This window comes from Mauremys mutica, chromosome 11, assembly GCF_020497125.1.
Source record: "Mauremys mutica isolate MM-2020 ecotype Southern chromosome 11, ASM2049712v1, whole genome shotgun sequence".
NCBI lineage: Eukaryota > Metazoa > Chordata > Testudines > Geoemydidae > Mauremys > Mauremys mutica.
The window spans coordinates 81,834,636-82,112,493 of NC_059082.1; the positions used below are offsets into that span (position 1 = coordinate 81,834,636).

Below are 277,858 nucleotides of genomic sequence, written 5' to 3' on the forward strand. Positions count from 1 at the left end.
GTAGTCAGGCAAGATCGGAAGAGTCTGAATGAGGAGATTCCAACAGGTCACTAGTCAGAGCTAAACTAATAGAAGAAATGATTTGGTGTGAAAAATTGTAATCAGAAAATCTGAGCATGCACTTGACATGACCATCATCAGCTGTAGACATGTGACCTGCAATATCTTGGCTTCTGGACACAATGAGTTGGGAATAAATAATGGTAATGGAGGGAAGGTTATAAATATTGGGCTCTGCTTTTGTATGGCCTACACCTCACATGTTAAAAAATCATGAGTTGGGCCTTAAAAATCAGGAGAGTGGCTTAAAAATGGTGATATTTAAAATCAACAAATAAATGTGGGGTTTGTTTAATTTGGCCTCCGTTTTCTGAGCCCCTAGGGTACAGTTGGGTTGCATTTTAAAGCCCATTTTGAAAACTATGAAGTCTAAACACGTACTTTAAGCAAAAGCTGAGTTTCTCATGTAATAACATGATTCCAGGAGCTAAGACTTGAAGAAAAGCACCAAATATCATGCGACTGGTGCTGAGAGTTAGCCACACTGTGCTTGTCAGGGGAGCTGACTTCATGGGAGCAGGGAATACTCAGCACCTTTGAAAATCAGGCCCTTAATTTTTTTTAATCTGTTTTGCTTTTCTTATGCTCAGAGTGTGATGTGATTAGCGCCAGTTTCTCTGCAGGTGATAATGTTCATAGAATCACATATTTCAACGCCAGAAGGGACAGTTATGATCATCTGATCCAACCACCTGCATAACACACGCCAGAGAACCTCACTGAATAATGTCTGCATCAAGCCTTTGTCTGAGCTATAACATCTCTTTTAGAAAGCCGTCCGGCCTTGGAGTAAAGCCTGTTGTCGCTGCTGACTCCAATCTGGCTTCTAGGACTTACCATCCAGGAAGCCAATTTCAATGCAAGTACAGAAACTTGCCTCTGTTATAATGAGGGATGAGGAAAATAATTTGGATGTAAAAAAGACCCAAACTGACCCTTTGCTGTAAACAGCAAATCAAGTAAAACCTTTTAGAGGTTACGAAAAAAATATTTTCAAATGTTCGCATCTTCCTGGCTTTGGGCAGGAGAGGAAGAGGAATGAGCAGGTTACCCTGAGGCTGGCTGCTCTCATCTCGCCTCAGACTAGTTTTCACAGCTAATATTTTGCACGTTGCACATTCTCCTCCACCATTCGGAGCATGTACTTACAGTTGGCTCATCAGCAAAGAGCTGTAGATCTCCCACTAATGCATGCTCCATAAAGGAACCCAAATAATTTGCAAACCAAGCAGTGGAGCTCAGGCTTGGGAGAGCTGCATTGTAGCAATTCTGCTTCGGTCCTGCAAAACATGGATAACCCCCTTGTAAAACTAAGGCTCCAAACTGCAATCTGAAATCGGCTGAGCCGACTAGCCTCTGAATGCAGAGCAGAGGTCAACAGAAAACTTCCCCAAGTGTTTGTGCTCATAAATAATCTAGAGGTCTTTACATGTCGAGGTGTTAATTTGTGCTGGTTGTGTACAGCCCTGAGTAAAACTGCACGTGAGCTGCCGTTTCACACAAATAATTAAACGCACACCAGATACTTCAGCTCCTCATTCCACCACCACCCCCCGCCTTAAAATTGCAAAAGAGAAAAGTTTGGTTTGTCTCAAATAATTTTCTAGCCACCCATCATCACAGTATCTGTGTTCCTCATATCCCAAAGTGATAGCTCACCACCAGAGATCTTCCCCACTCATACTCTAAGGTACGTGCAAAAACCCTGCATTTGTGCATTCAGGAAGTAACTGCACATGGAACAGAGAGGTTGTGTGTGCATATCCGGCTAGTTCTTTATGGGCCTTCGGAACATTTGACCACAGCTACTTCACTGTCATCTCCGAATGCTCCACAGGCTCTTTGCAAGCAGATTAAAGTTTGTGTGCACGCCACTGCCTTCTGCTAGATGAAATATGCAGCACAAGCAGACATTTTAATTGGTTCACTTCTCTTAGCTGAGTTAGCAGAACTGGATTTTTAACTTTCTGGAACAAATTCTGTACTGACCTTTGGCACAGAAGGCCATGAGTTTGGCTGGCCAGAATGTAAATCATTGTGTCCATTGTATTTGAAAGCCTTGCATTATTAAACCCTATAGGCAAGGAATCTATACCTGATCAATTACCAGGTTACCCGGCCCACATCCATTAAAGAGAATATTAGTGCACTGTAAATCTGTGAAGCCTCAGCCATCAGAAAGATTGTGTCTAATCTTGGTATATCTGTTAGTGTTTTAAAGCCCAATCTTCTTTCTAATGTAGAGATAAGTCACTTACCATCCTCTGTGAGATAATATTTGAGCCCTTTGTAAATATTCCTCTGGTCTTCCACTGTGAGGTTAGAATAGATGCCATTCAGGGCAGCAACTCTAGAGGCAAAAACAGATGTTTCAAACTCAATCAAACCCAGATTCTTCTCAGAAGCAGGTTACCTGCAGGCTATTCTTAGAGTCATGCTACTCACCGGCCCCTGTGTATGCTCTATGTGAGCTTGTGAACTAAAGCCTAATGGTCCATTTTCAAAGTCATAGGCAGGGACTGGCTTGCATGACCACTCCCATTAACACCTGCGGAGATCATGTTGCTAACTCCACTGGCACCCTTTTGAAAATGTACCGGTGACTGCTGCAGGACACACGCACTGAGTGTGCGTCTATAAAATCACCTCATTTGTCGATTTCATTGCACAGAGGAGCTTCATTTCTAAGTATAAATAGGCTCATGCCTGTATCTAGAAAGCCACATCTCAGACAGTAAAGTATCTCCCCCCAAACTAATGATAGCATGTTGCTAACATGGCTGTGTAATAACAGTGTGAGTTGAGACCTATTGAAAAAACTTTACTTACTGTGGCTCTTAACAGAGTCCTGTATTTCAAATATGACTCAATCCTAATCCCAGCAGCTACCTGCTCACCCCATCTCTGTCTCACACCAAATAAAAATCCGACCAGTGAATAATATTCCTTCCCTATAAGAATTACTTTTCTTTTCAAGTCACCTAAATCATCTACAGCTCCCAGAGAACTGGGTACAACAAAGTTTGTGTGCCATTACATAACGGGAGAGACTTCTGACTGTTTCAGGCCATTCTGGGATGTGCTTAGGGCAAAGGCAACTATGTCTGTGAGCCATCTCTTCAGCTGGAAACTTCCAAGGAACTAGTTTAATCCTTGAATGAAACTTCAATTTCACACCAGCTGAGGAGCTGGCTATTATTTTGCAGGATGGATTGAGGGCAGGCTGCCTGTTCCAGCAATATTGCAGCATCTCGAGGTATGTGCTAAGCACTCACATCTTGTGAAGTGTTTCACATGATGTATTTTTGGCATGAAGACAAGTGAAGACTTTTGGGTTGACCATAAATGGCTGAAGTCTCTTGAGCCATTGGGACAAAATAGGGGGGGTAGTCGCATCAGGCGTTTGCAGCATTCTCTCCCAGATGCCGTTGAAGAAAATCACATTCCACTCCTGCGAAAGAGGCACGCGAGAGACCTGAAGGGAAGGAACATGGAGAAAATGCACAGAGTCACATGGGTGTCGACTTCCAAAGACACACAAATGTAAATCCACATGGTGTTCTACACTAATTAATAGAATCAATCTTAACACTTCAAGACAGGGACCATGTCTTCCTGTGCGTTTGGACAGCTTCCACTACAGTGGGCCCTGATCCTGGCTGCGACTGCTGGACATTACTGCACTGCAAAGAATAACAACAGCTCGTGCAACATTTTATATCGTCTAGTAATTTTGGTTATTTAGCTTAGAACTATTTCTCCCACAATTTCTTTTTTCCGGTGGTAAGAACCTCTCAAATATTCTGGAGGCCAGGTTGATTGAGATGTGCCATTCTGTATATTTAACTCCAAGTGAGAATACAATGACCTAAATAAAGTAGCTGAACTGCCATATCGACTGTGAAATCCAATTGGTGTCTGATTTACCTGCCTTCCACTGGAGTTAACATTTCAGAGGAATTAGCTATCGGATCTACGGTACCTACCCGGTTATTGAACTGCTCCAGGGCAGCTACAAGTATATTGGTGTGAAATTTGGAAAAGAACAAAATGGAATACATGGAATCCATAGCACTGATGGGTTTGGAGCTGAGGCAAGAATATAAGGAGTTGAGGAAATCATCCTTGAAAACCTGCAGCCAAGCGCTCTGGAAAAGAAAAGGGAATTATACACAGTGTAAAGATTAAAAACAATGGTCAGAGACTATTTGGTACATAGACTCCCGTATAGGAGCTCAGATTCCCGTAGACCCATTTACACTTGCCTACCAATGAGCCAGTATAAGGGAGTGTGAAGTGGTGTATCTCTTATGATGAGGGCAGGGCCGGATTTCCAATTAGGCACAGAAGGGATGTGCCTAGGGGCACCAAAAAGTTAAAAGTGGGTTAAAAGTTTCATTTTTTATGGAAAACACGAAGGTCAACTATAGATGGGGGGAGGGGACGCACTGAAGATGTCGTGCCTAGGGCCACGTAAGGTGGAAATCCGGCCCTGGGTGAGGAGTCAAAAGAAGGTTTCAAGTTATACCAGCTTAGACTCCTTCTAGACATAGCCAAATCTGTGAATTTGATCCTATGTCTTAGCCCACATAGATCAACCTAAACATCCCTCAAAATCAGGGTAGAGCTGACAGTGGGTCAAAACATTTAATTCAAAACATTTTTTTTCAACAAAAAACATCCTTTATTGTCCAAATGGGAAATTTCCAGGGGAAATGTCCCCATTCCAGTGAAACTGTTCAAGTTTTAATCAAAAAACCCAAACGCCAAAAACCTTTGAAGAAAAATTTTGACAAAAATGTTTTTGTTAAAATTTTTCATGTAAACAAAAAACTGCATTAGATCTGGTTGGGTAAAGTTGCTAGTGAGATGGAAACTTTGCCAAGAACTATGAATGAATACAGACGTGAGCATAAGTTTTCCAGGATCTCAACTCTCTTTTTGATCTGCTCAAAGGCTATCCTGTCCTGGTGGGCGAGAGTTGCAATCTCTGGAGATTTGGCAGATGGTACAAACACATTTATTCCCACACTGTGATGACATTTCTTGGGCTCTGATTAATTCCTGAAACTTCACTGTCCCACCTTCCTATAAATTGGGATTAAAAAGATGGTATCGCCCCATCCAGGAGGAGTGAGAAAAATTGTTCTTCTTAACCTCTGAGAATAGGACAAGCAGCAATGGGCTTAAATTGCAGCAAGGGAGGTTTAGGTTGGACATTAGGAAAAACTTTCTAACTGTCAGAGTGGTTAAGCACTGGAATAAATTGTCCAGGGAGGTTGTGGAATCTCCATTATTGGATTTTTAAGAGCAGGTTAGACAAACACCTGTCAGGGATGGTCTAGATAATACTTAGTCCTGCCATGAGTGCAGGGGACTGGACTAGATGACCTCTCGAGGTCCCTTCCAGTCCTATGATTCTATGATTCCATGAAAATCAGGATGATCCCAAAGGAATTGGTATGGAAGGTAATGCAATGGTAGAGTCCATTAATTCCCTTCAAACACAGACTCGAAATGCCAGCTGGGATCTAGCTAACTTAAGGAGGGTGCCTATGGAGCACCCTTTGCATTCCAGACCAAGACTTTGGAAGTAACAGAGTCTCAGACTCCAACCTAAGTTTTACACAAGATCTACTGATAATGGGGTAGGACATTTGGGGATTGTTAATCAGTTCTGTGCAGCAGAGCTGGGCACATTTGATAAAGCTGCTGGCTATTAACTTTAGCACAGTGCTTTAGTCATTAGTTTATTGGTTAAGACGCTCCTGGGAAACAGAAGCTCACACATGACAGGAAAGTTTTACCATATTTCATGTCTCAGAATCTTTGGGCCAGGTATTGAGAATCTGAACACGCACCATGCATTGGCCACTCCAGATGTAACCAGCTGTGCTGAGAGAGGGGATGGATTTCTTTGACGTTAACTGGCTTTATTAATTTCAATGAAAAATATGCACTGGTCCATGGAAAGAAAAGAAGCAGCTTTACCTGCGCACATGCATATTGGCCAAAAGTGATACTGCAGGGGGAGCTTTCACCACTGGCTATGTTCTGGAGTGTCTCCTTGGTGACACTGAAGGGAAAAAGCAATTGTCTCAATTTTTGTGTTAACCTCACCTGGCACAGCGACAATTGAATGGCAGAACTGGAGGAACAGTAACATAGATCACACATAGGTCCACAAATATCTTTGCAAATAAAAGCCCCAAGTTCAGCTCCCCATGATCCATGGGGTCACATTATTCAGGAGTAGTTGGATGGCCACTGGGTATTAGTGAAAATGTTTGCAAATTCCAATTCTGAGCATAACATTTCATTCATTCAGGTATTCACCACTGAAGTTAGCTATTTGTTACTCTTCTCTTTAAAAAGCTTCAGTCAGCCAATCAGGGAGCAGAAACAACACAGTGTGACCTTGCTGACCAATCAGACAACACAAATAACAAATACTGGATACCAAATGGTGAAAGTGAATGACCTATTGCACCAAATTATTTGCCATGGCTACTCAGTGGATACTTACAAATAACTGATACATTTGCAGAAACCAAATTCAATCCAGGCTAAGGTCTGGCCTGTTCAAGTCTTGGACATAGTCTCTAATAATTATTTACACTGGGCCAAGTTCAGATCTCCACAAGGTCTGAATGCAGTGAGTGTTTTCAGCAGTAGCTATTCCGCTGCAGAGCATGCCTTCCTGGCACTCTGAGGAGACATTCTGCACGGGCTAGTCCTGAATATGCATAATCCCTCAAACTACTTCTATCTGGCTGCTCTGTAAACCTTCCCTCTCTGCCCCTCATGCCTCTGCCACTCAAATATCTGCTCGTTGGGAAATGCCCTATGCAGTACCATGCTCTGGGAGTCTCCAGGAAGAAAGGTGCTGCCTACATGTGGCTATTATTGTTATCCTGCCATCCCAAGCAACATCCCTTGGCAAACGTGCATCCTCCCAAGTGGACCCTATGGTTGGGGTAATTTGCTGATGGCTCACGTACCTTTTCACTGGGGCACATACGGCAGCTTCTGCTCAAAAAAGAAAGACACACAGCTGGAGATAATGGAGCCAAGGTATAAAAAGGACTTATCTGAAATATTTCTAATGGGCAATTATATGGCAAGAAACTTACCATTGACGGGGCTGCTGGTGCACTGAGCAGAGAGAAAGACAGAGAGAGAATGTGAGCTCAGGGACTGGTTACAATAACATCAACTTAACACAGTCATGGGAGCAAACCACAAAACATTTGGATTTGGATCCTGTATTCAAACACACTAAAGAGTCCAGATCCAGGGTTTTCATTTGACCCATTCAAACTAGGGAGCCATTGGCAAAATTCAGATTAATATTGGGTTCAGACAGCAACCCCCCCCCCCCGCAAAGTTTAGGGTTTCCAACGCATCTCTCATTTAATTCTTTGTCCTATTCTAAACAGGACGGACTGTACCCAATGCGGCAGCAGCAGCAGCAGCAGCTGGTAAAGGGTCAGAGTTGTGTAGCAATGCAGTTAAAAAACACCGCGGGCTCTGCCATGTTTGCTTATTTCATCGCAGAGCTGTGGGATGCAAGTCTGCAAAACTCACCCTGTTTCAGATTTCACGACAAACACAGGACCCAGATCAGACTAATACGGAGGGGTTTGCTGGGGATCTTTGCGTGAGCCTGGGTTCGAGCAGCCCTGGGCCCCTTGATGATTCTGCAGTAGAACTCAACTTGGGCCCGTGACGGGAGGAAGTGGCGCTATTGGGTGCTTGTGAGCAAAAGGTTAACCCCAGCTTAGCTACCATCTCACCTTGCACAGGTGCTCAAGGGGGGGGCAATCCATTGGCTGCTTAGGAGACAGGGAGGAGGGGGGAGATTGGGCTCCACACCCACACTAACAGGACAGAATTCGGCCCTGGTTTTCTAACTCCCATTAATCTATTGGTATCAGGATTGGAAGCACGCTGGACTCCAATTCTCACACGCTTTGCAAGTGAAGAAAGGGGCAATTTATATATAGTATGTAAAGTTCTGCTTACTGGATACATCGCAACAGAACCTGCGGCTGGCACCATCCAACCTGAAAGACAATAAGCCACGACTCCAGGTCAGAGACCTTCACAACAAGACGTGCCGCTTCCCCCCCTACTCCCTGCAAATATGGGTCAACAGACCAGTTCAGAACATCAGTCTTGCCTCACTCTCTTCTTTCTTTCGTTTCCTTATTCTCCTTCTTAATACAATATTTTATAGAATCATTTCTATCTTAGCGGCCCTTTTCCTTGTATCCGTTCTGACCACGTGATGTGTGTGTCTACATGTTCACACGCATGTACTATTCCTCTATCTGCTGACAAAAGCCGGTGTGGATTTAGGGGTGGGAGAAAGGCAGCAGATCGGCGGTGATGGAAACTGATGTCCCTCCATCCACTCGCTAGGCAAAGCATAGAGAGTGGCAGGAGAAATTTCCTCACATGGCTTCCTGCCGATAAACCTCAGCCTGGACTTGGAGGCCTCTGCCAGCAAAGATGCCAATTAGTTCCAGGAGCAGTGATGGCTTGAAGGATGTAGTGAGTGGGCAGCTGTGTGTTGTCTGCCCGACAAGGGATAACCTTGCAAGCATCAGTAACAAAAATGCGGGTGAGGAATCGGCGAAGAAAAGGGAGAGGAATCAGACCCTCATAAAGAGATGGGGAGGAAGCTGGGAGCAGGGTAAGGAGTTCTCAGAGCAAGGACCTTGACAAATACTAGCAGCCAAAGGGTCAGACTGGAGGTCCCAGGGATTCAAGCTAGTGCACTGCAGAGCTTTATAGAAAGTTCCAGCGTCATCCCCAGGATAGACATTGCTGCAGATTTACAGACAGCTTCCTGGGGACTTGTTTTAAAGAGAACAACCTCGCCAGGCTGGCACATGGGGGGGGCTAAGCAAGCTCACACATGTTTCCAGACTGCATTTCCCATGACCTGGCTCTGTGACATGAGTTATAGACACCGCAGTATTCGCTCTGTTCACCTGTTGGGGGCATCTAGGTCCTTTTAATGTCTGACCTCCCACTCCCGCATTTCTGCAGCCTGGCTCCTCAGATCCCCAATCTTCCCTAATAGCCCAGCAGTGTCCCACAACCCCCTCGCCAGACTGCACAGATGTGGGAACCCAAATGAGGGCCCAGGAGACCAGTAATATCCCAGGGAGCCTTAAAGTTTGTAGTATAATTATTACCTACATGGCGGTGTTTGTAGGACGGCCCTCTTAGGGTCAGGGACACATCACATCCAAATGCGCAGGAGAAGACATGACCCGCCCTGAAGGGCTTCAACTCCGATGTCAGGCAAGTTGGAGCAAGCCAATGTCATGAACAATACAAAGGAGCGGAGGAGGACGGGCTGGCGATGGTTAGAAGCTCATGCGGTTACATGGCTGGGTATATGCACAAACTCGACCAGGCTGAATCATTTCAGGGAGGTGTTTCTGTGGGTTTGTTTGTCTAACCTAGCCATTGATACTGGGCAGGTGCTCAGCATCCTGGGATTCATTCCACCAGGACTGTTATCCGTTGCCTCGATGTCCTGACCTCAGTAGCAGAATGAGGAGAGGAAAACGGGGCTTGCCTGGGGCGCAAAGGCATTGAATGTACAACATGGGGTGTTTCAGGAAAGGGCCGGGAAACAGGCCTGCCCATTGCAATCTGCTGGAAAGGACAGGATGGATGCGAACACTGGGTAGTCATCCCTCTCTGCAGTCCGCCTCCCAGCCAAAGAGCAGGTTTCTGCAGAGGGCTTGAACTGTTTGATCATCCAGGGTGGTTCACAGGGAGAAGTACGGATCAGCCTCCCGCTTTTTTGGCAACTCTCTGTTAACCTGTTTACATTGTCTTTAGCTAGCTATTCAAAGGATCTCTGCAGTTCTCCGCTCCCTGTCCCTCCACTCCCTGGAGCACTTTATTATGAAACCTTAACCTCGGTCAGACGAGTTTGTTCAGGCCAGGCAGAAGCCAGTGCTGAGAGGCTGCCAAGACACTAGGCAGGAAGATCCATTTTAACATTCTTCCAGCAGCCAGACAGAATCGCATCTATGGGCCTGATCCAAAGCCCATTGAAGTCAACAGGATCCTTGCCAGGGAATTCAAGGGGGTTTGGACCAGACCCTATAGGACCTGTCCTGCTAGAGATGATGCAGGCTCTAGCCAGCCCTGCATTCTGCCTCCTGCTATACAAGAGCAGCTCAGTAGCCTGGCTAGGCTAGTATTTGCCTCCTGCCATGTCTGAACTGACAAATGTGCCATCTCATCCATTATCTTGTCTCCAGTGCTGAATTAAACTTCCCTTTTCTCTACACAGCCCAGCTATGGCATAATTTGAAAGCACTGATGAATGAAGCCCCACAACACCCCTTTGGGGGAACGGTGGTCAAATAAGGTTAAGTGTCTTGCCCAAAGTCACATGGGAAAACTGGGGAAGAATTGGGATTTGAAGCCCGGATCTCCTGTGCTGAAACCACAAGGCCATCTTCCTCTCTCTGAGGAAGGCCAGTAAAAACCTTCTAATGCACCTGCTTATCACACAGTACCTATGTCTTGGGAAATAATTTGTTCACCACCTGAGGTGGTGATCTGCCTTCTTACACCCTGAGGCATGAAGGAGAGGAATTATTCAGGATGGCCAGAGGGCATAAATCTAGCAGTAACAAGATGAAACCAAGCAAAGGGAAATTTAAGCTAATTGGTGAGAAACAATTTCCTGTTGATGGTTTCCTGTTTGCCTCTTACTTGAGGCTTTTAAAACTAGACTAGGGAGGGCCTTATAGATTGTTCCCCAGGGTACAATCTTCACTGGACAAAGTACGATGGGTTGGACAGGGTGAAATGGAGAGGTGGTACTAGATAACCAAGTACATCTGTTCTTCCTCTGATCTGGTCCAGGGTTCACTGAAGTTAATGAAGAGAGTACCTAATTTCTGTAATCGCCCTGGTGATAATTACCCTGGCTTGCAGATGCTGTTCTTATTCATGTCATTAACTGCCACACCCTTGTGATGATTAAATGAACGGAAGGTTGTGCAGGTTGGGAAGGGCTATCATTGCAGTATCATGTCCCACAGCCAAAGGGTGGAACTTTCCGCTAGCTCTCAATTTCCTAATTCACAGTAGGTTTACTGCTAGAGAAAGCCTTGAAAGATTCTTTTTAAATAAAAAGCAAGCATCTCATTGCCTCAATAGGCCCTGAAGTCCTATCGCCTGCTCGCAAGCAGTTGGAAATAGAGATGGGGGCATAATTATTACAACTTTCTTCCCGCTGCCTTTGGGCTCAGATATGCCAAGGTGCACAGCTGAGCACTTTGGCCCGACCTAGGAAACCTCTTAAGCACATGCTTAACTTTAAGCATTTGAGACGTCTCACTGATGTCAATGAGTGGTGTTACTCAATTACATTATCCTGCTCTTCTAGGCCGATGCTGTTATTCATCATGGACTGTGAGCACAAAAGTGTCCCAGACTGTAATGAACACCTCCGCTTCCCAAGAAACCCAAACATAGGCAATAATCGATTTGCCTCCCACAGCAGAGCTGGGACGCAGAATTCAGTTGCTCTCTGTGTCTACCACATTGACGACACCTCTCTAGTACTAAGGTACCCAAGGACTGTATGAATATTCTTATTGCTGTTGCCTCTGCAATGCCTTATCATTTGTAGTGATATGAATCTTAATATTTTAGAGATAGGCAGGAACATCACAGTCGAACCTCACCAAACTTTTAGGAAGTTTGGGTTCCAATCGGATTCCAGATCCAAATATCCCAATTGATACCATCTCTGGTGTTGATGGAATTATAGAAAAATGAAATCATAGAATCATAAAGGTGTAGGATCTCAAGAAGTTATCAAGTCCAGTCCCCTGCACTGAGGCAAGACCAAGTAAACTTAGACCACCCTTGACAGGTGTTTATCCAACTTGTTCCTAAAATCCTTCAATTATGCTTGTGATTTCACAAATGTGACCATAACTTCAGGTGAGAAATTAAGGAAAAGGTGCAGATGAATTTTTAAAGAAGCGAAGAGGGCAAACATCCTTTAGTAGCAAAAAGAAAAAAAAAAGAGAGAGCAGAGGAATAAAAAAAGTATCAGATTTTGGCAGAATCATTCCTGCAGTGAATGCTTTCCAGGAGGTTCCTCGCTACCATAATGAGTGCCGGAGATAGAGAGAGAGATCAGCTAGAGAGAGGCATATATCAGTGGCTCTTTAAAAATAAGATACACAGGAACTATGACCATGTCCTTGCTATGTGTTCACTAAAGCACCTGACACATTTTGGGTGACTGTTACGATAATAAATAGCAGTAACTAAAGGCTGGCGATTTAGGGGGTTATTATGGCAACAATCAAATTAATTTCGAAGTGATGTTTTATTATAGCATTTCCGCCCTGGAGAATTATTTCTGTAGAGATTTGCTTCAATAATAGCCATTTGGGAGAATAATATATGGCGTGGCTGTGCACCCTAATAATAGTACTTACCAATCAAAAGAAGCAAACCCAGCCCTCTGTGTAAAGATGTCATAGCTGCAAAGGTTCCCTTCGAATCCATCTGCACTGTCGAGTCTACGCACAACAGCAAAGTAGTTAACTGCAATATCAAAATATGCCAAACTTATCCTCAGGAGATTAGGAAATAAACAAGACTCCCATTTAAATGACGTGCCTTTTAAAAGATACTGACACCAGCTGACCCTCAGGAAACTGTGAAATTAATTATCAGAAACTGGCCTTAAATGCATTAAGGAACCCACTGCCTGTTGTGCTAACCGGACAAAAGTGCTAGACTATGGGCAGAGATCAGAGCATTAGCTATACTTAGGCTGTCATGGGTTTCCTATAGCAAACAGCCTACCCCTCATTAAAGAAAATAACAGGTTACATGGAAAACAAAGGCAGCGCGTCCTACCCAGTGCAGTACATACCTCTGAGTTCTCAATCAACTCTCCTCATTGTGTGTGAGGTTGGAAACGGCACGGTACAAGAGGTCTGCTTTTCACTGTATAAATCAGGGTGTGGATCTTAGAGTCTAAAAACGTCATTTGAAATTATAGGATGGATGATGAGTGTCTACCACACCTATAATCACTGGGAATGTCAGGTAGCAAAAACATGTTGATTTGCTAATTGTTGCTGTCTCCCAGCTACAGACAGGAAAGGCATCGAGTTCAAGTGGAGGGCCATATGGAATGGGCAGGATTAAATCAAAGGAAGGGCATAATCTCTCTGTCCCATGCACAGATCTCCCAGTGGCATCCACCTAACATCTGTGTGAAGAAGAAGAAGGGAAGAACAGAGCAGTGCCTTGCAGACAGCCGGTGCTGTTTTCTAATGTAGGTATTTCTGACCCAGAGATTCTGCTCCCAGCTATGTTGAAGCCAATATACTGAAGCACGTAGCTTTGAAACCATTGTGGAGGCACCAGCTGAGATCAGAGTACAGCCCTACATTACCACTGGGTCAGTCTTCCAGGCCATTCCTGGGAAATTCCAAAGAGTTATCCTGCTGCCTTATTCTGTTGCATAATCTCTGACTGAGGGGGATGATCAGGATTTCCCTCTGCCCACAGAAGACAGACATGGGAGAACAGCACCTCATCACATAACGAATGGATTGCTGACAACCCCTAGCATGGAGTGAGTGGGGGGGGGGAGGGGTCAATCAAAATGTCAAAATTCCAACTAGCTCTCATTGCAAAGATTCCTTGAAGTGTACAAAGCGTATTGAAGACATCTCTGGAATCCCAGTCCACTGAGAAACCAGAGACTGATTCCTCCATACTCCTGACCTTCTGCACAATAGAGCAGTCTTGTAGCCCACAATTTTTCTTTCATCTCCTCTATCTCGCTAAATTTCCTATAATGTAACTTTACTGGCTTCCCCATCTGTTGTTCCAGGGCTAATTTCTGCAGGCCACTCTATTCCATAATCTAACATTCCTAGTAAATTGTTCACAGCTGTTAATTAGGAGTCTTTGTGTATTCATTGCATGCTCTAGGTGGCTGAGGAATCACTGCTGGTGTTGGATTTGCAAGGTCCTTGAAGGAAATGTATCCTGGTAACTTCCATCCACCTCCACAGGGATTTAGTACCAGTTATGGAATCTCATGACTTTGACAGAGGTCTCTGGTCTTGTGTTGCCTCCAAGCTAAAGGGTTTTCATTGTCACATTGCGAATAAGATATCTGGACAGTTGTAAGTTGTGATAATGAAAGCATTTGATGAGGGATGGATGTCACATTTTCCTTCTGCCCCTTTAAGATTTTTACATGGTATCAATCACCATGGTACTCAGCAGCAAAGCAAACAAAAGAATGTGAAAGATCCTAAGCAAATGAGATTTACACTCCTAAGCAAATGAGATTTACATTCTCATTTCCCATGCAAAAAGGAGGGTGACTTTGCATGCCCAGGTTTGAGGGTCTTTTTTGGTTGATTTTTATACTATTGTTGTTCCCGGGGGAAAGTGCTATAGAGGAGGTAGGTTTTACACCTAGGTCTGTCAAATGATGTGCTATATCTGTACAGGGAGGTGGAACATGGGTGTGTGCTGAATTATTGTTCTACCATGCACCCAACCCCTACTTTCTCTGGATACCTGACATTCTCTAAGCATCACTTTACATGTATAGCAGCTATTTCTGTACTCATGTGACATCACTTTAAGTCACACACGTATATCTGTCTGACTCAAAATTGTGTGGGACATTGATACTATAAAGTGACTGGCAGAACACCCCTCCTAGCACCACCCAAACGACAGAGATGCTATATTTGTAAATAGCAGAATTCTGTAGATTCCCTGGTCAAAGTAGCACACCTAAAATCATACATATCATAATGGAGCTTTAAAATTGCATCTGTGCCACACAAAGGAAGCATGTTTTTGCAGGAACTCAATGCTTTTCAGTGGAAACCAGCCAGTAGGGCAAGAAAATCCAGGCAGCATTGGGTGCTGCCTGCAAGAGCCCTGACAACTATTCCTCATTTCAAAGCATGAGAAGCTGAAATAGAAGAATCAGGAAAGGATCCACTCCAGCAGAAATATCAGCACTGAACCTCCGTCAAGGGCCAGCTAATCATCCCAGCGTATGGGAGAGGAAGGAGACAGAGCATCAGGATCAGCTGCTTGCATCAGTCAGGAGGAATACACTCATCTCGAAATAGATACACAACAATCACCACTTCCTTACAGGAAAGAGAGCTCTCTCACCTGCAGGGACAGACTTTTATGTTCAGTTCATGATCCCCCAAGTTCACTATTCCTGTTTATGTTCTTAAGTGGCCTGCTGGGTTATTCTAGAATAACTAGCACCCAGCGGTGGTGTCTGACATTGTACTTAGAGACGGATCTGATGCTCATCTCCTGGACGCCTTTCCTTTCAACTTCTCCGGGTGTCAGCTCGGGCCCTTTTTACCTATTCTAAGTACCTGGGCAGTAACTCAAGTATCATTGCACGGTACCCATGGGTAAATGAGATCTAGATGTAGGTATCACACACCAATGCCCAGGGAAGAGAGAATTGAACTGGAGACCTCCCGAGCTAACCACATGACTCTCTACAGCTTGAGCTAAAGAACTAGGCACAACTTCCCATGCCACATCCCTCCATCCAAAAGTAGAGGGCAGCAATGGGGATAGCACAAAGACAAGGAAGAAAATAGGGAGTAGTGAAGGTGACTTCAGTTGTGGAGCACATAGGGTGATGGGGTAGAATAAGGATAGAGAGGGGGTAGGCAGATGGGGAGTGGTCCAAGCCACTGAAAGCAAAGACAAGAAGCTGGGGGGTTGGGGTGGGGGAGAAGAGATTTTATCCAAATTCCCATGGAATTCAGTGGATCCAGGATTTTACCCCTGGACCTGATGTGGCAGGCCAAAGGCAACCAGTGGGCCAGTGGAGAGATTCATAGCGGGGATGGACACGGTCCAAGAGACAGACAATCATTACGGTTGACATCCTCTCTTGCATCCCCAAAAGAAAATAATTAAGTGTATTAAAGACACCTTTTCTCCCTTGCCTTAGCTGTGAATATTGCATCTACCTATGGCTCACGTTTTCCTTCGCTGGCATGAGTTGCTGGCATATGCAGTGTACGCGATAGATATTTCTGATCCAATATGCAATGCCAGGCTAGGTGCTGTAAAGGGAAAACAACATGGCGGTGTGGCAGCATGTCATCCACATCCTGCAGAGGTTACAAAAGGCTTTGTTTATGTTGCTAGTTAAAACCAGTATTTGGTTGGGATTTATTATCATAAATCAGAGATCTCTTTGCTTTGGGAGGCCTGTGGGAAAGCAGGTGAACAACTCAGACCATGGACAAGTGCCCAGACAACATACCAAGAGGCCACTGGCAAATGTGTTTTTTGCTGGCAACCAGGGTTGGCAAATTCAGCAGAGACCTGACTGAGGAGCTCTTCCTCCCTCAGCCATAGGGCTGGTCCTGCATGGACATGGTGGGATGGGAAACTCGCCCTGCCAAGAACTGTGCTCTGCTTACTCTGTGGGATGAATAGTCAGGACCAAGTCCTATTTAACTCCATGGGAGGCTCTCCCTGGACTATAATGGGATTTGGGTTGGGTCCAAAGAGACTGCCAATGTAGCCCTTTTTGTAAACTCCAAATCTCCCTGGAAATGTCCATTTGACGTTCTGTTATCCCAGTTATTGTAAAGAAGGAAAATGGCATAGCCTAATGTCTTTTACAGTTCAGATTTGCTTTGTCAATGGCATTTTCTGAATCATCGTTGGTTGAATAGGTGGCATCTTTTCTAAGTCTGCTTGGGCTGTGCACCATTCCACCAACTTCACCGTGTTTGCCAGCCAGAGCATCCCAATGCCAGAGGGCAAGGGGCTTGTAGCCCCCAAATTTCACATTCCTGCATGTACCTCAGAATCTGACACTACTTCAGTCAGCCATTTTGTATGTTCAGCCACTGCCAGCTGAAACCCAAACATTACATAGCTAGAAATAGTTTTAGGGCCCTGAGAGGCAAGACCATACAGTTTTGCTATCGGAATTGGATTTTGGGACAGGGAGTTAAGGTTCTATGAAAACAGAAGGAATGTTTGACGGCCAACCTTGGTTTTAGGCACCTCTGACATGTACGTTTTCTTATTGTTGTGATAGAAATGCTTTGCTGATAAGGTGAATAATGAATTGTTATTGGCTGTTGCTCAGGGAATTGTTTATCCTATTAGGGGCTATTATGAGTTATGTGCTTTGTTCAGAGAAAATTTATAAAAATTTTAGTCAGAAAGTCTGTTTTGGAGCAGTCCGAGGAAGCTTTTCTTTGGGCAAGGGTCTGACACCTAAGTTCTCCAGCAGCTAGATGGAAAGAGGGGCCCCCTGATGCCTGTCTGCTGAATCCTCTAAACCATTGTGACACACTGTACCTCAAAATAGCACCCTGTAAGCCCCATATTCATCATTCATATATATGAAATATATTTCATAAGTTTGCTAGTGACATACAAAGGCGGCAAACCACTCCCAGGAGGGTGCTCAGTGACCACTAATCTGCAGGGGAGTTGTGATCAACGGATTTACAATTCAATGAGGGCTGCCCAAGCATCACATCATGGGGATTGCTCAACCCTACGACTCAGCAAAGCCCAACAGGACATGTCTGGGCTAGTATTTTCCAGGCATATGAACTGAGGGTATAAAATAAGGGACAGTGGCATCATGCCTTTGCCTTTTTCCTCCCCCACTTATGCTGGAAGCAACAAGAATGTAAGAAAGACAGAAGACTTCAACTGAGGAGACTGGTCCAGGTTTAAGGGAGAAACCTGTGTATTATGGACTTTAACATCCAGTGAGATGAGAAAATTGCTTGATCTAAATACTGCCTTGTGTAATAGGGTTTAAGATTTAGATTCTGCGCTTATCTTTTATTTCCTTTGGTAACTATCTCTGACCTGTTATGCCTACCACTTATAATAACTTAAAATCTACCCTTTATTCCTGACACTGCTTGGAGAGAAACAGTCAAGTTACCACTGCTTTGGGTTCTTAAAACCCTGGGTGACAGGCTCACTGGTGGCTGTATCAGGTAGCAAGTTTCACCTGGCCTGACCAGGTCAGTGTACCCCAATTCACTTATGTCATAATCTGTAAGAGATGTCATGTAAGATACCCCTGGAAAACCAATAACACATTGATCATTAATATTCCTGCATGGTATATGTGCAGTAAACACCCAACGGCCTGTACAAATGTTAAGGAAATAAGGGACTAACGTGTTTGACTCAGACAAGTCTGGGGAGTCTTTAAAGTCTTGAAGTCTTTAAACCATGATTTGAGGATGTCAGTAACTCAACCAGAGGTTAGGAGTCTATTACATGAGTGGGTGGGCGAGGTTCTGTGGCCTGTGATGTGCAGGAGGTCAGACTAGATGATCATGATGGTCTCCTCTGACCTTAAAGTCTATGAGTGGGTGAACAAGTTTTTTCCAGGCAAAGGAAAGGCCGATGCCTCCACCCAGGTGCGATCACAGACAACTGGCAAGCCCAGTCAAGTGGACGTTCATTGGCATATGGGAGGCTGGAGGGGCAGATCAACTGGCATTGTAGAAAGCATCAGTGGAGAAGAACCCACCATGGAACCTTCTCCATCAGGAGTCTCAGCAGTTAGGCCAAAGACAGAGAGAACCATGGAGACTGAACATCTATAAAATAGGCCAGGTCCCCTCTAAGACATGAGACTTAGTGCAGCATTAAAGCCAAAGACTGGAATCCAGAGACCTAGATTCTGTTCCCAGCTCTGTCACTGACTTGCTGTATGAAGCTGGCCAAATCACCCATCCTCTCTTTCCTCTTCTGCTCAATGAGGGTAATGAAATGTATCCCACGGGCATATTCAAAAGCTAAAGACATTTGCATTGGTGAAGCACTGTGATGGAGAGTGCTAGATATAGGTGCAAATTACCTCCAGGGCCTAATTCATGAAGTTTTTCTGGGGTCTGGTAAAATCCATTGCATCAGGAAAATGAAAATGGAGTTATTTCCTAAAGCCATTTTAGAAAATTGTTCATCAGCCACCACCAGTTCACATGTAAATCAGCATCTGACCCCAATCAAAATAAAGGGAGTGAAATGAGAAATGGAAGTGATGAATATTTTGTGTGTCCTGCTAACCCCCACATCTTTTTTTACAGTGTGCAAAAGATGTATAAGCTATTTCCCCCCATCCAGGGAAAAGGGATATTGTGTGAAGGCATATACATTCCTCTGCTGAAATGCCTGTGGAAAAGCAGAACACCAGTAAATGTGCAACCGGTGCCCCAGTGCAGTCTTGGAAGGGATGTATTATGGACACAGTAACTCTCTCAATCCCTTTTTAATCTCTTCAGAATTGTACAGATCTAAAACCTGTTGGGACTTGGTGAATGATGGGAGTCTCCCCAATTCATTCAAATAATGCTTTGTGAACCTCTTCCCCTTGGGCACTGAAATATTCTTTGCCCCGGACATGCAAACAAAGAAACACACCTAAACAAACAAGCAGGCTTGTGGGTGTCTCAGTTAAGAACATAAGAGGCACTGAGTCAACCAGCATTTTTCCACATATCCCATTTCATTCACCAGTGGATGAAACTTGCTCTTAAATCTTCATGCTAACCCTGACAGAAAGGGCCATTGCAGACAAGCCAAAGCTTTTCCACGGCAAACTCCTTGGCTGCCTGAAAGAAGCTGGGTTAATTCACTTGCTACTTTTTCTCTCTCATGTCCCATCTTAGTCCTACCCTCTGCGAAAGCTTTTCTCTTAAAATGTGCCACCTTGGCTAGCATTGGCATATGTCCACCCATGGTAGCAGTGGAAGGAGTTCCAGTGTAGGTAAGGCACAAGTAGCCTCTGGCATTATAGCCCTTACATCACAGAGTATCTTAACGGCATATTTCATGTTAGTCTGTGAACAGCTGGCCTGTCCAATGTATTGTCTTGTCGTGGCGTTTTAAAATTAATTGCATGTATTATATATCGGTTCTTCTGTGTATAAATTCAGATCTGCAGGCCTGAGATTCCGACCTGATGGTATAAACCGGGGTAGCTTCATTGACTTCATTGGAGCTCACCAGAGAAAACAAGAGATCAGAATCAAGCCCAAAGCGTGGTATGTGCAAGGCACACATCTGGGTATTATTTCACTGTCCTCGTGTGTTCTGTGTGCATTTATTATGGACATCATATTAATACAACGTTTTATGTTTTAATACAGGATTCTATTTGTTCAAATGAGCAGCTCTTCTTGTTTGCTTGGGTGTTTTTGGTTACAGTGAGGAGCATGTGGGAGGGGAAAGCTTGTTGGAACACAGTCTTGAGTGCCTCAAACCACACCTAAAACTCATGCAGGGTAACTAACATGGGGTGGGGGCTATCTGCCTTTTATGGTTCAGAACTGTCTTTAAATGTAAAATCATCCAAGACCAGCAATCTTTGTCATCAAGCAGTTTCCCATGGTAAAAGTAGTATTTCAGGGGTGAAGAAAGATTTGATTCCTCCTGAAAATCTGTGATAAGTCTGTCTCTTATAAATGTCTCTCCCCACCACCTCTGTGTAACAGGGTAATATTAATATTTCTTGGTTGCACAGTGTAAGCAAGAGCACAAGGTCTAAAGATTATCTCCATTTTACAGATGAGAAAACCAAAGCACGGCAAGCTTAAGTGATTGTCCAAATTCATGCACTGAATCAGTGGCAGAACGAGGACTAGCCCTCCTGATTCACAGTCCCCCTCGCTAACCTCTAGACTACATTGCTTCTCTGTCTGTTTATTTCCCATCTGACTCCATTATCTTCATCTCCCCAGGACTAGGTGCTCTGGGAATTATTCTGAAGTTACGGCCAAGAAGATCAGGAGGAGAGCTGCAAGAACCAGTTTGGATCAAATAAGTTCTGACCAGAAAATTCATCCAAAAAGCAAACTGAACCCCTCCCAGGCTCAAGCCCGGCTGGTGGTTAAAACAACCTTTTTCTGTTTGTTTTAAGGATCATGTTCATGATGCAGTACAGTGAGGTTAAAAACCATCTGCTTTTAGTACTCAGACAGTCCTTCCCTCCCTGAATGACCAACAATGGCCAGGGTATTAAATGAGAAAACATCACAACTTCTCATTGAAATGTTAAGTAAACTTCTACCAGCAAGATTGCCCTATCGCGCTGGAAAGTCCCGTGGAATAGTGTGCTCTGACCTTTACCGGAGCTATGCCATGCATCAGTGCAGGTGCTTCATACAGACATTCCTATCATTTCAACGGCCAGGCAGGCAAGAAGTATGTTCAGTTGTAAAGGTCACTGGGGGCCCAATCCTGCTTCCCTTGATACCAGTCAGAGATTGGCCTTCAGTGGGAGCAGGCCCTTAGATGACACATTACCGAGTCTCTCTCCCCCCGCCCTGTGGAGCCCTGCTCACAGGTGAAGGCTGTCCCAGGGTACACCACTGCCCACCTTTGTGGGTGGGGCCCCTCTGATGCAAGGTTGGTCACAGTGACTGCACATTCACCCCCCGGGCCTGGAAAGCATTAGCCACACAGCGTTCTGATGGTGCCACTCCCCTGCCAGCATTTTCATTTCATTCCAGGCTGACTCCTCCTGAGGTGGTCTGCGGTGCAGCCCCCTCCAGCCTACCCCGTGTAGGGAACCCCGCAGAGCGATCGCCTTTGGGGACTTGGGCAGAGAGAACATTCCCCGCGGTCTCTGATCCCAGTCGAGTTAGAATTCCCAGAGCCCGAGGCAGAGGGGAAGGGGAGGTGGTGACAGATAGCTCTGCCCTGTAAGATAGCTACGCAGCAGGTGCCAGGTCCCCCCTGCCCTCAGTGCAAATTAACGGGGGCTGATAGGCTGTTCCCTATTCTGAGCTACAGGGAACACCAGCCTTAGTCAGTCCAAAGGCCACGGCTGCCCCTGCCTGTGCCTGTTCTAGTTTCAAGTCTCCTCTATGAGTCAGTGCTTTGCTATTACCTGTTATTCAGCTAGTTCCCCTGTCCCCCATGAAGCAAGAGTGACACCTTGTGCTCTAATGGAGCAATCTGATCACAGATACCCTGCTGTGATGGGTGCTGTGCAACCCCCTAAGGGAAGCAGGTAGCCCCTGGGCTTATAAAAACCAAGCAGATTCTTGCTCATTCAAAGTTAAAACCCTAAATCCAGCCTCTCCTTCCTGCACTGCTCAGCATTTGCCAAGCCCTCACTAGCCAAAGGGCCCCAGCTGCCCTCATGCTTCCAATTTATGCTGTGCATTTAGCACCCTGTTAAGGCACACACCTGCAGCCTGTTTAGCCTCAGGCTACAGCATGCAGCTTTTAACCCTTTCCTGCCTCTGTGCTAGTATGGCTGGTGATCAGCTCTGCAGGGTGTACCTGATCCCTCAGGATAGGGAGATTTTAACCCTTTCACTGATGTAATAGTGGGAAGAACTGCAAGGCCCTATGTTGTTCTGCAGAGACTAAATCTGGGCACGCACAGGGAGATGGTTTGGAATTTTACAGGCCCAGCTCTGGCAGCTGGCTTCATCCCTTCCACGGCTTACTGAGTCTCCCAGCAGCGCTGGGGTTCTCCTGGGCCGTAGCCTTTCGAACACAGGCTTTACTGACAGCACCAGAAGCGACCAGTGTCCTGGGGAGAGGCAGCTAGAAGCCAATGTGATGAGGAGGAAAGTGGCTCTATCTGGGGAAGGAATTTTAATGGGAATCTCTTCTCCCTTCTCTCATACTGGACCGAGCGCTGTCCCCAGAAAACTCTTTATCCTGAGAGAGGGTTACAGGCCACAGAGTCCTAGAAGTTATTGATGGCTATTAGGTCACCTAGGCTCAGATCCTCCAAGGCATTTTGGTGAACCCAATGGGACTTTGGTACCTAATGCCTGTAAGTATCTGGACCCTCGCCCTTTCCTTGCTAGTTCAGAATTGTCCATTTTCTAGTATCTTGCCCCATCTAGTTTGACACGTCCCAAGCAATGGATCTTCCACTGCTTCCAGCCGCCAGGCTGCTTCCCAAGGCACTGAAGGGGTGACAGTCAGGAGAGTCCCAGAGGCTGGCGGGGTGAGCTGGGAGGCTGGAGGGAGGGATGGCAGGAAGGTTCAGGATCCTAAGCTGAAGTCTGGGTTCAAACCAGGTGAATTTCCCCTGGGCTGGAGGTTAAACATTCTGCACTGCTCGCTAGCTACCCCGTTCAGGAGAAGGCTGGGGAAGTTAAACAACTTGCCCGAAGTCACGCGGCAAAGTCTGGGTCGGAGCTGGGACGGCAGCCCAAGAGGGGACCCCAAGAAGAGTTGCCAGTGCCCAAAGCTGACACTGCCCCTCCCGCCCCCAGGGAGCACTGCCTCTCCCTACAGATCAGTCCAATTGTGGTGCGTCCACCCTGCCAGCTGATGCCCTGCACCGGGGAAAGAACGTGGCACAGACCCCACAGGCAGGGGGGAACCACCCGGAGGGGAAGAAAAATGAAGATTTCTTTTGGGAGCCTAGAAACGGGAAGTGGAAAAGGCCATTTGATCCATGCCCTGCCAGTGCAGTTCCCTTGAGCATGTCTTCCACTGCTCTACCAAGGCTCACTTCCCTTGGGGAAAGGATTTGGTGAGGATGATCACAGCAGCTCAGGGCAGTAGGAGATCCGAAAGGTGCGTTAATAAGCTGGCTGTTAAATTCTTCTAGTGAGCTTCCCTCTTTGGCCACTGGATGTCCCTGTTCACAAGTAAAACAAATGGGGCCAGGTGTGCTGGGGGAAGTGGAAGCTGAAGTTGAAACACACCCAGAAAAAGAACCCAGAGTGTATGTTGCTCCACTGCCAGTGAGCACATTGAGCCAGTTAATGGAGTGACTCTGTAAATCAATAACGGAGTCTCTACCCTGCAGAACAAGGACTATTTTAGCACCAAAGAAGAGGATTTCAGAAGGCACTGGAGTTTCAGGGGTCAATGACCAGTAGAGATGGAAGCCCTGATTCCCTTGCACTTTATATAGTAATTTAAACATGTCCAAATAGGGGGGATGGGTGTGTGTGTGAAATGCTACCAGATCAGAATGGCAGTGATCCGCCACTTGGCACTGGTGTAAGTGATGCCACAATGTGTGACACAATGGGTGCCAGGTCCATATTGTGGAATAATGCCCCATCATCTGTGTTAGCACTGATCTAGTGAGCAGTGTCCTGTGCATTTATTAGTGTCCAATAAAAAATTCTCCTGTTAAAGTGTAGCTACTGTATATGATGCTTTCTGCTTTTCATTATGTATCTGGCTAGCGATCGTGATTTCTAAAGTGCTCATCACTTTATTTTCTGGACCTCCCCTCCAGTAAGAATATAACATAAGAACATGAAAATGGCCAGACTGGGTCAGACCAATGGTCCATCCAGCCCAGTACCCTGTCTGCCAACAGTGGCTGTTGCCAGATGCTTCAGAGGGAGTGAATAGAACAGGACAATTTCAAGTGATCCATCCCGTGTCATCCAGTCCTGGCTTCTGACTGTTGGAGGTTTAGGGACACCCAGAACATGGGGTTGCATCCCTGACCTTCTTGGCTAATAGCCATTGAGGGACCTATCCTCCATGAACTCATCTACTTCTTTTTTGATCTTCACGATATCCCCTGGCAATGAGTTCTGTGAGTTGATGGCATTTGCTAAGAAATACTTCCTTATGTTGGTTTTAAACCTGCTGCCTATTAATTTCACCAAGTCATGCCTAGTTCTTGTATCATGTGAAGGGGTAAGTAACACTTCCCTATTCCTTCTTCACACCAGTCATGATTTTATAGACCTCTAGCATATCCCCCTTGGTCGTCACTTTTCTAAGATGAACAGTCCCAGTCTTTTTAATCTCTGCTCATATGGAAGCTGTTCCATACCCCTGATCATTTTTGTTACCCTTCTCGGCACCTTTTCCAATTCTAATGTATCTTTTTTGAGATGAGGCCACCAGAACTGCACGCAGTGTTCAAGGTGTGGGTGTACCACGGATTTATACATCTAGTGACGTCATGGCATTTTCTGTTTTATTATCTATTCCTTTCCTAATGGTTCCTAACATTCTGTTAGCTTGTTTGACTGCCGCTGCACACTGAGTGGATGTTTTCAGAGAACTCTCCACAACATCTCCAAGATCACTTTCTTGAGTGGTAACAGCTAATTTAGACCCCATCATTTTGTATGGATAGTTGGGATTATTTTTTCCAATGTGCATTTCCTTGCACTTATCAACATTGAATTTCGTCTGCCATTTTGCTGCCCAGTCTAGTGAGATCCCTTTGTATCTCTTCTCAGTCAGCTCTTATTATCTGCTTCGCCTGATGGAGGGATAAAAGGCCAGGTCTAGCCTATGCTGGGATGGGAGATTTCCATTTACATACATACACATAGCTGGACCATGCTCCGCACAGGCTGCAAGTCAGACTTCCTCCTCGCATCTCAGCCCCTTGGCCTGCGGCAGCCAGAGCACTTCCACACACCAAGTACTACTAGCAAAGCTGTGGTATAGTTCAGTGTGTGCACACCTGCTTTGTGACTCACTGAATACCGTTTTGTCTGCACGCTGCCAAGAAACTGCTGCTGCACCTTTGTTTTCCGTTCTTATGTGCAAGTTAGTGAGGTGGGCCGAGCTGACAAAGCTGTTGTTACTCCACGAGCTTTGATTTTGCCACCTGAATGGTTCTTTCCTGTAAAGACTCAGGGTATGTCTGCACTACAGTGGCACAGCTATGGGGCCGCCACTGGGGCACTATTGCTCTGTAGTGTAGATGCTTCTTACATTGATGGAAGGGGTATTCCCATTGCTGTAGTTAATCCACTTCTCCAAGAGGCGGTAGCTAGGTTGACAAAAGAATCCTTCCATCAGCCTAGCTACGCGAGGCATAAAGTCAACCTAACCACAGTGCTCAGGGCACATCTTTGGAACCCCCTTTCAGGTAGTTGAAAGCAGCTACCAAATCCCCCCTCATTCTTCTCTTCTGCAGACTAAATAGCCCCAGTTCCCTCAGCATCTCCTCATAAGTCATGTGCCCCAGCCCCCTAATCATTTTTGTTGCCCTCCGCTGGACTCGTTCCAATTTTTCCACATCCTTCTTGTAGTGTGGGGCCCAAAACTGGACACAGTACTCCAGATGAGGCCTCACCAATGCCGAATAACCCAAACAAATGAACAATTGTGGTAAATACACGTGTAAATTATACACACAGGTTCAAATGCTTTCCTGCAGCCAGGTTTCACTCAGCACAGGGGAGAACGGGGATGTCAGAGATCCAGGGACGGTTCTCTATTTCTTAGTGCCAGTCAACAGTGACCCAGCTCTGGTGTGAGCTAGATTAGATTAGATACGGCTCTAACCTATGCCAGTGGAGGGCTATCATAGCATACCTCTGCTACCTACTTAACACAGCTCATCTTACTCCTAGGGTGACCAGATGTCCCATTTTTATAGGGACAGTCCCATTTTTGGAGACTTTTTCTTATATAGGCACCTATTACCCTCCACTCTCTGTCCCATTTTTTCACCGCTGCTGTCTGGTCACCCTACTTACTCCCAGCATATTTGCTGTGGGAATTCTCATTTCTCCCGCTACAGCACAAAAGGGATGGATCTCAGTGAGGACCTGGGCCACTGCTTTGTGTCTTAGAGAACACGTAGTTTTTGGAAAACCAGGCCAAAAATGTAAACAGAGTGAAAACCATTAAACTGGGGGTCAATTAACTTGCAGGGAGCCCTGACAATGTTAGCACATTAGTCCCCGCTAACTCCATTGGGCCTCGCACGGCTAACCCCTCCCTTCCACCCAGGATGTTTCAGGGTGTAAGTGTAGGCAGGTGGGTGGTTGTTGCCGTGTTTCAGCCATTGTGGTCAGGCGCCCACTGGAAATAGGCAGCATGTTCTCAGTGGTTTTGATCTGGCTTTAATTGATTGATTTTTAATTCTGGGTTTGGGTGTTGCAAGTTACACCCCGATAGAGGTGATGCTGCAGGAACTAAGACTTAAGCTTCACGCCCAGAGATAACGCTAAAGGCATGAAGAAGGTTAACAAGTAGGTGTCACTGCTAGCGTGACAATATGTCACACCCTCCCATCCCAGGGGTATAAATAGCACCAGGAACAATCAGGGCTTCCTATAGATCCCAGAGACTCTCTGGATTGTTGGAGGTTAGTGTTAAATTCCCCTCACACCACTTTCCATTGCGGAACCAACAGGTTACATAGGCGCAATATCATTATGAGAACTATGGACTGCCTGGGAAGGTTGGGGAGGAATTATTACTTTGGATGAAAATCATGTCAGTTATACTCAAAACATATCCCAAACTCTACAGAAATACTTAGGGACAACAAACTGGGGGAGAGAAAAGAACTGTCTTTAGTAATAAAACCAGGAGTAGCTTTGGGAACATACGGTTTAATAGTGACGGTCCAGAAAGCCTGTGGAGAAGAAGACAGGGCGTTTGCCAGGAGACATCCAATAGCGACGCCTTCAAAGCAAGGTTAGCTGTAGAACTGCCTGCGCCATGCAGAGCAGCGGGCCAGTGTTGCGTGGTTAATAAGGATAATGCATTTTCTGGCAGTGTAGCTTCAGAGTTTTATCTCACCCCCTCTAACTGCTAGAAACCAACTCCTTTCCCCTGACAATTCTCCAGCTGAGGACTTCATGGTTAAAGGAAGGGCCAGTAGCACAATTAACTCATCTTAACGGACTGATTTACCTGTTCCTGTGATTGGCAATGGAATACAGGACACAAAAAATCCCTTCCACTCTTTCTTGTGCTCTCTTGGGTGTTTTCATAGCACCCATCCCCAGCATATCTAAGGGCTGCTGTAGTATCTACATGTTCATAAGTACATGACACAAACAGAGCAATATGCTCAGCGTCTGGGGAAACGACTGCATCACGTTGCTCCAGTGTGACCCCTGGGGCCAAGTCAGGAGCGTCATGATATATGATCGGTCTCACACAGGAGATGTTTATTATAAAAACCAGCTACTACAACAGGCAAGTACACAGGCTTCCACACAGCTCGATTTCTAGCTTTATCTCTCATGTTAACCAGGGGTCACCCTCTGCTTGGAGCTCTGTACTAGAGACATCTAGTGGTCTGAGTAATATACTGCAAATAAACAGAACATTACAAGGAGCAGTGTTGATGCACCCCGCCACCCCCAGTCAAGAAAGGTCACAGCATCTTCACCCAGCAGGCCCTGCTTTCTCCACAATGTTCCAAGTGACCATGGCGAGGAAAGTCTCCTGATGGGACATGGTGAGGAGTCCGGCACTAAAGAAACCACCTTTCCAAGTGCCTGGTACATTAACTGCTTGTGTCAATAATTTTTTTTTTTTTGCTTCCTTTTCAACAGACTGGATCCATCACTTGCCCTCTGCCCCGCACAACAGGTCACTCACACAGAGCATTCTGCAAGCATTTCAGATTCTGCAGGTAGGGGCTGTACATGTGCATGAGATGGTGTCACAAAGATGACTGCCCTTGAGGGACTCTCCACTGATGCAAAGGGAACACCGTTGGCACTACCCCTTAGAATCGCGACGTGTAATTACCTAGCATGCTTTGATATGTCTAGTGGGCCACATTACAACAAAGGCATCTGGAACACCTCCAAAGTGCCATGTTGCCTTTTTCTTTCCATGTTATCAGTTATCTGGTGAGATTTCCTAGGGCCATGGGGCACCTTAGGAACCAGATTTTGCATTTTGTGGCTCAGACACCTTTGCCAGTCTCACTTTTATATTGAAGGGGGCGTATTTATGCCAGCCTGTTGGCCTATGGCATCATCCCCTGATGAACTGTTATTGACAATAGGGCCAGCGTTACAAAGGTGTTTAGATTAGGTGCCTAATGAGTTTTTCCAAAAGCGCCTATGGGAGTTAGGCACGTGACTGTCATGGCAAGTCATTGGCAGTTAGGTGCCTAACTCACATAGGTGCTTTTGTATCCCACTAGGCACCTAACTGCATCTTTAGGTGCCTAATCTAAATACCTTTGTAAACTTGGCCCTACAATACTATTTTGCAGTTCATGTGACAGTAAGCTGACTTCCAGCTGCCCCATGTTTTAATGGGTGTCCCTTGTTCACTTCACACCCATTTTCTAGCAGTATGTTTCTAGTGAATGCCCCTGACTCTGCTTCCCACCCCGCTTTGCAGGGTCCAAGAGAATGCCTAGAGCTAAGTGCGAAGATTAATCTTTAGAATCTCACATGTTTTTTAACCTTGGCAGTAGGGAAAACGTAGGGACTCTTGAGCTATTATACATCTTATTCTGCAAGTGGACTGATAAATTATAAAGTGGCTCAAAGGCAATGTCTGGCTTTGTGTGTTTATGGTGACCAAGCAGTGGTGCTAATCGATAGCTAGATGATAGATAAAGAGAGAGAGATGGCTTAGAAATACCAAATGATAGAATCTGTGTAGACATTCCTGGAGTCTGGGACCCAAGCCCCTCTGCACTAGCCAGGTTTCAGAGCCCAGGTCCAGCCCATGTGGGAACGTATTACACTGCTAGCTATAGCCCCACGGTCCAAGCCCCGCAAGCCCAACCTAATGGGCTCTGAGACTCATTGCTGCAGGTTTTTCTTTGCAGTGTAGACATGGGCTGACACCCTGTGGGAGGAGCTTTCTGTATTTGTTTCTGTATTTGTTGCTGTGCCATCCAGAGAGTCTCCCCTTCTGCACGCAGTGTTAGCAGTGGTGTGTGCAGTGCTTTGTTTATTGATTGAGCTATTTATCGCATTCCTGCGCTGGGTGGTGACGTGAAAGCCAAGTGTTCTCTCAGCAGTAAGTAACTGGGAAGCCACCAAGGCTCATGTTCCTCATGGTTCACTGAGTATAGTCAGCTTGCTAATGCTACAAATGCAGCAGGTTAAACTGCTCGCATCCTTAGGCACTGAATTAGCTTTTGGAGAGAACAGCGGTAACATGCCAGGAGGCAAGCTCCAAAGAGCAGGAGGCAGGTTATGGGCTCAGGGGCTCCAGCAGAAAACAGCATGTGATGCAGTGATGCTGGTTAGACCATGTGCCATGGATGGTGATGAGCTAACGCCCAAGTTCTCAGAGTGACCTGGATTAGCTTCCTACATACAGCACCCCAAGTCGCCCGAGGAAAGGGAGAACACTGTAGTTAAAGCTACGTGTCAGATTCTGGCCTGGGTTACACTCGTAAATCCAGAGACACTCTCTTGAAGTCAGTGGAGTGAGGCCAGATTTATGTGGGTGTAACTGACAGAATCTGGCACCATATCTTATCGATGCTTTCATACACCTCCTGGTTTTCATTTAAAAAGTCTCTGTCTCTTTCATACCAAAGGTCTTATTGAATAAAAAGAGGGAATATGGTTGGAGGAACCAATGACCAGGCAAGTCAATTGGAAATATTTTGTCCAGAAATTTAGGATAGCACTTAGATGATTGTTCCATTGAGCACCTATTGCCTTGGTGTTCCTTATTCTCAGACTCATTCCAGCATTTCACATTTCTCTAGGTTGGATAACCTTTGCTGCCTGCTGGTCCAACCACCCTCAGACCCTCCCTGTGACTTTTGAAGTCTAGTTTCATTAGAGAGACAAGGTGGGTGAGGTCCAGTAAAAGATCTGAACTCACCCCCTTGTCTCTCTAATATCCTCAGACCAACATGGGTTACAACACCACTGCAAACAACAACGTCTAGTTTAATTTTCTGTTTGCTCACAAATTCCAGTGTTAATGTCCACTACAAAAGAAGTTTTCAAAGTTATGAACTGAACTAATAAAGTTTGTAGAAGGGTTTGTTTGTTTTCTTTGACCAAGTAGGAACATATGGCAATTTAAAAACTAATGGGCAGGGGAAGCAGAGCCACCTCTATGGTGGCATTTTCAGAAATGCTCCCAGTTCCACGCGCAGGGCCAGGAAGGCAGGCAGAGCTTCAGAGTCTCAATGCGTGGATGAGATGATGGTGTAGAGAGGAGGGGTTCACGTTCATTAGGAACTGGGGAAACTTCTGGGATGGGAGGAGCCTATACAGGAGAGATGGGCTCCACCTAAACCAAAGTGGAACCAGACTGCTGGCACTAAACATTAAAAAGGTTGTAGAGCAGTTTTTAAACTAGGAGATGGGGGAAAGCCGACTGCTGCAGAGGAGCATGTGGATCGGACACAGACTTCTCTTAGGGGAGAGTCTGATGATAGAGAATCTCCAGGTTATACTCAGGAGCAGAGGACTGAAAAGTATAATGTAAGGGCCGGATCAGATGATAAACAGTCACATAAAAAAGAATCTGGCACATCAGAAAAAGGCAGGCTAATAAACAGGGTCAAGTTTTTAAAGTGCTTGTACACAAATGCCAGAAGTCTAAATAATAAGATGGGTGAACTAGAGTGCCTTGTGATAAAGGAGGATATAGATATAATAGGCATCACAGAAACCTGGTGGACTGAGACCAATCAATGGGACACAATCATTCCGGGGTACAAAATATATCGGAAGGACAGAACAGGTCGTGCAGGGGGAGGAGTGGCACTATATGTGAAAGAAAGTGTAGATTTAAATGAAGTAAAAATCTTCAGTGAATCCACATGTTCCATAGAGTCTCTATGGATAGAAATTTCATGCTTTAGTAAAAATATAACATTAGGGATCTATTATCGACCACCTGACCAGGACAGTAATAGCGATGATGAAATACTAAGGGAAATTAGAGAGGCTATCAAAATTAAGAACCCAATAATAGTGGGGGATTTCAATTATCCCCATATTGACTGGGAACATTTCACTTCAGGACGAAATGCAGAGATAAAATTTCTCGATACTTTAAATGACTGCTTCATGGAGCAGCTGGTACGGGAACCCACAAGGGGAGAATCGACTCTAGATTTAATCCTGAGTGGAGCGCAGGAGCTGGTCCAAGAGGTAACTATAGCAGGACCTCTTGGAAATAATGACCATAATACAATAGCATTCAACATCCCTGTGGTGGGAAGAACACCTCAACTGCCCAACACTGTGGCATTTAATTTCAAAAGGGGGAACTATACAAAAATGAGGGGGTTAGTTAGACAAAAGTTAAAAGGTACAGTGACTAAAGTGAAATCCCTGCAAGTTGCATGGGCCCTTTTTAAAGACACCATAATAGAGGCCCAACTTCAATGTATACCCCAAATTAAGAAAAACAGTAAAAGAACTAAAAAAGAGCCACTGTGGCTTAACAACCATGTAAAAGAAGCAGTGAGAGATAAAAAGACTTCCTTTAAGAAGTGGAAGTCAAATCCTAGTGAGGCAAATAGAAAGGAGCACAAACACTGCCAACTTAAGTGCAAGAGTGTAATAAGAAAAGCCAAAGAGGAGTTTGAAGAACGGCTAGCCAAAAACTCCAAAGGTAATAACAAAATGTTTTTTAAGTACATCAGAAGCAGGAAGCCTGCTAAACAACCAGTGGGGCCCCTTGATGATCAAAATACAAAAGGAGCGCTTAAAGACGATAAAGTCATTGCGGAGAAACTAAATGGATTCTTTGCTTCAGTCTTCACGGCTGAGGATGTTAGGGAGATTCCCAAACCTGAGCTGGCTTTTGTAGGTGACAAATCTGAGGAACTGTCACAGATTGAAGTGTCACTAGAGGAGGTTTTGGAATTAATTGATAAACTCAACATTAACAAGTCACCGGGACCAGATGGCATTCACCCAAGAGTTCTGAAAGAACTCAAATGTGAAGTTGCGGAACTATTAACTAAGGTTTGTAACCTGTCCTTTAAATCGGCTTCGGTACCCAATGACTGGAAGTTAGCTAATGTAACGCCAATATTTAAAAAGGGCTCTAGGGGTGATCCCGGCAATTACAGACCAGTAAGTCTAACGTCGGTACCGGGCAAATTAGTTGAAACAATAGTAAAGAATAAAATTGTCAGACACATAGAAAAACATAAACTCTTGAGCACTAGTCAACATGGTTTCTGTAAAGGGAAATCGTGTCTTACTAATCTATTAGAATTCTTTGAAGGGGTCAACAAACATGTGGACAAGGGGGATCCGGTGGACATAGTGTACTTAGATTTCCAGAAAGCCTTTGACAAGGTCCCTCACCAAAGGCTCTTACATAAATTAAGCTGTCATGGGATAAAAGGGAAGGTCCTTTCATGGATTGAGAACTGGTTAAAGGACAGGGAACAAAGGGTAGGAATTAATGGTAAATTTTCAGAATGGAGAGGGGTAACTAGTGGTGTTTCCCAAGGGTCAGTCCTCGGACCAATCCTATTCAATTTATTCATAAATGATCTGGAGAAAGGAGTAAACAGTGAGGTGGCCAAGTTTGCAGATGATACTAAACTTCTCAAGATAGTTAAGACCAAAGCAGATTGTGAAGAACTTCAAAAAGATCTCACAAAACTAAGTGGTTGGGCAACAAAATGGCAAATGAAATTTAATGTGGATAAATGTAAAGTAATGCACATTGGAAAAAATAACCCCAACTATACATACAACATGATGGGGGCTAATTTAGCTACAACGAGTCAGGAAAAAGATCTTGGCGTCATCGTGGATAGTTCTCTGAAGATGTCCACGCAGTGTGCAGAGGCGGTCAAAAAAGCAAACAGGATGTTAGGAATCATTAAAAAGGGGATAGAGAATAAGACTGAGAATATATTATTGCCCTTATATAAATCCATGGTACGCCCACATCTCGAATACTGTGTACAGATGTGGTCTCCCCACCTCAAAAAAGATATTCTAGCACTAGAAAAGGTTCAGAAAAGGGCAACTAAAATGATTAGGGGTTTAGAGAGGGTCCCATACGAGGAAAGATTAAAGAGGCTAGGACTCTTCAGCTTGGAAAAGAGAAGACTAAGGGGGGACATGATAGAGGTATATAAAATCATGAGTGATGTTGAGAAAGTTGATAAGGAAAAGTTATTTACTTATTCCCATAATACAAGAACTAGGGGTCACCAAATGAAATTAATAGGCAGCAGGTTTAAAACAAATAAAAGGAAGTTCTTCTTCACACAGCGCACAGTCAACTTGTGGAACTCCTTGCCTGAGGAGGTTGTGAAGGCTAGGACTATAACAATGTTTAAAAGGGGACTGGATAAATTCATGGTGGCTAAGTTCATAAATGGCTATTAGCCAGGATGGGTAAGAATGGTGTCCCTAGCCTCTGTTTGTCAGAGGATGGAGATGGATGGCAGGAGAGAGATCACTTGATCATTACCTGTTAGGTTCACTCTCTCTGGGGCACCTGGCATTGGCCACTGTCGGTAGACAGATACTGGGCTAGATGGACCTTTGGTCTGACCTGGTACGGCCTTTCTTATGTTCTTATGTTCTTATGTCAGAGAGATGGAGGCGGCAGTGGTCCAGATAACCGATGACCAAGGCAGGGACAAGGGCTTCAGCAGCGGCAGTGGGAAGAAAGGTCTTGAGAGATGTTGCAGAAGAAGAGCAGACGGGATCTAGTGCCAGCCTGGGCATGATGGAGGAGGGAAGAGTCAAATACAACAGCAAATGTACCTGCCTGGGGAACAGGGAGGAGAGCGGAATAGAAGGCGAATAGCAGGTGATGAGAACTGACTCGAGAGCTGTATTTAATAGCACTCTTATATAGATCATGTTATTTTCCCTAAGGCGACCTTAGGAAGCCCTCAGTGCACTGTCAGCCTGAAATCGCCTCTTAAAACTATAAAAAGAGCTGAGATACAAACCTTGATTTTTCAGTTCATGGGCCAGATTCTCAGCTGGTAGAAATCATCACAGTTCCTTTGAGGTCAGTTATGAATCTGTTCCATATAGGTTTCTTATACTTACAGATCAGGATTCTGCTCGGAGACCTTCAAACCATCACGTTATCTTTTCATAATGCCATTGCATTAGCAAAGCTGACAATGTGAGGTCTGGGGTGCCAAGAATTACAAAATATACGGACCATCAATAGCTTTGGAAAGACATTTTTCCTGGGTCATTCATGCCAGTGAAGCAACCTGGCATCGACTAAAGCCAACTTGGCAGTTACAGTCCCATTGTTCCTACTTCCATTATCATTATAAATGAAATACAATTAATTGCAGTTTTCTTATTCTGTGACACTGGGCCACTTTTCCAAAGGCATTTAGGCACCTAAAGATTCTGATAAGCACTGAGTTTTGCCTAAGCAGGTTAAGTGCCTAACTCCTGGGAGTTATGTCGCCAAGGGTATGTCTACACGGCAAGCAGGAACCCGCGGCAGCAAGTCTCAGTCCCTGGGCTTACAGACTTGGGCTCGCACGATAGCACTAAAATAACGGTGTGGATGCTCAGGGTCTGTAGCCTGCCTCCTCCCTCAGCATCAAAGCTTGAGCTCCAGCCCGAACCTGAATGTCTACACCGGGTGAGCCCTGCAGCCCGAGTCTGTACACCAGGGTGCTGAGAGGCGTTACTTTAGTACCTCGTTTTTGTTATGAACAAAAAAAAATGGTTATCTGATCCAAACTCTTAGCCAGCACGAGACTGCCAAGACCTGACAAACGCCCGCTGGATCAAGGGTTATTCTGCACTTGGTGCTGTGTGCGGTTGCCATCTTCTGCTAAAAGGTGGAGGCACTTGAGGAGTGGCTGAAGTGATTTCTGTACACAGCCGTTGTACACTAGTCTGTGAAATACTCTGAGAGCCTTTGGGCTGAGAGGTTTTATATACATGTAAGACATTATTACCCATCACTTCAAAACAAATCTCAGGAAACAGGGCAGTTATTTGTAATCTCCTAAAATCTGCAACTATATCTCTATATGTATGATGAAATAATATCTTTCTCTATGATATAGTGGCTCAGACACCAATCCTGCAAAGACTTATGCATATGCTTAACCTTAAGCACTTAAATAGTGCCATTAAGCTCAGTGGCATGGTTACAGACTAACTCTTGCCAAATAATAGAATTATTATTAATTATTATTATTATTAAACATTTATGTTGTGTTAGCACGTGGAGGCCTCAATCTGCTCAGGGTCCCATTGTGTTAGGTGCTGTACATACAGATAGTAAATGCCAGCGTCTCTGTCCTAAAGAGCTTGCTGTTTTATCAACAAGCCATTACTAGGGTATGCAACAAACACACAGATCAGTTGTGGAGGGAAAATCAGATTAAAAACATAACAGGGAATTCCGCATAGACCAGCCGCGTTCACCATTCCTAACCAATCAATGGTAGCAGGAATTGCAACTTGCCGCCTGCCCAGCCTAGAACTAACGACACACCAATAACCTAAAGGCAAATGTTCCAGGTCTCCAGAGGTGAACGCCCTGTGCATGAAACCCCACTGGCCACTCATCAGGTGGACATTTTTTTTCCTGCCTCTTCCTCCTCGTTTTAAAATTGCCCACTGACTTTAACGAGACTGACTGTGGGCTCAGACAGCTCATGCAGCCGTCACCAGGGAGGCGTTTCCCCCGTCCTGATTTCAATACAAATGCTGCCCAGCTAGTAATATTGCTTGACCTGTTTATGTTGCCTGCAGCACGGTATATATCTTATGAAAACCACTTACTGGAACACTTGCATTAAATAGAACGGTCGAGTCCTTGGGCTTTATTCCCAGGTGACCTGCCCAAATTAGCTCTATTTGTGAAACTCAGTGTTCCAGAAAAGCAGGAGGCGATCAAAACTAAACCACCCAAGCACCCTGTGAGATCAGGCTTCCTGCCTCTCTGCAAAGGGCCACCGTGTGCCAGCTGCCCTGGTGGTTTCTGTGACATGAATATCTGTCCCCCCCAGGAAGTGGGCTCTGAGCACTTACTAACTTCATATAGGCCAGCGGTTCCCAACCAGGAGCCCACTGCCCCACAGCTGAAGCCCAGCGCCCCGAGCGGGGCTGAAACCAGGAGCGGAACTGTGGGGAGCCCCAAGCCCTAGTGCTCCCCCGGGGCTAAAGTCCCGAGCCCAGCACCCCAGGGGGCTGAAGCCAGAGCTGCAGGGCTGATGCCCAGAGCCCCGGCACCCTCTGCAGGGAGCCCTGAGCCTCAGGGTTCCCTGCAGGGCTAAAGCCCCAAGCCCCAGTGCTCCCACGGGTCTAAAGTCCAGAGCCCCAGTGCCCCTGCAGGGCAGAAGCCCCCGCCCCAGGTCTCCCCCACCCCGGTGGCTGAAGCGCAGAGCCCTGAGCCCCCCCAACCCTTTGTGGCTAATGCCCCAAGGCCCCCCGCACCCAGTGGCTGAAGCCAGGAGCCCCGAGTCTGCCCCTCTCCCTTCTGGGCCCTGGAGTTTTTATAGCATGTTGGGGGGTGGAGGGGCTCAGAAAGAAAAAGATTGAGAACCCCTGGACTTGATGACCCTGGCGGTGCCTTCGAACCCCAGGAGTCTATCGCTGGGTGTAGAATTAAGCTAGTAAGAAAAGAACAGGAGGACTTGTGGCACCTTAGGCTTTGGCTACACTTACACTTCAAAGCGCTGCCGCGGCAGCGCTTTGAAGCGCTAAGTGTAGTCAAAGCGCCAGCGCTGGGAGAAAACTCTCCCAGCGCTGTCCGTACTCCACTTCCCTGTGGGGAATAACGGACAGCGCTGGGAGCGCGGCTCCCAACGCTGGGGCTTTGACTACACTGGCGCTTTGTAGCGCCGCAATTTGCAGCGCTGCAGAGGGTGTGTTTTCACACCCTGCTGCAGCGCTGCAAATTTGTAAGTGTAGCCAAGCCCTTAGAGACTAACAAATGTATTTGAGCATAAGCTTTCATGGGCTACAGCCCACTTCATCAGCTGCATAGACTGGAACACACAGACAGGAGATATATACACATGCATGAAAGAGCATGAAAAGGTGGGAGTTGTCTTACCAACTCTGAGAGGCCAATTAAAAAAACCAGACTCCAATGAGAAACTGCTGAGCTGGAATTGATATGCAAACTAGATACAATCACCTTACATTTAAATAGGGACTGGGAATGGCTGAGCCATTACAAACATTGACTCTATCTCCCCTTGTAAGTATTCTCACACTTCTTATCAAACTGTCTGTACTGGGCTATCTTGATTATCACTTCAAAAGTTTTTTTTCCTGACTTGGCCTCTCAGAGTTGGTAAGACAACTCCCACCTTTTCACGCTCTTTCATGCTCTCTGTATGTATATATATATATAGATCTCCTCACTATATGTTCCATTCCATGCATCCAAAGAAGTGAGCAGTAGCCCACGAAAGCTTATGCTCAAATAAATTTGTTAGTCTCTCAGGTGCCACAAGGACTCCTGCTCTTTTTGCGGATACAGACTAACACGGCTGCTACTCTGAAACTAGTAAGAAATGGAAAATTGGGGGACATAGAATCAGTTTTGTTCACATTAATACTCACATTCTCTTTTATTGCAATAGATAGATAGATAAGTTGTTTTATGGAGTAATGAATGACATACTGGTAGTTTCATGCCTGCTGTAGTGCTCAGTTGTCACTCAGTGCTTAAGGAGCTTACACGAGATCTGCCTCATTTGCTGTGTCCAGTTTCCCCTGCTGTGCATAACGAGTGTTTCACGTGCTGGCCAGACGGTGTGGGAAGCTCAGCCCTTAAAGGCCCAGTCCCCAGTCTCACACCTGTCTAATCCAGTGCAGAAACCATTAGGAGTTGGGCAAAAGATCGCGTCCTTGAGCCTGTGCATTGACACTGCGCCCCTTGCTTGCCAAAGAACTCTGCTCCTGGCTCCCACCGCGCTTACATGGGACATACGCGGTGCTCAGATCTTGTGCTGGCTTTCGGCCCTGGGGTGAATTTCAGCCTATATGCCTAATCCAAAATACCTTTCCTTACAATGCAGGTCACCAGCATCTAACCCTGTTCTCTTCATTGGGGAGAGGGGGATTTAGGCTGGGCTGAGGTTTTTAAGCCTGCCCTTAAGGCATCTGCACATATTTTACAAGTGAGTTCATGTTGTGAGTTGTACATCAGGAATGCTAATATTATACTCAAAGCAAAATCTCACCTAACGCGGGGTCATTGTGTAACAGTGAGGCTGGGTAGGTGAGGTCTTGTAAGGATTAATGAAGTTCAAGGGAAAGTTCTGTGTTTTATTCTGAAGATCAACAGGGAAGTAGCAGATTAAAAACTATGATACAGTGCAAGAGACCTGCCTGGCAGCTTGGAAAAGAGACGGCTAAGGGGGGATACGCTAGAGGTCTATAAAATCATGACTGCTGTGGAGAAAGCAAATAAGAAAGTGTTATTTACTCCTCAGAACACAAGAACTAGGGGTCACCCAATGAAATTAGTAGGCAGCAGGTTTAAAACAAACAAAAGGAAGTATTTATTCACACAACACAGAGTGAATCTGTGGAACTCTTCGCCAGAGGATGTTGTGAAGACTATAACAGGGTTCAAAAAGAACTAGACAAGTTCATGGAGGATGGGTCTGCAATGGCTATTAGCTAGCATGGGCAGGGATGCAAAACCATGCTCAGAAGTGTCCCTAGCCTCTGTTTGCCAGAAGCTGGGAATGGGCGACAGGGGATGGATCACTTGATGATGCCCTGTTCTGTTCATTCCCTCTGAAGCAGCTTGCATTGGTCACTGTCGGTAGACAGGACACTGGGCTAAATGGACCATTGGTCTGACCCAGTATGGCCGTTCTTATGTTCTGGCAGGAATGCTCACAGTCATTGATCTTCTGTGTGACCATGAGTGTAATGTAGATAATGTAGCTCCATGGAGAAGGAGTGGGGAGGAAGGTACCTGAGGTCCACATCTCTTGCATGTCACCAAATACATTTCCGTAGGAGCTCCGTGTGCCCATAGCATGGTGACTGAAGTAGAACAAGGAAGGCATGGGTAATGGAGATCCAGAACTATGTGATTCCACCTACCAAACAATACCCCACTATGGAGATGAGGGGGAAAGAAACCATGTGGGGTGGAAGTGCTACTACCCCATGCCCTATGGGGAGGATGGCTTCACACCCAATCTCTGTTGGAACTGTGTGTTTACTCAGAGAATTCTTTCCCAGGCATCTGGCTGGTGGGTCTCACCCACAGGCTCAGGGTCTAACTTATCGGTGTATTTGGGGTCAGGAAGGAATGTTCCCTTGGGTCAGATTGGCAGAAACCTTGGTTTCTTTTAACCTTTCTCTGCACTGTGAGGCATGGATCATGTGCAGGTTTAAACTAGTGTAAATGGTGGATTCTCTGTAACTTGAAATCTTTAAACCATGATTTGAGGACGTCAGTAACTCAGATCGAGGTCAGGGGTCTATTACAGGAGTGGGTGGATGAGGTTCTGTGGCCTGTGATGTGCAGGTCAGACTGGATGATCATGATGGTCCCTTCTGGCCTTAAAATCTATGAGTCTGTGCTGTGCACAAGGTTTAGATTTGGCCCATAGCCAGTACAGGGCTGTAGGGTGTTTTATTCACAAATTGAAACGATGTCTGTAATAACACCATATACCTTTTAAATACCCCAGTTGCCTGGAGACCAGTCTCACGACTCACTAGTTTTTACATCCGCAGATGGTAATATGTCGTTTGTTTGTTTCCACTCCTATTCAGCCCTAGAGCTTCTCAGATAGATGTTAGAACCACTGGAAGGGCTGGCTCCACTTCAGGTAAAATATGCACCAACCCTAACTCTTACCTAAGACCACTGTCAAGATATTTCCGAAGTGAACTGGGTCAGAAATGTTTGTGGCTCTCACAAATAAGCCTGTTCTCATGAGACTTCCAATGCAGCGATGTTCAGATGCACTTGACAAGCTTCCGATAAATGCCTGAAAGGCTGGACAGTGATAAAAAAAACCCAAAAAAATCAAAATCTGTCAGGGACAGTAGTTGGTCCTGCTAGTGAAGGCAGGGGGCTGGACTCAGTGACCTTTCAAGGTCCCTTCCAGCTCTAGGAGATAGGTATAGCTCCATAAAAAAAAACAACTTAACCCTGCAGTCCAGATCTTTCCATCACTAATTTAAACAGAAATGGAGTCACATTTCCCAAGGACAATAGTGATGTGGCCCTACAGTTTGTGTGACCAGTAAGCAACTCAACAGTCCTTGACCTTGAAATACTGCACAGGGATGAGTGTCCTCTGAGACATTAATTAACAAGCTTGACAATTATTCTGTCTCATCAACTATATCTGAAGGCGCTGGTGACACAGGAGGTAAAGCAAAAATACACAGATTGATACCATCCAAACTTTGCAACTCCTAAGTTACAGCCGGATTCTACAGCTCTTACGCTGAGTAGCATCTGCTTGTGCAAATAGTCACCCTAAAGCCAAGGGAACTACTCACCTGTATAAAAACTACTCAGCGTAAGGGTCACAGAACCAGGCTCTTACTAGACAGGTTAGCAAGTCACAAGCATTGCACAACTTCTTTGTTGCACTGAGGAATGAGTAGCTCTGCAGGAATTAGTTGGCAATAAATCCACTGTGTTCACATCAAGAGATGTTCCGTGAGCGCCGGTGATCACCAAAATGAGAATTTAAGACAATAGAAGGATGATTCATGTCACTTAAAGTCAATGCACTTCAGTGCAGAATTGGAACTGATAATGTTATAAAACTGAGGGTAAGACTGACACAGAAACTGAGGATTTCCGGATTCTAGACAGGCCGTGCTAACATTAAGCCTGTGACAACACTCCACAAATCTTTTTTTTACCACAGACACCCAAGACCACTAGTTTTCTTGGAGGTCTCTTATCCAGCCACCATCCTCATTTTCCCCAAGGCCTTTAATAACTCTCTGACATTAAGAACACAACTGATTCACTAAACGTTATCACTGTGGTGGACAGCTGAGTGGTTACACTGAATGGGCCACTTCTGTCAGTTTGGCTGTGGAAACACAGATCCATTTCTCATGCCTCTCAACTCACTAGCTACTGTTGTTCATTACATGCCTAATCCAATTCCCACTGTTGTGAGTTCCCACTGGAGCCTTTCCATTGACTTCAATGGGAGTTCAGCTGGGTTCTCAGAGTATATCACATACAAACATTGCTCTGGATTTAAAACCAGATAGAAGAAATGGTTAATAATCATATGAAAAAGTAATGGCCATGCTCTCATTCAAACACTTGGTTTGATTTTAAGGGTAAAAGGTGGTAGAATCAAAATCTCCCTGCTGATTGAACCAAAAAAATCCAAATGGCTGCCTATGAGAATGCTGGTTGAACTGTTCTTGTCAGATTTTTTCCAGATTAAAAAAAAGTATTTTGAGATTATCTTTCTTTAGTCTACTTATTGAGTGAATGATTCCTATACCAGTTAGGATAAGTGCAATGTAATTAATATAGGCAATGGTATGCTATTAAAATATTTTATGAACTTTCTCTTCATTAGTTTATCATAATTTTAACAGCAAATAGAGAAGCCACGTGCTAACTGCCAGGTACATGTGTTAACTCCCCTGTTCTCAGTTTATGGGTCCAGTCCTATAAGGTGATGGGCACTTCTTGGGAACTCCTGATCACTTCGCTAGTATTTGGGAGCGTTCAAACCTTCACAGCAGGTGAATCTTCAGAAGTAGGCTTGGCAGGATTAGCTTTTTATCGGGATATGTCAGTAAATATCGATTTTACCGACACCCACAAACCAACAAAAAAAATATGTCCACTGACAACCATTTGAAATGTACAGCTAGATAAGGTAAGAAAAATGCTGCCTGAGAACGTATTAGAGTTCCATTTGAGGATCTTTGCTTTGTATATTTTGACCTGGGATGTTGACAATTTTTGTCCTAACAGTTACAAAGCTTTTCGAAGCTCAACATCCGTTGTCGTTAAATAATTATTGTTCGCCCCCTCTAATTTCCCTCAATTGTGAAAATTTAAATGGATCAAAACAGGAAAAAACACCCAGAACCCATAATTTTGTGTCACAGTGAAAATTGTAATCAATAAACATATAAAAATGCTTAAACAATAAACAAATATTATCCATTGAAATGGCAAAAAAATCAAAATCCAATTCTGCCACGCCTATTTATAAGAGTAATAAAACGATTTAACTGCATAGCTAAAATTCATGTGAAATTCTTTGACTTTCTTCCTCCAGCTTTGGGATTGTCCATCTCCATGTTGGATGGGTGAAGGGGGGGCACAGGTGTTTAAACAGTGGCTTTAACTATAGTGCCATGATTTTTTTGCTCTGCCCAAACCCGTGCCAAAGAACGAGGCTGGTCTGTGACACATAAGGCTGCCTAAAGGAGGGCTGGGCCTTTTTTGTTTCTTGGAACAAAGTCAAAGCAGGAGCCCTGCATTGCTCACTGCATTCCCTCCCATCATCTGGATGTCAGCGTATAAAAAGGTGATGCTGCGGAAAGTGCCACCTCTGGTCTTACTGAACACATTGGCTCCTGGAATGCATGTCACTCTCTGGAACGTATGAGGTTGTGAAGAAAGAGACAGTAAGTTTTGGGGGTACTTTCCCCCACTCATTCATTTTTATTACAGGATAAGCAGGTTAATGATAACAGTACCAAGGGGAGAGTATGGCATGTCATGCTGTATTGTACATGATGCTACAGTTTTAGATAGTTTGTTAAAACAGCGGTTCTCAAACTGTGATCCAGGAGGCATTTTCACGACTGGTCGTACATACAGACTGTATGATATGATTAGTTCAGTCTACCAGGATTTATTACAGTAATATATGCAGGCACGGTGCTCAGCAACTCTGGTGACAAAGACACTGCAAAAGGGAGAGACAGGGAGAGAAAATTGTAATTATACAATTTACAAAACTCTTGCACAGGAGGGTGTTTAGGTCGTTGGGCTTTTATGCAGACAATTGCACAAGTGATGAGCTAGCCTGTGCTTTAGCTTAAGCCTTTAGCTTCATTCATCTCAAGGCAACACATTCATACAAAAGCAAGAGAGATTGTCTCTGGTGTGACGGATGCTGGATGACAACACTGAGATGTGTTAAAGGGGACGGGTATTCGCTTGTTACTGAATGACAAGGTGCTGAGCCAAACAAGATCTGCCTTGGGCTGGACAACAGAATAGTGACTGCTAACAAAAATAAAATGACCTGCTAGGAAGGTGACCAGATGGCAAGTGTGAAAAATCGGGACAGGTGGTGAGTCACCGCGATTCAGTCAAATATTCTGAGTCTGTTTTAGCTTTGAGGTAACGCGTCTGTTCATCCTTTTTCGGTGGTGACAAATGCCACCCATGTGCCTTTGGAAAAGATCTCCCCAGTCATTCAGTCTCCTTCCTTTCATGAGTCCTGAGGTCACTGCAACTTACGTGGCATAAATTAGCAACTCTGGGGCCAGAGACGCCAAAGACAGGCGGAGAAGGAGAGTGACCACTTACTGCTTGACGGGGTCCCTCCAAGCGCTGACGGTGGGAGGGCGCTGTCATTGTTTCCATGGGATATGGTGGGGAGGGGCCTGCAGTGTCCCTCGCGCTGCAGTAAAGAAAGGCTTGGTTATAGTGAATGCAAAGAGGATTCTTTATAGCTGCACATAGACAGATTCTCATTTTCCATGGTTCTCAAGCTCCCAGACCAGAGAACACAGCTTACGTCACCCAAAGCCTGCCTAATTTCTGACTTGGACGATGCGAGCCTGGAGTAAACAGTGATCGCACTACAGTGCCTTGCTTCCAGGCACGTACTTACTTCCCTTGGAGTGGATGCAGACTGTGGTTTGCTACGTCTTCTTCGAGCCAGAGCCCCACAGTGTCTTTCCCGTTGGTTTCGTTAGAACATGCAACAGCAACTCCTTTTCAGCCAGTGGGCAGAGTGAAGCCAGACCTAGCCTAGCCAGATCTCATGCAATATGATCACGTCAACGTTTACCATCTTCTAAGGCGAGCCAGTGACATGGGGCTTTTCTCTGGAAACTCAGGAGCGTATGCTTTGTGCGAAATGTTCCTGCTACTTATAGACTGGGGTGTATTCGATTAAAGCGATGCACATCGCAGCAGGCAACAGCTACCATATATTGGAGCTGATCTCATCTAGCAGTGACAGGGGATAGATGGCAGATGTGGCCATTTTTGTGGTTGGCAACAATTATTTTGACTTTTGTGCTAGTTCTTGCTGTTTTTTTAATCTACACTTAAGCCAGGTGATCGCTTCCAACATGTCTGATTAATGAGGTGTTTAGATAGTGCACTGATAGAGCGTGTTTTGTTTCTTCTACAGAGAGACTTTTGATTTTGACCCTGTTTTGCACACAAATTGATCTCTCCCTCTTCATCCACCTCAGCCTTGGGACTTCCCTAGTGGGGAAGAAGGTTTTACCTGCCTCCCCTAATGGCCACCTAAGTGCTGGGATGGGGCAGCCCCCCCAAAGAAAGGCGAGATGTGTTACCCCAACAGCAGTTTGTCCCGGTCACAAAAGGGTTAGTTATGAGGAGTTTGCAAGAGCACAAGGAAGTAATGGTGGAAAGCAGGAAGAGGAGACAACACGAGTGATCCTGAGTCCCGACATACCCCATGGCAAATTAAACAGGGAGGTGAAAATGACCCTGTGAAACTCAGATCTGCAGCTGGATCCAAAGCTCTGCTCTGAGAACAATCTGACCCCCTTAGCAGCAGGGGGAATGGCAGGAGTTTATCCGTGTTCAATAAAGAAGGCTCACAAACTGGTAAAATCTTTTCTTTTTAGGCCTGCATAGAGGGTCCAGGGGAATGAGAAAAACTATGAAGGGGAAAAAAGGGCCAGCAATTTTAGCTGCCCTTGTAATGCTACTCATCTCAGGTAAGTTATTTAGCCTAACTAGCTATAGAGCATTGCTAGTAATCTAATCCCCAGTGTAACTGAACATTCGCTTGGGATCTAGCATAACAAACCATCTTTGCTGCTGTCAGTTCCCCAGTGCTGGGAAGTTGTTTGAGTCAACTTCACCCGATATTCATCAAAGCAAATTATTATTATACTTAGCACTTTTTTATTTGTAGTCCTTCCGAGACATGAAAATGATTTGCAGCCGCACCATGAAAAGTGAATTGCATCTCACCCTCAGTATCACTAGCGCTAGTTTTGTATTTAAAAAAGGAAATCTGCAGATCTTCAAAGCCACCTCCCTCTATTTCTGCCTTATGTGGGTGGCCAGGTTTTGTGGTAGGTTAGGAGAAAACCAGCTTCTTTCCATCAGTTTGACTATCTCATTTGGGTTTCTTTTAGGTCACCATGTAGAAGGTTTAAATCTGGTACGTACGTAAAACCATCACTTGCCCTTTTTTTTTCTGTTTGCTTGTTTGTTTGTTTGTTTGAACTGCTGGTGGTGCTTAAAATAGCTCCAGGTATCTAGGGGGCTTACATTGCAATTTTGAATATTTCCTTCCTTAAAGCCAGATCTATCCACTGGAGTGAATCTTATCTCCACTGAAGGGAAAGAAACTAGACTGGTTTACTCCGGCTGAGGATCAGATCCATTATGTCTTTGGTATAGAGACAACCTGTTCTCTGGTTGTTCTCAGTAGGTCCGATGCTGAGTGTCTTTAACTCTCATCAATACAATATGCCTGATTCAGCCTGCAATGAGATTATCACTGCCTGCTTCCTAACGAGCCATTCTGAGCTAATTCTGTCTCATGTCACGTGAATGATCAGCTGCATTCCGTGCTAATATTCTAACCAGCGCTTTTTCTCTATCCTTTTACCAGTGCCCAGCGCTTCCTGTCTGTAAGTAGAGATTATTTTGTTTTCAGCTAAAAGTCCCATGTGAGCAGTCTCAGACAAAATGCTAGCTATGGGGCAGGGCTGAGGCAATCTGGCAGGTCAGCATGGAAGAAATTTGTACAATGGTGGCCCACACTGTACTTATGGATGAAATTCAGCCCAATGCAGAAGGCCAGGACAAGGTCCATGCATCACTTATTTTGAGGGCATATTTAGAGGTTTCATGCTGGCCCCTTGAACAAGGTAGAGTTTCGCCCTCTGTCAATTCACAGAAGCCTCCAAGCTCCAGGGCTCCCAGACTAGCACGTTTCACCTGCACTGAATACAGATGCTCATTAAATAAATGTAATTATACGTGCAACATAACTAGAACATACACATGGAGAAGTTAAAAGCAGAGATTCTCAAGTGTGTGATGAGTAGGACTTGATCAAACCTGTCTCCTCCCAATCACAGAGCATTCGAGCACAACTTCAAATCAAGATATTAAAATAAGTTCACGGTGCCTTATTTTGTTTACCTTGTTTTTTCACAGCTCCGACCTACTGTTCCCTGGTTAACAGGTATGTGCCAACAGGAATTGTTATTCTACACACTTTGGATGGGAGGCAGAGAGAATTTGCTTCCTCTGAGAGGCCCTGGGTATTTTAAAAATACAATCAGGCCTGAAGGTCTGATGGAAAGACAGTTATGTCAGTGGGCCTGATTGTGGTCTCATTTACATTGATTTCTGTGGCAAAGCGCCTGCTTGATACTGGTCTAAATGAGAAGAAAATCAGGTTCCTTGGGTGTAACTGACTGGAGAACAGATTTTTCCATGCCAAGGAGGCTACGGAGAATCTCGTTAAATCCCTCTAGACTCCAGGAAAGGAATAAATACTATTGTGTATTATATGTTAAGCAGTGGGTGGGAGATGAGTGGGGCTTAACTGTGTTCCTGGATGTGGGAATGTTACCCAAGTTGTGAAATATCATGTTTTCAGTTATCCTTTGATAAGGTCTACAACGATCTTCTGTACTCTAGTCAGCACTCTCCTCCTCCATACTGTATTGTAAACTCATGTGCACTGGTATACTGGGTCTGGGCCAATGCCCATTGAAGTCAATTGGAAAAAGCAGCTTTTATGAAACCAGTTCTACAGGAATATTGTTTCCTTTCCAGGGTGGCTCTAAATACTAGCCTGGAGAGCGGTGACAGGTGCCAATTCACACTCCCCCAGTACGCGTGTGCTTCGGTAAGTCAGCTCCATTGGAGTAACGAGCAGTCCTGAGTTCTCACACGCTAAATTTTTCAGCCATTCGGTGATATTCACACATAACCCCCCCAACACCACATCGGCCCCTGAAACCACTTTGCTCCGAAGTCACTCCTGGAAGAGTGTGTTAGGCAGAGGCTGGCACAGGGAGTCAAGAGGCCTGAATTCCACTGGCTGAGTAAACTTGGGCTAATCACTTCATTGCTTTCAGTTACTCCTGTAAAATGGGGCTAAACTGATGTTGAGACTCTGGTCTGAAAGGCGCTGGAGAAGGGCTAAGCTCATCATCTGCTGTTCAAACTCCCCCCGATGACTGATTGTCATACTGCCAGGCTGTTGTTTCAGTCTTCCGATAATCACTATCTTCCAGGCACAGGGAGTGTATTATCTCCGGGAAATTTCTCACCAGAAAGCCTGTTCTTGTGAGAGATCCAGCCCAAATTTGCAGACCCAAGAGGTTCTGAGAAAGATGGAAATTTGCAGCCCTTTGGAGTTTCACTCATTAGCAAAGAAGTGCTGAGAGTAGTGAAGTAGCAGCCACCGGACCCCTGGGCAAATCTGTAACAGCTAAAGGGTAGAGGGCATGAATCTCACAGGCTAAGCACACACTATATTCAGTGGCATGCCTCCACAGTAGTTTTTCCTCATTATTTGTTGCTACAGTTGCTGTGGTTACTGTTGCTAGTCACTGGAAGTTAAATCCCACAGTTCTTACTCAAGTAAAATTCTGATTTTCCTGAGAGATGCTGAGCATTTGCAGCTCCCGTTCAAGTCAATGACCCTTCTGAGTTGAAATCCATTGGAGCTGCGAGCTCTCAAAACTTCTCAGGCGTTTGCTCAAGCCAGTACTGAGTAAGACCTGCAGGATTTGGCACTGGATCTGTATTTGCAGATTGCAATACCCTGCTGATTTCTTGAATTTGTTAATATTTGTCCCAGGGCTCCAACCTGACATCAAACCAACTTTCCTCCATCCTCCAATGCTACATCACAGACCCTGCAGCCCAACTGGACCAAGGGGCATTCCTGTTACTGTTCCAGCAAGTCAGCAGAGAAGTGCTGCAAACTGCTCTGAATGAAATCAGCGTGCAGGTAATAACAGTACCAGAACGAGACAATGTAGAGCAATCTCATCTCCAGCACTATGCAGAACTATTTTCACAAGATCATTGGTATCTGAAGTTTTTCTTCATGCCACTAAGATGTTTTCGGAGAGCTGAACATGTAAGAAGTTCCCTAGGTACATTTTAAAGGTACAATTCTGCAACAAATTCCAGACACACAGGATCACAGGAGTAGGTGAATATTAAGAGCAAAGAGGCAATTGATGTGCACACATATTACATATTGCACATGATAATAGTCAGCGCTACATGCATTGACCAATGTTACAAAGGCATATTTTGCATGGCTGACTCAGACTCCTGTTTGGAGTGTTGTAGCCCTAAAAGCACTCTGATTTCAGCATTCAACTTGCTCTTTTTAGATCCTCAGTGACCAGATTACACCGGCCTCCAAAGCCTTCCTGCTGAATGCGGCGTGGGAAGTTCTGAAAGTTGACCCTCAAATGCAAAATGCAGGTTTCCTGGCCTCCTGGTTCCAGGAGACGCTGCACGCCTACCTGACCGTCATCGACGTTAACCTCCTGGACTGCATGACCCAGCTCCCCATCACTTGCGATGGCTTGGCCACGGTGTATGTCCAGCCTAAATTCACACTGATTATAGCACAGATGTTAGGCTGCAGCTGCTAAATGCCCAGCAGCTATTTTGCATTGTGAAGCCGTAATTGTTACTACACGAACCTTGCTGTCTATACTGCTGCCATTTATTGTTACTAATTATTAGTACATGCATCCGACAAAGTGGGTATTCACCCACGAAAGCTCATGCTCCAAAATGTCTGTTAGTCTATAAGGTGCCACAGGACTCTTTGCTGCTAATTATTAGTGATTATTATTAATTATGTATTGTTGATAGATAGATAGATAGATAGATAGATAGATAGATAGATAGATAGATAGATAGATAGATAGATAGATGGGGGGTGGGGATAGATAGATAGATAGATCGATCGATAGATAGATAGAGTGCCTAGCACACACACTGTTGAAATGTACAGTGCAGAGCACCATCAGGGGGCTGTACAAAGAGGGTCAGTGTCAATCAGATAACAGGTCTACACCTGAAGGCCTACAGGCTAAAGCAGGGGTAATCAATTAGTTTTTGTCAAGGTCCACATTTCTTGGTTGAGGTATAGTCAAGGGAAAGAGAAAATAATAGAAAAATAATAACAAGAATGACAATAATAAGTCAATAAAAAGATTTTGCGGTCCATTCAAAAGCATCTGGCAGTCTGGATTTGGCCCGCGGTCCACCTATTGACTACCCCTGGGTCTAAAGGAGCAAGCCAAGATCAACAGGATAAACAGGATAGATCATATGCAGAGTGGGGTACACTCACCGGAGCCTAGCTGTTGATGGCTGTAACAGTATCCACTGGATACTGATGAGGGTATGACCTTTCGTAACCTAGCCCCATATCGTATGACAGAGGGAAGCAAATAAAGAGGAGTCCCATACCAGCTGTCCTGTGCATCAGACTTTTATTCCAGTAGAAGCCTGAGCTGTCCAATGGGGCTTGTGAAGAAGACACACAAGAGCAGATCCTCAGCCATAGCTCCATGGACTTAAAAGGAGCCTCGATGGTTTATACCAGCTGAGGACCTGCCCCAGAGACGAGAGCTGGTGATGGAGGCAAAAGGGAGAAGTGAGGTGGGAAGGTTGGGCAGAAGATAAGGAGCAGGATAGGGGCATAGGAGGAGACGAGAACTGAGATGGCAGGGACTCAAGCGTGTGTCTGCAATCACATGTTCTCCTTAGGTTTGACATCAACTTGCACCAGACACCCAAGTTTTTCAAAGGTTTGACATTTACCTAAGAATATGGGGTGGGGAAATGAATGATGTGAAAGATAAATAGATATGACGAGGCAGCAAACGGCAACAGCCCCAGTTTGATGGTGTCCCTTCTGAATCCCCTTCATTAGCGTGCAAGCTCTGGACAGTGTGTATTCCAGGATGGACAACAGCACTAGGCAACTGGTAGCCGACTGGATTGGGAGATTCTTTACAAGAAATGGTAAGTGATCAGCGTCTAGAGTCAAACTCATTCCTGGCCTAACTCCACTGAAGTCCATGGAGATCTTGGAGACCATTAATGCCATATAAATGATCTATTGTCTGAGGAATGAGGATTATTAAATGAGCTAGTCAAATAATGGAGAAATATGTTCACAAGTATGTAGTCAGTGGGGAAAAAAATCCCTCAAAATTGGCAATGAACATTATTTGACCACTTATGCAGCAAAAATGTTTCTGCTTTTGTTGGCAGCATAGATTTATTTACACAGCTCTTCTCAACTCATCCTGATCTCTGACATGTAAAAACAGTAAGGAGAAGATCCATGAGAAAGTGAATGATGCACCAGGGACTAAGTTGATCCCCAGTGTAACTCCGCTGTATTCTTCCTATATGCCTTTTCTAAGAGACACAGAGCCCACGCGCATAGAGAAATAAGAGTTTCTTTATGTGTTGCTTTAGTGTGCCAAAAAAGTTCAGCAAAAGAGTGGATACTAAGCAACTGGAAGAGTTTCCGAAACTACGCATCATATAATGAGTTCACGACTTCCTGGAGTGGTTTTGATGGGGTAAGAATTTACTTTGAAGATTCATTTAGCTATTTCCAGCACTGGGTCAGTAGTAAATATTTGGATTCCAGTATAAATACTTGAAGATCACGTTTTAGTTTTGAAAATTACCTTCTGGTTTTACCTAACTATAATATTACAATACATCACTAAATGCATTTCTACAAAGTGCATTCAAGGCTCTGAACTGTACTGTGTAGCATGTAATACAACTTATCATATGACAATGTCATCGTGCAGTAGGATTTGATGCTTCAGTTCCGCTCCCTGAGTCTGGCAAAACTCCCATTAGATGTTAAGCTCTTTGGAGCAGGAACCCTAGCTTCCCACATGTCTGTAAAGCACCCAGGCATTGCTGGCAACACTCTCTCTCTTTAGATGAAAGTCAGGGGGAGTTTTGCTTACCTAGGGACTGCAGGATCCAAGGTCTGAGCCAAAGGCATTGTCGTTGGGAGTTGTCTTTCCAGAGACCTTAATGGACTTTGATTCAGGTTCCAAGTGCACAGTGTGTATCCTAAATCTACATCAAAGTCGTTGGCAAGCCAGTAACCACACTGATTTGTCCAGGTTTTCTTGTTTCATACATTGCTCCAAAGCTTAATGCTTGCTCCTAGGGCCAAGATGCAGAGCTTTTAATCTGACACATTTATTTCTAGTTTGCAGCCCTGGATGTCCTCACAGCCAGCCAACTAGCACAACTCACTGCCATTCACAACGTGTTCTCCAACAGCAGCACGGCTGCAGGCATCATCCATGTCCTCAGCGCCAGTGATGTCCTCTACCTCGATGGCTACTTGACTGAGTTATCAACTTTAACCCTGACCCCTCCATTTGATCGCGACGTGATGTATTCAGTGCTGGAGACTATTCTAAAAAAAGTCAACGAGAGCTTCCCAGATCTCTGTTCCCCCTCCTTGAAAGACTTGTTTCAGGTTAAACTGAAGATGCTGCTGCCTGTTACTGATGCAAATATACTAAGTCTCTTTCCAACAAAAATAGGTTGCACTGACTTCCAGGCTATGTGAGTATATATGTCATCTTTTGTGAGGTTCAAAACCATCGGATTAATTTTTCATAAGTGAGTTTTTCACATGCCTTCTCCCTTTCAAGTTTTGGCTGGGAAATAAAGTGGAAGTACCAAGAAAAGGGCTGTTCTTTCTGTGCCTGGTTCTCCTTTCATATTGGTGTAAACCAGGAGTAGCTCCATAGAAGTTAATGGAGTTTCAGTGGTGTAAAATCGCCGTAAGTGAGAGCAGAATCTATCTTTCTGAACAGGCCAAAGCCAGCAAAGGTGCCCTCATGAGAGCTGCAGACCAGTGAAGTTCAGATTAGCCTCAGATCAGAAGTTTAGCTTCCCCCATCACTAACAGCTCCTTGGGTCTTCCAGTCATCACTGGCAGCCCAGAGGAAAACGATGCATAGTTCATTTCCTAGCCAACAATTCACAAGCTCCCAACAACCTGATAAGTGGTCCATAAAAAGCTGAAACTCTTAGGTTTCAAGGATGATATTTCTGGTCCAGAGGGATTAAGGGAGTGACTGAGCATGACTGCAACTTGAGACATCAAAAGTATGTTTTCTTTTGTTTATCTTCCAGCTACGAAGGATTGAATTCTGTCCACGGTAAGTTAGACCCCGACACGCAGAAGGCCGTATACCACGCCCGACTGAACTTTCTCAATGGACAGGTGGCAAAAGAAGGTAATTTTTTGTTGTATTTAGCTGTCTTCTACCATTTTCTAAGTGTCGTAGTGCTAAGGTTGTACCCTACAATTCAGGGATATCTTCTCCCCATACACTTGTCTGTTCCATAGCTGGCATCCTTGGGAATTGGGCAAATGCAGGAGGCCCCTTAGAGTTAATAAGGTCCACCTGGATTTTCCAGTTCAGAGTGTGAAATGACGTCCTTTAGAGAGAGAAAAGCTACAACAAACAGAAATAATGCCCACCGTTCGAGAAGCATGAAGCATTTCACAGACACTAGTTGATTAAGCTGCTCAGCCTTTTGTGAGGTATCACAGGAAAATATTGTTTTATAGCCGGTTCACAGATGGACCAACTGAAACAGAGGGTAAGACGACTTCTCCAAGGGCACACAACCAGCCAGGGCCACCACTTGCAATGGAATGCCAGTTTCCTGACTCTCAGTTATCTGCTCTAACTACTAGTCCTTAATGCTACCCTGAACAGTATTGCAAAGTCCAGTGGACTAGGAGATTTCTAAGCTCAATGGTTATGGAGCTGTCTCTAGCTTCTATCCTTTTGGAACAGAGCTACTGTTTCCACTTGGCTTTGACTGCCTGACCGTCTGGCATAACTTATCACCTGGCTTATTACAAACTTCCCCCTTGTATTTTTCCTGCTTACTGACACTGATGTTACCCTCTGACTGTTCACTTTCCATGTCCCTTGCAGGAGTAGCTTGCACATTCACAGCTGATAACAGCAGAGACTGGTTGCAGGAAAACTTTGGGCTCTCCAGTGTCTATGCTGACTACAGTGATTTAATCCGGCTTGATCCTGGCTTTAATGGAGTAAGTACGATCCCAGGCAAAATTCCCACTGATGCTGGGATTTCATCTGTCAGGTGAAATTCACCATGGTGCACAGAGCCAGCACAAGAACAAGCTCCACTGATGTCCCACTCAGGCATAACAGAAACTCAAGTAGTGCACAATAGGGAGGGATAGGAAACAGTTTTCCCATCCCATGAAAATGTGCAAGATATCCACAAAAAAATAAAATTAAATTTAAAAAAATCCTGTTCTAAATCAGAATAAAAGAATCAAAATCTCAAAAATTTTCATGAACAGAAAATCTGAAAAAATGGGTGCAAGTCAATCTAAACATTTTATTTTGATAATTTCCAAAAATTTCATTTCAATTTTGCCCATGTTTTCATCACCCTTCTCCCCCTAGAATGAGCTTAAATTTTGAAACAAAAAGTTGTCTCAAACCAGAAGCCTGGAATTTTTCATGTTGGAAATGTCAAAACAAAATTCTTCAACAATTTAGAAACTTTTTCAAAAAATTGGAGTGGAAAAATTCCACAAAACTGACTTTTTACTGTAAAAAGTTTGGTTTTTGATGAATCAGCATTTTCCAACAAAAACATTTTGTTGAAAAATTCTTGACCAGCTCTAATGCATAACTCTTTTGCACACTCGTTAATTTCACCCTTTTAAATGTTCATTCATGTGTGACAGAGACCACAGCTGGTGAAATTATTTGTTAGGGGAATAAAATTCATTCCATATTTGGCCCCTTTCTGGTTCAGAAACCAACCCTGATTTCTTTCTAGCGTGTACCTAATATATACTTGACAAACAAGTGGGATGAATAATTTCTGGCTTTGTGTTATTCAGGAATTCTTCACTTCGGTTATTTACTATTTGTAATTTGTTGTGTGTGGATGGTCACTTAAGTCATGAGATTTTGTTCCTGTTCCCTGATTGGGTGACTGAAACTTTTAAAACTAGAGTCTAATAAATAATGAATGCTGCATTTTGAATGGGTGTGTGAATGTTTGTGTTGGAATTAATGAAATTTTCTAACATTTTCATGAATAACCAGCCCCCCTCCCAACACTAATGAATAATATATGACTCACAGTGACTGGAGCTCATTGTTTTGAGTCACAAAAATACTGATAAATACATTTTAAAACTTATCTGGCTCTATGTCTGACCCTAGTTCTGTATAATTCAACTCTAATTTCTTGTCCTTTTAGTATGAGGTGACGGATTTGCTAACTGCAACACAACTGGGGAAACTGGTTGTCCTCTCTGGCATCCTAACTGACAGCACCAGAGTCAATGCAGAGATTGATGCAACAAACGTGATGAACACCCTCAAAAGTAGAAACATATCTGAACTGCAGATCTTCCTGTCTGAAGTCAATATGCTCGTAAAACAGGTGAGAGCGAGAGTTCCTTTGGCGGTGGGTGCTACCACCTATGGGCCTGACTCTGTAACCTTTGCTCACGTTGGGCCTGATTCTCATTTACGCCACAGCCTCTTTGCCCTGCCCTGACAGTGAAGTGACCCGAAAGTGGGTGGTTTCGCACATCAGACCCATTGAGTAGCACTGACTCATGCAAATTGTCCCACCGCTATTCAGCATGAGTGAGGGTTGTAGACTCTGTCCCTAGAAGGGCGTGTTTCCAAGACCCATACGATGTGGCCTAGAACAGCAAGAGACATCTGAGTGACTGATACTCATTTAATTGGCCACACATATATGCCATTAAATGGTAACAGTCAGTTAATGGATTTCAGATGGAACCAGAAAACTACCCTTTGAATAGCATAAGATGAGCTCAATAACAAAGCGGAACTGGCGTCTAACAGTGAGGACATTTCTGATAGATGCAGGGGAATCAGCAGCACTAGAAATCTTAATCATGGCATGACAAGCACCAGCTGAAGTAGTCCAGAGAGATGGTCATGCAAAACTACTAAGTGGAAGGATTAGATGATCTATCCTAGATTCCTTCTACCCCATACAATTCTATGAGTCTATGGTCTGAGTTCTTCTTCTCTAAAAGTTGCAACGGTATGTGTAAAGGTATGGGGCTGATTGACGCTAGGGACTCATCCTTTACATGTGTAATTCTGGGCACTCGGAAACCAGTGCATGCTCTTTGTTTTCCCTCACCTGTGCATACCAGAGATAGAATTCACACCCGCAGAAGCCATTTGGACAAAAAGAGATTTGCAAATGTCCATGCTGTCACCTCCATGCCCAAAAAACAGGCTCACCAATAGCATGATGCAGATGTGTGCGCACTCACAACTTTTCCTGAGCACAAAGAGAAGCTGCTGTCTAAGAATCAGCCTCTGCACCTGCAGAATGAAGCATCCTTTCCCAAGTTTACGCTGGAAAAAGCAATCAAGGTTTCAAAGCATTATTAAGACCAATTTTCTGTACTCTCTCAAAAAATGCATATTTCCCAATGGTTATCAATGAGTGAGGTTTATATATATAGCAGCAGCCACAGCATCTTTTGGTGGACATTTTAGACTCTTCCAACGCAACGTTGTATAAACAGAGTAATAGGACAATTCCAAGAAATTGGAACATAAAGAAGCATGTGGAAAATCAACTCTTGGCTTTCTAAGCCAAACATGAGACATAGGGCCCAGTCCTGCTCCACAGAAGTCAGTGGCAAAATCTTTCATAGATGTCAGTGGGAACAGAATCACACTAATACTATACAATGTCTGGGAGCAAAGATATGCTTCCGTTGCACTGAGGTATGTGCCTCGCCTTCATAGTCTCCAATTCTTTTCTTCCCAGATGAACGTAGTGATCAGTGTCCGTGATGTGATGCTAAAGGGCATTTTCCAGATTCTGAAGCCACATTTTGCCTCAATGACAACGACTGATTTAGAATCCTGGTTCAATGGGACATTGACATTGTATCTAGCCTCCATCACCCGTGATGAGTTAATGGCTCTCCCTGCTATAGCTAACTGCACACAGCTACAAACAATGTGAGTAGGGGACCAATTTGCAGGCTTCTTAAACTAGGAATTTGGCTTCCCTCACTCATGCGTATTGTATTGACGAGGTCACCCATGAGTGTGGGAAGAAAAGCTGGGGGAAGGGGATGATTGAGTGACTGGAAGGAGAAGATGAGAGTTGTAAGCTCGCATAGCTTGTAAATTAAAATGTTTCTGAACCCACATGCTGGATGGTGCAGTTAGCTTGAAAACCACAGCAAATAATTGCAGCAGACTATAAGAGTTCTATTGGTTTCTCTTGCAGTGTTAAAGGTTTGGATTATGCATTTGACCAGATGACCATGGAGACAAAGACAGCTGTAACCCAATGGATTGTCAATATTCTTCTACAAATAGGTGAGTTTTTCCCTCTGTCCTGGTTTGTTCAAATGGGTGGGAAAATAAATAAATAAATAAATAAATAAAGTGCCCTTAAATATGTTAGCTCTAGAAGCCATATGGATGTCTCCCCATAACTGTGTAATTTCAATAGCTTCTAGGGCATGATGGAGGAAAGGCAAATGATCAGGAACTCAGTTTTATGGTCATTAAAGATCCTATGGCACCTTTCACAGGCATAGTGTCCTGGTAGGGTGACCAGATAGCAAGTGTGAAAAATCAGGCCAATGTGGGAGGGGTAGGAGTTGCCTATATAAGACAAAGCCCCTGATATCAGGATGCCTGGTCACCCTATGTCCCGAGGAAACTCCAGTATCCTACCACCTAAAGTCACCGCACATTTTCAACCAGATATAACATGCTTCACTTCAAGTTCTAAACTGCTGGGTAGACTTGCAGTATGACGTTAAATAACAACCACACCCGAGAAGCAGCTGCATTTCTGTTGTTGATGAGATGATTTATGCATAGAGAGAACTTTGGGATCCTTCTGGTTGAGAGCTCCTTTACAAATACAGTATATTATACTATTATGATTGTTTGTATTCCGGTAGCGTCTAAAGACTTCAACCAGAGTCAGGCCCACCTTCTACTAGACACTGCACAAACTAAACATAGACGATGGTACCTGTCCCCAAGAGCTAACCATCTAAAAGTCAAAATGTTCCCAGTAGCTGTTCAGACCCAGGGTGTGCATGTTTCTAGCCCTGTTCTTAACACACGTCTTCAGGTGTGGCTGCCCCATAGTACCCCCTGCTGGCACCTCCTGCCCCAGTTTCCTTCCCCCAGGATGGGTCTCCCTGGCTCTCCACACACCGGTCTGTGCTGGAGGGGTGGGGCTTAGCCCTCCGGTCAAGTGATAAACAAACGTAACCCCATGGGGGGTAGCAAAAGTCCAACCCAAAAGGCCCAAAACAAGGAAAAAGGTTCCTCTGCCCTTTGGGGCTTCTCTTCAGCCCATCCTCTGGGCCCCGTTCTCAGCCCCTTTCTGGGCGACCTTTCAGAGTGTTCATGGCTGTGGGACAGAGCCCTCAACCCCCAGGCTGGTTCTTCTGCAGTATAGTTCTCCTGCAAACCCACAGGAGCCTGCCCATTCCCTGCCGCTCCACTGGGGAGACTGGTCACTCTCAGCCCTTTTATAAGGCTCAGATACCCATTAAGCTGTCACCTGACCCAACTTACTCCCGCCCTCCACAAGCTGAGAAGCAACTAATTAATTATAGCACGTGTGGCTGGCCGCCATCTCTCTTAAAGAGGCCAGTCACCCTGTGACAACATGACAGAGCTAACTGAGTGTTTCTTAGTAGAGGAGAGAGGAATAAAAAAGTCCCCTAAATGAGGCAGGATCCTCCCATTATTATAAGTATCAGCCGTAGAGTTTGGCTTCTTGAACCATTTTGTTGTTGTTTTTTTACAACATCCTTTTAAAAAATGTTTATAAGATAAAACAGTTGAAAATTAACTGGGAAATGGTGGTGTCGTAATTCCCACTGAACTATTAAACGTTGTTTTATGACATTCTTCCTGGAACTTCTCAGGATCTGACAGCAGTCTTACTAGAAGCAGGTTGGACCATCATTTACATGAATGACAGTTTTGGTCTTTTCTCTATTTCCTGCCCTAATATCCTGGGAGGGTCTTTTTTGTTGTAATGTTTATGTATTCTTTTGACAGCCTTGAAACGGAGGGCTTGTCTGCACGAATGTTAAGTCCATGGCAAGCTGGAGCATGAATGGACCGGCACTGACCCGTCCTAACCATTTCTTAATGTGCTAGTCCCGTTTCAAAGCAGGGGAGATCAAAGCACACTACGGAATGGTTAGTGCATATCAGCTGGGTGCATGCGGACACTTAGTGTCCTGGGTAGATTGACACCCCTGCTTGCCATGAACTAAATCTGTGTGGAGGCAAGCCCTTAAATACAAATCATTTTATTTTTTTAACCTTTATTATTGATGTGTTTTAGATTGCCAGACAACTGAAAACTGGATGGCCCTTAATTTCCAAAGATTCAAGACCACAGCTAACATAAAAGACTTCATTGCTGTCAACAGAAACTTTACTGGGGTGAGAATGTTGGTTCTGCCATTTTGTGTCATGTTACTGCCTTGGAGGAACAATATTTCTATCCTGCTTTGATATATAAGTTCAAATCACCACTGAACCGTAAAGGACGAAGGAAGAGTTAACTTACCAAACACAGGGTGAAATCCTGACCCCACTGAAGTCAATGGGAGTTTTGTCCTTGACCTACATGGAGCCAGGATGTCCCCCGTATGGTATAGAAAGTATTCCTATTCCCAAGTTAGTGGAACCTCTAGATGAATTTCTGGGTTATAAAGTTTCATTAATAGAAATGATCCCTGGTGTTTCTGCTCATCTTACTATGGGTTACCTAGGGAGGTGGTGGAATCTCCTTCCTTAGAGGTTTTTAAGGTCAGGCTTGACAAAGCCCTGGCTGGGATGATTTAGTTGGGGTTGGTCCTGCTTTGAGCAGGGGGTTGGACTAGAGGACCCCCTGAGGTCCATTCCAACCATGATATTCTATGATTCTATGATCTACTTTGAGAGGATGGATGGTCTTGTGGCTCAAGAACTGAACTGAGACTCAAATGATTTGGGCTCAATGCCTAACTCTGACAGAGATTCCCTGTGCAGCCCTGGACAATCTGTCTCTGAGTCTCAGTGCCTCACCTGTAATATGGGGATGGCAATACTTATCTTGTCTGTTTTGTCAGATGTGTGGTACAGGAACTGTGTATGTACAGTGCTTAGCACAATGAGGTCCAGATCTCGGCTGAGGCCTCAGGGTGCTACAGAATTACAAATCATAATCAGCCTTCCTGTGAGAGCAGAAATAGCACAGAGCCGAGTCTCCTTTGGAATAAAGTGTAAGGGAGATTAGCTCCGTAGTTCTGGTCCTTGAAAGGCCACTTCAACCAAAGAACAATGTCCCGCACTGTAAATTCTCTCTCTCTGTTTCAGATGGCTTATCTCCAGGAGCTGACTGCAGTCCAGCTGGCTCAGTTAACCTTAACGCAAGAGGTGTTCAGCTCTGTCACCAACACTGAACTAGTCTTTGAAAGACTAGCTGAGATGCCAGGCCTCGAGGACCTGGCTGCTTACTGGGACGAGTTTAATATTGCCTATGAGAAGGTATCCCCTGGGGATGCAGTTCTATCAGTGGGGCTGCATGGGCGAGGGTTGGATTTCGAAGCGATGTTTCCCAGTGGCAGACATGCAGGATCATAGACTTAATGAAGTTAAAAATATGGTAGGGAAGCTTGAGGCATTCCAGTGCCACCGACGGTTATGGTGTGATTGGCTGATGCCTGGAGAGTTTCTGAGGTCACATCTCCCACCGTCATTCCTCAGCTATTGATTGTGAGAGCTGGGATTGGTCAAGGCTACTCCAAGGCCATTCCAAGAAGTCCCACCCCTTCCTACTTGAAAGATGACTAGAGGGATCCCCAGCTAGTGTAACCAGATGTGGCTGCATGGACTTTCGTGCAGTTGTGTTGATTTACAGCAGCTGAGCATCTGACTCTACTTGCCTGTGGCTGATTCTGATTTATTTTCTCTCACATGTGACCATTTCTGGATGGCTTCTGCCTGAAATGGCTCCATTTCTAACCATTCGCTGAGGCTCCTATAACGCGATTAGCAGATCAGGGCATTTCCCCTCCTCAGTAAATCTAATACTTTTTATCAGGCTAATGGAAGAAACACAGAGTCTCAGACAGCGAGACTCAGACTCCCCAGGTCTCTGCCTCAGGTAAGCTCTGCAACGCAGAGACCTAACTGGTGGGCTAAGGGACAGCTTCCTGAGTAAGGCCCGTGAAAGCTAGCTTTGTACCTGAAGCCAATGCCTTTAGGTTTTAACTTCCCATTTGAAAAAGATAGAAGAAAGCGGAGATAAAGCACATGTCATAATCTGGTATAAAGCTAGTCTCTGGCTAAAGAAATCACTTTTTAAAAGGTTTTCTTGGGTTTTTTTTTTGTTTAAATGAAAAAAAAACAAAACAAAAAATCCCTCCTGGAACTCAGCTGGCCCCACCTTGTTTGTCAATACAGCAGAGGTCTCGTAACATGGTCATTTGCTCTTCCGGACCATCTTTGCGCATGGACTGAGCACACACGACTCCTCCGAGAGGCATTAGGAGCTGGGGATGCTTAGTAGCCTTGTTACTTTCAGCCTAATTCCAGGCCTGAGTCTGCAAAGTACTCAGGGCTTCCTGAGAGGCAACTGATCTCAGTGGGTTTGTCTACACACTATACTCTAATCCCAGGGTCAGACTCAGATTTGAGCCCAAACCCCCCTTCTGTCCACACACAAATTGGTCTGATGCAAGTCAGCAAGCCAGGTTTACAATGCAGTGTGGACACTCAAGCACTGGCTTGGAAACACCAGCGCCACAAGCAAGGGTCCCACAGAGCCAGGCTTAGTGTCCAGTGTAGACTTACCCAGAGAGAGCTGGAGACAATTGGTGCCATTTAGGAGGGCTCAGCACTATGCAGGTGTAGATCTTAGATTTCAGTTTTCTAAATCAATACTGCCTGAAAGATTCACTGTGTGGAATCAATAAAGGAAACTACTTGCTGTGGTGAAAACAACACACATGGATTTTCCAGGGCAAACAGCCCATTGGAGACAGAGATTAAACGAGCAGGATGACTTTCCCCTGATCATTTCTTGAGGTTCAATAAGCTTTGTGTTGTCAATTACCAGACAGATGTCAACAGCGGCAAGGTGCCAGCCAGCATGCATCTTGTGTCAGAAATGACACAAGTGAACCAGATCCTGCGCTGTTGTAAAACAGTGTCACTCCATTGACCCAACATACCGACACTGGAGTAACTCCGTGAAGGGATGTAGCTCGAGTACAGTGTGTGAGAATGGAAATCAGATCCATTTAGAGTGGGATTAATGAACGTTTCTTGCAATAACAAAATTTCCTGAAGTAAGAAGTGGACTATAACCGGTAACAAAATTATGTAAGATTTTGAGAGGACAACACAAATTCATTTCTCCTAGTGGCCTGGATAACTTTAAATATATTTGGTTGCTGCAGAAGGACAAGGTGGGGACGTTGAAAAGAAATGGGTGCAATCTTTGCTCTTCTTTCCCTGTTTGTGTCAGAAATTTTCTCTCTAGGTGTCTTTGGGCTTCACAATAATTTGTTGACTATCCTGGGGTAATCTGGCTGAATCCTTAGGGATGATGAAGGGTCTGGTAATACTAGTTGGGGTGGAGGGACCTCTCATGGTTGCTAAACCGTTCTGGAGGCTTTGGAATAGTGATATGAATTTAATGCTGATGAAAGGTGCTGGATTGACCAAGCCCTGGAGACCGAAGTTCTCTGTTCATCTATGGGACAGATGCAACTAGGGCATCATCATGGCAAGCTTTCCACATGATGCTTCCTGCCAATGTGCCTCCATCCCAGCCAAGAGGGCCCACTCCTGGGTACACGTGGACAGTTCAGTCTCCATGGCTAATTCAATACCTGGCATCTCTGCTGAGATTGCTAATGAGCTGGTTAATTGGAGTGGTGGGTTTGTGGTGTGGATACGTATCCACGAGGAACTCAGTCGGGTGGCAAGAATTGGGCCACCAAGCAGCCATCAGATGCAAACTTTTGGTCGCTACTGACAGGGAGAGAATTCAGTGCACTGTCTGGGTGGTGAAAGGCTCTGAATCCTTGACTTGCCCTCCCAGCCATCCCATCCCCTCATAAGAGAAGGATTTCCCCTTACAATGGTTCTGCAACTAACCAGTAGGTCTGGTCAAGATTTTTCAAAACTTGTCACTTTGATGGAAACTTTTTAATGAAAATTTTAAATTTCAATGAAAAAAAAATGCACAAAATTTTCTTGAAAATGTTATTCCATTTTCCCACCAGCTCTATCATCTGCTACGTCTGCCATCTTGGTTAGCGCCTTCCAAAATGTTCAATGCACGATAGCTCTGGGTCTCACACCATCATGCAGTACAGTATCTAAAATGCAAAGATCCCTGTGGAGCTCCCTCCGCATGGCTGACACAAAACAACCAGTGATTTGTACAGCAGGGAAATAGATTCCATCCTACAAGTGAGCTTCAGGGTGCCACATATTTTACTAAACTTCCAGAACACCTGATTCAGCTACAACAGCAGCTTTCGTTCTATGTTGCTTCAGAACAGCCCAGTTTCAATGCCAGTATTTTAAGGGTGGGCAAGTACAATAGGACTGGTTTCCTGATGTAGGGTGCATTTCAAATTGCCATCTCAGGCCAGTACTGGCTTCCTCAGTCTGGGTGTCCTGAATAATCTATAGAAACTTGATCTTGGACTTGAATCTATTTAGCAGGGGTGGCTCTAGACATTTTGCCGCTCCAAGCATGGCGGCATGCCGCGGGGGGCGCTCTGCCGGTCGCCGGGAGGGTGACAGGCAGCTCTGGTGGACCACCCGCAGGCGTGCCTGCGGAGGGTCCGCTGGTCCTGCGGTCCGCTGGTCCACTGGAGCCGCGGGACCAGCGGACCCTCCACAGGCACGCCTGTGGGAGGTCCACCGGAGCTGCCTGCCGCCCTCCCAGTGACCGGCAGAGCGCTCCCCGCGGCATGCTGCCCCAAGCACACGCTTGGCATGCTGGGGCTTGGAGCCACCCCTGCTATTTAGCACAGTTCCAGGAAAGGAATGAGATGTTAAAGTCCCATCAACAATCACAGAATTTGTGCCCCTAATCTTCTGTGATTTCTTTAGGAAACAGCTCTCCAAAAAGTGTCAGCATTTAAGAAGTAGAAATTGGATCTCCAAGCGGCTTCCGCTTCTAAGATTGCCAAGAGGCTTCAGCATCTAACACTAGAAACCGGACAAGAAAGGGGTGTGCTTGTATTTTTCAAATCCCCTCAGAGCTTTATGATTCTATTTCTTGTCCCTTGTGTAGCCTTCTGTCCCCATGCTCAGTATCTCGATGGAGGTGAAGCACATCATGCTAGCAAGGACAGTGGAGCAGCTGCGTGTTGCACTTCCCACATTCACAGATGCCGACTATGACCTTTGGTTTAAGAAAAGACTCATGGTCGTCCTGCCTAGCATTAACGCTGATGTTCTTCAGGAGATCCCCATCAGCTTGGCCTGCAGCTCCTACAAGTCTCTGTGAGTCACAGGTTCCTTTTTTAACACCCTTTCTTTTCTTGAACCTAGAGTTTTGTAAACAAACAACTTGGTGCTGTAGCTTCTAGTTGTGGGTGAACCCCAAAAGGCGCCAGTGGTGCCATCAGGGCCAGCTCCAGACCCCAGCACGCCAAGCACGTGCTTGGGGCGGCATGCCGCGGGGGGCGCTCTGCCGGTCGCCGGGAGGGCGGCAGGCGGCTCTGGTGGACCTCTCGCAGGCGTGCCTGCGGAGGGTCTGCTGGTCCCGCGGCTTCGGTGGAGCATCCGCAGGCATGCCTGTGGGAGGTCCACCGGAGCCACGGGACCGGCGACCGGCAGAGCGCACCCCCGCGGCATGCCGCCGTGCTTGGGGCAGCGAAATCACTAGAGCCACCCCTGGGTGCCATGGTTACAAAACAAGACTGGGAGTCTTTTACTCCCAGCTGTACCACAAACTTGGCATGTGGACATAGGCATCTCATTCTTCCAGGGGTGTTTAGAACCATGATTTCAGTTTGGACCCACCTCCGGGGTGAAACTTGGCTTCACTGAAGTCAATGGGAAAGCTCCCATGGATGTCACTCCTGGTTTTTATGCTAACTGTGAAAGGCAGCCAGAAAGAGTCAGCTTTGCAATAGTTCCCTAGAACTCCACGACCAGACTCTGTTGGCGCCAGAGCATCCTTGACTCATTCAGGGTTTCTTTTATTCTGTAGAATTGCTGGGATCAACGCCGGCTTTTCTGAAATTCCTGAGGACGGCAAGAGGGATGTGTATCGCTACATCACGTCTTTTCTAACGCAGAAGTCTCAGGATACCGGTAATGCCTAACAAAGGAGCTATTTTTTCACAATTCCATTCAGCTGTGAGTTATCTGCCTGCTTTCTGCTTTTTACAACCGCTACTTACGTTTACTGAAGTGCATCCCTGTTGAAAGGGTACAATTGCCTACAGATTGCCTGCTGTACGTGAAGGCATTGGTGCATGTCTTAATATTATCTGCCTCCCAAGAGTCCAACGTAAGGCAGTGCTAAGTATTGCTTGGGAATAATTTTGGGACTCCCGGTTGCGAAGCAGAGGGATACGGGTTTTGTGCTGAGCAGGTTTCTGGTGAGAAAACGCTCAACACTGTGCTCTGTAGGGCCCCCGACCCGAGAATCTATCAAGTGCATTATAGCCAGCCATGCGGAAGCTCCCGGTTGAGGCTTTTAAGAGCATGTAGCCTTGAGCCACTTCCTCTGTCTGCCAGTTCTAAGAAGAAAAAGGAAATCAGGACCAGCTGAGATTTGTTTTCAACTCACGTAATACAACAGAAGAGCTGTCACTGTGCAAAGGCGATACGGTGTCTGCCAGTGGTGACTGATGTAGTGGGTGTTGGTCCTGCTTTGAGCAGGGGGTGGGACTAGAGACCTCCTGAGGTCCCTTGCAGCCCTGATAGTCTATGATTCTATGACTGGACACAGGAGACGTGTCCAATTAACAGAGCTTCATACCAGAGGGCATCACTCAGCTCAGGTTCTAGATGAGACTAGGGGTGAAAGTAACTTAAAGGACTTACTGGTATGCCAGAGACCTGAGCGGGGGCATGGCCTCAACCGGAAGAGGCGGAGCCTTTCAAGATTTAAAAGGCCTGGGGCTCCCCGCAGTGGCTGGAGCCCTGGGCCCTTTAAATCACCGCCGCGAAAGCCGGTCCAGTCCGGCACGGTGTACTGGCTCTTGCCGGTATGCCATACCGGACCATACCAGCTTGCTTTCACCTCTTGATGAGATTCAAGTTTGGATACTTGTAATCCACAGAGAGCAGAGATTCCTCCGAGTGAGATTCCACCAGGTTGGGCCGGTTCTTTTCATATCACGGAGCACAGCCAACCAAACGCTAGCACTGATCAGTATGTTCCAGACTGCTTGACCAGCTAGCTACTGACTAGTCTGAACAGAGTATGCAACGTTCCCGTTCACAGAATCAAAATCAAACACCTTAGTGGAGTATCCCACTTGCAGCCTATTTAAATCAGTGACCTCACATCTATCCATTGACTTCAATAGGCCAGTGATCAGGGCCCCGGAGCCTTTTAGTGAAGCCATCTTCATTCAAACCAGTGCCCGGTGATAAAGCATCACTTACTGTAGCACCGTGCAGCAGCGTATGCTCAGATTAACATTCACCATCACATTCATCTCTCCCCTGCTATGCATTTTTCTCTATTCTCAATGCAGGTCCTGTCTGCTATACCAAGGCTCCCACTAGAGACTGGCTATTGGAATACTTTGGAAAATTCTCCATGGAAGCATCTTACACTGAGTTGATTTCCTTCTCCCACCAACCTTTTGATGCAGTAAGTCTTTTCATGGGTTTCCACATCCTCGTGTATTCAGGAGGGGACAGGCCATAAGGCTCTGAAACGAAAGTGTTTGGATTTGCGTTAATAAGCTTCCACGTGTTTTGTCTTTTTCCAGTATACGGTTTTGGACATCCTGACTCCCACTCAGATCGGTGACATGGTAGTACATTCTGACACGCTGACCAGAATGGACTTAGCAGCCCGGCTCATTCAGTTCTTCCAACAAAGCAAACCCGAGGATGTTCAGATTATTCTGACAAAATTCACCGAGGCCGCTATCATGGTATACTTTGTTCATGTTTTCTTTGATATCTACGGTGCTGCAGTTATTTCCCATCTCAACTTATTGCTGGGGGGAGGGAGGGGAGATAGTCTAGCAAATACTAAAACTTTACAGCTCTATTATTTCAATCAGCAGGCTTCCAAAATCCAGTTTGCATCAGGTCCTTTCAATGACAAATAAAATGCAATGCACAGAATACAATTCACTGGCATTTCATATGGATATTGACTGAGTAGAAGATAGTGAAATGAGTCCTGACATGATGCAGAGGGACTATACTCTTCACTGAGGTTGTAGATTAGAAGTCTCACAAAGATACATTTATACTGCAGTAGGGAAGATGCCTCTCAGTTCAAGCAGACAGATATGTGCTAGCTCTGCTGGAGCTAGTATGCTAAAAATAGCAGCGTGGAGACTGCGGCATGGGTGGCGGCTCGGGCTATAAGACCACCCGCACCCCAAGGCTGCAGTCTGGTGGCTAGCGGATGCCGCAACATTCACACTGCTACTTGTAGTGTGCCAGCTCTGCTCGAGTTAGAGCACGTCTGCCGACCTCGGCTGGAAGGCACACGCCCAGGTGACAAAGACCTCCCTTCCGACCCAGAGGATTTTAATTCAGATTTCACTAACAGAGGTGTGTTAACCACATGGCATTTTTCCTTTGTTGCAGCGTAAAATCTCAGTCCTCCCAGATGATACCATTACCAAGCTGCTCCTGCAAAACTACCTGACCCTTATGTCCGGGCGAATGGCGGCGTACGCCGCCACGGACTGGAACGCCACGTTCCAAAATGAGCTGTACTTCCTGAGCCCTGTCATCAACAACACAACCCTTGCCCTCATTGTTCCACGGGACTATGACTCGTTAGTTGCAATGTAAGTCTTGGGTCTGGTGCTATGATTGCTGATCACGCCGTCAGCAGTGCAGAACTGCTTCCCCCAACCTTTTCAGCAGAGGCTGGTTGAGATCTTAATGTCATTGGTCAGGTCGAATGGATGTGAGGCTGAAGAGGCATAGAGCAAATAGTGGGGTTGAGCTGAGAGAGTGTGGGTTTAGGGTCCAGGCCTGGCCACAAAAACTGCCAAATCCAGAACAGAACAGCATGAGTCAGTAGGTGATGAAATGTACATAGTGACAGAATATCCTGTCATAGCCTTGTCGCATTGTGATGTCAGCATACTAGGAGTTGCATGCCAGGTCTGGAGCATGGGCGGTAGGTCTGGGGAGTCCATAGGGGGAAGCTCCCAGGCAAAGGAGCAAAGCACAATATTTTGGAGAAGAGATTGGTCTTTTCTTAGCCCAGACCTCAATCAAATGATATCCTAGATAGATGGAGGATTTGTCCATCTGTGTATTTCACTGTATTTGTTGCTCTTGTCAACACAGTGTTGCGGGGTTTGATGGAGCTCATCAGCACATGACTGAATCTTCTAGGAGAGACGTCGTACTCTGGATTGTCCAAAACCTCAAAGTCTTAAAAGGTAACATGCTTGGATGACATTAGAATGCTGTGCACACTGGTTGGCTCTGTCAGTGGTTCAGCTGGTAACATTCTCCGCTTCTCTGGGTCTGAACAATTTAGGCTCGGACCCGAAGATAACACACTCTGTAATAAGAATAGGAGTACTTGTGGCACCTTAGAGACTAACAGATGTATGCTACAATAAATTTGTTAGTCTCTAAGGTGCCACACGTACTCCTATTCTTTTCGTGGATACAGACTAACACGGACACTACTCTGACACTCTGTAGTGAAGCAGGAAGGACAGCTGCTCTGTAAGAGGTGCCACCTTTCCAACAATGTATTAAACCAAGATTCCCTATGCCCACCTCTGATGGCTGCCTCAAAGAAAATCAAATATCTCCTAGTGAATATAAAAACAAATCAGGGATATACCTGGCGTCTTGACCTGTTGTGAAAGTTCTCACTCACCCTGACCCCTACCGCTCTCCTATTATGGATTGTTGCCTTATTTGTTGCACTTTGGTTTTACTTAGAATGTAAGAAGTTACAGCTTAAGCAACGTATTTCCCTCTACAAACCATGCACAGCTCTGGTATATCAATAAATAATAATATTAACAATTAGGGCAACAATTTTTCTTTCTGCCATCCAGGCACTGAGTTTTCCATTTCTCTGGGACAAATGTATTTTTAAAACAAAATGTGCATACTGTGATGGAAGAAATGGATAATTCCATGAGGATCAATGGATCTGTTTTTTCCCTTTAGGCTACTCAGTGGAGTCCATCACTGAATGGATACAGACCACCTGGAGGTCATTTTTCTTTGATGCAACCCTAGAAGAAGTGAAATCTACCAATGAAAATTTTGACCCTGTATGTAAGAGCTGCACAGTCAGCATATATTGTAATTGGGGTTTATAGAAAATCTGATCATACTGCGGAAAATCCCAAAGAATTTTATCATCCAGCAGCACCACAGCCAAATTCTTCTCTCAGTAACAGTGGTGTGACGGTGGAGTAGCTCCATTGATTTCACTGTACTTGCTCTGGATTTACATCAGCGTGTGTGGGAGTAGAATTTGGCCAATATACTTTGCCCTACTGTGTATGAAGAACAAAGCAAATTATTTGCAAACGTCTTTGAATTTTGAACCAAGGTTTCTGTGGCTGTATTCACACCCTCTTAGTGTTCACTTTCCACAAAAATTCAAACAAACAGTTTATGGGCAGTTATGTTCATCAAAACAGTAAATTTTCAGTGGCTTTTGCAGATTGTTGGTAGACAGGGAACTTCAAAATTTGTAATTAAAAGTACTCACACTGGAAACCTGTCTTATGCTCATCACTCAGACAACTGTGTGACCTAGATATTCAGTCAAAGCAGCTCCAATTTTGAACTGCGACCCATCTAATAGTCAAAATGGTATCATCAGTGAATGTTTCACAAGCTCTCCCCAGGTTGAAATACAGCTCACATAAAGATCTGATGAATAATTCTGAACAATGAATGAAGTCCGGAAAATCGCAATCCATTCACAAGCAATTTGAAAAGAGAAAAACAGAATAAATTCAACGGATAATTTGTTTGCTGCATATAGCTCAGCGAGATCTAGTAGAGACAGAATATACATTCCTCTGCTAATGGCGGGTGTTCATGTTTCCTAGGCTGACCATTTGGGTTCCCTGAGAGTTGACCAGCTGATGGAGTATGTTGTGACTTCAGATGCATTATTTAATGTGACCACAATGATTCGGGTCCTGAGAAGTCTGGAGGGCAAAGACTCTGAAATAGCATTGCCTAAGATGGATGAATTCCTGACGAAGTTCAATTTGGCTATTACACAGGTACTTAGGATTTCACCAAGAAGGAACCTTTCTCCCCCTCTTTCTCTATGTCCTTCCCTTTTTCTCTCAAGCCTCATGTCACTGATGCTTACTCTAGTGAGAAAGGCTGGTGACATCTCCTTCTAGAGCAGTGGTTCTTAAACTTGGGTCGCTGCTTGTTCAGGGAAGCCCCTGGCAGGCCGGGCCAGTTTGTTTACCTGCCACGTCGGCAGGTTCAACTGATCGCGGCTCCCACTGGCCACGGTTCGCCGCTCCAGGCCAATGGGGGCTACATGAAGCAGCGCAGGCCAAGGGATGAGCCCTTCTGCATCATCTATGGGAGGTTGTTAGAATGCAACGTGAAGTTCATTCCCTGTGCAAGTATCACTTCTCCTGAAACCATGGAGGAGATCGGTTTTGATCTATAGGATGGTGATACAGATTGCTTTGCAGTTGATACAAGGATAAGCAGCCATCCCATAAAATGGCATCCCTTTTAACTCCTGTTTATTCCCAAGGGTCAAACCAGGCTGGAGCACAGGAGTGAGTGGGGAGAAGTTTGCCCACTCTTCAGACCTCAGTGTTTGCATCATGTTTTGTTACCAGCCTCACAACTATTGTGCGTAGCCCTCTCTAGTGGAGAACAAGGAACATTCCTTAAAAGACATCTACACGAGACATCTCATAGCTCTCTCCACTTTTCACCTCTTAGTCGTTCCCGTGGGCTCAGGGGTGACAGCCCTGGAATGTGTCTCAGAGAAGGAGCACTGGATCTAGACTCAGCAGAATAATTTAGCTTTAACTGCAAAGAAAACTCTGAGGAGGGTGGCCCAAGAGGTTGCAAGAGAGCAAAGGGAAATGGAGCAGGAATTTTCAGTGAGGAATGAAATCTCCTGACAGTGAGATCTCAGACTGGAATAGTCTGCCCAAGGGAAGCAGTGGAAGTCCCCAGGCTATGATCATTTAAGGCTAGGCTGGTACAAGGACTTAATAATAGAAAGCAATCCAATTAGAGGGACTAAAAGGTCTTTTCTACCTCTAGTTTCTATGGCTGATGCTTAAGGGATTTAAGCACCTAACTGAAAGACAATGAGAGTTAGGCACCTAACTCAGTTATGCCCCTTTGAAAGTCCCTGCTTGTGATTCTTTGTAAACAACCTGCTCAGACACTCATTGAAGAAAACTATATTCTCTTTCAGAATAATACCACATGCATAACATGCATTTCTTCCCCACAGCAGAACATCGTGGGCGTGCAAAACACTGAAGTGAGGCAAGAAATGCTGACAACACTTTTTACCGACCTGTCTAAACATTTTTACAAGTTCACTGACCTGGATTATGAGGTCTGGTTCCTGGAGAAGTTAAAATTCCTCCTGCCTAGTATGAACGCAGACCTGCTCGCGTTAATACCTGTAGATGTCAGCTTCCGATCCTACACTGCCATGTAAGTATCCCCTGCATCGGCATGTTCCATCACAGGCTCCTGCTTGGGAAAAATTCCCGTTCACCAGGAATCAGAAGGGAGCTGCACATGCTGAAATCCGGGACTTACTTTCCAAGTGGCCGTTGAGTGTTGGCATTTCAAATAAATTTTAAAAAAATTCTTTTATCTTTAGAATGAGAAAAATTTAGGCAGAGATTTAAAGAAAGGGCAGAAAACAAAAGGAAGAAAACAGTTAATGTCGTCTCAAGTGGCTGGACAGCACTGGTCTGCAGCAGGGCCGACAAGATGGGGAGAAGCTGGTACAAATTACCGGGGCCCTGGGTCCGGCTTCCCTGGCTTCGTCGGCCCTGTTTAGCCAGTCCGCCCTTGCTGGAGGGCCGGAAAGTTTCTGTGTGTGTGTGTGTGTGTGTGTGTGTGTGTGTGTGTGTGTGTGTGTGAGAGAGAGAGAGAGAGAGAGAGAGAGCGATTCCACACTTCTCTATCTACAGATACATCTTGTATTTTTGACTTCTCAGCACAAACCTGTGCTGCAGCATTCTAGGCATTCCTATTCATTCCCATAATGCTCCTTCCCCGCTTGTTCTCTGCTCTGCGTTGGAGTACAATACCTTGATTACACTTGGTGCTTACCAAATGTGCCAGTGCTTATAAATCCTCCAGGGTAGATTGGCAGTGACCCTGGAGGTTTTTCGCCTTCCTCCGAAGCATGGGGCAGGGGTCGCTTGCTGGTGGATTATCTGCTACTTGAAGTCTTTAAATCATGATTTGGAGCATTCAACAGCAGAGTCAAGGGAGAGAATTAGTTCAGGAGTGGGTGGATCGGCTTATGTGGCCTGCATCTTGCAGGAGGTCAGACTAGATGATCATAATGGTCCCTTCTGATTTTGAATTCTATGATTCTATGAAATCCCATAAATTCTGAATTCCTATTATGATTATTCAGTATTTGTATTACTAGGGTTACCAGATAGCAACTGTGAAAAAAAGGGACAGGGAGTGGGGGGTGATAGGCGCCTATATAAGAAAAAGTCCCCAAAAATGGGATGGTCCCTTTAAAAACAGGACGGATGGTCACCTTATGTATGGCTATTTGTATTCCAGTAGCACCGACAGCATTAGAGACCCCCATCAAGGCCCTATGTCTTGTGTCATGTAGGAGGCCACATTAGATGATCCTTGTTATTAGTATATGTTATATGTATTGTGGTAGCACCTAGGAGCCTGAGCCACGATGAGGATCCCGTTGCTCTACAGACTGTACAATCATAACAATAGATAGGCCTTGCCACAAATTGCTTACACGATGGTCCCTTATGGCCTTTGACTGTATGAGTTCAGGACTCAGGGCCCCATTGTTCAGTACGTACATATCATGGGAAGTCCTAATGAGTTTACAATCTAACTGGCATCTAGGCTGCTTCTAAGGCCGATTCTTCATTGTCCTGCACCCTAGGCAAACATCCACCAATGTGGATGTATAACACTACCACTCTGATTGGATAGTGGTTCGTCTTTCAGGTCCTCTGCCTATGGATGAACTGGTTACAACGAAGGCATTACCGAATGTAGTTATTTTTCCCCTTTGCAAAGTCCCTATTACATACTTAAAATGTGGATCAATGATTTCTTATTTCTTGATTCCTTGCAGCGTCCGAAGCCTGGACAACATCTTCTCAGTGTTTTCACAACAGACTTCACACGACATATACAATTTAATCCAAAAAATCCTGGAACATCAACTTAATGCTTCAGGTACCAGTCTGCTACTTTGTGGCAATGGCCTACAGATATCTTCTGTAGAAACCTTTTGTTATGACACAATGCTGAAAAGCTCTCCCAACCTTCTGTCACTTGCTTGGGTCGGAAAGGAATTTCTCCCCCACCTCAGTGCACAGTGCAGAGAAAGTGGCCAGGTGCATTATGGTCATTAGGTTTTGTAGTCTGTGTTTTGCCCTGTGTCTAAAATATCTCATATTGTCATGATTCTGAAATATATTCCAGCACTCCCCCCAGCCTCCTACTCAGCAGGCAGCAATCCCTGTCAGCGCCCCCAACTTACAGGTATCCTCCCCTATCCTCAAACACAGCCCCAGCAACCACCAGAAGCCCTGCACCATCACCATCCCATAGCAACCAAAATTCTCCCACTGTTTCTTCCTGTGACCCAAATCCCACAATCCTCTGCTGCCCTATAGCGGGTCACACAGGACAAGTTTTCAGCCATGTCACTGACCAAAAAAAGTTGAGCGCCACTGCTGTGTATTGTGTCTTTTCACTAACTATTTCTCTCTGTCTTTTCTTGATTCCATGGTGCTTTCGCAGAGAAGGTATTTCCGGGATCGTACAGCAGCAGCCAAAGTTTCCTGCAGCTCATCTTCTATCAGTTCAGACATTTTGCTAACTACACCCAACTCCTCACCTTTTACAAGGACTTTAATGGAGTAGGTATATGGAAAGGGTCTGGATAAAGTAGTTTGGTTTCCAAGAGGAGAATCCCATATTTCTACTTGATTTCTGGAAAACAAGGGTCCATAAGTCAGCAATAATAGGAATCTTAGTATACCAAAGAGAGCCATGTCCCAGTTCAGGTCCAAACAAATCCAAACATTTTCAGTGAGTCAATAGAGTTTGGTCAACTTTTCTGATTTTTATGTTTCATTGGTCCCTTTGCACTTCTTGGTTGTGTCTCTGTAAACAGAAAGACCATAAGTTAAGCTATTTGCATGGTGTTTCTGATTTAGTCACATGCAGGAATGGCTGGAAATATCATGAAAGAATTAGTACTTAGGAGGTTTCTAGATCCAAAATACATGGAAAAAGCTTGAAAATTTTGGATGAGTTTCCAGACTGAACCTCCAGACGCTGTTATGCTCATCCATAATTATTCCCAATGGAGTTTTGTGGCAATAAAAGTCTGAAAGATTAGTTGCAGTTTTTTTATGCTGAAATGCAATTAAGGATTCTCCTATATCTGGTACCTGCATAATAAATCTGGTGTTTAGTACATTCATGTCTAGGGCACTGTGCAAACCCCTGGAACTCACTGCCACATCATATTATGGAAAAAATAGCATAGTGAGTTTTGTTTTAAAAAGTTAATTATATGAATATGAACGGCTATTACACCAGTTAGCTAGAATAATTGGTGTGATATTTCTCAGCCTCAAGTGGGTGGACACAAACTGATCACCCACTGGGATGGTTAAGACAAAAGTCTGCCATGGTACGGTATTGCATAAGGGATACATTCTGGTGGCTTTATGTCTTCTTCCGAAGCGTCTGCAGTCACTAGCTGAGATAGCACAGTGGACTATGTGGCGCCCGGAAAGCAGCTGTTATGGCTACAAGAAGCAATGGACAAACCAACAGCTTCTAAGACTATATTTTTCCTCCATCAGTATGATGTTCTTGACCTGCTTTCTGCCGGACAAATGGGGGAGATGATGGTAGTGACGAATGCTGTTAAAAACGAACGCTCTGCTGTCCAGATCCTGGTGGAACTAGAAACACGCACCTTTGCTGAAATGACCGAATTCATAATGGAATTTAATTCTGTGGCAGAACAGGTACTGGAAATGATGCTATCCTAGAGGGGTGGCCTCCAGTTATAAATCCCAGCACTTAACATGGACCCAAACGCTCACCCTTACAATGGTTTAATCCCAGTGTCCTAGACCATTGCTATAGGTACTCCAGGCATGGGGGGCAGGGTGAAGAGAAATATCCGGACTAGGGGGGAAATGATGTATGCAGCAGTTTACTTTTCTGTACAGATACATCCACCTGTTTACAGACTGTGCTGTATACATCCTACCATTTTAGTTAGGTTATTTATTTTCGTTTTCTAGTGTCCTTCAAAAATAATTTTAAAACCTTTAAATCTTCATGTTTCTTTCTTGTTTGGGATATTATTTCGAACTTTGATTTGCTGGACTCATCTGGGAATTTACCTCTGCAGAAGAAGAATCACATAAAACTCTAGTTAAATTTAATTATATAGGACGGAACTAACAAAATGATTTTTTTTTAGCTGAAAAACTTAAATAAGAACACCATTCAAAGAAGGTATTTATCCCGGGATTACATTAGATTAAACAATTGTAGATTCCATATTAAAACACAGTGGTTTTCTTGCATTCTGCATCCCACATAGAAAAATCTCTCTCCTATATTTGAGTCTCATTTATTTGCTTGATGCAATCATTAGGGTAATTGCAAAAGCCATAAGTGCTCCTTATCATATGTTTGGCTCTGTTGCAGAAGCATCTCGTTGTCCTACCCAATCCCTGGATTCGTGACTTAGCCTTCGAGACTATATTCAAGTCGTTCCAATTCAGCACCTTCACGGCGGACCAGTACGCCTTCTGGTTTGGCTCTCAGCTCCAGCTATTCCTGCCGGCTATAAATGCCCAGTACCTACAGCTCCTCCCCTTGGATATAGACTGTCAGTCTCATCAAAATCTGTGAGTCTCTCTCTGCCCAAGTAATGCCTCCTTTGCTCTCTAGAGAATTTGGATATTTCTATATAAGATGCTTGGCATCTGAGCACTTCACAATCTTTAAGGTATTTATGCAGGAGATGTTTGTGCAGTGAATTTTGCGATGTAGATTTCTGCCAGTAAAAGGCGCCGGCATGAACCCACTGAGCCATTCATTTCAGCCCCAGCTGTAGAAGAATGAGGGAGGATCGTACGGTGGTTAGGATGCCAGCATGGGACTCAGGAGACGGGTGTCCAATACCCTACTCCTGCACAGCCTTGCTGTGCGACCTGGGGCAAGCCCTTCTGGGCCTGATATAGAATGGGGGTGACAGCACTTCACAGGGGCGATGTGAGGATAAATACAATACAGCTCGTGAGGCATTCCCTTCTCCTGGTAACGGGGGCCATAGAAGTACCTCACATTGATAGATAAGATGTGTGTTTTATAATTAAGAAGGGTTGATACAGAAACGGGTGTCCCACGTCAGACCAACGTACTTAATGCTTGGAGATCCTGTCCGCCTGTTGGTATACAAGACACTAGGTGGTAGAGTTCACCTTCAAAAAGGAGCTTCATCCGTGGCCAATCAGCTTTGACCGATGCTATGATCTCACTCTGGAAAGTGTGACTTTTTAGTGCAAAATGTCTGACAATGAAAGATGGAACATCCTGCCAACAATGTCATCTGGAGACCTAAATGCCTGACTTTTCTCTGTGTTTAGAGGTAGCAGAATTTTCCCCAAATATTTCAGCTTAAAAGTTCTCTATGCAACTGTTTTACTTTTTCTGCAGGGAAAGAATTCTGTGCTAATAACGTTGGGACCATATTCCACTTATGTTCTTTTTTGATGTGTTTGATTCAGGGTGCAAGCACTGGACAAGGTGTATAATCATTACACAGAAGAGCAGCAAAAAGCCATCCATGGCAGGATATTCAGATTTCTAGAGTCTTATCGTAATACCCAAGGTAAACACACAACAAGGTTTTATACCACAGGGTAAAATGCTCTCTTTTTCCTCCACTGCAGAAATTCAAAATTTGTGCTTGGCACGTACCTCCCAGACTGTATGGTCTTCCCAAATCAAAAACCCTCTCTCAAGCAAAGATTTTCCCCTGAAGAGGGAGACATACCAGAGGTCTATACGTCCACTAGGAACTTTGCTATTGCAGTCAAATTTACATGGAAGGTGTTCAGATGCTATGGTGATGGGCAGCAACATAAATGCCCAAGACACATAGAAACTGAGGCTCTGAAACTTACTCAGGCAAACCTCCTATTGAAATGAACCTCTGATGTTTGTCTTGAAAAATTCTGTTTCCAAGCTAACTGCCAGTTTGGTAAATTGCTGAGTGGAATTACCAGACAAAGAGCTTTATCATCTTTTAGGTGGCACGTGTTCCCCAGATGCAAACAGCAGCCTATGGATAATCAACAACTATGGACGTTTCAGCGCCTATGCCAATATGGCGGAGTTTTCCTCACTCAATCCCAAATTTGATGAGGTAGGTCACATATTTAAAGTTGCTGCCTCACAGTCTTGTTTGTCTCTATGGAAATATAATAGAGCTAGATGCATGTGTAAGTTCCTGTCATGACTTTAATACTTATTTATTAGGCCAAAAGTAAAACTGGATTAAAAAAGGATTGGATAAGGTCATGGAAGATAGGTCCATCAATGGCTATTAGACAAGATGGTCTGGGATGCAACCTCATGCTCTGGATATCCCTAAGCCTCTGGTTGCCAGATGATGGGACTGGACAACAGGGGATGGATCACTCGATGATTGCCCTGTTCTGATCATTGCCTCTGAAGCACTTGGCATTGGCCAGTGTCAGAAGACAGGACACTGGGCTAGACGGACCTTTGGTCTGACCCAGCATGTCAGTTCTGATGTTCTTAAATATACAGGCATTTTTGTGTTTCTTTTTAGCTGTCGGCTGTGTCAGAGTTGTCACCAGAACAGCTGGCCCAGTTAACAACGGCAACAGGAGCCCTGGCTGATCAGACTATTGTCATCAAGATCATGAACAATCTGAACACGTCATCAGATCTTGCTAAATTCTTTGACACACTGAATGCCATTGCTTCGGTAAGTGTTCCTCGCCGTACTCTGAAGCGCTTTCCACCTGGTCATGGCTGCCGCTAGCCCTCACTTCCTCCACCCTTGCAGCATTACTGGAGAAGACCCTTCAGCATTGTTGAGAGTGTTTCTGATGTCAGAACAGGCAGACCTGACTAGAAATAAGGGGGGCCTATCCCGATGTCCTCACTCAGATAGCAATAGGAGATTTGTCCGAGTAAGGACAGCAAGGTTGATCCCTTGAGGGCTCTTCCTTCAAGTCTCAGTGTTGCAGCAATCTTTAGGAGTTCCTCCTAGCCAGTAACCTGTTCCTTCTCCTCATCGGCTCTTGTGTTCAGCTGCATCAGGGCGCCAGTGGGAGAGAGTTCAGTATGGGTCAGGGAGAGCACATGCAGAAAGTCTGCAGTGCTAATAGATCTTTTCATGAGCAAATATTGTGCACCATTTTCAAGCTCTCTTCCTTTTATTTGATCCCAATTCCCATTTGCCCCACCGTAGGCCTGTTGTTTACTGCCCATGCCTGAGACACGAGATATGAAACAATCCAGATTAATGTTTTAGCCCATGCATGTATGAAGCTTCTGCCTCTAAATGAGAACGGTAAGGCGCGAGTAATGAAAGGCATTCTTGTTTTGCAGACAGAGCTTCAGAGCAGCATGCATGCACATCTCATTTTAAGCACCGCCTTCCAAAAAATTGCAGCTGGCTTTCCAAACTTCAAAAGCAGTGACTTTGCCTACTGGTTCCAAGCTGCTTTGCAAAATGTGCTGCATACAGTGAACGAGACCATCATTGCAGAGATCCCACTCTCTATATCATGTGACTCTTACCAGCAAATGTGAGTCTTCCATCCTACGTGTGTCTAGTGATAATTGTCCATTTCTATTTACTGATGATGAACTTCTCCTCACATGCCATGTAGAGTTTCCTTGGCTGCATTTTATTTGTTACAGACAAAAAACATATGCTTAATAGAGGTGGCCTTCTAATGGAGGTGGAGTAGAATGGTGATCTGTAAGGTTTTGAGATATCTTGGGACTATTTCTTAAGTCAAGAGGTTACCTGATAAGGGTAGTCTCCTGTACAGGTTTCACAATAATATACAGAGTTGGTTGGCAATTTTCCGATGGAACAGTTTTCCCATCAGAAAATGCTGATTCAACAAAATTGGAATTTTTGCATAATGTATCCATTTTGTTAAATTTTTTCATGCGCTATTACTGAAAACCCTTAGTTCTGAAAAGGTTCAAACACTCCATTTTGAGAAGGTTGAAAAATGTCATTGAGACTTTTATGTTAATTAATCAATAAATATAGAATAGGTGTCAAAGCGATAAAGTCAAAACTCACCGTTTCAATAAAGGCTGTTTCGATGATTTCAAAATTAAATATTTCAGATTTTCATCTCCCAATAAATGTTGACGTTTCGTCTCAATTCAGGAGGAAAGGAAATGGCCAAAGGTTGGCATTTCCCAGAGCATGGAAAGTCCGTCTCCTGACCTGCTCGGCTAACAATGTACCAGAGAGAGGCGTGAGCCAGTGGGCTAAACGCTGAGCATTCTGAGCTCTGATCTTCCTCCTAAGGTGGGATTCCCAGCTCACCTAGATGTACCTGCACTAGCCGTGCTGGAGCCAGCACCTACAAATAGCAGAGATTCCCCAGTGACGTGGGCAGCTGCTCAGGCTGGCCGCCCAAGTACATTCCAGCCTGCCCCACTGGCGACGTGCTCTGGTGGCTAGCCTGAGCCGCTGCCCATGCCGCCATGCACTGCTATTTATAGGCACTAGCTTGCGTACAACTAGTGTGGGAAAGTCTCTGTGAGCTGGGAATCACACCTCACAGCGCAAATGTGGGCGTACCCTAAGAGGGAATATGTCCAGTGTTGAGTGCAGGACCTGGGGAGTCAAAACTCCTGGGTTCTATTCTTGAGTCCATTGCTGACTTCTTGTGAAATGGGGATGATCCCTCCCGTAGCTCACACAGGGGTCATGAGACTTTAGAATTAGTGTTTATAAAGTGCTTTGAATTCCTTAGATGAAAGACGCTACAGAAAAGCAAGCACTGTAATTCTTCCAAGTGTCACATGAGAATGCACCCGTCCATGGCCTCTGGGATATTATTTTACATTTCCTGTGTATTTTTCCTTCTCCTCTCATGCAGGTTGAAGGGTTTCAATAACATCTACACCAACATACCTGCAGGAAACGCCCCAAGTGTGTTTGGATTCTGCAGAGCTTTCCTGGCCTCAAAAGTCAAGTCAGGTAATTGGCAATGATGAGAGTCTTAATTAGTGAAATGTTCTTTGAAAGCCGACTAGGACAGGGTGGGCTTGTGACACAGCAAAAGTGCTCGTTATCCTTCTGGGTGACACTAAAGGAAACTGAAGCTTGTTTTATACATTCTGATTATTACACAAATACTGCAACCTTTTCCTTCCACTGATGGAAGGTTTGTAATTTCTCCTGGGTTTTACAGGGCATGATGACCCATTCATAGGCTTTAATCCCTGCCAGCAACAAAATGAGGCTGGTGTAGATTGCTACAGACATATGGGGCCAAATCCAGAGTGTAAGCGCCGTCTTTTACTATGTGTTTGTACAGCACCTTGCACGATGGGGCCCTGATCTGACCAAGACTTCTAGCTACTGCAGCAATACAAATAAATACTACTACTACTACAAGCGTTGGTTTCTGTGACAGTGTGAATGCAGAACTCTGCTGCCCACACTGGAGTCACTCTGGATTTGCATTAGAGAGAGAAGAATTTGGATCATAATAATAGGCATTACACTTCTTGCGCAACATTCACGGTTCCTCTCTCTGTCTCTCCAGGTATTGCATGTGGGAATCCGACCCAAAGTATTCAGAACTGGCTGGACGTAAATCTTGGAAACTTTAGCCAATATGCCAAGTATCAGGATTTACTCACTTGGAACCAACATTTTAATGGCGTGAGTATTCTATTTTTGATATCCTAACAGCAGCTATGGAGTTATTTGTGTTTCGTCCTAAAATGCCTGTTACTTTTTCAGTGTTAGCAGTGACCCATGTGCTCTGTGCAACGTGGAAGACCAGGGGTCATTTCCTTTGAAGAGGATGGGCCTCTGGCTTCAATGCCTGACCTACTATCGCCAATGGCAATTGCAGGGATAATCTAGAGAGGATGGAGGAACTTCCACCTAGGTCACATCTCCCCAACTTCTCCACTTTGGTCAAACTTTAAAAAGAAACCCAGCAGGCCCATAGTCAAGCCATCCACAACCATGCAGTATCTTTTTCAAAGAGCCAGATCCTAGTTTGGATAATTCCATCCTGCTCAACTAGCTGGTCCTGGCAGTTTCATTCCAGGACATTTTTTCACTTCCTGTTCTAAACGGTTGTATAGGGTGGCTATGCGCTATTAAACAGCTACTGCATCTCACCCCAGAAGTGACTCCCATTCAGTGATGGGTGAAACAATCCCCTGTTTGTTTATAGCTAGATATTCCTTATTGACTTTGCAGGGGGGTTGCGAGGTTTAATTAGTTAAGGTTTGTAAAGAGTAGATTGGCTATATTTTGCACATCTATAATGATAATCATAAATAATAAAACACCCCATCTAACAACAGCAACAGGGTAACCCCCAGAAGAATGGCCATACTGTGCAGACCAAAGGTCCATCTAACCCAGTGTCCTGTCTTCTGACAATGATCCTCCAGCATAATCTTCCAGAATCAAATATGTGTTTACTGAATCTGCTTCAGCAGCCTTTCCTTTATAAAACACGGATCCTTCTTTTTCAATCAAGGACAAAATACATCACTGTCTGACAAAGGAGCTGATGGATGGTGACTCTGATTTCATTGTTCTGACTCCTGGAGGGGTCATTTTCAGTTACATTTCGACAAAGATTTTCAAAAACCACTGAGGGAAATTTAGATGCCATTAAGTTTAATGGGGTTGGGTGTCTAAATCCCTTGGGCCTTTTCGATTAATGGACCACCCACAGATTATTATAGCATGCTTAGAAAAGCTACCACCTGATTTGTGTTCTTTTCCCTAGATGGCAGTGTTGGACAAGCTGGCCTCACCACAACTTGCATCCTTTACTCTTGAATCAGATGCCATTAATGAAGAGGCGGTGATGTGCCAGGTTCTCGCAAGATTACAGAACAAACCGGCTGAAGAGATCTACCAGTATTTAGACCAATTCAACAAAGAGGCCCGACGGGTATGAATTTGAACATTGATCCTAGTGACACCACTGAAATTAACATGTTCAAAAAGAACACCACTTCAAAGTATCCCAAGGCTCCATCGAGATTGTTCTAAGGCCACCTACCCTTGGGCTGGCTGAGAGACTAGCTCAAAATATTAACAAAAAAGGCAGAATTTATGATGTTTCAGCGTAGAAACATGGGCAAACATATTAAAATTTTGGTGTCTGAAGTTAGGCATCTAAATCTATATTCACTTAAATAAACACAAGTCTCTGAGCACCCACAAACTCCCACTGAAGTCAACGAGAGCTGCAAATCCTTTAAAAATGGTAAACCCCTGGTGAGCTGTCATCATCTGTCTGTCTGCCTAGGTATTCAACATTGTAGTATATGGATTATTAACTTTAAATTCTAACTACTAGAGGCAGATTAGGCATCATGAAGGGAAAGCAATGCATCCAGGAACGGTGCAGTCTGAGGCTCTGCTGTCTTTCCTTTGTCAATGGCCCCAGCAATACAACATATTTCGCAGTACATGTCTACAGAGCATTTTTGGCTCATTGGGACACATTCAGGTTCCTTCACAGAACGTAGCTGTGTGAGGCTTTGCAACTAGGATGATGATCTTTATCACCAACTTTTAATTCTCCATGCTTGGTCATTTTTCTTTTCAGCTGATGATACCCACCATTCAAAATGAAGCAGTGAGGAAAAATATGCTCACCCAGTTTGTGAATGAGATCAAGTCAGGCTATTCAGCTTTCAGCCCTGAAGACTGGACTCATTTATTCACAAGACTAGAGCTACTGCTGCCAAGTGCTGGCGAGATGGAGATTAAGCTATTCCTGACTCACATTCCTGGCTGTGACAGTTTCAGAGCTATGTGAGTATACAGACAGACGTGTATTCTCTGCTCTGTAGAAAGTAAGAAGCAGTTTAAATGGACACACAAAAGGAAGCCGCCGGGCTGTATTTCCCTGAACACAATTTGAACAATATAGTTTTATTTATAAAGTTCTTTATCACACAAACATCCACAGACCGATCCTTGATTCTTACAGGTCAAACTTTAAATAAGACTATAAATGAACAACTGAAAACATAATCTGAGAATACAGTACAGATTAATTTATCAAATGGTATTAAGCTTGACTGATTTCACCTTTTTATACAATGGTGCAACCAGGAGTAATAAAAAGGAAAAAGGAAAGGAAAGGAAAGAAGGATAGCAGGGGAAATTTCTTCTCAATAAAATGAATTGGGCTGCGGAATAAAATCATTACAGACAGAGTTAAAATTAGAGCATCCAAAGCAATGGAGGACACGTTGCAGGGAACAATCCTGCGTTGACCCAAAAGGATGGCAGGAAGAGAAACAGTGGTGAGCAGGCGCAAGACACAAATTTCAGGTCTAGGTCTGAACTCCCCAGTTTGGGTGAGGTTTAGAGCTGGGAGTTTTGTTTGGGCTTGTCTCTGCTAAATGTATATATATTGCCTGTCACTAAAGTCTCTAATTCTGCACTATACAGAAATCAGGTTAGGTCTCATAGTCAGAAGAAAAGTATGTTTCTGAGACACATCCGCAGCCCCCGTGAAATGAGTCTTGGCAAAGGACAAAGCACAAGACGGGGAGCCAAGAGATCTGGGTTCTGTTCCCAACTTGGTGTATTCTCGGGTTAGGGTGGGGTGCTGGAAAGCAGTCAAGCATCTAACTGCCATTGATTTCAGTGGACATTTAGGAGCCTAAAGAGAAGTTCGGAGTTTGACTCCTTTTGAGCATTCCACCTCTCTGTGCTGAAGTTTCTCCATCTTTAAAGTGAGGATATTTACTTACTTCACTGGCTATTGTGAGGCTTAACTAATGTTTGCAAAGTGCTTTGAGATCCTCAGACAGAGGAGGCTGTATAGACGCACAAAATATTTTATTTTCAAAGCACAGTGTGGCTACCCTCCCTCCCTTTATACCTCTGTCTGTTTTTCCGGGAGTTATTATTCTCCTTTAAGTTATGATCCATATCAATGATAATATTGGCGCATATGCAAAGATGAAAATGAAATGTTTTCTCATGTGATTCCATTCCTCAGGGTATCCTCACTAAGTCAGGTGTATCCTTCTATGTCATCAGTGAATCAACAGGGTGTCTACAGTGCTTTATTTACCTTCCTTGAAAATCAGCACAACACAACAGGTAATCTGGACATAAAACTAATTGTTTTCTAATTTACTAGCTTAATGATATTGCTAAACAAGAAGTGGTTCATTAACTCTTTCAAGATGGAATTTTAGCATGGATTAGAGATTCCGCTACAAGAACAGTAGCACCTTCTTTAATACTATGTGACGAAAAGGGAGCGTTAGCTAGTGTTGTGTTAGCAGAGAGAAAACATCTGTGGAAGCATTGCTTTTTTCAGGATGGAGGAAAGGAAAAACAATGGGCCTGATTCTCCTCTCACACTGGTGTAAATCAGAAGTATCTCCACTGAGATCAGTGGAGGTGCAGTGGTTTTAAATGGTGTAAGTGATGGGAGAATCAGTCCCAATGTCCTGTCATTTTTGGGTCACTTTTTGGATATCATAGTTATCCTTTAACCATCAGCATCTGGGCTAAATTAAGAAGAATAAAAGGGAGGTGGGGGAATTCTATTTTAATTAATTGGCATCTCGTGCATGGCTGGTAAATTCCAAACTAAGACCAGGAAAGACAGACTCTGACACTCTCGGCATTGCAGGTTCTGCCTGTGCTTTGGGCAACGAGGTAAGCCTGGACTGGCTACGGAACAACTTTGGGGCATTCGCAGCCAATGCTCGCTATGAAGATTTCACCAAACTTATGGCAAATTTCAATGGGGTGAGTCTGAATTTCATTCTGCTTGCTAAGGACTGGATGCTGTCCCCCTCGCTCATGTTCAGTACCTTACTCGGCGCGTGGTCCCATTGTAAAATACAGGCCTGCTTGTGGAGGAAAGTATTACTCAACATGAGCGAGGGCAAATCTGTCCCTAAATTATCTTCTTCAGTAACACCCTGGAGCAACCCGACTGTCCTGATGTTCACTAGCAACGCCGTTGCCTCGCCTGTAAATCTTTCCTCTTGTCTTTGCAGTTCGACGTAAGTGATAATCTCACTTCAACTCAACTGGCTCATGTCTTCTTTGGCACTGATGTCCTGGAGGATATTGGCATGGCTGAGACCCTCCTGATGTCCCTGCAGAACAGGCCAGTTGACGATGTTGTTGCCTTTGTGACTGAGTTTGTGGCCATTGCTCCTCAGGTAACATACTGATACGTAGAGGTGAATGTGGTTCCTTATGGATTGATCATTTCCAGATAGCAAAGTGCACACTGCAGGGCAGAGCTCAGTGACAGATCAGCCTTCTCTTCTGGTTTTGTTAGTACCTTCAAATAGCCTGGTTTCAGAGTAGCAACCGTGTTAGTCTGTATCCATAAAAAGAACAGGAGTTCTTGTGGCACCTTAAAGACTAACAGATTTATTTCAGCATAAGCTTTCGTGGGCTACAGCCCACTTCATTGGATGCATAGAATGGAACATATAGACACACAGAGAAGATGCCATACCAGCTCTAAGTAGCTAATTAATTAAGAGCTGGTATGGCATCTTCTCTGTATGTCTATATATACTCTTCTTATATGTTCCATTCTATGCATCCGATGAAGTGAGCTGTAGCCCACAAAATCTTATGCTCAAATACATTTGTTAGTCTCTAAGGTGCCACAAGTAACCCTGTTCTTTTTTCAAACAGCCTGGTTCCCTTCCCGGTCAACACCCACCCCCCCAATAGGAGGGTCTGGCTGCCATTCCTAAACAGCAAAGCCAGACAAGGAAAAGCAAGAGTGTTTGCCATGTGGTAGCCAGACACCAGAGCAGACCAACTTTGCTGTGGCTTCTGCCAAGAGTCAAACTGGTCCTCAGAGAGTGAGTCTTCCGAGTGAGCCAATAGAGCAGCATTGTCTGAGCCGGCAGAAGGTGCACTACTAAACTCAAGTTACTGTCCAACCTCGCAGGCAGGAGCTAAACATGAGTGCTCGCTCTGGTTCTAGTTTAGCTGTATATTCCATTAGGACATTTTATTTCGTGTGTTTTGTCATGCTGCATCCAGGAAACAAGCTTCATTTGCATCTTTACCAGCCTTGTTCATTCTGAGTAGTGGAAATTGCACATTGCTGCAGAAGACACTGTATTAGTCCCAGGGAGGATTTTAATTGATATTGGATCCTCCTAAACGTCCATGAACACTTTTATTACCCCCAGACATCCATGTATGTCACAGTAGGAGTCGGTCAGCAGCTCCTCCTGTCTGATTGTACATTGTAACAACCCCGCTTGTGTTTTGTTGTCTTTGTTTTGCAGCAGGGTATCATGTCCCTGGCAAACACACAAGTGCGAGACGCAATGTTCAACGCCATCTTCTCCAAAGTCCGAGGCCAGTTCACCACTTTCAGCATCTTTCAGTATAAGGACTGGTTCCAGAACAAGCTCAGGTTATGGCTTGCCAGCATAAATGCCTCTGCCCTGGCGACCATCCCAAAGAAGATACCTTGCGGAGTTTACCAAATCATGTGAGCATTCTGCTGCCTAGATTCATTTTACCCAGGATGCACTGCACTGAAAGTTGTTAGCGATACCTCTGGAATATCAGCTGGGGAAAATGCAGATGAGCCTTTTGCTGCAATATTTGCCCCAGGAAGAGAACCGCTGCTTGTCTGCTTGCTCCTGCCTGAGCAGGGGAATTTGATCGCATTGCAGTGCAGACGGAGTTGTAAGTTCCTGATTTGATATGGGACAGAGACAAATGAGAAGTTAATTCCATTTCTCTTCTTGCCCATTGTAGCAGCCCATATTTTTATGCTTTCACTTTCACAACTGGAGGCTGTGGGAGGAGCTTTGTGACTCATCCGAGTGAACATTCAGCCTAGTGCTGCTGTGTGCAGCATCTCTCTAGAGCAGTGGTCTCCAAACTTTTTCGATCGTGCACCCCTACCAGTAAAAAAATTTTTAGCACGCACCCCCTGCTGCGCCGGCTCTACCATTTTTGCCGAAGCACGCACCCCACTTTGGAGACCACTGCTCTAGAGCTGTGGTTTTCAAACTGGGGCATGTTACTCGTAGAGCTCTTGTCAGGGGGCACATGCGAAAAATCTGTAATGGCTGACTACACACTTTATTTAGTAAGACTTGGCAATCTAATCGCAGGTATATTATGACCCTATCTCAGATGGGGGTACCTGGTAGACTACATTATTTGGAAAGGGTACGCAGCCTAAAAAGTTTGAAAACCACTAGTCTAGAGGAACAAATTCCCCAATTCCCCTGCAAAAAGGAGGAGGTTTTGCACAGACTGTAGAATGCAGGTAGCAAACTGCACATTGAATCACTGCAGACTCATCCTGTCAGACCATTTTACAAAGCTATAGTAACTTTAGTGGCTCATGGCAAAGAGCTGCAGTGAGGTTTTATCTAATATACCAAATACCCACCCACTCCCCTTCTTTTCCCACAGAATGGCTGGCCTAGACAGCAGCTTCCAAGACATGTCACCAGCGAGCCAACAAGATGTTTACAACTTTGCAAAAGACTACCTTACAGCCAAGGCCTCTCGAGGGGGTACGTTTAAAGTGTCCTGCAAAGTTTTACTTTCTGTTACTCACCTACATTTGTGTAAATCATAGGGAAAATGTCAATCTGGGGGCATGAATATCATGGAGAATTGTCTTATTTAAAAACCAACAGAGGTAAACTGACCTGGCTGTTTGGACGTGATCAGGCTACAGCGTCCCCGGAATCGCAGAGAACTGGGCTGGAAGAGACCCGTTTGCTGTTATTCCCACAGATGTCAGGGCAGACCCTCAGCTGGTGTGAATCAATGCGCTTCCATTTGCAATGGAGCAAAGGTCATTTACCAGCTGAGGTTCTGGCCTATCTATCTTAGGGACTTGCATGGCCCCTGTTACCATAGTATTTCAGCGCCTCGCAATTGCTAGTGTATTTATCCTCACAGTACTCCTGAGAGGCAGGGCAGTGTACACATGGGACAATTAGTCTCCCAGGATGAGATTTTTAAAGGTATTTAGGTGCCTAGAGATGCAGATAGGAGTCAAGTGGAATTTTCAAAAGTATCTAAGTAGGTTAGTGCCTAACTCCCTTTGAAGAAATTGACTACAGACAAACTAGACCATGAGTAATGTATTTACTGAATGTTATTTGATGCTCTACAGGACTGATCGAACAAAGGAACCATATTTAGTATAGTTCCATTTATCCAAAACCCAATTATCTGAACCTCTGCATTATCCACATTCCTCCCTTGTCCCCCCTGTAGTTTGTGCCGGGGGACAGGGAAGGGGTCTAGATAATGTGGAGGTCTGGATAATCGAGCACAGACCCCTAGCGAGGACTGCGAGGAGGAACAGGATGATGAGTCCTGGACCATGGGGGAAGTCACCCCGCTGCTGAATGGCTCCTGCCCACTCGATTATCCAAATTCCTAATTATCTGACTAAAATCCACCTCCCCTCTGCTGTTCAGATCATCGGGCATGTACTGTACTGGCAAACCAATGTGGTTCAGCAACCGACAGAAAACATTTGTCAAACGAAGTATTTGCAAGTAATTCAACTGGCGTTAAGTGACTCCCCGTTTCTTTGTTCAGAGCATGCTCTTAATGTCAGCACCCCTTAGCTTTGTAGCTATTACTCTGTATGCACCCTGCTGTAGATCGGCATAGCCACAATAATCTCAATGGAGCTATGTTGACCAAGACCAGCTGGGGCTCTGGCCAGGGGCGGCTCTAGGCACCAGCAAAACAAGCTGGTGCCTAGGGCGGCAAAATGTAGGGGGCGTCCCCTGCCGCCGGGGAGGGCGGGAGGCTGGGCCAGCGGACCTGCCGCAGTCATGCCTGCGGGAGGTCCACCGGAGCCCCGGGACGAGTGGACCTGCCGCAGGCATGACTGCGGCGGGTCCCCTCTTCCCGCGGCTCCGGTTGAGCTCCCGCAGGCATGCCTGCGGCAGTTCAACCGGAGCCGCGGGACCACGGCACCCGCCGCAGTCATGCCTGCGGCAGGTCCGCTTGTCCCGGGCTCCGGTTGACCTGCCGCAGTCATGCCTGCGGGAGCTCAACCGGAGCCGCGGGAAGAGGGGACCCGCCGCAGGACCGGGGAAGGGCGGCGCAGCGCACCGCGCTGCTTGGGGCAGCGTGATTTCTAGAGCCGCCCCTGGCTCTGGCCCTCGGGCACACAGCACTTCCCCAACCTATGTTTTATTTAAAGGTGCTCCGTGCACTGAGAATACCCGGGGAAGCTTGGGCTGGCTACACGCGAACTTGGGCTCCTTCAGCACTTTGGCCAGTTATGGAGATCTGACTGGCATCAACGCAGACTTCAGTGCTGTAAGTATCCCTGGAGCCAGAGGCATGGGCAGCGTCCTCTTGCCAGCCGCTTGGTTTTCCTTTTTGCTGCTGGCACGTTTTGCTGCAAAAGAACCAGCCAACGGTTTTTGCCTTTGGTTTCCTAGGTCGATGCAGTAGCGGGTCTCAGCCCAGTGCAACTAGCTTCTTACGTGCTGGCAAGCGATGTTCTGCGGGACAGTGACAAAGCGGGCAAGATCTTCGGCTCTCTGAACTCCCACACCGTTGGGGAGTTCCTGGATGCATTCAATGCTGCTGCCCAGCAGGTAAATATGTCCCCTTCCATTCAACAGGTTGGAAACTACAATGTAGGCCACACGCATGCACCAACGGTGGACTTGACCTGCTAAACATAAGGAGATTCCATTTGTGTTTAGTGTGGGCTCCCACCATGGGAGAGATACAAGTTCCATCCTTGCATGTCTACTGCTCTGCCACAGTACATTCCCACATGGATTTCAGCGTTGGCAGAAAAATAAATAAGTGTAAATGTAGACATCTAGGAACAAAGAGCATGGGCCATATTTACAGGATGGGGCACTCTATCCTGGGAAGCAGACACTCTGAAAAAGATTTGGAGGTTGTGGATAATCAGCTGAACGTGAGCTCCCAGTGTGTCGCTGTGGCCAAAAGAGCTAATTCAATCCTTGGATGCATAAACAGGAATCTCGAGGACGAGCTGCTGGATTCCTGGGTCCAGTTCTGGTGCCCACAATTCAAGAAGGAGGTTGATAAACTGGAGAGGGTTTAGAAGAGAAGAGCCACGGGAATTATTAAAACATTAGAAAACCTGCCTGAGAGTGAGAGACTCAAGGAGCTCAATCTATTTAGCTTAACAAAGAGAAGGTTAAGGGGTGACTTGATTACAGTCTATAAATATCTACATGGGGAACCAAGTATTTGACAATGGGCTCTTCAATCGAGCAGAGAAAGGTTTAACACGATCCAATAGCTGGAAGTTGAAGCTAGACACATTCCGATTGGAAATAAGGTGTACATGTTTAATGGTGAGACCTGCAGAACGAGGTGGACGGGGCCAGATTTTGAGTGTGCATTTGCACACATAATTTGCATCTTCAAGAACCATGATCTGGATGCACAACCATAGTAACCCCACATGCAGATGACCAGGTCATCATCTACGTGGTTCAGCACGTGGTTCAGCATGCAGTTACCAAATTTGCATGCACAGCCAGAATCACCGCACATGCAAATTAGATGAGGAAACCTTGTCTGAATATCATGGCCTATGGTCAATCTCTTGGCTGGGTAATGCATTTCTGGGACCTTAATTTGACTCCTCGATGCCAGCACAGCAGGTATCCTTTGATATTAAGCTACCACCCTCCGGTAGCTGGTAACAGTGCAAATTCTAATGCTGCTCTCTCTCTCTCTCTCTCTCTTCTGATTGCAGCATCATCTCCCTCAGCTGCCTCATGCCGATGTGAGAAGATTCATCCTGGGCGAGATCTTTTGCCATTTAAGCACCGTGTTTAAGCTCTTCACCACTGAGGACTATGCCATCTGGTTCGGGGAAAGACTCACCCTCTTCCTGAGCAGCCTTGATGCACAGAATCTGGGCTTTTTACCTAATGACATGTCGTGTGACTCCCTTGCAGCCATGTGCGTATCCCATCCATATCTAGTTCAGTGCTACCCATCATGGAGGCCAGAAAAAATATCTTAGTCATACAGAGGCCCTCTGTTTCATTCTAGCTGGGGAACCCAATCACTAAGCTATGGAAGCAGCCTCTTCGACACTGATAGTCATAGGTGGGGTTGGGAAGGAACTTTCCGCCGGGTCAGATTGGAAGAGACCTTGGGGGTTTTTCACCTTCCTCTGTGGTGTAGGGCATGGATCATCTACTGGGCTCATTTGGGCACAGGGTGACCAGATGTCCTGACTTTATAGGGACAGTCCAGATATTTGGGGCTTTGTCTTATACAGGTGCCTATAACCCCCACCCCCATCCCGATTTTCCACTCTTGCTATCTGGTCCCCTCTACAGGCATAATCCACTAACCAACTCGCTGCCACTGCAGGAGCCTTGAGCATTGGTGGCCCCTCAGTCTCTCCTGTTCTTTACCTGCGGCACGCAATAGTTTAGTCTTTTGAGGACTGAAATGCTTTAGTCACACTAAAGTCACTGGGCTCAATACAGGGGAATCAGAGTGAAATTTAATGGCCCTGTGCTGTACGGAGGTCAGACGAGGTGATCTGATGGGGCCCGGAACTCTGTGACACTAACACAAAGTCAGACCAGACATCAGACCTGAGTCTCTTGCACGGAGGTGCTGAGCGCTGACCAATAGGCTCGTGCTATGCTGACATATGAGTGACCTGTAAGAGGCCATGAACTGAACGGCACAGGGGCTCTGAAGCTAAGGCGCTGCTCTTCTGCCGTACACCAGTGGGCCTGTGAGGAGGAGGAATTAGAGTGAGTCCTTCTATCCAAATGGGAGACTGAATGAATCAGGGCACGGCCTAGTTAACTCCTGTGAGGAAGGAAAAAGCTGCATTTGTCCTGTGACACGTTCTGGGTCTGTTCCTTACTACTCTGTACTAGCAGGCAGAGTTGTTCTTTCAGCTCACCTGGTAGAAACCTTTGTACTTACAGGTTAAGGCTGTGGGTACTCTTCCCTGTCATGTGGTTTAGCTGACAGTAATCTGGGCACTGATCTTTACGTTGCCCCAGTAACAAATGAAATCTCCATATTCTGCAGCGTGAAGACCCTGAGTGACCATAAAGCGAATGGGACGTATGAGAACCCACAGGACATCTTCTCATTTATAAAGAGAGTTCTTCACTTCCAGCTGGAAAACTCAGGTAACAAAGACCTAGGTCCTCTGGATCGCTGCGTCTTAAGGCCAATGGAAAGATGGCAATATTCAGGCACTGCATGATCTACCACTGTTTAAGCAGACTCCAAGGTTTGTTCTGGTCCCTAGCAAAGGGCAACTGTCCATAGGTGACCAGTCTCCCTTTACTCCTCACCATCCACCAGGCTGCCCTCTGGGGGCATTGCTTTGAGAGAGGCACTCTCTGTCTATTTTGAAAACTAAAATCTTCCCTAGACTGTGCAGAAGGATAAAGTGCAGAAGCACAGGGTTTAAACCAGGAATAAGGCGAGAAATGCTTTATGGCAACGGACCATGCAGCGCATGTAGGAGATTTGCAGCTCCCTCATTCATGCCTCTTGGAATCCCATGGAATTCAATGAGATCTCAACGCATGTACATCAGAGCAGAATTTGATCTCTCTCTAAACCCTTAAGGTTTGAATGCCAAACTGGAAGCTCTGCAGCATGATCCATGGTTGTGTTTTGTCACCAGTGGGGACTCACCGTGTTAAAGGCCTCACCTGTTCAGCACAGAGAAGAATTATAGTTTTCCTGACTCTCTGCTTTCCTTCACGTAGGCTTGGCCTGTGCTCAGGGAATCACCACAGACAGGCAATGGCTGCTACAGTATTTTGGGCTCTTCACTGTTTATGGCTCGTACTCTGACTTCATCACGTTAAAGAGCAGATTCCATGGGGTAAGAGCTAGATTTGAAACTCTATGGCATTTTGGTCTCAGTAGGAAAACAAGCTTACATTTAATGGGGCGGTGTCCAACCAGATTCGGTCAGCATTGTTTGACTCAGCATAGGAGCCAAAATTAAACCTCGGGGGAGGGGGAGAAGAAAGATTTCAGTTTCAAGCTTCCAAAGATGGTTACTGCTAAGCAGACAAAGGAGACACTGATGTTAAAGTACAGACCGTCTCTTGGGAGTTTCCTTTCCAAATAATTCGTTTAATAGGATAAAACCGTTGCCTTGGCAATTGCTCACAGCCAAATGATACACTTTGCCCTTCCGCTAAAAATGCTCACTGGATCTGGGTTCATATGCCAAACATGTCAAAGTTCAGGTGCTTTGAGATCCGGGAGTCTGACATGGTTCTCACTTACCCGTGTTCTGTGTCTGACGCAGCACGACTCCCTAGACCTTTTCTCAGCAAGTGCACTGGCCCAACTGTCTGCTCAAAGCAACACCATCTACAGCACCGCGGCCATCCAGTTGGTCTTCGAGGCAATCAGAAGCAAGGAGGAGCCGCTCCAACACCTCAGCACTTACCTGGATGATCTCAACGCCCTACTGCTGAAGGTAAATAAACAGATCAACTACATTAGTAGAGTCTCCTGGGTTCATACACATGCTGCTTGTGCATCCTTCATACTACCATAACTGAGACTCAATCTGGGACCTTCATGGCCCTGAAGCAACAGTAGATCTACCAGATGAGCCAGAAAGGAGTTTTCCCCAGCTGATGCAGTAGGAGCTGTGACATGTTTGTTTATCCCAGCTGGAATTTAGTCTAGCCCAAATCCCTGAGATCCTTATTCTGGCCTTGCTTAGGCAAAGTTCCCACCTGTCCTCTTGCACAAAGACCAGTTAAAAGGGCTTTCCTCAGAGGAACTACATGAAATCTACTGGGATTCTTTGGGGTTCCAGTCGAGTTTTGCTGCTGTGAAGCTCAACATCAGCTCTCTGCCACACCAGTTTGTCTGCCCGGCCAGCAAACTCTGCAGGATTCTGCCAGTCCAGACCTTGCCTAGGGGGTAACATTCAGTGAACCCCAGCTCCTGAGATCCCCAGAGACATCTCTCTTCAGTGTCCAGCCCTCGCACTGAATTCTCACAGAGCTGAGAGGTAAGCCAGTTAGTAGCTGCTATGTGAGATAACATGTGCGTCCATGTGCATGTGTTTACATGCAGACTTTCCGCAGCTTGTGCTAGGACACCGCATAACTCTGGTGAGTTGTAGCTGTCCTCACGGTAACAACAAAGGAAAGCAGACCAACCTGAGTGCATTCAATTATCAAGGTTTTATGGGATCTATGACTTGAAACCACTGACTCTGAAACCAAAGACCTTAGTGTGAGAGCAGCCCAATTCTCCTCTCACTTACGCCAATCTGTATCAGGAGAACGTCCATGGAAGTCAATGGAGTTACCGAGGTGTACCACTGGTGTGATGAAGAGATTCAGGCACTGACTATCTGCTTTGCTGCCCAACTTTGCTTATAAGGAAAGCACAACTTGAGACATGCCAATTTCCCAAAGTCTCTCCAAGATTACCCCAGCTGGCTCATGTTTTCACCAATTATAGCAGGTCGGGGAGGAGGAATTGTGATCATTTTGCCAATTTTTTCCTGCCATTTTTTCACCTACAATTCAAGATGTTTCAGCAATTCTGCTCTCTTTCCTTCAGCTAATCTCTTTCCTTCCTCAGAACTCCGGTTTGCTAGGGAATTCCAAGGTGCGAGACACCATGCTAATGATGTCAGCAGAAATGGTCTTCCCACAAATCACGGCCATGTCTCTGGAAGACACAATCATGTGGCTCCAAAGACTGAACTTGCTGCTCCCTGGTGTAAATGCAACAACACTGGAACTGCTGCCTCTGACTATGCCATGCCCATTTTACCAAGCCATGTGAGTACTTGCCTATAGTGCTGCATTCTGCTTTGAATTTTGTTTGCATTGCTATTTGGGCAGGGTGTTCATCCTGGACTATTAATGTCACCCATCAGTCATTTTCCGATGACGTAGTGATGCCTATCCTTTACCTCCTTTTCCCATATAACCAAGCGCATTCATTCAGCCCACAAGTTCAACGGGTACTGTATTTCCTTAGAGCAGGGTACTGAATATAAATTTTAATATCTCCAGCATTCAAATCCCGTTCATAAAATGTGTTCCAGAAGAAAACTAAATCGTATTTCTGATCTGTAATGGGGAAATCTCAGCAGAACATAGACACCGATTGCTTGGGGACAGGGACAGAGATTCTGAGCATAGGATCCTCCCTTTCCCATCTCACTCCTTCAAGTCTCTGCTGCAAGTCTTTGGCATGGATTCCCGTGGGAGCCCACTGCTGAGTCAGACACTTGGACACTGTTGAATAACAGGAGATGCTCTCTTCCCTCAGAGACTGAACTATATGCATCTGCAGTAGTTTCAGTCAACAGAGAAAGGGACCAGACTTGGAAATCTAACCTCTCTCTGTAGCCTTAGAAAAACATTGGCTAGAGGGATGGGTGGGTGGGTGTATAGATTTGTGTCATCCCATGGGAGTGAGCTAGGAAGCTGTGGTACACAGGAAGTGGGACCTGGGATGAGACATTTAAAAGTGTTTCATTCACACCTTCTCACACGCCCTTACCTATGACAAGTTCCTGCCACTGTTGCTAACTGAGGATAACAGATAACAGGCAGCCAGTCCTGTACTCAGACATGCTACCACACCCGAATGGAAGGAATCTGAGCGACTTTTGGCTTTATTTTGTAGCATTAAAGCCGTTGGTGGAGTCTACTCAGCATTATCAGCCAGGAAGAGGCAAGATGTCTATGGATTTCAGAAGGCCTACCTGACTGCACAGTTCACAGACTCAGGTAAGACGCTCACACAGTAGGTGAAGTTATGGAGCTCATTCTTGTGATTTAGACAGCCTTGCACTGGAAGAAATTCCACCCTCTACGACACAGTGCCTTATCTGTCATCAGTAATATGGTCTGTTGTTTAACCCTTTGTATTCAAAACTTTTCAGGCTCAGCATGTGAGGATGGAACCCACGGGACCAGAGACTGGCTGCAAAAGAATATGGGAGAGTTCTGTTCTGTGGCTCAATTAAGCGAACTTCAAACCTTTTACCCAGACATTGATGGAGTAAGTTTTTCTGGTCAATGCGCTGAGCAATAGTAAAAGCCACCGCTCTCTTCCAAGCAATCAAAGTAGCTTCGCGGGATCCGCATTTTACAATGTTGAACATGGGAAGGATTCAGATTTTTAAGGAAGATGAATTTTTTTCCCTCCTTTTTTCGGGTTCTCTTGATTTTTCTAAAATGGCTACATGTCCTAAAGCAGGGATCAGCTTGGGCCAAGGTGGGAGAAATATATGAGAGGTTAAATTATCTTCCTTGCTGCTTGCCTTTTTCCTCAAAACCTGTCTCTGATCAAAGATAAGAGTGAGTGTCCTAAGTTATTAGAACATTTTCAGATACCCCAGTGGCCACGCTTGCAACATATCTGAAACACAGATGTATGCTCTTTGTATAGAGACAGGAAGGCCTATTTTATGTATTAGAGATCCCCTTTAAATCAAGCTGGTTTCAAGGCTGTACTGTGTCTGACGCATCTGGACTTTGCCATTCCTATTTGCCTCACACATTCTTCAAATCATAGCTTGCCTTTGAAAGCTACTAGCAGTTGGGCGCAAGTGCTTGGATGTATTGGAATAACAAACACACACACATTGCTCCAGTTGGTAAGATAATTGTCTTCAACTTTTGTCCTCAGTTTAGTCTAATCAGTAGCAATGGGTTTTATAACATGAGCGTTTACCACCTAATTTGTTCCATGGAAAGTGATTGTTAAGATGCTGACCGTACAATGCCAAAATTATCACTATGGCAAATGTGTGTTAAGAAATGAAATGACCAATAGTAACAGAGATGAGTCCAACAGTAACTGCATCCTATCATAATAATATTTGATGGGAGAATATACATACTTAAATGTAACCATGCAGTTGACAGAAATTACAGTAATGGAATACTTTAGAAGTATGACTTTAAATCCATAAATTCTGCTCATATCATCATGTGAAAAGTGAGGATTTTTGTGATCTCTTCATATGATTCTTTTCAAAACTGTGCATAATTGTAATACACCTAAAATTATGTTTATCCTTGAATTTCACCGATGCTCTGTAAACCAGTGCTAACATTCATGGAAATGTTGATTCTGTTTCTAAACAATTTTATTTTGTGTGATTGTATCTGTCTACTCGTCAATAAAAACTAATTTTAAAATAACTGATTTAGTACGTTTCATATTGTTTTAAAGCATTCTTAATACACGTCGGCACTTTGAACTACCAGGTTTGTAGTGGTACAAAAACATAATGGCAAACTGGTTGCTACTGGTTGAACTAAACTGTAAATATTTCTGTTATCTCATAATACTGATCACAATTTGCCAGTTTCTTAAAGAGATCAAGAAGTTACACCACATTATCACATGCCATTTTATTAATAACACATGAATACATGCTCCATTTCGATATCTTTATATAAGGCAGATGCATTAGCCAATAAAACTTTGCACACTAATATTTTTAGCAAATATTAAGTACCAACCATATTAGACCTTCACCACTTTGCATCAGCTTACCTAGAAGTTCAGTTAGAACTTCACAACATTGTTCTGTTCTATTCTATTCTCGATAGGTTCTTATACGACGCTCATCACCACAGTGTCAGAACACTTCCAAGTAGTGCATTAAGCAGCACGACTAGCATGTGAGCTGCACCAGTGTATCAGCTGGAGATCTCCACTGATATGCAGGCTATTAAGGCATTACAAGATGCAACTTTTCTCTTTTTGATGTACATGGATATGATGTGTCACAGTCTTCATTTCCAGTGCAGTAGCATTAGAGCATTTCAGTCTGATCATACACGTTGGGCTATCACTGCCATTGAGCGTGCACCGCTCTGAAATGGAAGGTTTTATCGGTAACTCTTATGACAGCCATTCATAAAAAGAGTCGTTTGTCAAAACATTTTTGTACCAAGAACATTAACTTGAAGAAACTGGCAAAGTGAGGTCTCTGCATGTTGCACTGATTCAGGGTCATTGCATATTTTTTGCATTATTATTTCTCTTGGAGATGGGCCTGTATTAGAACCCCAGATTAGAAACCCATAAGACACTGGGAAAGTCCAGATTCAGCTGAACTTCTTGTCTCAAGTCTTTATCTTACTTATTAGTGATGATACATGAAAAGAAAACAACCCAGCTTGACTCTCAGATCCCAGGCTGAGTTTGCCAGGTCAGCAGTTAGAAAAAGACATCTTTTTTTGCCTGGGAACCAAGCACATTATGTGTGGGAATAAAGGAGCCATGATAATGTGACTCCACTGCCATTTTTAAAGAGGCACTCTTCAGAACAGAACTACACTTTAATTGTTCTAACATGGGGAACCAATGAAAAAATAAGATGACTGGGACTAGGAACACCATCAAGCCTTTAACTTGTTAGAGGAGAAATTGCTTCCTGCACCAGACACAACTCTTCAGCATCCATTCACTGTGCTTTCTATTTATATTCCTGTACAACTCACAATATGCTAAGGATTGTCCACACACACACACACACACACACACAAACAAGCAGACAGTCCCTGCCCCAGGAGCTTACAATCGAAGAAACCGAGGTCCATATGATGGTTGGGGAGAAAGGGACACCGTCTGAATATATACAATGTTTATATACACTGGAGTACTTTTGGCTTTAGCAAATAATTACACATCACCTATATCTAAAGGCACCTCAGCCTAGCTATAATTAGCTAGCCAATTTCTTGTCAGTGTCATGCAAGTAGATCTTGAAGAAGGAGAGGGTGGGGTCCTTATGGAACATTTCTTTGAGAGCATCCATGCTTTGGTAGTGTGGAACAAGCAGCAGACAGGTGAGGAGTCAGGGCAGACCAGAGGGAGCTGGGAGGGGAGAGGCGATATGATAAATGACAAGGTGGAGAAATAGGGAGAGTAGAGCAAATGGATGCTACAGACTTAGACTTAGCGGGCAGTGCAGGACTGGATTGCTGGTGAAGGACGGACATCCCTTTGCTGGTGCCAAAATGTCACTTAATGATATTGATGCCGTGGTTTCTTTGGGGGAAATGATGACGAAGCTCCAACATTATGACAATTACCAGCCCCTAAGAATATTACATTAGAACCAACTCTCCTGCAGACCTCCAGAAACAGAGAATAGACAAAAAAAAACCCTAACTAAATCAATTAGGAAAAAAGGAAGTTCCGCTGATGTGTAATAACCCATCTACAGCTGGACATAAATGCAGCTTTTGAGATTCTCCCCTCAAAGCCTCTTGAAAAGAAACTCCCGGGATTTTATATCCATCGTCTTCCCATCAAACCTTAGGACCAGACTATTCACTCTTCTCTTCCACCCTTCAGACCAGGGTAATGAGGGATTCTGAATCATCTGCCCTACACCACATCTGTTTTGCCGTCAAGGCCAGACTGTCCCTATCTCTAAGACAGAAAGGTCACCCTGGTGATCAGTGCCCAGCCAATGCTTTGTTTACCTCGACTCACTGATGCTAGGATGACTGTCACCAACCTACACAGGCCACAATGTCCCTTTACAATCTTATGGAGGAATCTTCTTTGAAGCCCGATCCCCAAACTAGCGTTCACCCAAAATACACATTTTCTTCCCCAGGAGTCCCAGCCCTGGAATAAGAGCAGGCATAGCCCTTGGAAGACTTTGCAGAGACCTTCTAGGTAGGGGACTCCATGTTGCCCTTACAGGCCAACTCCCCAGCTGTGTTGACTTTGACTTCACTGGAGCTTTGTCACTTTACATCAGCTGAAGATCTGGCCCACAGAGCTTGCCTTGCGAAGTGGTGACCCTGCAGGGAAGTGTCACCTTCCGGAGGCAGTTTGGAAAGTTGTCATTGTTTCAGACATAAACTTACATTGATGGAATGGAGGAACCAAAAGATATAGGGGTAGCAAGTGCACCCAGTTGTTTTGAATTTCATGGGGACTGGACCACCTGTTTTTCCTGCAGATCCCCAGGCTCCGTGTGATTGGGTAGCCCATGCTTCCTGCTCGTCCCGCACTAATGGGGGGGCCCCTCCCTTCTGGGACATCCCACCCACCAGCATGAATGCTCAGTCTTACGGTGCACCTATGCTTGTTCTTAGCTTAAAGGGCTCGATTTACTGACCCCGGAACAGATGGCGCAATTAACTGTGAATCTGACGCTGAACAGCCTGGCGGACACGCTGCTAATCCTGGCCGTTCTGGACCAGAGTTCGTATTACACCGTCTATAGATACATGAGGGAGTTTAATGTGTACGCGCACCAGGTAAGGAGCTAAAGAATCCATCATGTTTTCAGACTTCTATGTTGTGTTAATTCTGTTATTGTGGATGTGTTAGGTCCTATGTCTTGTTAGAACTGTCTTAATCATACTGCCTGCCTTCCCCTTTGCTCTCTACACACAATGACACCCTCTACACACAATATAGCCTAGGGCAGGGGATAGCTATGGTTAAACTTCAGGAAAACTTGAATGGTTCAAGGCACTGGGTTGAAAGTGAGGCAGCAAATTCACAGTCATTGGAGTTACTCGGGGGTGAAGATAGGTGACCGACTAGCACAGCTGCTTTAGGAATAATGAAGTCAATCCTACCACAGTGCAGGGGTCCGAAATAGGTGATTCATTAACGATCTCTTCCAACTTCAATGGCTACACGATCCTGATACACTTGTGCTTTCTCCATATTGCAGGCAAACCTGACTGCCTTGCCCAACGCTTCGGTTAGAGATTCAATACTAAGGACTGTATTTACAAAGCTGAGATCCAAGTTCCACCTTTTCCTGACAGAAATCTGGGCGGACTGGTTCCAGAAGCAACTGCCCTTCTTCCTCCCTGGTATAAATGAAACCTATCTTGCATGGCTGGGAACTAACTTCTCCTGTGACTCCTACCAGGCAGTGTGAGTATTACTATCCCAGGCTACGTCGGATGCTGCAGGAATTGCAAGCCAAAGCTAGTATTTCTGCCGAGATGGCTAAAAAGGAGGTTTTGCTTTTCTGAGACAGCGTTCAATGTCTTACTCTCTCTGTAGTAGGCAAAAGCAAGCATGACTTATTAGACAGAATCAACATGTGGAACTGTTTTCTCTTTTGATTTTGCAACAGTACCGCAGATTCTGAATGCTTCCAGGAAGAGTGGAGAATATGACATTTATTCTGTAGCACCTACCATCAGAAACAGCATGCTTTGTCATCCTTTTCTTTATTTTTTCTTCAGAATGTAAAGTGAAATTAAAGAGAGACGACAGCCTCCGATGATACCTACCAGGATGATGCAATGAGGAGACACCTGCCTTTAAGCTAAACCAGCCAGATTCCTTTCTCATCTTCTCCTCTTTTGTCTCCTCAGAGTGAAAGGGTTTAACATCGCCTATGAATCTCTCTCGCCTTCCAGCAGGACTGATATATACAATGGTTACATGAAAACCTACCTGAGTCAACAATCACTTTCAACCGGTAACATCCGTACAGGAGCAGACTGATAGATCTGAAAGTGAAAGGGGACTTTTGATTGATTATGAGCATGGAGTCTGAACTCCTGCATAACACAAGCCATAAAAGTTCACCCAGTGCATTCAGACCAGTAACCTGGGATTGATCTAGAATATCTCTTTGAGAGAGATGTCCAGTCTTGATTTAAAGACTCCAAGTGCTGCAGAAGACCCACCGTATACCTGTAGATCAGCAGATGGCATTTATAGCTTCCTAGACAAAAAACTTTCCATTTGAGTTTCTTGGGGCGTGTTTTCCCCCCCTTAAAACCATTACAAGGAAATCAATCACAATTTGGAAGCAATAAATGCATCAGTGGTTTAAGGTACAATTAGGGTGACCAGACAGCAAGTGTGAAAAATCAGGACAGGGAGTGGGGAGTAATAAGCGCCTATGTAAGACAAAGCCCCAAATATCGGGACTGTCCCTATAAAATCGGGACATCTGGTCACCCTAGGTACAATATGCTCTGGAATTCCCCAGAAAGAGGTTATTCATCCTAGGCAACGCATTTGTGGGCTCCGATTCTCTAGTCCACCCAAGTAGCACTTTGTGTAGCACCCAATTATACATATAAAATGATGGGGTCTAAATTAGCTGTTACCACCCGAGAGAGCGAGATCATGGAGTCATTGTGGAGGGTTCTCTGAAAACATCCACACAATGTGCAGCGGCTGTCAAAAAAGTGAACAGAATGTTGGGAATCATTAGGAAAGGGCTAGATAATAAGACAGAAAATATCATATTGCCTCTATATAAATCCATGGTATGCCCACATCTTGAATACTGTGTGCAGGTGTGGTTGCCCCATCCCAAAAAAGATATGTTGGAATTGGAAAAGGGTCAGAAAAGGGCAAAAAAAATTATTAGGGGTAGGGAACAGCTGCCGTATGAGGAGAGATTAAGAAGACTGGGATTTTTCAGCTTGGAAAAGAGACGACTAAGGGGAGGATATAATAGAGGTCTATAAAATCATGACAGGTGTGGAGAAAGTAGATAAGGAAGTGTTATTTACTCCTTCTCATAACACAAGAACTAGGGGTCACCAAATGAAATTAATAGACAGCAGGTTTAAAACAAATGAAAGGCAGTATTTTTTCACACAACGCAGAGTCAACCTGTGGAACTCCTTGCCAGAGGATGTTGTGAAGGCCAAGACTATAACAGGGTTCAAAAAAGAACTAGATAAATGCATGGAGGCTAGATCCATCAATGGCTATTAGCCAGGAGGAGCAGGGATGGTGTCCCTAGCCTTTGTTTGCCAGAAGCTGGGAATGGGCAACAGGGGATGGATCACTTGATTCCCTGTTCTGTTCATTCCCTCTGGGGCACCTGCCATTGGCCACTGTCAGAAGACAGGATACTGGGCTAGATGGACCTTTGGTCCGATCCAGTATGGCCGTTCTTATGTTCTTATGTTCACCAGGATACAGGACAGGAAGGAACAAGGTGACTAAGTTACTTATGAGTCTCCCCCTATTCTTGGCTAGATTGGGGCCCAGTTGATTGCTCATAGTAAGTTAGAGCAGCCTCAGGGTTCCTCTAACATACACTTGACTGCAACAGCTGCCTCAAGGCCATTTGATTAGCTGAGATTAATGAGAGCACTGCACTCAGTCAAGCAGACTTACTCTCCCCCCTGCTATTCTCCCTCTGCCTGGGGCTATAGCAAGTTGCCGTGCAGAGCTGTGCCCGAGGCTCTATTCTTCTGACACTGGCAGTATTTGCCAGAGGCTGGATCTGGCTGGTTTACAGCCCTTTTACACTGCCATGAAGCATACAATGGCCAATACCTAAAGAAGAATTGAGCCCTATGTCTGTGCATTGTCTTAATATCCTTTTACCTACCATGCAAAAGTATGACCCTTGCGCCTCCTGTCCCATGATGTTTCTCTGTAACCATTATTGTGCAACATCTACACACGCAAACGTAAATCCTGGTTTCAAATACATGGGATTGATTTTATTTGGTCACTAATCCTGCATTTTTCCTCTTTGATCGGTCCAAAATCTAGGAGTCGCTTGTGACAACCAAGCAGGGCTCATAAAGTGGGCTGATGTTAATCTTGGGAAATTCATTCAGCAATCATCAGTGCAAGACCTTGTCAGTTTCAATGCAGAATTTAAGAAGGTACTGGGCTGGCACTGGGATTTTAAACTTGTATAAAATGTTAAATTGCTGACATGGTTCCCGGGATCATCATTCATGGCCTTGGTGTGTCATGTGAGGGTTGACAGCAACAGACCTCAATGCTACAGGTGAAAAAGGGCCATCTTTAATGGACAAAGGGCCAATCATGCAAGAAGCTGCTGTGAGGTGTGGAGCACACCCTCTTCTCAGCACCTCACAGAATCAGGCCCACAGTATCCCAGGTTGCATCCTGAACAGTGTGGGAAAAAAACAAACATTCCTCCTTATAGGCTCTGAAACAAAGACTTCTATTGACCTCAATGGGCTGTGGATCAGACCCATATCAGTCTGACAATAGGCTTGGATAACTGGCAGTTTGACTCCAACTGATGGGGGATTGTTCCTGACCAAACCAGATGGAGTTTTGAAAGCTTATGTACTCTGGAACATCATATGTATTCTAAAGAACTTGACACAGTACATGGATGCTTCTGTATCTGCTGCTAGAAGAGTACCACACTGAAAGAATAAAATCCACATGTTTGGGGAGATATTAGTTGCTGGAGTGTAAATTGCTTCCTGACCAATCCCTTTCAAACAAAGCAGCGTTAGAGTCAATCCTACATCTAACTTGGCCCATTACATGGCTCTCCAAACATCTGTAGCCTTCTACATTTTTAATTAAACTTGATTTTTTTTCGCTCGCTTCAGGCCACTCTGACAGAGTCCCAAATTACCACAGTGAACATTATGATGCTGACAGCTGTTTGGAACAAACTCAGTTCCAACTTCTCAACCTTTACGCCTCTGGATTGGAGACACTTGTTCCAAGAAGACTTGCATGGACTACTTCCCAGCATGAATTCAACCTATCTTCATCTCCTCCCGGCCAACATCAGCTGCTCCTCTTACCAGGAAATGTGAGTATCTGCCTCCTCTCCATTTCAAGAATCGTGCTGACATAGGAAGATTTCTAATAACGATTTTCCAGGGAGTTTTTTTTATCAACAAAAGAGATGAGATTTGCTAATCCTTGATAGCTCTTAGGAACATTCCATTTCACACTTTTCTTTACCTAACTGTAGCAGGATTTGGAGTCATTTGTTGATCTGTTTGATGAGAACCTGAAGTTAATAATAGGGAAAATTAAATAGTTGCCAGAGCAAACCGCCTTTAGCTAAACAGATTGAATGTACTTTCATAATAGTTTCTGCCTTATATTGCAGAGTGAAGGGATTTAACCTGGCCTATGAAGCTTTATCACCTTTGAGTAGAACTGACATTTCCAATAACTACATGAAGATTTACCTGACTCAGCAATCTCTTGCAAAAGGTGTGTTTAAAAGGGTTCACGTGTTGATCTTTACATTCTTTCCTGCTTTTCTTCAAAACAAAGAGCATTTCAAATGGGGGTTGCCTATTTCGTCATCCAGGCTCTGCATGTGCTTTGAACACCACTGGAGCCAGCAACTGGCTTGAGAAGAATTTCGGCCAACTCTCCTCCAGCGTGTCCATCAGAGACCTCCAAACACTATATCCAAACATCACCATTGTAAGTGCCTGAGATCAGAAATCGCTTATTTCATTCAAACAAATCTTCTGTCTCTAGCTACAGGAAATGTGGGAATGACTGGATATCGTTGACACTGTGTTACTGATACTGTGTTATTTTTCTGCACCAATATTTTGTGCTTAGTTTGAAAAGAACTTAATACAGATACATTTACTAAAAGTTCATTGAATCATAGGATTTTAAAGCTAGAAGGGACCATTAGGACCATCAAGTTTGACTTTCTGGAGAGCTAAGGCCACACAGTACCTCATTCAGAGCATTTTAGAGCTAAACCATAGCTTTTGGAAAGACTTCCCATCTTGATTGGAAGAAATCAATTAGTGTGATCATAAGATTTCTTGACATGCTCTATGTACTTTCATGTATTATCTTGAACATAATAAAATAGAATCAATGCTATTTGCAAACACTGTAATATTATCTCCTGTATCTGGCTTTCAAATCTGTAGATTGACATCATTGGTAATACAAATCTAAATAATGTGGCTGAGCTTTTGGCCAAACCAGAGGTCATCGCTAACAACACCATGCTCGAGAAGATCGTCCTGTTAATTCCACCCAAGAACATTTCCCAGTTCCTGAACGCTGCCATGTCTGCTGCTAACAAGGTATTAATTGATTCAAAGGTTCACATTTTGGATTACATTTTTCCTCCATAGCATAAAACTACAGAATGGTTAATACACAGTAAATACTAGTCTTCTGGTTCTCTTGTGGTCATGCAATATGTAACCATTACATTTGAATATATATTGATATGTAAATAACACGCACATGCACGCATAGTCTGCTAAGGACCATTGTGCCAGCCAGAGCGACCATGGGTGATGGTGTCGCACCAGGAGGTGTGTAGTGAAGTTCCCAGATCTGGCTCAATCCCAGAAATCCAGGAATCTCTGGAGCAGCCCCACAGTGCTGCCAGAGTGGGTCATGATAAGTATGGAATGCAGGGAATTTAAATTATAGGAGACAAAATAATATGTATATATGGTGTATTGTGGAACTTTCTCAAAGGAATCTCATGAAACACATGCATTAGGACCCGGAGGAGTGGATTTCTGTTGGTTGTGATTGACTGATCCAGCTCTAAATTCTAAGATTCTAGGATTCATTTCAGCTGCTCAGACATAGTTTATAGACCTCTTGTGAAAATCTCACTCAGAGGCTGATCCGAGAGAGCCCTAAGCACCTTTCATGAGACGTTGGGAGTCCTCCTTGAGATGAATGGGATCAGCTTCACGAGACTGGGCCTTCTATGCTTCTCTTCAAATTTAGTAAGAATTTCACCAAATTCTCCTGTGAATCATCTTGCACTGGCTCCTGATGGGAACAGGACACTGGCCTAGATGGACCACAATTCTGCTCCAGGCTGACAGATCCTAAATCCTATCTCAAATTCAGCACATTTCAGCTAACAGCAATTCCCCTTCCTCTCAGCTCATTTGTAATCCTCCACATTTTCTGATGACATTTTCTCCTCTTTCTCCTGCTTCAGGCCAATCTGACAGATCCCCAAATTACCGCACTGAATGTGACGATACTAACAGCTGTTTGGAACAAATTGAGTTCCAGCTTCTCTGACTTCATGCCCCTGGACTGGAGACATTTGTTTCAAGATTTACGCATGCTACTTCCCAGCATAAATTCAACTCATCTTCAGCTCATCCCAGCCAACATCAGCTGCTCCTCCTACCAGGAAATGTAAGTATCTGCCTGTTTTAAACACTCAAACCTGAGGAAGAGGGAGTTCAGCTTCACTGAATGACCTTCAAATAATTCCTCAACTGTCAAGAGAAAAATGTAAGCCTTACCCTGCTACGAGCTGGGTGTTCACTCTGTTATACCTGTGCAAACTCATTGAAAGAAGCAGGATTACAGAGGCGTCTTTAAAGACATGAGATGAAGACAGTGATGTTGCAAACTGAGAGCCTACTTTAACCTGCAAATAGTTGCTGGTGAAGATGCACAAAATGGAAAGATCTCAACTTCACTGTCAGGTCCCAGGCTGAATTTGCAGCCCTGGCAGTTAAAAAAAAGACATCATGTAGCATGTAATCAGTGCAGGTTTGATATGGAATCACTGAGACATTAAACTTGGGACTCTCCCCACCACAGGGTGCCAGGCTGAGAGAGTAAGTCACTTCTCAAAGTAGAATCACTAAGAACCCAGTGCTGTCTGAACAGCGTCTTTTCCAAACTAACCAAACAACCCATCCAATGTAAATGACACTCAGCGGGCACATCCAATATTATAAATATTTTGGTATTGTTTCCTCACAGAGCCACTGCTCTTAGCAATGCATATACTGAGCTTACTGAATCGGCACAGGACTCCATATACAAGTATCTACTGGCTGTCCACAGAGGTAAATTATGTAGTTAAAATGACTTCACTGTGAATGTGAGCAAAGAAAGTCTGCCTGCCTGGGACTAAACGCTCAGCTGCCATAACTCCACTGAGTTACATCAGCAGATAATTTGGCCCATGGAATTTAAGACAAACCGTCGTTCCTTAGCTTACAAATCATATTGCGGCCTATTTGTTTTAAACGTGTTTTAATGACAGCTGGGAGAATTGGTTCAGAATCACATCATTGAAATGGAAATGACCTTTTTTCTATTTTGAGGTCAGAACAGGTTTGATGAACTCTAACTATTTTAATGTTCTTATAATCATTCCTTCCTGGTTTTGGCTGGAAGTGAAATGATCTGATCCCCTAACCTCTGATAGATCCTTGTGCCAGCATGAACCAAACAATGTCAACAGGAAAAAAAGAAAAAAGAAAAAGTGCATCAAATACACCTCTGATGTAAGCCTCCATTAAAGAAAGTGGAGTTCCACTCACTTATTCCAGCAGGGAATTTGTCTCTATGGTTTTAATACAAAGCAGCTTACAAGTATATGTATGTGCCGTCATCTGCTTAGAAAAGGGTGGGTTGGAAGGGTGCAACTTTCTAAAAAGAAATAAAGAACTCCTCTCATCCAAAGAGGGAGAGCTCCGTTGTCATGCAGAAATAATTCACATTTGTCTGGCTACATCTCTTGCTTTCTGGTCTTTTTTCCCCTAAGATTCCACCCTCAAATGTTACACGGGTCCCAGTCTTAAAGCTTTTCTGGATACCTACTTTGTCAAATTCTCCACCAAGCTGACGGCTGAAGATTTAATAGCCCTAATTCCTCCCAGCCAACTGTCACAGGTGAACACATTCATTATTCAAAATCACTTTCAAATGCTAGTTCCTCATTGATTTTGGGCCCAGTCCTGCAATCCTAACTCAGGTTAAACTTTCACTGAAGTTGATGGCCTGAGTTATTGTTGATAGTAATGTAATGAATCTATTTAGCTTAATAAAGAGAAGGTTAAGGGGTGAGTTGATTACAGTCTGTAAGTGTCTACATGGGGAACAAACATTTAATAGTGGGCTCTTCAGTCTAGCAGGGAAAGGTCTAACATGAACCAATGTTGACTAGCTTGGGCGTTGAAGCTAGTCAAATTCAGACTGGAAATAAGGTGTAAATTTTTAACACTGGAAGTAATTAACCACTGGAACAACTTACCAAGGGTTGTAGTGGATTCTCCATCACTGACAATTTTTCCTAAAAGCTCTGCTCTAGGAATTATTTTGGGGTAGTTCTATGGCTTGTGGTATACAGGAGGTCAGACTAGATGACCACAATGGTCCCTTCTGGCCTAGGAATCTAGGAATAATGAACGCAGAATCAGGTGTTTAATAAGCAGGTTATAACAGCTACTTCCTAGTGGCCATAAGATGGGAATATGGAAAAGAATGTGAAAATCACCCCTGTGCAGAGGGCTAGTACAAGCCCTAGGCACCAGTTAAATCTCATTTAAGATCTCAAAATACAGCTTAGGTGAGACCTAAGCAGTGCATAGACCTAGGGTAAACGTGTCCTAAGGGCCAGGTTCGTAAAGGAATCTAGGCATCTAAAACTGCAGATGGGCACTAAGGCATAAAACCAAACACTTGGCATAAATTGGTTTTCTGGACACATTTCACAGATGGCCCTAAAAAGATTTAAAGACTAATGACTTAACTATTGATTCATGGTCACTGGTGCAAGTTCATTCATTAAATAATGCTACAGCCGGGACAATGTATCTGTTTATTGTTTCCTGCAATGTTCAGACATTCTTTTCTGGTAACCTAATTTATATTGGTTAATTACAGAAAATTGACTCGCTGCAGCCCAGAGAGCTTCTAGACATACTGATAAAGCCAGGCTACCCCAGCAACTACACAGCTTTGGAAACCCTCCTCAGAAACTATGAGGGCATCGATAAGATTGGGACAGTGCTGGATGGTCTTAATCAGCAGGTAGAGTGTGTACCTAAGGGCTTAAGAGATTCCAAACATTGAGGTGAAAGACAATAGCATCTGCTGTGCAAATAGAGGAGAGAAAAATCACAAGGTCGTTCAACCCTCATGCTTCAGCACATAAGCTGATCACCAGCTAGGGGGTTGGAAGAAAATTCTTCCAAAATGTACCTTATTGAATATTTAGGAATGTTATGAGAATTTATGCCTTCTTGGCCACTCTCGGAAATAGGTAAATAGATGCTTATGTTAAATATTAATTGATATCTTGCTTGTTCAGCAAAAAAGAGGAGCTGCCACCTACTGGTTAGCTGATATTTAGCTTCACATAACCCTGTCTGCTCTACAGCAGTGTTTCACCTTTTTGATACCAGGTAAACTGTATCAGGCAAATCTCAGGGACCGGACCAGGTCTCCGGACCGGTCATTGAAAAACACTGTTGTAGGGACAATTCCTAAGTCTATCACTGATGTGTAGGAATCCATTCACTGGCAGAAAATGGTATTTGTCCAAGACCCACTTTCCTGCAGCCCATGTACCTTATGCTGTGATTGTGGGAGCTCTCGAAAGCAAAGCAGCACTGAGTCTGGATAGTACTTGGATGGGAGACCTGCAAAGAAGTCCTGAGGTGCTGCAGGAAGTGAGGTCACTGAAGAAGTAAAGAGAGAAGCATTGAAATTGAGGGAGAAATTAAGCTCTTGTTAATATAATGACTTTAGTTAACACTAGCCAGAGAGGATCTGTTAGCTAACTTCACATCAGCTCAATTACACAGTGCCATCCTGTGTCTCTCAGGTAAATAGGACCAAGGGGAGCCTGAAAGCTGTTCTGAATGGTGTGTGGCCCAGCTTTGTGGCAGCTCTGAGCTCCCTTAACTCATCCAGTTTGGACCAATGGTTAAACAAGCGGCTCCAGACCCATCTCCCTCTCATCACCCTGAGTCAGCTCAATACGTCTGAGATTCTTACCACAAATTGCCTGGCATTCCGGCATCTGTAAGTATTTTTCCTTTTGCCTTTGAGAAGGTGACGACAGCTTTCAGGGGCTGCACTCAGCACCTCTGACTCTAACTAAAGGGCTTCTCCTGCTTGAGCGAAAGGAACAACTCCACTAGTCAGGAGCAGTAGCTGACTCTTCCAGCTACTAGAGGGGGACAAAAGCTACACTATGGAATGTACAGCTTACATTGTAATGTATTCAGTGTAATAAGGGTTACACTGACACATTGATGTGTATTATCTCCTATGGCCTGAGTTTTAAAATGCTCTTAGGCTGCGTGGAGAACAGTTTGGAGGTTTCTCAAAGGGACACGAGACAGAAACCGAAGAGCAGATCCATAATTTACCGCAAGTTGGTTGGATCTCTAGCAAGCTTCCCGCCCCTCTGTCCAATCACCTCATCCATTCCCCATCTGCAGAATGCAACACCTTTTTGTTAATGCCTTAACATTTCCATTTTTCCCTTGCACCAGAGTAAAGGCCTTAAATATCCACTACCGTGATTACACAGTGGAGATGCAGCAAAGCATTTACATCATTCTTAAGAACTATCTTCTTCAGCCAGGTAAGCGCCTCATGTAATGTATAATTAACCTGTGGAACTCTCTACTGCAGGAAATATTTAAGGCAAGTAATCTTGTCATTTTTTAATTAGACATTTAGATTAATAAAAATAGCAAGTGCAATTATACTAGCTAGGACCAAAATTGCAAGGAGTCATCCTCAATAAGTCTCATGCTTGATTATCAGCTAGGATCTAGAAGAAACTTCTCCCCACGGATAGCATTCATCAATTATGTGTTTGACTGTTTTAAACCTTCCTTTGAAGCATCTGGTGTTTGCAAGGGGAAACTGAACTAGCTGGGGTAGCAGCTGCAGCATAGCTAATATTAGTATCATTTATATCTATTATTAGGAAAAGTATAGGGGGGCTGGTTTGCTTAGGAGACTGGCTCTCAGAGGGACCTGAATTAACACAAAAGTAGGTCTCACATTCCATCCAACAGAGGATACCAGTGCACAGATTTCTGACCTCTGCTAAGAATTAATCTCTCATAGCAACACATACTTTGGGCCTGCCGGTATTTTCACTCTGTATCACTAGGAAACACTGTGGGATGAAGGCACAACAGCAACGGGAGCCGACAGACACTGTCGATTTATAAACAACTGTTGAGAAATGAGAACTCTCCTCTCTGACAGGTGACAAGCCAAAGTGCTATAACCAAAGCGATGGGGACCAGAACTCCACGGCTTGGTTTCTAGCCTACCTGGGAAAGTATCTGACATACTGCACTGGTGAGGATCTCAGAGCCTTCAGTGACAGCCAGCAGTTGGTACGTACAGGGTTTGGGTTTCTTTCACTAGGTTTGACTTTCCTTCGATGTAGGCGTGCATTCACGCATATTAACATACCAGTGTCCAAGCTCGACGTTATTATTATTTATTTATATTAGCATAGTGTCTAGAGGCCCGAGTCCTGGACAGGACCCCACTATGCCAGGCGCTGCACAAACATAGAACAAAAAGATGGTCTGTGCCCCCAAAGAGCTTCCAGTCTAAATACATGACAAGAGACAACAGATGGATGTAGACAGATGAGGGAATACAAGGAAACAATGAGACAATATTGGTCTCTGCACACCAGCAGCATAACTGTTGTCAAGTTAGTTGTAGGCATCATGGCAAAGAGTTCTGGGGAGGGACTCAGAGGGGATACCTAGTTAGGCAGCAGGGTCTAGCAGATTAATCGTGACACTCAGAACCCCTGCTCTCATTTGCTCGGGGATCTTGGGCCTCATTTGAGTCTACTGCAGTCAATGGAAAGACTCTCGTGGATTTCAACAGGCATTGTTCTGTGCTTCAGTTTCACTCATCTGTAAAATGGGGATAAGAATATTTACCTACGTCCTGGAGGACGATGGGCATCAGTTAGTTAATATCTGTAAAGAAGGAACGTGCTGTAAAAGGGATGGGGGCTGTTTTTATTATTGGCACTAAGAAACAGCAGAAAGGCAGTGCTGCCACGACCTCGGGGCTGGCTCATCTGCTTGCTGAGCAGCAGCCTGGGATCTAAAAATGAAGCAAACCCAGCAGCTCGATTAGAAAGATAAGAGGCTCCAGAAGGCCGTGCTGTGCCAGTGTTTCTGAGCGTTTGTTTTGTGCTGTTGAGACCATTGCAAGGACACAGCAATCTGGCTGAGCTGCAAGGCCCCCAGAGATAGCAGCAAGGCTGTCTCGGCTCCGCGCTGCCAAGCACACTGCAGCTCCACCATGCATGACCAGTCACAACACTTGATGGGCCGGTTCCTCTGCTGGGGCAGATCCATGGACTTTGGTGGAGATTTGCCCATTCAGAAGAAGCAGATCATTTGGCTTTACATTTTTTTAAACTTATTCTCCGGGTTACATTTTATTACAGGTCCAAGCTTAAGTACTGGAGATGCTGGGAAATCAGGAGCACAGGAAAGCATCCATCTCAGTTTGGAAGGAGATTAGGGTTTTCTCTGCCTCCTTATCTTGGAATTTCCCTTGCAATTCAGCTTTCCTCCTGTACAGCAATGGCAATGGTTGATGACCATACGGCTCCCGTTGTACTGTTACTGCCTCCGGGAGTGTTATGGAGTCACACATCCCCTAGGGCCAATCTCAATCTCATCCCTGGAGTAACCCCGCTGATGCCAGGAGTGTGCTTATACCCTTTGCGATCCAACAGAGAACCTTGCAAGACAAAGCCCCTCAGGCTGCCTGGTGTAGTTGCACAGAGACCCCTTCGCATGGTGTTTGGCTGCGCTGATTGCTGCTCGAGTATCCCCGAATATTTCAAAGGGACAGGACTAGAACCACTTGCAGCAGGTGGATAGTAGAGCCAGTCTGGGAGTGATCAGCGCCCCGCCCTGCTAATGTGACTTAAACTCCCCCGTCTCCACAACCGCTCTGCACATGTTTTCACTTGGCTGGTTACCTATGGACATTTCCCAGAGGGCAGAGATTGGTCCCTAGTTGGTCGATTTCTGATCCTGACCTGCTGTGTGTGTGTGTGTGGGGAGGCATGTTTCAATAACAAGGACAATGGTAACATCGAAACCTTTTGTCAGAGCAGCTTCAAGACTTCGCGGTGGATCCCCAAAACCTGGCACTGGTGGGGGAACTCGCCCTCTCAGAAGATGTGAAAGAATACTACTCCACTCTGATCACGAGGCAGAATCCTGCCATCCCGCTGGGAAGGTACGTGACTGGTCTGTGATGGCTGTGGGGACGGCGCATGTACCTTTAAAGCCAACAGTTCCGGCATCACCGTTAGCTTCACAAAGGTTTTAGGGCTGCCTGGCTACGGTGTGTGATACCCACCGGGTTTCGCTTGCCTGATTTCAAGGCGATTCTGTTTCATTTGGAGTTCGGGGTTCCCACAAAACCAGCAAACTAAGACACCCGATTGAGTTTCATCCGAACCAGTTTAACTCAGTGGGATTCCCCTGTCTCAGCATGGCCACCCTTAGCTTGCGCATGGAGGGAGAGCCCCTCCCCACTAGTCCTGTGCAGGGCAAGTCCATCCCGACTCTTCCACTGTCTCCCTACTTTGTGGGGGCTGACAGGGTAGGAGACTCCCCACACCCAGGCCCCTGCCTGTCCCCCCCATTGTGCAGCACCGCACCGTGGCCTCATTCCGGGGCTGATGCACCCCAGTCGGGTAAATTAAACCAGTGTGAGTTGTCAGTGCACTGACTAGCTCAGGCACTCCTGTTGCCAGGACTCAGGGCCTGCAGCCAAGCGCAGGACCAGACAGCTGACTTATAGCTGAACCCCCTGATCGAACAGCCCCCCGTGCTAGGCTGAGAGGCCGCCACCAGGTCTGCGGCTATTCAACGCTTACACCTGCGATCGCTCCTGGGCTGGCCTTGTTCCCAGCCGTGCTCCAGCCCTGCTCCGTTCCTGACTCCACCTCTGACTCTGCCGCTGTGACCACTAGGCCTGACCGCCCACACCTCAGTCTGTGACACCAACAGTCCCCTCACTCTAGTATGCAAGCACCTCACAATCCCTAACAGATTCATCACCAACCTCCCTCTGAGGTAGGGAAGTTTTACAGGCACTGAGAGACTTGCCCAAGGTCAGACAGTGAGTCTGTGGCAGAGCAGAGGATTAAACCCAGCTCTTCCCTAACCATTGGGCCAGCCTCTCTCTCCTGTTGCACTCAGAGCAGCAGCACCCAGGGGAGCCTTTATGGCCCCGTTGCCGAATAGGGCAGACTATCCTGGCTCTACCTGATGAGACTATTATTGCTTTTCTCCCCACAGCATTCCAGACAATTTGATCTGCTACGTGGCTGGCAAGCGGAATATCAGCCAAATGACAGCGACTGAAGCCAGGGTGACCCTGGCAGCCTTGCAGAGCTGTTTGAGACCTTCCCAGGAGCCAGCAGGAGAGGTGAGCCCTCAGGAGGGGCGCCGGGGGAGGTCTCATTTGGAGACGCTAGGCTGCATGTTGCAGTTGTTTCAAGGCATCAGGAACCCTCCTTTGCCATCTTGCCAGGATCCCACACTTGGAAACTGAGGTGTCCCCCCATCTGCACTCCCATGGAGTGTGTAGCCATTGTATTTTGCCTTGGAAATCAAGGGCACCATTGCAATCTTTCCAGTAACCCTCCCTCTTCTATTACATCGCGGAAGTGCACTCCGATACCTATGTGGACTGTGGAGCCTTATTCCTAAATAAATAACATATTGCCATATAAATAGCATGCTTCAAAGAGCGTCACAAACTTTAATTCCCGAAACCTCATACCACCGCCGTCAGGCAGGTGGTGTTATTCCTGTTTTACAGCGAGGAAATTGAGGCACAGAGAGGAGGCGGCATCTTGAAATGCCCAGAGCCTGATTTTCAGAGGTGCTGAGCACCCAGAGTGCCCACTGGCTTCGTCCAGAGTTGTGGGTGCTCCATGCCTCCGAGGCTCACGTCCTAAGTGTCTCCAGCTGGGTACCTACAAAGTCGCGCACGGAGAAGTAGTGTCCGCTCTTGAAAACTTGGCCCTGAGTGACTTGCCAAGGTCACCCAGTGAGCCAATAGCAGAGTCGGGAAAAGAACCCAGGTAGCCTGTGCTTAGCCCCTATAGAGAAGGGAGAAAAGAGCTAACAATTTACCGATGGCCCCTAGTGTCTTACGCAAATATGAATCACTTGACACAGAACTGCAGACTCGTGACAGACGTCTGCCTTCTACATGCCTCCTTGTCGTTTAGGAGTAACCCCGGCACTCTCTTTCCTTTCACAGGTGACGGGTGCGCTGCCTGACACCACTGGCAACCTCTCTGTGGAGACCTTTAAAAGACTCGGTCCCTTAGCCGTCGGGTTAACACCGTCTGTGCTCCTGGCTAACGCGGATGGGCAGACCCTTCAGCAGGTGCTATCGTTGCTCTCAGCCACAGGAGGCTGGAGCCCAGCACAGGCTTCTGTCATCATGAAAAAAGTCATCCAGAATGGATACCAGGTAAATATATATATACAAAGAAGGGAGGGCGGCTTTGGTTTCCTTAGCCAATATATTGTACCAAAGCCACACACACAAGGACTTCTCAGCTGCCACCGTACGGCATGCTGCGGCCACTCAGAACTTCACAGAGACAGCCGGGCTAAAGCTCAGCTCCTCCTATGTAAAAAAACACTAGCCCCTGCCACTTGGGCAAAAGGAGACTCTCCACTAGCAGCATAGGGCCTATGACACACAGTTGAACTGTAGAGGGTGGTGGTGACATAGACACACTAGGTAGCCCATGACCACAGTCAGGGTTTTCATTCAGTTTAACCCTTTTATTGCTGTTCCTCCATCCACCCACCCCACTGCGCTGTTGTACTGAAAAAAAATAATCAGCCATTGTGCACAGAGCAGACACTGAAATACACGCCTGACCATTTGCAAGTGTGAATACTCACTTTGCATATGCGTCCGTGCAAACTGATTGTGCAATCGCGCGCACACTTTTTGTCCTATCAGGCCAAATAGGTTAGCCTGAAAGGTGGTTAAAGAAACCTTGCATTACTCTCATTCAGCAACAGCAGTGGCACAGTCCAGCTGAGTGAAAGGACAGAGGATGATTTATTTAGGCTTCCATGCAGTGTTGTGAATCTCTCACTAGATCAACAAAGCCAGCAGTGTTTTGATACTGGGAAAGCTAGTGCCTGGCCTTCCCGGCAATGTGCTGGACAAGCTGGACAACAAGGACATCTTCCTCCTGGCTGCAGATCAGAATTTCACGGAGAGCCTGGAACAGGCCCCTCTGCCTGTGAAACACAAGTTTGTGCAACGGGTGAGTCTCCGGATTGGCTAGAATACAGCTCTTCACCTGATAACGCCCTGGCTTCTTTTCATCAGCACCCAGATACGTTCAGGCTCCAGGTCACTGCCCTGAGAGGCTGTTAGTGTGAAGCAGGTGTCTGTGCGGGCATCTCACCAAAACCCAGGATCAGCAAAGGGGACAAGAACTCAGTGGGCCACCGAGCTCGAGTTCTCCTCTCATTCCTAGAGATGACCCCTCCTGGGCAGGGCTGAGGCCCAGGCTGGGGCAGCTTGCACTGTACCTGCCCAGGATGTACCCAATCTCTGCATAAACACAGGGCTCCAGTGCTGGCCATCCAGCAACCTCCTCACTACTTAGGAAGAGCCTTCTCCCTGCCCCTCCACTGGCTTCAGAGCAAATGGTCAGCGCTTATCGCCTTGCAGGACACAACCCAGAGTTTTATCAGCCCAGCAGCCCACTGCCCCCCAGCACGTCCGTGTTTCTTTTCATTTCAGATCTTACAGAGCGTGACCGGAAGCACCTTCCTCAATATCCCAGATAAGCTGGTTGATCAGATCCCTCTATCTAGACTGGCTTCTCCCCAGATCAATATCAATGAAATCAACCAGAAGAAATGGACAGCCGCTCAGGTAGCTCATTTTATTGTTGTTTTGTATTTTCGTGTCTAGTTTCCTCCTCTTCTCCCAGCCTCTCCAAGTCCCTTTGAGAGCCCTTGTGTCCTGCGTCCTACAGACAGTTGACGCTGCCACTGAATTCTTCTCTCTCTGAAGGAGCCAAAATAAGATGGGAGCATTGCTCTCAGACCTCCTCCTCTTATTTATTTGTTAGCCAAAAAGGAAACTGATGTGTTTTTGCTGGGTTAGGTCCTTATTGTCTTAACAGAGCTACACCAGTTTAACCTCCCAAAATGTAGTGTACCAGGCGAAAAGTAGCTGCCACGCTCCACTCCAGAGTCAGCTGCATTTCAGGAGTGAGTGACACATTCAGGGTTGAATTTTTATCTAAGGATGTGTAAATCCAGAGTCTCTCCACTGCCAATAGCAGAGTTACTCTAGATTTACACTGTTGCAGCTGAATGCAGAATTTGGTGTTCCAGTGTCTGAATCACTTTGAGTGTCACTAGCTAAATGATGCTATAGAAAGATAGTGCATGATTAATTATGATTATTAATTTCCCCTTGAAACAGGAAAAAATAGTTCTCCAGCATAAACACATTCCGATTTTGGGGGGGAATTATTTTTTCCTCTTTGTTTGTTTTTTTTTAAAGCAGCTTATGGAAGCACTCTCTGCAGAACATGCAGCCAGCCAGAGTGAGCGCTCATTGTCTTTTCATTTTCCATGCCTCAGCTGCTTTTCATTTTCCTTTGGAAGGTGCTGTAGCTTGGGGGGAATGAAGCATGTTTTTCAGTAGGATGCAGGACGGAGATGAAGAAGCAGGGACTAGTGAGGGGAGTCCCACAGTAAGGACCATATTTCACCCTCATTCTGCGTGCAAAGCTTTCAGTGATAAGAGTGCCCGTGTAGAATATACTCTTTTCTGCAGCACATTAAGAGCTCTGCTTCCTTTTATAATCACAGGCCAGCGTGTTCTTCCAGGCAGTGCTGAAGTCCACACAGCAATACTCCAGGTGAGTGAGCTGATATTTCCATCTCTGAGCAGGCAATAGGTATTGCCTTTAAAGCATGAATGGTGCTACCTCCACAATGCATGGAAGCACGCGTGTAAGATGCTTTTCCTTGAAGGACAAAGCCCCTATAGATTTAAACATCCTCAGATGCTCAAGGGCTCTGATCTTTGTGTATTGGGGAATCATTGGGTTATACTGCAATGGGATATGTAGCTTTGCCATCGTCAGTGTATACCAGGGGCTCTATTTAGATGCCCTGATAGTTTTAGTCCTCAACTTCCCAGATTTGGCAAAGGCTTTTAATAGCTCGACAGGCAGCATGCGGTGAGGTGGGGCGCCTGTTGCATTGCTCTTGAGTGACCCCTGCCAGTCAATTTTAGGTGCATTGAAAGAGCCACTTGCAGCCCCCGTAGGACTGCTGCACTGTGTGTGTGCACATATAACGGATGATCCCAAGAAATAAACCTCCCCGCCAATAAAAATATTCTCCAAAAGTTTATATTTTATACCGAAGAAGAATAAAGCAGAGGGACCAAAATTTTGACCACATAATAATGCCTCTATTTCTCACTTAGGTTATCTTCCACTGTCCTTCAAGGATTCAGCTGTGGAGCGGCAAACTTTTTAAACAACAGTCAGTTTGCTAGCCTGGCAAAAGCCATGAGGGACAAACGACTACGACTGGAAGATAGCCAGGTGAGTCAGCACAGAGGGCAACCCGTCCACAAGTCTATGGTGGAATGTCTGCAGAGAGCAGGATTGCACAGTGTGGGAACAAATGCATCCCTGGTGCGGTTTGAATGGCGCCAGGGAGAGATGAGGCCCATGATATGTATAAAACACACATTTGGGTTAATCAGAGTCATGCAGTTTTACAGAGCTAGAGGAAAGCACAGCTCCTACATTTATAGGCCTAGTAATTTACCTAGACCAAACATGTTTCAAACATTGTCAGGTCTCAGCTGAGTCACAAAGCCAAGGCTCATAGTTATTAAAGAGGCGATGGCTCTTAGCAGAAGATTAAGGGAGTTAGCCCTAGTGATCAACCTATATTGCAACGTGGGTTAATATAGCATTGTGGGCTATTAGCCAGATGCTGTGTTCCATTTCAGAGGTGGGTGACCTACTGGTATGCATAAGCCCCAGCCTTGCATCGTGATCCTTGCAGACGGCCTGTTATACCTGGGCAGGGCCACACTGAAATCAGTGTAGACCATAATGCAGGATCAGGGCCACTCTGGGTACGTCTATACTGGGGGAGGAAAAAAAAGCCCCACACCAGCAAGTCTCAGAGTCTGGGTCTACACACACAGACTTGCACTTCAGTGCTAAAAATAGCAGTGTAGACATTCCCGCTCGGGCTCTGAACGTCGGTGACGGGAGAGGGTCTTAGAATCTGAGCAGGAACGTTTCCACAGCTAGCGTTAGCATTAGAGTACAAGCCCTGCAAGCCTAAGTGTAGACGCAGGCTCCGAGTCTCGCTGTGGGAGGAGGGGTGTTGCAATGTAGACATAACAAATTTGTATAGCACTTTGGGCTTGGATCTAGTACCTCTTTAAATCAAGGGAAAGACTTTAATGGTCTTTGGAATAAAACAGCATTTTTATTGGTGGTTTTATTGTGGTCAGATGCCTGGTGAAACCCCCATGAGAGAGTTATACGTTGGGGAAGAAGGAGTCAATCCGTGATTTATCAAAGCAGCAAAGAGTCCTGTGGCACCTTATAGACTAACAGACGTATTGGAGCATGAGCTTTCGTGTTCGAATACCCACTTTGTCGGATGCATCTGACGAAGTGGGTATTCACCCACGAAAGCTCATGCTCCAAAACGTCTGTTAGTCTATAAGGTGCCACAGGACTCTTTGCTGCTTTTACAGATCCAGACTAACATGGCTACCCCTCTGATCCAGGATTTATATTTTCATCCTTATGTATTATTTTTGTAGCTCAGCTGCATGACAAAAAGACTGACAGGACAGATAACGCCATCAGATTTTGAAGAATATCCAGCCGAGGTTCTTTTTTATATGGGGTAAGACACACACGTGCATTTCTTCCCTCACTTTTGAAAGGACACTGTTCAAGATTAAAACAACAACAACAACATGAATTCAAGGTTGCCTACTCTCCCAATTTTATCGCAAGTCTCACAATACGTGTTGCATTCTTAAAGCACCCGCTCCTGGAGTCATGTGACTAGTAGAGGCTATCAGCCTTCATTTTAAGTTTCTAGCCCCCCTCAGTGCAGAGATGACCGAGGGCACCTTAAAGGATAAAAAAACAAAAGACAAATGAAAAGGGCCCAATATTTTTTATTTTTAAAAATCTCATGATTTTGGGGGCCTGGCTCATAATTTTTGATGCTTGAAGTTAGCAATACTGTATATTTGTTGAGATGTCTTTACCCATGTGATTATTCCGGTGTTAATAAAGAAAACAAACAAATAAATGTAATAAATGATTTATGCTATTCATACACTTTCTGCTTTTCACTCAGCTTGGAACATAGTACATAGGACTGCAAGTGACCTCCTAGGTCACTGAGTACAGCTTCTTTCTATCACAGGCAACCCCCATCATATAGTTCTGTTCATAAATGTATTAAGCTCATAAACTATCAATTATCAAATTAGTTAGGTTGTGTTCCCCATCTGCTCCTGCTGGGAGGCTGATCCAGAACCTCATTCCTGTGATGGTTAGAAACCTTCTAATTTCCACCCTTAATTCATTCATGGTCAGTTTGTCCCCATTTGTTCTTCTGCCAATATTATCCTTTATCTTCATTAGCTCTTCTCCACCTCTGGTGTTTACCTCCCCCATCCCCCGCTGTATTTATAGATAGAAATCATTGGAGAATGACACTGCCCCATTTCACTTTCTGCTTCTCCTGCACCAGTGCAGTGCTGTTGCGTTTGGGTTCCTTGCTTTGTAGGGGACTAGTCAAGTCACTGCTATGGTTTATCCGGTTAGGCACCTTACTGTGGGATATACTTTTTCTTGCTAACATTCTGTAGATAATGTTTGAGTTTCAACAACAGACCTGATCAAAAGTATTGCTACCTGAAGTATTCAAAAATCATCAATCAGGCATCAAAAGTCAGAACATTTAAATAAAAGCAAAGAAAGAAAAACAAAATTAATATTTTTAAAAGGTTGGGTTCATTTTCACCCGTCTTCTGGAGTTTGAGAATTAGGATTCACATGTTCAAGCTTTTCTCTGCAACCATGGAGGCTAAAGAAAAGAAAGCCGAGACTCTCATGTAATCCCATGACTCCAGGAACTGGGGTTTGGCAAATATTTTGAAATTTGGGATAAAATGGTGAGTTGGCAACACTGGATCAAATACTCGTCACTGAGTAAATTATTTGGGGATCAATACATTAGCCACCTCAGTAAATAAAAGACTTTCCATTGACTTTATTGGGAGCTGAATGAAGCCTGTGATGATGAATATAGACATTTTTCACTGAATAGTATTTATTCTGAATAGCATCTGACCAGTAAGGCTAAGCAATTCAGTTTGCAGTTCTACGAGTTTAAGACTGTTTGTTTTGTAGAAGGACAGATATGTGTGTTGTTTAATCTTTTCTAGACCAGAGAAATTTTCAAACACAGTGAACTGCCAGAAATATTTTTATCTTGTTGGACAAGCCAACGTTGACCTTTTGCCAAGAGTGTCTTCCAAAAGACAGTCGCTGCTGGAGAGTGCTAAGGCTTGCCTGGTAAGATGCTATTTTATTCACTGATTAGTTTATTATTTTTTTTTACAGAGCTCTGAAATGTTACAGCATTGTATTAGTGGCATGGGCCGTGGCTATTGGGGCTCAGTCCAGTGATAACTGGGTGAGATTCTCTGTCTTGTGTTATACTGAAGGTCAAACTAGATGGCCTAATGCTCCCTTCTGGCTTTAAAATCAAAAAGTCTACGAGCCCAACTTTCTTCCCATGTACCACCCCATCGCTGCTGTCGACTTGAGAATACAAGCTAACAGTCCCTAGATGGGGGTGGGGGTGGGGGTGGTGACTGAGCATGCTCAGTGGAGTGTTAGCTCCAGAATTTACTTCCTTTCCTGACATGGTGCAAGTCTGCTGATCCATAGGGCTCATTTCTTGTCACTGTCTTTTACCTGAGGCGTCTGGTGGGGAGGGTGAGTGCCACAGAACTTATCTACTAGGGAAGCTATTCCAGAATACGGTTGGGTGTACGTTTAAAGCATGGTAGCTATTCCAGAATAACCCCATGGTTATTCGGATATTCCTCTTCCAGAATAAGTGTGTCCACGTGGGAAGCTATTCCAGAGTAGATAGCTATTGCGGTGAATTTCCCCATGTAGACAAGCCTGGAAACTTGTTTCTTTATTTTTAAGGAAAAACTCAACTTTTATTAAAATTGACTTTATGTACCCCGGGAATTTTTATAACTGGGTGCACTGAGTGAATGGATATATAAATAAGTCTCCACTAAGCAGGGGAGATCCTGGCTCCGCTGAAATCAATGGCAAGATTCCCATTGACTTCAGGAGGGCCAGGATTTCACCGTAGGTCTTTTCCCACCCCATACTCAGGATCATTAAGGATATTTTGGAAAGGGTATTTCTTACTCCCTGAAAGTAACATGTGCGACATGACTGATCACTCTTTTATACAAGAAGTAGTTCAAGCCCAAATCTTACAACTCTGGTTCGGGAAAAGCTTCCACGGAAGTACATGGCTTGATTATCCTCCTTGTATATGTTGCTAAGAGCACCTGACGTAGAAGCAGAAGCAGCTGAAGTGAGATATTCTGTGAAATGTCCATATAAATGCATTGTGGTACTATATCCAGCCAACTTTGGTTGCTCATGTCAATTTCTTTTGTTTTGTTTTTTTCGTATTCTCAGGGAACGTCTACCTTATCATCATTTTCAAAGGAAAACCTACAAATTTTAGGCAATCTTTCCTGTGCCCTCAATGGCTCCGACATTGCAAAATCTGACCCGTACATCCTAACAATATTGCAAAGCTGCATGTCGTTCACTGAAGACCAACTGACAGCCATAGAGCAGCAGCTAAAGAACAAATATGGGTATGTCACACATGAAGTCACGTTCTAAACTTTGTTGGTGATATGTTATGGACTCATTCAGGTTGGATAGGATCTTCTCAGTGGACCACCTTCTCCAGTGGTTCTCAATCTTCTCCACCCCAGGAAACCTCTCTCATCTGGCATATTTGATAATATGGGGAAAAGCAGGGTGGTCACAACCCCCTGAGGACTGCAATCCCTAGGCTGAGAATCCATGATCTAGTCCATACCCCTGCACTGGGGCAGGATAGATATGTAAGGCATTCTTAATGAATGGGTGTCAAGTCCATCCTTGGATGTCTCAAGTCAGTCTGATTCCAGCATCTCCACTGATATGGCAGCTTGCTCGGTTGCCTATCTGCTGTTATACTAGATAAGTTTTCCAAACGGTGAACCTCAGATGTCCTTGCGACTGCATCTTCTCCTTCTGGCCTCAGTGACTAATGAGAAGAACTGATCCTTCTCCTCCTGAGAACACACCATTGCCTATTTATACACCATCATAATGGCACCTCTCATTCCACCGTTCTCCAGATTAAACATGCCCAGTTTTTCTCAAAGGCTTGGCTCTCCTCTGAACTCTCTCATTTGTCTGTCCCAGACTGACTTCATAGTTTTCGTTGGGTGAGTTCTTTCATTCTTTACAATGGAAGGCAAAGACTCTAATAAACTGAAAGGAATAGTCAGCTCTGCTGATCGATGTGCAGGCATCATCGGGTTTCTGTTACGTCTCTGCAGATGCGTTCCATTGGGCATGAGATGCATTTTAATTTCCCTTCCTGCATTGGGTGATCACATCATTAGCACGAGGATGTTTTGATAAGTTCAGGGCATATACAAAATACTCTTTCCTTCTCAGATCACCTTCAACATGGACAGTCAGCACCCTGACAGACATGGGTATTCTTGCCAGTGCCCTGATGAGCAGCACACTTCAAAGGATCTCAGAGGTACTGTACAGCTATGGAACATCAGCATCATGTCTAGTGTATTTCCAGAGAAGCAGCATGGCCTAATGGATTGAGCATGGGACTAGGCGACAAACTCCTGGGATGTAACCCTGACTCTGACCATGATTTGCTGTAAGACACTGGGCACATCACTTATCCTCTGTGTCTCTGTTCAGTGTTTAACCTACAGGGGTGTTGTGAACTATATAGAGCACATCTGTGCTAAGTATTGGTGTCATTATTAGTGATCTAATACAAGCTGTGAGCTTCATACACCTGTTCCTACAGTTTCTGCACAGTTCTGTGAAGTTACAGAGTAAATGTAGGAATATTGAAATCAGTTTAAAAGAGGATGGATTAGGAAACTGAAAACCATTTCTCCAGACCTACTAAAAACTCCAGTATACCTATCCCAGCAGCTGCCTTTCCATAAAGGTCTTTTCTTCCTACACAGACAGAGAAGACACAATTTTTCCCTGATTTCTTGAGCCAGTTGAAGACCTGGAATAGGAACCAATTCACCTATCTTCTGAAACAGCTTGCAAACCCTCAGCGGCAAAAACGAGCTGCAAGTACGTATTGTATGTGATGTGCCCTGTGCTGGCTGGGTCTCATTTCCTCTAGTCTAATCTCCCTTTCTCCTCTGCTCTCATGTACCACAGCTGCATCTTCCCAGAAGATGCCAGCTCCTGCTCAGGAGATACACAAGATCTTAGAATGGAAGCTGATGCTGTCAATTAACTTCCAGTAAGGTGGAAGGTCAGCACAGGTTACAGCTAAGGGTCTCGCCTCCTTGAGTGGTGTGGAGAAAGTGAATAAGGAAAAGTTATTTACTTGTTCCCATAATATAAGAACTAGGGGCCACCAAATGAAATTAACAGGCGGCAGATTTAAAACAAATAAAAGGAAGTTCTTCACACAGCGCACAGTCAACTTGTGGAACTCCTTACCTGAGGAAGTTGTGAAGGCTAGGACTATAACAAGGTTTAAAAGAGAACTAGATAAATTCACTGGGGTTAAGTCCATTAATGGCTATTAGCCAGGATGGGTAGGGAATGGTGTCCCTAGCCTCTGTTTGTCAGAGGATGGAGATGGATAGCAGGGGATGGATCACTTGATCATTGCCTGTTAGGTTCACTCCCTCTAGGACACTTGGCATTGGCCACTGTTGGTAGACAGGATACTTGGTTGGATGGACCTTTGGTCTGACCCAGTATGGCCATTCTTCTGTTCTTCTGTTATGTTCTTTGTTTCTCCTTCCTCTCTTCCCCCAATGCCTCCAAAAGGCTTCACGTGAATCCTCTGGATGAAAAGGACTGGCCACATCAGAAATGATGTCACAACATATGCTGCTTCCCCCTCCCCAAAGGGATGAATCTACTGCCTTTGCCATGATTCTAGCCCTAAGCTCTCAGAAACGTCATGCTGGGAGATATTTGCACAGAGCCAAATGAAGACAAAAAGTACACTAGATATTTTAATGCGCTCTCCTTCTCCCAAGCAGACTGCACAAGAACTCTGTTGACAACAGAAGTGGTGGTGAAGCAGAGAGACCTTCTAGCTTCCAAGTACACATCCAGCAGTGATCTGGATGCTTGCCTGCCTGATGATGTACTGAGAAACAATTTGGAAACTTTGGGGAAGATGGAATTTCAGGCCCCTCTCCTTCATGTGCTAAAGCTGAAATTGGACAAGGTAGCGTAGAATCTGGAACAGGTTGGGTGAGATATGCGGAGGAGGACTTGTTGGGGCAAAAGGGTAACGATGAAGGATGGCTTTTGAGGGGGTTGGTTGGGTTTTAACTTTTCAATATTGTCAGTTCAGCAACTCTAACAAGGACACTTCCCACATCCACAGCACCTTTCCCGCGAAGCTCTTAGAGCATATTGCAAACATTAATGAATTAAGTCTCATAACACTCCTAGCTTCGTTTCACACTTGGGAACATGAGTGTTCTGAGTGTTTTAGGCCAAATTTTGTAAACTAAACAAATAAATGGCCTGATTTTCTCAGGGAACCTGAGCACTTATAATTTCTTGGAAGTGTATGAGACCCATGTGCTCTTGGCACCTCTGAAAAATCAAGCCACCTACATAGGTGCCAAACATTGAACACCCAAAGTTTGAAAATTTTGGCCAAAAGTCACTCCCTGTATCAGGACCAGGAATAGAATCCGAAAGTCCTGATACCATATCCCCGGCTCTGACCACTCCTTTCCCCTTAAATACAGGTAGGATATTGTGTCAGATTCAGGAATCGGTTCATACGAAGAAAACAAGAGCCATTAAAAATAAAATACACGACTGTGACTCCTGGTGGTGGATTTGGAAACTTAGGAAGGTGTATCAAATCCACCTGCTTACCCACTGGATTTTGAATCAGTGTCTGTGAATCCTGCACACTTCAGTAGATCTTCTTGTACACATTAGCTTCATATCCATTTGAGAAATGTATGCACTGAAACAACTCAGGCATATGCGGCCTGTCTGCTCACTCTATTTTGTGCTATAAACAGATCTTTGGCACGCTGCCTGAAGACTACCTTCCACTATTAGGAAACATAGCCAGGATGTATACCACAACTGAAATTGCTAACTGGAATATCACTACAGCCGAGACCTTATCAGCCCTATTGACAGGAACATCATGGCAACAGGATCTCCCAAAGGTAAGACACATGCGAGCAAAACATGACAACTGCTGCTAGGACACTAATTAAAAAAATAATCAGTGATTAAAAAGTGGACACTGTTGCTGTCTAAATAATGTGATACCTCCACACACACACACACACACACACAGAGTATACTGTGTGCCGTACTGGACACAGCATTCTACTGAACAGAGATTGTTATTGCCCTGGAAAGTGATCCTGTTACTTGTCTGGCCCCATCTGGGGAACTGTGTGCAGAGCGAGGGAGGTTATTACATTAGAAATGGTGCAATGTAGGGAAACCAAAATGATATCAGGTCTCCAAGAGTCTCGAACGTGAGGTTAAAGGAAACACAGTCTTATTCTGATTGGAAAGGAAGAGGCCACAAAAGGGAATGTTTCAAAAGTACGAACAGATACCAATACAGTTGATAAAGTACACTCTCCCATTTTAAATGGAGGCTTTAATCAGAACATTCCAAAATTAAAAGCCACTATGGATCTCAGACACGGATCTTTCAACCATAGGGTGATAAATATGTGGAATCAGCTATATTGGAACGTGATCGTAGCAGTGAGTATAAATGGAGGTCAAGAGGCACCTATAAAAATCTGGGAAAAGGGGATTTAAAATACTAGTGGAAAAGCAGAATTATGGGAATAAACTTGAGATCCAAGGCAGACTTTTCTTTGTCTTAAAATGTCTTGTTGATTTAGCACTTAGTACAAAAGAAATATTTTGATGCGACAGTGGGTCAGGTGATAGAGAGGAACATTATTTTAAATTACTTGAATGGGTGTCAGCAACTGCAATTTTAAAATTTAAATTCATGTACTTTTTTAACACTCATCGGTTTACTCTAACTGTCATACCTGCAGGTTACGTCTCTGGTCACTCGGCATCTAGAAGCTAATGGCAATCAGTTAGATGGAACAATGCTCACAATGCTAGCTCCACACATCTGTGCTTTGGAAGATACTCGGATAAAAGCAATCAGCAGTGAGGCCATCAGGTACCTTTGTGACTCTTTTAACCACTAGACACATTCGGGGTAAGTGGGTTCTGTTCCTTTCTTTCTTCCTTTAACAGCAGATCAAGAAATCTACACTGAGGACTTGCTTCTTTGTAGCTCGGACTGGGCGAGAGCTCAGGAGGATTCGTTGGTGTTGTACAAATCCTGCTAGTCTCCTTCTGACAGTCACAAGCCTTGCGGGGGGCTCACCAGCTGTTTGGGGAGAGGGAGAAAGGCAGGGCATTATGCAGCCTAAGTTTCTTCTGCTGGGCCATTACAACAGCCCTGCGAGGCAGGGCAATACTGTTCTCCCCATTGTGAAGGGGCACCGACAGCCTGAGTGACTTGCCCAAGGTTATAAGGTGTCTGTGGCAAAGCTGGGAATTAAACCTGGGCCTCCTATGGGCAGGTTAGCGCCCTAACCACTGGGCCAGCCTTCCTCTCCCGGGGTTTTGTCGGGGTGTATTCCACCCAGCTATGCACATGCCGGTTGCTCAAACTGTTGACAAATACAAAAGGTACATCTCTAAAACACTTCCTCTCCAGAGAGACCAGCAGGCCCATGAATACCTCGCTGTGTTCTCAGCGCCAGAAGAATCTCCTCTATAGCCAGCTGAGAGCTGCTTACGAGGAGAACCAGAGCTCTCCAGACGCCTACTACCAGCTGCTGAAGGCTGCCATTGGTGAGTCCCACGGTTGATGCTGGCAGGGCTGAAAGAGGCAGGTCAGCAGTTGCTCAGTGTGCCCTGTTAGGGGGCTGAGAGACTCCAGCTTGGGCCTTTGCCAGCTGGGGCAGTGTAAGCATGTCTACATAGCAAAGCAACAAAGAATCCTGTGGCACCTTATAGACTAACAGACGTTTTGCAGCATGAGCTTTCGTGGGTGAATACCCACTTCTTCAGATGCAAGACATCTTGCATCTGAAGAAGTGGGTATTCACCCACGAAAGCTCATGCTGCAAAACGTCTGTTAGTCTATAAGGTGCCACAGGATTCTTTGTTGCTTTTACAGATCCAGACTAACACGGCTACCCCTCTGATACTTTACAGAGGGGTAGCCTCCGAAGAAGTGGGTATTCACCCACGAAAGCTCATGCTGCAAAACGTCTGTTAGTCTATAAGGTGCCACAGGATTCTTTGCTACAAAATGTGATGGGAAGGTTTTGTGGGATCTTGGCAGCTAGACACAGCTTCTGCTTTTCTTCTTTAAAGGCGGAGCCCCAACCAAGGATCTGATCAAATTTGCTTCTGGTTATCCTGTCATGGATGTATCCACATTTATAGCCCTCAACCCAGATGAAGTCCAGGTGCGTGGCACTTTCCATCGTGAATAGCAATTAATCCATCAGCACTGCCTGCTCTGCCAGTGCTTTTTCCTGGGAGAACAAAAATGTCACTCCTGATCCAGCAGTTTTTCGGCAAGACTCCCATTGACTGCAACAGAAAAGCAGTGATTGAAATGAGAATCTTTCCTAGATTTCAGGACTGGGGACTAAGTAGGCCACATTGTCAGATGTGGCTACATAGCAACTGCCAGTCTGGATCAGACCCACAGTCTGTCTAGCCCAGTGTCCTGTCTCCAACAGGGGTCAGCACCAGATTCTTCAGAGGAAGATGTATGAACTCCTTTGAAGAATATGTAGGGTAGCCTGACCCCAACATTAGGTCTCATCCTGTTCTCTAATAGTCAGAGAGCCGCTTAAGCCCTGAAGCATGAAGTTTAACATCCCTTCCAAAATGTTGTTCCCGTTAATGATGACAGTTCTGGATATTCTTAGCTATATTAATGTCCAACCCCTTTTTAAATCTTGCTCATTTCTTGGCCTCAAGGACATTCTGCTGCAATGAGCTCCGCTGTCTAATTACACAGTGTGTGGAAAAAGTATTTCCTTTTCTGTCTCCAGAAGAAAGGAGCGGTTTTTATGCCCTCAGTCATTCTCATCATCCTTCTCTAAGTCTCCTAGGGTAGCATGAACTCCTTGCACACTGACATTTTCCAGTCAGCTATCTTTTTGCTTATCTGGATATACTGTGCACATTGTGTGTATATTGCCATCGCCAGAGGATTAGACAAGAACCCCAGACAGATCTCTTATTTAAACCTGTTAGCTGCCTTGAGCTGTAGGTATCTTGGTTTGGTTTTCAATTTTAAACCAACAGATTATTTGATCAGTTTTGCATTTAAATGCAGAAATAATATAAAACTGCTGTAGTCAAAAATCAGTCAAGGCACGCTGATGGTTTAATTAACCCACTACATGGCTCAGCTGTTCTCTGCCTACAGGAAGGCCAGAATTGGCTCAACGAAGGGTCGAGATTTTGGTGCATTGACAGAGCAGCGTGGTGACACAGGAGTGAAGGACAAAACAGACTAAGTCAGAGTAGTCTCCCACACAGGGGTGCTGCAGGTGTTTTGGTAGTGAGGAGTACTGGAGTAGCAGGGATATTGTAGGGAGGAAGTGAGATGCATTAGCAGATCCGTAGGTAGGGAGTGCAGAACTAGGCTGGGTAGAGGGACATTGGCAGAGCAGAGCAAGAAACCTTAGCTGATGTTGTTAGTCTGCCATTATGTAACTTTTCTGTAAGCAGCTTGGAATTATTTCACATTAATGTACCTATTTTTATTTCTTTTCTGCGGTAGAAATTAAGCGCTCAAAATCTGAAAGATTTGCTAGGAGCTAATCTCCCAGAGCTGAACAATTTAGCTGATGACCCTGTGGTGAAAGCTTGGACCCAGGCACGCAAGCAATCAGAGGTGAATTCTTTAGGACTCCTTCTTGTAGCAGGATTCCAGGACAAGCCACCTAACGGTTTTATAGATTTTCCATCAGGTAAGTGAATTCATGACAAAAGAGCCAAGGGTACTGGTGAAATATATGGCTCAAAAAGCTATTCACTGAGCTGTGCCTAACGCTGATAAATAAAAGTGCACCTGTGATGCAGATGGATATCACAGGGTTACCTTTCATATAGTTCCACTGTACAAAATAGAAGATTACCCGTAACTGGGTACATCCAGTTCATACATCCAGTTCAGTTTGTGGGGCAGAGTACTAGGTTATGATATGAGAGATGTTAGGGTCCTGATCTTGCAATGGGGTCTGCTCATTGTAGGATCAGGGCTTTAAATATTAGTTTGTTGAAAATATTGTAGGAATCAGAGATTGAAAAGCCCTATTAGATCATATCTAGTCTATCACACAGTCAGCAGGATTGTCCCATACCATATTTTCCAGTGGTTTGCAGGTCTAGTTTTAAAATGACTCACATGGTTTTCACCCCCTTCCTTGGAAATCTATTTTACATCTCAGTAGATCTCACTATTAGAATGTTTTTCAAATGGTGGTTATGGAACACACATTAGGAAGTAGGGCAGTTATATTAAAGCCTTGAATTGAAGGGATTTATTGCCTGCAGAGATGCAGCAGAACTGATACAATTTTTTTAATTTTTCTTTCAGCACCTCACATACCCGGAAGAGCAACGACATATGCAAAAGACCACATGTTCCAGCTTTTCTATTGCATGCTTTTCCCCTTGGTGTTAACTGCTTTCTTGTAGGCTGTATCACTATTTGCCAAATAGTAATATTCTTGCGGTAGAAGGGGGAATTACAATGATTGATCTAATTGGCATGGTTACATTCAATTTATATATGTTCCAGTGTTCTTAAATGAACAAAATATAAAGAAGTGGAGCATTTAATTTCTGTTTGATAATACATTATTCCATTACCCTACCCCTGAGGGGTTTGTGAAATTTTACAGGTGTTTCTTGGGGGAAAATTCCCTAATGGCAGACTGAGCTGTCCCTAGGGACCCCGGGCAGCACGGGGCCAGCAGCCCGGAGCCTCTGGACTTCCAAGAGCTAAGCAGATCAAAGCCAGCATCTCTATCACACTGAGGAGATTTAAACTTCAAGACTCCTTAGAAGAAATGGAAAGGGAGGTGGATATTTTTTGCTGTTTTTAAAATGAAATAGGCAGCTAGGATTGTTTTTAAAATTATTATGAAGAACAAGTTTAAGCCTTGTTGTAACATGCGTTGTTTGCCTGGACTGCTCAGGACCTGAATGCTTGTGCAGAAGAAACTCTTTGAATTGGCTTCTTAAATCCCTTCCTGCTGTTTCACATCTGATACTCCTTGATGAAACATAGGAGCCTTGTCTTATAACAAGCTTATTCAAAGTGATACAAGCTATGAAACTGAGAGCTTGTTGCCGTTTTCATAATGTAATAAAATACTGTAATGATACATAATAATAGGGTGTAATAAGCATGTCATAAAAACAAATGTTATATTTCCAAGATCACGGCTTTTATAATTTATACTCAGGTAAAGGAGAAAATCCCTGGAAATATTCATTTTTAGGAAGGGGTTCGCAAGAGACTTGACATTTTAGTGAAAGGGGTTCACAGGTTAAGGTTTGGGAACCTCTGCCCTACCATCATCACAGTCAGCACTGCTGTTGGTAAAATGCTTAAATAAATGCAAAATATATGCCTAATCCTGCAAACTTCATTAGGGCTATTGACAGTTATAAGCACTACCCACAACAGTGTTTTCAGAATCAGGTCCTAAATAATTATAATTCAGTGTCGTTATTCTTCGCACACTAAAGACCATTAGTAATACATGTTATTTTTCAGCCATCTGTGTTTATCACTAATATTTAGCACCTTTTATCAAAGCATTTTCACAACCATTACTTTAAAAAAAGTAATTGTCTCGTCAATGCAAAGAGGAACATCTGAACAAATAGGAGTTCTCTATCATTAGATATCATGCTAGGTTCTCTGTAGGGCCCCATCTGTCTTTCTATACACAAGGCTTAAAACAGTATGGTTTGAAGGTCTTCTAGTCAAAAAGACCCACGTTCTAAATCTGGTTCTACCATGGACTCAGTGTATGGCCTTGGGAAGTTGTTTCACCTTTCTGTGCCTTGCTTTCGCCATAATGGAAATAATCCCTACTTCCTGGGGACACGGTGGGAATTATTTTTTGTACAGCACTTTGAACACATAAGATGCCATAACTGCTAAGATTTATAGGAGGCCCCACCCACACATGGACACTCGCAGAATTGGCTCCATTGTCCATTTTATGCCCATGAAACACTTCAGTAGCAAATGTAGTGACCATGGTTTATCTAGCATTAAGTGTTCCAACTGCAGAGCAGCATTCCCTCGGGATGGACCATGAGAGATATTCAAACTTTTGTTTTCATCCCAGCGATTTTGAGGGAAAACTTTCTAGCAGAGCAGGGGTGGGGCAAGAACATCAGCTAAATAAAAATGCTCCAAACAACAGGGGCAAACCCCTGTCACGCTGCCACTTTTTACAAGGTAAGGGGTTGCTTAACAGCCTGTGTTTGGTCTCTCAGTAGCTAGGCAATCAGCTCTGTCCTGCAGCCTGTAACTCAGCAAATGTGCGACGTGCCACCCAACAGACGGGTGCCCCCGCCATGACCGGCAGGCAGCCGCAGGAGACAGCCCATGCCCCAGGCTGCCCCCAGGCTGCTTTAATTAGGGTGACCAGATGCCCCGATTTTATAGGGACAGTCCCAATTTTGGGGCCTCTCTCTTATATAGGCTCCAATTACCCCCTAGCCCCATCCCAATGTTTCACACGTGCTGTCTGGTCACCCCAGCTGCTTAGCCCCCCCCGCTCCTGAATAACCCTGGCGAGGCAGGGGTTAAACACCCCAAGCCGGCCACCGCCTCGCTACTGGCCTGCCCAGCCCCCCTGAGCGGGCGCCGCACCCCTCCCCACCCACACTCGGTTCAAACAGCAGGGAGGCAGCACGCGCACTACCTTTTTTTTGAAAAGGTGACTCAGACGCCGACGCATGCGCAAATCTACTCCTTTTGGGCTATTGAGGCTTCCGTCCGCCACGGTTTCCGGCAGCGTGAGAACGCTTTTTACGGCAGCGTGGCTTCTCGCTGTTAACATCCCACGCCGTCGCTGTCGCTGCTTGCTTTCCGGCAGCGTGGCCGGAATGGCGTCTCACTTCAGCGGGGTGCTGCAGCTGGCTGACCTGGATGATTATATCGGGCCCTCGCAGGTGGGGAGCGCGTTGGTTGGCTGCCTGCCAAGGGGCGCGAGGGCGGGGGAGGCTCCGCACGGCACGGGGGTGCCTGGGGGGGGGCGGGGCTGTGAGGAGCCAGTTGAGGGGTCCCCCCGGGGGCCGAGGATAGGGGTTGTCATGGGGATTTGGGGTCCCGGCCGGGGTCGGAGGGTCCTCCCGGGGATGAGGGATTGAGGGTCCCCCACTGGGGCCGGGGGTATAATAGGGGATTGGGGGGTCTCCCGGGGGGTTGCCCAGGGCATTGGGGATCCCCACGGGGGATGGGGGTAATAGGGGATTGGGGGTCCCCCCCGGGAATGGGGAGTTGCCTAGGTGATTGGGGGGTCCCCCTGGGGATGGGGTTGGCTGGGGGGTCCCCCTGGGGGGATAATAGGTTATTGGGGGGGTCCCCCTGGGGGGATAATAGGTGATTGGGTGTCCCCCTGGGGATGGGGTTGGCTGGGGGGGTCCCCCTGGGGGGATAATAGGGGATGGGGGGTCCCCCTGGGGGTGAGGGGGGGGGCTCTGCAGAGTGAGGGAGTGGAGGGGGTTGAATGGTGGTGTCCCCTCTTCTCAGTTCCTGCTCCTGTCAAGTGAATGCTTGGGTAGATCCCTCAGGGAGCCCTTGGGGCAGGGCCCCTGTCCCTTCTCCCTGCTCCCAGGCCATGCCAGGGTCCCCTGGGCTGGGTATCCCCAGGTGGGGGGACTTCTAGGGGCTTCCCTGGCCTGGTGGCTGCTGGGTCTTTGCCTTGCCCTGCCCTTCAACTCCACTCCGAAGAGGTGGTGCCCATGCTGACTGCTCAGGGTTGGCCTCACATAGGTTGTTTTCTGGTAGATTTGAAATAAGTTTTCTGCTTCAATGGGCTGTGGATGCCTCTGTGTCTCTCCTTTCCTGTTCTGAGCACCTAGGGAGGAAGGCGCTATTGACTTGCACGGTTATTACATTTCTCCTCTAACACGTCCAGAAAAGGGATTGTTTCCTTTACTGCTGAAGTGCAGCCACCTCTAGAATAGAGCACGGAGGCTGAGTAACAGTTTGTAACACCACCACACAACTAGTGGAAACATTCTCATATTGAAAAACCTGCTTCTGCACTTCTAGGACAGCTGGAAAACAAATTGAGATAAAATCTTCCAAGATTTTTTTTTTAAATTCTTACAAGGGCTCCTGTAATATTACCCGTAAAGTGTAAATTATGGACTACAATAGAATATCATTTTGTAAATAGTATCCTCCAAACAGATGGAACCAATAAAAGGAGAGCTGATATAGGAGAGCAGAAAAGACGTCAGTCAGCATCCAACACAAAGTAGTTGCAGTATGGAGGGAATGGAAAGTGGCAGGAACAGAGGTGAGCTTTGCTGTCATTTGGAAATCAGACAAATAGGAAAGCAAGACTGGAGAGAGTTGCTAACAGAGCAGCACAAGTGAGGAGAGGACATAGGACCTTGGGGCTAGAAGTGGGGAGTAAGTCCATGGATAGGTTTGTTTGATTTAGATTCAATGAGCTTAACTGGGACATCAGAGTGATTTTTGTCCTCCTTGCAATCGGAGCATTCTGAACCCCCCTAAATTCAGAGCAGAGATTTTTAGAAGCAGGATTTACAGTAATCAAGATGGAAAAAGGATTTTGGTAAAGGGAGGATGATTTAAGGTCAGGATGAATTCTGGCAAGGCTGCTAGCCAGACTTCTAGACAAGGGAGGTGTGGGTGCACAAACAATGCAACTCGTGCAAAGTATAAAAACACCCTCAGGACTTCAGTCACTGAACTCTACACACTAAACGGAAACAGTCCATATAAAGTCATCTGCTTGCCCTCAACATCAAATGAAATTTCATTGGCAATAGCCACATGTTGAATGTAATGACCACGCCTCCTGTCTACTAAAACTCACAATGAAGAACGCCTGAGAGATTCTGGAAAGGACAGAACTTTGCAGTCATCTCTTTTGAGCAAGACCTCTTTAAATCTGTGTGTGTCACACTGGCAGCAAAATTGTTCTGTAGTTTTGGTGATGATGTTGGAAAAGTGTTCATTCTGTAAAAATGGGGTAAGCAGATTTTGTATGTTTGATTTTTTTGCTTGACTCCTTGTTGGTTACAGGAATTGTAAGATTGCCCATTAAACAAAGAATCCAGTGCAGCTTAAACCAGAGATAAGAAGTTTACACTCTGTCCAGTTTCAATCAGTCTTTTCCTCTCCTCTCCTGCCTCTTTCATATTTAAAGTTTCCTTTCCTTAATTTTTGACTTTATTTCCGGTTTAGGATTGTGTAAAGCCAATAAAAGTTGAAAAGAAACCTGGAAAAACAGCAGCCAAGATCCAAATTGAAGATGATGGGAGTTATTTTCAAATCAATCAGGTAAGAATGTTTTCCCCTTGTAATCATTGTTTAGAAAACCCATAAATTACCTTATTATTCTGCACATAAGTATGTTACAACTATTAAATATATGTTATCACTTTTGCAATCACTGGATATCAATGTAGAACACTCAGTCTGAGATGATGCCTGTTGTCACTGTTACTCATTTGAAAGAGTGGGAGTGGGTACTCAATTAAAATAGATGGGATTAGCTGCTGGTAATTTATTTTTCGTTCTGATTCTTTAAAAGATATTTGTAAAGTGGCTTGTCGTGTAATGGCATAACCTTTGGAGCTAGCTGATGATAGAATCGAAACCAACAGAGTTGTAATGAACTATTTTCATAGTTGCAAAAGTAGAATGACAGCAGTTCGGAGGTTAAGTGAGCTGGGAGCATTGTAGAAATGATGTTCTCCGCTTCAGGGGTAGGGTGTACTTCCTACACAAACTTGGGATGCTGCTCTTTCAAGAGAGCTTGATGTCTGTGTTGAGTTGAAGATGGAGGCTGCTGCATTACTGGTGTCTGTTAAGGAAGGTGCACAGAGATATGATTGTGCCCTAGAGCAGCCATCATTTAGTGGGTGAAAGTAGCGTTTGCCATGAGGTTAAGGCTATCACTACCCTGCTGCTCAGGCTATGATTCTGGTTTCTGATTTTCGGTTTGGTCTGACTGAAGAGTGATGTTGGGTGATGGGCCCCCCAAAAACAAAATCATGGAAAACTGACTTAGTTCAAACATTTTGGCAAAATTCTCTTAGTACTATGTAGCAGGTTGTCTTTGACATGTTCTGCATATGGATCTCTGATTCCTATGGCTAGGACTGGCTCTAATCTGTTTCTTTCTAGGATGGAGGAGCACAAAAGCTTGAAAAGACTAAAATTACCCTGAATGATTGTTTAGCTTGTAGTGGCTGCATCACATCCGCAGAAAGCGTGTTAATCACTCAGCAGAGCCATGAAGAGCTCTACAAAGTGTTAAGTTACAATAAGGTAGGTGATACCCAACTGATGCAGTAGCCAGCAGATAGGCTCAAGAATTTGAAAACCATACTGTTTGATTGCTGAAGCACAGGTAAAATAATGTGTAAGAAGATCGTCTGTATCCAGATTAGTCTTCAAGAACCAAAAGGTATTGTAGGACATCCACAGCACAACATGTTTATCTGTTCCTCTGAATTTAAAAAATTATCAGATTAAGTTTGTGAAAGGATCATAATATTTCTTACAGTAATCTCTTGATTTGGAAGTGCAACATCTTCCCCCACTGGATCATACTTTAAAAAGAAAACATTGCGACCATGGACAAGTACCTTCTAAATTACTAACAGATCAAAGATGCTATATCTTAACTGTTCAGGAAATGATAATATTCCACTTCTTATTTTTCAGACTGCAGCTCCTAATCAACAGAAGCTAGTTATAGTTTCCGTTTCACCACAATCCAGAGCATCCCTAGCTGCAAGATTTAAGATGACGCCTCTAGAAACGGCAAAGAAATTGACAGCATTCTTGAAAAATTTAGGCAAGCTTGTTACCTTTTGGTAATCGCAGATGAAATTTTGGGGTATAGCTTACTAACATTCCAAGTGCAACTTCTGTTTAGGTCTGTAGAAGCTGCATGAATAAACTTCCAAGTGCCTGTTTCAAAAATCATAACATGAATGGGAATTCAGACCTCTGTTACTTTGATGGCATATTAAACTCAATGTGAGGAAAAGGACCCTAAAGCACTCCATTAATTCACTTTCCTCATCCAGTTTTTCTATTAGCCTGTCTTATTATGTACTAGGAAACTGTTCTGTTTCCAATTACAGCAGTTTATAAATATGTAAAAATACCAGGCTTTAACCTATCTGGGCTGGAATTTTGTGTTGTAGTTTGTGGCATTTGTCAATTTCTGGTGGCTTTAATATCTCTATGCTATCTAGGTGTGCACTATGTTTTTGATACAACTTTCTCAAGAAACTTCAGCTTGTTGGAGAGCCAACGAGAGTTTGTACGACGCTTTCAAAGGCAAACTGAAGATAAAAAGGCTTTGCCCATGCTGGCCTCTGCCTGTCCAGGTATATTGTAAAATAGTTAAATGGCTATAGAAGTGGTCAGATAATGTGGCAGACTAACTGCACACTGAAAAAGTTAATGGCTAAAACCAGGTGTAAGTGAGACTTGCTTTTGGTGCCATGAAGTTCTCTTTTAATGTCTGTTAACATTCCGTTCCACTTAGACAGGGACTACTGTGCTGTGAGGATATTATAAATGTCTTCAGTGGTCTTATAAAGAAAGACACTTGTTCCTGAATATGATTACATGAACTGTGGAAGTTCTTACCCATAGCGGTACAGATGTTTAAGTGCACTGTTACTTTGCGAAGCTAGTCTTGTCCCAGAATCTGGTTGGTAAGAGCTATTCTTGTACTGTGTGCCGAAGAGAGGCTGAAAATGGTTGTTATTGGCTGGCAGTAAGGCTGATTCTGAAGCCACTGAAAGTCTGTGCAGTGATTAATTATACTTCATCTTTTCGCAGGTTGGATCTGCTATGCAGAGAAAACTCATGGAAGTTTTGTTATTCCTTACATTAGTACCACTAAGTCCCCGCAGCAGGTCATGGGCTCCTTGATCAAGGGTCACTTTGCCAAACAGCAGGTAAGGCTTTACATGGACCATGCTTAACAGGAAACTGTAGAAATTAGATCTTGAGCTGTGTTTAAAACATTGTTAAAGACCGTGTATTAAATAGGATTGATTTACAGATATGAAAATCTTGTAGATCACTAGCAAGTCAGCCTGTCTATCATCTCACTTTAATTTGATGAGAAAGTTAGGCCACATCTACGCTACCCGCCGGATCGGCGGGTAGTAATCGATCTATCAGGGATCAATTTATCGCATCTCATCTAGACGCGATAAATCAATCCCTGAATCGATGCCCGTACTCCACCTCGGCAGGAGGAGTAAGTGGAGTTGACGGGGGAGCCGCGGCGGTTGACTCGCCGCCGTGAGGACGGCCAGGTAAGTGGAACTAAGATACTTCAACTTCAGCTACGTGAATAGCGTAGCTGAAGTTGCGTATCTTAGATCGATCCCCCCCAGTGTAGACCAGCCCTTAGAGTTGGAGAGAGAATGTTAAGATTAGACTCAAGCCACCAGGTGTCTCCTTTGCCTCCCTTCTGATACTTGGTCTTAGACACCCCTCCCTACCCCCCCCCCCCCTTCAGCTGCCCTGCTCTTTTCCTGCAAGTGCCTATTGGGAGCAGAGTTTCAGGTTTGGCATTGAAAAGGTCAGTTAAAACCTTTATCCGTTACTCAACAAAACCAGAAGAATTGGATTTGTCACATCCCTCCTACCATCCTATTTACTTTTCTGGTGGGTTTTTTCCCTATATAAAAGCAAACTACTACCATGATCTTATACAGAGCTTGAATTCATGTTTACATGCAGATAGTCTCTTGCTAAAAAATTATGTGCTTTTCCCCAGCTTGATGTTTTTATTCCAGTTTGATTTAATTCTGTTCTATCATTGTTGTTGCCTCTGGAATTCCTCCAAATGTCACTTTGGTGTCTAAAGATTGGTGTCACTCTTATAGCCAAATGTTGAGTCCACCAAGAAACTTGAGCATTGTTACTGCCATGTTTAATGGATAATCAATGAACATTGGTTTTAACACTTTTGTTGAATAAACTGAGACATCTGGCAACTACTCAGAGCATTTGACGAGATACTGAAACAATGGCCTTGATTCAACAACTTGTTTCCTTGGTCCCTGGGAGCTTCTTGGATTGTGATGAACTTCAGCTAATTTCCTGGAGTAGTTGTTGCAGAATATAAATTGTCATGGGTCTGAGTCTGGCCTGGGGCAATGGATACGAAACACATCTGACTACTCATGTAATTACGGACTCTTAACTGACTAAATCTGCCAGGATCGTCTGGCTTAATAGAGGAAACAAACCAAAAAAAAAATTTAAGCGTGCTACAGAGATAGATAGTTACTCTGTTATTCTTTCCTGCACAATTGGGAAGGAATAGAAAGTATTAATTCAGGTACTGAAAATTGTTAGCAGCACAATTGGCTTTTAGCTGCTCCACTCCTACCTGTGCCTTAATTAAATTAATTAATAGCAGTTAGGGCAACTGTACAATTTTTTTTTTTGCAGCATTTTTCACCTGACCAGACCTACCATGTGACAGTAATGCCCTGTTATGACAAAAAACTAGAAGCTTCAAGACCAGACTTCTTCAGCCAAGAGTACCAAACTCGTGAGGTTGACTGTGTAATTACTACGGGTAAGGGAACCTGAGGTGTTCCATTGGTTCTTCTGATATAAGGTAGTAGCTGCTGATCCTAAAAGAATGCTCTGAAATGCCATGTAGACTATGCTATCTAGCTTCACCTCACTTGTCCTCTGATCCACAGATATGCCGTAGACTAGAGTGCTTTGTAAAATATGCTTTCATGACCTCTTATCTGTTCTGTCAGTAATTTTGCATTTTAACACTTGGTTTTCTAGGATATTAGCCGATGAAAACTTGTCTACTTGGAATGTTTTTTTGCATTCACCTTTGAGCCTTCTGGGTTCAGACTGCTTTCCTGCAAAGCATCTCCAATTGCCACACAATAGAAGTGAAATAAGTTAAGAAATAGTCAGTAGGGGACAATTGGCATTAATTACATTTGTGGCTTTAGGCTTTCATACTGGTGAACATTTTTCTTTACCCTAAAAGAGAACACACACCGGTGTTTCTGTTTCAGGAGAAGTTCTACGATTGTTGGAACAAAAGGGAGTCTCTCTGTCAGATGTGGACTCGGCTCCTTTGGATACCATGTAAGAACAAATGATCTCCCTTAAACGTTTACTGAAATACTCTCACAGCCAGGTTCTACAGCAGAATTTGCCCCTTCCACAAATGATTTAACACTACAAAAGTTGCAGATATTTGCATCTTTTTACATCTTACTCAGATATTTGCTGTTGTCTAACGGATTTTGAATCTGTTAAGAACAATAGTGCATCATCAACTGTCCTGTGCAATCTGCAAGATCAGGTTAGTAAGCATTTTAAGAGACTCTGAAGTCAACTGTCTACTGTAGACTTATTTTCATAGCCCAACCGTTAAGAGCTGTTTTTCTCTAAAGCAGCAGAAGTGGATGAATTCACTTAGTAAGATTGTTAGTGACATAATTGTTCTGCACTTTTCTGTCCAATCTTTATTACTTCATGTAGCTAACATTCACACTGTAACTGTTTTTAGAGACATTACACCAAGCACAAATTTAGAAACTAATGAGCAAATGGAAAAATGAAATAGTCTAGAATGGAGAATATAATATGATAATACAGAAATTTACAGGTCTGCTGTGTTTAGTTTTTTAGTACTGTATGTATTCCAGTGCTAAAGAACAAATGAGAAAATATCAAAGTAATTTCAGCTAGTCTCTAGGCATTCTCTTATTCAATAAAAGCATATTGAACATGTGCAAAGCAGATGAGACTGTTTAATTGCTTTAACTGAAAAGTAACTTGGCTAAATGCCAACTGCATGGAAAGCTAAGTGACTACAAGAATTTGGAGGATTTAGAAATCAGATGTTTTATTCATCTAAATTGGCATTAGCTGCAGTATTCCATAGCACATTAAACTAAAAGGATGTGTTTTCATCAGTGCGTGGAAAGTGACTTTGCAGTGCTTTGATACGTTAATAAAACTGAAGTGTTACAAATTCAGTATTTCCCTAGAAGCTGTAAGAGAAGAAAATAGATGTACATGGCCCAGTAGGCTAGTGTACAAGATTTTGCCTCATGGTTCGAGCATGTGTCAGTATAATAACGCCTGCATCTCTAACTTTCACTCCATGCATCTGAAGAAGGGAGTTTTTTGCCCAAATAAATCTGTTAGTCTTTAAGGTGCCACCAGACCCCTTGTTGTTTTTATCATTAACATTTCCATAGCAGCAAACAAAATCTCTAACTCTTTGATAAAACCTTTGGCTAACTTATTAGAAGTGCTTGTTTTAATGTTATGTCTCATGTTTAGTGATGATAATGCTCCTCTCTAACCTTCTGCGATCCTTACCCTACTCAGTAAATTGACTGGTCATAAACAGCACGTATTCCACAGAATTTGGAGGATTAACATAAGCAGTCAAATGGCTGTTGTTCCATTTATTCCTTTGGCATGTGGAAAAGGCCACTAAGAGGTTATTAAATTTGGCAGCAAGAATGATATATAAGTGCCAAAAATCCTTGTGCTTTTGCTGGTATTACTGCTTGCCTTAGCCAGCGATGGGGCTTACTGTCGGACTCCTTTTCACAGAGCAGCAGTACGTGAGGCTGGACACACTGAAACATTTTATTAATGAATCACAGTTCCTGTAAACAAGAATTGAGTTAAAAATAGCCTCTGAAGCTGATTACAGGGTGAAATATTGTCTTTCACAATTCTAAGGCTGCAATTTTTATCTGCAAGTGGCAACATCTTAGATCTGACTGAAATCCCAGGTGTTTTCCCTTCTGCAGCTGTGAGCAGCAGAATGGAAGTGTCACACTCTCTGATGAAAAAAGAACAAGGAGTACTTGTGGTGATACAGACTGACACAGCTACCACTCTGAAAACTGTTTGAGTGGGTAAAAACACCTAAACATCTCCTGATTATCCTCTCATAACAAAAGCCATTGTTGTGGGTTGCTATTCTCAAGAAGCATTACAGCGACCTTCCAAATAGACAGCTGTGCCTTGTCAGATTACTGGAATTGTTTGAGGTGTTTGACCCTTGGCTTTTCTTGGCATTATTTAGGCCATATAAACACAAGTATTCCCCTTTAGCTTGCAGGCTTCTAGGAAAGACTGAGCTAAAGTTCAAGAGGTTTGGCCTTTGTTCTTTCTGGCTTCCTAGAAGTTCTGTGGTTAGGGGTATGGAAACCAGCTGGCCAGGATTGATAACTGAGGCCATTTCCCCTCCCAGCTATCCCAGTTGTACTGGAACATCTGCTATGTAAATGCTTTTGGGCTAAGTCCCGATTCCTGGGTCTGAAGTGGATTCATTGAGGCTGTTCTATTGGCATTTTCCCGTTATTGGAGAGAAGTGCATAAGTAGCAAAACTACTTTCAATTAAAAACAAAATTCAGCAGTAGGGTTGCTGGTTATTCTGCAGGGTGAGTTTAACACTCATCAATGGCATTATCATCAAAACCAATAGCCTGGATCCTCCAGAAATGGAAATCATAAAATATCAGGGTTGGAAGGGACCATTTAGTCCAACCCCCTGCTCAAAGCAGGGACAATCCCCAGACAGATTTTTGCCCCAGATCCCTAAGTGGCCCCCTCAAGGATTGAACTCTCAACTCTGGGTTTAGCAGGGTAATGCTCAAACCACTGAGCCATCCCTCCCCCCAGGAATGAGCTATGAAGTGGAAGACCTGTTTAAATGCCCAGGTGTGATTGGTGCTCTAGAAATTCCTAAGGTAGACATGTTTGAAGGCAGTTTCTATTGGATGGGCTCTCTAAGACTGTACGGTCATGTAAAGCTAAACCCTGCAACTAATCTCCTTTTTTTTTAATTGGACACTTCAGTTTAACCATTATAGAAGCAGAAAAGTAACAAGTCTGAGCAAAATTCCTTAATGTTCAAATAGACACTTGTAGTGGGGATTAGCAAAGATGTTAGAGTTTAAGGCTTAAACACTCTGATAACAGTGACACAGTGAAAGTTACTGGGAGATGGTATGTTTGACTTGGAACAAATTTTCCTTTTTAAAAGTTGGATCAAGCCCATACCTGACAGTGTAGGGTTAAATTTACATAGCCCTGAAATTATCACTAGTCAATACCGGGCAGTTCATAGCTATCGGACAGGAAGTTGGTCTCAAGGAACTAAATTACAGCTGGCTACGTATTACTTCCAAATTCCTTCTTGTGCATGGTGAAGTAATTCTGTTTCAAGAGGGGGAAAAGGGCTTTTTTTACTAGTGGTCTGAAACTACTTCACCGTCGCTGAAATCAGTTTCTCAGTGTCAATGGATGTAGCACTGGGTATCCTATTTTATAAGCAGGTGCAAAGAGGGGCCTTCTTTTTCTTCCCTTTCCCCTAGGTTTAGCAGCGTTTCAGAAGAGGAGCTCCTTGGCCATTCTGGTGGCGGTTCTGGTGGCTATTTGGAACACATATACAAGTATGCAGCAAAAGAACTGTTTGGGATTCAAGTGGATGAAGTTCAATACAAACCTTTAAAGTAAGGAATTGAAACTATGTTGCAACGTGCTGCATTTCACTGCAGTTCTGTGTATACTCTTCTCCTGCCGGTAATCAAAGAGCAGTCTTCAGTGTTGAACATTTTACAGCAAGCCCTGGCAATTGGCTCCCTACCCCCCGCAGTCTGTGCAGCCTTTTCCCGTGGTGCCTTCTTGACCCCTTCCCCATCACCCACATAGTGTTCTGCAGTGTAGAGTTCCCCACTGTTAAGCTGCAGAAAACATTTAGAGCAACCTGGCAGCTGACGCTCTCATGGAAATGAGGGAGCCCTTCACCTGTCAGACACGAAAATAGATGTGTTGGGATTTTAATTCCTCCTCCCTAATTGTGTTAATTAGTGGTTAGATTAGAAGACTAGGTGTCAGGACTCCTGGGTTGTATTTCCAACTTTGCCACCCAGTTGCTGAGAGACCTTGAGCAAGTCACTTAAATCTCTCTGTGCCTCACTTTAAAATGAAACTCCTGCCTCCCTCCCAGGTGTGTGTATAATGTATCATTTGTAGGGCCCTATAGAAGTACATACTAACATGGGGATTTTGATGTCCAGACACAGATGCTCTTCAGCAGATCAAAGCCTAACAGCAAGGTGGTCATCTAGGGTGCATGCACCCGAGGGTTGCTAAGAGGAATCCATGCACAAGTTGTTCTCGTATTTCCCAGCCGCCATGTGCAGTGCATGGCTGTTTGGCCAGGGAGCAGCACAGCTGGCCTGATTTGAGCTGCCGAGTGCCAATTGTCTGACTGAGCAAGACTGGAGAGTTCAGAGCTCGACATTGAGAAGTGTACAAGCATCCATTCGGGGGAAATGGTTTCCATAGCACACTGTGTTTCTAATTTTGTAGTTACTTGCGTTGTAACTCTTCTGTTCCTACTAAAGACACCAATAATTGATGTTGACCAGCATGACATCTGCATTATGTGGACATAAAAATGTTCATCTTTACACACTTTTCCTTTTGTATTTGAGGTAGAATTGGGGTTTAGGTCCCTAATTTAACTAGATTTATGGAGGATAGTTTCTTCCCCAAGAACTCTTGTCCTCTGCCGCCTCAAAGGACAGTTTCTTTATTTGAATAATCTTCTGCGTAAAACTTAAACTTGCTCTCTAGTATTCAGTCAAGTGCCAAATAGAGAATTAATTTAGACAAACGATTTTGCCTGATTTTATTCCCTAGAAACAAGGATTTCCAGGAAGTGACACTAGAAAAGGATGGCACAGTCCTGCTGCAGTTTGCCTTGGCTTATGGATTTCGAAACATACAGAACTTAGTGCAAAAACTGAAACGAGGAAAATCACCTTATCACTATGTTGAAGTCATGGCTTGCCCATCAGGTAAGGCTCCACAGGGACTTTTGCTGGTAAGTCAAGGTTTCCTGTAAGACTTTTTAGGGTTTCTGAAGTTCTGAGAGCTGGACTGAAGCCTTCATGTCTGTCTGTCTGTCTGAAAGCTACAGGCTGTATGTTAGTGTTTTGTTAAGTCAGGTGTGCTGGTTTTGTGTAGCAGTCAACAATTCTTTAGCAATTACTTTATAGTCATGATTGAAACTGTGCATGTCAAAACTGGGTGCAATTCTTAATTAACAATTCAGCTTTTAAAAACCTCCTCACTGCCCTGCCCCAGCTTTGTAAACCCAAGTGCTTCCAAAGCCATGCAGAAGTGCAAGTTCTGCTCTTCAGCTAGCTTAGAGACAGAGGGTGCTCCGTTCCAATGAGCAAGAAACAGTTCGCCCACTTCTCTCAATCTTTCTCCCTTCAGCTCGGTCAGTGATGTGCATCGTGAAGGCAGAAAAGGTAATTGAACAACTCCTTCCATTTGGCTGAAGGGAGGTAGAGCCATATTCTCAGCTCAAGAGTTACACTATCCCCTTGAGAGGACTGCAGGGTGTGAGAAATAGGAGTAACAGGTAGAAAAAATTCTTAGACTTCTTAGAAAGTGTTAAATAGATTCCCTTACCTTTCTGGTGTAGCCAGTGCTGCTGCCTCTTCTGCTTGGATCCATGGGCAATTGAATTTAGCCAGCCAGTTATATTAGGAAAACCCCATCCCTCTGGGGTAAGAGTCCAAAGCAAACACTGGCTCTGACTAGCCATTCTTCACCCTCTCTGGGCCTCAGTTGCTCCTCTAGGGTCCATATAATCTTTACCTAGTAGCAGTGTTCCCCAGCACTGAAGAATTGGTTGCGTGGTCCAAACTAGGCATTATGCAGCTGACTCTGATAGCTCTGGTTTCAGGCACACTGCTCCCCCTCATTTGCAGTCCCTGGCTTCTTCCCAGGACCCCTCCCAGCTGCTTTCTTCAGTCATCCACCACTCTTGCAAACTCCCCCTCCCAGTCCTCCTGTTTATGGAGAGGGCAGGACTTTCCATCTCCTTCCTTCAGTTGAGACTAAACGGCTATTTCTACTTTGCTCTAAGCATGGTCCTTTTCCAGGCTGTCTGAAGGAGAGCCACAAGTTCCTGCTCCCTCTCCAACTTCCCTTCTCTCTCTGAGGAACAGGAAGTCCTAGTTCCCTGTCCTTTTATCAGCATGCATTGGTGTCCATTCTGAACTTGGACTGGGCCACAGCCGACCAATGGGCTCCTTGATAGGGCTTGTGAGTCCCACCATGTTACAGTATTTGATTTCATTCCCCACTTATCTGTGTTTTCATTGATGAAGTCTTATGTTGCTACTGTCAGTTGCAGATTGAGGTAATTGGTTTGTATTAGTTGCTTTTAATTGCTCTTAAAGTTTTATTAAAGCATTTCCACACCCACAGTCATGTTCTCGTGTTGCACCTAGGCTGTTTAAACGGAGGTGGTCAGCTCAGAGCAGAAGGTGAATCCAGCAAGGATTTGCTTCAGCAAGTTGAGAAGTTGTATGAATCTGTTAAGACTGAAATTCCAGAGAGGAACCGCACTGTACAAGAACTGTATGAACAGTGGCTGGGTGGTACAAACTCAGAAAAAGCTGGAACAACGTTGCACACGGCGTACCATGCGGTGGAGAAAATGAACTCTGGATTTAATATCAAATGGTGAAGATGTATAATGCACTTGTATTTCTACAGAGACTGTAAATCTGAGAGACAGGAGGTACACTTACTCGGTGCCCTGTTAAGTCATCTGTCATTTTAAAGTCTTCAGAAGCCAACATGTGCACTGAAATTCTAGGATACCATGACTGGACGAACACAATTTATACATAGAAAATGTCCTGCAGCTAAAAGATAATGTGTAGACACTCTGGTACTGCTAATGAGTTCCTATAGCTTCTAAGTCTATTTAAATAAAAACAGATGCTGACTTGGGATGTGAAATATGTCCCTTTAAAAGAGGCAGTCTATATTAGCCACCACACCACCTTTATGGCCCCAACCCTGCATTCCTTTTCACACACCCCGTCACACTGGAGTCAGTCAATGCATTTAAGGTACACAGAGAATCCAGGACTGACTCGGGTCAACTGTGACATTATTCGGCTGTTCTTGATAAGTCAAAATTTTACCAGTCCTGTACCTGAACAACCCATCTGCTATATTTCCACAGCATGGAGTTCTAGGGCTGTGACTCTTAGGGTAGGTCTATACTTACCACACAGGTCAACGCGGAGAGTTCAACTTCTCGGAGTTCGAACTATCGCGTCTAATCAAGACGCGATAGTTTGAACTCCCCACGTGCTCTGGTCGACTCTGGAACTCCACCACCACGAACGGCGGTGGCGGAGTTGACCTTGGAGCCGCAGACTTCGATCCCGTGGCGTCTGGACAGTTATTCGTGTAGCTGAAGTTGCGTACCTTAGTTCGATCCCCCCCCGCCCTTAGTGTAGACCAGGCCTGATGACATCATGTTCCAGTTAGAGCTGGGTTAATTGGCCCCTGGTACTCCATTTCCTGCTCCTGGAGTCTAGCTATGACATCTTTGCCTGTATTTCAAGTAAGCTGAAGGTTTTATAGGCATGGATGGAAGCAGCTTACAAGGCCCTGAGTGTAAAGTTTAAGACTTTTATTACCTGCTGAACTCTGATCTGAATGAATGGGCAGAAAAACCTGTCATCAGTTTTTTCATGTAAATAGTCTACAGCTGCCTATGTGAATTAATATCTCAGTAGCAGAGTTCACTAGTGGATGCTACCTGACACTCAGATGAAGCCAGTGATATTCATACAGTATGTTCCACACCAGGGTTAAACAGGCACTTTTCATTTCTGAATGACACAAGGTACTCAGCATAATTGTACCTGAATGGGGCCTCTGGCTGCTACTGTAATACAAATACTAAGACCAGAATATTAAGCCTGGTAGAGCAGAGAAGAATCGAGGGCAGTAACTTACCAGAAGGAATATCATGGTAGTGAGTATAAAGTCTCTTTGTATTTAACACAAAGCCCCAACCCATCTTAAGCAAAATTACTGGTCTACTTGCCTTGGAACATGTGGGCTCTGGTTTGTTTGTTTAGAAACATGTACCTTAAATGTGCTGATTTTGCTTATGGGCATTCTGAGAACTCTTCATGTTAAACAGGGTAAACACCTTTTTATTTCATTTGAGCTCACTGTGAATTTCTAATTTCCTACTAGATTTCTTTACTTAGTATGGGCTAAGAATTCTTTGACCCTCACTTAACAATGGCTTAAGGGATACTGTCAGGTTTGAAAAAATTAAAATACTTCCAGGTACTGTACCTGCCACCCTTTGTGGGTTTACAATCACATGTTCCCATATTTAAAAATGCTTCTTCCCCACCCTGCTGGGTATGAAACCCACAGAGCAAAAGGAAGGTAACTGACTCTAGAGAAAGTGCTGTGAAGTGCACACAATGTAGAAATTCTCTTCCAGTGAATCATTTTACATATTACTTTCACCCATACTATACAGACCTTAAAGGGACACACAAAAGTCCCACACAAAACACAACAGACCTTCCTGTCGCTTTTTGGTTAAACCCTGACCAACAAATTGGGTTTCTTTTGATAGCTTTTAAGCAGCAAACTACACTCCAATCTAAGCCAGGCCTTGAGAAGCTGTTAGAAATCCTCCTTGAGGGAGCTTAGGCTCTGGGCCTACAAATGCTTTATGCACATGGTTAACTTTATGCATCCAAGTAGTCCCACTGAAGTCAATAGGAGTACTCGGGTGTAAGCATGCAGATGTGGAGGAGAGGAGCACTACACTTTTTGTAAAAACAAATGTTTTATATGCAACTTAAATTTTGTTTACTTACAATGCTTTGATGAAGCCAGTATCTTTTGCATGCCTGGGTTCCTGCCTTTCAAATAAGATGACATGGGCCTAATGCAGAATAGGGATAATTAGGTAGCCGGGAGAAAGATGCCATTTCACTTATCTTCTAGCAAAGCAGAAGTTGACTGGCCTTTTGGTGGGACAATGTATAATATTTAAAAATCTCAAACTCCTCCCAGTTCAGATCACTGAAGTATTCATGCTGACATGTTTCTATTTGTTAGTTTTGGTCCTAATCAGATCAAACTAGCAACAGATCTACCTCCATCTTGTGAAAAGCAAAGTTGTAAAATACAATGATTGCCTTTTATACCTGTAAAGAAAAGTCTTTTCTCTTTCTGCCTCATTTTTTAAAGTAATCCAGTGTTTACCAAAAATAAACTATCAGTAACATGCACAACTGTCAAAGTTTAAAAAAAAATCAAAGCTTTATTTAAAGTTGTCATTACAATCTACTAGCAAGTACACTGTGCTCATCTCACAAGACTCCCACGTTGCTCTTCTCTCCTGTTTTGTAAGTAGGGGACTAGTTTCAGTGAATACCTTCTCAGGCATAGTTTTACATATAGTATTCCATTAAAACGGTAGGTTTTAATTACAGCAAGACACGTGAATTCTAGTGTTAAATGATGCAATTCAAAATTTAGTACACAAGTGCTATAACTCAAACTCTGCCAAAGTGCAAAACACCCAAGTTCTATTTCTATTTGAAATGTGCAATCCTCATTAGGCATATACACATAAAATGTTAATTAGCTAGTGCGGTGTAAAATTAGCCCATTAGTAATCTGCATTTTGTTTTGCTACCCGTTTACAAGAGCTAATTCTACACAGCAGTAAAACAATCTTAAAGTTGTACATTCAGTGGTTGTTAGCATCAAAGTGTGAGATGTTGGGCAGATCTACACATGAGCTGTACTGTGCAAACAGTATGGAGACAATTATATTGGTATATTTTTTTAAAAACCCACACTCCTAGCTCACAGTACATAAAAGAAAAATCAGGTCAACTATAATCCAGTGCCAAGAACTATCAAGTTTAATCAAAGCCACGTGAAAAGTTTTACAGTAGATGTTTTAGTGGGCCCAATCTGCGTTCCTTTGTGTTCTCATTCACCTGTGTGAAGTAGGTGTAAAAATCACTGCAATTTTAATGGAGTGATGCGTACACCTACTGTTGCACTTTGGTGTGAACAGTAACTCATAGTGGAGAATGAGGCCTGCTAGTTAAAGCTGTGGAATCATGAAACAGAGCAACTTGCTCCCTAGAACTGCTCCATCTAATCAGGGTATGTGGATTTTCACAGCTGTTTACAGAGCTACTCTAGATTTTCTTTCAAAGGAAACAATTCAAATATTGTAATAAAGCACTCTGGTGCCTTGCAAACTTAAGTACTATACACAGTTTTCAGATTGTTAAAAATAATACTGCAATTTAAAAAAAAAAAAAAACTAGAATTGGAAGGCTGATAATTTTTTTTAAAAAGCTGATAATTTTTACTACTTAAAAAAAAAAGTGGTGATGCAAATACAAGTTCTTCCAAATTTCTTCCCCTTTCCACTATGTTAAACAGGCATGTGGGAGGGGATGACTCTTTGATGTTCTATAGTGGGAGAAAAGCAGCAAAACAGATGCTGCTTACTGACCCAAGGCCCGGATGCTGCAGACATGGATGTGCTTAATTTCATGGATGTGAATAATCCCCTAGTCAATTGCACAGAATTAAAATGTGCACAAGTCTGCACAGGCTTTTAACTGTGGTTCCTTAATCTGCCTCTGCTGGTACAGGGAGCGTGTATAAGCATATTTTCAGACTAGGAGACATGGGGAGGTGATCCATCAGGCCTTATGCACAAGCAACTCCCCGTGAAGTCTTGCTTTGAAGGACCACAGAACCTGGGCTCCACTTTAAAGCATTTTGGGGGGTTAATGTGTTCAGAAGCCCATGCTATGGCCTTACTAATTGTTTTGCAAATCCTATAACATTTTTGATTTAGGATTGTTAAAAACCAGGTTTGTTTGTTTTTTTAAACACTGCTTTTGACAGATATTCCTAAATATTAAGCAAAAAGACAATTCCCCTCCAACCCACTCATTCCAATTACCCTGCTGCTAGGTTCAGCTTGCTGTGACTGAGTGATACGTTTTTACCTTCCACACTATAATTCTATTACATGAAACCTTGTCAAGGTGGCAGAGGGCCAGTGTCGGCACCTCTAAAAGATACACTGCTTTATATACTCAATATACATGCAGCTGCCAGATGACACTACAAAGGGGCCCACTCACTGCCCGTTTTCATTTTCTGGAGAGAATGGTCTTCAGTTAAGGGGAGGTGGGCACAGAAATCAGCACTTTCAAGTTTCTTAGTTATAGTTTGGGAGAGTCACTGGTGACAAGGACAGCCACGGCTTAGTGCAAAATAGTGTTTTTTCTAATGCTACATTGGTACACAGAATAGTTTTGTTCCATTCAGAGAGCAGCCCCTCCCCCAGTAATTACTAGAAGAATTAAAAATTTTAGATGTCCCCAAAATATCTTGTTTTGAGGAGCAACAAAACAGCCTTTTAAAAACAGGACTAGCTCTGGGCAGAAGTGTTCCACGTAGAACCCTTACGTTTCCCTATTCAGCTTTCCGTGTTTTCCAGAAGCCCACAGTTTACTTCCAGGTACAAAAGCGAACCCGGTTCTTACATCGCCCCTTTCAAGAGGCAGGGCTCAGAGAATCAGACTCTTCTCAGAGGAGGAATTGCTTAGGGTGGTTAACACGTACAGCTAGAAGTGAGGGGGTCAAAAGGAGTAAAGAGAAAAGCTAGGCTGAATAACAAGCCCCACTTCCCAGCAGCGAGGCCCAGGCAGTAAGGGAAGCTCCAGTGGCCAAGTCATTTAAAGCCAGACAGGACAGAGCCCTACACAACGTGCTGCGGAGAACAATCCTTGCCCAGCTGGGAGACAGCCTGGCCTAACAGGCCTCCCCCACGACGACAATCAGGATACTGCAGTTTGGTAAAAGGCCTTGCCCTCACTGTGGCCTTGGTTGCGTTTATATATTGGCACAAAATAAACGATCCGACAAACCCGGCTGCACTTCACTTCTTCCCCATGAAGGGGCCGAAGAGTCCCCACTCGAACGCCAGCATGGCCTGAGGGGTCAGCCTCTCTTTGGGCTTCTTGAAGTTATCCTTCTCTGTGCGGAGAGCTCGCAGCACGTCCACCGGAGCCGCCTTGCCAGTGAATTGCTGCACGGATTCTTCCCTGCAAGTTAAAGCGACACCCGTTGTGTGCCCCGTGCACAGCAGCAAAGGGAAGCAAGACTCGAGGCCAAGTTTGGTTTTCTGGGACTCCGGTGGCCACCTGGAGTCTTGTTTTTAGAGACTCCCTTTGGCTTTACAGCAGAGTAACAACAGAAGCTGGTTGTAGTCTGTCTCCTCCCACCACCCTCACTGATAGGGAGCAGGGAGCCGGTGTGTGTGTGGGGTTATCTTCTTCCCTTATATCTCTGTAGAGGGCTGGCTAGGAATGAGTTATCCTGGATGGGGAGCTAGGGGGAGATGAGACCCCCCCCACCCCACCCGATGCTTCTCGTACTGGTGGGAGGGCAAAATTTCCCTTCCCCTGTGAGTCACCAAGTGAAAGGTCTGTTTCTGGAGGGCAGGAAAAGCAGCAGCATTCCTAGGCCTGGGGAAAGAGTGCTCCCCTGCTTTGTGCGCTCGGCCCGGTCGGGACAGGGCAATGCTACGGGGCGTCTCCATTCCCATGGCTGACGCGGAGCCCGCTGTCCCCTCACACTCAACTGGGCCTGCCAGCGAGGCCCCTAGTGCCCGGGGACTGCGGGAGGCACAGAACTCTACTCACGAGACCCGCAGAAAGGGATTGTAGTGGAACTCCTCCTGCAGGGTGGAGGGCACCGTGGGCAAGTCCTCGTCGTCTCGGAGCTGGGGAGAAACCACAGACTCGTTCAGCGTATGGAGACCGTCCCCAGCACTGAGCTCACGGAGAATATCAGAGGCAGATGCTTAGAGGCTCCTAGACATTATGGGGACAGGCACCTTAAACACACAGACCGATTAGAGGGGCAACAAATCCAGCGTTCGCAGAACTCAACGTTCGTTCCAGCCTCCCCTTCCCACGGGGACTCTCCGCTTCGGCAGGGGAAACACCTACTTTTGCCCAAGCGAGTTTCTTTTTCACACTCTCGTTCTCCGGTTCCACTTTCAAAGCAAACTTGAGATTCCTCACGGTGTACTCGTGCCCACAGAACACTTTCTGCAACGCAAACGAGACAATGCACCTTTATGGCCTACACATCCCCCTGGGCGTGGTACCTCCCCACCCAGGATAGCCCCTCTTGAGCAGCATCCCAGCGGCAGAGACCCCAGGTGGGCTCTGGGGACTAGCGTTCCCTCCTATAGAGGAGTCTGGATGTGGAACCCCCTCAGCCAGAGCCACAGGCCGCTGGTCTTCAGGGTGCAGCACAGAGCTCTGCTGGTTGGCCAAGCAGCTGCTTGACCTTGGGCGGAGATTCTGGAGGGCTCGTCTCTCTAGTGGGCTGGGGGTCCTACCGGGGGAGGATGCATTTAATGCATGTCGTTTGCCCACTGCAATTAATGCAGGGAGAAGCAGCTGCCTGGGGAGAGCTCTGGGCCTGATCCCCATAGTCACAGTGTCTAGGAATGATTTGCGGGGAGCTCTCTGGCTTGTGTTACGTAGGAGGTCAGACTAGATTATCACCGTGGTCCCTCTGACCTTGGAATCTCTCTCTCTCATGCTGAGGGGACGGTGGGAAGTAGACGCTGCTGGAGAGTTCTGGGCCCAGTCCCCACACTCATGGAGCAGCTCCTGCTGAGGGGAGTGGCCAGAAGTAGCTGCCTGAGCAGAGCACACATCTCCCTCAGGGCTCATCCCTGTCTTTTTGGGGAGACCTACCGCCTTGGGTCAGGTCTCCACAGTCACAGAACAGCTCACAGGTGCAGGGGAGCCTGCGGAGGGGTATGTAGCCCTGACCCAACTGGCTGACAGTGAAAAGGCCAGGTCACCTTGGCCCGCAGAGCTTGTCCTTTAGGCCTACAAGCCCCAGAAATTGGCCAGAGGTGACCAAAGCAGAGAAGCCACCCAGCTACGATCTCACAACGTCAAATCCGCACTGCGGCCATTCCGGTCACAGAGTGGCATTTGGCCAACGTGTCAAATTGCAAAAGGCTGGTGGCCAGCCAGAGAAAATCCGGACAGCGCACGTTGCTCAGGCAGATTGAGACGCCTGTTGGCGCCCTTGCGCTGCGGGCATAAAGCTCTGGCCTGCCTGCTCTGAGACACAGAAACGGAGATGAAGGGAAATAGGGGAGAGGGCCCAGGCACCCCCTGAAATAGGCACAACACTCACAGTGTCCTTCGGCAAAGCACCCAGGATTTCAGTCAGGTTCTTGTACATCTGCTCAGCCGTCCCTTCAAAGAACTTCCCACAGCCACCGATGAACAAGGTGTCACCTGCACGGGGAAACACGTCACCTTATTTGGGGGAGGGCAGGGAGGTTCTGCCTGCAGGGCAGGTGGGTGGCATGTGGCCAGGGGCTGATGCCTGGGGGAAGCCCACCCTGCCGTTGTATCTGTGCCGAGGGCGAATAGGACTTTACTCCCCAGGGCTGGCAGTCAGGCACTTTTTGCTGGTCTAGTGGGCAGGGCACCTATTCCTACCTCTGCCACAGGCTTCCTCTCTGCTCTTGGGCAAGTCACTTAGGCATATAAATACCCCAGAGGATCTGGACCTCTGGGCTACAGTTCCCCATCCACACAATGCAGATAACAGCTATGCCCTGCCACCGACCCTGCAGGGATGGGGGCCAGATAAGGATCTAGACAGACATCACTTTAAAGGAAAACAAATCCCGTCTTGCTCAGGCTTACTCTTAAAATGATAGTCCCATGCAGACCGCAGAGGAATCTAAATGATTCTGGGTAGAATAGTAGTCTAATGATAAGTCCCCCCACGTAGCTCATTCAAAGAGATCCCAATCAGAGACTGAGACATTTCAGCTCCTGCTGGCTTCTCAAGAAGGTGCTGAATACCTGAAAAGAGGGCTGGAGCATCTGGGGAATTCTCTTCCCACATGAAATAACACATATGGCCTGATGTATGGCACGGCGTGAACAGGCACCTCACGTTAATATCTCCGAACTGCAGAGAAAAAGGGGCAATCCAGGTTGGTAAGACACAGGGGATTTCCATTGTTGGTATTATCACTGCACCTAAGGACCCTACTCAAGGACCGGAACCTCACTGGGTGCTGCATAAACACAGAGCAAAGAGATGGTCCCTGCCCCAGAGAGCTTCCCAACAAAGCAATATGGACTTCCCTTCTTCACGACATGATGCTACAGCAAATCAGGTTACTTCCACCCCGGACGGGATCTGCTAGCTGATGTTTTTCAGAATCATAGACGTTTAGGGTTGGAAGAGACCTCAGGAGGTATCTAGTCCAACCCCCTGCTCAAAGCAGGACCAACCCCAACTAAATCATCCCAGCCAGGGCTTTGTCAAGCCTGACCTTAAAAACTTCTAAGGATGGAGTTCCACCACCTCCCTAGGGAACCCATTCCAGTGCTTCACCACCCTACTAGTGAAAAAGTTTTTCCTAATATCCAACCTAAACCTCCCCCACTGCAACTTGAGACCATTGCTTCTTGTTCTGTCATCTGCCACCACTGAGAACAGCCGAGCTCCATCCTCTTTGGAATCCCCCTTCAGGTAGTTGAAAGCAGCTATCAAATCCCTCCTCACTCTTCTCTTCTGCAAACTAAACAATCCCAGTTCCCTCAGCCTCTCCTCGTAAGTCATGTGCCCCAGACCCCTAATCATTTTCATTGCCCTCCACAGGACTCTCTCCAATTTGTCCACATCCCTTCTGTAGTGGGGGGACCAAAACTGGACACAATACTCCAGATGTGGCCTCACCAGCACCTAATAGAGGAGAATAATCACTTCCCTCAGTCTGCAACGCTCCTACTAATTCAGCCCAATTTGCCGTTGGCCTTCATGCAGGGCTGGCTCCATGCACCAGCCCAGCAAGCAGCTGTTTGGGGCGGCCAACGGTCCGGGTCTTCAGCAGCATGTCCCTCACTCCCTCTCGGAGCGAAGGACCAGCAACTGAATTGCCACCGAAGACTGAAGCGGCAGCGGTAGAGCTGCAGATCGTGACTGCGGCTTTTTTTTTTTTTTCTGCTTGGGGCAGCAAAAACCCTGGAGCCAGCCCTGCCTTCTTGGCAACAAGGGCACACTGCTGACTCATATCCAGCTTCTCGTCCACTGTAATCCCCAGGTCCTTTTCTGCAGAACTGCGGCTTAGCCAGTCGGTCCCCAGCCTGTAGCAGTGCCTGGGATTCTTCCGTCCTTGTTGAACCTCACAAGGTTTCTTTTGGCCCAATCCTCCAGTTTGTCTAGGTCCCTCTGGACCCTATTGCTACCGTTCCAGCATATCTACCTCTCTCCCCAGCTTAGAGTCATCTGCGAACTTGCCGAGGGTGCAATTAACCCCTGTCACTCACCCTTACCGCCGATAAAAAGTGGGGAGCCATGACCCCTGCCTCCCCCATGTTCTGGCACCCCTGCCCCTCCCTCACCTGAATAACTAGATGACTCACGATGGAAATGGGGCAATCAAAAGATAAATTCCCAAAGACAGACATGTAAGAATATTTTCCACGTTCCCCAGCTGCTAATGCCAAAGATGATGCAGGACAATAAGTGACAATTATGCTTGGTATTTATAAGGCATTTTTCCTCTTCCTGGCATTTCACCAACAGGACAAATATTAGCAAATTAAGATTCACAACAGATGGATATTATCCCTGTGTTACACGTGGGGAAATTTAGATTAGGAATTGGTAGTTTCTGGCTCGCAGGCCTGTGCTCACGTCCATCCCAGAGTATATAAAGCCAGCTATGAAGTTTGTCCACAGGATCTATTTGAACAAAGGCAGGCTGCAAAATGTCTGGCTCTTGGTTGACTGGCAATGTTCAGATCTAGGAGTTTGGTTCAATCCATTTAAAAGAAAAGGGTCATTTGTAAAATTCAGATCTGCATTTGGATTTCAAAGAGTCCCAGTCTCCCAGAGCAAAGCTTTCCAGCAGAGGCTCCGCATGTGGATTTATTACCTTGGGAAAATGCTACCATCTACTGGCTATTTGTTCAAAGTGAGACTCTGCTGCAGAGAAAGCTGGCAGCAATACACCAGGGAAGGTTTTTGATGCTGGATCCTAGCGCCGTCCCCCTTGCAGCAATCCCAGAGATTCCCATGCACACCAGAGCAGAGACAGACCTAAATGAATTAGTAGTTGGTCTCCGGGAGCAACTGACAGGCAGCAGCTGTAATTTTTAGCTTCCTCACTGTTCCCCCAGCCACAACAGCGGGTTACACAACACAGCAGGAAAAACCAAAGACATTAAGAGTGTGTGTAGTGGGAGCATGGACCGAATCCTTCCCTTGGTTACACCCCTACAATCTCATGCACATTCGACGCAGGACAAGCAAAGGACTCTCTCTCTTGCTCTCAATCTGCTCCTCGTTCTCACACTGACTCACTGCAGGTCTTTGGGCACATCACTTCCTAGCTCTGTCCTTCACCATTGCCCTCAGTAAAACAGGGATCCCGACACCGACTGCCCCGCCAGGGCTCAGGACGTGTCATTCAATCACGCGCGTAAAGAGCTTTGAGATCCGGGGGGGGCGTTAAGCGAGACAAGAGCAACAACAACATTAATAATAAACCTCCAGTCTTGTACCTTTAACTCCTCGTTGTGAGTCACCTTGTGCGTCAAGGCTCCAATCCGCTCATCCGCCCCGTACACCTGCAGCTCTGGATACACCTTAGCCAGTTCTTCGTTTCCTCGGGCGTGGTCCCTTCACAGACAGGGAGCGAGATTAGTGTCTCCGCAATACACTCAGCATTTACGGATCCCCCAGAGGAAAGGGGAGGGCAAAACGAGTCTCGGGCTCCTGCATCAATGAAACCCTAGGGGCGCGGGGACAGCCCTGGAGTGTGTTGCCACACGAAAGATCCCGTGACTCAAGATTTCAGAGCATGAAAAAGGGCCACCTGACATTCTGGAACAGGACACAACTTATCCGTATGTGAGCACAGCGGCCCAACAAAACTGTTCTGCATTCGGGACCCAAAACTGGGAAGCACCGAGAGCACTCGGCTTCCACCTCGCAGGATCAGGTCCCCTGATATCGCACAGATCACAGTGTGTTGCTGTCATGTCTTACGAGCAGGGATTTCTGCACAGCTCTTCCCCCGAGCCTCCTGCACTCTGATGAGAATACTAAGAACATAAGAATGGCCGCACTGGCTCAGACCAAAGGTCCATCGATCTAGTCCAGTGTCTTGTCTCCCGACATTGGCTTCAGAGGGAATGAACAGAACAGGGCAATCATCAAATGATCCATCCCATCGTCCAGTCCTAGCTTCTGGCAGTTACGAGGTTTAGGCAGGGCCGCCCAGAGGATTCAGGGGGCCTGGGGCAAAGCGGGGGAGAGGACATAAATTGCCCCACTCCCCCCCCCCAGGGTGGCCCTGGGTTTAGGGCACCTGAAGCATGGGGTTGCGTCCCCAGCCATCTTGGCTAATAGCCACTGACAGACCCATCCTTCACAATACCCCGGCAACAAGTTCCACAGATTGACTGTGTGTTGTGTGAAGAAGTACTTCACTGTGTGTGTTTTAAACCTGCTGCCTGTTAATTTCATCGGGTGACCCCCTGGTTCTTGTGTTACGCGCAGGGTAAATAACACTTCCTTAGTCACCGTCTCCCATCATTTGTGATTTTATAGACCTCTATCATATCCCCCCCCACTCCCCCCGCCCCAGTCATCTCTTTTCTAAGCTGAACAGCTGCAGGCTTTTTAATCTCTCCTCATATGGAAGCTGTTCCATATCCATAATCATATTTCTTGCCCTTCTCTGCACCTTTTCCATTTCTAACATACAGCACTGTTCCTTTATTCTCCACAGCACTTACCAATGGTGATGGGTGGTCAGAATTGCTTTAAGTGTAACGCCTTCTTTTCTGACAATTTCTAGTAACTAAAATGGGAGGAAAAAAAGTCACGTCAAAGAGCATCGATTTTAAAAAGATTCTAGCTACTAACCTGTGTCAGAAAGTTAATCATTAAAGCCCCTAAAGACAATCTTAGAAGCCTTGTTGCTCTCTGAAACCTGACTCTGCAAAACTAGCATCATGCAGGGTCTCCCAGTGACTTCAGATGATCTGTGAACAGATCACATTTGAAGAGGCAGCCCTGCAAACTCACCCTGCGATCGGAATAATACCTGGCGACGGAAAGGCAGCGTAAAAAACATCTGACACACAAAAAGCCACACGTACAAGAAACAAGGTGCAGCCTCTTGGGATGGGTTTTCATGCAACATAGTATTAAATGTTGTCAAATGCTATTTAATTTATAAATCAGAACCCAGCATCAGTGAGACAGGTAAGTGATGGATATTTTTGTTATAAGAAAGAGGTAACCAGAACAGTAGGTCTCTGCCTGGCATTTTGAACGTGAGCAAATAATACTATACCCAGCTCCTGACTGCCCCTCTCCTGGGAATAAAAAGAAGCCCTTAGTGCATCATGTATCTTCCTATCACTGTGAGCTTCCATAAACTCTTTCGAGATGTCTTATAGCAAATGTCACAAACTCAGCCCATTTCTGGTAGGATCTTTAAGCACAATGCCTTCAGGAATTCCCTAGAACGTGGGGGAATCCACTCTGTGATCACGGACAGATCAGATTGGGGTAACTCACACTACACCACTGGAAATCCAACTGCAAATATGCCCCTAATTCAAATCCCCCCTCCCAAATATTCCCAGTGTTGATATTGACAGGGATTCCTACCAATCAGGAGATTGTGATATTGGCTTCCACTTGTGCAATAGCGCTTTATGGCCCAATTTGCATAAATGTGTGCACAAAACTGTATGCATGACATTTGCACGTGCAATCACAGCTCCTCCAGGCACCAATTATGTGCATGCCTTTTCACATCTGCAAATATGTAAGTCTGGCCTTTGGTTATTTGCATCATTTCGGTCTGATTAAGAGTCAAACTGTGATCAAAAAGGATGCAGGGCACAAGAAGGGTGCCAAGGGCAACCCAACTGCAGGAGAGAACGGACTGCCCAGAGGCAGCGATGCTATCAGCATGACCACCCCAAAGGTGACGAGGAGGTGAGGCATAGCCCCACTCTCTCCCACCCAGCCCTGGAGAGGAATGCACCCTGCACCCCTTTTAGGGATACAGCAGCAGCCATACCCCCCCACGCTCCCTGGAGGCATCATGCTTCAGAAATGGAGACAGATCCTCCCCCCTGCCCAGCCAGTGGCTGTACTTGATGGCCAGGTTGGCAGTGGATGAAGTCAGGCAGATGCAAGCTGGGTTGCTATAAACGGATGCTTTTTCCACGCTGCTAAGCCCAGTAGCTCCAACCTGCTGCACCATGATTAGCTGCCAGTCCCAAGGCCAGCTAAAGCAGGGAGAGTTGAGTGCAAGACTAACCCCTAGCAAAAACAAAACAAAACAAAAACAAACACCACAACAATCCAAACTCTTCACTGGTTATAGAAACAGAACCAGGCTGCCATTCCGGTGGAAAGGAACACTACCAACCCCTCGTGCTGCATGAAGCCTCCTGCTGGAGGGCAGTCTCTGGAAGCTTGATGCTATTAGCAAGAAAACACTTCAGAGTTGGCAAGTGGCATGCAATCGCACGGATCACGAGGGAGATGGACAACTATAGACTCAAAATCCTGGGCGTCAGTGAGAGAGGAGCGATAGGTGTGGATAAGAAATGCGTCGAGCAAGAGGAGACACTTCTCCTTTGCTCAGGGCACAGCACCACCACCACACAGGGAGCAGCGCTCAACACAACACATTCTGTGGGGGAAAAAAATCATTCATCAACTGCAGTCTATCAACCAGTGCAACGTAGACGCCAAACTCCAATCCAGAGGCCTAAAGATATCAATCAGTGCCCTGCTCCAGGAGAGGAACACCGCGATGACGATAAGGAGAAGTTCTACAATTGCCTCTGATGTGTGATTGACAGAATACCCAAACGTGACTTACTCCTTGTCACGGGCGACTTTAATGCTAGAGTAGGATGTGATCACCAAGGTATGGAAAGAGCAACAGGGAGCGTGGGCTGGGAACCATTAACCAAAACGGCAACAGACTCATTGAACTGTGTTTGGTCACCAACCTAGGTCTTGCAAGTAGCCTGGTCCCTCACAAAGACATAGAAGAAAACACATGGAATTTGTCAGATGGCAAAATGAAAAATCAGATCGCCCACAACTGCATTAGCTGAAGATGGAGGTAATCTGTCCAAGACCTAAGAGCACACTGAGCAGCAGATGTTCACAGCAACCACAATCTTTGCATTGCTAAACCGAAATTAAAACAGAGGAAGATCAACTTTAAACAGAAAGTGGTAAAGAAAAGCAACAGTACAAAACTGAAAACAAGGAGTCCCATGAGAAATTCCGGTGTGAACTAAGGAACAGATCGCAGGCACTGACGGAGGCAAGGTAAGGTGATACACAGAATGGGCCTGAAGAAAAACGGGCAGCACTCAGAGACAATGTGATTCAAGCTGTACCAGTCACAGCTGGATATCAACACAGACAGAGCAAGAACTGGATAAGCCAAGAGACTTGGGTCTCAGCAAGGAAAGGAAAACTCCTGAATTCTAAGGCAAACAAACTATTGGGAAAGGTAAAGGAGGAGGATCAGAAAGCAGACAAAGCAGTGACAAGCAGCCGAATGAGAGAGAAACGGAGATAGGTTGAAGACCTAGCAGCAGAAGCTGCTGCTTTGATAGGAAACCACAGAGCCACTTATCAAGTGACTAAAACCCTGCGTGGAAATTTCAGAACAGGACATGGGCCAATAAGAAGCAAAGACCAAAGAACGCTTACAACTGAGGTAGAACTGAAAAGCAGATAGGCTGAGGCTGAGGATTTCGAAGAAATCCTCAATAGACCCCGCTCCACTTCAGCGTCCGATGTTGATGAAATACACGGACCTGATCAACTTGACTTTAACATCAGTCACTAGAGAAATATCAGAAGTGGAGGCTGCAATCACAAAGCTGAAAAGACACAACGCAGCAAGAGATGATCAAATTCCAGCAGAAATGCTCAACGTAGTTGATACCACCGTCCTAACGAAACTGACAGAGCTGTTCAGGAGGGGTCTTTTTTTCCCTAAACTTGGTTGACCAGTGGAAACCTGGAATCATTGTCAGAATACCCCAAAAGGGTGATCTTACTGATTGTAACACCTGGAGAGGAGTTGTAGGGAAAGCCTTCTGCAATGATACTACACAGGATGAAAGAGGCAGTGGATGCAAAGATTAGGGAAGGCCAGACTGGATTCAGGCCCAAGAGATCCTGGGTAGATCAGATATTCACACTAAGGACCATCACAGAGGAATGCGTAGAATGGCAATCTCCCCTCTTCATCAATTGCATTGATTTTCAAAAGCCTTGCACAAGACTGTGGAATATTCTTCAATCCTACAGAATCCCGGCTGAAGCTGTCAAGATCATCAAGGAAGTGATTTCCCTTGGTACTTGCAGTATTTATCCCTTTAGTGTAAAGAACGCAGCACACAATGTGGAAATGTATCAGAAACCCAGGCCTTCCGATGAACTCGGCCTGGGTGGAGCTCTGTACTACTGAGGTTCTGCATTGGAGCAAGGATCAGCCTACCTGGCGCTCAATGCAGAATGGAGGCTTCTCTTATCAGAAGGTGCATCTGCACGGCTATAAAAGACCTGTGGCACAGCCACCCTGGCTCAGCTGACTCGGGCTAGCAGGGCTCTGGCTGCGGGGCTAAACATTGCAATGTAGATGTCTAGACTTGGGCTGGAGCCCAGGCTCGGAGACCCTATGAAGAGGGAGGCTCCAGCCTGAGCCCAAACATCTACTCGGCAGTTTTTACTCCCACTGCCCAAGGCAACTGACCCAGGCTCTGTCACTTGGCGCCCCAGGTTTTTATTACCGTGTCGATAAGAACGGATCCCCAGCATTTCCATCTCGTCATTAATGCTGCTGGTTTGCTTTTGTTCCTCCAAAGCTCACAAATCACAAGTCAGGCCTCAAAAATCATGAGATTGTTTTAAAAACAGATGATCTGTAAGCCAATTAAATAATTTTAATAAAATAATTTATTAAAAACAATTAATAATTTAAAAACTACTTTGGGATTTTTCTCTTTGCCTCCTGGTTTGTGAGAATCTAGGGTCAGATTTTCAAGCTCTTCCCCAAACCATGAAGAGGACTAGAAGTTTTCATTTAAAAAACAATTAAGCTGAAATTCTCACATAATGATATGACTCCAGCAGCATCACTCCAAAACCCTAGTCTTGCCAGGCCCACAATAAAAATCACAAGAGTTGGCAACACTCCATTTTGGATAATGAAACAGGCCAGTTTCACATTTGCTTCTAGTTAGTTTCATTTTCTATCCTCTCCACTAGCACAAGACTGTTCTTGCCGTTTGGGTGTCCAGCACTGCAAGGCAAAGTGTGAATCAAGAAAATCGAAACAAAAACATTTTCACTTCAATTTTAAAAAAATTATTTAAGGCACTTCTGTTTGGTTTAGGTTGTGTAACATCTTTTTTGAGCGTTTCCCCTAAAACAATATAGATTTTGGGCCTAAGCCATAGTCAAGTGTCATTTTACAGCACACAGTTGCAGTCCCAGGGTCCATCCTGCAGACTCACACTGAGTAACTTTTAATCCTGCAAACAAACAAAGAAGCATTTACAAGATTGGGCCTCGTTTGTACAGCACCTGGCACAACAGGACCCAATGGGACTGGGAACTTTAGGCACTATCGCAATACACATGTTTAATAAATACAGTTGCTTCTTGTTTTTTCCTGATCGTAACTTTCCACTGAACTCAGCCCTGCTGCAGGCATCCATCCAACCTGGAATAATTAGCTCCCATAGCTCCTATTTTGTGTGTCACTACATGCTCCTAGTGGAAGCCAAACTAACACAACACTAACCATTCTCAGAGCTCTAGATTCCTTCCTTTAGTGTCTACAAACAAGCCAGCCTGCTCTGAACAGAAGTCTCAAGCCAGGACCAGCTGTCCTTTACTTCAAGGCTTTAAGTAGCAAAATTCCAAGTTACCCTCTTGGGAACAGACGCGTCCACTACAACTGCTTCCTTGGTGTTTTCTTCAATGACCAAGTACATGTAGTTATCTTCCAAGACTGAAATCACTTTGACCTTCATAGTCCCAGGGTTGTGAAGCTACACATGGGAGCTGTAAGGGAAATTACATTATTTTAGAACCATCCCATATAATTAAAAAAAAAAATCTATCCAGCAGCCTCAGAAACATTTAGAACAAGGTCCCGAGCACAGAGCAGCACCACAACAGCTCCAAGTCCCAGCCCTCCTGTGTCTGTTTGCACAGACTTCACCTGTGGCAAACAAGCCCAGGACCGTGACTTCCTGGGACAGGAGCAACTCACCTATGGAGAACAGCCCTTTGCCTCTTGTCCTGCTCCACTCCCCTTGTAAATCGACAACACGGTGGCACCACAAGCCCTGCCCCGCTGCCCAGCTAACAGTTCCCATTGAGCTCATCTCATGTTTAATCCAGCTGAACTCACTGTTTTATCTCTAATTTGGGCTTTCTGGGGACTGTGAACATCCAAACTGCTGGACACAGATGCCTCAGGACTCAGAAAACTGGTCCACGTGGAAGGATCAGTCTAGTCTGGTTGAAGGCAGGGGGAGTCATAGGCGGACCACGGGCCAAAGCCAGACCACCAGGCACTTTTGAACGGACCCTGAAATCTTTTTATTTACTTACTATCATTACTGGGGGAGGGGGGCGTAAATGATTTTCTCTGGGGCCTAGACCTTGACCAAGAAATTTGGACTTTGATAAACCCTCATTGACTACACCTGGTTTAAGGTCTGAGCGCTGCAGCCACTCCTAATACACCTGTTCCCAGAAGGGGCCCCGGGCTAGCTGGAAATGAGTTCCCAGAATACAGGGTGGGAGAATTCATTAGACACATGGCAGCCCCCAGCCCACGCGCAAACCATCCCCCATCCCCGTGTGAACCCAGGTGCCAATCCCCCCCCGCCCCCAACAATGTGAAAATCCCCGGGCCCCCACATGCCCACCACCTCCTCCACCCATGTGCAAATGCATCAGCTGTCTGCTAGTGTCACCCCCATGCCCAAGTGCACCCCCTTTCACACGCGTGTGCAACGGACACCCCCTCCCCCCCCCGCGTGCAAACCCAGCCCGGCTCGCGGGTGACCGCTGCAGCCCCGGCCCCAGAGCCCGCCGCGCCCCGGGTTCGGTACCTGCTCGGGGCGGGGAGCTCCCTTCTCTGGGGCCCGGGGGACCGGGCAGACTGCGGGGACCGGGAGGGCCCGGCCGGCGGCTCGGAGCGTAGCCCTGTCACTGTGCGCCAGGACCCGCCCCTGGGCCCGGAGCCAGCGAGCCGCACCGGCCGCCTCCGTCCCCCGGGTCCCACCTCCCGGCCCGGGGATCAGGGCCCCCGCCGGAGCCCCGCGGTCCTGCCCATCACCTGCACTCGGCCCCGGTGCAACCTTGCAAACAGCTGCCGCCCGTTCTCCTGCGCTGCCCGGGCACCATGTGCATGACACCAGCAGCAGCTGCCTGCTTCTGGGGCTGCGCGGCCAGCTGCTGCGGGGCGGGGGCAGCAATTAACCCCCCCCTTGACCCTCCTCTTCCCCTCTCAACCCCCCCAGCCTCTGCCCAGCAGCCCAAACCCCTGGCCCAGGAGGACCCCCCCCCATTCCCCTCCTTACCTTACCCCTCCCCCTCCCTGGTGGCAAGTCTTGCCCTCAGCTGACAGGTGTGTCCTAGTCGCCAGCAGGTGAGGGCCCAGCCTGCGGCACGCTGCCCATGCAGAGCCCGCACGGGATGCTGGTTGTGGCAGGCTCCCAACCCTGACGTGCCTGGCTGCCAGTTACTGGAGCGCTGCAAGTGCTGCCGCATGTGCATCCAGCAACCCCCCCCCCAGTAAATTACATCTCTTGACCAGCAGCCAGCAAGAGAGTAGAGAAATGGGCCAGGTTGTCAAATCCTGGCCTGCTGGCAAGCCTGTGTCCGCGTACCTGCTTACAAGCCATGGCCTGGGGGGCCCCACATGGCTCTGCAGCCCATGCTGCCATGGTGGGGTCAAGGGGAAAAGCCATTTGACCTCACACTGGTGGCTGATTCTTCCAGGCCTCACGTCAGGACAGCTGTGTCACCTCGCCTCGTCATTTCCTCCCATCAGTACCTAGCTGTAAAAGGCAGAAATGTTAAATCCTCCACCATGTACCTGATCCCCTTAGCCCAATCCCTTCCAGCTACACTGGGACGGCCTGGCAGTGGGCAGCAAAACAATTTTGGGGGGAGGAGAGGGAAGGTCTTAAAATACTGTCAGTCCTCTGTGTGCCATGGAGAGGAAAAGAAACCTCAGCCTTCTCCCCTCAGCCTCAGCTTCTCCCACTCACCAACCACTTATCAACATAACCAGCTTGAAGCAGCAACCGTGCTGCTGGCCGCTTGCCGAAGCACATGCAAAGGGTTTTGCACCTAGAAAGAGCTTTCAACCCTGGGGCACAACATGTTATACCGCCCCATTTTACAGTTGGGGAAACTGAGGCAGAAGCTGAGTGCATATTTGTACAGCACCTAGCGCAACAGGGTCCTAATCCCTGCTTGGAGCCCTCAAGCATTACAGTACTACAAATAAATAATAAGTAATGGCTTGTCCATGTCAAACAAAAAGGCTGGGACAGGACCAAGCCTAGAACTCGGATCTCCTGAGGCCAGGGCGGGATTAAGGTATAAAATAACTAAGCTGCAGTTAAGGGCCTTGCAATATGAGGGGCCTCTAACAAAGAAAAAACTGACTCCATTTCAAATTTTATCAAAATCAGTTGATAAGTAAAGGAGATATGGGGAAAAGAAGATTCGCTCTAAATACAGACATTATCGTTCAAATATGACAAAAATATACACATCATTATTGACAGGCGAGAGGCCAGGTCTGAGGGAAAAAACGATAAAAGCACTTGTAAAATTAGTATTTCTATGAGTAAGTCTGCTATCAGTCTCCTAAGGCAGCATTTTGTAGGCCAGTTGCTACTGGTAAAATTCGGACTGTGCCTTCATAACTTATGAAAATAAATAAATAATCTCACCGTTGATAAAATCTGGCAAAATGTGAGGTTGGAGTTGGCAGTGTCGTGAAGCAATCCTGCCAAGCTCACACTCATGTTAGTGTGTTCTTTCTTCTTTTGATCTGTACATATCTACAACTGTGTATTAGTGTGCAGGCTTCATGTGCTATCTGTGCTTTACACTATTGAGTTTGCAGGTGATCGTCTTATGGACTTGGGTCGAGTGGATCTTGAGGAGGATAAATTTGTGTTGGCTTCCCTCCGTCAGTTCTGGGAATCTTCACAGTAAATATCAGAGAATGCTGACCAAAGGATACACAGACGTGAAGGAAGATATACATATATATCAACATATTCTGAGTACTTGGTGAGCAAGTTATTTCAAACTATCTGCATAGATGATTTATAGGCTATTAAAGCCTATAATATTCATTATATTTGCCTGAATAAAGGCTAGTTTTTCTCATTTTCTCAATGCCTTTCTGGAGATTACCAGTCTTTTTTCTGGTAAATTCTTTCTTTCTCTTTCGCACATATAGCTTGTTGTCCCTCTGTGTGTCCGAGGTGTTTACTCGAGATTGATTAGCGGTCCTTGCGGAGACAGAGGATAGAGAAGTGAATGTGAAGAGAGATGTCTACCTAGAAAAAAAACAGGATTTTCTGCTTGGTGGGTTTGGACCATGCAAGATATTTTAATATAGGTAGTATGCTATGTAAAAATTCTTATATAGACTTATAAATCACACATCATATGCATAATATATTGTATTTTTATAGTATGGCAAAAGAAAAATCCCAACAATTCATTGTTTCGTAGCAAAAATTAAATCGGAATAAACGTTTGTAAATATATTTTATATATAGTCTGGATAAACTTTGTATTACCCTAACAAAATTAATCAAATATTTTTTCATTTATTCATATTAAAAGGATAATTTTCCTTATTCATGGTGTAAACAAAATGATATATCCTCTCTTGTTTTCCTGTGAGAACAGAGACAAAATAGCACTAACTTTCACAGAAATATCCTGGTTTCAGTGGTAGCTGGGTTAGTCTGTATCAGTAAAAACAAACGATGAGTCCTTGTGGCACCTTAGAGACCAACAAATATCCTGGTAAAATAACACAGGCTTTTGGCATATAATTTTTTGTGGTACAGATATATAAATCTCAATATTTATAATATAAAATTAATTTTTACTGGTTTCAATAAAAACTTTCTGCTACTAATTTTAGTATCAATATTAGGTAATTCAGCATAACCGTTCATAAAAACAAAACAAATCAATTTATTGGAAAAATACAACCTGTATACAATTTTCTGATGGTTTGCTTATTACCTGGGTGTAATTCATATCAATATAACTAATAGTTGAGCTTTAAGCTTGTGGGTTATCCAAATCCTATATCCTCTAAGAGTCTCATTGCGTATTCAGGCCAGGAATGCCAAAATTTAGATGCCCCATCATAGAAGAAAAATTTTCTGAGAACTCTTCAAGTAAATTGTATTATTTACTGTATTGTTTGCATATCGTATTGTTTACTTCTACTTTACTTATGTACACAATTAGTTCAAAGAATGTCTAAAATTGATCTGTCATGCTGTCAACATTAGATAGGGCTGCTGAAAATGAAGATTATTCCATTTTTACAACTTTGCCTTTGTATATATGCAAATATAAAGCTTTTGTGTTTATATATTCAATGTCCTTCTGTGCAAATAATAATTTATTTTTTTTTATGTTATGGGGCCTCTTACACGTGACATAGTTTAGGGCCTCAGAATGTTATAATCTGGCCCTGCCTGAGGTCCAGCAAAGCAGCTGTCTTGTAACAATCATTGTACTTTAAAGTGGTTGAATGGTTGTTTCTTTTAATTAGATTTTTTAAAATTGCTTCCTTTGCTACTATAATTAAACTGAGGGCGGATTATGAATTTTAAATTCATACATCTCTTTGTCTTCCTGTTTATTATAGCAGGTACAGAATTCTTGGACTTTTTGATGTCCTGATTGTGTATTACCTCACTGCTGGGAAATAGCAAACAAAGGATAAACCGTATCGTGTGAGGGAGGGGGTAGATGCCAGCACTCCCAAATTCTAATCTCACTTATGCCAATGATTTACTGTGTGATTGAAGACAAGTCACCAACTGTTCCGGACCCAGTGCAGCCCTCATAAGCAGGTGGAATCTCCTTTGGGTGCAGTGGAGATTGGATGCTTCCCCCCAGGGCTGAATTTAAGCCTCTATGCCTCCATTCTCCCCCTCAGGATGCTGCAGATAACAGCTCTGCAGGGAGTAGTTTGCTGTTATGTAGTTTAATTTGTAAGTGGAGAGCCAGGGCAGACCCGTGGAAAGAACATTTAAGTGCACCTGCTGTATTGCGAACCCTAAGTGTTCAAAAATCATGAGGCTCTCCCCTCCCCAATCTATGAACTATAGTTTGATTGTGGTCTGTCTTTTGCTTCACAGCTGTTTAGTGTTGCTAACTTTCCCAACTATACTGAATAAGGTGGTTTGGGTCTTGCTTGCTAGCAGATGGTGCAGAACTTCCAGCTTCTCTCCATCTCCCCAAATTGTAATTAATTGTGTGCTCTCTCCTTCCTCCATGTTAAAGAGAGACTCTTCCTCTAACAGAAATGCCAAGACCGAAGGCTCAAAGGGCATAGTGTGTTTCAGGGCCGTCTTTTGTTTTCCATTTTAAAGGAGCAACCCTTAGTAATAAGTAAAATATTTACATTTTCATTCTTTCCCTTAGATTACTGCCCCTAGGGATGCTCTGTTTACTCTTCTCTCCACTTTGCAGTAATAACGCTCAAACTGTTTTTCTCTTTTAATTGAAAATGTGCAGGTTTTAGAGACCGTTGGGAAATCTTTGTTTCAGAAACTGCAGTATTTATATCTCACTTTTTAGAGTATGTAAGAAGTCACCCCCCCTAAATTTAATTCATGTCTCTTTAAAATACTTTCATCATGTGACTGTGCTGGATGGCAAGCAAAAAATTAACTCGAATTCAAGAGGAGACAAAGTTCACCATGCCCACGTTACTTATCAGCTCATAAACAGAAGATGAGGAACAAGATTCAACAGAGGCTTGAAATGACTCAGCATTACTGTTTCAGCTGTGAAGCATTTATTGAAAAACATACATTTAGTTGGTAACTGTGCAATCAGAAGAGATACAGGAGGAGAATGTAATTAGGAGCCCAGTTCATTAAGAGATGGGTGTCAGAATTTGTCAAGTGTGTATTCTACCACTTTGTGCTCATATCATGTTCTCACCGGCAAGATGGAAACATTGCACGGTGAACTCCTACCGAAACTGTCCCTGCAAGCTTCCCTCCCCCGCGGCCCTGCTCCTAAGGCACATGCATCCGTGGACATCAAACGTGAGCCTAAGGACACAGAACTTGCACTGTAACCGTGACAGGTGTTAAAAGGGAAAGTATTAATAGCAACATGCATCTTTGCTGCATTTGAGTAATAACCACTGCAGAGCTTAAAATAGATACTACAGTAGCCACACGTTGACTAGTATTCACCCTCCCAGTTATCACATATCCAAACGTGGGCACTCTTGCATGGCTATGGGCTCTTTAAAAAAAAAAAAAAAAAAGAGGGGGGAAGGGGAGGAGAGTCAAAGAGGTTTATAGTGATATCCCTGGATGAAAGCCAGAGTCTCTGAGCACTTTACAAACCTACATACATTAGCCCTAGCCCCCTGAAGGCAGGACATCCACGCATTGTTCAACCATGCAGAAACTGAGGGACAGAGGTGCTCGGGGCCTGTCCAAGGTCAGAAACAGACTCCAGTGAGGGGAGCCAGGACCCCTCTGCTCTAGCCACTGGGGGTGGGAGGGAAGTTACTTTTGAAAACTATCCTCCTTAAAGCGCAGTTCTCTGAAGACTAGTGACACCAGCTCTGGCTCAGAGATGCAGCTGTGGAAGTTGCTCCGAGGACGACAGAATGAGCTGCTTGTGTTAACAGGCCGCTTTTGGCCATGTATTTAAAAGAAGCCTTTTTAATAAGGGGGCCGAAACGAACACTGATTCGTGGCACAGATGGCAAGGGGGCACTGACACCATGACTAGCCCCCCGCAGCTCACCTGAAGCCTGTCTTCCAACATGGACACTGAAAACTCTGGGCAGCCGTTCTGTGACATGGCAAAATTCTGCCTATTCTCTCCCCACCCCAGCAGTTACTGAGAGATCCGGAAGACCATCCTTTGCTCTGAGAGAGACCAAGTGGTCCTTTTTGTCCACAGTATCAAACCACGAGCAGCATGAAAACAAAGACCCAGAGAAAGGGTGGGGAACAAAACCAAAAAATCAGGCTTAATTCACCCCCTCTGTGCCATGCAAGGTCTCTGCCAGGGAGGCTGTCGAGCCACTTTCATAACATTGTGCTCTGTTCACCAGGACAGGATTAACAGCGTGTTCAAATGAGCACAGCGGTCTGGAGAGGACGCTCCCGTGTCTGTTTCAGGCTGGCTGCCCACTCCGATCATCTAGATGTGCCTGCCATTCAAACCAGGGAGGGTTCTGAGCCACAACGGCAATGAAAGGAAAGTTTAAGGAACAAAAGTTGTGTTGGAAGACACCCTGGATCTGCCTAGAAACCAGGCTTCAGTGCAGCTGCGCGACCAGGGCAAGCTTTGATTTCTTTACATTTAACAGGACTCTCTAAAAGAAGCTTCTGCTGGAAGACTAGGAGGTTGCAAGAGCTAAGGAGTTCAACCAGGCAACTCTTGTTTCTGCTCCTTTTGAAGTAGGCCCTGAAGGGTAGCCACTGTTCCAAAATAGCTGGTACCTTGATGATCTTGGGCACAACAGTAACCAGGGCTCTCAAATCTTTTGGCTGGAGGGATCAGTTGGGCTAATCCTGTTAGGTGAAAGTAGCATTTATAGCATAAAGAAGCTATCCTGATGGCACAATGGTAGGAGAGGTTAGATCTATGGTCTAACGTAATATCTACTCAAACTTGTAGGACATGCATTTACTCACTAGACCAAGTTAGTTCTCTTTAGGATCATACTGGTCTATCGGCCGAGTCCCTACCTCAGGCTCGGTGTTGTTGGAGGGGAGTCAGTGGGTATACGCAAGCTGCTTTTTAAGCCGTTAATACTCAGCTGTTCATACTTGAAGGCGCAGTCTGAAAAACATGCCGTCTAGAAATTATTCCTCTCTAAGATGCAGAAGGAAAGGGGTGGTGGGGAACTAGTCTCTAATGCAAGCTTGGACAGTCTTATTTCTACAGCCAGATGTATCCATATACCAAGCAAGTTGGGCAGCATATTTAATGAATTAGACCCTTAATTGCTGGTGGCAAAGTGAGCACTGCACTATGAAGAATGAATGTAGCAGATCTTAAAGTGACAGAATCAGAAAGGTTAATTTCATAAGTTGCAAAAGGATTCTTCTTTAGACAGGCATTTGGTTACGTGCATTCCACAGTTTTGCTTTAATGGTAGAAGTCTCCTGGCCCAATCCTGCAGTCCATATGCAGGCAGATCTCCTATAAAGCTAACCGAGTCTTCCCCTGGTACGGACTGAGCCCTCAAATGTGCCTTCCCCTCCACCACCACATACTGAACATGTGTAAGGATTCATGCAAAACCCCACTGCATCTGACAGTTTGCAAGCCAGGAATAAATATTCTTTAACATCTTATAAATATGCCATAGAACATCTCAACAAGAGCAAAGTGCTTTTTTCCCCACTCCCCCTTAAGACAGTTAAAAAAACCTAACTGTGAATGTGTCTCCACCACAACAGAACAATGAAACTTCTAGTTCCTAAAACATGATAAAACTGACAGGGAAGTGTTTCAGGCAAAGTACTCAGTCTTTTGGTACCCTGAAGTTATCCTTCTCTTTTCTGATGGCTCCCATTGTTCGAATGGGGTCGGTTTCCCCAGCATGCTGCTGGACTGTCTTCTCTCTAGCAGAAGTAAAATAGAAAAGCCAATTTCATTTCACTGCAATAAGACTGTGTCTAACTCAGACCTGGTTTCACATCTGAGTTGCAATCACACAAACTTCTAGGCAGTATTTCTTGCAAAGTGTCTGCTCACAAGATACTTATCGACCCATGAAGATGGGAGGGCATATCATTGTTTCTTTGGGCTGACCAGCATAATCCAGAACCGAGCCCTGTCACAGCTATCTTAAGAATTTTTAAAGCTGCAGTCATCAGCCAGAACAGATTGCAAGTGATAAAATCAACATGCTGAGAGGAGGTGCTTACATTTCCAGATTTGCACTCTAAAAATATACAGCATGAATGAGGAACATATCACTCAGCAAAGAAACGGATCTTCGCTAGAGTCAAATTTTATAGCATTCTTATACTTAGCCAATCATTACACCTTAATCTGTTGGCATAAATCTCTCCCATGATAAATAGCTAAGCATATGAGAAGTAATGCCACATAATCACAAGCTCTCGTGCTCCAAAAATTTTTTAAGTGACACCTGTCTCTATCTAAACTGAAATTTGCTGATGAAAGGCAGACCAACACGCTTCGATTGTTGCTTTCTTTAGAGGTCATGGCCTCCCCATTTCCTTATAACCCAGGATAATATGAGGATCAGCCATTCATACACAGATACCTCACTCGCATGAAGGGGTTGTATGTAAACTCTTCTGCAATAGTAGACGGGATAGTTGGTTCGCCACTGTCATATTTTGCCTGTAAAAAAGGGAAGGATTTCTATTTTTCTGATGGGTACAGATGTTAAAAGCAATCATCTTCAGCATCATTCAGAAAAGCTAAGACTGTGTTTGTATTGCATCTAGCTGCTCTGAATGCCGCAATGATACAGGCTATCCACAGGCCAGACTGTTCTCACCAGAGGAAAAATGGCATAATCCTCCCCCAAATGGACACATATGTGCAACATTCAAACAGATCCAGGACACAGGCAGATGCTGAGCAGCCCCATTCATAACCCCTCTAGAAGCAGGGGTGGGACTGGGAAGGACAGAGGGAAGCCAGACATAGGGGCCAGTGCCGGCTCAGAGGGTCTGCAGCTGTCTGGAACCGCCCCTTTGGCGTTGCTCTCCCGCTGCTCCCACCAGCAAGCCTACAGCTATGGCCTCTTTGGGATAAAGACAGTGTGCGAGCTCCGTCCGTCTGCCTCGCTACCACCGCTAGCCCCAAACCCCTTCGCGCTGCTGGGGCTAACCAAACCCAGAACATGACCTGCCTCGGCCTCCTGATCCCTGTCATTGCCCTCACCCCACCCCTGCCCTCCACTCGTCTCAGCATCCCTGTCCCTCCCACCAACCACTCTCTTAGTCTCCTCCTAGCCCCACGGCTTCACCCACAGACCCTGCACGACTCTGATGGAGACGTACAGGTCACCTCCGCCACCACATCACACTGGTGCCACTGCCCTCCTTCTCCCTCTTCTTTGTTAGACTCACTGGTTGCATCTTGTCCCACACTTGACTAAGCTCTGAGGCAGCGGCCAGATCTACCTGTGTCTGTATAATGCCCCCCTCTCATCCCAAAAGAGGCTTTGGGATGCTACCCCACTATAAAACCACTAAGCCTAATGCCAAGATCCCACTTACCTTTGCCCAGGCTAGTTTTTGTTGGATGGCAGCGTTATTGGGTTCAACGTGACGGGCAAATTTTAGGTTGTTGATAGTGTATTCGTGACCACAGTAAACTCTCTAAGAGAAGGGGGGGAGGAGGGGGAAAACGTTACACTCACACCACTTAACATCTCAGGATCTCAAAGCACCATTACAGAAGTTATGGCTGCAAACCTGGCTCCAGTGGAGTTAATGGCAAGGGCTCATAATCCTCTAGAACATGGATATGCATTATAGCCACCTTACGGCAGCACAGGGCAAATGCGGAAGAGATCTGCCTGATGTCACATGGCACAGCTGGGAAGCGAACCCAGGAGTCTGGCTCCCAAGTCCTCTGCTCTAGCCTGCACTCTCTCTTTATGAGCAGAAGAGGGATCAGTGGACCCGTGCTCCCTTCTCCATGGACCCCGGGCTGTTCTACATGCCAGAAGTCCCTGGCTATAGCCCTCGTTCATTCTGAAAGATCGCTTCCCCCATTTTGAACAACATGGTATTCGGAAGGTAGTTTCCTTCTTAAGTCTGTAATAGGTTCAGCTTGGTTACTGTGCTAACATGAGATGCGGGATTGATACCGTTTCAGGGTCCAGGCGGCCTAAAATCTCTATCAGTGCTTTGTACATTTCCTCTGGGGTTCCCTCGAAGAACTTCCCACAGCCAGCCACGAACAGCGTGTCACCTGGGAGAGAGGACAGGACACAGTGTCACGACCAGACAACACACTGGAGCAGACAATCCCAGAAAAAATGTGTTTGGTCCTGTGGCTGGTCATAGCCATCATTACAGGCAAGCTTCCCACACACAGAGTTTTAGCACTGTAACCAAGAGACGCGGCTAGAAGGCCGTGCTAGAGATCCAATGGGCATTGTTCTGTAAAGAGATACGTGGTGGTGCCTAACTCGTGGTTGTTTGGGTATGCTGATGAGAGCCTATTAAGGAGCAAGCACATGTGACCAAGTTCAAAGCATCAGACCTGCTTCACTCAAGGGAGAATCACCACCCAGGTTTCCAAAGCCAAAAAGCCAATGCACCACCCACTAGCATAGTCACCCACCTAGTCTCCCCTCCAGCTAACTACACAACTAAAAAAGTGGTAATAAAATACAGAAAAGCGAACATGGAATTTTATTAGCAATCACTAATTTGGCCCAAGCCTCGCTAGCTGGACAAGTTTAGGGAGATGCCATTTAGTGAGCTGGGGGAGGGAGGGCGCGGGGCGCATGGATCAGTGTTCATGTCGCACTCCTCATCAGCACCCGGCCCGGGCAAGCTCGTGATCCAACCAGCGGACCAAATTCACTGATTAATCCTGGCCGTGTGCCACCTGAGGCACGTTGCACATACAATCACCGCTCACTTCTTAGGGATAGTCTACACTTACCAGCCAGGTCGACGTGGTGAGTTCGACTCCGCTTCTTAGTGTGGACCAGCCCTTAGGAAAGAACCTAAATGTGGATAATCAGGAGAACATAAGCAGAGGAAAGCCCTGCATTTCTCAGCAACACAGATCAGAGGCAAAAAAACCACCCAACTCCTCACCTGTAAAGACAGCGGGAGGCTCAGAACTATTTGGTTTAGTCACATAATAACAGATGTGTCCAGAAGTGTGACATGGCGTATAGAGGCATTTCACATGAAGAGATCCCACCTGAGGAGAAAGCCAAAGATTGAAGTTAGGCCACCGCGAACTGGTGGCAAGGGAGATTAACTCAATGCTTTTCTAGTTGTAGGATTCAGGATGGCACAGTAATTCTGCAGGCAAGTTCTCAGAGCGGCAGAGTAAAATCTCAAGTCAGGTTGCCACAGGGGTTCAGCACTGTAAGGAGAGGGGAGCTTACCAGAGAACTGAGTCTATTACTTAAAAGCAGGTACTGAGTCACTCATTTACATGCAGGTTGACTCAGCCCTTGGCGAATGAGGCCAAGCCAGGAGCAAACAGATTGAGAGACATACAAAACCCAAACAAGTTAATCAAGTGTGAACAGCTACTGCCAGAAGCTGTGTTAAAGGGGAAGTGGGCTAAACCCAGAGACACAGACTAAAACAGCCTGCTCTATGGGGCCATTTATCACAGACATGAGTTAAAATTAAGTGCCACTCTCCCCTCCCCACACACACACACTTGCCAGCGTCTCCTTGTGCTTCCTTTTTATACATCCCTAACTGTATATTTCCGGGACAAGCAGAATTCCTGTGCATCAGCAACACTGCAGCATGTTTTACTGCACAGGCTCCAAACGTAGCTGGCAGATACCTCCACTGCCGTTAAACGAAAGCTTTGTTCAAAGAACGTTCGTTTGTTTAGCTTAGGGAGAGCACCACCAGCCCTGAACCGCTCACTTCTTCGGGCCCAGTACTGCAGTCCAGCCAGAGCAAGGAGAGAGTCTCCACTCTGCGTCTGCTGACCTACAGCAGCTCATTTTTAAACCTCAGCCTTAGACACTTACCTGGCCTCCATCACCATAGTGTCTAAGCACCTCACAATCTTTAACTGCATTTATCCTCACAACACCCCTGTGAGGTAGGACAGTGGTATTATCCCCACTGTAAGGCTGGGGAACAAAGGCAGGGACTTGTCCAAGGTCACACAGGGACTCTCTGGCAGAGCAGGGAACTGAACAGGTTATGACTGATGAACCCTCTAGTGGCTGTCTACGTAGAGACCTATGCCACCTATCCAGCTCTAGACAGGCTTCTCAAGTGAAAGGCACATTCCAGATTTGTTATTTTTTTACCTGAAATGATGTAGAGTGAGACACTTTCTGTGTCAAGGCTCCCACTCGGTTGTCTCCCCCATACACTCTTAACCCAGACTCCATCTTCACAAGCTTCTCGTTACCCCCGGCATGGTCCCTAGAAGGTCAAAAGGTCACATTTTGGGAGGCCACAAGATGCATTTCTTACAGCTCTGGCCCTCCTCTAGCTACACTGCAAAGTCTGGCTAGTGACTGGGCATTGAATTTTGCCATCTTTTGTAGTGTAAGCAGCTACTTTTTTTGGTTTCCCTGAACTTCACCTCCACACACAGTTTCAGAAGATTCATGGTCACCAGCTCCTCCCTGAGGCTATGCCTCATCAAAGCTATTGCTTGACTTCATTGTTCAATTATGTTTTAAGAGGAAGACTGGGGCGATTTCTGCTGTGGGTTTCCCCATTGCACCTGGGCTGAAGTCAACAGGGTATGTGCTTATTACAAAAAAAAAAAAAAAAAGGGCACAAAACCCAAGCCACATCACTGACAAGGCGTGATGGTTTTCAGGAGAGCTGGAGGAAAATTACAGATCTCAATTCACAATGTAACAGCTTTTTCTAGTCTGCAACATGAGATTTTAGAATTGGATACGATCTTTTCTGCAGAGTAAGAAGAGGGGCTAATGGGACATGGGCCCACATCCTTAGAGGTATTTAGGCACTTAGATGCCTCAATACTGCAGCGGATCTGTGCTTTGGACTCTGTCATGATGGGTGCGATACAAGTACACAGCTAGGTCAGTTAAACAGAAGCCCTTGTGTGAGTCAATCTATTTTATTGCTATGAGAAAGCTGGTAGTGTCACCAGCTCAGTTCAATAGCCTAAGCTTGTATTAAAAGTGCTTCCTTAGAGCTTTCATTCCCACCAAACTTTAAAGTAGACAGATTTACACAACACCCATCTGAACAAGATGCCAAGCGAGACGAAGCCAGGGCAACTGTCAAACCGGTTTCCTCACTCCACTTGCCCTGGGGCTTGATTGGGCTCTCAGTTATGCACACGCAGCATCCAGCAGTGATAAATGCATGCACATACCCAAGGACCAAACTCTGCCTCCAGTAATCTGCTTTGTTGAGGTCGGTCCTCCTGTCTCTGGATTGGATTCCAAGCCCAGTGAAGCCAGTGGGCAGATTGCCACTGACGTCAGTGGCTCTGGATCAGGCCCATTAAGCCTAACAGGGAACCGACTGGTAAAGGCGCCTGAGAGATGACAAATACATTTCCACCGCGCCCTGGCTCCTCTGAGCAGGAACTCAAAAGGTGGGGACCAATATTATCTGGAAGAGCCACCCTTGAATTGTGCTTTGGATGAACAGCTGCCTCCAGAGGCAATTCTGCCCTAAGGAAAACAGATTAGGACATCGTAGAACGTAAGTGTTACCAATGGTGATGGGTGGTTAGAACCGTAGTCAGCTTCACGCCGTGCTTTCTGACCACTTCCACAACCTACAAACAGAGCATCAGCAAAACATTAGAATTCACATAACCCGGCGGAAGCATGGCCTTGACTATGAGTAGGGGCTTTTGTGCCTCAATTATGGTTTGTAAGGAACTGAGCCAGAACCTGCATCCCAGAACTTGGGCAAGGCTCCCATTAACTTTGCTGGGAATGATGCTGACGTAAGGACTGCAGATCAGGTCAGTAGGGCTTGCCAGACTGGATTAGTCCAATGTCCCAGCTGCGGCAAATACGTGTTACTACATAGGAAGCCAAGAAAAACCTCCATACTGCACCCAGGGCAGATAAAGGGGGAAAAATATCCTTCCCGGTCACGACTCAAAACAAACACAATTTGATTACCCTTATCCGAGCAGCTGTGTGGACCAGTAAGCATGACACTGTCCAGCCTTTTTACCCCAACCCAGAGCAAGGCTCATGGTTCATCATTTCCTGCATTTAAATGCAGGGTTAGCTTAGGCAGCAGCAAGCCAAACCCAGCTCCCCTTTCACCAGGCAAAGCGCTCTGGAGCGTTACCTTCTGGGGTTGCACAGGGTCAACAATCGCTGCCTCTTTGGTTTCCTCATCGATGATGAGATACATGTAGTTGTCCGTGAGGGCCGGAAGCAGCTCCACCTTCATGTTGGTCTGTGTGACTAGCTTAGACTTTCTCAGATCAGAGTTGGTGTGAAGGAAGCCAGCTCCTGGCCGTGTTGCACCTGGGGATGCAGAGGATATTTAAAAACAAGGTTGGTGCAGCAGCAAAACTGGTGGGGAGGAAGAGTACAGGGGATCCTGTGGCCCTGAACTCCAAGGCTCCGAAGGGCCCCGGCGAAGAGCAGCATGTGGCTTAATGCTGTCTCCCGCTGGAGCTGATCTGGGCTGCCACATCCAGGAGGAAAATCAAGGGTACAGGAGGGGTGAATTCTCCCAGGCAGGATGCCACCTGCCACAACGAGGAGTCAAATCGCTATCATGGCCCTGCTTCCCCAGCAACACCCAGGAGAAAACCTGGCAAATCACCACAGAGATGAGAGACAAGCCCCGCCCCACGGCGCTTACAGTCAGCAATGAACCTATTTGCATGAGCAAAGTTACACGAGGTCTACGTGATTGCAGGATTGGGCCTAATCTGAGACCTGCCAGAGGGGTAACAGAGCAGGCAGAGGGGGGTGGAGAAGGGCAGACAGCTGTCACAGCAGAAGGACTATGGAGTTAACAGCAAAGGCCAGTGTACAGCACAGTGGAGCCAAAATAAATAAAGATGTTTTAGAGCCATGTTTCTCCACAGCCAGTCCAGAGACCAGTGCCAGTCCCAGAGATCTCCCCAGCACAGCTTAGAAAGGCAGCATGCCAGTCCCCGGCATCAGAAAGGTTGAGAAATGCTGTTTTAGAGCACAGACAGACACCTTTGGCTCATTCCTTGTAGGCACCATAGCCGCAACATAGGGCAAAGGGGGAGAGAATGCAGGAGAACGCTGGCCTCCCCTCGGCATACAAGTTATTAGCCAACATATGCTCTGGAGGAAAGGTTTGGGTTAGTGGGCCGCAGCCACTCAGGTGTGACAAAACCAGGTGTTCTGCTGTTCGCTTTGGGTGAAGCGTTTCAGCAGATCCAGGACATTTCACACGAAAACAGCCCAAAGTAAAAAAGAAGCCGGCTTAACTCCGCATGGAATCAGTATCTAAGAGAAGAGCTAATGGCCAAAAGGATCAGCCATTTAAATGGTGGGGATGAGCAAGAGATGATAGCCCACCTGGCCTCCTCTTTCTCGAGCCTCTAGTCACCTACTCACCAATTTCAGGGCTCCTGTGTGTAGGTGTTAAATACAGACACTCCATTCAGGAGGATTACTGTAGCCTGTAAAATCCTGCTCAGCGGAAGCCAGTTGTCCGGGATGAAATTCACCTCTATGGAGAGGGCCAGCACAACATTAGTATTACAGAATCACTGAGAGATGCAAGACCAAGGCCCCATTGTGCTGGGTGCGGTACAGACACACACAGTTAGAGACAGTCCCTGCCCCAAAGTACATACAGTCTAAATGGACACGGTGGCAGCCCAGAGAGGGGAACTGACTTGCCCAGAGAGGGGAGGTCACACAGCAGCTCAGTGGCACAGGTAGGAATAAAACCCAGTGCTGCTTCCTCACAATATGCCTTGTGCTGGCTTCTGTCTGTGGGATAGTTTCACCCACCATAGATAGGAGAATAGGAAAGAAGAAACATCTAAGTTTCTGGAAGAGGTTTCCAAACAGGCTTTGGGATGCACAGTACACAGGCATCGCAACAGTGGAGACACGCCAGACCTAGAGTTACAATCCAGCTTCATCGGTGTTATGAGCATTTGGCACATGGAAAAGCCTTTAAGCCACTCTCACACACACAGTTTGAACCCCTCCCCCAGGACATTTAAAGTATTGCTAAAATTTAGATCTCACACACACACACCCCTAGAAGCACAGGAGAAATTAGGACTTTGGAGACACAATGCACCAACAGGAAGTGTAGGGAAACAGACTCCCTACAACACTTCATAGCCAGCTCTTACAAGATGAGTTCAATGAAAGACCTTCTCTCCCCGCATTTGTTCCTTCCCCCAAGGATCTTCCACCCACCCCATATCCTCTTTCCTCAAATGGCTTGGAAGCCTCTAAAGGGAAGAGGCAGGACAATGCAGTACCTCAGCAGAGACGAACAGCAGCTACAAGCATCAATAGGGATTTTAAGCAACAAGAAACAGCTTCAGCGAGGGAGCAGTTCTACTGATCCACTATGTTGCCTGGAGGTCTATTAACACAATCCTCCTTAAATAGGTCACCGAGTCTCAAGAAGGACCAGTCCCCCACTCTGTTAGCGTGACAAAAACTGAAGCCAAATTGAAGTTCCTTATGGCAACTGCTGACCTATTTAGTCCAAAGTGTCTCTCACCCTGCTGACAGCAGCAGCTCTTTGTGTAAGCAGCAGAACCCGTTTCTGTCCCAACCCTGTGAGACTTTTCAGGCAGTTTCTCCCTTGCAGAGCTGCCAACTGTTGCAATTTTATCACTAGCTGGCATTTTTCTTAAAGCCCCAGCTCCTGGAGGTAGGGGATTGTGTGAGAATCTCAGCCTGCATTTTTAAACTAGGATTCTAGCTCCCACATTGCAGGCAAAAACCTGATGACCTACATGCACCCTAAAGGCTCAGAACTCAGAAGCCAAATAAAAAGATACCCCAAATATTTAGCTTTAAAAAAAAAGTCTCATGGTTTTCTGAGGCCTGACAGGATTTTTGTCTGTTTGCAATTGGCAATGTTGTGCTTGCCAAGATGAAATGCCCTTCTCTCCCCCTCTCGGAAAGTAGAGTCTGCCCATGGCTATATCAAATGCTTCAGATGAATGCACTTTCGCTCTGATCTAGCTTCTGACGAAGCCAGTGGGTAGAACTGCCCTAGCAAGGGTGGAACCTGCTCCCCCGATCAAACAGCCTCATATGGGAATTCAGCCATCTATCTGCCCAGAACAGAAACCGGCTGTCCTAATGCCAGCGAGAACTGATGCACAGCAAAGGAGACAACCGTGTTGCTTTGAACTGTGCTGACACAAGGGGCTGGTGTTTCATTTTACTCCCAAGACTCCAGCCCAGTGTTTTCTGAGATTTGGCAAATCATAATTTTCCTGGAGTGCCATAGGCACCGCTGGAAACAGAAATTGCAATCAAGGCAGCTTCTGAACAAGCCTCTCAGACAGCTCAGTAATGTCCATGTTTGAGGAGAGACCTTGTAGTCTTGTTATAGCTTATAAAAAACAAGCTCTGTAGAACTTTAGAATATATGTTAAATCTACTGCGGAGCTTCACTTTGCAACAATCAGAATCTCTGCAACCATCTCAGTACTGGCAAGTGTAATAACCTGTTGGAAAACTTACGAGGCAGACAGTTGTTGCTGTAGGTCCCCTTTGGCTTATTTATCTGACCCAGAGTCCTCCCCTCCACATCTCCCTTCTGCCTCATATGAAATTAGAGCTGTAAGATTAGCAGAGGAAGAGAGGGCAAGAATCTAAAATGCAATACTGCAAAAAAATCCCCAACTCCGAAGCATAATAGCGCATACACGTAAAAGGTATTTGACACAGAAGACACTTTAGCATCCATACCTGCCAACTGGTGTTATGGAGCAGGGAAATCCCTTTTATAAAAATAAGTATCATTCCTTGGCAGGAGAAACACCAAAAACAAACGAATCCTTCTCCCCTGCCACAAATCTGGTGTACTTTAATAGGTAAAACCACTTCCTCATCTCACCCAACTCCCTTTATAGTTAAATTAGGCTCTCACCCTGCAAACACTTATGCACATGCTTAAATTTTAAGTAAGGAAATAGTCCCATTGACTTAAAGGTAACCATACTAATATTTGCAGGATCTGGGCCCAAGTTATTGACCAGATCCTTGAGAGACGGTTTTCATTCAAATACTTGCCTTTAAAATACCAAAATGCGGTTGAAAAAAAAACAAAAAACACCCAAACAATAATAGTGTGCACGCACTTTGAAACGCCCTCCAAATTTCCAACTGTATCTCAGACCTAGTTTTCAGAGCTGTTCTCATCTGGCCTACAGGTGTATAATTTCTTATCTGCGCACATCAAAATGCTATCAGAACTAGTTCTATTTAAGAAGTCATTTAGCCTCATAACATTGCATAACTGGTCTCACTATCCAGTACCACATCACAGCATTTATTTCAATGTCACTACATCAGCCTTAATAAAGTGAGCCCTAAAATATTAAGGCCTAATGGTTTTATTTTCATAGTGTTCCTTAATATGTTATCATACTTGGGGTCTGATCCAAAGCCCATTGACGTCAACAGAAAGATTTCCATTGACTTCAGTGGGTTTGGGATCAAGTTCTTTGGTCATATATTCTGGGACCACTCTTCAGTGTGCAAGTGGGATTCTGCTCTTGAAGAAGGGCTTGTCTGCAGATAAGGAAACTGTTCCCATTATCCAGCATATGGATGTATGCTGAGGACACAAAGAAGCAGAGTTTAATGCAAGATTTCTGTATGAGAGGTGTTATGAATCCATTCCTTCTACACTATTAGGGATCAGATAGGAAAGCAATATTTATATTCTGAATCTGGTACCTGCATGTTTTGTGTTCTGCATTCACTGTTTCTTCTCCAGGTAGAATGGACTACAACAAACTACTTCTTATATCAGTTGTGATACTTTATCTATTTGGTCATACTGCTTGCATGGTTCTCAGAATTTCAATATGACTTATGCTTTTGTTTGTCTTGCTACCACTGGAAAGTGATTAATGCAATGTGCATAGTACCTCCCAGAAATACATCTGGGAAGGGCCAGTCACATAATTACCCTAACACTACTTAGCACTTACGTAACGCTTTACATGTTCAAAGCACTAGGCAAACAGTCAAGTTCCGGCAAACGGTGGGGTCCCTAATGAGCCAAAGGGATGACAGAGTTGCTCACAAAATACTGTACACTTTTCAAGTTCGACAGCCAATGTAGTCAATAATAGATGGTTTAGGGTCATTCCTACAACTGGGCCCATGTAAAATTCTCTGCTCCTTACCTCACTGGGACTCGGGGTGATAAATTCACATTAAAATCAGAGTTTCAAAGAAGTTCTGTCACTGATTAAGTTTGTTATTGTTTCTAAAAGTTACTAATACAACCCCTCACCCACACAATATTTTTAGTTTATCAATAAAAACAGTCAGGGCTGGGTTTTCAAAATATTCTCCAGGGGCATTTCCCACCCAATCGGCCAGACTAGATGATCATAATGGTCCCTTCTGACCTTAAAGTCTATGAGGTGCAGGAAGGCCAGAAATGAAACAAACAACAAGAAAAAGGGAAATGTCACCTAGGTGCAGTCAATCTATGGAGTGAACTTCCCCCAAAAAATCCCTCAAGCCCTATGTGGCGAAACAACCAACATCCAAGCTGTAAGCGCCTGAGGTGTCACAACCAGGGTTACAGCCCAACAGGAAGGGAAGCACCTGGGGTTCTGATTTTTTAACCTGATGGCCCATTTTTAACTAGGGGATGGTTTTCCCCCTATTGTCCTTGTTCAGTATAGGGGGTAGCTGTGTTAGTCCGTATCCACAAAAACAACAAGGAGTCCGGCGGCACCTTACAGACTAACAGATTGATTTGCTCATAAGCTTTCGTTTTTAACCCACGAAAGCTTATGCCCAAATAAATCTGTTAGTCTTTAAGGTGCCACCGGACTCCTGGCTGTCCTTGTTCAGCCGCCTGCAAGGTTATTTCAAGCCCAGCCCTGAAGTTATTACAACGGCCCAGCCAGAGGCAGACACACCCTGGCCCAGATCAACTCGACAGGGCTGGTGCAGCCCCAAAAGGGCTCTCTCCGGCGGCCCGGAGCAGACACACCGCAGGGGGTGGGGGTGGGAGATGCGTGTCCCCCCCCCCGGGGCTCTCTGCCCCCTTGCAGGCTCGCTTGCTGGAGAGGCAGCAAGGCGGGGCGGCTATTGCAGCAGCAGCAGCAATAGCAATAATGCAACGCGCTGGGCACGGCCAGGGGGTCCCCGGAGGCGAGCCCCGCAGCGGAGCCCGCTCCGGCAGGTGGTGCCTGCCAAGAGCCTCCCGGGCCGCCTGCCGCGAGCGCCCGGCGCCGCCACGTACCCGCTCGGAGCCCCGCCGCCGCCGCCGCTCCCAGGGAAGCCAACGCGCTGCCGAGCCTCCGCCTGCTCCCGCAGACCATGGTCCGGGGCGGCGGGGCTGCCTCCGCGCCAGCCCCAGCCTCGGCCCCTTCCCCTTTCCTCCCTGACCCGCCGCCAGCCAATCGCGCCGCCGCTCGCAGGACCGGCCCTCCCCAGCTGGGAGGCGAGCCCGGGACTCCGCCGGGCGAGGCAGGCCGCTGGCAGGGCGAGCTGGGCTGGAGTCCCCGCTGGCCTCCTGGCTCCTGCGGTCCGGTCCGCGCCGCCCCCCGCCCCGGCGCTTGCAGAGTCCCCCTCCCCGATTGCACCGCCCCCCGCCCCGGCGCTTGCAGAGTCCCCCTCCCCGATTGCACCGCCCCCCGCCCCGGCGCTTGCAGAGTCCCCCTCCCCGATTGCACCGACCCCCGCCCCGGCGCTTGCAGAGTCCCCCTCCCCGATTGCACCGACCCCGCCCCGGCGCTTGCTGAGTCCGCCTCCCCGATTGCACCGCCCCCCGCCCCGGCGCTTGCTGCGTCCCCCTCCCCGATTGCACCGCCCCCCGCCCCGGCGCTTGCGGAGTCCCCCTCCCCGATTGCACCGACCCTGCCCCGGCGCTTGCGGAGTCCCCCTCCCCGATTGCACCGCCCCCGGCCCCGGCGCTTGCGGAGTCCCCCTCCCCGATTGCACCGACCCCCGCCCCGGCGCTTGCGGAGTCCCCCTCCCCGATTGCACCGCCCCCCGCCCCGGCGCTTGCGGAGTCCCCCTCCCCGATTGCACCGCCCCCCGCCCCGGCGCTTGGGGTGGCCCCCTCCCCGATTGCACCGACCCCTGCCCCGGCGCTTGCAGAGTCCCCCTCCCCGATTGCACCGACACCCGCCCCGGCGCTTGCAGAGTCCCCCTCCCCGATTGCACCGCCCCCTGCCCACCAAGCGATCAGAGTCCCCCCGCTTGCACCGACCCCTGGCCACCAAGCGATCAGAGTCCCCCCGATTGCACCGCCCCCTGCCCACCCAGCGATCAGAGTCCCCCCGCTTGCACCGACCCCTGCCCACCAAGCGATCAGAGCGGCGGCTCGCTCCTTCGGCAGTTCCCTCTCCTCCTATGTAACGTCCTTGCACGCCCGCTGATTGCATCAGGGACGCTGCACCACTGGCGGGGTGAACCACCCGGTGCATTTTAATGGAGTGCACCGACCCGGCAGCAGCCTAAGGACGGGGGGCGGGGAGGGAGGCTTTGCCTGCTCGTTTCAACTCACTTCTCCTGTGATTTTTTTTTGTGTCTCATCGCCACTTTGTTCACGTTTCTGCTTATTGCATTAGGGACGAGGTGCCACGTGCAACTTGCCCTGGTGCGTTTTATTCCTTCAAGCGGTTGGTAAGCTATAAAGTACCCATTGCACCGCATTTGAAATGTAAGGTGGTAATGTGCTGATACGGAGCGGGGAGGGTGGCTGGCAATGCATTAAATTCGCTGACTGCAGCTTCGCCCAGGGAAAAAAGCAGGGGCGGAGCCATGTATTCATATACAACTCTATGGTTGTCAGCTGAGAGCAATTGGATTGGTGCAGAAAAAATGTGTCTCCTCTGGCCAGCCGTAGCTGTCAGATGATTGTTCTGCCCTGGTCACAGTTCATCTTCTGACACAGAGGGAAGTTTTGCAGGGATCATGGCTTCTGCCAAGCCTTTGGCCAGGTTCTGGGAATGGGGCAGAAACATCATCTGCGTGGGGAGGAATTATGCAGAGCATGCCAAGGAGCTGAAAAATGCTCTCCCCGCCGAGCCCCTTTTTTTCCTGAAGCCTTCCTCAGCCTATGTCCGGGAAGGAGACCCCATTATCAAGCCTTACTACTGCAACAGTCTGCACCATGAGGTGGAGCTGGGAGTGGTGATTGGGAAGAAAGCCCATGCTGTCTCCCAGAAGGCCGCTATGGACTACGTGGCAGGTTATGCCCTGTGCTTGGACATGACAGCCAGGGACACCCAAGCTGAGTGCAAGAAAAAGGGCCTTCCCTGGACCTTAGCCAAAGGCTTCAATACATCGTGTCCGGTTAGTGATTTTGTGCCCAAGGAAAAGATACCAGACCCACACAAACTGCAGATCTGGCTCAAGGTAAATGGTGAGCTGAGGCAAGAAGGGGAAACCTCTTCTATGATTTTCTCTATCCCCTACATCATCAGCTATATCAGTGAAATCATCACACTGGAAGAAGGGGATCTGATTTTGACAGGTAGCCCCAAAGGTGTTTCTGCTGTACAGGAGCATGACGAGATACATGCTGGAATAAACGGCATCATCAGTATGCAGTTTAAGGTGGCACAGCAATCACGCCAATCTTGATGGGGGAATCTGTCATTTCGTTTGGGGGAGCGCTCTACAGCTGCCTTTTAAAACAGCCAAAGAATGAAGAAATACCTAGATGTCTGATTCCCAGCAGCCTAAAAGAATGTATCGCCCAATCCTCTTGGAAACAATGAAGAATCAAACGTACTGAGATAAATTAGGTTTTGTGAGCCTTCTTATAAAGGCCCCTGATAAGGACTACCACTGTTGTAAAAATCAAGCTTTTCACATTATTGAATGGCACACAGATCCAGCTAAAAATATGTATATGGTAGAGAAGCACTCAAGCAATCTGGTTAATGTGTTATATTTAAAGGAAGCAGCTTTAAAAAGGAGAGCTGGGAGTGTGTGAGAGAAAGGGAATTGTGATGAAATGCCAGTTTAGGAAGTACTCTAATGAAATTAGTTTAAATTAAATGTTCTGTCATACTGTTTTTGCCCTAATCCTAAAACTAATTTAGTGCTCCGGGCATATTGTCTTTATAATAAACATCGATTTTTGCTAAGGCATGCTGAGGTCCTTCAAAATAAGTGTCCACAAATTTAAAATTGTTTAAGAAAATCAGCATTATTCTCACCACTTTTTTTTTTACTGCCCATTAATTTTTTTGGTGGGGCAAGGTGACATTATCAGCACATGAAATTTGGTCTTGTTAAAGGAAAAAATCACCGTGGTATACTGCACCACAGGTGCATGTTTGCTTCTTTTATGTGACTGTCATTGAAAGCAAATTGTTTTTGAAAGGAGGTTAAAAAATTAAAGGATAGCTGGCATACACAATATACAGTATATTTACAGCTGGTCTGGTAATTAACTTGGAATTATATTTCCTCAAAATCATGCACATGATTGCCAGGAGGTCTCGTTAACTGCAGCACTGCATAAGCCTTCTGGTGGCTGATTAACAAGTTTTGAAGAGAAAGCTGGGTGCTCCTAATTCAGAGGTGAATGCTGCATCAGTACAAGTCATTGGGCAGCCAGAAGGGGAAAGGCATTTTATAAAACACAGCCAACTATAAAATGGGGATAAACAAGGCTCTCTCACCTTCGCTAAGTGCTTTCATTTAATATTTATTAAAATTAGCAAAATTTAAAATCATACCATTACTTCTAGCAAACTGTGGCTTTAAAGAGAATTACTTGATCCAGGTATTAGTAAAAAACAAAACAGCTTTAGGGAAATTTTCAGCAGTTGGGATCCAATTGCCACATAAGCAAAGTGTCTTGTCCACTAGAAAATCCCCTTGATACTCTCAGCATTGAAAGTTCACAGCTTCTGCAGAAGGCCAACTTAATGAGAGGAAAGATCAGCCTCTACCAGAAGCCCAAAACCCCACAAACAGCTTTCCACTTAACACTGTGCATAATGCCAGAATTTCTATTAGTTTATGGCTGGTCCCCTGGTACTGGCTTTCCTTGTTTCCAGGTGCTTGGTAACATCAAAATACAGCAAAAAATAAAATATTTTCATAACTATACTTTCCCACGTAAACAATTCCTGTTATCGCAGCAATGTTACAAGTTCATGATTGGGGGAAAAGGTGGCCAGTGCACTCATGTATGCAGAAAGATGTAGTCCACAGACGTTCTAAGATGTGGTATATATTGTGGAAAAGTTTGAGATTCCCTAATTTAAAAAATCCCTTTTCCTCCTCAAATACAGCTGTGCAGCAAATAGATGAACCTAGAATAGGAGTCAAACATAACCAAAAGGAAAGGGGATGTGGGCTTAGCAATGTGTTAGCAGCTGGTAAAGCTTTTTGGACAGAGAACTTTTCAGTGCAAAGGTATTCTAATCACATTTTTTATGTCTGGGATGTGCATCTTGGGCCTTCTTTTGTTCTTCCCTCACAGACTTCCGTTCCTCAAATAAGTCAGGGAGAGCCGTTCATAGTATGCTTTGGCCTCTAATACAGTTAAACTATGGTTCCATTTTAAAGCAGACAGTCATGTTTGGAATCATTTCGTCAGCTTTGGACTGTGGTCCCTTCTAAGTTCATGTCAAGCTGACTAATTTCTGTGGAAAAAACCACCTCCATGTCAGAACCACCCCCATTCTGAGGGAATCTGCGGACAAGCTCGGTGCCAGGGCCGGCTTTAGGAAGTGCGGGGCCCGATTCAAACAGTTTCAACGGGGCCCCAGCAGGAATGACTAAAAAAAACACGTAAAAAAACCACATGGGGCTTGTACTCATCGGGTGGTGCTCCTAGTCGTCGTCGGCGGGTCCTTCACTCACTCTGGGTCTTCAGCGGCACTGAAGGACCCACCGCCGAAGTGCTGCCAAAGACCCGGAGCGAGTGAAGGACCCGCCGCCGAAGTGCCGCCGAAGACCTGGAGCGCCGCCGGGTGAGTAAAAATTAAAAAGGAGCCTCTAGCCAGGGAAGGGATTCTCGGCCACTTGCCCCCTACTTCCCCGGCAGCCCTGCCACTGGGCACGGGGCCCGATTCAGGGGAATTGGTGGAATTGGCCTAAAGCTGGCCCTGCTCGGTGCAGTATCATTCTTAAGAAGTCTGATTGCCATATGTAGAAATTGAGCTGGGGAGTCTACACGACTCCATTGTGGAGAAGCAGGAAGCACAGAAGGTCTATTGTGATGGCTCTTAACCTTTCCAGAGTATGGAAACTCTTTCAGGAGTCTGATTTGTCTTGTCCCCCCAAAAAATTTCACCTCACTTACAAACTACATGCTTACAAAAATCAGACATAAAAGTACAAAAATGTCACAGTGCACTATTACTGAAAAATTGCTTACTTTCTCATTTTTACCATATAATTATAAAATAAATCAATTGGAATATAAATATTGTACGTACATTTCAGTGTATAGTCTATAATGCAGTATAAAGAAGTCATTGTATGAAATTTGTACCGACTTCGCTAGTGATTTTTCTGTAGCCTATTGTAAAACTAGGCAAATATCTAGATGAGCTGATGTACCCCTATGGGTACGCAGAGGTCTTCCAGGGGGTACATGTACCCCTGGTTGAGAACCACTGGTCTATTGTGTTTTGTAATTTAGAATTACAGGAATTTTCCCCAAAAAGGAGTGGTTATCCTCTTCAGCTAGAGAACACAGAACTTCAGTGGGCCAGCAGTCACAGAAGATCATTTTTGGCTAGAGAGAATTCCGTTTTTATTGCATTGTGATCGCTACTCTCCCACGCTATACAAGATCACAGATCATATCTACCGCAATAATTCAAGAATTATAGTTTTAGAATTTCTTTCCTATGGGTATATTGTAATAAAAACATGTTTGCAGTTTAGATTAAATAACTGTTTATTATCCCTTTGAGCATTTTTCAAAATTTATTGTAAACTGAATGAAAATTGTTTCCCTTTCTACTTAAGGGGCTTAATTCAACAGAAAGTGCATCAAGATGCCAAACAGATTTTTTCCTAAAATGACCCCTAAATAAGCTTTTCTAAGATGAATAATATAAAACAGAAAGATCAAGAAGATATAGGCCTATTTGTAAAGTTCAGTAATAAACCTGTTACTCTTTTACCAATCTAAATACATTTAACAAAATACAAGTATTGCATCAAACATCTTTTTTTATAATAATGTCATTTCAATGCAGTACAACCTTTTTAAATCCTTCCAGCTGTTAAAAAGCCAAACAATGTTATTTTCTTCCTTTTCCTGACAAGCTCTGACTGGCCTCTACAGGATCTGCTAGTCTGCATGAAAGCAAGTTCACTCTCAATCCGGTTCTCAAACTGGGTGACAAAACCAACTGTAAAAATAAAGAATTGTATTTTTTCTGCAAAACATTTCAAAATTTCTTGTTTTCAAAGTTATATACAATATTTCCCGTCTCAATGAAGCATATTGCTTATATGCCTATGAATATCAAAGATAAATGCTTCCATTTTATGGGAACCAGACACTGTGTGGGATAAGGAGAGGTATGTGTTATAAAGAGTTAAGTTTAATGAATGTTAAAGAAAAGTTTGAAGCCAGGTTACAGTAGCTCTATAACAGGCCATTTTATAAAAAAGGGAGTACCATACAGTGCACAGTAAAGTGTATGGTTTAAAAAAAATCAGGCATGTTGCATCAAAGCAGCAAATGTTTTAACAATTCACTTCTCCAGCTGTGTGGGTCTGTATTATTGTTGCCATTCCCAAGACAGCTAGAGACTCTAGATACTATCATATTCCCTTCCCCAAAGGCAAAGCCATGTGTGGTTTTTTTAAAAGTTTTAATTTGCATAATTAAATATGAAAGGTAATATTTACACAATCCTAGACACAGTACAATATAATCAAACATGTAACTTGGTCCCTGATCCTACAAACATACGCATACTTAAGTTTATGCACCTGAGTAGTCCTAATTAGGTCAATGGTACTAATATGTTTACAGTTAAGCACATGCACAACTCTTAAGAAGACCAGGGCCCTAGTCAGCAGTGGCCAGATCCTGCAGGTCTCACTCAGATTTTGCCTGAGTAAGGCCTACAGAAGTAGCCATCCTGCTGTCAAAACCCAATAATGAGGACATTTATTTTCTTGTATTATATTGTATTATACAACAATTATATGCATATAAATTTATAAACCGTTTAACTGTCAATAAGTACACTAGGTGACTATCTTATGACTGTTAAACATCATTTTATTTTAATATAAAAAATCCTTTCCCTAACTGACACTAACAAATGGTTTACTTGTTTAGTGATAACACTACATACTTACTTTAAAATAAATTTTGCTTCGTTCCAGGAGAAGGTGCCATTTTAATGCTGTCTTCTGCTCTTCCATCAGAGTGAGGAATTCATGGACCTGTTGAAATGATCAAACAACACACTTATTTCTGAAACACATTAAATTATACATGTGAGTGAAAATCACTTTCAGAAGATACTAGAATGACCACAAACTTAATGCCCTCAAAGGAAAATGTGAAACTCATTTCTTCAGTCTAATGTTCCAACAATCATACCTCACCAAAAAAAAAAATTAGCAAACAGAAACGCTTCCCACCAACTGGTGGATGGAAAGAGAGAGAAGCTATTCACTTTAATAAACTTGTAAAGCTATCAAATATCACAGAGATGCATGTTTTATAATTACCTAGATATATTGGGTAGAATAAACTGCTTAATGTTCAGAGAGGCAGATTAATGGAAATATCAACTATGTCTCCAGGAAAGTGTAATTTTTAAAATGAAAAAATAGGGATCTTCTGTTGAATCTCTTTTAATCAAAGTAAAGTTTTAAGAGGATCAGCACCGTTATAAATTCTTAAATAAATTTAAACATGATTATTTCTTTCTAGGCATTTGATAGTCCCTAACTATATAGTAGAATCTCAGAGTTATTTGGAATCAGAAGTACACAATCAGGCAGCAGAGCTTGTATATATATGTAAAAAAGCAAATACAGTACAGCACTGTGTTAAATGTAAACTACTAAAAAATAAAGGGAAGCAGCATTTTTCTTCTGCATAGTAAAGTTTCAAAGCTGTTTAAGTCAATGTTCAGTTGTAAACTTTTGAAAGAACAACCATAACATTTTGTTCAGTTACAAACATTTCAGAGTTACAAACAACCTCCTTTCCTGAGGTGTTCATAATGCCGAGGTTCTACTGTGTAAGGAGTACAAATATAATATAGCAATAATAGTAATTTTTGGCTTGCTTCACACAGCTGGAACTTCACACTCTTAGATCAGATCAACCAGGGGAAACTGATTTCTATTATTTACCGTGCAGCTTAATGTTTCCTCAGCTACAACATCTGAGAGGTTACATGAACGTAGAGTGCCTGTGTGATCTGTAAGATCAACTAGTAAATCAAAACTGGTAAAGACAGACTTAGCATCTGAAGAGTTGTCATTGCAGAAAGTGCATGTGTTTGACATTTCGTTGACCACATAGTGGCACCCTGAACTGCAAGGAACAGGAAAAGACAACCTATTAATTACAACAGGTATACAGTTATTTATTGTCAATTTGAAATTGTTCCCTAGACCACCTGACCTTCCTCCAAGCCCACCCCTCCAATGGACTCTTCCTTCCAGCCAGATTCCTTCATCTTTTACACTCATATAGAGACAAACTGGCCCTTACTCTCCTCTCTCCCTCCAAAGGCCAGAGAGGGCAGGCCCTATCTCTAATCATCTCTGACAAACTACTACATCTGAAACCCTCCATTCTAACAAGACCAGATCCCTCCGCCCCTCCGCAGAGCAGTTTCATTTTACTTTCCTGGAACTAGGCAAAACATTGTTTGATCTCAGTTGTGTTGGGGTAAAGAAGAGGAGGGCAAATGTTTTTTATATAAAGTTAAAATATAAACAGCTGCTTACCACCTGTTTCGTATAATTTTAGATGTATCAGTATCAATGTTCAATGTAGAAATATAAGCGTAAATAATGCCATAGACTGGTTCAGGTTTTCCCTCATTCTGCAAAGCTTTTACCTTTAACTGCTCCACAGTATAAATGTCAACTATATTCTGCACTAAAGTTGAAAGGAAAATGTTAAATATGTCCAAGAAAACACCACTACATAAAAAAAAAGGACAAAGTTCAAAAAGGCATAATGGGTCTGATCTAAAGCCCATTTGAAATCAACAGAAAGACTCCCATTGACCTTAATGGGTTTTGGATCAAGCTCATAATGAATATAAAAAAGTGAGACATTCAGTAAAGAAAATACTTAAGTAAGAGCTCCAATCCAGAGAAGATAAGTTTTACTAGAAAACATTTTCAAATAAAATATTTGTCCTATTTATTGTGTGCTTCCTGTTCTAAATATATTCATATATAGGCATTTTATATATAATAGTTTGCCCTGATTTTTTCTTATTTATTCATATGTATTCAGTTTAGGTCTCTTTCCCCAAGGCCAGTGCGTTTCCAAGAATAGTACGTCAAGCTGTTTGCAAGTAAGCATAGCCATCCACATTTGAGGTACACAACATCGCCAGCCAATTTGTAAAACAGCTCAATAAAGGTCAGGTCCTGAAATTCTTAAACAGGTGAATTTTTCCATTGAAGTCAGTGAGTTTTACCTCGATAAAAAAGCTGCAGGAATAGGCCCGAAAAGCAAATGACAGTAGTACACAGCCGAGTCACATTAAATCAAAGGAATATCTGGAGGAATGCTTACAATTTATGGATTCTTTTAACTGATCCTCAGTTATATCATCCAAAGCTCCTGTTGCTGCACTCTCTTTTATGAAGTTGAAAAGAATATTTGCTTCTGGTGTGTCTTAAATATAAAATAAAAATTAGCTATGAATAAATGTCCCCTGCAAAAAATGACAAGTAAAATGTCTGAATTCTGAAATTATTGCTATTTTTATTCTGGTAGCAGCAAGGCCACATCATTCTGCAGTGAGAAGAGAGATGCTTCTCTCATTCTCCAACCACTAATACATATATGGGATGCACGAAGGAAGCGTAGATGGAGGTGCAGCAGGGAAACCAGAAATTATTGTTCACTCGGCACCTGACTGCCCCTTCCTGCAAGAGGGGAAAAATACTCTAAAAATATGAGCAAAATGCTACAGTAGCAATGCCATTCCATCTCACTAACACAAGGACAAAGGCCTAGGAGGAGTGGGAGGGCCACTTGGGCCAGGGAGTCAAAGTAAAACAGGCCCAACCCTTCCACACAGATCTGCAAAGCAGAGATTCCCCTGTGCACCATCCATGCACCGCACTTTTCTCTGGCATCAGGACCAGCTCCGGTTGTACTGCCATTCTCTCTCCTGCCATGGATACACCTCTTTATGGAGTTCTTGTCACAGTGAGGGAGCTAAGCATCTATATATGCGCCAAATGTCCAGAGACTGTGGGGCACATTCAATAGGAAGTAAACTGTGTTTAGCAGCTCTTGGCTGACTTTGTCCCCTCTCCACTCCCCAAAATCTAGAGTCCCCAACATATGACGTTCACACAAGGGTCTTCCATGGACTTGGGTGAAGTGACTGGGAACCCTGCTGCTGATCTGATGTTCTCCTGCACAGACACCAACTCAGCTCAGATCTTCACACGTTCACTCCTTCCACCCCACCCACACAATGGAATGAGAACATCTGGCCCTCAGAAACCATGCAACTGTTACTTTTACAAAACAAGCACAATGCTATTTACAGGAGAGACAAAGCCTTAGAGAATGCTTCCAACTGGTGAAGATGACTCACTGTGTAGGCAGCTAGTGTTAGATCAGGCCATTCTTTTCTTAGTTAAAATTAAATTTTCATATGTCTCTGCAAACAGACAAATTATAAATACGCTGGGCCAAATTCTGCACTCAAATGCTCACATTCATTGCTCACTGAAATCAGAAGATGCATGTGAGAATCTGAGGGCTGAATTTGACCCAAGAACTCTACCTATTAACCTACAAGTTATTTTTACTGGGTTTGCATTTTGTACCTAATAGAGAAAGAAAAAAATATTCATGTCACAATGCTTAATAGGAGACTCAGCTAAATTTTAACTACTGATTGGACAGTTGTGCTAAATATTATAATGCTAGGTGTTAGACAGAAATTAGCTATTGTATGTGGTGACATTTTTCTTTAGCTAAAGCTTCAAAATTTCTTTTAAATTCTAATGCAAGCTAAATTTGAACCAAAAAGTTAACAACACTTTCACGTGAATTATTTATCTATTATAGCCTACAATATGTGGGCTTTAACAATCTCTTACCTGGATTAGTTGTAAAAATGGTTTTTGATATAACAGTTGCAGTCATGCAGTTCCTAAATTTGTCAAAATTTATTCTCAGCTCTGATGCAAATATTACTGGACACAAAAACATAATTCTTTGTTATTTTAAATAAGTATCACACTAAAGATAAAAAACAACAGCAGAAATCTTTCACAAAAATAGAAAAGGGATACCTGTTTCTCGTGGCATCCAACTCTGCGCAAGCTGGATAGATTCATTATCCCAACTAAATTAAAAAAACCTGTTTATTTAATAGTGAAAGCATTGGGAACATGGGTGACAAAATATGAAAAATAGTAGGGATTAGCATTTATGCCATTAAGGAGCATTCATTCCCCTCATCCTTCCCCAAAATATTAAACAAAGATTTAATTATAGGTTAAAATGGTCAGAATGACCCCAGTCCAGCCTTTAATTGTGCATGAACACTTCTGTGTGCATACCATTATTTGTATATGCAAACTACTAGGTTTATATAACCTGTATTTGTATGCTATGTGCACAAGCACAAATGCTTTTGGGTGTACAGATTATATCACCTGTACATCCAAATGGTTATGCAAACACAACTACAAGCATATTTTTAAAATATAGTCCACCAAGTAACTACAAAACTTTCCTACGTTATTTCTAAGTGTTTGTTTTCATTTTAATCCCATTTTACCCTAACTCCACTTCCCGTTATTAATTCTGCTTTGGTTTTTTATCATCTTTTATATTACCTTTTTAACTGGTTGGTTTGCGGAGGAAATGCACTGCACTTACAGCTATTTTAAAATGGCAGGTGCTACATAAATGCATATCTAATAGTATGTTTACTTTATATTTGCTAGGAGATTTAATTATAAAACTGTTTACCTGTGAATGTGCTGACAGCCATGCATAAGCACATTCATGCAAAGGTAGACCTATGTTTGGGAGCAAACAATACATCTGTTTGCATAAATAAAATGTCTATTGGTCTGATTGGCAACAGTTTATTATTCCATACCACTGATGACCTTTCAGAATTTATTTGTAGTTCAGCTTCACTCTGACACTCTTGAGCTGTAAGTTTGTCAATAACTCATAGAAATAGATAACATATCCAAGGTCGCTATCAGATATCCTTTACATATAATATTGTTTAATGGATACTGCTGCCTTTTAATAAATATTGCTGCTTCATCACAGTGGTCACCCAATTAATACTGTATTTCAATTAACTAACTACAAGATTATGGCAATATTTACTACATTCAATTTATTCTCTCTTTATCTACGCTTGCTTTAATTTGTGTATTTGAATAATGATTTAGTGCATAATTTACCAAATCATTGCAAAGGACAATTCTGTTTCATCATACAGCTTTACTTCACACCTCTGACCTTTCCTTTTGTCTGAAGTGGTAAAGTACTTTGGCTCCCCAACCTTGAAAAGTAAGAAAAATATTACTATTCACCTAAAATATATAGAAGAATTAAAAAGAATCAAGCTAGAAAGGAAGAGTCAAAATGATTAAAATATATAAAAAATGACAACAAGCAAGAATACAGAATGAGTTTGCGTCCCTGACCATCTTAGCTAATAGCCACTGATGGCCTGTCCTCCATGAACTTATCTAATTATTTTTTGAACCCAGTTATAGTTTTGCCTTCACAACATCCCCCGGCAACAAGTTTCACAGGTTGACTATGTATTCTGTGAAGAAGCAAAGTTTGACAGTATTGTCTTTAACCCCCAGAGAAAGGGCCAAACTTGTGTATTTCATAAAAAACTGAATGAGTTATATATGTGAAGGTATCCACGGACACTATGGTTTACTTTGAAAAAAATGTTGATTTCCAGATATGTACATCTTCTATGCATGTGCTGACATGATCCCAAAACAGTGTTTGATTTGGAAGGTTTCTATTCTCATAAATCTCCTCTGAGATCACCTGTACAAAACCTATTTACTGAAAGTACCAGGATTTGGCCTAGCGTGTACACTTGAATGTATTTCAGAATAGCGGGATTGGAGTTCATAGACAGACCATCGGTACAGTAGTTGCAATAAATTCCTGAACATATCTGGGGCTCTATTGTGATCTCAAATATGCAGGTGTACCTTGTTTTCTCAAACCTCTTGATATTATATTCGCAAAGCAGATCTTTTAAGCTACAGTATGTGCTGGTGTGTGCCTGCAATTAGAGCTTTACACATCCCAAAGAAGTCCTAGCATCCCAAAACTTAAATATTATATTTATTAACTAATTTTATAATCTAATATTTACTTTATAAAAGTGGACATGTATGTATGCAATGAACATTGAAATAAGTTATCCCCTTGCATTTTTGTATCAGATAAAGCAATATATTATATACATCAATCCTTATGTTGCATTTTCTTTCTCGTATTAACTCAATCCATATGACTGCAGACCAAGACAAAAGAAAATAATTGCTTCAGGCAGCCATGACCCTGTAAATCTAAATCTACACTGAAATCAATCAGGGCTGCAGCAGAAAAAAAAACCCCTCTTCATTTTGTTGTAGCACGTCTAACTTACCGACTTCACTGCTGCAAGCACATTAATGATTCTTCCATCAAGGCTTTGCCCATTTGCAACAATGTCACCCAGAGAATAGTAATCCTGAGGATCCTTTACAGGTAGATGCAACAGGGAAAGCAGCTTGGTGTCCACTTCATAGTGGCAACAAATTTTGACCACTGAATGAGTCTCACTGAGCAATAATTTGTAGCAGCTAAATTGAATACATAAAAATGTATTTTACACATCACTAGTACACTATCCAGTGAAAAGTTACATCAGTTCATAGCGAACAATGTCAATTGATGTTTTTCTATAGGATTATTACTGAGGATGACAAAAGGTTAAGAAATAAAAGTTGTTATATCTTGATAACAACTTGTCAGTTTTTCATCCTAAGGAGAAATGACATGTTTATGTTACACTTCATAGATATTTACTACCAAGAAGTCAACATGCATTATTAACAATGTAAAACATAAATCCATCACCCTTTCTGCACTTCACAGGTAGTTTTTCTATTGTGATATATACTCCATGTAATGAAACATTTAAAAAGTGCTTTACAAAGTGTTAGATTACATACTATTAGGACAGCAACTCAGTAACAATGTCTATAGTCTATAGTACTTAGATTGTAAACTTTCTGGGACAAATACCAGTAATACTACTACTACTACTAATAATAATAATACACACACACACACACACACACACACACACACACCATTAGCCAGGATAAAGGAGTTCCCTCTCCACAGATTCAAATGCCTGAAGAATATATGAGAAAAGGAAAAGGTCCTTGCTTTTCCTTCTCAAACAAACAACCCTCAATCGATATCCCATGCTGGAATTTGAGTAGATAAGGTTTGACTCAGTTGTTCAACATCTGTGACAAACTCCGCTCTGGGTTAGGATTTACAGAGCTAGTTAATCTCATTGTGCCATCTCAAATTTTCAGATACCTTTCACAAAGTTAACTGAAACCAAAATAATCGTGATGCCATATAAACTATTTTTAAAAAATAATGCTATAGTGTACTAAACTGCCTTCCAGCTAAAGACATGCAAACGGCTTTTGACAGGATTAAACATCTTTCCATAAAATGATTAAGTGTTTAATTAAACACAATGGGGCACAGTCATCCTTGGAATAAATTCAATTAACTTCAACATACGTTACTGCAGGCATAATGTAAGTCATGCTTAGCTACTGAGGATCTTTACTATATTAGTACAAAAGCCCAAGGTCCACATCATGACTAAATCCATTTCCTTGTAAGACTGTTTGGCAGAATATATAACTATATATTGTTCAGGACCCACAAGTGAATGACGACAGATACATGGATACATTTTAAACAGCAGGCCACAACTTTATTAAAATTTAACATCACTGTCTGCCCTGTTTCCCTATACCAGGAATCTGAAGTGGGTCCAGTGTGGATTTTATAGGGCAACTCTGAGTATACTTTTCACTGCCTACCCCAAGGATTCAACTTGCTCTTCTGAATCCTCTCACCTTTCCCCCTGCAAAGAGGATAGAGGATCCCAAAGAGGGACCCCATTCTGCAGGGACTTCAGGTCTCCCTTTTTTCCACAAACCTTGGATCCACCAGCAAAATCCTACGTCTCTGATGTTCTGGTTGCTGGCCCTTTGGCCTTTTATCCACACTGGACACTGGCCATAAGTTGTGATGATTAACATTCATAAAGTTCCTCACATGAAATTCCTAAATACTACACCTATTTAACATTATTGTGTCTCCTGCACAATATGAGGAAGGAAGGAATGGGGGGGGAAAAAAAGAAAGAAAAACCACTAGGCCACAGCCAGTGTGTCCCTGATGGAAAAAATTCCTTCCTGATCACTTAAACAGATGATCAGTTAGACCCAGAGCAACCTAAACACATAGTTCCTATATAACATAACAACAGGGAGAGGGGGTGGGTTCAGCTAAAAATAGACAAGAGGCTTGAAAACCCTAGGCCATGGTTTAAATAAATTACCGGGGGAAGCAATAGCCAATCTCTCTAGCTGGCCAATGGGCAGCAGAGCACTCAGTATCCCAGTACACACCCACTTTTAACCAAAAGTTGTCCAGCACCTTACAGATCCAACCAAGTATCCCAGCCATTAAATCGGTAGTGGTAGTGGATGGAGGAAAGCATGGATGCATAACATTAATCTTGCAATTTTCCAAGGGAAATTGCCTCATAATAACTGTCTAGTCTGACAATTATAGACAATATTAATCATGATTATTCCACAAAAGAAGCTGGAAGTCTACTTTAAATTTACCTAGGAGTTGTGGGATTGAATTTTTCTTCCTTTTCTAGTTCCTTTGTTTGCACTAAAGGATTTTCAATTGTCACTGAAATGAAATATAACATAGAAAAGTAATATTAAATTAATTTAAAAGGAAGAGTACAGATATGTACAGAGAAATGTATCTAGGCAATTGTTTATTTGTTCTAGGTTAGATTGCAAAAATTTAGTTATTACAAATATTTTAAAAGTGCTTTAAGAGTGAAATTCTCACCTGTGCAGAGGGGTCACACAAGGACAATATACCATGTCTCACTTAAGCCCTCAAAATATAGCTTATGTGGAACTAAAGTGGTGCACAGTCCTTGTGCAGGCTTTTTTCCACCTTATAAGCCTGATCCAAAGACCACTGAAGACAATGGGACTCTTTCTACTGATTTTAAAAGACATTGGCACAGGACAAATAAATCAGGAGCTTTGGGGTTTTTTTTAGCGGATTGTGTTGGGGATTTTTTTGGTGTGGGGAAGGGGTTGTGTCTAATCATTTAAAAAAATTACAACTGAAATAAAAATGTAAGTAAAAATGCTAAATTATCTTAACACACAATTTACTTTTAATGATTAATAATAATTGAGCACAATGTTAAAATATAGATCCATTAACTATGGATGGGTTCTGAGTGGCAATATTCAGTGGTTATATCTGGGGCAGGGGTGCTGTTGACAACTGTTGCAGCTTTGATTTTAAATTCTAAAAGGTTTACTCCCTCTTCCTCTATACTTATGTAACTGAACAATTTGTTTCCAATTAAATTGTTCTCATAATCATCAGATGAAAATATAGTAAAACCGCAAACACATGACGCTGATTCACAGGAAAAAATATTCAAACAGAAATACGTTAAGAGTAAACTCCAACTCACCACAGTCACCTACTCTAAAACTTTCTGAAAGCGATCTAACATACTCCTCTCTGCCCCAAGAATTTACATTTATAAAGTAAGCTGGTGAATCTCGAATGGTAAAACTGAAGGTGTATCTCTCAGATCCAATGTCTAAAAAGAGAAACAATGCTTTTAATATCAGATATGCATGAAAGCATGTCAATTCAATCTGATATTAGTATTATTATACTTAACCAGATTTTACCATAACTTTAAATAAAAGTGTTAAATAAGTTAGTGTACAGAAATTTGGTAAAAACCACTAGAGGTCAGCAGATTTTTTAACTATGAAATTTGGTGTTCATGAATGGGAGCTGTCTGGCAACAATAAATACTGTGGTTCAAACAGATGCTGTGCAAGTCTCCCCACACTCGGCAAAGCACTTGTCATCCAACTTTTAATGGAGTTTTATATTATGTAACATCATGTATGTTTAGGAGTGTAAATCAGTAGATATGCACCAAAAATGTTATGTGTACATCAGAGAAAGATTTAAGATCAGCCAACTATAAAAATATATAGCAGTGCAAAATGATAAAGCAACACTAAACAGAGAACATATTGAGCTAACTTCTCTGCTGGTATAACTCCACAGCGGTCAACAGATAAGAGAATTTGGCTTACAGCAACCTCCCCAGCAGTAAAACTGGCATGAAGAAGTGTAGGTACACTTCTACCTCGATATAACGTTGTCCTCGGGAGCCAAAAAATCTTACCGTGTTATAGATGAAATTGCGTTATATCGAACTTGCTTTGATCCACCGGAGTGTGCAGCCCCAGCCCCAGCCCCCCGGAGCTCTGCTTTATCACGTTATATCCGAATTCATGTTATATCGGGCCGCGTTATATTGGGGTAGAGGTGTACGAGGCAAAAAAACTCATGGGTTGAGATCCTCACTTCTGTTCCAACCCCTTTACACTGCTCAAATGGGCTGGAGCATTGATTCCCCCCAGGCAGGCAATCAGGTGAACAGCCTTAAGGCTGCCTCTGGAGGACCTGTTCACAAACCCTTGCAAAGATGACATGCCTGGGGACAGAAGGGACTCACTGTGGGACAGAGCCAAAGCTCTGCAGAGATTCCAGGCAGCAATGCAGCCCATAGGGTAGTCTTGGGAAGCCACCATAACTTAGTTATACAAGGGGCCTCTCCAGCATTTGGAACAGTCCAGGATCAGGAGGGAGCAAAGATGAGAAAAAGTCACCCTTTGCTCCCTCCTCCTGCTAGGCTGCTATTTCTTTGCTGAATACAGAATCTCATCCATGAAGCTGTCTTTGGATCATGCTGCACTGTAACCTTGTTATTTGTAAGTTTTCAATAAAACCTGTATGGTGATCCACACACAGCAAGAATAATTCTGATTACAATTACATGGACACATATCCTGGTATGTATTGTGAACCACTGAATTTAAAAGTTATGCAGATATGTTCCTAGAGAGGATTCTTCTTCTTGGGAGTGCCAGCAGCAGGACTGAGCAGTGAATGTCATGGAGACTGAAGTATCCTCTCTCCCTGAAGGCATTTCCTAACAATATCGTGCCATACCTAGGGTGACCAGATGTCCCGATTTTATAGGGACAGTTCCGATATTTGGGGCTTTTTTTCTTATATGGGTGTCTATTACGCCCCAACCCTGTCCTGATTTTTCACACTTTCTATCTGGTCACCCTAGCCATACCTGTTCTCTGGATAAACAGACAACCTCACTCTTCAGTGCTGTCAGTTTGGTACCTTTCAATTCCAATAAATTACATACAAAACACTGTTCTCATACAATTTAAAATGTATGCAGTGCATGAATCTGTGCCACTGAGACCCAAACAGCCCTATTTGCTTCACTCTTCAAAATACATCCTTAACACTTCTATTAAGACAAAGAATTAACATAAAAAAACAGCAACATTTCTGAAATGTTCTCAATTAGAGAGGGGCCAAAATTGGCATCATCTTCCCCATGCCCTGAGCTGGGGTTATGGATCTCAAGCACCTCTGCTTTGGGGTTTTGAAAAACAAAACTGATGAGAGTTTTGCCAAATTAATACTGTTCCTTCTGTCTCTGAAAAAATAAGTTTGATCTTTTCTATTTTTTTTAACACAAAGAAAACTAAATATTTTTGTTTTAGTCATACAAGCAAAGTTATACCACATGAGAAACTGAAATTAAAAAAATAACTCTACTTTTTCGGTCTGGAAAACCTTTGACATCTGTTTTCCCAATAACTACACCGATTATACTCTGAAAAACAAAAAAAGATTATAGTATAAAAATATTAAACACACATGCATATGATAAATTAGATTTCATGGACTTATACTCAGATGATAATAAACATATTATTGACTGATAACCATTTTAATGTATTTATTCCACGGTGCCACATAAATGAATGGCTTAAACATAAACATTCAGTTTTATAAGAAAAAAAGTAACTAGTACAAAATGGTAAAAGAGGCCCAAACATTTGCCTGTGTAAAAAGCTGTGGGAGGAAAAAGGTTACCTAAAAATGTCTATAATTTTCACTGTCTTCCCCTCAGATAGGCAGGGATAGCTGGACTATGTTGTGGGCATGGCATGTGGCTCCCAAAAATGTACTAGTCCAAGATCTGCTTAAATTCACAATGGAGAGAGACCCTATTGCTTTCAGCCTCTTTGTTGTTATTTATATTACTGTAGCTGTCATTGACCAGGATCCCATTGTGCTAGGTGCTGTACAAACACAAAAAATGGTCCCCGCCCTAAAGAATTTACAATCCAAGTATAAGAAAAACAACAGATAGATACAGGCAAATGGGGAGTACAAGGAAATAATCCACATTGGTCAGCATGATAAACAGTGGTCTCAGCACACCACCAGCCTGACCTCCTGAGGTCCTTTCCAACCCTGATGTTCTATCATGGTCAAGATTTTTATAGGCATCACAGAAAAGGAGGTTTTGGAAGCAGGATAATGAGGTAGCTTTGCAGATGTTTATGCAGCGTGCCTACCAAGTGTAAAGACAGCATGGGAAAAAGCACAAAGGTGGTTGTTTGGAAATTTAGCAAATGGGCAATGGAGACTGACATTGTGGGCTGACTGGAGCCAGGAGTCAGCATCTTAATAGTGGATGAGAGGTGGTAAATTGAAGAGGATAGGATGTGAAGGCCTAAAAAGTGAAGACCGTCAAGCTGCCTACCACTTCTGCAGTCTTAGCATCATCAGTTTAGTTCCCACTAGTTGACCTACTGCCACTCGCTCTCTAGGACCATTCCAGTGGTCACAGAGCATGTATCATTTGCATTTTGGATGGACAACATCTCTGCATAGCACTTGCGCTTACATTGAGTGGATGTCCCTGCAATTTTGTTGTTCCAACAACAGATGGAATATATGACCCAGTTAATTGGTATTTGCAAATGTAACAATTTAGTGGTCAATACAGGTTGAATTCTGCACTAATTTACAACCCCATGCTACCCACCGATTTCTCTGGAGGTACACAGTGTAAGTCTGCTCAGAACCTGAGCCCATGTTTATAGTTTACTTTCAATCACTAGGTGGAGCACAGTAACTGTCCTATCCTATAGTTATTTAAAGGATCTCATTAGAAGCATGTGTTTAATACAGTGTAACTTCCTTGAGGTCTTCAGAGCTTTCTTTCATACAGCGTTTTCTATCAGTCCACATAGCATTGTTTAGTTTTTTTAAGCCAGGCTGGATGGCAATTAAATGAGCTTGCAACACATCCTGTATGTCATTGCTGGTAATAGGGAGCTAGTACTTGGAATCTGAACATGTGATTTAACGTCTTGTTAAAAATTTTAACCTGAAGTATTATTTATTTCAGCCTCTCCTAACAAATTAAATTTCCCTACAGTAAACTAAAAACTAATTTTAACTAATTAAAATATGTACTCATTAGTTTAACATGTATTGATAGATTTTTTTGTTTTTAAATTATCCACCCATCAAAAGCTAATTAGAGAGTCAGGTTTAATTTGTAGTAATTGGATGTTTCTTAGATGAAAACAATCTGCTGCACTCAAAAATTACAATTTTGCTTTTAAAAGGGAAAATATTTTAACTGAGCTGATGGATCAATTTATTTGTGAATGATGACAAACAACAAAGACTTTAATGCATTTTGCTGGGACAGGGAGAATTTATGAAAAGTTGAAAAATGACAGCACAAAATACCGAGGTGTGTGTAAAAATATCTCATCTGCTTCAGTTCCTTTTATGATTACCCAGCTTTCATTATTTAAAATAGACAAGAACATTGGACTAAATTGTCCTCTTCCATAGAAAAGCTGTGGCAACAGGGAAAGTACTTGGAAAATTCCATGTGTTTTCAACTTTGTTTCAATGTCATCAGAACTTCTGTAGCATGTATGGCCCTGCAACCATGTAGATACCCTTGGATCTGTGGAGATATCTGGCTACAACACCACAGCTCTCAGTGCATCCAAGCTGAAATTCAATCTCTGTTCTCCAGGCTCCTGCACTGAGTAGCACAAAACCTTTGAAACATGCTGTCACTGGTGGTCTAGTGGAGACCATTATAGCCCACGACTGAGGGGACTATGAAAATTGGAGATGGAGTTTCTGGAGCAGAAGGAATGATATAGCCCAGAATATTAAAATCTAAACTTGAAAAGCAAATGAAATGAAATATATGAAAATTAAATATATGCACTGGGATTTCCTATTTTGATAATACAAAGTCAATGAGCTAAAATGCAAAGGACAGTTATGCTAGTGTATATTACAGCCTAATCTTGCAAGATTTACTCTCATGCGTACAGTAGTCTTGGTCCTCACTCAAAGTGTTAACAGTTAAATGATAGAAAACATAATATAGATATATACAGTAATAAATCTAAACACAGATCATAGAACTAACAAGTAGTATTAAATTTTGCTGCTCAATGAAATTTTTTGTTGCACCTCATTCCCCTTCCTTTTCTGTTTATCTTAATGTATTCTGAGGCTGAGTCCTTATCATTTTATAATCTATTAAGTGTCTAGACCATTTTTTGTTTTAAATAATTAAAGAAATAATAATAATAAACCCATTGGGTATATAATCTTGAAATCTTTACTCCCGCTGACATCAATAAGAGTTTTGTCTGAATAAATAAGGACTTCAGAATTTGGCCCAATGGGACTACTTATGTGAGCAGAGGTTGCAGGATCAGGCCCTTTGTCCATAACTTGTAGCCAAAGAATATCACACATTCCTGATGTGTTATGACTATATAGTCCTGACTCTGTATGTGCAATCACTAATTCAGCATTCATTTAAAATGATACTAAGAGGTCTCTGATACTTCCAGATAATGAATTGCCCAGTCAATATCTATAGTTGTAGTACTCACACTATGGACAACAGCAGCAGCAATTTTCATTTTCCTGGTGTGTACACAAAGAAGGTACGGTACTTTATATCTAACAATTACGCTGATGTTATGAGTTTCTAAATACATGTCAATTACATAATTTTGCAGTAATATAATACAGTCAGATACAATTTCATCTGAGAACAAAAGTACGATGTTGCTGAGACTTACAGGGCGAGCCAGATTTGGATGCAGATCTGAAAGTGCAACAAAGTTCTGTGTTGAAATGGAATAGGCCATTCTTTATCTGTAATTTGAGAAAACTAATTTAAATCTAAAAATCAAAACAAATCACTTTGAATTATTCATACTGAAATTGTTAATAGAAGTAATTTTCTTTAAGAAGTTTATTTTGACAAAGAAGTTTGATAAACAGCACCTGTCTTCTGTAAAAGTTTTAAATGCATTTCACGGCTTCTGAACTACCAGTTTTCTTACTGTCCATGTTTGTATACATAGTCATTATTAATTTCATTTTCCATCCACTGTTCCTAGAGATATTTTGGGATTTTAGTACTCTTAGGCCCTGACCTTGCAAATACCCACACTGCTTTTCCTACATGGGCAGTCCCATTGAACTTAATGGGACTGCTCACATACATAAAGTTACTCAGATGTGTAAAGTGTTTCTAGAGTTGTAGCCTTAATTTGAAGTTATAATTAACTACATATTACTTTAAAAAAAATGAAGGCCCTATTTCCTTAGACTTATTCTTCGGCAGCATGTTCTACTTCTGGCAGTATGAAAAAGGGTTTCTAAAGGATGTTCAGTGCTAGAACACACTTTTTTCTCGTCCTCAATTTTTTCATCTATTTACTAGAGTTTTGAAATTAACAACAATGTAATTATTTTCAAGATGCAAATTTTGATTGTAAAGGGCCCACTCCTGGGAAATACTGAGCACCCAAGACTCCCACTTATGCCAGTGCTGGGCCATAAATGCTTTGTCAGCCTGCCTGAATGCCTTTTGTAATTTCAGTGTTTCAATTCCAGGGCTGCTCCCTGAGGCATTTATTGATACTTTGCAAAGCGGTATCAGATCCCCTCTTTTATATAAGGAGCCATCAAGATGTCTAATACATAATAAGACATATTATAAGTAAAAATAATTGAATAATTGTCAGCATTTTTCAGAAGACAGACCTGTAAAGTCTGGAGACATCCTTCTTACAACTCACAATACTTGATACTTTGTGAGAGTTTTAGTTGTTTTATCCTGCACCACCACCATTATATCTTTCATAGGTATTGGAAATCTCTCTCACTTTCCTTTTTCCAGATATTATATATTCATATATTAATTTTCCTTTGACAACTCATGAGAGTTTTTAAAGACATTTTGTTAAGGTGAGACTGACTGCAGTAGTTTTGCCTGGTCTTTTGTGGAAGGTCTTTGTCAACATCTAATTCACCTTACTTTCAGGATGTCAGACACTGAACTCACTGATTGCTTCTGTTAATTATAGAAGATTAGTTAAGCTTTCCAGAGCTTCTTGAAATGAGCAGTTAGTTTTTTTCTCCAAAATGAAATAAAATTTCCCAAGGCAACTACTAAATATCATCATCATGACATCATATGAAAATTAACATGATAGGGATGCAAGCAGGACTATGAAGAGTAGCAGAGGGAGATAAATACAGTACTTCCTATATGGAAGCTCAGAACATCCAGTACACATTTAAGGAATTTGAGGATTCTCAGATTATGGTTTAAGTAATTTTTGAGATCTTCATTTTCTCAATTGATTATGATCTATTATGAGAATCACAACAGAAACCTGTAGTGATTCCAAGGTATCTCCGGTGTCTCTATACAGTATTCTCAAAAATTACAATGGGAGGCTCTAGTTTAATAAGAGTAGTGTCAATGCTAAAGGATTTCACTACTATGTGGTCCACAATCACATCTTTCTTCAAACACCAGAACATCGTAATTATACTTTTACCTTTTTAGTGACTAATCAAAAGGTAGAACTTATCATTTGTTGTGGCCGATCCTATTAAAAGAAAAGTTTATAAAAACAAAAATAAAACAGTGCTTAGATATTGCAATGATTTGACAAAGATGTACAGAAATAAATAAGTAGAAAAAGATAAAAAATAATTCCTACAAAATATCCACTCCTTTTCCCTCCACAGAATTTTACATACTAAGTCATCCCAGGCAAGCCTCTAATTCCATTGAAATGGAAGTTACATTTGTAACATCATTATCTTCTGCTTGAGCTTTTGTTGTACTGAAAGTTTAATGTCTCCAACTACCAAAGCTATAATGTGAGCACCGAAAGTAACATTCAGATTCGCAGCTCTCTGGTGTCTATACCCAGGAGGCTACTGCAGAAGTCCAGGAAAAGTAAATGAATGGTACTTCTCATCCATATTGTTTCCTTTTTCCTCCTTGTCACACCTACAGCAATTCTATCTGGATCTCTCAGAGGGGAAAAAGTAGTATGAGTTTTGTGTTTTGTTTTTTAAAAAGGTGGATCATAGATTCATCAGAATATCCTAACATGACATCCATTTATTCCACCAACCTGTATTCCCTTCTATTACCATGGATAGAAAATATATAATAAAATATAAACCATTCTAAAACCATGAACTAACAAAATACTTCATAATAAACTTGGCTTGACAAATGAATCAAAACTTGTCATCTCCCTCTGTATTTTGTTTTTTATTCTTTATTACACCAAACTTACTTTGGGACAGACAATTTCTTGGAAATTTTAAATGAGGCATCCCTAGATCCCATAACAATATCTGGATTCTGGACATTCTTGCCTGCTTATAAACTTTAGTCCATCAACTATTATTAAATGAATATCACAAGATCCTGAATGCTGTGATTAACAACAACAAGCTAATAGTATATTATTTATTTAATACAACCAGCAAATGCTCATCTACATGAAATGGGATTCCTTCAGAGTGAATTCATAAATCACACAGCTTATGAATAGAAAAAATGGCTCTAAAAACAAGAGCAAGACATTTAAAACAGAACAAAACTAGAAACAATTCTGGAACAATGTGCTTTAGTCCCACTGACTTCAACAGAACTTACACATGTGCTTAAAAATTAAGCACACACTTAACTGCTTTCCTGAATCAGGACCAGGTTCAAGGATGATGTTCCAGTCATAGGGGCAACAGGACATACAAATTATGAAACAGTGATTTTAAGCAAAAAGGTGAATTCTCTATCCTCCGTCACAGAGGTCTGTTTTTCCTATACTGCTCCCATATAAACCGCAGTAAAACATCAATGTAAGTAACTTTTGTGTGATGAAAAATAGATTTCCTCATTTCCTATGAAATATGTTATACAGAAGGTACTAAAGCAGACTGCGTATCAACAGGGCGGCCAAGAGGATTCAGGGGGCCTGGGGCAAAGCAATTTCGGGGGCTCCTTCCATAAAAAAAAGTTGCAATACTATAGAATACTATATTCTCGTGGGGGCCCCTGCGGGGCCTGTGGCCTGGAGCAAATTGCCCCACTTGCCCCCCTCCCCCGGGCGGCCCTGCGTATCAAAGAAAAATATCTGAAAAGCAAAGTAGAAAATCTTTAAAAGCATTTTAAAATGAAAATCTCACAGAAAGATCTCAGTGATTTATTTTAGAACCACTGTTAACTATGGGCCAAATCCTTCTCCTATTCAATTAAATGGAAAAATTGATATTAACATTAAATGGGAAGAGGATCATGCCCAAATATCTCCAAGGCATCTATCAATACTTTCTTCAAACACACTGTTAAATAATTTACCACCCACTGAAACTGAATTCAGTAAAAAAAGATTGACTTGAATGACCTATGTATCAAATGGAAATTAAACAGGCTATCAAAGATTTAAAAATAAAAACTGCTACTGGCTCAAACAGCTCAATTGTAACATTCAATACTATGAATCACTTGCGTTTTAATGAGAAATAGAGGGCCCAACCCTGAGATGCTGAACACCCTCAGGTCCCACTGAAGTCAATGGGGACTGAAGGTACTCAGGACCTTTTCAACTCCTCCCAGGATCAAGCCCTTACTGACCAGGGAGGATAAGAGCATTTTTCCACACAGGGTGATATAATTATGTTGGAAAAACTAAGCAGAAATCTTTGATGGGTCAAAAGTATCAGCCCAGCTCATTAATCCGTTTTATACCACGCTATTCTAGAAACGTCTTGATAAAGTGACATCCTGTTGCCTCAAAGGGGAACCAAGGTAACGCTCTCAGTCTAGTGGTGTAACTATCAAGAAATAAGACAAGCCCCTTTCACTCAGAAGAGCAGACCCGCCCTCTGCCATGCTGGTCAGCGGTGGACTGGTGCACCGGCGGCGAAGTCCAGGACCTGCCCTCGTCGGGTAACTGGAACCCGCAGAGGAGGGGCCCTGGAGAGTGCCTCGATGTCTTGGAATAGAAGAAGCGGACCGCAAACCCTCTGGTGGTGACGTTCCCAGGAACGGGAGCCGGTAAGGTGAAACACGTCGTCGTCTCTCTTCTCTTCACTACAGGAAAGGTGGTATCCTCCGACGATGCACCGTGCATGCAGTCGCTAGAATGGATTGTGCCATGTGTCTGTGGTCACAGCTCTTTTATGCAGTTTGTGGCGGGAAAACATGGTACAGTCCCAGCAAAGGCGGGAAACAGTCTGAGGTAAAATTGTTCTTGAGATCGCCCAGTGGCCGGAAAAACCAGTTTGATCAAGTTATAACTAGGGCAGGATGACAGGGCACTTGGGGGTGGGCACAAGATGGAGTTTGCAAAATGGTGATTCAGACTCCATTTTGAACGACTGCTATATCCTTACAAATTACATATTGGGTTTAACATGCACATATTTTAATAAACTATAACAGTATAACAAATTACACCCAACAATCTCACCCCATTAGCCATCAGTTATCTTTTACATATTTTATTATCTTGATATAACATCACTGCAATAATATGGGGGTGGGTTGTTTAGTTTGGTTGTTGCACTTGTAAGAGCAGTTAAGACAATGCAAGGTCTTGGCATCACTGCTGTATGGATCTGATCCTACACTATTCCAGATAGTGCTCATCACCTTATTATCTGAGCTCCTTCCAGTGGTCTGCTAACTAAGCAACATGACTACACATCTGATATATGTTGTTTGTCCTGTCATCTTCTCCCAGTCCCTAGAGGGAGAAGCGAGTGCAGTGTCATGTTTCAGTTGAGTTTTTTTAATTTCTGTTTGGTTGTTTTTTGTGTAGATATAAAAATAGCCTACACGCCATCCTTACTCAATCTGAGGTGCCAATGAAGTCAAGAGGGGCTTTGCTGGAGTCCGCATGGGGAGGACTGAGGAGGTAAGTGGTTATTGTTAGAGCCAGGCAAATCCACGGATATTCACGGACCGTTTTTGTGGATTGGATGCGGATACAAATTTTGTATCCGCTCAGGTCTCTAATTATCATCACTTATTCAACACTTAAGACACCGTAAGGAGCAACGATTATTGGGGTGGTGACACCTGCTCACCGGTCCCAACACAACAGGGAGCTCTGCCTGCAAACCCACACTGACCTATGGCCCATCATTAGTGCTCTGCACTGGCTGCCCTTGGGAGGACCAGAGGGTTGGGGCAGCAGGAGGGAGTGTAAGGATGGGGGGCCCCCACCTCTGCACTCTCCCCAAATCCCAGCCCTTAGGTGGTCCCCCAAGGGCTGGGGGGCGCGTGGAGATGTGGGTGCCCTGAGAGGGCTACAGAGGGAGGGGCGAAGCACATAAGATAAGCAGGGGTTGACTTTAAGCACATTAGAATCCCGTTGCAATCCAAAGAGATGCCAAGCATCTGCTAAAGGGCTTGGCCACAGGAACGGAATGAAGCACGTGCTTCCATTTAAATATACATTTAATCCCAGTGAAATTAATGTTACTACTCATGTGCTTAGCTTTAAGCACATGCTGAAATGCTTTGCAGAATCAGGGAATTATTGCAGAGGTTACAAGACAGAAATTGCCTAATGCTGAAGAAAAATGATAATTTGTCCAATGTTATCGCACCAGTCACCTTAAAGAGGAGCTGTTCTTGTTTTCCTTCCCTAGTGAAGGTCTTTGCAAATATTCCTTCTCCTTCTTGGAGTTATTTTTAAAAAGTATTTGTATACAGTTATAGCTGCAGTTTCAATTTGCTGTAGGCAAATGGTTTTGTCACCCCCAAAAGCCCTTTCCACACACAGACAGGATTTTTTTTTTGGCTGTACAATATCTTCAGTTTAAAAAACAACAATATAAATAGTCTTCAGTTATACTAAAATTATGCATATATATTATTTCTACAAAAGCAATATATTAAGGAATATAATTCATATTTTTGTCACCGGCTTGTTTTGGTGTGTTTTTCATTTAAATAAATAAATGAATTGCGGAAAGCTACATCTCAGGGTGAGCTAGCACAGTCAGTCTCAATACAACACCATGACCACTCTTTCCTGAGAATCATCCTGCTTCACTGCACATTACGTTTGGTTCCGGAGATCAGCTTTACAGAGAGGGCCTGTACTGTCTTAATAATGAAGTCAGCACCTCTGATGTGCAAAGAAATGGTTTCTGCCTTTTCTGGCAACAATGCTGTGCAATAGTTTCTTCTTAACAATAGCACTGACGTGTCAATATAGCCCTGATGAATATGAACAGAAATGAGGGCAACACATGTCTAGTTCTTGCCACTTGATAAAGAAGTCAAGGGTGACTGAGCAAAGGTCAGAGCTGAAATAGTTTGCATATATGGCAAGAGAAATGATATCAGATTGAACCTGTCATCTCTTCAGAAAATGCCAGGTGTCAAACGGTCAACACAACACAGTAGCCATAACATTGGTACAGGTAATATTATTTAAAAGATCGTAGAACAAGAAGAATATGTGAGTCCATATTACTTGATAAGCTATAAAGGAGACAATTGTACCTGAGTAGGGCACATTTTTTTCAAATTATATAAAAAACAGATGCAAAATAATTTAAAAATCATAATCCGAATCGTGCCTGCCTTACTCAGATAAGAAGTCCCACATTTGTAATGACATGGGAATTTGGCCCATAGAGTCTGATCCAAAGTCCAGTGAAATCAACATGGATTGATTTGAGTGGGTTTTGGATCAGGCTCTTACTGAGCTTGAATACACGGCATGTGGAAAGCTCTTTAAAAAATATTGTTCCTGCAGTTGGATCACTTGCTCCTGTCATCTGAGACAGTGAGAAAAGAGTCCAGCTTGCTGTTAGAGGTGGACTGATTTGGGTATTTGACCAAAAATAAATAAATCTATAATTGTGAAGTATGTGGCTTCCCACCTCTGTCCTTTATAGTTTTACATTAAGAAAACTGTGCGTGGTTCCCCACTCCTGGCTTACAGATCTTTTGAAATTAATCTAGAGTGCAATTCATTCCATAAAAAATATTTTCTATAACAGCCATTGAGATTGGTTCGGCACTTTGATGATATAGGTTCTGTAAACACCCAAGAGAGGTCCAAACTAAAGCCACATCATGTTTAAGTCCCTCTGAAGTCACACAGTTAAGTGCTTTTCTGAGTCAAGACCTTAAACATCAGAATGTAGCATCCCACATTTTTCACAAATTTGGATTCTCATTCAGATTGGCCCAGATCTGTCTCTAATATAGATCAAGCCACACACACAGAGCTGTAATGGGAATCAAACTCAGCATGGGTTCTTACCCATAGCACATGGTCATGAAATAATGCAATCTCGGATTTCCACAATGATGCAGTATACAAACTGTAAACCTCACAGTAACATCCTGAATTTTGTATGCTCTTGATTGAAGGGTGTACTTCAGTTTGTTAGCCTGTGGCACTCACAAGAATCCTCAAAAGAAATGTGTCACAAGAAGAGCTCCCATGTGAAGGCATAAAGTACGTATCCTTGGAAAATGTGTTTTATTTAAGCTACACTTAAATGCATCCTTACTGAAGTTTGAAGAATAATTTTTTGGGATTAGAGATGGGCCAGTTCCAATACCCACTTCCTCTCCTGAGATCTAAATACCCACAAATTTTGTCAAAGTTTGTATCCAGATCCAAACTTCACAGCCAACCTCTCAATCTGTAGCAGGCAGAACTAAAAACACTCCCCAAATCTGGGAAAGTTCAGATCCAAAATGCAAATTTTTGTACTTCAGGCCTGTCTATGCAAGACATACCACAATCATTGACTTGTTTGCCACATTTAAATCCACTAATTGTTACTTGGCCTATAGTGTGAAAAAAAATGGTAGCTGGGTCACAGATTGGGAATGGATGAAAAAAATGACGAAACAGAGTTTCTGAATTAAGATAACCAAGCTATGCCTCCAAAGGGCCCAGTTATAGCTACTGGGCTAAATCCTGAGACTTTTTCATAGTTCACTCTGTCCCAGATCCTCAAAAGTATTCAGGCACTCAGTGGTAGTTAGCCCCCTTTAAGGATCTGGGCCTCAGTCCTTACCTAGGCAAAAGATCCATTCACATCTATGAGAATTTGCATGGTAAGGACCTCGGCATTTGATCCATTGAGTTTTATTTTTTGTTTGGTATTCTTCTGATGTTTACACCATCATGAGTATTTTACACTGTGGCATGCTGGATCTATTTTTTCACTAGTTTAAAGAGACAATGGGCCAGATCCATAGCTGGTATAAATCAAGGTGGCTCCACTGACATCAATGGAGCTACTGCAGTTTACACCAACTGAGGATCAAGCTCAATATTTTTAAATCTCATTGACTGTGATATCCATTTCAGTGCCTAATGCACTTGGATGGACAAATGCACTGCAGAATGCTTTGCTGTGTAGTAAAAATTCCCTGGCTCTTTATTTTCTTTGCTAGCCCTAACAACTCAATGTGTGCCATATTTCATAACTGAATAAAAATTTATGTGTTTAGATATAATTTGTATTGATTCGAACACAGCACTCATGGGTTTTCATAGACAGCAGGAGAATGGAGCAGGCCATCTTGTCCATTTATGATACATATAAAAATTTAAAAAAAAATCAATAGAATTCACTTCTATGTCATAAAATTTTTTTACTCCTGATCAGTAATTTTATGACCTCAAGGTCATAGCTATTGAAATCTTTAGTGTGGCCTGACAAATGCTCTGAGTCAACTCCATACTACAGGATCTTTCAGTCCTTCAATTAAACAACTGAAAATGGATACCACCTGTGCTCTCTGTATTTATTATGTCAATAAAGTCCAGTATAATTATACTGTGCTGATGACAAATGGCATGCCAGAGAACTGATGGCCTGTTTTTTTAGGTAACCATTTTATACAATATGAACTGTTGATCTAACTTTGTTTCAAATGCTTTGAAAATGCTTGGAATGGCTTCTGTATGAGGAGAGATTAATAAGACTGGGACTTTTCAGCTTGGGAAAGAGACGGTGGCGGGGCTTGTATGATAGAGGTCTATAAAATCATGACTTGTGTGGAGAAAGTAAATACGGAAGTGTTATTTACTCCTTCTCATAACACAAGAACTAGGGGGTCACCAAATGAAATTAATAGGCATCAGGTTTAAAACAAACAAAAGGAAGTATTTTTTCACACAACGCACAATCAGTCTGTGGAACTCTTTGCCAGGGGATGTTGTGAAGAGCAAGACTATAACAGGCTTCAAAAAAGAACTAGATAAATTCATGGAGGATTGGTTCATCAATGGCTATTAGCCAGGAGGAGCAGGGATGGTGTCCCTAGCCTCTGTTTGCCAGAAGCAGGGAATGGGCGACAGGGGATGGATCACTTGATGATTCTGTTCATTCCCTCTGGGGCACCTGGCATTGGCCACTGTCGAAAGACAGGATACTAGGCTAGATGGACCTTTGGTCTGACCCAGTATGGCCATTCTTATGTTCTTAAATCCTGATAAACAGAAAGAGGGACTAATACATGGCTACCATTTTCATTAACGTTTTGCCAAACTATTGAATGGGCAAAAGACAATTCATGTGCCCATAGGATTCTAATCACACTAGAAGAAATAATACATAGGAAATCTGAAAAGTTAAATACTAGAGATTATGAGCCTGCTTCTTATCTCAGTTACACTGATGTAAATCATCAGTAACTCCACTGGTCCCACCACTGTAAAACTAGTATAAGCAAGATCAAAATCAGGCCTCATATTTATTTGAAGGCTGTTGTCAAAAAACTATGATTGGATTTCATGTGAATTCCAGTTATAAACGACTTTTGAAAGCACATACTTCATGGGACATAAGCACGTGCTTAAAGTTAAGCATGTACTTAAATGCCTCTCTGATTGAGGATCTCAGTACTGCACATTTGTTGAAAGCCCAGATACCAATTTCTTTAGGCTTTATCTAGTTTTAATTGCCATTTCTCACGCATACGCAGGTGTAATCTGACTCTGACTTCACTCCTTCCTTCACCTTTATGGCAACAAGTCATTGTTTGGATTCAAAGCCAGTAAAACAAGGGTGCTGTTGTGTGCCATATCTCTGTTTGACTGTAGCTGGAGTGTAATGCTTTATGGTCAGGTAACTAAAACTGTCAGCATTTTGCCTTGTGGTTTACTTTCATTTTCCTGCTCTTGTTTTCAGCTAACTATACCTGCATTTCAAAAAGACCATAATTTACTTTCCAGTCACACTTCTTATTAAAATGAAGTTACAAGGTCTGTCAAAGAATGACATTAAAGAATCAAATCACAACCATATAGTCATGCCCAACAGACTATAGACGCACAAGCAGCTGAGATGACAATAGCAACAACCAAACAATTACACTTTGAGACCTGATTACATATTGCATTCCAAATTAATAAAAATTGCAGGTGAGAGGGAGGGAAAAGGCTGTTTTAATTAGCATATCAGTCCCAAGATTATATTTGATAACTCTGCCTAGCACGACTGAGTCCTGCACCATGACCGGGGATACTAGGTGCTACTGCAATACACATTAATCATAAATTATAATAATAATATTAAATTAATACATGAACTCACTAACTTTAAAATATTCAGACAATTTACAAAGATTTAAGCAGATTATCAAAATTGGGTATTTTAAAAATATTAATAGAACCTGCAAAAATATGTCATTATCTCAAGGGCAGTAATCCCCCTAGCTCTTATCAGTATATCTCAAAGCGCTTTACAAAGGAGATCTGCATTTTACAGATGGTAAAACCCTGGCACAATGTGGGGAAGCGATTTGGCGAAGGTCATCTAGCAGAGCTGGGAACAGAACCCATGTCTCTTGACTCCTCGTCTAGAGAACTGCACTTTAGGACATACTGCCCCTTTGAAACAGGTTAAACCCTGGGATCAGCATTTTTCAGTTTTAGGGTCCAATTCTTGCAAGGCACTGAGCAACTTCAACTCTCACTGACTTCACTGCCAGCACTTTGCTAATTACTGGCTCAATCCTGCAAAGAGACTTTCCACATATTACAGAGCATCCAATGGGCCCAGATAGTTATTTCTTCATAAATGTATTTATTTAAATTATGCTCATCAGTACAATCACGGAATCCAAATAGCGTCTCGTAAATTCACTTAGCAATTTGTTATACCATAATTAACATTGCATGCATGCAGGGAGAGCTAATCTGGAACTCATCACTACTGTGGACATTTAAGACATATATTTTTAGCTTTAACAGGCTCATCAAAGCCATAGTACATCCCAATATTTGCTTCATAAACTTTCTGCCGCCCACTGCTTTTATTGAGTGGACTCATCTAATATTTATACATGCTTAGACTGAAAAGAATGTGTAAAATGAAAAGGGCAGACCTGTAATTTCATGTAATTGGCCTGACAGAATGCATTAAAAACAGCAGATTATTAAAGGTATTCACTGTTCTTTGCCTTTGGCTGATACCTGAACTGGCTGGGAACCAGGAGCGTTGACTGAGTAATGATGACATTTTTAATAGAAGTAATACAGGTGCTGATGCAGTGAAACAGATGCTTGGTGCATTGAAGGATATTCAATCTAAACCTTCTCGCCATCACCTCAGTAAGCCATTGTTAAAATCTTTCACCGATGCAGTTCCCCATCCCGCACAGCCTTACTCAGTGGAGTAGTCCTTGTATTGATTTCAGTGGGACTGCTTGCCAGATTTTCTTTGATGCAACCTTGTTTATTTACAAGCATCAGGTCCTGTGTCTCTGAATGCAGAAGAAACCAAGCACAAAAGGATCTGTTTCTTAGCTTACAACCCTCCACCCTCTTTAGCCAATACCAGAACCAAAAGCTGTCTCTCTCTGGGTGTTTCCTGAGTCATACTGTGCTCACAAGCTCCTGCTTGGCTTTCTTGCATCCCCCTCTCTCTGTTCTTGCCAGTTCTCAGTTTCTGTGTATTTTTCTCTACACACACACAACACACAATACAAAGCCAAAGGAACCTGTGCAGATTCACACACACCTTTTGTCTTAGGAGGGGGTTTATGCTTAGTTATGTTAACTGATGGATGAATTGTCACCAATAACAAGGTTCCACCCAGCTCATAACATTACTCTGACTATGCAACTTCCTGGAGCCCATGAAGCATGCATGCTCGTTTGCCACTGTAAAATGAAAACGAACCATGGCAGTCTTCAGTCCAAAAGCCGTTTATATGAAAGTGGCGCCTACCTTTGACTGCTCTGGTTCAGCACAAAGCCTTCTCGAACCACTAGGACCTGAGGCTCCCAGCAGGCAGCAGAGTGAATGGTATGTATGTATATATATGTCCAAGCAGGAGAGAGAGTTTGTGGCTAGATTGGGTTAAATTTAGAGATGATGGTGACTCACTCTTGCTGCCTGACTGGGGTGAGGCCTATGTGTTAACAAGGATGGAAAAGGACAAGCTTTAAGGCATAAACCTACTTGATTTTGTGCATATGAGTAATGTGATGTTTTATGTAAGTTACTCCATGCAGACATGCATGTACAAGGCTCATTCGCTTATTAGCAGAGCTCCAGCAGTCTGCTCCATACTCTAAAAATTGTGCATTAAAGTAGCTTTCAGCAGTGCTGGGGTTTTCAGATTGTAAAGGGGTGGTCTTAAATGGACACATCATTACAATTAACATGATACACTTGGGTTGGTATAATGCTACTTGAAAGAACAACTGAGTGTCTTAGTGCGTTAAACTTTACAACACTTGACATCTATGACACACAGTGCTTTGTAAAAATGAATCCCATCGCTAACATACAGTCACTATTGTCCTGACCCTTTAAAATACCTGCTGCCATACAGTGCAAATCCATTTAATAAAATGTAGTTCCTGTTTAAAATAGATTCACCCTTCCTAGAGGGCAGGAGGAATTTTAAAGGGACAGGACTGCAGATGAGTAAATGACATGTAGGGGGTTCAAATGGAGAATCAAAACAATTTCCCAAGAGTCTTTATCTACGATAGTTAGCAGTTCTCCTTCTCCAAAACCTGAATCAGCTGCCTATTAATCAGCAAGTTCAATTCAATATTCATAGCGGAAGTGTTCATGCAGCCAACTTGAAATTGCTTTGATTTCCTTCCACCTGTTTATTATTTGCATTTGCCCAAAGTTCCCAGTCAGGACCAAGGGCTCACCCCACAGCACCTCACACCCCATTAGGCTGGGACCAGCTCCCCACTCTGGCCCATTGGCTCTCACCACAGTGTGCCGGTGGGGCACTCCTCCCACAATGCCATGCCCTGCCCCTTCCTGGCCCTGGAGCCATTGCATCATTTGCATGAGCTGAGCTGTGGCAGGCCCGAAAGGAGTCAGGCCATGGCCCAGCTGCTCCCGGGCTCTGCAGCTTATGCCTTGGAAAAGCTGGTCCCTGCAAAGAGCTGAAAGTCCAATTTAGAAAAGTTTCATTCACCTAGTCAGGGAGTAGAAACAGTAACAGGTGACTTAGGTAACTGGTCACCCATCAGGAATAATGCAAATAGTCAAAGCAAATCCATACTCTGAAATATATTCACATTATCTGTGTGATGGTGACAGACCAAGTGCCAGCTCATGTCAGAGCCCCTGGCTAATTCACTTCTCTATTAGTAGCAAAGAATCCTGTGGCACCTTATAGACTAACAGCATGAGCTTTCGTGGGTGAATACCCACTTCTTCGGACTTGCATCCGAAGAAGTGGGTATTCACCCACGAAAGCTCATGCTGCAAAACGTCTGTTAGTCTATAAGGTGCCACAGGATTCTTTGCTGCTTTTACAGAACCAGACTAACACCGCTACCCCTCTGATACTTGTCTATTAGTGTAGATCAAAGTGATTGTTAAATGTCTAAGAGTGTATTTGGGGTTTAAACTTCATGAAAACTAGTGGGATGTCACTTTCATTGTTTTCATTTATCTGTACCCCGTTATAATATAGCAGCAAACATTTACATTATGTGTATCCTATAACTAAATAACCCATCAAACGAGAAAGAAGCATGGTGGACTGCAAATGAAGAACTTTAAGAGAAAAGTGCTAATTTCAAAGCAAGTAGTCATTGTGTGTATGATGATTGGAGGTCAGACTCAAAATGCATTCCTCACTCTCTGTCATCAAAGGAAAAGCCCACGTGGGTAGTGACCCTATCAGCTTGTTTTCTGTGAGAAAAAGCTATAAATATGGATTTAGGGAAAGTTCCTTGCTCTCTGGACTGTTTGGATTCTAACAGAGCAGAACTGAACAAAAAGATTGAGATCCCCAGAGTTTTTCCGGGTAGCCCTGAAAGATTTTTGGGAAACTTGCAGATTACTACATCTATGCTACCATTTGGAATTGTAGATGGTGACTCACCTGTACATATATGTTACCTGCTTTCATCTCTCAATAATTCTCATTTCCTTTTCTTAGCTAATAAACCTTTAGTTAGTTTACTATAGTATTGGCTACCAGACTTGTCTTTCTAGGGTACCAATTGATCGGGGGTAAGTGATTGGTCTCTTGGGACTGGAAGCAACCTGATGTCATGTGATTTTTGGCCTTTTATCACAAAGTCCAGTTTACCTGGGTGCAAAGATAGACTGGAGAGCCAAAAGGGACTGTCTGTGACTCCCTGGTAAGACTGGAATAGTGATCCAGGAGTTCACATTTGTTACTGGCTTGGTGAAATCTAATTATAGAACACACAACCAGTTTGGAGTGTTTGCCCCGTTTTCTGACTGTTTGCCCTAAGGTAGGCACTCAGTCGTGAGCCACTCCAGACAGCGTGACAACCTGATAATTGAGCATTGGGGGGGGTGGCAGGATAGTACAAATCTAAGACTGTTTGTAGATCATTTTTAACATAGAACAAAAAAAATTCTTGGCAACAAACAGCTGTCCCAGTACTTTTCTCTCTCTGGGTGTCTTTATCTACTGTCTGTGTGTCTGTAACTATGTCTGACTATTTCTGCAACCTTACTCCCTTTGAAGATAGCTAAAATAAGATGTCTGTGCAGCTATTTGATGTTCATAAACACTGGAACATATCTTTAGATGTCGCTTTGCCTATTTCTCTGTGCGCAGACTGATGCTGTATCTTGCTTTTTTGAATGTCAGGCTCCAGTTGTCTGAGATTTTAAAGTCATCAGCTAGAAATTTAGCTTGCCTGTATCTGTATAGTTGAAAAGGACTTCCTTATGGAACCAAGGAGCCAGTGCACATGCAGCTTCTGGGGGTCAAATTCTTTTCTCGATATAAATCCAGAATTACTCCACTGATGTCAAAGGAGTTAGTCCAGTTTTACATCAGTATCACTGAGAGCAGAATTTGGCCCGCCCTGGGCAAACCAAGATTTAACATTTGCAACAAAACATTGTGAGTTTTAAACAAAAGAGATATACAAAGGTTAAACATAATTTTTGCCCCAAATTGGCAAAGAATGATTTGGGATTTGGGAGGAGAAAAATATATGAAAATGATTGGCTGTCATCCCAAACAGACATCTCCTGCTATTCAAATCAGATGCTCAAAAATCACTGAAAAACTTATTTCTGGATTTCAGTTTGAGAAACAAGACATTTGACAAGGCTAATTGGAAAAACTTTTGTCCAACATTTTTCATTGACAAATGCTGGGGGTGAGAACGTTGATTTTTTTGTTTCAGTTTCCAACCAGTTCTACTAGTCAGTCAAACAGCAGTTGCATAAGGAAGAAAAATTTGGATACGATTCTCAAAGACAGATGGGCATGGCAGTGCGGGAAAACAGGATTCCTAGAATAAACAGGATTTTCCTCCCAACACAAAGAAAGAGGGTTTCAGTGAGAACCAAATAATACAGCCAATTTAAACTTTCCAGCATAAATGTATCTTTAATATAATGAGTAAAATCTTGCCTCCCTTGAAGTCAATGGCAAAACTCCCATTGACTTCAATGGAGTCAAGATTTCACCTGATCTTTTTCTATAAGTAATATTGTGTTTATGTTTCTTTTATATCCCTGAATTGTGTTCAGCCAGGTGTTTAGAAAATTCCTTCTGATATTGACATTTAAAGTTGTTACCCACATTTTTAAACATAAAATATTTATTGAGAATGCAACAAATATAAAAGTTGGTCAGAAGTGGACTTGCCCAACACATTTTATTTTAAGAAAATGAACACTAGAGGTCAATCTAACAACTTGTACCGGAAATGTATTTCCCTGGAATAAACCATTACAGACTGTTTTCTGTATACAGTACATCTCCAACTACAATCACATTTACTGAATTGGCAATTTATTTCATATCTAATGTGCAGTTTGTGCTATGTTTTTAAATTTGTTCTTGTCTTGCTATAAATTAGTATTTCTTTTCTAGAGTTTGCTTGTGTGATCATTATCCCAATTCACATAATTTGCTAATATACGTAACTACCAGTTTATGAAGTGAAAAGGAGAAGTAGCACTTGAGTATGTAGATAACATGGGGCCAAATGTATCTCTGATGTAATTCCATTGAAGTAGATGGAGTTAAATTATGAATGAATGTAGGAACAAAGGAACAGATTAGACTAATGATCCATCTAATCCAGCATGCTGTCTCCAGTGGCCAGTACCAATTGTTTCAGAGGAAGGTGCAAGAATCCACAGTGGACCAATATGGAATAATCTCAGTGTTTGGCCTGTAACCTGAAGCATTAGGGTTTATATCCTTAAAAACATACCCTATTTAATTGAAAGGTGGATGTTCTCATTAAACATATCTTATCCTTTTTCAACTAAACTCTTAGATTTAGTGATACCTTGTAGCAATGAGTTCCAGAGGTTAAATGTGGACTATATAAAAATATATTTTCTTTCATCAGTTTTAAATGTGTTGCCTTCTCAGTTTCAGTGTATTTCTGCTTTTTCTTCTCTTATGGGAAATGGCAAATATGGAGCCCCTGCCTGCCTCACCTTCTCTATACCACACATTATTCTGTAAGCTTCTATCATGCACCTTCTTATTGGACTCCTCTCTAAGCTAAGACATGTGCAGGGACATGTGCATTCAAGGCTGATCTAATATCAAGGAAATTTGCATTGCAAGCTCCTCAGGGCACGGGTTATCATTTTGTTCTGTGTTTGTACAGTGCCTAGCGCCTAGCTCAGTGGGGTCCTGGTCTGTGAGTGGGTCCCCAGGTTCTATGGTAATACAAATAATAAATAAAGAATAGTGATGATAGGCTATGACTTCCCAAAGCACAACTTTCTCTATGACTGCTTTTATGTTACTATCTACCAGAGCTAAATATGATTTGCAGTTAGCCTGGGATCATTCTGAATGTGAAAGCACACTTCTTTCTCTACGTAGTAGTTTTGCTGACAAATACTAAGGACTTAGTAACCTACTACTGTTGTTCAAAGCAATTATCTAGCGGTTCTGGACTAACAATCTCCTCATTCCTGAGGTCTGTAAAATAGATAATGATCCAAATAAATGCCGAAGGTAAATCCAAGCTTCTCAAGCTATGAGATTGGAAAGGAGATTCAAGGAAACTCCCATCAAAAGATTAAGGACCCTGATCCAGCAAAGCACGTGCTTAACCCTAAACATGTAAGTAGTCTCACTGAAATCACCAGGACTACTCATGTGATTAAAGTTAAGCACATGAGTAAGTGCCTTGCTGAGTCAGAGCTAAAATATAGCTCTTCTTTCAGAAGGCTTGTCTACATGGGGACTTATTCCAGACTGGCTATTCTGGATTAACTCCAGATGTAGATGCTCTTATTCTGGCAAAAGAGTGCCTTATTCCAAATTATCTTAATTCACTTTCAAAGTGGACCCCCACTTTAAATTTGCACCCTACTTTATTCCATATTAACTTTCATGTGTAGATAAACCCTTACTGTGAACCAGATTTTGCAACCCTTACTCATAATGAGTAGCCCTTATTCATACAAGTAGTCCCTGTGGATAAGGGCTGTGAATTTTTCCCCGAATGACTTTCTCCTAGAAATCAGCCAAAGGTGAGCTCCATATGGCAATCCTGAATAGTCACTCGACAGCTTGGCTTTCGCCAACTCCTTCGTGGAAATGGCCCAGCAAGACAGAAGAGCAAACAGGCTGCTGCTCAACGCTTCATGTGGAAATTGCCTTTAAAGATCTGCCAAATGGACCCCTGCAAAATACTCCAGGGAGATCCGTTCTTCTGTCCCTCCCTTTGTAACAATCAGAGAGGCCCACGGTGCAGTAAATGCTATTCACTGCAATATAACTGCGCAGTGTCATGGACCATTCCAGAGGTGTTGCAAAGTCAGACTCTCAAAAAGGATGCACCATGATGAACATTAGCCACTTCTTGAATTAGAACAGTTCTCAGGCATTTTCACAGATATCTTATAATGAACAGGAGAAATCCTCAATGTTTCATTCGAGGAAGTAGCTAACGCAGAACATAGCGCATGCTTGTCTAGGGTAAGATTTGCATTACCCCTGTTTCATGTTCCCCTTTCAATCTGCTTCACCCACTGCTAAGGGCTCTGCCGTGGTTTTTAGACACCATGCTATGCTGAGGGTGTGGTGGAGACACCTTGCCTCAGCAGGCATCTTTGTGAGCGCAGTGCCTCCCCGGGCAACCCGGTGCACACATTGGAGCAGGCTGGCTGCTATAGCCCATTGGGGTGCAGCATACACTCTCCTGCACAGAGCTGGCTGGCACAAGGGGAGGAGGAGCCAGGAAGCTGCCTTCTCTTCCCCAGTCCTTTTGGGTCACATGGCCCTTCTAGCGAGGATCAGCGCCTCTGCTCAGAAAGGCCCAGGGATTGAGATGCAAAAGCCCAACCTGCACAGATGGTCACATCCTGAACCTGATCTTCAGCCTAGATGTCACAATCAAGTATATCACAACCCAGCCACTGTCTTGGCCAGACCATCACCTCATTAAGGCCATGATCAGAGATCTTCCGGCTCCCAGGCAACAACACAGACCAATGATTTTGATTCGACCACAGAAACTCATGGACTCCACCAGAACACACAAAAGGACAACAGCACTCTACCCACAGGATGAGGAGTCAAGGACCTGGTGAATCATGATCATTGTACGCTAGCCTGGACCATTGACTCACTGGTCCCCATTGCCAAATTCTACCTGCAGGAGCTATCTGGGCTGGTAAACTGCTTCCATCACTTCTGAACGCCTAAAGTCCGAACACAACTGAGCATCAAGTGCAGTGAAGAACTATCACCTGACTGCGCTGAAAAGATCACACACATTCAGGAAGTTTTCTCAAACAGCAGGGAGCCACTGCACCTGCCCCCACCAACCAACTGCCTGCCTGCTTTCCCAAAGTTCAGTACACTCACTCATCAAGAAGTTCTGGACACCCTAAAGGGGTCTCGTTCCAAGATTTGTGAATCCAACCTGGGCCCTTCCTGGATTGGGAAGGAGGTGCCACTCCCGATCAAAATAGCCAACACATCATGCAGAGGAGGAATCTTACCTTACTCCTTCAAACATGCAATAATCCAACCAACCCTGGAGAAACCTGCCCTGAATTAGGGTGACCAGATAGTAAGGGTGAAAAATCGGGATGGGGGTGGGAGGTAATAGGCGCCTATATAAGATAAAGCCCTGAATAGTGGGACAGTCCCTGTAGAATCTGGACAGCTGGTCACCCTACCCTGGATACACTGGTTCTATCCAACTCCCACCCAGTGGCAAACCTGTTCCTGAGCCATCTCATAGAGAAGCTAGCTAAACACATCCAACTCTGCTACAGACTCATCAGACTCAACTACAGGCTCATCTGATTGAAGCTAAACATTCTAGACCGAGCACAATCTGGATTCAGGCAGGACATGGAACTGAAACCACGTTAGTAGTGCTGATAGATGATCTCCCTCTGGCAATGCATAGAGGACAGACATTCATTCTCTTCCCGATGGGCCTCTCCGCAGCATTCTTCACTGTTGACCATGAGATATTGATGTCTCACCTGCAAGTGGTGGCAGGGGTCCAGGGAATGCCCTAAAATGGTTTGAGTCCTTCATGGACGGACACACCCCACGAAAAGGGATGGGAAATTGTACCTCCACCACTAGACACCTCACTGGTGGCATCCCACAAGGATCAGTTCTCTCTTCAGGCCTTTTCAACATCTACATACAGCCACTAGGGGAACTGGTCAGACGACTCGGACTCAAGAGCCAGCGACATGCAGCTGAGACACAGCTTTGCCTATCCTTCACCACATACAACCTCACTACTACCACCACTGTGATGCAGTACTTGGATGAGATCAGCTCATGGATGAAGAACAGCTGGCAGAGGTGTTGCTGGTGGGCAGAGGAAGAGAGAACTTGAAGAGCTCACAACCAGTGTGCCGTCTGCTCTAGCTGCAGGCTCACACCCACATTTGGTTAACTCAGTCCATAGCTCAGGAGTACCTTGGGATTCCTCGCCAATGCTGAGCTCTCGCACACAGCTCAATCATTGCTGGGTGGCTAGAAGACTCCATCCCGTCCTGGTAGATAGTGGACTGGCCTCAGTTGCTAACCCCTTTGCCACCTCTCCACTGGACTACAGAAAAGTGACATGCCTGGGCACGAAGCCTTCAGTGCTTAGGGGGTTCAGACTATTACAAAACATTGCAATGAGTCTCCTCTGCAACACAGGCTACTGCGAGTACATCACATCCTCCTCTGCTCTCTACACTGGCTTCCCATACAATATCGAATCAAGTTCAAGGTCTCGGTCCTTACCGTCAAGGTGCTCTGTGACCTCAGCCCAGCATATATAAAAGAACCTAAAGCTTCAGGATGAAGACCATAGTCAACAATTGCACTCCCCTGGCACAATGCTCTCACAATCCAACTACAGCTCATCTTTGAGGGAGACAGAGCTTTCACAGGGACCAGTCTGAGATGGTGGCATTAGTGCCCCCAGGAATTAAGGACCATCCCCAAATCTCCCCACCTCCCACTCCAAGTGCCAGGTGTATTTCTTTGGTCTTGCCTTCAATAATATAAACACAGAGCAAATAAAATAAACCCTACCAAAACAAGGTGCTCCACCATGCACACTTCTCCCCCTGGGGAGAGGAGGAGAGAACAAATAACATGTGACGGGTGTGTAGTCACGTCACTTAATGCACTACTGGAAGGCTCTCAGATACTATGGTGATGAGCATGGGATAAGAATCTGTATAGAATAGAATAAATTGTGACTAGCTCCTTACACTGTGGGGAGCAAGGGAATATAGGGGTTATTTTATGCTGTCCCTCAAATTACCTGGCCTAAGGTGGTACCTGATCCAATGTGTGTAATTGACAGGGAAGGGATATGTCCCTATATTAGGCTACGTCTATACTACCCGCCCGGGTCGGCGGGTGGCGTTCGAATTCTCGGAGTTCTAGACGCGATATATCGAACTCCGAACGCGCTCCCGTCGACTCCGGAACTCCACCACCGCGAACGGCGGTGGCGGAGTAGACGGGGGAGCCGCGGACTTCGATCCCACGGCGTCTGGACGGGTGAGTACTTCGAACTAAGGTAGTTCGAGTTCAGCTACGCTATTCGCGTAGCTGAACTTGCGTACCTTAGTTCGACCCCCCCCTAGTGTAGACCAGGCCTTAGTCTGTTAATTGTAATGCACACAGACTAATAAATAATAATGAATATGAACACAGTTGAGTCAGGTACACTGTGCAATGGGATTGAGATCAGTGACTTCCCCCCTGTGCAGGGCCTCCCTGTTAGCACATTAACTCCTTGTTTTAACAGAGTTTAGAGAAGTAAAAACTATGCTGCTCCTTCCCTGTTATACACTAACATTACGGGCTTTAACACTGAACTGGAAAAGTAGTTGCAAACAGGCTGGGGCATTCACTCTGATAATATGCAAGCGGGTCAGTGTCTGCAATAACTTTCTGCTCCCTTTGAAGTTGGTAAGGGAAGAATACATGCACACAAGTTCAAACCATCCCTGCAACAAAGGGTTTCCATTTCCAAAGAGCCCATCTGGGCACACAGCACGACCGCTTCCAAAGATGGGCAAATGCCAGGCTTTTCACGAACACAAAACACTGCTAAGCCAAGAGAAAACAAATCTGTCACCTCCGTGCCAGCTTACCGACACGGGAACAAGCACAAAAGCAGAACAGGGTGGGCCAAATCATGTCTTCAGCTACACCTGTGTAATCCTACCGCCTGGGCACAATGGTGCCAAAAGGTATGTATACGTTAAACTTTTCTATAATGCCCATCACTGTACTATGTGGACAGCTTTCATACCTTGATGAATTTATCCTCTTCACCAACAGGGGTAGAAGACAGACCCTCCTGCTTCAAACGTATCGATTCCTCTTGTGCTCATGGAGCATCTCAGTTAGCAGTACAGGGCCTATGGCGCAAAATTCAGTACTGCTGGCTCCACCCAGAAGAGGGCAGTGGTGACATGTAGAGATTAACCGCTTCATTACAGTACAATATGCACCAATTTCTAAGTGGCCAGCGTGCATAACTGTACTCGCAAACTGACATTCTGCAAAGGTCTCCGGTGCTGCAGAAAAGAGTGGTTAAGAGATGTATATGCCAAAAATGATTGGCACCAATCGATGGGGAAACTGTGTTTGTTCTGTGCTGATAGCTGATGTGTTCATTATAACTGATGTTCTGTCGCAACTGGCTCTGCCTCCCTCCTTTAATTTAATGCAGCCTTCTTGTTAGGTGGTAAAACTGCAACATGCAAAATGAAATCAGCAATGCAGACGATGATACCTTGAGGTGAAAGTGAAAGAGATGTCTGACGTCAGTGACATGTGTCTGAACCGGCTTGATATGTCCAGTTGGTTGCTCATTTCTCATCCTACAAAGTACTGAGCAACCTCCCCTCCCAGCGACTTGGAGCTGGGGGCTCTTCAGCACCTGGCAGGATCAAGCCTTAAATCAGGGGATTCCGTTGAGAACAGGTTACATTTGTGGAGCCTTTCTGAATCCTGCACGCTCAGACCTTTCTGCATTTAATTCTGATTACTGCTAATGCAATATGTAGGTCTTCCTAGTAAATATGTGTGTTGGGGGTTTTTAATGGCGCACAGGGCGCATGGTGTCAAGACTATTTTTGTCAGCAAAGCCAAGCCGTTCATTTTTGTCTCCCTTCCCTCCCACTGAGCCTTCTCCAACACACAAAATGGGCTCCAGACCCACCTCCCACAAGGAAATTAGAACCAGAAATGCAGGATCACCCAGCAAGAAGCCCTCTGTTCAAAGATCTAATGCCTCTTCAAAGCCAGAGCGAATGCACTTCTACCTGAATTGATTTAGGCATGGCTTCTGCATCACCAGGGTGAGGGAAATGGTTAAATGCTAACAGAAGGAAGGGTAATGGAGAGCTCATTGTGTATACGCATACCATGTTTGTCTGGATGAAGGAGGCATATCCCCCACGACTGATGTTTAGATGGCAGGGCTGAATAATTGGTCTATTTATTGTACTTCATTTTCATATAATTAGATCTATATTAAATTTTCAAGGAAAACAAATAGCTCAGAGACAGCAGCACACGCCACTGGATTACAGTACCTCTCCCAAAATAAATGTCAGGAGGAGAAAATAGGCATAAAGTAAAGCAATGTCATTGAAATGAACACTGGTGTAGTCATAGCCAATAGGGACAGGATATTCAGAGTGGGCACTTAATGGTAAGTTGACCACAGAGACTAATACGGTTTTCAGTGGGGAGCCAAATTACACACTGAAGGTCTGAAGCTGAGAGGTGCTCGCTTCTCTTTTCATTGACTTCTACAGCACGGGCCTGAAGGCACTCAGCACGTCACAGGAGATGATCTGCAATCTCTCATGGTCAGGTCTCAGTGCAGGGGCCTTCAAATCTTGCCCAGTGCAGGGTCATATAAATTGCACACCAATGGAGCACATTGAAACTGCCCTCTCTCTTTAACATGGCAGGGCAGTCCACAGGGACTGCTCCCAGCTCACAGTTTTTCAATTCACGTCATTTCAATGTGACTTTGTTGGCCTGACAAGATATGCAAGTGTTGCCAAAGTGTAAGAAAAAGACAGAGCCCCTGAGCTATGTGTCAAGCTGGGTCTCACTCACTCCGGAGCGGGTTACATCCTACACCCTTTTGTCATTTCTGTCCATTCCTGACCTGGCAGCAGGATGCAATGTAACATCTGCTACCTCTCTCCTTTCTTCTGAGCCATGCTACAAGACGGGCCTTATACACATTACAGAACTCTGCACTTTGTCCTAATGTTAAGGGAGCTATTAAAGCCAAGCCAGGAGCAGGCCATTGCTGAATGGCACAGGAGCAGACTCAGAATAGAGCATGCTGGTCAATATGGTTGTTTATCCACCTCACTGCCCTTCATGATACAGGAGTTAATTCAGACTCATGTATGCTACTGTTTCATATATTGCTATCTCCAGCCGGGGCTGTGGAAGGGACAATTGTTTCCACTATGACAAGTATCCCCAAAACCAGTCAAGATTGATCTCAGCACCCACCACTTCTTCTATGCGCCTAGCCAAGAGGTATCACCTAGTACAGCCAAGTCACATTCCATCTGGAGAATGTTCTTAGATAGCACCGCCTGTGGAACGCTATCTTTGCAATCATAAAAACATAACACAACTCTTATTTGCCAGAGGACCCTGTATCCAAGAGGCACCTAAGTTCTGTGCAAAAAAGAATCTAAACCCTATACAAAGTTTGATCACCAAACATAAATATCCGACTCAGCACAAAGGATCCCAAACAAAGAGAAACTACTCAATAGTTGCTTGTCTTATGGCTCACAAGATGGAGGAAGAAAGACTTTATGACCAGCACTGTTGTTTCCATTTCCATAAGACCAAAGAAAGAGAATCCTCCTTTCATGAGACGAGGCCCTGTTTACAAATGCCTCTGGTCCCAGGAGGCCCTTTAGGATGCATTTTTCTTTTGTTGAGAAGAAGTAGACTCTGTTGCAAGGGCTAAAGGGCAGAACACAAGCATTGTCTACACTGGTAATTTGCTTCTATTTCAGCAATTGAGAGTGAGCCATTAGCATAGCTGCTCGAGTGCAAACCACAAGTGCGGACAAGGAAAGCTGCGATTTGCACCAATGGGGTTAACTGTGGTTAGCAGGAGTGAATTCCTCCAGTGCAAAAGGCAGCTTTCCTTATCTACTCTTGGGTTTGCATTGGCTGGCCATCAAATGTTGGAATCAGCGCAAATCCATAGACAAGGCCATAGTCTCTTTCAGAACTTGAGTGGATCCGGATGGCTAGCAACCCTAAACCTCCACAAGAAAACAGAAGGGCTTGATAATGAGTCCTCATGTGTCCTCTAGGGATCTGTTTTTTTATCTTGTCTCCTTAATTCCCCATTATGTTAAGAAACATCCGATGTAAATCGTTCTGTTATATCTGTTTGTTTTTAATTTCCACTGATGCGCCAGTATTATTTACACTCATGAAATATAGTTGTGGGTATGTGTATAATGTTGTGTACATGAAATACAACTGGCTACCTATATTATTTATTGATTGGTAAAGTCAATAATGCCAACCAGCACAATTCATTTAAATAAGCAAAGAACACAGCTGCAGGCTGACCAGGTACACAGCTATTGATGAAAATGTGTCCAGAGTTGGGTGTATTTCAACAGTGGTTCCAGTCTGATGGAACCTCTTATGAAACAGGATTTCCTCTTTATTATCAAAGGAAGAATTTAGGGATAAATCCAACTCCCATTTTCAGACTTCAATGAGAAATGGATCAGACTTCAATGAGAAATGGATCAGACCCTTAAGTGGAGGACTGGCCTCACGGATACCATCTCAGCCCGGAGGGTAAATACTAGGAAGGTATCTGAAATGATACGGGATTCCTCCTGCACCATGGAGGTCAATGGGAAGTTTGCAGTTGACTTTAGTAGCGTAATGGTGACCACGAGGCAGTTGAAACGTGGCTGCCTAGTACAGTTCAAACCGTTCTCCAGGTGCCCAGAGCATTTGTCAGGAAGTTATTAGAGCAGTGATATGGCAAATGTAGCTGTGGTACAATCAGTAGTTAAAGTCCGCCCTGGAATAAAAACGTAGGGCATTATTAAAAGAGAAAAGCTGTGCGTATAGATGTTTTGGGTTTGATTTGTGCACATTTTGGGGTGAAAAATAGTGCATTAACCATCTGTGTATAAATAGCTACTCAATTAGCATATTTAATATATGTGGAATTTATTCAATGTCTGTGGATTCTTGGGCTTTTTCAGGAGTAAGATCAACAGGAAAATTCTGCACATCCAGCATTATGCAAACGATATCTCTCAACTGTCCCAAATATTTCATAGACACCCGCTTCTCTGCAGTAAAGTGCGGAGACTGGGAAAGCAGAGCATCATGCTGGATAGATTTCAAGTTGACCGATCTGTATTCAATTGTCCTTAGGCAAAGTCAGTGGGTGCAACAAACAAGGAGGAATATTTGAGCCAGATCCTCAGCTGGTGTAAAACTATGTAGCTCTTTTGACTTGATTGACACCAGCTGGAGATCTGACCTCCTGACTTCACTGAAGTGGCATGTATTTACACCAGGGCTGAATTTGGCCCATCATCCAACCCCAGTTCTGCAACAGGTTCTAGGATGGCTTGCAATCAAATGATCTGCCAACAATCCACGAGTAGACACCTCAGGGTGTCACTGATTTCACACCCGTATACCAGAGTAGAATTTTGGCTCTAAATCTGAGGACGCAACAATGTAAAAAAGAACTAACAGAGGGGGCCTAGTCCCATCTGCATGCTTACAAAGAGAGCAGAATAGCCGCGATTGCATTCACCACTGTAGCACTCCCTCTCATCGGGGCTTCTCGTTGCAGGGGTCCATGCCCCAGCCACCCCTGTGGGCCGTCTGTCCTTGTGCGCGATTCAACCCTCGGCAGGGTAACAAAAGTCCAAGTAACATCCAAACTGTCTCAACAAATCAGCCCATTCTCTGGGGTCTGTCTTCATTCCCCTTTCTGGTGGCTACTCTGGAACCTTCTCCCCAGTTCCAATACTCTCTCAGCTTTTATGAGGCCCTGCTGTCCATAAAGTTATCACCTGACCCCTCTTAGACCCGCCCCCTCTGGTTGAGGAGCAACTAATTAATTACACCACAGATGTAGTAAATGTGACTATCTGGCTTTTAACTCTCTCTAGCCCAAGATGGGGTCTCACCCTGTCACATAGCTCTACAGGTTTTCCTAAAGGAAAAAGGCCATCTGGTTGGAAGGTTTCATTACCAGAAGCTAAGTATCAGTTTTTTAGTAAATGGGCCAGACCCTCAGTTGGTGTAAATGAGCACAGCTCCACTGAAATCAGTGCAGCTACGACCGGCATGAGCTGAAGACCTTGCAGAAGGGACACAGATCTCTACAGAAGTTATGGATTCTTACATGCTAAGCTCCGGGGTGAGATCATGGTGGTCACTTACACCCCTCTGACACAACCGAACTCTACAATAAGGGCAAAGCTTGTCTGTGCAGGGGACAGCACTTTCTCAGGGGCTAGTCCCAGACTCTGAAATGAACTCTCCCATGTGCTCCAAGTGCAAGGTGTATTTCTTTGACCTTGTCTGCTCTGACAAACAAATAGCAACATATATATTAAAAAACAACCCCAAAACAACCTACCGAAACATTCACTCCACTGCACACACTTCGCCCCCTGGAGAGAGCAACATGAGAACAAACATCACGTGACAGATGTTAGTCACATCACTTAATGCACTTCTGCAAGTCACTCTAATACCATGGAGGGAAGACAGGGTATCAGAATCTATAAAGGATAGACTAGACTAGAGAAATTACTGAGTGAGGTTCTCTGGTTTGTGTTGTGTAGGAGGTCAGATTAGATGATAATAATATTCCCCCTTCTGGCCCTAAAATCTATTAATCTATAGAGTTCTTCATTTATGCAGAACTAAAGCATTTGCATTAGGTTTGTTTTCCAATCAGATAATAGCCTGAGGACTCAGCCTTCTTTCTAAAGAACGGAAGAAGGTAAGATACTATCTGACCTACAAAAAAATCATCAAGTTGCGGCAAAGCTTCTCTTCAGGTGCAGCAGGGTCTATAGAAAAAAGAAACAAGATCCCTGATTGTTCTCAGTTGCCTACTCTGTTGTGTTTTTTTCATTTATTTAATCAAAATCCTTGTGTATGAAATTCTTCCGGCTTCAAGTTTTTGTATTATCTGCTTTTAGTTGACTTTGCTAGGGTTGCTCTCAGCACAGGACACAGAAAATGTGGATCAAATTAAGCAGCATGAAAAGAATTCCTCTCACTCAAACCAGGGAGCATATACCTATTGTCTCTGTCTCCTAGTTATGTTTTCAAAAGGCATTTTTCAATGGTTGGCTCCTGCTTAGCTTATTGCACTGAACATTTCTTCCTGGAGAAGGTTGCTTTGCATCCAGTGATTGCATCGGGGATCAAAGGCTGGATTTGAATTTCTGAAGATGGATAGTCGATCAAGTACGAGAGCAGAGTTTATGGAATAATGTTGACACCATTCACACCATATGGATGTAAAGTTGTGAGTTTTGTATCCCAGGCCCCCATCCTGCAAACACTTAAAGCATGTGTGTGACTTTGTACAAGTGAACCATTCCACTGATTTCAGCAGGATCACTGACATGCGTCATGTCAAGCACCATGCATTACTGTTTGCAGGAGTGGGGCCACAGACTGCAAAATAAAGGTCTGATCCTGCAATGTACTGAGCACCTTCAAGTCCCTTTGAAGCCAATGGGAGTTGAGATTGGATCCAAAAGTTCTACTGTGTGGTAACAACCTATCTGGTGAAATCGCAATTTTGGGCTGTCCAGAACCTAAACTACAGTCTGAGAGTGGCATGTTGTATGAAGGCTATGTATTGTAATGTGAAAAGAAGAATAATTTCCTTGGACTCTGGTTGTTTTGAGACATGCTGTGAAGATGGCATCTGGATGTCCCTCTAACAGTAGAGGGGTCTCCTTCCAGTTTACATGGTCATCATCCCAAAGTGGATGGACATACTAACTAGAAGAACTCTTCAAGGTTCAATGAGGGACCCTTCACCCTTGTGTTAGAAGGAATAAACGGTGCTGGCCAAAAAGGTGAACTAAACCGATATAGCATGCCTAGCAGCGATCATGTGCTCAATGTGTTTGATGCAAGTACGTTGCTGGTGACCAGGATACTTAGCTGTTTTCATGGTAGCAATATCTGGCAGCACTTCCATAGTTAGCCATCTGCCAATGATAATACAAAACCACTCTGATCATGTGAACCTTGATCAGCTAACATGCCTTCTTGCCCAAATCAGGGGTACACTTCCTAGGAGGAGCATTCGTGGATCAGCTTGTGTAGGCTGCTTCCTGGATCATCCAAATATGTCCCCGAAACATGACAAACAGGGTTGTACTGTATCGCCGGGCCCTGTTCTCATGCCACCATCACTGTTTTTATACTTGTCTATCATAACTGACTTCAGTCGAGTTACTCTGGGTTTGTGCCAGTGTAAATGAGATTAGAATCAGGTTTTCTGTATTAAAAGGTTACTAAATTAAGTTCTCACTTTCTCAGCAAAGACAGAGATATGTACCAACACCAAACCGTCATTAACCCTGATTTTCTGAAGTGGCCTCAAATTTTGCATGGGCAAAATAAAAATGTGGGTTTAAACAATTATGATGCATTTTATAGCATTTAGGTATCTAACTACTTAAATGCACCTGCAAAGTTGCACCTGGAGTTATCTGTGGATGGAAGCACGCAGGCATGAAGTCAGAGTTGACTGAGAATCAGACCTAGTGCATTTAGAAAGAGACTGAAGCGGGACGCACAATGTCAAAGGCAGATCCATGGCTGCAGTGAGAACACCCCACAGCTTGTGGATATTCAGAGAAGGATTTTTGGTTCAGCCCGTTATAAACAGGAGCCATTTGCAAAGTTTGAGCCTGGTTCCAAGGGTGCGATTTCATGCTCTACCTCTAGGAGGTGCAGGAAAGGAAGGGGCTAAAGCGGCTCTAAGCCTCCCAATTCTGGCCTGCTGCAGGGGTAGGTTGGGACAGCCCTGGACGAGCTGCCTAAAGTTAGCAGCATAAAATCACTGTTAGCAGTGTCTGCTACAAACTGGGTCCTTAACTCCCACTGGAGCTTGTGGAGTGGGCTTCTGTTTTACTCATCTCCCATGCCAGAGGAATTATTCCCCAGCTGGATGCAGGGCAGCATAAACTGGCCACAGCAGGGAGGAGACTCCTTGCCCAGGTTTCAGTCCATGCTCTGGGTTTGCACTCGTTTCTAATCAAGACAGATGGAGCTACATTCTGTTCTCCGGGACATTAGTGGACTTCATCAGCAGAGTTCTTTGTGTGTCACAGAGAAGAGAATTTCACCCAGTTAAGTGCATACATTACCGTGCATGTAAGTAAAATAATCATTGTTTTCTTGTGCATTAAAAGCCAAGACTGTTGAGCTAACTACAGTAAGTGATTTGGGCTTACAGTAAACAACATTTCAATTACTGTTCGCTTGTGTCATTATTTCAGGCTTGCCTTTCTTCCCCCCCTTTGAAATAAGTTACAGAAGATGGAAATAACTGTGAAGTCTCTTAAGACTTGCACTTTATTCCAACAGTTATCTGACCTGTCTGTCGGTTGTACTTCAGTTTACAGGTTCTTACGTAGCTTATTGTGAGCTAGTCCTGCTCACCGCATGCTGTCAGGCTGCAAAAAATGGAGCAGACATCATATCACATGTCTCTGTATGTATATATATCTCCTCCCTATATGTTCCATTCTATGCATCCGATGAAGTGGGCTGTAGCCCATGAAAGCTTATGCTGAAATAAATGTGTTAGTCTCTAAGGTGCCACAAGTCCTCCTGTTCTTTTTGATCATATCACGTGCTTTGCATAACCTCTGGCTGCGGAAAGGCTGTTATGAAAAATTAACTTTGTTGTGTTGTGATCGTTGCTGGCCCTATTTCCTACTACCTTGCGCTTTACTGGGTCATGTAGTGGTGTGCCAAGCAGGTACAAAGAGAGTGTAAAACACCCCCAGGGCTCTAGCATTTTACTCTCTCTCTTACAGAAGCAAAGGATGAGCCAAGGAGGAAGGTAGTGGAGCAGCAAACCCTGCTATGTTTAAATATTACAGATGTTTTCAGCATGCTCAAGTTGCAGCTCTCTGAATTGCTCTGTGATGTGACAGACTATGATTTGCCCAAGATAAACTCAAAGCCGAATCCTGAACGAAGCCAGCAGCACTATCACGTCTTGCATCAGCTGAGGATCAGGCCCATGATGTTTTCGTCAGCACTTCCATGCAGCAGCAAACAATATTTTGGAGCTCTGCTCCGCAGGCACTACGCCCCCATCACAGGGAGTGGGATTTTATTAGCTGCAGCAATAGTCATACTTTTAAAAGGGATCTTGTACTCATGAAAGGGGCTAGCGTGGGGCCCTGGAGGCTGAAGTCCTCTGTTTAGACACAAAACCAGTGCAGCCCAGGCAAAGCAGTGAACCTTTGTGCCTCAGCCCCGAGGAGCTGTGAGAGCTAGTTCACTCTCCCTGCCTAAGCCATCCTTAGTTTCCCTGCTCCACAAGGCTGTTAAGTCAAGTGGTGGGTTTTGTGCTCTAGGACTGGAATAAGACCTAACCAACTCATTTCACATAGGTCAACCATCGGCTGCTAATGACATTTGGTCACTGCTGGATTTGAACCTGTGGTCTGTACAGGTTACAGACCCTGTCTTGTGCCTCTCAAGGAGTTCCTCCTTCAAGGATTTCCCATCATGGACAGGCTCTGCTTAGATGTTACACATAGCCCAAGGTTGTATTCACTTGTGAGCTGATTCTCCATTGGGTTTGTGGTTCTAGTCCCTGCCTGTGGATATCCAACCCCATGGAAAGCTTTCTGCATGATCCGGGATGCAGGGGCTTGTGGGTGGGAGCCGACACTATCCTCATGTGTTCAAAGGGTTCAAACATCCATGCACAGAGGCTCTTCCCAATGCCTAGATCTCAGGGGGACTATCTTACCCTCAAACAGTCACAGGAATACTTCTCAGCTGAGCAGCTGATCCAGGACTAGACCTGGGAGAAGAATCAATGCTAGGGTGACCAGATGTCTCAATTTTATAGGGACAGTCCCGATATTTTCTTATATAGGCTCCAATTACCCCCCACACCCGTCCCGATTTTTCACACTTGCTGTCTGGTCACCCTAATCAACACCCAGTGCACCATTACAAAATAAATGATCAGATCTGTTAAACAACTCATTTGTGCATGCACCAAACCAAAATGGGATTCCCGAGGGATTGATCGTCTTCCCACTGAGCTCAAGGAAAAAATTCCAGTGGGAGCAGGATTGGGCCCAGAGCCTTCTGGAATAAATGCCTCTTCAAGAACAACATGTGGGTGTGGCACTGGGTCCTCTAGATTAGAACCTCTCAGCGGGCCCACTCCCACTGAAGTCAGTCACCAATCTCCCATTGACTCCAGTGTTGCAGCATCCAGTCCCTCGCCTCTAAATCCTTCCCCTTCCAGCACCCTGAGCCTTCTGTTCAGGATCTGTAAATGTTGCTCTGGATTAGATTAGCAGATAAATGTGGGATCTATTGCACAATGCTGGGAGCATGAAGGTTCACTTGGTTTAATGACGTAACTTTTTTGGGGGGGGGGGGTCGCTGATTCTTCAAAATACATTATTTGACTATTTCCAGCCCAAACCACAGCCCCTGTTAATTTCTGTAAAGCAGTCACAATTAAGCTGATTGAGTGCAACCTTGCATCTTCTGAAAGGGCTGGATATTTAAAATCTATCCATCTGAAATCAAACCAATAAAGGATTTATACACATATAACAGGCACCTCTTTGCCCCTGAAAATATAAATCCACACACTGATGGCACTGCAGAGATAGAAAATGTTTTTTTAAATGCCTGAGTTTATGAGCAAAACTCTCTCAACCATGGTTGGGAGCTTCCCAGCTATGTGTTTCTTTAGCCCCATTCATGAGTTCTTTTCTCTCAACCTTTTTTTTTTTTTTTTAGTCTTCTGTAACTTTATAGTATTAAAGTTTCATTTTAGTCTCTATTCTGATTTTCAGCAGATAAAAGAATGGAATGGAAGTGGAAAGAGCCCCGGAGCCAACCATATCATTGGAGCTGACAGACTCTGGAGTTTCAAGCTGGGAAAGCTGTTGTGAGGACAGGCCTGTGCTCTGCTGTGGGCCTCATTCAGGAGGAGAAGGATGGGTATTCATCAGTTCTGCCAGTCATTCTGCAGCTTTGATCAAGGGACCATTTAGGGGGGGAAAAAAGCACATTTCATGTCTGAATGTTTTGCTGGTGGCTTTTTTTTTTTTCTTTTTAAGTTAGAAATTTCATAGTTCCGAGTGAAATGTTCTCTGTTCTGCACAACCCACTGGGGGTCACTCCACGTCCCAGGAGAGAAAAACAATGACGGGTCAGTTGAATTCCCTCCCTTTACAAATACAGTTTGAAACGGAAATAATTGGGACTTTGGATGAGTTTATGTTTTCGTTACTGGAGAGAACTACAATGGCTGGTGAAAACTTTGAGGTGGTAAATAAAATACACAATATTGATGTTTAGATTTAAACCAGCACACACAGCTATGTACATAGCCTGATTTCCCGAGGGGTTTAGGCCCAGATTTTTAAAGGTATTTAGACATTGCAGAGCTCAGCAGTGCAAAGGCTAACTGATTTAGGACTTACATTTCATTGTCAAAAGGGCATTCAGTGGCACTTCTTAAATACCTAAATCCCTTATGAAAATGAGATTCAGGCTCCTAAATCAGTTAGGCATTGCAACAATGCCTAAATCCTTTTAGAAAACTGAGCTAAGTGCCTGCAGCTCCTACTGATTTCAGCTGACACTAGGAATGCTCAGCCCCTCTGTAAAGTAGGCCCATTGGAACCACAGCGGAAAGCATTTGGGCATGTTTCTGACCTCACTTAAACTGGTCCTAATCTGGAGTAACTCTGTTAGAGCCAATGGAGTCACAGCAGTGGCAAGCAAGTGCATGCGCAGACTCAGGGCCTGTGTGAAATGTTCCCAGGAGGACCAAAGACTTAGATTCCCATTTGCACCCGACTGGATGTTGTTAGGAGGGACCCATTAAGGAGCCAGTTGAAACTCCTCACTCCCAGGGCTGATTTTCTGCTGGCTCTGTCCAGAATGTAGAATACAGCAGTCTCAGGGCTGCTCTAAACTCCACTGGTTGGGCTATGGGACTCTAGAGGCTGTTCTGCCAGGTAGGGATCGCCAGAGTACATTGACACTCTGGACACAACCCCTACATTGGAGGCTGCAAGTGGGCCACAGTGGAGGTAACTACTCCCGCTGGGGAGATCTGCTAACTTTACAGCCCCTTTGTGCTGATAGGCTGGTGCAATTTGGCTGTAAGTGTTTGGGGCAAATGGGGAATATTTGCTATAGGTTTCCCTTAACAGACTAAGGAGAGAGGGTTAACTAATATGGTATTCCCCCTCCCCCCCCCCCCGCATCTTTAGCCTCCTTGGTTTGATCCCAAGATGCAAAATACAGCTCCAACATGAGGACAGAATTTCCCCAAAGTTCAAGAGCATACAGACCCAGGGTTGTGGATTGGCCCATTATAGCAATGGAGACCTGCTGATCTTATCCATCTAAGCACTAACACCGCACCCATCTCCATAGTCTGGCTGAAGCCAGCTAGAATCACAGGACTGGAAGGGACCTCAAGAGGTCATCTAGTCCAGTCCCCTGCACTCATGGCAGGACTAAGGATTATCTAGAACATCCCTGACAGGGGCTTGTCTAACCTGCTCTTAAAAATCCCCATTGATGGAGATTCCACAACCTCCCTGGACAATTTATTCCAGTGTTTAACCACCCTAACAGTTAGGAAGTTTTTCCTAATGTCCAACCTAAGCTGCCCTTGCTGCAATTTAAACCCATTGCTTCTCATCCTAAGGAGTTGCGTCCCTGACTAGGAATTGAAACCAGGCGTTGGTAATGAGACCACCATATCCTGGTCACAAGACCATCAGAGAGCTGTCTAGCTTGTAGTCAAGATCTTGGTGGGAGGGGGGATCTGGCTGGGAAAGGAATAGGGTTAATGGAGATTGGAATTGCCAGGGATTCTCCCACCAGAGTTGGATCAGGAGGGGTCAGAGCTCCTTGCATGCTGGGAAGGGGTTGCTGCTCAAGGCAGATATATTGAGAGCTGCAAATGGGTCCCAGTCCACTCTCCATGCACATGGGTAACACTCCAGCACCACGTGGGTACAGAGAGAAGAATGGATCCTGTTCACAGGACATTTTCCCCAGCTGGTGGCTTTGGCTATTGATTCTTTATAAAGGTAGCAGAGCCGGGAATCTTTCACGCTGATGTCATATTGTTCCGGGCAGGAGAGTTTAACATCAACACAGGTTTGTACATCTAGGAGTGGTGTCTCTTCTGGGTTTAATGCAGTGGGTGTTTATAAATAAAAGGTTGCCTTCCTTGCCAGGCACCGGGGGGCTGAGTTATAGGAGGGCTAAGTAAGGCCATGGGCACAGGCCAATATTTAATGTACCTTTTATAGGCATTCATTATAACAGGAATGTTAAAGTTTTAAACTATCTTTATATCCTGTTACTTGTAACCGGAATAAGGCTGGGGCGAAAGCTGATGTTATTACTATTACTCCACCTGGGCTTCCAGTCATCCTGGGATCTACTGCGGTGAGCACATGGCCACCCATGCATGACCACACACACACACAAGACTGCGTGTTGGGCCCAATCTGTAAAAACACCTACTTCTTAAAACAACTTTGTAAAGATCCGGCAGCACACTTTATATTGTTATTGGTAAAAGGCTAGGGATGCAAAAGAAAAAAAAAAGGAGCTATGTTTAAAAGGCTGAAAACAGTCCCTGAACAATATTAACACACAGTAAAATGCACCACCCATTCTTTATAAGGCAGTTTAGGAAGCCAATGTTTTTCCACACATTCATGTGCAGAAGGTGCAGGCACATGGATTCGGCTACATTTTAATATACCTGGGATCTGACATGATAGGGTCTCTTTAGGGGGAATTGGAGCAAAAATCTCGCCGCAGTTCACATTTTAAGAGTTTAAAATAACAGCAGAGCTACTTCTGCTAAAGGAGTCAGTTCAGGGGAGGGGAAATTGAAAGAGGAATATAGGAATTGCCAGACTGGATCAGACCTGAGGGCCACCTAGACCGTGCAAAGCAGTCGATACTCCAGAGGAGGATGTCGTAAATCTTGTTATAGGCAATTGAGGGATAATCTGCCCCCCATGAAGGTCCCATCCTAAGAACTAAGTTAGCGATTGGCTTAAACCCCAAAGCATGAAGTTGTATAAACCTTCCAAAAAATGTTAAGAGCATTAATGATTTTATCTCTAAGTATCCTGTGGAAACAAGTTCCAAGTGGCAAGATTCCACAGGTCCACAGAAGGGTGATTTAGGCCCTGTCTGTACTGGGATGTGTCTCCAATGATGTAGCTATTGCAAATCTACACAAACATTTAGTTCGTGGCAAGTTGGGGTGTGAATCTACCCTGCACTAGCCTGCTGCGGGCTAACTGTCCACGTGGCCCCTGCTGATGGCTTTGGTCTACTCCCGTTTGAAAGAAGACTACATTAAAGCACATTAATGAGCTGTTCATACATGTCAGCAGGGTCCACACGGACAGTTCGTCCACAGCAGGCCAGTTTGGGGTAGATTCACACCCCATCTTGCTGAATGCTAAATCAGTGCAAGCCCCGCCCCCAGCGCACATGCACAGAACCTGAGCAGAGTGGGGCTCCACACTGGGGCAACCCCCTCCAGACACTTACCCACTGATGCAGCATGTCTGCAGTGGGGGGGTTTCTCCAGTGTCACTGCATCAACCAGGGTTGGCTTTAGGAAGTGCAGGGCCCGATTTGAATAGTTCTGACAGGGCCCCGGCAGGGATGACTCATCCGGCAGCGCTCCGGGTCTTTGCTCCAGGTTTTCCACAGCACTGAAGAACCTGCCGCCGAAATGCCGCCGAAGACCCGGAGTGAGTGAAGGACCCGCCACCGAAGACCCGGAGTGCTGCCGGGTGAGTAAAAATTAAAAAGGCACCTAAGATAGGCGCTCTTCTTTAGGGCACGGGGACCTCTTAGGCGCGGGGCCCAATTCGGGGATATTGGCCTAAAGCTGGCCCTGGCATCAACTCCCCTAGCTGAGACATACCATTAAAAAGTCCCTGAAGCACCAGAAAAATGCAATATAACAAGCGGTTGAAAGCCAGTCTACACTACAGCCCTATATTGGTATAACTACGTTGCTCAAGGGAGTGAACTAATCCTTGGTGTAGACAGTGCTATGGAGGGAGGAGAGCTTCTCCCATCAACATAGCTACTGTCTCTTGAGGAGGTGGATTAACCACGCCGACAGGAGCGCTCTCTTCCGTCCGCGTAAAGCATCTCCATTAAAGTGCTACAGTGGTGTAGCTGCATCATAGCAGCATTTTAAGCGTCGACCTTCCCTAACACTAGCCTCTGCTCAAAGCAAGCAGCAGGCTGGATTCACACCTCCATGGAGTCTGTGGCTTATCGCCGGAGAGAGGGTAACGTGGAACGAGCTTGGAGAGGGCGGTGTTAGCGTCAGTGGGGACTCCCTGGAGGAGGCTGCAGCTCAGATCTGTAGAGTCAATCCACTGGCCAGCCTGGAGACACTCTCAGCTGCGTTGGCTCTCAGTGCTCCCTGGCCAAAGGGAGGAACTGGCTGCTTTACTTTACCGCCTGCTGCCCACTGGTGAACTTCCACTGCCCTGTGCACTGCTGTGCACCAAGCTAATTCCCTCCAGCAGGGGGCGTGGTGCTCACTCACACAAGCCTGGTCCTTCCAATGTATTCGGAGCTGGATGAAATTTTTCCCACTTTCGAGGTGTCCCTGAAAAACTGCATCAAAATTACAAATTCTGACTGAAAAAATGCTGAAAATTTTGGGTGAGCTTCTTCCCCTTGGGGGGGGGGGCGGGGTGTTGTTCGGAGCAGTGCCATCATCAAGCCGTTTAACAAAACCAGGTGCCCTTTAGGCATCAGGATCAGAGTTGACACGCAACAAGACTTCTCCCCTCATGGAGAAACAACACAAAACACAGCACAAGCTATTGACAGATGGCGAGAAATCAAGAAGGGAAGGGTTACAAACGGGGGAGGTTTGGGGTGCAGAATTGACTTTGCAGCTCCGCTCATTAGCAGCCCTTCTCAACAGGGTCTAGCAGCAAACTGACTTGTTAAACACTACTCTGTTCAAACGACATCCCCGTATTATTTACAACGCTTCATTGCAGGCCAGCATGACTTTGATACATGGGGCACTTTCCTTTCTTTCATTTTGTTAATAAATCTTGCCAGCAAAGGAGGCACAATATCTCACATCTTACAGCTTTCTTGCTCCTGAGGACCAATGGGTCTTGTGCTTTAATAACGATGAAGCCAATCTGAGATGAGGCAATTTTGGTGTGATGCTGAGGGGAAAAAAATGCTCCAAGGTAACAAAAGCACTTGGTGGAAACAGCTCCTGTGCACAAACACATTTTCATAGGGATTTACATGCAGAATAAATTAAAAATGTCCCTCACTCCTCCTTGGAGGTAGGCAAATATTTTCATACCCAACAATAAACATCACTTTACAGATGGATTAACTGGGACACAGTAGATATGTTAAGTTAGTGGCTAGGTTAGCTCCAGATAGGTTAAGCGACTTGGTGGACCTGGGCAAAGAACCCAGGAGTCCTGCTTCTCCCATTTCCTCACTGCTAACCACTAGACACACCATTGCCTCCTGATTTAGGACCTAGTTCTGGAAATCACATGCTCAGTGCCTCCCTGAATCTGGATGTTTTCCTGAATCAGAGCTTGAAGGGTTTCCTCTAGCCTAGAGCCGTGCGAACAACCACCACTGAGTCTGGCAGAAGCAGGGACTGATAATGGCCCTGCCTCCACCCTGCCCCTTTCTGGGTAACATGCACCCTGGAGGGTGTGAGGACCAAGCAGGCCATGTTCACAGGGATGGCTGCTGTGATTGGGCCTTGTGCAAGTGGGAGGAAGCTTCTTACCACCCTATGTGCCTGCGCATGAGTCAGTCACAATCCAGCCATCAGTGTGAGATCAGAATCAGGCCTAAAGGAGTTACTCTGGAGTTACACCAGATCACCTGACAGCAGGATTTGACCTCCTAATCCCAATACAACGTATTTGTACTGGAAATGCAATTGTTAGAAGAGTTTTTAAATTAAAAAGTTGAATATAAACAGTAACTCACCAGTGACATTAAAACTCAGGGGCCTTTTCTAATTTGATCCCCAATCCTCTTGCAACGAGCTCAGATACTACAGCAACAGGGGGGAGGTAGGATTAGCTAGATAGAGATAAGTAGATGGCACCCTCAGTTCCCAGTGATGCTCAGGACCTCATGGGATTGAATCCTTTATAATTAAGCCTTTAAGAGATTTGAGATCACAGTTTTTGAGCTCACACAGAGTGCATAATAGAGGATGCAATTTTTCCCTTAGGAGAAAACAGTGTTGGCTTTGGAAAGAGGTGTGAATTGCAATAGAAAAGGATCACACAACACACTCCGCCAGTGACATATCAGCAAAAATGGAGCGGAAACGCCTCACGTGGACGTTGCTTAGGTGAACCGGGCTGTCACATATAGCACTATACAGATGTTTCCATGTTGGATGAGACAAAAATCTGTGCAGACAAACAATGGCCTAAGGCCTCAGCATTGGTGTTATTTTGAAAGCCAAGCCGTCAGCCCTTTTATGAAATGATGACACACGTGCTATCGGGGGGCCTTCTCCGGCACTCACTAGAGTAGCTCACACAGCTTTAAAAGCTTAGCAAGACCTTGACTAGATAACAGGAGGGGGACATCGTCCCTGTAACATATGGCTAGATTTCCATATGTAAAACTGGCAGTGAAGACAAAGATCTAAAGCCAACTCATTACTGTGTAGCATAAAGGCACATGGGGCAGTGAACTATAGGGAACAATTCAAAGCACCATCATCAGAGAAAACAGATGTCACGTCTCATGTCAAGTGTATATCAATGAAAATGGAATGAAAGGGAAGTGGAGAAGGGGGACAAATGAATGTGTAATGAAAAGTGCAAGGAATTTAGAGCTGTCCAAAAAAAATGGGAAGCCGAATAATGGGAAAAATAGGATTTTTAAATGGAGAAGTTTATGAACACGTTGGCCTTTTGGTTTACATTTAATGAAGATTAGATAGATAGATCATACATACATCTAAGATACTTATTTATGTCTGGGTTCATACACGAACAAATTACATCGCTGCCTGTACCTCACATAACTATAACGTTTTGTCCTCACCTTTAATGAGAACAGAATTACATCAGTGATTTAACTGTTTAGTATTGAGCTGAAGTTGCAAATAAATTAACCTGCACTAATGAGATCATAATTTGGTTTGATTTTCCTTAAAACCACCCTCCTACACACAATCTCTCCACTAGAACATTAGCGTCGCTCAAAGATCCGTCAAGCTGGAACGACCAAACCACGCACTTGAGTTTAATGGATAGGGCAAATGGAACAACTTTAATAAATGTGTAAATTTCTAAGCAGCGTCTTGGTGCCATTTAAAGCAGCAGGCTCATCAATATTTTATTACGGGTGCTTATAGTTTGCTATTGATTTTCACCCCTGCCCTTGCTCCTTGCTCAGCGTTACTTAGTCATGTACGCATTAGGAGCTACACCTTTGCTCCAAATGTCACCATGTCAATCCATGCAGAGCAGCCAGGAGCAAGATTAAAACACACTTAGGTAAGGCAGTTCATCGATTCATTTCCCCTCTCCGCCCCCAGTTGCTTGCTGTCCCTCATACACACACCAGCCAGGTACGTGCACTGGGTCAAGACCTCTGCTGGGGTAAATGGGCACAGTTCCATCCGCTCGAGCGAAGTTGCACCCAGTTACACCAGAGGGTGTTTTGGCCCGCTGCCTCTAAGTGGGCTATAGCTTGGGTGGGAGTAGGAAGCTGAAGGAGGTGCTGGGTTGGATGGCAAGAGAACAGTGTTCAGAATCCAACAGATTCACCCCAGGATGACACTGCTCTGATGAAGCCCTGCTGTAGCTGGTGGCTTCTGGAACCGCTACGAACTGGTGAAGAATTCCCAAGTGGCCTGTGTACCAGCCTATACACTAGGTTGTGGGAGGCCCATGGAAGCACAGATCTAGCAGCTGGAGGATCATAGGGGGCAATCACTGCTCAGTCCCTCTCCGCTCTATCATGCAGCCAATTCATCTTCCACTGAACAAGTCAATAGATGCACCAATGGCACTAATGGGAGTTAGTTCAGGCCCTAAATTCTACAGCGCTTTTCCATGAAACTTTGCAATCTTTGCCTCACGTCCCCAATTTACATCCTGAGTCCCGGCTTGTGAAAAACCCAGAAACTTTCAGGGAACCTTTGCTTGCAAGCAGGACCTGTTGGAGTGAAAATCAGCTCATTTTCGCTTTAGAACAGCCCACAATTTGTCCCAAAACTTCAAAAGGTTGAATTTCAAAAATGAAGGCTGTTTGGCCCAAGATCAGCTGAAGCTACAAGAATTCAGAGCGAAGTTGCCTTTCCATGAAAATCAAAAACGTCCATTTAAATTGCTACCCCCCCCCACACACACATATTTTCCCCATTCGTTTTGGACAAATCAAGGTCAATTGTTTGCAAGCAACAGGGCCAGAGAAGAGGGGTTTGCAAAGGGCTGAAGAAAAATGGATGAAAGGGGATATTGTTACATGACTGACTTTTTCCAGAACGGCTAAATTGTGTCTTTGCCGCACACCCTGAATGAGGGGCAGCCTGTAACTACACCACCCCAGGAAGGAACTGTGCTTCAGGGAAGCCTCATCTTTTCCTTACTTGCCCTTGCTTCAGGAGTGAGGTGAGAGGAATTGATTGCACTCCTTTTCAGCGTGTAGCAGGCTGTCCCTCCACCGCTGACTGGCGTGTAGAGGGAGAGGAGTAGCCGCTGCTCCACTGCTTTCCCCACGACTTGTTCATGGCTGGGGGTTAGGAGCCACAGCCTCTGCTTCCGGACCCACAATCCTAGCAGGTCCTATGCAGCTGTGCTGGGGATTGGGACCTTAACTCAGCTGTGGGGGGCCACGGTTCATAGCTCACAGTGATTATAGAAAGGCCTTCCCTCACTGATAGTCCCTGGCAATGTTTACAGAGAAATAACTTCGTTTTTCTACAGACTAAACACTGAAGCTAAGGAACCTTTCCTAGGCCCCTGTCAGGGGCTGTATCATCTTCCAGGGGCCTTCGTGCAATAAACTTTTACAGCTATTATAAAGCACATCAGAAAGTAATACTGAAGGTGATAACTGACCCCGCCCCCTTTTTGATAGTACAAGAACCTCACTGCTCTAATCACATGGAATATGCTCTTCTTTAAGCAGCTGCAAACTCAATATCTCATTGTCTGGATGCAAATCCCCTGTAACAGGTAAGAGAGCAGGGTGGTAATACGTTCAGCTGGAACCAGGCTACAGTAATCTAAGTTGTGTGGAAATTCCAAATTCCAGAAATCCTGGGTCTCCTCATTCCTGGGGAAATAACACAAGCTGTGCGGTCAGGGTACGTCCACATTGCAACAGGAAAATCCGCGGCAGTGACTTGGGCTCGCCGGGCTCAAAATAGCAATGTAGACATTGAGACTCACGCCGCTCGCAGAGTTTCAGAGTCCGGGCTCCAGTCTGAGCCCAAACACCTACCCTGCTGTTTTTAGCACTGCAGCCTGAGCCCATGTCAATTGACCTGGGCCCTTAGGCTTGCTGCCACAAGGATTTTATTGCAGTGTAGACAGAGCCAATGATGCAAGTATAAATTCCTTAGGGAGCATGTATCTTGTTCTCATTTGATGCAGTGGGGCTGCAGTTGGGGAGGGGAGGTACACTGTGGCAGCGATTTTACTAAGCAGGGCTGGGGGAAGCAAGTATCCGACAGGTCAGTCTGGTAGAATTGTTCACTCACGGCGACTGTAACCCATTTGACTGACCGTGGACACATCGCAATTTCTTTGGATGAATTCGTTATTCGGGGCATTTGCAAAATAGGGACACATCATGTTCAGCCAGTGGAGTGTTTGTGAACTCAAACTATTTGTGACTCATTATTTGAGCTGTGTGATTGGTATGATGGTATTATTTCTGCCCTCTGCTTGTATGGTTGGAACTTTTAAAACAGGTGACTGATGACCAACAAATACCATGTGTGACAATACCCAGGGTACAAGCTGGACTGTTGAACAGCTGTGTCCCTGCAGTTCTCCAACCCGGGGTCCTTTTGCACTGCTTTGCTGTGAAAGCAACCACTCCTGGTCTGCTCATACACAGCCTCCAGCATGTCAGTTACTCACAGCTGTACTGCAGGAATGCTAAGGGCAGCCACTCTTGAATTACACTGCAGAGCAACACCAGAAAATTCCTAGTCCCAGACTTCCCCCAGAAATGTGCATCTTGTATTATCCAGAAAGAGGGTGCTGGGCAGTACAAGCTCATAGAAAATCCATCTTTTTTTAAATACAAAATGATATGCACAAATCTTGTTATCTCAAATAGTTTCCCAAACACTTCAGTACAATAACACTGGTTTGGATAGAACAATAAAACCAGTTTATTAACTACAAAAAGGTAGATTAAGTGATTACAAGTAATAAGGCATAAAAGTCAGAATTGGTTACAAGAAAATAAAAAGTAAAAGACAACTAATATCTACCTTAAGCTAAATGAATTCAAAGCAAAGGTCTGTCTCACCACATGCTTCAGCAGTCTTACTGGCTAGAGCCCTTTTCAGCCAGGACTCCTCCCCCAGTTCAGTGTTACTTTCCTTGCCCTTCAGGAGGTGTTGATGCTCTGGGCAGAGAGAAAGGGGGGAGTCTTTTGGGGCATCTCTTCCTCTTTTTGATTTCTTTGAAAATCATCTCCAGCTGAGGTTCAGGAAACAGACAGTCTATGGAGACAGGAACCTCCAGCTGGTTCTTTGCCAAGATGTAAAGTTCTCTCTCACTCCCTTTTTCCTGCCAAAGAATGGCCATTTGACCAGGCGATGGGCTATCTGATCTTGTTGAAACCTGGCTGAGGCATTGGTTTGCCTTTTATTTCTGAGGAACTGCTTTGTGGCTGTTTTTGCAAACTTGAAATATGTCTCAGTAATATTATACAGTAGAATCTTATAATTTTACATTACAATGTTGCCACCCACATTTTACCAGGACAATAATGATCAGCAAATTATGAGTTTCCAAATGATACCTCACAAGACATAGTTTGTACAAAATGTATCATAATCTTGTAAAAGGGGTGAATATTAGGGTACAGACTGTCACAATGTGGTATGGATTTTCAGGCAAATAGCCATCTGCGGTAAAATTTACAGCACAGGATTTGTGAACATTCTGACAGAGCCCCAGTGCAAATGGAGCACTTACGACTAATTTGCCCCTATCAATAGCAGTGGAGCAAAAATAGTCTGTTTATTCATTTATCTAGTTTTTCTTTATTTAACCAGCCCTGCATTTCTAGGGATGTTGATATTATTATTGTTGTTTATTTTATCTTATGCTAGCACATAGAGGCAAGGACCTGATCGTGCTTGGCCCTGTATAGAGACAAGCCCACACCCCTATCTCACCTCAAGAACAAATATATCTCAGTATTAGCTTTCAAATAATATTTTCCTTCCAAGAAATACTGTGTAACAATTCTTACCAGTTGGTGTGTTAGAGCTGGGGGGAGGGGAATTCAGGGAGTTTGCTGCTGTTTCTAATTTTGCACAAACCACAAGAATCTCACATTTTCTTACGTGTGAGGAAGAATCTGTCACTCTTTTTGCAAATGTTCATAGTCTGCCCTTCTACTCCATCCCTGACTTGAGCCTCAGAGGAGAGGAATTTACAGAGAATTAAGGACACAACATGGTGGTGTTGGGTTGGTTGTTTTTTTTAAAGCCGTCTCAGCCCTTCTGTATCAGTGTTTATATGGAGGTGTAATGAAGCCAGATTTCCATTTATCACATGGGCTGTGGAACACCATTGAACGAAGATCCAATTCAGAATGGCAATTGTCCTGTACCATTTGGCTGATGCTACAAAGGCGTGGTGTGGTCCCTTAAAATATGTGCTAGCTGTTCATGCTAAACTATGTTTGAGGTGGTATTTAGCTGTGACACCCTGAGTACCTTTCCCAGACATGTGGAAGAACTCTGTGTAGCTCGAAAGCTCATCTCTCACCAACCAAAGTTGGTCCAACAATAGATATATCTCACCCACCTTGTCTCTCTAAGGGTAAACTGGCCTCGTGGTTACCTTTTCGCACCAGCTTCCCACCTGCAAACCTCCTGCTGCAGATGCTACTAATTCCCTGCTGCTAAGAGCTCTGGCCAGGTCCCAGGCCTCCCATCTTAGATTGCCCAGCCAGTGTACTGTCCAGCCTTCCCTCCACTGCTAGATCCCAGCCAGGCAGCCTCTGGCTCCCGCCTGAGCATGTTTCTCGCTGAGTTCAGGTTGCACTGTGCCCTGAAGTGATTAGAGAGTCCTTTGCTGCTGGACGCAGTGCCCCGTAATGCATTAACTGGACTCCTAGATCTTGTGCTGGCTTGTGGCATGAAGGTGAATCTCATCCATAGTGGTCCCAGGACAGAGAATGCAAGAGCTGGGACAGACCATGGTCCATCTAGCCCAGTATCCTGTGTCTTACAGTGGCCCATAATACAGTTGCAGGGACAGTATTGCAAACAGGGCAATTATCATGTGATCCACCCCATCTGTCCCTCCTGGCTTTGGCAGTCAGAGGTTTAGGGTCACCCTGAGCAAGGGGTTACATCCCTGACCATCTTGGCTAATAGCCATTGATGAGCCTATCCATCATGAACTGATCTAATTCTTTTTTGAACCCAGTTATACTTTTGGCCTTCACGACATCTCCTGGCAATGAGTTCCACAGGTTAACTATGCGTTGTGTGAAAAAGTACTTCCTCTTGTTTGTATCAAACCTGCTGCCTATTAATTTCATCAGGTGACTCCTGGTTTTTGTACTGTGGGAAAAGGGTAAATAACACTTCCTTATTCACTTTTTCCACACCATTCATGATTTTTTATATCATGTCTTCCCTTAGTCATCCATTTTCTAAGCTGAACAGCCCTAATCTTTTCAGTTTCGCCTCATGAGGATGCAGCTCCATACCCCATATGATCTTTGTTGCCCTTCTCTGAATCTTTTCCAGTTCCACTGTGTCCTTTTTGAGATGGGGTGAGCACAACTGGAGCAGAACATAGATCCCTCCGTTCCCAGTCCTTGTCTGACCTCAGGAGCAATCCCCCTGCTTCCTTCCTCAAGAGAGAGGCAGCATTCTCTCTTAAAGCCTTATCAGCTCTGAGCATCAAACTCTCTTCCCTTGCTGCCTCTCCAGCACAAGCAGGAATTCCTGCGTTAGATTTCTGGTACCTTGGCATATTCTATTTATACCGATTTCTTTGTCAGAAGAAAGACTTCAGCCCCCTCTCTTCTCCACCCCTGCAAAAAAAAGCTTTTTTTTTTTTTTTACATTCAACCATCTACTCCCTCGCACAGCAGATTTGCACTGTGTTGAAAAATGTGCTGAGCTACCTAAAGAAAATCCAGGCTGTCAGCAAAGCAGGATACCTCCCGGTGAGCTGGGGGAGCCCACACAGGTCCTTATGAACCACACTGACAATATGGGTCATACATCTTGCAGTCCCAATGTGACAGTATGTAGCCAACATGATATATATATAGCTCCCTTGGTTTTTCTGTGCTTCTAAGTCTGGCCTTACCAGATCTGTGCATTGGCCCAAAGCAAGACAACATGTAAGAAGTCAGAGGAGAGAAACGTCTTTTCATAGAAGCTGCTAACAGCTGTGGTGGGGAGCCCGTAGCCGTCTCTTATGTTTACGTGGAATCAGCAGTCTCGGTTAGCTGCAAGAAAGTGGAATCTGTGACTTTTCTGCCAGGGCTATGCTCAGGACTGCCAACATGAAGTCTCTAGCATCTCTCATGGTAGAAAGAGACAGGCACAGGAGCTGAAACGAGGGGTGCTGCTGTACCCCCTGACTTGATGGGGTTTCCATCATATCCAGAGTTTAAAGTTTGGTTCAATGGCTCTCAGAACCCCAACTATAGAACCGGTTCCAGCTCCCCTGGGCACAGGTTGTAATGGATATTTTAAAAGGGATTTCTTCACTGAGGCTCCTGGACACAGACAGACATGGTGGGTCTCTCTGTCTCTTGTTCCCAGGCTTACTTACACTAGCTCCACTGTACGGGTCAAGATGCTGGTACGGTGAAGAATGCTCACAACAGGGTCATTTCCAGGGCAGCTCGTCAGCCCAGGCAAGCGAGGCACAGCCTAACGAAGAATTCCCACAAGCTACTTCATATACATGTTGCATACTCTTTTTTTTGTTTCTGTAGCACGGTGCAGACTCACCCCTGCAGCGCCTCCTGCTGGTCGTCCTCAGGAATTAGCTCTTTGACCCAGGAGCGCCCTCTGCCGGCCGGTGATCCACTTGCTGTTGGCCCCCCTGTCCCTCCCAGGACCCCAGTGCCCTTATCTCAGGGTTCTGCCTCCTGCACAGTACCCCACAATCTTACTGGGGTACTCCCCACCCCAGGGGAACCCCCACGTTGCCTCAGTCACAGCTACTGCCAGTCACTGTTTAGCCCCCGCGCTCTGGGGCGGATTGTAGTCTATCAGCCGATCATCACAGGCAACAAGGGGTCTGGACTGGCTGCCTTTACCCACCCTCCAGCTGCCCCCCTGCAAGCCCACTACCTAGGTGGGCCTAGGACCAGGCCCTGCAGCCTGGGGAGTTGCTGGCCTAGGGCTTCCCAGCTCCTACGGCCTTTACCCAGCCCTGCCTCCCTCTAGGTCCCCGGGTGAGTTCCCCAGCAGCCAGGCCTGTCTCCCTCTCCAGTCAGAGAGAGACTGTCCCTCTGGCTGCCCTGGCCTTCTTATAAGGCCCAGTTGTTAGTTTGGGGCATGGCCCCAGCTGCAGCCACTTCCCCCAGTCAGCTGGGGTTTAACTCCCTTGCCCAGCCCCAGCCCTTTGTGGGGCTTTTCCAACCCCTTCCGGGCTGGAGCGGGTGTTTTCCTGATCAATGTAAACTGATTTCAGGGCAATTTGTGACCTGTCCACAAACTCACAAGCGGCCCCTGGTCATTTCTCAGCTCCACAGAAGGACTTCACTCTGAGCAGGGGCTTCGCTAGCCTGGCTACTCTGTTTTCGCCTTCAGGAAACAATCGGAGACATTGATTCTCCTTCGGCATAAATGGTGTTTCATGGTCCGGCATAACCAGATACAAATCTATGGACGTCAGTGGAGTGGCAGCCATTCCCACCAGGGCAAGAGTCACGCCTCTCCCAGGTCTGGCTGTCTGTGGGAGTTGAATTCTGAGTGCTTAATGGAAGCTCAGTGGTTCAGTTCAGGGGGAGGCCAAAGCTCTCATTAATTTGTCTCTCGGGGGTTGCTGTCCCTGAGTTCCACTTGTGTATTTGGGGTTCAAGTGACCGTAGAATGCAGAGCAAAACTCAGCCAGAACAGCTGTGGGGAGGGGATTGTCTGGTTTCAGAACTGCTGAACTTCCCATGACGCCCACCCAAAACATAGACGGCCCATGTTCATTGGTGCTGCAAGGCCAGGTTTGCTTCAGTCTCAGCTCAGGTTTGTGTCCCCAGATCTCAGCAAACCCTTCCCATCATTCCTAACCAAAGCTCCATTCATCTCCAGGGTTATTCACAGCTTCCCTCCAGACACTGGTGGCTTTTGAAGCCAACGTTCCAGGCTACCATGTACACAGTCCGCTGGTGATTTGGCTTCTCCAGCGAGATCCAGCCCCAGCTTGGAGGATGGGGGGGAAATGTTTGGGTTCCAAAAGATTATTTCAGAGACATTACAGGATATGCTGTTCACACCCCAACCTCCCACATCCTCTCTGAATGAGCTCCCAAGACAGGAAGTCGTCTGCACCCGATGCAAGACAAACGCTTGGCCAGCACAATGTCTGGTGGCAATTAAGACAACGTGTTGGTTTGCAGACAGTAGATTCCATTCCTTTCGGAAGTGGTACTGAGGCAGCACATTTGACATAGAAGTCTACCTGGGCTTTGTATCTCATGGCCCGAAATAAGAGACTTCAGCTATTTTCCCAAGCGTTTTTCTTCTTTGCTTCCTTTCTTGTTCCCCTCCACCTTGAAATGGTTCAATGGCCCTATCCCTTCTTTCTCAGGCAGGTAGCATATGGGAGCTGGGAGGTGGGCGGGCAGGCCACTGTCACTTAAGCATGTGACTAAACAGGAAAAGACTAATTTCAGAAAAGCATTGCGTCTAAACCATTCCAATATGGCAAAGCAATGTGAACCAGCTGGGAAATCGCTTTACAGACCATTAAGTGAAGGCTGACTGTTCCGTAAAACTCTTTCCTATCTTAACCACAACATTCTCCCAGACCCCCAACCCGCACCCCACCCATCATTCCTAGCCCTTTCTCTCTCTCTGTCCTTAGGGAGAGGCCGATCTGAAATGCTGACCCTTTGCGGTCACACAAAGTTTTCATTCACAGAAGAAATGGAGGAAACAAATTCTTGCCCTGTTCTCCTTCACATGTGGTTTCTTTAGGCAGCATCAAGACTCGCTGTCAAGACTGAGACTCGCCGCCTTGGGCTTTGGTTGGTTTTTTTCCCCTGTCAGGATGTCCCTGAGGGACACTCCCTGCCCTGAAGAGGTTACTATCTGACTAGGGACAGGAGGGGAGAAAGGAAGGATTGTTACCGCTGGTTACAGATGGGGAATTGAGGCATGGTGAGATTACCTGACTGGCCCAAGGTCACCCCACAGAGTCTGTAGCAGTGCCGGACATTCAGCCCAGGTCTCCGGAGTCACAGTCCAGTGCCTTAACCACCAAATCATCTCTTCCCTCCCCCCCCCCCCCCTCGCACGCCATTCCGGTTGTACTGCCCTGCCAATGCACTAACCATGACCTAGACAACTCACTTCTCCAGGTAAATGGTAGCTTGGTGTTCAAGCTACAGTTCAACCCCTCTTCTCTCTGCTGAGGCTGCTCACAGGCAGGATAGCCACTTTTGTGAGGTGAATTGGACTGAGACTACCAAACTCATTTCACACAGACCCCTGAGCAGCCACCAGCTGGCAGCACCTATCCACCCGTTAAACCGGGCTGGATGGGGAGAACTGAAGGTGGAAAAAATGTTATATCTGGTTACTGGCCCCTGGAGTCACCCTCTCCATTGGCAGCCATCCTCTTTCACCGGGCACTCCTGCACCAGGCTGCATGGGCCCACCAAAGAGCAACAAAACTAGGGGAATAAAGTGGGCACCACTGAAAAAGGATTGAAACCCTGCCAGAAAGGCACTGATCAGAAATCCCTGAGAGTGGTTCTGTTCTCACCTACACTAGAGCGAATCTAGAGTGACTTCGCTGAAGTAAATGGAGTCAATCTGGATTCACCCCTGTGGAACTAAGATCAGAAGCTGACCCACTGTCCTTTTACTCTTATAACTTGTGCTTCCATTTATGTTCCAGAACAGGGAGAATTGTTTTGGAGAGCCAGGAACCCATGCAAATCTCAGGGCTGGGTTTTTGAAGGCACTCAGCCTTTGCCTAAGCCTGTCCCCATTGAGGTGAATGGGAGAACGCCCACTGACTTCAACAGGAGCAGTCAGTCCTCTGCTAAGCACATGTGAGAATCCCACCCCAGCTCTTTTTCTGCTTTTAGAACCTCGCTTTTATAACATGATGCAAAAGCTATAAGCACATGTGCAGCTTGCTGATCATGTGACTGGTTCTCAGCCCATCTGTGGTCAACTCTTCCCCGCTGCTCTTTTTAAAAGCACTGCGTTTGAATGGGTCTCTCTCACACAGGCTCACTAATGGCTCATCCAGTATACAGCCAGGCTTTCGTGTGCACCTGCATTGCATTAAAGAGAGGGAGCAAGAAAGCGTTTTATGTAAAGGGAAGATCAGAATTCGAATTTGCATCTCCTGTGTCAAGTATCCAAAGGCACCAATTTTTTATTTTATGGCTATAAATTGGAGCATTTTGTTAGGCAACATAATGCTATTTCTAATCAAAGGAAAACCGAAGCCTCTTTCGTTAATTTAACATAGGTGCTCAATACATGCAAAAGTTCACAACAAAAATATGATGACTTTGTCCAGGCATGTGCTGGCTTCCTTTGAATTCTTGTCTTTTCTCTACGTGGTGGGCAGTTGTGGTTCTTTAACATAATGGCAAAAGGTTATATCTGTGTGAGGCACGTGACTCATGATGCAGAAATGGCTTGGAAAACTTTCCAACAAGAGATGCTACATTTATCATAATTAACAAACACGGGGCTGATTCTGCTCTCCCTTACACCTGTTTGATCCTGAGGGGACTCCACTGGTTTCAGTTGAGTTATTCCTGCTTAGCCCAGGTAAAAATGAGAGATGAATCACACCATTGATGGCGTTACTCCTGATTTACAAGTGGGTAACTGTGGTCCAAAGCAGGCGTAGGGTGATGGAGAAAAAGAAGCAAGCTCTGGATTTGTAGCTAGCTCAATAAACAAATAATTTGGTCAGGCAGACCAAGAATGGGACCAGCAGTGAGGAGCTCCTGCATTCTGCATGTGGCTCTGACACTGACTCTGTATATGGGCTGGAAGTCTCACTTAACTCCAGCCTCCCCATGTGGCAAGCTGGGATACTCAAAGTTACTGCCTGACTTCCTGGGGATGGGTGAGACTATCAGTTAATGTCTGCGTAGTGCTGTGACAATGTTGGGCCTGATTCTGCATTGCCACGTGCCTCGTGCATTCATCTTCACCCGTGCAAAACGGGTGTGATGCACCACCAAAGCAGAACGATAACATTTTGCACTTGTAAAACTAAACTGCCTTGTCAGCACTGTGTTCTTATGGCAGGATAGCTCACATGCATTAGTTACCCCAAGGTTAAATGTACACCTTTGTTAGCAGTGAAGACAAGGCCTACAGGCTGTGCTCCGGTCCTACTATGCTGGGAAAAAGTGCCAGCTGCAAAAAGGCTGCCTGGCCTTTGAGTTCCCACCCCTGGAGCACAGCGAAGGGAGTGCTGGGTGGCCAGTTCATGCCACAATTCTCCAGCCCTGGAGGAGAATTCAGACTGGCTTTAGTGAGCCTTTGCTCCCAGAAGATCCCAGGGTAGCTTTACAACCGCACGGGACACTACAGAGCTGCAGTAAACCAAGAAGAAACCAGTTGAACTACTAAAGATGCCGATGAAATGGCTGTAAGGGAAGTGCAGGGTTCACTACATTTTTATAGCTTGTATGTTGTAATGATCTGGCTAGTGTACAACTGCCATCTACTGGATGGAATCAGAGCCACTCCACTATGTACCATATATCCTATATTGCTATAAATTAAAGGAGACTTCTCCTGTAGCTCAACTGGTGGAGACATGGGTTTTTGGAGTGGGAGAATCTGGATTTCGTCCATGCTGTCCGTATGAATTGCCAAGTGGCCATGGGTGTTCAGCAGAGCAATAGGGCACCAAACAGGGACTCAGGAGATCTGGAGTCTCTTCTCAGCTTTCCTGCTGGAAAACCTTGGGTAAGTCTATGTGCCTCAGTTTCCCCATCTGTAAAATGGAGCTAATGATACTGACCCCTTTTGTAAAACACTTTGTGCTACCGATGAAAAGAGCGAGGCTTTATTATTGTTACGATATTGAGGAGCGGAGAACAAATCTTTCAGCCTACCGTGTTCACTGTTCTGGGCCTTTTTTGTTTCTCCTCCTTTATGTTGTCTTTGTGAAATCAAGACAGATAATGGAGCTGAACCCTTTCAACTCAGGCAGTGCCGTCGCTTCTAGAATTACAGGCACCCGAATAAAAGCTTCACTTCCCCAAATGGCGAGCGCCTTATCAAGCAGGTTTTAAAGTCTCAGCACAAAAATGGAGCTATTCAGGGGCAGGAAGAGAAAAGGCCTTCAATCCCTCCTTTTGTTAGCAGGCAAAATTAGTGTTTGTGAAAGGCAAAACTTCACATACGGAAAGTGCCTTCTTTATGGCCAGGCTGAGTGCAGGGAGGGAAACAACAGAGAACTCTATATAGTCACCAAGTAAAGTCCCTTAGTCACTCCTTGATGAGACAGTCTCTTATACACAAGTCTCTCAGAGAGACGTGGACTATGTTGAGGGCCCTACCACCGATGGCTATCTTCCGCTCTATGCTTGCAGAGATTATGCCTTTGCATCTCCTTTCCCACCCCGCCATGTGTCAATTTTCCTGGTTGGCACAGGCCTTCTACACGAGCTGTGCCCCGCCCCCCCCATTGATGGGCAAGCTGATGCCATGCTCTGAAATGTTGTTAACCATGTTGCACCAGCTCATTCCCAGACATACCAGTCTTCTGCATCGACTTACCAAGGCAGGGGTCAAGGAGCTGGCTGGGGAACAGAAAAGGTGTAAGACAGCTGAGTTGCCCATTGGCTTTCAGCCGTGGGAAGTCATGGTAGCCACTAGAAATGGCTAGCTCTGGGGATTTATCCTAACTCCAGTGGCTTCTCAGGTCTGCTTTGCCTGAGCTGTACTCCTGAAGGGTTGGAATCAATTTTCGCATTGCTCCGGTAATAAGATTGGTGGGAACAGCTATAGCTAGAACAACTTCCACGGTACGGGCTTGAGTATGCCGACTCGTCTCTTGCAGTCACCTGTGTATTAATAAACTGGAGTCTGGACAGCTGCAGAAGTCAGTTCTGTTATTCTGTGGCCATATCACCTCTTGATGCTCTCCCTGCATTGCTTGCAAAAACATGTCTAGATAGCAGCTTTGGTGTTACCACCAGAGTCTGCAAATGATCCTGCAAGCATAGCTGGCTACTCCTCTGCTACCCTGAAACCCATCCCCATGACTCCCAATAGCCTGAGGACTATCAGCTGATTCAACGTCATGCTTTCTTACTAAGTGATCGGAAAAGACAATGATGCTGGTGAGCTGTGGAAACATCTAAGACACCTTATAAGTGAGCAGGGAGTCCGGCTTTCAGGTTATCCTGAGGTGGAAACAATGGTTGCACAAGTGATTTGTATCCATGTTCCAGGTGCTGAGCACTTCCTTAGCATTTGAGAAGCTGGATCAAGAGGTGGGTTTTCTGGAACACCATCCTGTGTTTCTCTCTGTCCAGGTGGCAGATTTAAATAACATGGTGCTAAGGATGTCTGTGTTCTGTCTACACTCCAGCATTCCCACCTTTCCTGCCACTGGTGGTGCTGCACCAATGGGAGCAGCAGTGGAAAAATGTTAAGGGGGGGAAGGCTAGTGGAGACAAGGCCCCAGGGTCAGACCTTTCGCTGGTGTAAACCAGCATCACTCCATGGCCTTTGCTGCAGCTACACCAATTTACAGCCCAGAGGATCTGACCCTCTGAGCCTAATGAAAAGCCTTATTTGTTTCAATGCAATGAGACCCTGGGGGACTGTTCTAGCTGCAAACAGACATTCTAGCACCGCGCCATTTTCCTCAGGTCCCCTGGTCTCCCTGCTCTGTCAGTAGCACTGGATTGAGCTGTACTGGGTTGCTGATTCTCTGACCTAGCCCTTTCCTTATTGATTTGGGAGGTCCCCTAGGGTCCGCGTCTTGCTCCAATTCTTGTTAATATTCATCGGCTCCCTCCCGGCCCCATTAGACGCGGATCTGGCCGTGATTAACGTACGTGTGCTGAGGACACATTCATTCCCTGCGCCCTTACTGAGGATCCTTAATGAGAGGAATGGGTGTGGAGGGGTCCATCTTACTTTGTGTTTGGAACACGGCAGCATGGATGATGGAGGCATTTTTAAAACCCCCAGTGCCAACGAAACAGAATTGCTTTCAACTGCTGTTCCCTCCCCATGGTTTGATTATGGGTTGTCTGTTGCCCCCCTCCCCAACCGCACACCAATTCCTTTTTGATGAACTTGCTTACGTTCCAGAGGCCAACGCCAGAAACCTTGATGTCCCCATTCATTTGGCCATGTCATCCAAGGTACTCGTTAATGTCGTTATTAAGCACACCCTCTTTCATCTATGTCATATCTCCAGGCAGTGTCTCGTTAGCTCAGCACCATGTGGTCTGTTCTGGTATGTTAGAGCCAGAGGGGGCGGATGGAAAGGCTGGTCAGCAAAAAATGGATGGCGCTACCTCTGGGTGATAAGAACTAAACCATCCCACCCCCCTGTGCTTTCTTGCAGGTCTTGAAAGCCCTCAACTAGCTTCATGCCACACAGCCTCTTGTTTTCAACATTCTTGCTGTGGATGAGACGCTTTGGCCCAAGCCTGCACCTGTTGAAGGCAAAGCACGTTTTGCTGTTGACTTCTGTGGCAGCAGGAGTGAGGCCTTTATATGGCTTTGCTGTTGGTTCAGTGAGTGCCTGCAGGATGGTCATCGCTGCCTCTGCACCTAGCCGATTGCTATGTTAAGCCTTACCTGGTCACCTGTTAGCATTCTGGATGCCAACTAAAATGTGCTGGGTGATGCGCACATACAATGCTCTTCATTTATGGAACCTCCTGCCCCTGGAGGTGGACCAAAGAATTCATGGCTGCTCAGCTGAGACTTAGTCTGTGGTGCCTTTTTTTTTAATCAATATGGAGCTGAAACAAACATTCTAGGGAGAACTTGGTGCATGCTGCAGAAAAATTTTCATGAATGTTTGTTTGAATTGTTAATTTAATGAATGCACCTTATGTGTATTTGCCCCTCTTTTGCATTCACTTTTAGTCACTGAGTTCACTGGGAGAAATGTTTGCAGAAACCATGAATGTTAAAGGACTGTTGGAGCGTACTGGTGGCAAGTGAATTTTTGTGTGTCTCCTGAAACACGATTCAGAAGCGGTGCTCATCCAGTCAGGAAACAGAAACCCTGTGACCTGTGTGTCCAATGAATATGAACCAACACAGATCAGATTTGAAATAATAAATAATCACAGCAGATTGCTCACAAACAACAGAATAAGAATTATCTGCTGACATTATTGGGCAAACAATTTAAAAAAAACAAATGCCTTCAAGGAAACAGTAAGTTGCTTGCAAACAGTTAGCAAACTGAACTAAAGGCTAAATTAGTCAAATATCATATTTGCTCCACTCTCATTCTGGGTAACTGATAGCCTTGTACGATAATTAAGGCAGATATTAAACCGAAGCATCCCAACTGATTTGAAAATTAGAAAATGCTCTGAGTGTATCTGGTTTCCCGCTCGTTTACATACTTGCATAAACCGACAATGCCTGATCATGTTTGTACGCACATGTGTAGACCAGACTTCACTTTAGATGACTTGGAACCAGCCCATTGGCATGTGGATACAATTACAACACTCTCTCCTTTGGCATGGGCATTTTCTTGACGGCTGAGGAATATGGCATGAGTTTATTCTATGTATTGGGATTACATTGAGATTGAAACCAGAACATAAAATGCAGAACTCGGCTGGGCTGAATGTTGCAAAGCTATTTTGGCTTTCTGCAGCTCAAGAACCATGCTCAAAGCCATGAATACTTTGCATCAAATGTCAGTGGAAAGAAAGAAAACTCCCCAAAAGGCAACAACATTTTTCTCCCCAGGAATGTAACTGTTCTCTATGCTGTCATCTTGCACCCTGCCCAGTCATTGTGAGGAATGTTATGTCTTTTGAAGGGAAACGTCATGGATGTACTCTCGTCCTCAAAGGAGTCTTTCGGGGAAGTACCTGATGATAGGAGGCAAATAATCTGCAGCTGACATTATGATTTTATTTTTCATTCGGTTTCGTCAGGGAGGGCTCTTCGCTACAAGAGGCCGTTGGGTCAACAAAATATTAAATTCATCCCTGCCGTGAACTGAGTCACACCATGGATGGATCTGGCTCAGATTCCTAGTGCTGACAATGCAGCAGATGGAATGATTTCTTGTGAAACAATAGCCATTGTCAGTTTAGCCCTTTCTTCTCTCCCTGGAGCGTTTGAGAACAGATTTAACAATCTGCAAACAGAGCCAGGTTCTCATACCCTTGCTCAGGCTGTATAGAAACTTAGTCAGCAAGCAGAGTCTTATTTAAGTCAATGGGACTGTGGATGAAGGAAGGTGCTGCTCAGTGATCCTGGTACCATTCCCCAGATCACTCAGTTGTTTCCAGTCTTTGCATTATTCATGGAGCTAGATCTTATTTTGTGCCAGGGTTTACCAGGATTCAGCCAGTGGGGTGCAGGGTGTGACCTCACATGGATGGTACGTGCGAGGTCATGCTGTGCAGAGGACACCATCATTATTGCTTGAGCCCTGACACCTCTTTCTTTACAAATTAAGCTCTGCATGTACCATTCACTTCAGCTATGGCTGCACGTAGAGGCCCTACCCATGATTGGGGCCGCACTGTACACACACTTAGTAAGGGACCATCCCTGCCCTGCAGAGCTTACAATCCAAACAGACAACACAAAGGGCACGAGAGAGGAAATATTGTTATCCCCGTTTTAAAGATGGGAGGCTGAGGCCCAGAGAAATTAAGTGACTTGCCCAAGGTCACACACAAAGTCTGTGGCAGAGCCAGGATTTCAACCCACAATTCTAATGCCTTGGCTCAAAGCCTTCATTCCACTAAGTATTTGAGATTCACCACCTTCTTTTGGTCAGCTAAGTCACATGGTATTGCTTCTACTCCCTGATTGGGAGACTGAAACATTTTAAACAAAATGACAAATTAACAGAAAAGAATTAAACTTCTGATACAAATTGTTGGACAAATAATCAGTTGTGAAAGTTTGGGGATTTATCAGTATTTTCACGACTGCTGAGCAGGATGGATACACTCTTAAGAACATAAGAATGGCCATACTGGGTCAGACCAATGGTCCATCTGGCCAAGTATGTCTTCCAACAATGGCCAGTGCCGATACTTCATAGGGAATGAACAGAACACAACAATGATCAAGTGATCCACCCCCTATTGTCCAGCCCCAGCTTCTGGCAGTTAGAGGTTTAGGGACTCCCAAAGCATGGAGTTGTGTCCCTGATCATCTTGGCTAATAGCCATTGAGGGACCCATCCTCCATGAACTTGTCTCGTAGACAATAAATCACCGCAAACCGAGTTCACCACTTTTAGTTACAAATCACATTTTGTTTTATTCTATCAGTTCTGAAGACAAAAGTTTCATTTTGTCTGATACGTTTTTATGTAACATTTCATCCTTAAATGTAGCTCAGCAACAAGTCTTATTGAGGGTCTCTTCTCATGGAAAAGCGCAGCCTATTGGAAAGATGGAAGGCTGCATCTGGTTAAATTGTACAAAACAGCATAATGGTATAGTACAAGCGCATTGGGAAATTAAAGAGATGGTTTGAAAAATAAGTGGTTTATAATGGAAGTTAGTTCTTGTTTCGGGAGTTGTATGATTAAAGTAATGGTATGTTAACATACCACTTCTCTCTGAACTATTATAGCCCACTGGAATATGGTTTGTAAGAAAGTGGTAGCAAAGTAAAAGTGTTTTGCCTGCGTTGGGGAGAGGGGGAAATTCAATTTTGGTTCGTTGAAATTCCCTAGCCAGTGGCAATTCCGAATTCCCAAAGGGCTGCAACGTAGGGTATTGCAACTTCAACTTCCAGCACTGGTAGACAGATCAGCTGGTTGCTGTGGAGAGCAAAACTGTACATTCTGTCTACACTGCCGCTGGGACCGTGCTTCCCAGCTCAGGTGTGCAGAGGGGCTAGCAGTGCAGCCAGGGGTAACACATGCAGCAGCTCAGACTATCTGCCTGAGTACAAACACGCCTGCCTCCCCGGGTGCATACTCAGGTAACGAGTCTGAGCCAGCACCCAGGCTACCTCTGGCAGTGGCTACACTGCTATTTTTAGTGGGTTAGCTGAAGCAGAGCTAGTGCCCATCTCTATTTGAGCTGATGCTCTTGTCCGGGAAGCTCTCTAGGTCATTTAGTATCTCTTAGCTGCTGAAAGTGCTGCTGATGCTTCTAGGACCAGTGGTCTCAGAATGTAGCATGGTATAGACAGTATGTAATTCTCGTATAGGGCCCAATTTTGCCATCCTCACTCATGTTAATTGTTTTCAGTAGGATTAGCTGTGGTGAAAGGCACTGCTCATCCTGAATAGAGGCAGCAGAATTGAGCCCATAGAGAAAGTATTATCCCTTAGTCTGACCACAAGATTGGGAGCCAGGACACCTGGGTTCTATTCCTCATGGTGATACTGAATTGCTATGTGACCTTTAGCAACTTATATTAAGCTTGCTGTGCCTCACTTTACCCATCTGTAAAATAGGTATCTTACCTAATTCACTGACATGTTCTGAGCCTTGGTTCACGTTGGGCTTCCAGTACATAGCGCTTTTTATATGAGCATCCCAAAGCACTTTACAAAGGTTTGTGGGCTAGAGTCTCCACGGATGAAAGCAGGCGCAACCGCATTGATTTCAACAGGCTCATGGTCACTTTGGCCAGTGGTGAATATATTATGCTCATGTAAAGGGAGCTACAATGAACTAATTGGACCCCGTACCTAAAGCACCTTATACCGCTTGCTTCTTAGTGCTATGCAGTGGGAGGTCTTCAAATTGAAGAGATCTTGTCAAAAGAGGATTTCTGTTCTAGCCATCTCCTCGCTTAATGTGGAGCAGAGAATTGGGTCTCCCACCTCCCAGGGGAGTGCCCTAACCACTGTCCATTATACAGAGTGGAACAGCTCGCGTGGTGGTTATATGAGTCACTTGGGACATAGGAGACCTAGGTCTGAATCCCGGCTCCAAATCAAGCAGAAAAGGGAGTTGAAGCTGGCCTTCCCACATCCCCGATGAGTGCCCTAAGCAATTTCACCCTGGACCCAAGAAACCTTCCCAACAACATTTTTCCTAGAAACCAATACATTTCTATGACGTGTCATTTTTTGGTCAAAAAATTCCCAGCCAGCTCTACCTAAACTGTGATAATTTTACACCGAGTATCACCATGCAAACAGACTCTCTTCTAGTGCTCAGGTTTCATTTCCATTCAAATAACCAAGGCGGGTGGGGGTGGGGGGAAATTCTCTCCAGAATCCCTGATCAGCCACATGAAATGGATTTTGGCAGCCCACGGGGCTAACACAGCTAAACCATGTGCACACAGGGATCACTGCTGCCTACTCTGTGCATGCCATGTACATTGGTAAACCTAATTTTTTCCTCTCCTGCTCTTTCAAAGTGAAATTGATCCATGCAGATGTAACCCACTCCCGTTCAATGTGGCATCTATCCCCCTCTAATGGCAGGTGGTCCACATATAAGTGGTTGATGAGTCTCTCCTTAGCTGAGAGAGCTGGATTTTTATAGCCAAGGCACTAGAAGCTTACGCATTAGCTCCAGAGCCCCCAGATTCAATTCCCACTGCTAATGACCCACCACCAGCATATGGCTTCTGCACCACTCAAGTCTCACCTGCGGCTTGTTTTTAAGATAGAAGTGGAAGCGAGGTTTCATGCTGCTGCCGCCGCCCTCACAAGTGTTAATTTCACCCTACTGAAACACCCAAGTCTTCCACATGATCATATGAACCAGTCAGCATAAATCATCAGGACCAGAAATTTCCAGGGCCACATGCCCTGACCCCTTTACATTTTTAGCTCCCATCTTCACATCATTCCCACTCTCTTTTTTTTTTTTTAATTTCCTCATTTCTTGACTGTATTCGGGGATCATGGCCTCCCTGGTCACCTCTCCCCAGGAGCCTGTGCCACTGCCCCAGCTGGTCTTACGGTTCAGAACTGTTTTCTAATGTCCCTGGGAGGATATTCCATCTGCTCAGGAAGAAGGGAACCTTAGCGGGACATGTCATAGGTATAGGAGCTCAGAGTACTTACCAGCAGGGAGTGACGGCACCATGGACAGTCTGCAGCAGCTAGATATAAAATGGCTGTTCTGGAGCTACAGCTACTGACACTCTCAAATTTAAAGAGCCAGTAACCAGAAAAGCATGATGGGAAAGGCTAGTGAGCCCACACTGGAAACCAAATGATCGCAGAGGAAACCGTTACTGGAGATGGGCTGAAGTCCCACCTTTGTAAGGGCCAGGAGTGTGGGTGGAAGACACCCTGGGCTTTCTCAAGGCAGGAGCCTGGTGGTTTTGCAATAGTTATGTCCATTCATGTCTCTGTGATGCAATGGTTTATTTAGATGTTCTTTGTATAGATGTACTCTGAGCCACCTCCACTGAAACCTTAGTGTGGCTGCACTTTGGTGTCCTACCTCAGTATCCTGCTGTTCTCTCATCTATAGAGAGACCTGGGTTCTATGCTCCACTCCCTCAAATCACTCAACATTCTTTGTGCCTCTTCTATCTCAGCTATGAAATGAGGATAATGATGACAGTAACCTGGCTTTGAAAAGAGATTTGAGACACATTGATAAAAATAGCTACAGCTGGTTACAAGATTTTGAGTGAAAACTTTTACTACCAAACTGGGTTTGCTTTGAAACTTTCATTTTTCATGGCAAAATATCATTTATGATTGAAGTTATTTTTCCTTTTCTTGTGCAGGAAATTAAATCATCTCATTTCATATTGAAATTTCAGTTTTGGCTTTTGAAAGTGGAAAATTTTCAAAATGTCAGATTTTTGGTTTTTCTGCCTTTCCCTTGCTGTTTTCCTCTTTTTTTTTTCTTTTTTTTTGGCCACCAAATGCAATAGAAACTCTGAAACTTTTCCAAAGTTGGAGAAGTTTTGAATATTTACAGTGTGAAAAACATGGAAAGAAAATCAACACATCATTCCATCTAGCACATTCAGCAGCCAAAATAAAGTTTGTGTGAATGTGGGGGGAGGGCAGGGAATCAATTTTTTTTTTTAAAAAAGGCCAGTTTTCAAAATCTTACCCACAAGGAAAAATCTCAGTTTGAAATGAAAATTTTGATTTGAATCAAAAGCCTATGAAAATTTCCTTTCAAAAATTTCTCCTGAAAAATTTCAAATGATAATTTTCCAGCTGAATATTTTTCCTAGGGAAAAATGGTTTTTCTGACTCTCTGTATGTGTAAGGGAATATGAAAGCTTTATGTTTGTGTCACTGCACAGATTGTGTGCCCCATTTAATGGGTGAGTGATCATTTACCAGCTGTGATGGTGGCACTGCCAATCACATGCAGGCTGCAACTTTCCTGTTTGTGACCACTGCTAAATTATAAATAAGCCCTGTCTCCTGCACCAGCCATGCTGACCAACTCCCTGAGCACTATTCCACTCTTCCACACCCTCCTCAATAGGCTGGCTGTAATCAACGTTTCCAGACTCCCTGAGTCAGGCATGCTCAACACCACTTCAAAGCAGAAAGACAATCAAGGCCTCCTTCTGGCATTTGATGTATGCAGATCCTGGTAGCATGTGACACTGAGGAAAGCCAGATCACACAGTAAAATGTGAGTTTTGTGGAGAGGGGTATCCTTTGTGCATAAAATTCTTTATTTCTTGTCAAGTGTTCTCCACAGCAAACGGGCCTTGCTTACAGTTATTAAACGGTCACCCCACCAAAGTGTAGCCAGCTCACAAATAGGGTCATTTTCATGAGCAGGCTCCATAATAAACTTCTGGACTAATGGATTCAGCTGAATCAAGGAAATGTCATTGAGCAGGACCCCAGATATAGATTGTGATCATCTCGGGATGCAAACATTTTTATCAATATATGTAACTTTCTCAGCGCAAGTTAATCTCAGTTGACAGTGAACGCTGCCCTCTGTCCAAACACTTGACAAGGTCACATGACAAGAAAGCCAGGGAGATCTGTGACTGACAAGGTCACATGATCACTGGGTGACCCTGCCAGAAAGTCTGAATATAACTGACACTTTACCAAAAATGTTTAAATAGTCAGAATCCCTGTAGAAAACTTGGGGGGCGGGAGCAGTCGAAGAGGGCTGAGGGAAATGTGTGTGGAATACGACAATGTCTTGTTTATATGCCAGAGGAATGTCTGATACAATTGTTTTCCTTCCCTAGAGCTCACCGAACAGAATACTCCTGGCAAGGTGCAATTTCCAAAGCCCTGGGAGGTGATGGGAAAACGTTCACCATTATTTTCATCTATGTAAACAAAATTACTAAGGCTGCATTAGGCACAAAATTACTAGTTACAGTTCACTGTAGAGTCACATGACCAGAATTCATGGGCAATAAAGCACCTTTGACACATTAACATGTTCAGCTTTGCCTTCCCTCTCTCTGTGATAAATTTCAGCTCACACATGGATGATGCAAGGCATGCCAGGATCACAGTTTAATGGAAGGAACGTGCCCAGATTATGCCTAGTGAAGGGCACTATGATTCTTGCATCACGTATGCATGATCCTTACATTTTTAGCTGTAGGAGGCCTCAAAGTGTCTTTCTCGGAGCAAACCGAAGTCCACACACATTATCCAAACCATCATTTGCATGCTAATTTGGAAATGTCTTGACCTAACAGCTGTCAGTAGCACGCAGGAAGAAAATGTTTGATATATTTCAGGGTCTCTCTCTCTCATGTTTCGAGGCCAGGTTCCTTTATAACTAGACATCCTGGAGAATAAATATTTACTTCCAAGTAACCTGAAAAATCTGGATGTTTACAAATTCAAGATAGGGACAAAAGGGGGAGAAAACCTATGAAAATAACCAGAGTCTATTTTTCTCACTGGTCCAGAACAGCAAATACACCAATGAAAACAAAAATAGTCCTGTATCGTTTTCTTTATAACTTTATTTTCAGAGATCTTGTGCAGAAAAATATAGTGGTTATTTTTTTTTAGTGTGATCAGCTTCTGACATATTTTCACCCAGCTTTGTTATCCCAGTGGAGACTGCTTGTACAAGTTTTACAGGTGGTGAAAAAACTCCAGCAAAGGAGAGTGATATCAGGCCCAGAACGCTCTCTGTTAAAATATAAACACAAAGATGTATCTTCCATATAGGGAAAAGAGAAAAAAATCAAAATATAACTGGTCAGTACATAGCACAATCCAAGCCAAACAATCCAGCTGAAAATGTACAACATTCAAATACATGTCACATGTATTTCCAGAGCTGGCAGCTGCATTCTTACTGAGGCAAAACTCCTATTGGCTTCTGGGGGAGTTTAGCCTGAATAAAGACTGCAGCTTTTTGGTTTTTCACAATACAAGTTTGATGCCCATGGGCTTATAGGAATTTTAAAAAAGAAAGGGATTGTAAATTGGGTGAAATTGGTTGGTGGGGAAAAAGAAAAGACATTTTGGATTAGATTTTCATACCCACAACTGGGGACAGATTTTTCTAAGTATCCCACTTAGACATCAAAATCGAAGAGGTCAACGTTTTTTTCAAATGCTCTCAGCACTCATCAGCTCCATTGAGAGGAATGGGAACTATGGTATGTTGTGCCTTAATGAAAAAGCTGGCTGAGGTCTTTAGAAAATCTCACCCCTAATTTTTCTAAATTTGCTTTTTTAATTAGGCCCACTAGCAAGTGATGACAAAGGCCATTTCTTCCAGGATATACATGAGGCACATGTGTTAACAAATGACGGGTTCCCTATTCTGTTGCTAAAAGGAACCCACTTGTAACTGGGGAACAATGCATCACAAAAACGACCACTGCTCGATCAATGGATTTGATTCTGCCCGCCCAATGTAGACTTTGCGTCTTGGTTTTCACCAGCAATCATTAACTGTCCGCTGATGGCAAACAGAAGTGAATCGTTTGGAATTCCTCTGGCTTTAAGGGTTATCATAGGCTAATGATTCTGCATAAATTGAAATGCTAGCCATACAACTTGATGGATGTTTGAAGCATGGTATATTTCTCATGCTGGGCATAATGCTTTAGTGTTGTCACAGGATAACGTTGCCTTTTGAACAGTTTAACTGATGGCAGCAATTTGCTAAGATTGCAGTGGTGTTTTTCAATGTGTTACAATGGAGAACTCTTAGGAGATAAAGTTGAATTTTAAGCAGCCCCGGTGATATAAGGTAGAGCCTTCACTATCCAATCTCCTCTCTAATTCACCATCACTTGGATGCCAATTCTGCCTCTTGCTGCTGCTTTTCTTTCCTTACTGATGAGGTAAGTCCCCCTACCCAAAACAGGAAGACAAACATTTTAGGACAAGCCAGGCCTATTTATTAATGTTCAATTCATTGTGAACGTTTAAAAGCAGGATATGGAAGATACATCCCCACAGTGTTGTAGGGAAGAATGAAATTTTGCTTCCCAGCAAACACATCTAGAGCTGAAGGCAAAGAAAATGAAATGTCAATGGATTTTCTCTGATCTCAGTCACCTTTGCAATTTTTCTTTCAGTATCCCTGTAACAAAATTCATAGAATTCAAATAATAGGTTTCAAAGTAACTCCCAGGGGTGACAGTAACAAAAAACTGCAGCATCATGTATGAACCAAAACAACGACAGAGATTTGTACACACTTGACTGATACGTGTAATTAAAGTTACATTCCCTTTGAACTGAACTGGCCATTTTAGGGTTGCACAACAAAGGTCTTAATGAAGCATTTGGCAAGGCTACCTCCCCGCACTTAGTATATTAGATTGCAAAACCACTATTCCATTTTGGAACTCTTTCATTGAAAAACCCTGCAGCGCTGGGCATCAGTTTGTTTGTATTCAATGATTCTCCTTTGAGAGATCCATGAGATTTCCATCTTGGTTACCGTTCCCCTTCCTACGGGGAACTTCCAGCTTATTGTCCTGGTCTAATGAAGTGCAGACTTCACCTGGACAGCCGCACAAGTGGCTCCTCTCGAATGCAATGAATACAAATACTTGACCTCATGAGCCATGGGGCAGCAATTAGTTTAAGCAAGGGGTTTGTGTATCACTTCAAAAGTCTTAATCCGAGCGGTCAGCCCTGGCAAGGTATTTGCCAGAACCTATTGAGTAGTCTTAATGAGTCTGCAAAGCAAGCTTTCAATACATTTTGGGTTGCTTCAGATGCTTTAAATGGCATAGTCTATATGGTATTGTGCAGCTTTAGAAAGGCCTAGGCTTTAAAAAAGTATGGCCCCTTTCACAAGGCAGACAGAAACCATCTTTAGACCCGGGGCCCTTGACGTTTTGCATATCAATATGGCTCTGGCTGAATGTAGCCACTCAGCTGAGAAATAGGATCACGATCAGCGTTTCCAGGTTTTCACAGGCACTTGGGAAACTTTAAAGCCCTTCGTGGAGAATAATTTGGTCGAATGTCATGGCTGGAAACAAAACCTAAACAAGCAAAGTGCAGTCCATCATGTGGCGCTGCCAGTGAAAGTGACAACAGGCTCCAGCGGCTCTGACATCCAACCCCCAGCGGGTTGGCGGAGAGGGCACTTCCAGTTCCTTGGGCCGCTCGCCTCGGCAGAATTTGTACACTTTGGAGGGGGGGCAATTTTAAGAGGTGCTGGGCACCTGCTGTTGAGGGCTGAGCCCCCTCAGCTCCCCCTGGCTAGAGGGCACTCAGCAGCACCTGGGATCGGGCCTCACTTTAGCATGAATTTTCAAAGGGGCAGGGGAAGGGCATGAGGGGAGGAGAGAGAGATTCCTCTGTGGTTTGTACAAAGCTGGACAAACCCAACCATACGAAACTGTAGAATGACTTCACAGAAAAAGCTACGGAAATGGGGGGAAGAAGCCATTTATGTGTATCCTGAACCTCTTTCTGCTTCAATTGCCTCTTCAGGACCATATCCTCAGCCGGCCTGAAATCACTGTAGTTCCACTGAAATCAATGGAGCTGCTCTGATTTACACCAGGTGTGAATCTAGCCTTTCGAGCGCCACAGAAAATTAATCCAGATTTTGTTTGTTGTTTAACCTAACACAGCGTCTTAACCAGGTACAATGCGGCTACGTTGGCTTTAGAAACGGACAGGAATGTAAAGCAGGGCAAAGACAATGCAAATTAGAAGTCACGTCTATTCCAAGGGATACATTCACGTTTTTATCTCAGTCTCTCAGTATATAAATAGCTGGGTTGTTCATGTTCAACTTGGACCTGACATTGAGTCGCGTCATTTTGTGCATCGTTTGTTGCGGCAGTAAACAGATTAGCCTCCTGTCTGAAACTAACGCGCTGACCGTTAGCCATGAGTTTAGAGGCTTTAAGTGCCACCCATACAAAAGAAATGCCACATTGAAGAAGATGAAGAACAAAGAGGAGCCTCTTATTGTAGAAAAAGCAAAGAAGTGGGAGAAGTTTTAACGACATGTATTGCAAACCAACTAAAAACACCCCGTGTAAAATGCCAGATGCAAAATCAATCCGGAGAATGACTGGAACACGAAGGGATGCACTGGAAAAGGCAGAGGCTCTTTGCTTACATTGTATTTGTCTAGGAAAACACTGGCTACCCGAAAGAGTTTAACATTTTTGTTTAACAATGCAGCCGGGATGGTTTGCAACCAATGGCTTGTGACCATTGAAAAAGCAAGTCAACCCTACGCCATACAGGATAGCTAGCACTGAGACTATGTTGTACTGGAATTAAATGGATCTATCACATAGTACAAAACCATGCAGGGCCCAGGGGTCCTCCAAAACCAAAAAACACAAACAAGTCACTAATAAGATTAT

General features: G+C 44.5%; 7 protein-coding genes and 2 long non-coding RNA genes across 24 annotated transcripts in view; 4 read left to right on the forward strand and 5 right to left on the reverse strand.

The window, feature by feature from the left end:
* Positions 1 to 1,285, reverse strand: part of MSLN (mesothelin) — a 16,139-nt gene extending 14,854 nt beyond the window's left edge. Inside the window, exon 1 of the mRNA XM_044981084.1 lies at positions 1,210 to 1,285. Coding sequence (XP_044837019.1) covers positions 1,210 to 1,260 — 51 coding nt within the window. The 5' untranslated portion in view covers positions 1,261 to 1,285. The remainder of the gene's footprint in view (positions 1 to 1,209) is intronic.
* A 42,164-nt stretch (positions 1,286 to 43,449) lies between these two features.
* Positions 43,450 to 68,518, reverse strand: LOC123344061. Its single transcript, XR_006572453.1, has 4 exons — positions 68,200 to 68,518; positions 66,956 to 67,027; positions 44,308 to 44,401; positions 43,450 to 43,678 (listed from the first exon to the last, which is right to left on the reverse strand). It is a non-coding gene; the product is annotated as an uncharacterized LOC123344061 (long non-coding RNA).
* On the forward strand, positions 68,437 to 132,881 carry LOC123344059. 4 transcript variants are annotated; one of them, XM_044979802.1, is made up of 65 exons: positions 68,437 to 68,469; positions 68,643 to 68,737; positions 69,489 to 69,595; positions 70,388 to 70,567; positions 71,785 to 71,993; positions 73,642 to 73,745; positions 74,316 to 74,434; positions 75,392 to 75,559; positions 76,254 to 76,456; positions 77,339 to 77,442; positions 77,864 to 77,979; positions 78,409 to 78,567; positions 79,197 to 79,396; positions 80,720 to 80,820; positions 81,392 to 81,510; positions 82,604 to 82,771; positions 83,435 to 83,643; positions 84,845 to 84,948; positions 85,490 to 85,608; positions 85,863 to 86,030; positions 87,129 to 87,337; positions 88,279 to 88,382; positions 90,044 to 90,162; positions 90,288 to 90,446; positions 91,595 to 91,803; positions 92,905 to 93,008; positions 93,600 to 93,718; positions 94,154 to 94,327; positions 95,455 to 95,657; positions 96,514 to 96,617; positions 96,773 to 96,891; positions 100,965 to 101,129; positions 101,555 to 101,763; positions 102,213 to 102,319; positions 104,371 to 104,486; positions 105,198 to 105,406; positions 105,713 to 105,819; positions 105,920 to 106,038; positions 106,509 to 106,667; positions 107,555 to 107,760; positions 108,340 to 108,425; positions 109,130 to 109,257; positions 110,251 to 110,397; positions 111,194 to 111,393; positions 111,870 to 111,961; positions 112,600 to 112,733; positions 114,500 to 114,624; positions 115,695 to 115,824; positions 116,668 to 116,883; positions 117,530 to 117,700; positions 118,186 to 118,320; positions 119,271 to 119,320; positions 119,896 to 120,016; positions 121,267 to 121,352; positions 122,914 to 123,043; positions 124,202 to 124,386; positions 125,246 to 125,336; positions 125,791 to 125,908; positions 126,838 to 127,031; positions 127,852 to 128,004; positions 128,869 to 129,002; positions 129,549 to 129,685; positions 130,214 to 130,308; positions 131,643 to 131,832; positions 132,462 to 132,881. In XM_044979802.1, the coding sequence occupies exons 1-65, from the start codon at positions 68,447 to 68,449 to the stop codon at positions 132,560 to 132,562; spliced, it is 9,144 nt and encodes a 3,047-aa protein (XP_044835737.1). In that variant the 5' UTR covers positions 68,437 to 68,446; the 3' UTR covers positions 132,563 to 132,881. The 4 variants fall into 4 exon arrangements, with proteins under 4 accessions (XP_044835737.1, XP_044835733.1, XP_044835734.1 ...); XM_044979798.1 differs by lacking the exon at positions 68,437 to 68,469 and having other exon boundaries at positions 68,475 to 68,737; XM_044979799.1 differs by lacking the exon at positions 68,437 to 68,469 and having other exon boundaries at positions 68,475 to 68,737; positions 126,841 to 127,031.
* A 1,979-nt stretch (positions 132,882 to 134,860) lies between these two features.
* Positions 134,861 to 149,355, forward strand: CIAO3 (cytosolic iron-sulfur assembly component 3). Its single transcript, XM_044979803.1, has 11 exons — positions 134,861 to 135,064; positions 137,337 to 137,432; positions 138,282 to 138,425; positions 138,825 to 138,957; positions 139,364 to 139,498; positions 139,959 to 140,077; positions 141,591 to 141,720; positions 142,187 to 142,259; positions 145,524 to 145,661; positions 146,857 to 147,014; positions 148,464 to 149,355. Exons 1-11 carry the CDS (start codon positions 134,999 to 135,001, stop codon positions 148,700 to 148,702), a joined length of 1,431 nt encoding a protein of 476 aa, XP_044835738.1. The 5' UTR covers positions 134,861 to 134,998; the 3' UTR covers positions 148,703 to 149,355.
* A 1,952-nt stretch (positions 149,356 to 151,307) lies between these two features.
* LOC123344196 (hydroxyacylglutathione hydrolase-like protein) lies at positions 151,308 to 168,197 on the reverse strand. Of its 7 annotated transcripts, none has more exons than XM_044980107.1 (9): positions 168,096 to 168,197; positions 166,119 to 166,254; positions 160,923 to 160,987; positions 159,684 to 159,801; positions 156,969 to 157,077; positions 156,286 to 156,389; positions 155,070 to 155,171; positions 154,761 to 154,840; positions 151,308 to 154,160 (listed from the first exon to the last, which is right to left on the reverse strand). In XM_044980107.1, exons 2-9 carry the CDS (start codon positions 166,221 to 166,223, stop codon positions 153,995 to 153,997), a joined length of 849 nt encoding a protein of 282 aa, XP_044836042.1. In that variant the 5' UTR covers positions 166,224 to 166,254; positions 168,096 to 168,197; the 3' UTR covers positions 151,308 to 153,994. The 7 variants fall into 7 exon arrangements, with proteins under 7 accessions (XP_044836042.1, XP_044836043.1, XP_044836038.1 ...); XM_044980108.1 differs by lacking the exon at positions 168,096 to 168,197 and adding an exon at positions 167,787 to 167,838; XM_044980103.1 differs by lacking the exon at positions 168,096 to 168,197 and adding an exon at positions 167,316 to 167,492.
* Positions 168,198 to 172,271: 4,074 nt separating this feature from the next.
* LOC123343813 (hydroxyacylglutathione hydrolase, mitochondrial) lies at positions 172,272 to 189,013 on the reverse strand. Of its 4 annotated transcripts, none has more exons than XM_044979241.1 (9): positions 188,877 to 189,013; positions 181,485 to 181,666; positions 180,890 to 180,954; positions 179,492 to 179,609; positions 178,296 to 178,404; positions 177,332 to 177,435; positions 176,736 to 176,837; positions 175,769 to 175,848; positions 172,272 to 175,097 (listed from the first exon to the last, which is right to left on the reverse strand). In XM_044979241.1, exons 2-9 carry the CDS (start codon positions 181,587 to 181,589, stop codon positions 174,998 to 175,000), a joined length of 783 nt encoding a protein of 260 aa, XP_044835176.1. In that variant the 5' UTR covers positions 181,590 to 181,666; positions 188,877 to 189,013; the 3' UTR covers positions 172,272 to 174,997. The 4 variants fall into 4 exon arrangements, with proteins under 4 accessions (XP_044835176.1, XP_044835175.1, XP_044835173.1 ...); XM_044979240.1 differs by lacking the exon at positions 188,877 to 189,013 and adding an exon at positions 188,674 to 188,788; XM_044979238.1 differs by lacking the exon at positions 188,877 to 189,013 and adding an exon at positions 188,664 to 188,769.
* A 42-nt stretch (positions 189,014 to 189,055) lies between these two features.
* FAHD1 (fumarylacetoacetate hydrolase domain containing 1) lies at positions 189,056 to 190,751 on the forward strand. The gene has a single exon (XM_044979242.1). It carries the CDS (start codon positions 189,287 to 189,289, stop codon positions 189,956 to 189,958), a length of 672 nt encoding a protein of 223 aa, XP_044835177.1. The 5' UTR covers positions 189,056 to 189,286; the 3' UTR covers positions 189,959 to 190,751.
* Positions 190,752 to 193,209: 2,458 nt separating this feature from the next.
* MEIOB (meiosis specific with OB-fold) lies at positions 193,210 to 214,364 on the reverse strand. 4 transcript variants are annotated; one of them, XM_044979234.1, is made up of 15 exons: positions 214,203 to 214,364; positions 211,715 to 211,765; positions 209,939 to 210,014; positions 206,568 to 206,625; positions 204,367 to 204,498; positions 203,477 to 203,549; positions 201,193 to 201,388; positions 199,970 to 200,070; positions 198,833 to 198,885; positions 198,638 to 198,733; positions 197,088 to 197,189; positions 196,283 to 196,436; positions 195,680 to 195,863; positions 194,669 to 194,755; positions 193,210 to 193,704 (listed from the first exon to the last, which is right to left on the reverse strand). In XM_044979234.1, the coding sequence occupies exons 3-15, from the start codon at positions 210,005 to 210,007 to the stop codon at positions 193,594 to 193,596; spliced, it is 1,416 nt and encodes a 471-aa protein (XP_044835169.1). In that variant the 5' UTR covers positions 210,008 to 210,014; positions 211,715 to 211,765; positions 214,203 to 214,364; the 3' UTR covers positions 193,210 to 193,593. The 4 variants fall into 4 exon arrangements, with proteins under 4 accessions (XP_044835169.1, XP_044835170.1, XP_044835172.1 ...); XM_044979235.1 differs by having other exon boundaries at positions 214,196 to 214,364; XM_044979237.1 differs by lacking the exon at positions 214,203 to 214,364 and adding an exon at positions 214,058 to 214,081.
* On the forward strand, positions 214,248 to 243,581 carry LOC123343816. Its single transcript, XR_006572369.1, has 3 exons — positions 214,248 to 214,420; positions 215,003 to 215,098; positions 243,276 to 243,581. It is a non-coding gene; the product is annotated as an uncharacterized LOC123343816 (long non-coding RNA).
* Positions 243,582 to 277,858: the final 34,277 nt, after the last annotated feature.

What these genes read in the sequence shown, in the direction of transcription:
- LOC123344059 (XM_044979798.1), top strand. Translation starts at nt 68,587, where the DNA reads ATGGAGGATTTGTCCATCTGTGTATTTCACTGTATTTGTTGCTCTTGT. An exon ending in TCAATCCCAAATTTGATGAG is followed by an intron (nt 77,980 to 78,408) that starts GTAGGTCACATA and finishes GTTTCTTTTTAG; the next exon opens with CTGTCGGCTGTGTCAGAGTT. An exon ending in TTAATGTGTACGCGCACCAG is followed by an intron (nt 101,130 to 101,554) that starts GTAAGGAGCTAA and finishes TCCATATTGCAG; the next exon opens with GCAAACCTGACTGCCTTGCC.
- CIAO3 (XM_044979803.1), top strand. Translation starts at nt 134,999, where the DNA reads ATGGCGTCTCACTTCAGCGGGGTGCTGCAGCTGGCTGACCTGGATGAT. An exon ending in AAGTGTTAAGTTACAATAAG is followed by an intron (nt 138,426 to 138,824) that starts GTAGGTGATACC and finishes CTTATTTTTCAG; the next exon opens with ACTGCAGCTCCTAATCAACA. An exon ending in GCTGGCCTCTGCCTGTCCAG is followed by an intron (nt 139,499 to 139,958) that starts GTATATTGTAAA and finishes ATCTTTTCGCAG; the next exon opens with GTTGGATCTGCTATGCAGAG.
- LOC123344196 (XM_044980107.1), bottom strand. Translation starts at nt 166,223, where the DNA reads ATGAAGGTCAAAGTGATTTCAGTCTTGGAAGATAACTACATGTACTTG. An exon ending in CTGACCACCCATCACCATTG is followed by an intron (nt 159,802 to 160,922) that starts GTAAGTGCTGTG and finishes CTGTCTGTGAAG; the next exon opens with GGACCACGCCCGAGGAAACG. An exon ending in GTGCTTTGCCGAAGGACACT is followed by an intron (nt 155,172 to 156,285) that starts GTGAGTGTTGTG and finishes TTTGCGTTGCAG; the next exon opens with AAAGTGTTCTGTGGGCACGA.
- LOC123343813 (XM_044979238.1), bottom strand. Translation starts at nt 188,754, where the DNA reads ATGCAATCAGCGGGCGTGCAAGGACGTTACATAGGAGGAGAGGGAACT. An exon ending in CTCACTCTACATCATTTCAG is followed by an intron (nt 178,405 to 179,491) that starts GTAAAAAAATAA and finishes CTTTCTCCTCAG; the next exon opens with GTGGGATCTCTTCATGTGAA. An exon ending in GCCGCCTGGACCCTGAAACG is followed by an intron (nt 176,838 to 177,331) that starts GTATCAATCCCG and finishes CCCTTCTCTTAG; the next exon opens with AGAGTTTACTGTGGTCACGA.
- FAHD1 (XM_044979242.1), top strand. Translation starts at nt 189,287, where the DNA reads ATGGCTTCTGCCAAGCCTTTGGCCAGGTTCTGGGAATGGGGCAGAAAC.
- MEIOB (XM_044979234.1), bottom strand. Translation starts at nt 210,007, where the DNA reads ATGGCCTATTCCATTTCAACACAGAACTTTGTTGCACTTTCAGATCTG. An exon ending in TGCTTGCAGCAGTGAAGTCG is followed by an intron (nt 200,071 to 201,192) that starts GTAAGTTAGACG and finishes TTACTTTTCAAG; the next exon opens with GTTGGGGAGCCAAAGTACTT. An exon ending in AGGAAACATTAAGCTGCACG is followed by an intron (nt 194,756 to 195,679) that starts GTAAATAATAGA and finishes TCATTTCAACAG; the next exon opens with GTCCATGAATTCCTCACTCT.